This window comes from Podarcis raffonei, chromosome 12 (assembly GCF_027172205.1).
Source record: "Podarcis raffonei isolate rPodRaf1 chromosome 12, rPodRaf1.pri, whole genome shotgun sequence".
In the NCBI taxonomy this organism is placed as follows: domain Eukaryota; kingdom Metazoa; phylum Chordata; class Lepidosauria; order Squamata; family Lacertidae; genus Podarcis; species Podarcis raffonei.
In genome coordinates this window covers 22,984,645-23,251,645 of record NC_070613.1, presented here as the reverse complement: position 1 = coordinate 23,251,645, position 267,001 = coordinate 22,984,645, and the positions used below count along the sequence as shown (strand labels likewise).

Here is a 267,001-nt window from a genome sequence, read left to right as displayed (position 1 = left end):
CTTCTCCCATCTTAAAACAAAACTATCTGAGGAGCATTTTGGCACAGAAGGCAGCCAGTGTTTATCCTGTTGAAAATCCCTCTCTGGACACTGAAGTCATGCTTTTTTGTCACTTTGCCTCTTTTTTCCCTCTTCAATACCCCCGAGTAGCAATTAAGCTACACTGCCGCTAAATCTCAAAATATATCTGCTTTAGCAGCAACTCCCTGTGCCTTTGGATGATACCAGAATGTGAATCTCTGCACCTGCTGAGTTGTGTCTGGAATCTTGTACTGTAGATATATTGATCTGCAGGCACCTGTGGGATCTTTGATGCTAATTATGTGATTATTATGTTAGCCACAAAATGCCCCATTAGCGAGTGCAACACCACAGTGGTTCCAAGAAAAGGACAAGGCAACTAGCTAATGTTTTCAGCTTCAGCTCCTAAAACCATGTCATCCTCGGTCCAATGAGTTACCTACAGCAAGGTCTTAGTGGATGGATCTGGACCTTCTTCATTAATTTGCTGCCCTCAGGTGTGGAGGAGAGCACTGTCTCGTCACCAGGGCTAAAGTAAGCTTTGGCAGCTAGTCTACTTGGAATAAGAGGAACAATATTTCAGCTAGTCCTGATGAACACCAAAAATCTACTCCATTCTCTAAATTTATACAACAAGGCAATCTGCACCATCACTTTGAGACCACTAGTATGCATTAAGTACCTATGTATTATTCCATTATCTAGGGATGTAAAGAAAGTGCTGTGGACTGCCGCACTGAGTCTCATCTGCATGTTGGGGGAGTCAACTCATTATGAAAGTTAGCCCTAGATTGTAAGGTTACCAGACATCCCTGTTTCCCGGGGTCAGTCCCCAGATTTACAAATCAGTCCCCTGACAAAATACATCTATTTAGTAGGAAGTTGAAAAGTGTCCCCGGATTCATTGAAAAAAGTCTGGTAACCTTACCCTAGAGGTTTTCAACGTTTTTGAGTACACGGCTCCCTTAACCAATTACATTCTTTCTGCGGCATCCCTGTGCCCAGTTACCATATTTTTCTGTGTATTGGACAAGGTTTTTTGACTCAAAAATCACATCAAAAAACTGGGGTCGTCCAATACACGGATAGTGGCATTGGTTGGTGGGAGCGTGGCTTCCCCCGATGCCACAGTGAGCGGGGAGCGATCTGGGGGTGTTTCCTGCCCGCAGCTGCATGGGGGGGGGGAGAAGCTACGTGCTGCCAGCCAGCTTGTTGGTGGGAGAGCAACTTCCCCCAATGCCGCTGTGCACAACTGGCGCTCCCTGGGTCATTTTCCCTGCGTGGTGGCATCGGAAGAGGTTGTGCTCCCAAAAACCGGATGGCTGGCGGAAGTGCAAATTCACCCAATGCTGCTGCACATGGGAAATGATCTAGGGAGTGTTTCCTGCCCACAGCTCCGTGGGGGGAGAGGCTCAACAACTTTGGGCCATCTCCCCTCATTTTCTTAAAATTGAGTCCCCCCAAATAGGGGGGGTCTTATACAAGGGGATGTCTTATAGACTGAAAAGTACGGTATGTCACCCATTGCCTGCAGAGCTGGCAGCCTCTCACCCTTTTTTCAAACACCCTCTCTTGTGGAGTGTTCCCTCCTCTCCCCTCTCCTTGTGAGTCCTCCAGGCAACTACTGCAGCCCCTGGTCACTGAGCTGCCCCCCACTGCCCCAAAGAGAGGTGCCTCCCTGAGGCACCATTTGCCTGTGGAGCTTATAGCCAGGGCTGCTGCAATAAACAGTTGTGCAAGCCTTTGGGAGGCAGAGACATGAGAGGGCATCAGAGGAGGGAGGGAAGGAAAGAGACACACAGGCCAGTGTGACCCTTGACCACCATTCAGGGCACCCCAGGGTGCAATGGCACACTGGTTGAAAACCTGGAGCTAGTGTGATTCCACTGACTTTGGTGGCTACTTTGTTATTAATCTTACTGAATTGTTGGTTGTGTGGATGCAGGATTAGGTCTCTGGTCAGCAGGTCTTCCTGGTGGAGAACGCCTGGGGGGATATGGAATAACTGGGGAGAGGCTCAACTGTTGGCTGTGAAGCCACAGAGTACCTTATAACTGGGAAGAGCAGGCTTTACTGGACTTCCAATTGAGCCAAAGTTCAACAAAGAGAAGGTGCTGGAAAGGAATTTGAAGGGCAAGTAGCCTAGCTACAGTAAAGTGTCAACTTCAGCCTATGCCCAACAGGTATCTTAACAAAGAACTTCTGGAGGATATTCAAGGGGGGATGAGTGTGTGATGTAACACCTTGCCCCTAATTAACGACAGCAAACTGAAGAATCCAATGGTTGTGGCTATTTGTGTGCAGCAAGAGAGGGACCAGGGGTATGGACACTGGGCCTTTTGATGTATCCCTGCCTATGAAAACCCAAGATGGGGGAGGAGGGGGAAAGGCAGCCATGAAGAGATGAGTAATCAAGAGTTCTTCTTAATGCATATTTTGCAGAAAAATAACGATCCTAAAATTAGTTTTGCACCTGTTTTCCAGAGACCTAAAAAAAGAGCACATTTTCTTTCATCACCTTTGAGAAATTGCTTTTGTGCTCTTGATGTATCGCTGAACTTGTTTCTGACTTGTGTTTCATTTTGCACTGCATCCCCAGCTCACCTACTTGGCTTTTAGCAATACTTTCCCCCCAATACAAATGCATCCGTTTCTAACCTTTCCTTTTCCATGTTTCCCTATTGGGAAATGAGGCCTTGTTAGAAAGATCTGAAAGACTTCTAAAGGGAATCAGGTGCTTGTGAAGAAGATGTGACACAGTGAACGAGAAGATGCTGGAAAAGCTACTGAAACCTGAGGTTACTTTCATTCTTCTTTTTATCATATCAGAAAATGGCTAAAACTGTTCACCACATCAAACGATACTTGCATTCAGGATGTACTAAAAACTCATCCGTATTTCTTAAAAATCCTCCAGCATTTTTTGGCCCATCTTTGAAGCAGCTAGTTAGAATATACTTGTCAGTTTCGCTGCTCTAAGCATCAGCCTTCGATTTTTATGAAACTTCTTGCTGGGAGCATTAAGTACACCTGCACTGACAACACTCATCAAATCTAGTCCTCTGTGTGAAGTTGATATTTGACAGTGGATTGCCTTTCAAGATTGGTTATCTGTCTGTCTCCTATTGTGAACATGACACTACCATATTGGATCAGAACATTGAGTTAGCACATTCCTATACTTCTGCATCTTTGCTGTGTTGGAGAAAGTATAGAAGAACCAAAGCAATCGGGACATAAATATTTAACATACTTTATTTAAACTTTTACCAAATGCAAAAAAAACCAACAACATAGAAAATAAAAGTTTCAAAGTATCTAGGTATGTTGGTAGGGCTGGGTGGATTCCCAGGTGAGGGCCAGGACCTGGGAAAAGTGGAAAAAGATGTCAAGAGACAGCTACAGATAAGCCAGAACCTATCAAGCAGGGGTGATGTGTCCCATTTCACTGCTTGAGGCAAAACAGAAAGTGTTGCTCTGCCCTGCCAACGCTCCCACCACCTCCTACTTGCTTCTGCTGCCGCTGCACACCCTGCCACATCCACCATTTGTGGAGAAGTGATGCCACCATCAGTTCTGATTTCAGCCAATTTGGGATGATATCTCCCAAACAGACGCGACTGTGCCCAAAATTGGCGCCAATCGTGGCACAGCTTCTTCATTGATGGCAGAGGTGGTGGGACAAGTGGGGCATATGCGGCCATGCCTCCTGGGGGGCTGCTTCCACCTGAGGCTTAAAGGCTGGGCAGGCTCTGCTAGCGAGGCTATAATGGCTACAAGAGCAAGAATGCAGTAGGGACAGGAAGTTTGAAGAGCTTGGAGGTTGAAAAATGGTCTATGCTCCCAGGAGTGGGGCACCTGGAGGAGAAGCACTGAAGACAAAGGAATAAGCATGGTTAGGGATGGGCAAACATATCAGCTTCAGTTTCTTGTTTTTCTAGTGTTAAGTTTCAGTTTTCTACATTTCCACATCATATTTGTGATTAGAGAAAAATCAAGTCATTATGAAAATTCACCAGCATTTTAGGGCCAATGTCTCCTGATATAGTGTGGTTGCAATTTTGCTTAGTGTATTATTATTATTATTATTATTATTATTATTATTATTATTATTATCATCATCATTATCATTATCATTATCATCATCATCATCATCATCATTTTGCAAAGCAATTCCCCCATATATGATGCTTTTTTTGTTATTTTCACTAATATATGCATTTTTACACAAACTTTAACCTTGTACATGCATTCCGTGACTGAAGAATTGTATTGCAAAATTCAGAAACTGCAAATTTAGAAAAATGGCTGTGTTTTAGTTCACATTCTGTTACATAAAGGACAAATTAGATTGGCTTGCCTTTAAATGAAAATTGAATCAAATTTCAGCTCACTCCCACGATGACAGTTTTTGCTTAAGGCATTCCCAATAAGCAAGCTATTTTTAAAACTGCATTTTTAGCATTAAAGGAGCTCAGTCAGTCATTGCATTTTACTCAACATTCATACCTGGAAATATATGAACTGTAGCTGTATAAATAATTAGGAAATAACATCTGACAACAAACATCTTCATTGAGAAGAGTAAGTCCAGAATGCAAAGAAATGACATTGTTCTTGGCTTCCATGTGGGAAACTTGACATTTAACAATAGAAGTGGTTTAGGGTAGTTAAAAGCTACTCTTATGAAAGTAATGGGCACAATCTTAAACCTTAAGACTTTTTTAAAACCTGCATTCAGGTTAAAAATGAAAAGAGCACATTCTAGGCAAAGGTAAGAACTTTAAAATCAGATTATTGTTGAAATGAGTGAGATATTAACATTAGACACATTTACATAGAAGTTCTATTGAGTTAAAGAAGACTTATTCCAAGGCAAATACGCATAGGATTGCAACCTTTAAGTTATTTATTTGGATGGAATATTTCCAGTGTTTCGGAATACTCATTTCCCTTTCTTATACCGTGTCAATCATAGAATTGAAGAGTTGGGAGGGTCATCTAGTCCAACCCCTTGCCAATGCAGGAATCTCAACTACGGTAAATCATATGTGACAGACAGCCATCCAGCCAACCTCTGTTTAAAAATCTCCAAGAAAGAATGGTCCACCACGTCATGTGGGGATCTGTTTCACTGTCAAATGTACAAGAATCTCCTTTCTTGTAACTTGAATCCATTGGTTCCAGTCCCAGTTCCTGGAGCAAGAGAAATCAAGCTTGCTCCATCTTCCTGGGACAGTCCTTTAGATACCTGAAGATATTTGAAGGTGGCTATCATATCTCCTCTCAGTCTCTTCTTTACCAGGCTAAAGATACCCAGTTGCCTCAACCGTTCCTCCTAAGGCTTGGTTTCTAGACCTCTGATCATCTTGATTGCCCTTCTCTGCACACATTCCAGCTTGTGCATATCCTTCTTAAATTGTGGTGCCCAGAACTGGACACAGTACTCCAGGTGTGGTCTGACCAATGTATAATAGAGTAGGACTATTACTTCCCTTGAAACTATACTTCTGTTGATACAGCCTAGCAATAGCTTTTTTTTGCTGCTGCACCACAATGTTAACTCATGTTAAGCTTGTGGTCTACTAAGACCCCTAGATTAATATCACATGTACTATTGGCAAGTCAGGTGTCCAGTGGCCTAAGTGCAGAACCTTACATTTGTCCCTATTGAAATTCATTTTGTTAGGTTTGGCCCTGTTCCCCAATCTCTTAAGATAGGGTTGCCATATTTCAAAATAGTAAAAAAAAACAACCCTGTGATTTTTCAATTGACTTCCCTAAGATCAAGGACAAACAGCCACTTTTTGGACACACACACCCGACGTCAATTCCACCTTTGAAATCCTGGTAATGTATGGCAGCCCTAGTTAAGATCATTTTGAATTCCAATTCTGTCTTCAGCATTAGCTTCCCCATTCCAGTTTAGTGTCATCTGCAAATTTGATGAGCGTCTACTCAGTACCTTCATCCAAATTGTTTATAAAGATGTTGAACAACAACAGGCCCAGGACAGAATCCTGGGACACACTGTCACTTTTCCAGGATGATGAGGAACCGTTAGTAAGCACTCTTTGGGTTTGGTCAGTCAACTAGCTACAAATCCTCCTACCAGTTATCTCATCCAGTCCACATTTTACCAGCTTCCCTGCAAGAATATCATGGGGGAATTTGTCAAAAGGCTTACTGAAATCAAGATGTACTACATCCACAGCATTCCCCTGATCTACCAAGTTTATAACTATAAAAAGTGGGATTCGTTCAGCATGAACTCTTCTTAAGAAACCCAATGCTTGGTCTTAGCATCCTTTTCTAAGTGATCACAGACTGATGGTTTAATTATTGATGTCAAACTCACCAATCAGTAGTTACCTGGACCTTCTTTTTTCCACTTTTTGAAGGTGGGGACAACATTTCTAGATCACCTCTTTAGAGAATTTCTAAGAGTATAATTACTATCTTTTTTTTCCTTGTATGACTACCGAAATTCTCTCTCTCTCTCTCTCTCTCACACACACACACACACACACACACACAAAGGTAATTGAGGATCCTTACAATGGCACTACTCACTGTGTCCTGGGGGGGCAGTGTTGCCTCTTTCTTGCTGGGAAAGGAGCCCAAGCTGTTCAGGGTGGAGTCAGCTACAATGGCTTCATACCACCCAGCCAATGAGAGGGCAGTGTATGATGTAGCTTTTAAAGGCCCCACAGCTTCCCCAAGCCATCACTTTGAAAAAGAAGCAACAACGCACTCATCTCCTATCCAGCTCTTTCTGCAACATGGGACTAGCTGGGATTTGGATATATTTTTGCCACCTTTGCTTATTGGTTTCAGGAAAGGTACTATTTCATCTATGGCACTGCCATAAGTTTAGGGTAACAATTTTGGCTTTGGGAGCCAAGTATGTTAGGATACTAATTCATTTTTGCTAATAAAGCTTTATACTCTTTGCTAAAGTCTTTATTAAACTTTTAGTGAATATTTCACTGATACATTTATTATAAATTCCCTACTTTGAAAAAGGAACAACTTTTATTCCCAATCACAAATAAAATATTACTGCTTGTTTTGATGTGAGTTGAGCTAAGTTCTTTTCTAGCTATAAAAATGTATAGTTCATTCCTAAGAGTTACAGCCTGCAATTTCACATTTCTGCTCAGGAGTTATTGCTTGCAAGCCATACAGATCTGAAAAATGAATTTTCATGCCTCCTATGAATATGGAAATCAGTCAATCAAGAGTGCGTTTCCAACCCTTTTTGAAGTATATTTAGGCACTATAATTACTTGTTTGTATTTGTTTTGAAGTTGATCATTTTCACGGCAACTCCTAAAATTATGCAAGTTATTATGAGATATAATATGAGAGCTGCCTTTTATCAAATGCATATTTATCAGAAGTGTACTGTGAGGGTTTGTTGTTGGGTTATTTTTATAAAAAAGCCTGTTTCCTGTAATACAGACATATTTAACTACGTATTTTCTTTACATGAGCTTCTGCTTCCAATGGGAAAAACCACACACATTGAGTTTATGTATCTATATTTATCTGTGATCAGATTCTGCCTTATGCATGTACACAGTGCATCATATATTTATCTCTTATGAGATTTTATGCTTTAAAAAACTTACATTTCTTCCAGTAGTGCAGTTAGGGCGTGTTATAGACACTGAATTTAATGCTTTTAAGGGGCGGCATCTCTCTTTAGAGGGTAATGTGTATTACAAACAACAACTCCACCTCCACCAGCACATCCCAGGGAGAGTTACAACATTCCAAAATTCAACATTATAAAACAGTTAAAATAAATCACACAGGAATAGGGTGCACCTCAAAAATACTTATCTCAGGTGTCAAAGCCAACGCGAAAAGGTGTTTCCTCAGCATACAATGAAAGCTATACAAAGAAGGTACCAGATGCCCCACTGTGGAAAGGGAATTCCACAACCAAGCAGCTGCCGCAGAGAGTACCCTCTCCTGGGCCACCACCAGGTTGGTGGAACTGCCAAGAGCAGGCTTCCTCAAACTTGGCCCTCCAGATGTTTTTGGACTACAGCTCCCATCATCCCTAGCTAGCAGGACCAGTGGTCAGGGATGATGATGGGAATTGTAGTCTCAAAACATCTGGAGGGCCAAGTTTGAGGAAGCCTGGCCAAGAGGGTCTCCTTTGTTGATCTTAACACCTGAGAAGAACTGTAGGGAAAGAGGCATTTTACCTGATATTTGAGGCCCAAGTCATTTAGCGTTCTAAACACTAAGGTGATTACCTTGAATTGAGCCTGGAAACATTGAGCCTGATAATTGGTGCAGCTGTTTTAAAATTGGGGTCATATGAGTACTAAATGGAACCCAAGCCATTAATCTGGCTGTAGCATTTTTGATCCAGTTAAGCTTCCGAGTTGTCTCCAAGGGCAGCCCCTTGTAGAACACACTGCAGTAATCCAACCTGGAAGTTACCAGAGCATGGAGTACCATGGCTAAGTCATCTCTGTCCAAAAAAGGGCAGTAGCTGGGGAACCAGCTGAAACTGGAGCTGCAAATAGCATCCCTCGCCACAGAGGCTGCCTGACCCTCCAGCAGTAAGCCATCTCCTCTGTTTTGGGTCCTTCCTGCTAACTCTGCTGAATTGGGCTGTCAGCTTTTGCACCTAAGTCCTGCCCTGATAGCACCACTGATTTTCCCAACTACCCACCATGCAATAAACTATAAATATCCTTTGCATCTTTAAAAGACAAAAAATGGAATGCAGTTATTGAATGAACACGGTGCTTTGGTATTTGGCCTCCTGCTCTTGCCAAAATTGTTTGCTGTGTATTGGTAGTACGGGCCAGCTGTTTATTCACTTCTTGGGTTCTTCAGGTTCTGGTTTTTTCTAACAGTAGTGGGGGGTAGACAGGGGTGGAGCCACAGAGCCACCCTCCCAACACACAGGCATCACAGCCACTTACTTGGTTGGGGCTGAGGTAGGATGACAGTGAGTCAGGCCTACACGAGTTCACAAGCAGGACCATCACTGTTACTAATTCAGTTTTCACACTGGTGCAACCATGAGGACCCGACTTTATCACTGTCCCATCTCAACCCAGGTAAAGAGCAGTGATGTGAATGTTGGGAGGGTGGCACCATGGCTCCCCACCTGTACTGTTTTCTAAAGCAGGGTTGGCAAAACTATGGCCTGCCAGCTCTTGTTGGACTATAGTTCTCATCAGCCCTGACCACAATACACATTTGTATCATGCTGGGGCTGATGGGAGTTGGAGCCCAACACATCCAGACGCCACAGGTTTCCCATCTCCGCTTTAGAAGGAAACCATTACCAGCCCTTAATCAAGGGAGCAGTAGATCAACATCTAGGAAGAAAGAACCCAGGCTCTATTTCTCTTACTTTGACCTTGCTTCAGTGTTATTCAGCTAGTGTAGTTAAGTAAAAGTGTGCAGTTATGGGAGAGTGAGCTGAGAAAATGAGGAACTGTGTGCATCTCTGCGTGGATTAACAGAAGTGTGCTTTTCTACCACAAAGAATTTCTTTTAGATTTTCACAACCTTCTCCATATGATGCATTCTGTCTGTCTCTCAGACACATTCATGTAATGAAAACACCACATGGCCTGGACCATTCATAAAGGCAGCTTGATCTACCCCTAAGTACTGCTTGTTGTCCAGGCTGTTGAAAGGAGTGTTATCCTGATAATAGAATTGCTGTCAGGAACGTGTGGCTGCCACCTTGGGTGTCCCTAATTATACATTCCGTTCTCTGCCAGCATGCATTCCAAGGACTTTCTTGCAACATTATGTTTGATGCAGCCCTTAATCAATTTGTGATGTATATCCAACTTCATTCTGGCCTAGTGAATTATTCCATATGAGTTAAAGCATCTTTCTTGTGCTCAGTCACATTCAGTTAGGTGACTTCAAATGCATAGCTGCCTCCTTTCGTTTTGTACAGATGTACATTTGAATTCTAAAAGGCAACCTCGTTAAAGTGTGGTAGTTTGATTACCGCTTCCGTGTAACTATGATAAATAGGAACTTGCTAGTTTAAGGTGGCAATCCTATTCAAGGTCACTTGAAAGTATATCTCACTGAACTTCCTGGGGCTTGCTTCTGAATAGGCATGAATACAATTGCACTATTAGTAAAGCAAAGTGGAAGCACACCAACTGTTTATGCAGAGATGGGGCACTGAACCTTTGGATGTTGCTGAACTCTATCTCCCACCAACCCCAGTCAGCATGGTCAATAGTCGAGGCTTATGGGAGCTGTAGTCCAGCATCATCTGGTGGGCCAAAGGTTCCCCATTGCTGATGTACAGGATGTGCAGAAACTGTTCTTCCTTTCAGCAATGTGTATAATGGACAAGTCATGTATCTCTCATGAACAACAGTTAGGTTTCCTATGAGTTAATGAGAAAGCTTCACAAATGCAAGACATCCAACACTTCTTGTCATTTATTTTATTTTAATATTTCTGAGTAGCTTTTGCAAGCCAATAAACACCACCCAGATAATCAAATGGAGTGGATCTAGAGGTGCCCTGATTACCTGGAAGTAGCCCCATTGAATTCAATATGACTTATGTCTGAGAAGGCATGGTTGGGATTGCACTGTTGGTGTCATTTTTGCATCTGCCAATTATCTTTTTTTCATTTTCCCAAGTATTTCCAGCTGTCTTTTTCTCTCTCTGTGCCTCTTTTTATGCTGCCTTTGTACTTTAATGGTTGAATTGAATTTTATTATTGAGTTACTGATTTTTTAAAAGTTTTATTTGTCTTTTTGGTGTGAGTCCACGTGAGAAATTTTTTACAGGGCAACCTAGAAATACTGTAAACAAATGAGAAAGAAAGAAAATGCATACTAACCTGGTAGCAGAAAGCATATAAGGACAGATTGTGGCAGGCTTCAGTGGGAAGCTGGGGGATAGAACAATCAATGCCTTCAATACAGGGCCACTAAGCCAAGTGAAATTTCCAGGTGAGCATATTTGTGAGATCTTGCAACAGAGGAATTCCTTTAGGTACAGGCAAATGTTTTAGGTTCCTTTACTCCTTATACCATGGCTTTTCTGCTCTCAGAATCAACAACAAAACAGCCATTTGTGTAATATATATATACCTTAGCTGAGTGCATATACTGACTTGCTTTATCTGTGGGCACACTGGTATATTAAGGCTATGAAGGGAAAGTACTTAGCCAAGAAGGATAAACAAAAGAGGTCATATGCCGATTATTCCTCTACTTTAAAAGCAATCACTGTGGGGAGATTAAAACTAGCCACTACCGTAGTAAAGGGATTACTTCTATCTTGTTAAGTTTTATCGTGTTGCAACAACATTGGATTTTTCAGAGTGACCCTTTAACTGTTTCTTTCCTGAAGCTAGGATGGGATTTCAGTTTTGCTAGATACACTATATTGACTTTAAAAGTGTGCTGCCTTTTCCAATATTCACACAGTGTTGCTAGACTATTTATCCCCCGTGAAAGTAGGAAAGGCATATTCACCTAGATAGGTCTTTAGTCTGATCTGTTGCAGAGAGAGGTTTGGAAGAGAGATAATTTATTCTCTTGTAGCAGAGTTGGCACAATGGCAATTGCTTCAAGCACATTAAAACCTGGTTAGATTTGCATCTGTCCTAATGCACCTTTAAACAAATATTCCCCATGAAAATACTTAGGCTAGAACAAATCACACTTAGCTTTGCAAATTAGTATTTTACTCATCGTTTCCAGAAGTTACATCAAACAAGTCTCCATCTGCTGGCAGCAAAACAAAGATGAAAAGGGTTCCAAATGATTTAAAAATAAAAGTACTTGGTTTCCTTTTTTTAAAAAAATCATGCAATCTTTGGTTTAGCAAAGATGCAGACAGTAAAATCTCTCTTTTGGAGAGATTTCATTCACTTGGTTTTTCTTGCAGCTGGGAGCCATTTATCTCATGGCTCCTTGCTTGTTCCAGGAAGCACAAAGAGAGAGAAGAATGGGAGGGAGAAAACAAAAGGCTGCAGCGTTCCTGCTAAGTTCCACCCCCCACTGGCAACCTGCACTCAGGCTAACTCTTTCATGCACACAAATGTGAATCAGCAACTATATATTACAACATGATCCTATCCTATTGTTCTGATGTGGAACATTACTACCTAAGGAGTGCGGACTCCTTCATCCTGTGTAGACCAAGCCTTTAATCTAGTCCAGTGAGGCAGCTCCTGTTCTTCAAGCAGGAAGTTTCATGTGACCTTCTGCATGAAGCAGAGTGTATCAATAACTAACTTTGCACCCAATGAGGAAACTTCTATATATTATCTTGTAAATTGTTAGTCATACTGAAGCATAAAATATCACCTAGCACAAATGTGTTAGAAATAGCAGAGACTACTGAAATGCTCTTATTTTATTTTAAAAAAAAGACAAATGCATGTGTTGATAAGACATTATCAATATGCAATCATAAGACTGTATCACTAGCCAAGAACAATAATTCATTGCTATTGCTTAACAGTGTAGTATTGCTTAGTTGCCAGGAACTGTTTATGCAGAAAATGTGTAATCACTATAATTTGCTATTGGTTGTTTTAGGAGTTGATAAGGGTAATGATAAGAGAACAAAAGCAGCAGTTGAGTTCTTGGATGGCAGAGGTCCATGCCACAGAGGCTACCTCATTATTAAATGTAATTAGCATTCAATGGCTTAGACTACTTAAAGATGAAACTACAGACCAGACATAGAACTCCAGGCAAATCATCATCATCATCAAACCTTTTATTGGCATCACATAAAAAAAAACACAAATCAATACAGAACAACAACAAATCAATGCAGAATTACCACTTCCCCAGTGGCACAAAACATTTGCTAAAAGAAAGGAGGCAGAGCAGTCTATCGTCACATCCAGACAAATCCCAAGCACTTGCTTCCCAAAATCAGGTTCCTTATGGTATCCTGTTTAGGGTGGTAGGGGGCTCAATATATGAAGAAATTAAGAAGAAAACTCCTCCTCACTACAGCTAGGGTGGTAGACCTGTAGCCCTCAGATGTTGCTGGACCGCGGATGGGGCTCGTCAATCTGGGAAGGTATCCCATCCAGGAGAAGGAAAACTCTGACCTTAAACTTCTGCTGCCTTGTGGCTATACTCATTTGTGAGAAAGGCTTCAAGAGTAAACCCTGAGGAATAATCTATGTCTACTGGCTTGTGGGAGAAGAAAAGGCCAAGGAGTAAACATCACAGCAGGTGGTGGGGCAAAGTTAACCCCTGGAGTCACTCTGCATCACCTCTTTGTTGTCACTGCCTGTTTACCTGGGGATTTTTTTCTAAGCAAATGAGCAGTGGCAGGAGTAAGAAGAAGCCTCTTCTCACCTTGCCCTCTCCCTTAGGTAGCTGTGTATATTGGGAACCCAAAGCCAGTGAATGTTCACTGGCATTGGCAATGAAGACGAGATTAGGGACCCCCCAAAACCCAGTGCCAGCACGGCTAGCTGTGCAGCAGATTGAATCTGGAGCAGTGACTTCATAGGCTGGAATGGTACTGTACCATTTTTGTGTTGAGTTTGGTGATGAAATTACAAGTGGTGGCTGAACCTATGTCCCAAAATGGGTGTAGTCATGCAAAAGTCACATTTCAGTCAGCCATCCTGATTCAAAATGGCAGCCAGCATCTTACCATCAATGAAAACCACGACTTCCACTTGGAACCCTTATGCCAATTTCGGTGACGATATCTCAAGAGGTGTTCAAATCTATAGAGGACAGACAGACAGACAAACCAATTTTCAAAATAGATGGGCACTCAAGGTGGCATACTCATTTAATCCTCACACCAACCCTGTGAAGTAGGTTAGGCTGAGAGATGGTGACTGGCCCAAGGTGAGCTTCGTGGCCAAGAGGGGATTTAGACCCTGGTCTCCCAGATCCCAGTCCCCCTTTAAACAGTTATTTACATGCATCAAGCAGCACTGCTTAAACCAGAATTCACAATATGTATGCATATACAGTGGTACCTCGGGTTAAGAACTTAATTCGTTCTGGAGGTCTGTTCTTAACCTGAAACTGAACCTGAAGCACCACTTTAGCTAATGGGGCCTCCTGCTGCTGCTGCACCGCCACTGCACGATTTCTGTTCTCATCCTGAGGCAAAGTTCTTAACCCAAGGTAATATTTCTGGGTTAGCAAAGTCTGTAACCTGAAGTGTATGTAACCCGAGGTACCACTGTACAACAGTTGTGTTTGCTTTGTTACATGTATAATTGCCCTTACAGCTAATTATAATGTTTATACAGTGTTAGGTTGGGGCAGCCTCAGTTCCTTTGAATGATAGTACGAATAAATGAGAGATAAGAGTTTATTAGAATAAACAGGGGTGTGGCTTAGTTAACATTATTATAAACTCAATGCGAACAAAGCATAGCTAAGTTCTTTCTGCCTAATACAGTCTCTGTTGTTTATATGCAAAGCAGGAAATTTACCCCCTCCTTTTTATTCGCTTCCTCGTTCTTTTTTACCATTTCAGGCTTTTCATGAGCTAAGCATTTCCTTTGGAGCATAAGCAGATTTAACTAGCAGTTTACTCATTTTTACAGGGTAATTTTTAAAAACAAGTTGTTTGGGGTTTTTTTAAATAGAGTTGAGTTTTAAAATGGCTAATTTACTTTGATGGAGTATGGAAATCTTTTATTTATTTATTTGCTGCATTCTCTTCTTCTGTGTAATAAAACCCATTATAACAGAAGACTCTTCGGGCAAATGGAAATCTAAAGGAAAATGTTTTTGTCTGGTTGAAAAGCAGTTTCTAACAGGTAAACTCATTTTCGCACAGCTTATACATGCAACGTGGAGTAGAATCAGATGGTTCACATTACAGTGCGGTAAAACCTGATGGGACTGATATATTTCAATCAAAATATGATTGCTAATTGTGATCATTACTGGAGTGCTGACCAAAACATTGCAATATTCAAATATTTTTCAATGTATCTGTTAATTAACATTATTTCTTTTTACACCCTTTGCCTAAGAATGCTGCCATGGAATAGTAGCTCCCATTATTTTCAGTGGAACTCACAAATATGTGCAGTTAGAGTTATGCTATTTTGAAGTCTATTTTTAGAATGTATTTACAATATCCAAATCTACCGCTGACATATATGTGGAACTTGTATGTTTAGTAGCATGTTGTCAGGGCCTGGCTGGCTGAAGAGGAGTGGTGAGAGGCACCAGTTGGGGAACCGCCAAGGAAAGCCAAGCCTCAGAGGAGGAAGGCTCAGAACCTGGGAAGTAATGGTGGAGGATGACATTGGGGTAGAATGGTTGGAGGCTGAAGAAGCAACAGGCTTGAGTGAGAGAGAAGAGCCAGGTGCCAGAAAGCAATGCAGACTCAGGACCTGAAGCATAGAAGGAGGGGCAGAGGCTGAAGAAGAATCCACGGAGCTTGCTTTTCCTACTATGGTATGCTCCCCTCCCCACTTGTCTCCAAGGTCATGGAGAGCTTTGAATATAGCAGAGGTGGCCCCTCCCTGACATAGTTTAAGGCTGCGAGGGAGACATCCGGCTGGGGAGGAGACAGTGGGATGTACACGACAAAGACCTTCAGTCCTGGTAATTGTTTTATGAGGGCCAGTCCTGTTTGTACGCATTGCTGCCTAGTATGCTGGGGTTTTTTAAATAAATAAATAAATAATGAGCTAACTTTTCTGCTTGTCTCTGCATCTTGAGTGCTGACCTGCATCTGAACCAGCCCTGGCACATGTGGAGCTTCAGTCTTCCACTCCCTCTGAAAATGTTGCTTATCACCATTTGCACTTCTGTGCCAGTGCCAGTGCCAATTACTGTATGGACAAAATGGCGACCATGGACAAAAGGAGCTGGAAGTGAATAGAGATAAGGCTCCAGGTGAGCAACAGACTTTGACCCCTTCTGAACTCTACATTTAAAGCAGTGCCACGCCACTTTAAGCAGACATGGCTTCCCCCAAAGAATCATGGGAAGTGCCATTTTCTAAGGGTGTTGAGAGTTGTTAGGGGACCCCTATTCCTCTCACAGAGCTCCAGTCCTCGGAGTGGTTTAAAACCAATCCATCTTTCCAAGGAACTCTGGGAATTGCAGCTCTGTGAGGGGAATAGGTCTCTCCTACAATGGGGACATTTCACTGGAAAGACTTTGTAGGCCTTCCTTGCCTGACCTGGCCACTCAGACACATCATTTCCCACTGGGATGTTTAGGAGATGTAGTTTCTTATTGTTCCTGACAAGGGAAGCAGAAAGGGGAAATGTTTATGCTGGGTTTTAACACGCAATATACTCTCAAAAAACGCAATCATTATTTCATAGGAATTAAAATTGATATAGGATGTGTAAGGCTTTCTCTCAAATAGCTTTTATTAAACATTTAAGTATTATTTTAAATATGCATAGGGCATTGCAGGACTTAACAACCTTGTGAAGTAGAGCATTATTATTGAGATTTATTGCACTGAAATAAATGACAAAAAGGTGATGATGCCATCTAGAAGCTTGCCCGTGGCCTTGAAATCGTATCTAGGCCCTTTAGGACTGATCCTCATTCTGTGTTCATGTGGGCTTTCCTATTAATTCCTCCCTCCCCAAAATAGAAACTATTTTGCACCCTAGTGCAACTTTCAGCACCCTTTCAGCACCCTAGTGCTGAAAAGGAATGGACCAGAAGAATATACTAGTTTAAGAAATGTTGAGTTTGGTGGTTTTACTTACTTTTAATATCCAGGATAAATTAACATTTGACTAGGTTAATGAGGCACAAGGACATTCAGCATTCATTTGGTACAGTTAGAGAGATGAGACAGCCAATTGCTTTTGTTCATAGAACTGTGTCACATGAGTGGCACCCACACCCAAATGTTGCAGTGTCTCACCAGCCCTAACAGGAGTGCTTCTCTTCAGGGTTCCAGCAGTTACACAGCAACATCTTTCTTCAGGATACAATCTTAGCAGCATACCTGATCACAAGGAGGCTTGTAAGCATATTCAGTTGAGCATACATGCTACGTCTTACTCTTCTCCACGAACAACCTTCTTGTAACTCCCCTACCCCCCCAGTTGAAGTCTTCATGTTTCCTTCTGGACAAAGGGGTTTTTGATGGCTTCTGTATGCTGTCCATATTTGTTTGACTTATTGGCAAATTGCTACAGGTGGATTTCTACCAATATCTTTTCCTCAAAAACACTGCTACATACACTTCCGTTAACTCTTTTGTAAGTATGGCAACCAACTACATAATATGAATGAGTTACACAGGCAGTTCTAGACATGCTTATTGAACTGCCTTGTCCCATATGTCCCAAGTGATTATCAAGATAGCTTGGGGAAGCACGATTAGTGGTCCAGAAGCAAAACTCATGTCAAAGAGTCATACCTTCAGCATAATGGGCCCAACTCTGTGGAACTTCTTCCCAGTGGGCAGACACCATTCTTGCAAAGTTTTAGATATTGGGTCAGAGCGGTTTTATTTCAGGAAGCTTTTGCTCCAAGAATGCAACTCCATTGTTCTTATTTTCTGATGTTTTCATCTCTGTTTTAAATGTTGTACCTTGTATGTTTCTTTTTTTTTCTTTGTCAGCTGCTTTGAGACACATGTGAAAAGCAGGGTCTGATTTTTAAAAATAGGTTTTGGTCTATGGGATGTACACCCTGGGAAGTAGTTTTAAGCATTGCCACTGGTTTCTCTCTCTCTTACAGTATAATTTTCTTCCTCTCTTTTAATGTGAAAGATTAACAGAATATGTTTTAGCTGCACCCTCCCTTGATTTGTGAATGAATGTCACATTAATAGCATAGTAGTCTGCAATATTTTCTCATTCAGGAATGAACGCATCAGGGCCTTCCCTATTTTATCTTGCCTTCAGAACTAATCTCCAGAGACTATACATTAAATATGACAGACTTTAACTCTGGGAAATAATGGGAAATAAAGCCTGAACTATTACAGAAGACAAAACATACAATGTACTTCTTGGCTAGATCTGAGATGATTGCAGCTCCTTGAATTGACTGGTCGCAAATTGTTCTCTTACAATGCACATGATTTATTCATCTATGGCAACATAATTCTCTCAGTGTGCAGCTGTGCCTCCTTGTGCAATTCTAGCCAATTAAGGTCCCACATAACAATGTGCAGCTGGCCACCGCCTTGTATTTCCATGGGCAAGAAGTGTGATCTGGGAAGTGGGTGCAAAATTTTCTTGTCCTCAAGTTTCAGTTGAACTAGTTCAGCTGAGGTGCTCGCTTGAGGTGCATTCACACATTATGCTGCTCACATGATATCTGCAGGTGTAAGAAGTTGCTACAATCAGTTACTGGGAGACAGTGTGCTGGCCATGTATATGTGTGGGAAGGAAGCTTTGCTGTGGTAGGATACTTTTAAAATTGGGGGGGAGGACGTATGCTCCTGGCCTGGAAAGCAGAGGTGTGAAGCCTCCTAATTTTTTTTAAAAAAAGAAATGAAGGGAGGAAATGCACAAATTGGAAAGGCACTTTATCAAGATGAGAGAGTACTGGTTTGTGGCTCTTAAAGAACACGCAGAAGTATTTCTACATTTTAGTAGCACAGCAGTGGAGAACTTAGCCTCCAAAGAAGTAAATATTTATATTTTAAGGTCACAAAATGCCACAAGCAGTTCAGAGTTATGTCACTTCTCCTAAGAGCATATGATATCTGGGCATGTTTTGCATTGTGCAAGAGATTGACACAAACAAATTATTCAGCAATGAACCATTTTAGCATGGTTAATTATCTTGCTTTAAATCGCTGTACCCGTTTAGTTTTAGAATGCCGTGAATCACTAGAATGCCCATCTGACCAGAAAGGCAGGGTGTAAACAGAATGAAAAACAAAAGTCCTAAGATTTCAGGAGCCTAAGCCACTGCCTTCATAGTTTGAAATTTATACAACACTACATCTCCCATGATCTTTTGTATCCCACATCTGCAAACTGAAGAAAGATAGAGGAAGGGGATGCTGGCATGTAAGGCTTTAGGGAAACCAAACAATGAACTTAAGGCAGTTAATATAAGCTGTTTCATCAATGGTTTCACATTATATGTTTCTGTTCGATTCTGCTTCAAATGCTAAAGCAGTAATAGTATTACATCGATACCTTGAGTTTTAAATGCTTGTTCCAAACTTCATTTTCTATTATTTATGATCAACTAAGCATTGATGTATGTTTTTCATTTTTGCAGAAAGGGAATACATGGCATTAAAAGTGAATCTAAAGCCAATAAAAGGATTTATTTTTAAAAAACTTCCAGTCAGTCAAAGAATAAATGCCACGATATACTCGGCATTGCAAACATTTTCCTAAGTGTTTTAAATGTTCTTTAATGATTTCTGAATTTGTGATTTTTGCTGTTTGAAATGTGTAGCTTAATTTAAGTTCTGAAGCAGCCAATTAGTTACTTTATGCTTGATCAACTTTAGGATAATAAAATATAGGCTGGTGTCATATACAGTGGTACCTCGGGTTACAAACACTTCGGGTTACAGACTCCGGTAACACGGAAGTAGTATCTCGGGTTAAGAACTTTGCCCCAGGATAAGAACAGAAATCGTGCAGCGGCAGTGTGGCGGCAGCGGGAGACCCTATTAGCAAAAGTGGTACCTTAGGTTAAGAACAGTTTCAGGTTAAGAATGGACCTCCGGAACGAATTAAGTTCGTAACCTGAGGTACCACTGTACAGTTATGCCCACATGTTACCAGCAGATGTTACTTTGTGTCTCAGATCTGACACACACAAAATCCTGGTATGGTCTAAGCCTTTACATCAGGAAATGACAGAAATCAGGCTGATGGGATTTACTCCAGTCATTTACTGGAAGCCTAGCATACAATAACAGGAGCCAAGTACAAAATAGTGGCACAGGAGGAAAGCATATACTTAGAACTTAGGAACATAGGAATTCTAAGCAGATGCTCATCTCAGGAATTTATTTCATTTATTATTCAATTGATATTCTGCATTTTTTCTAAGGAGCTCAAAATGGCATATATGCTTTCTCATGCTCACCACTATATCTTTCCTATAACCCCATGAGGTAGGTTAGGCTGAGAGCTTGTTTCCAGGTCACCAAGTGGGCTTCATGGCTGAGTAGGGATTTGAACTCTGGTCTCCCATTTAATTTATTAATTACTTCCCATGAAACACCCCAAAGTGCCTAAAACATACAAAAGGAATTTCAAATCCAATGGATACAGACAACTATTGCAAATGGTGTCGACTCCTGTTCTGTTCAGGTGGCCTGCCAGAACAAATAGGTCTTAAGATGCAGCTTTAATGAACATAATTCAGGAGACAACTTGATCTCTACGGAGAGGGAGTTCCATAGTTGGGGTGCTGCCAATGAGAAGGCCCACCCTCTTGTGATGACCTCCTCAGCATTCGTAGCCTTTTAGATGAAAATCCACTTCTTGATTTTCCCCAAGTTTCCTTTGATTCAGTGCTTTTATTTAGAAGGGAGGGGCAATTGTTGTTGTTCCTGCTAAACAACTGGAAGTCAGAAACCCTGTCCAATCCAGAGATTCACTTGTAGATCCTTATCTGTTTTCTGCCTACCCTGAGGGGGAGGAGGGATAAGGGAGAAATTAGATTCAGTTCACATTTAAGGATGAACCTGCCCTGCCTTCTGAAACAATAAGGGAACTAAGATACAACCATCCTTCAAAATTTGTGCTTTTCTGAACAGTGCTGTTCTCAAGCCAAGTCAAATAATGTCTACAAAAAAATGCATCTGCCTTTGAAAGGTAAGCCTATAAATGCAGATCCTCATGGAAATAACATACAAGAATGAGGACCTCAGAAAACAATAACGACTGTGACTGATGCGGAGATCTGAATTTAAGACTGGAAAACTGAGAAACTAGAACACACAGAAACTGACAGACTCACCCGTCCCTAAGAGGAAGCAGAAGGCACTGTCTGGAATCCTGAACAGCTGCACTCCATGCTCCATCTTTTTATTGTACATCCCACATGTCCATTAAGAATATGCCATATGAAAGTCGATAATAATTGATTGATTGAGCTGCACAGACTTGGAAGGAGTCTGTTGCTATGAAATGCCACAAAATACTTCGCCACCCAATGGAATTCTTCTCCAAATACATTCCCATTGCTTGTTTCAATTAAGGGTGGAACTACACCTTATCCCAGAAAACATGGTTTCCCATATTCATACTTGCTGGCATAACAGGACCATAGGTGCTGGAAGTCATTCACAAGAGAGAAATAATGTGAAAAGCTAGAGGGAGATGTTAAACCAGGCATAGGCAAACTCAGCCCTCCAGATGTTTTGGGACTACAACTCCCATCATCCCTAGCTAGCAGGACCAGTGATCAGGGATGATGGGAGTTGTAGTCCCAAAACATCTGGAGGGCTGAGTTTGCCTATGCCTGTGTTAAACCTTCCTTTCCCCATCCACTCGTTCTCTGAAACGACTATCCAGTGACCCTTTTCTTGTCACGTGAGCTTATTTCTGTTCTTGGGGTCCCAGCTGGTAAAGATAGTTAAAAGGCAGCTTGGAGTAAGGGTTGTAGAAAATAATCGGCAAGCAATTGAAGAGTTAAGCACTTTCCACTCACCCTTTGAGTCATTCCTGCAGCTGCCCTCACTTTTTCCAGCATTAGGGCTATGATGCAGGCAGAGGATGCCCAAATCCTGCATTTACCTGGCCGTGTGTCTTTCCACTTTCCACTTTAGCTCTGCAGCACATTCAAGTCCCCTTACTCTGCCATCACTTTACATTTTAATTTGATTGGGCACTTTTATGTAGTGCCGCAGGGTGATTGATATGTTCATTTTCTAAGTTACGCGTTGTTTTTAATATATAAGGTTGCATTCTTGATTGCTGTCACTGACCTTCACAACAGAGGCTCTCTTCTAGCTACAAAGCTTTTACTCCAATTTGGCAGGTTAATGTTGTTATAAAGGCGACCAAGTTATATCATGTTAGTTTAGTAGTTAAATTTGAAGAAGAAAGAAATTACAGTCCCATCCAAATTTGAAAAGGCTTATGAGCTATAGTAAATCATTGTGATTTCCAATGCAAGGAGCTTTTGTTATAAATTTTGTTGCAATTTAGCTTGCTGCGATGGATTTGCATGGGTTTAGACAAAGTAAGGGATCTCCGGCTTGCCAGAGTATCGCTGTACAGAGTTACCTCTAGTTACGAACTTAATTTGTTCCGGAGGTCTGTTCTTAACCTGAAACTGTTCTTAACTAGAGGTGTGCTTTCGCTAATGGGGCCTCTTGCTGCCACTGCACCGCCGACACACGATTTCTGTTCCCATCCTGGGGCAAAGTTCTCAACTCGAGGTAACTCTTCCAGGTTAGTGGAGTTTGTAACCTGAAGCATTTGTAACCTGAGGTGTTTGTAACTCAAGGTACCACTGTACCTTTATTGCTGTACTGACTTATCAGTCTAAACAGAGAGAGAGAGAGAGGTCATAGGTTGGGGAAAGCCATGACTGTTAAAAAGTGGTATAAGAGGACTTTATGGTGTGGGTGTTACCTTTCTTAAATGAGAGAGCAAGAAGAAAGCTTTTTCCAATTTGTATTTTGTATACTGAATAATGAAATAATTTTCCATACTGTACCAACAAAAAAGAAAAGAGAAACAACATACAGATACTCTTTAATTTTCCTCCTCATTAGAACATTGAAAATCTGTAACTAACTCTTGGAAATTCTCCATGTAACTTGCAATAACCCCCCAAAAAAACCATGTTCCAGTTTAACATAAAAGTATTTTTTCTGCAATTATATTCCTTAAACCTTATATAATATGTTAATTTTACCATTACTGCATAATCCCATATTTTATTATACCCCTTTTTCATTGTTGAAACAGTTGTCTCTCTCCATTTGCCAGCGTATAAGATCTGTCAGTTATTAATAGATACTATACCACCTGCATTTATGAAAAACTTATGTGCAGTTGTTCCTAACTTCTCCCAAACTTCCACTAGTATATTTTTTCCCAGTGTTCTGAGTCCATTTAGCATCTAACCTGCTCTGGTTCCATGTTGTAGTTCAACCACAAATATATATTTTCACTAATCTGTGTTAATCGGTTTTAGTATTATTTAAAATCTCCCATTTCTCTGATTTGATTGAAATTTCAGATACGTTATTGCAGTTCAGAATGAATTTGGAATTATTCAAACTATAAAGAGTTCCTGCTTTTTATTGTTGTCTTAACCTCCAAATATTTAATTGTAATTCCCTTTCAAATACAGTGTCAAACCCCTCCCTACAGGTGTTGAAATATTGCCCTGTAGGTCCCCAAGATTGGCTTGCTGGAACTTGCTGATTTAACTCAATTATAAATGCAATCTTTATATATGAGCATTGTGGGCACCCCTAGAATCTGGATGGGGTTGCTTCAGAGGGAATCCAGTATTGCTGAGTCAGCTCCTTCGACTTCTGTGGGTTGCTACTACTAGGGAGAATGGCTCTGGTGGCAGAAGAGCTGGCATGCCCCAGAATCCTCTGCACTGTCAAATAGTTATTGGTTCAGCATCCCACAATAAAAATGCAGAAGCAGTAGAAAGCAGAACCCCCTTTTTCAGTCAGGTTAGGGATAATCTTTGATTAGATAGGAAACAGGGCATGAGAGGTCATGGAACATAATTGCATCCTGCCTAAAAATAAACCTCAATTTTTATTGTGTGGCAGAAGGCAAATATATTATCTCACAAATAATCGTGGTAGAGCAGACGGCAGTTAAATAGAAAATAATTTTGCTTCTATGTACACAATTGCTGAACTTAAGAAAGAGGAAAGTAATAGAGAACAGGACACCAACGTGATGTGCATACAAACATTTCCATTCTTCACATCTGCAAAATGTTTCGGCACTCATAGGTAGAAGACACAGAGATTGCACCCTTTTGTTTCTCCTTCATCCTCATGCATCCACCATATCCAAAAAGCACAATGGTCATACTCAGACAACCATCTAAGGTTTCATAACATTTATACTGTTTTGGTTGCAGCTGTATAGCTGAGTCCTATGATTCATGAAGCTATGGGTGAATACACTCATCCCTTGCTTCTTCCCCCTTTTTCTTTCATCAGACATTGACTTAGGCATGGCAATCCCAAGCTGCATTAAACTAGAGTTTCCCATTACATCCAAACCAGAGAACTCTATCCTAATATCAGATAAGAAAACAGGGAAATAGGCTAAGGTCTCATCAGAGCTGTACCTAGAACACGGTATTCAGTTAGTAATTCATTGTCCCTGAATAAAACAAAGTTCCCTCAAAGGAGTTACAATTGCCAGGCAGGAACCCTATTAGGAAGAGGCCGTAGCAATGCCTGATGTATACAATAGAGGCCTAAGAGAACTTAGGGTATGTTGGGGGGGGGACTGGTGTACCTCCAAATGTTACTGGACTCCAATTCCCATCAGCTCCAATCAAAATGACCAAGGGCCAGGGATTATGAACGTTGTAGTCCGGCACAATTTGGAGGGCCACAGGGTGCCCACCTCTATTGTAGGGTCTTTAGAACAGCTTTGTGTGATTCTTGGTTTTCTACATTGTTCCATTTTTTATTTTATTTTTTTGTCCAAGGGGCCAGCTGTCATAACAAGCATTCATCTCTTAAACATGAAGAGAATGAAATGGTAAGTGGTCAGTCATGCTGAGATCTGGGAACCAATATTTTTTGTTAGGATTGCTGTTTTGGAATATTTCAGAGGCAGCTGTATTAAAAATTCATCTGAGAGCAGCTCAAGCTTGTATCGGGGGGAAAGGTTTTGGCTCCAAGAGTCCCGGTTCTTAGTGCATAGAAACTTGGCTAGAGGTATGGAAAAGCAAAATCAGTAGTACAAAGACATTCTTTTGGATTAATTTCAAATAGTGTTTCTCTTACTTATCTGGGGCACACAGCTGAGAAGTCACTGGATAGGATTTTAGCTAACAAACGGTTGGCCTGGTTGTATCATTTTCCTGGCCATGTTGTGAAATATCTGAGCTGGAATATGTGTGCCTCGGCATTTTGCGGGGGTGGGGGGTTGGCTGCTCCACCATATGCACCTGTTAGTGGTTGCAAATCTGTTCATTCTTTCTGTTACCCAATGGATGAATGTTTTGCTGATGTCATGAAAAGCCAACATGTATTTTGTTATACCCCAATGAAGATGACTGTTAAAGCACACACACACACACACACACACACACACACACTTGGCCCTGCTGGATCAAATGAGGAACTGAGCCAGCGAGAGACTTGCTTGGACAATTTCTTGCCAGGTCCCATTCCTCCAGTAAAACAAAGAGAAGCAAGAATGTTCAAAAGAGGACAGGAAGTTTTCTGTATGCTCCACTCCTTGTCTTTCCCATTACTGCAATGGCCTGGGGCTGCATTCAATCAGCCAGGCCTCTCTGTCAGGTGCTCAGGACTCTCCTCAAGCCATAACCCTTCTCAGGCCACACCCCCTCTCCTCAGGCCACATTTCTCATTGGCCCTGCTTTGCCAAATGTTCTTACCTGGCTGTCATGTGTCTTTGAAACCTGATTTTGGCCTTTTTTTCCTAGATGAACAGTGGTGTGTGAGTGCATAGAAACTGCCCTACTGTACTGAGGCATAATCCACATTCATTGCCCTGCCCACATTTGCCTGTCCAGCACTGTCATGAGACCCTGAAGCAGAAAAACATTCTCCATTTTATGAACCCAGTGAAATGACTGGACTTGTTTTCCTGATCGTATCCTGAGGATACTGGAAGTGGGATCTCGACTGGATCATCAAGACATCAAAGGGAGGCTTACATGAAAAGGATGAAAAGAATCCGTAAGCAAGAAGGCATTTGTTGCTGTGGTAAGTTTATACTTCCACTTACATCACTTTGTAGATAAATAGTTGAGAGACTCAGGATTGTGCCAATAATTTCTCTTTCACCCTGCAGCTCCATCACTTTGCCCATTGAGGCCCGCACTGCAGGCACAGGCCATTGGTCCTTTGTAAGTGGGGTTGGGTCTAAAGTATTGATCCAGTGTATTGGTGCAAATACTTTCCAATGTAATGACATTGCTTTCTTTACTTAGGTTTATCAAAACATGATGATGTGTAACGAGAAATGTGCAATGGGTCTTGGAAAACATGGTAGTGACATGCCTATTCCTTACCTTCTAACTTTTTCTGGTGCAAAACTGGGATGCACATCTTCCGGGATGCACTTTTGGGCAAGTCACATGACCTGTGCCTCACACTTGCCCTGAAAAAGTGTTTTTGGGGTGGGAGTAAGATCTCGTATGGTGCCCCAAAACATGCAAGATAATGCCCCCCCAAAGCACTTTTTCCAGGCAAGAGCGCAGTGCAAAAGCACACGAGATCATGGCACCAAAAATGGGCACTTGGAAGGTATGCTATTCTTAAACCTAAAAGCTTCTTTAGTTCAGTGATTAAGGGTGGGTGGCTGAGAAAGACTCACACTGGCCATGCATGCAATTCAAAACAAACTTCATGCATTTGAGAAAAATATTTCAGACAACAAACAAAGGTCCGTATAGTTAAAGCCATGGTTTTCCCGGTAGTGATGTATGGAAGTGAGAGCTGGACCATAAAGAAGGCTGATCGCCGAAGAATTGATGCTTTTGAATTATGGTGCTGGAGGAGACTCTTGAGAGTCCCATGGACTGCAACAAGATCAAACGCATCCATTCTTAAGGAAATTAGCCCTGAGTGCTCACTGGAAGGACAGATCGTGAAGCTGAGGCTCCAATACTTTGGCCACCTCATGAGAAGAGAAGACTCCCTGGAAAAGACCCTGATGTTGGGAAAGATTGAGGGCACAAGGAGAAGAGGACGACAGAGGATGAGATGGTTGGACAGTGTTCTCGAAGCTACAAACATGAGTTTGACCAAACTGCGGGAGGCAGTGGAAGACAGGAGTGCCTGGCGTGCTCTGGTCCAGGGGATCACGAAGAGTCGGACACGACTAAACAACTAAACAACAACAACAACAATTTCAGACAACTCACATGGCACGGATAAAAGTTACCAAGTGAGGGGAAATACTCCTATTCTATGGGATTAGGGTTAGGGGAAATTCCCAGCTGCTTCTCACTTTTGATTGACAGCACCATTATGCAAATTGCCACTTAATGTCACAAATGGAGCCAATAGGTTCAGGATCATTTGATTTATTCACACCTGCCTATGTTCATAAAACAGGTATTAGAAAGCAGCTCAGCCTGGATTGTGAAGCATTTGCAGGTGCTTTCTAACTATTGTATCGCATGGAGGAGAAAGAGAATAGCAATGAAGGACTCTGCTCCTTTAGAGATGCTGGTCATGAACTGAAAACATGCCCCCAAGACTGTTGGTCTGGACCTGTAAGGATTACAAAGAGAAATGCATGGTTTTGAGGTCTGAAACAGAGCCAGGGCTATAGTTACATTCCTTTCTATTCACTTTAACTGAAGATTCCATACATTGCTGTGAAAATTTTAACCGTCTGTCTGTCTGTCTGTCTGTCTGTCTGTCTGTCTATCTGTCTGTGTCTGTCTGTGTCTGTCTGTCTTCAAGAATGGTGAAGAGGAAATAGCTTCCAGCACTGCTTTGTTCTCTGCCTACTGCAAGAGGCTAAAGGTGAGTTTGCCAGTTTCTCCTGCAATACTGCAAAGTCCCTAATTCCAACACAATGCTCCCAGGCTAACCATAAGTTTGCCAACAGCAATTCCTTTGATGCTGTTGTTGAAACATCCAAGACAGTTTCCTCCAGGGATTTTCCTGAGAGCTCATGCTACTTTTTGTAGATCACACAAATTCAGCGCTGTATCATGTATGCCATTTCTCAATTCTAGCTAGGGATATGCAGGGCAGGGTGGGGGGTGGGGAGAAATCTGATTTTGTTTGTGTTATAATGAGAAATGATCTAGCTTGCACTTTTTGAACCAATATGTGAACAGTAACACAATTATCCTTCAGGATTCACACTTCTCCAGATTTTGCGATGCAATTCTCCAACTAAAAAAAAAAAGTGTACAAAAGTGCATGTATGAGTGAAATGAGTGAAAATAGCATAAGAAAGTGTGTTAATCAGTGGTGTAGCGTGGGGGGTGCAGGGGGGCCAGCTGCACCGGGCGCAACATCGGGGGGGCGCTCGCACTCGCAGCTCTCTGCCCCCACAGGTTAGGGGGCGCAAATTACTTGCCTTGCCCCGGGTGCTGACAACCCACACTACGCCACTGGTGTTAATTAAGGGAAATAGTTGGCAAAAAAATGTGTATATTCATCAGAGTTACAGAAAAATGTATATCTCAGGATAAATTTGCAGTAAAATAATGACAAATTTTCATGAGGATTCTTAAGAAATGTAGAGAATTGAATTTAAGATTGGAATAATGAGAAACAGAGAAACCAAAATAAATGAGGGCCAAACTGGACATGAAATTAAATAAAGTTTTCATTTAACACACTGTTTTAAAAATGCAAATAACAGCAGGAGCGGAGGGGGAGTGTAACCCTCCCTTCTCCTTCTAGGTCCTGACAAAAATTGCTCCTCTCAAACTGCTACTTGCACGGGGAAGAAAGCTGCCTGATGCAGATTTGGCATACTCAATATGACTTTAAACTATGTAACAACATATACTGTGCCTTTATTGAGATTCAGATTAACTTGCAGTGTGATTGCTGTTCCTGATGCACATCTTAGAGAAGGCGTGGGAAGATCAAAGTTGTAACCCATAATGCTATGGCTTCATTTTGTTTAGCCTAAATTTAAGAGCTCATTTCACTTGTTTGGTTTTATTATTTATCCAGGCGAACAATAAAAAGGCAAGGTCATTTGTTTGGATTCCCATTAAATAAAGGTTCATCCTTTTGTTACAGTCGTGGTGGTGACTGTCCATTGACTTCCTTCCACCTATTTGTTATATTTACTGACATTCCATTAAGTTTGTTCAATAACTGCATCTCTGGTTGGGTGTTTATAGACCCGTTAATTGCTAACTTCATACAGAGACGTTGCAAAGGAAACAACAAAAGAACACTTTGTTGGCTTGCTGTCACATCTCATAATAGAAAAGAGCAGGAGAGGCTTTGGGAAAGATGATATGGAAGCCTGCTGGTCAAAAATGGCTGAAATAGAGTCGTATCAATGCTAAATGTATTGTGCATTTATTTATTACATGCATTCCGTATCAAGTCTTAGCTTCTAATTGTATTATTATTATTGTTGTTGTTGTTGTTATTGTTGTTGTTGCTGTTGTTGTTGTTACTGATTTTAATATTGTATCATTTCCATAGGATCTTATAGTACAGCGTAGGCCAGCAGCAGCAGTATCATCCATGGTCAGAAGTACCGTATTTTTCGCTTACCCTCTTTGCTTTCTCATACTGATTGTGTCCAAACCCACACCCAAAGTTCAGATTACGCCCCACACATGCATTGAGAAAATCTGTGAAGAGACCTGTGGGGCTGCATGGGCTTGCGCTGCACCCTGGCACATGCAGAGGGTACACCTCCCTGCTGCTCACATGTTCTGTTGGCATGTGAAAGAAACGCTAGTAGCATGCTAATGTATCTATGTCTAATGCTAATGCATCTGTATCTAGTAGCTTGCTCTTCCATATGGGAGGTGTCTCCTCTTGCATGAAGGACATCAGCGCATCAAGGACCGATTGAACTTGTGGGTGGGAGCAGGCATGACCAGAGCACATGCCTGCAGCAGGAGGCAGGGCTGGCCTGTGAGGCCCTGCAAAAGCCCTCATGGGTTCTTTCCACAAATGGGAGGGTATCATTTGAATCCACTCCCCCCCCCCCCATTGCAACAGCACCAGTGATGTAGACTCCTGATGTACAATGCCATGGTGAAGATGAGAAAGGGAAATATAACGGGATGATGAGCACTTATGAGAAATGGGTTTGCGTTTCACCATTCTGTTGGCTTATTGATGCTTGTTATGCAGAGCAAAACAGGCACATAGCTATTTTCATGTTATATCGTGAACATTATTGTACCATTGTTGGTGAAATAAATAAATATGCAAAGTGGCTCAAAAAGGGAAAGCAAATTCTGCCCCGTTGTTGTAACTCTGATCAATCTAAGAAATGCACACATTATTATTATTTCGTGAAGGCAAATGTTACATTTTGTCAGCCCTTACTCTGCAGTAACCTTTTCAGCAAAACTGTGCCTAAAACCTTGTGATAAATGGCATTCGAAGAGGTCAGGATAAACTGTATTTGTTTTAACACTTGCTGAACTCGCTTTGTTTGGAGACCCATGTTTTGTCATGCTGTGTCATGACAATATATTGTCCTCAGGGTCATTCTTGGGAGAGGAAACATGGCTGTAGCTTAGTGGCAGAACATCAGCTTTGCATGCAGAAGGATGCTGATCTCCAGGTAGGACTCACAATGTCTCCCATCTGAAATCCAGGAGAGTAGCTGCCAGTCAGTGTAGGCAACACTGAGCTGAATGGACTAATGGTCTGACTCAGTTTAAGGCATCTTACTGTGTTCCTTTGGCTTGCCCCCATTGGGCCCACATAGATCCAATTGGAATATCTGTTAAGTTGTGGGTGAACATATCAGACGACACAGTGATTCTTCAAACAGCTCTTGTTTATTCAGAGGCCAGAACAGAACTGAACTGAAGGGTTCAGCCAGCCTGCTTATATAGAGCTCCAGTACCATGTAACTGTAACAACTTTCTGTAACTATCCAATCACTGAATGTCACTTTCAATCCCTTATTTGCATATGTGGACCTGAACTATCTATAGTATCCCCCTGCTGGCCCAGGGTGAGAACGTCAGTACATAACACCATCAATAAAACAATAAGCTGGGTGAAATAATTTGGAATAGAAAGAAGAAATGTCCAAAGATCATGTTGAAACAGAGAAGGAGAAGAGAAGCAAGAAACTGTGGTAAGGATTAGAAGGCACTTCTACCACTAAAAATATGCTAGCTAATGGATCACCAGTAAGAATAAATAAATAAATATAACCCAGTTCCAATTAGAAGATAAGCTGCATGCTTTAAGGATGAATGCATAGATATCTGCAATATTGCGGCAAAAAAAAAATTGATGGTTTTACTGGATTCATCAGACCATCTTGCCCTTTATCTGCAAGTGAACACATGTATTCACTAGTTCCGAATGATCAAACTGGAGCTTCAAAACAGACTTGTCTCTCCAATAAGCAGATTTACAAGTAAAATGAACATTTTCCCCAAGGTGGCATAAACTTGCAGCTAGTTTTTGTAAAGATTTGCAGGGATCCTGCAGAAGAATTGTTGCTTACCATCCACTGCCAGAGAGTGGCGGTTTGGAGCCTGGTGTGACCTTGGCTGAGCTGGGGGCCATTGCTCTGCCCTGCACAGCTGTTGCAGGACAGCCATGTGGGATGCTGGGAGGCTGCCCATTTGAATGAACCAATCCTGAGCATGCAAGGGGGTGTGACCACAGTCTTGTATCTGGCGGAAGACTCCTGCCAGGGGTCTTCAGACAGGTTCACATGACATAGTGCACAGACACCCTCTGAATGGCAATGTTAATCAACCTTGGGGGGGGGCTCAAATATTTTATTTGTTGTTGTTGTTTAGTCATTTAGTCGTGTCCAACTCTTCGTGACCCCATGGACCAGAGCACGCCATATTTTATTGGGGGAACCAAAGAGACCTTGGCCTCTAGGAGCTGAATAGATAAAAATGTAAAAGGAAAAGGACCCCTGGATGGTTAAGTCCAGACAAAGGCAACTATGGGGTTGCAGGGCTCATCTCGCTTTCAGGCCGAGGGAGCCGGCGTTTGTCCACAGAAAGCTTTCTGGGTCATGTGCCCAGCATGACAAAACTGCTTCTGGTGCAACAGGACACTGTGATGGAAGCCAGAGCACATGGAAACGCCATTTACCTTCCTGCAGGACCAGGCATTGGACTTCCCATCCCCGACCCGTATAATGAGAGACCAAAGAGACTGGTTTTGGGTCAAAACAGGTCACAACTTTATTGAATACAGATTAAAGAGGTTTGGCTTCAGCATGGGGCAATCAAAATACTTCTGGCCCGCCCATCAGAAGTGACACATGGTCAATCCAGGTGGCGGTTCCTAAGACTTACATCTAATAGGGTGGCCCCCACAGGGACTGCCGTCTGGGGGAGTGCCTTCGGCCCTGGCCCCACCAGGGCACATGGACATGGCCACTCCCCCCGGATCCCTTTAACAGAATATGCAGTGTTTGGAGGGGCAGGCAGAGACTACAACCTCCCCTCCATCCAAAACAAAGGATTGCCCCAATGCCCAACCAGTTGTGACGTTTTGCTATGAGGTAGGCAAAACCACCAAGTCAGTGCCAATTAGTTGGTGGGCAAATTCCTACCTGGCCCCATCAAAGGACGGCAACCACTGTACCCACAGCAAGGTCACTGACTATGAGTCCGAGGGTCGGTGGGCAGGGAGAACCTGACGCAATAAGAAACCGGCTGAGCCCAGGGTGCTGGCCGCGTAAATGAGTATGGGGCAGATCCAAGGGAAGCCCATTGCCGGCTCCAATGGCTCCGCCCCCACACCACCCAAGTCCCAGCCTGCAACCCCATTTGCCAAAGCAGGGTACAGGCATAGGATCTGCATAGGAAGGGCCCAGTCAAGGTTTAATTCCTCCATCAGGGCCCCAGTGAAGCCTCGTCCATTCCACAATGCCACCACACGCAAAAGGGTGAGTGGGCTTACACTGGCGTTCTTTCAAACTGCTAGGTTGGCAGGAGCTGGGTTAGAGCAACGGGAGCTCACCCTGTCACAGGGATCCGAACGGCCGACCTTCTGGTTGGCAAGCCCAAGAGGCTCAGTGGTTTAGACCACAGCACCACCCGCTGAGTATTACATCTTCAACTCTGGTAACAGGACAGTATGGAGCATGACGCATCTTCAGTACCTTATGGCATCAAGCTAGCTCAGGGGACTAATGTAATTTCAATCCTGGCATCTGCCACATGAGGCAGCTCTTTCACCCTGTAAATGACAGGACCAGCCCTAAGTAAACATTCAAAGTTTTATCTGAAGGTAAATCTTCAAGTGATATGTGAAGGCCATGTCTTGTTTAGAAGCCGCTCTGAGGGAACTTGCAACCAAGCAGAAAAAAAGCTGATTAAACCTATCATGACCTTCATGGTAAAATGAGTGAGCAGAAGGACAGAAAATGCACATAGCATTAAGGCCTCTCTCCCTCTCCCCCCACCCACCCCGAATTATGCTAAATATCTTCCTGTATATCATTTATATTTGCTTCAAAGAAACTGCATGACTTAGAAATGGAAAGATATAGTTAGGGAATGTTTGGTCTCATCACTGCATAACAACAACAAAAAAATTAGACTTCATTAGGCATCTTCAGGCTAATTAAAGACTGTGCAGCTCAAGCAGATGGTACCTTCCTAAGAAAGCCAGTAGACATTAGCTACTACCAAGGGAAATAGAAGGTGTTACACAATTTTTGTTTTGAAAGAATAAAATATTTTCAGCTATCTGGGAACAGATGCAGTTTTAAAAGAGAGGAAAGCACAACAGACCAATGTAATATAATGAAAGACACAAAGCAGAGAACAGTGGATGGGGGCAGGCACATGTAAAAGCCATAAACTCATACATGTAATATATACGTGCACACCATTATATGCAATGTCTGAGCAGCAGTGAGAGAGAATTAGGGAAAAGCAGTTCTCAAATTCCTAGCTCTGCCTTGTGGTGTCCAAAAAGGCCACTTGCCAATCACAGTTCTAAACTTCACCCATTGGTTAAAACCCTCTAAAATGGGGACTACCAACCAGGCTAGCTCATTTCACGGAAATTGGAGGGGCTGTCCTTCCCACTTCAGCTTATATATTTTGATCTAAAGCATATAGGAGCTTACTTTTAATGGAAGCTGGCTATGCCTCCCCCTATCACAAACCCAATTGTTTCTACCAATCTGTTGGCAGGCCTGCTCACACATGTGGATGTTGTGTAGAAAACCCAGGGATGGGGAACTTGTGGTCCTCAAGATGTTTTTGTACTACAACTCCCATAATCCCTGATCATCAGCCACGCTGGCTGGGACCGGTGGAATCCAGCAACTTCTGGGTGGCCACAGATTCCTCATCCCTTTTCTAGACATATCATGCACTTCCCATGGATACCTGAGAGCGTGGGAGGAAAAACAGAAAGCTCCAATAAATAGGGAAATGTCTTGTCATGACCATTCTTTTTTGTTTTGAGGACACAGAGACTATGGGAAAATTGCATTTCCCAGTTCCTTAGTGCATGGGATTCTGGTGTTGCTGTGTTCCAGTTGCCAGAGAGTGCGGAAGACAAAGCTATGTACCTTCACCAAGACCTTGCATTGTCCCCATCACCACCAACACAAGTTGAGTAAAAGTGGCCACACTTTGTTACTTGGCCTCATTTCTAAATTTGGACCGGATAACAAATTTGGTTCTTCTGATGACATCAACTTGGTTCAAATGCCTCCCCCTCAGGGTGAGCCTCAGAATCTTGTCTTGCTTTCCCCTTTGGCTATTTCAACTTCATAGAATTCTATGACAGGAACTCTGTAACTGAATTGGGGGTGGGGGCGGGAAGAAGAGAGAGAGATTGTCCACTGCACATGAGTAGCTGAAGGTGAGGGAGACTTGCTGTGCTGTGACACATTCCCTTTTTGGTGCTGAAGGCTCTTCCTCCATCACCATGTGGAAGGAATTTCAATAAGGGAGTATGACTTTCCAGTAGGGAAGCAGGGACAGAAAGAGATCTTATCTCTACATAGTTCTAGAGTTAGGAATTTGATGCTTTGAAAGTATGAAAATACGCACCATCAATTTGATAAAACAGTAAATAATTAAGGATGGGAAATTGTTACATCTTAATGTTCTTCAGGAAATGAGGAGCCATCTTGGAGATGCAGGGGATTTTTGGAGTGGACTTTCATTTCCCAATGGGAAATGAACCTGTAAGAAAAAGCAGTACAGTGGTACCTCAGGTTACATATGCTTCAGGTTACATACGCTTCAGGTTACAGACTCCACTAACCCAGAAATAGTACCTCGGGTTAAGAACTTTGCTTCAGGATGAGAACAGAAATCGTGCTCCGGCGGCGCAGCAGCAGCAGGAGGCCCCATTAGCTAAAGTGGTGCTTCAGGTTAAGAACAGTTTCAGGTTGAGAACGGACCTCCGGAATGAATTAAGTACTTAACCCGAGGTACCACCGTATGCAACTCTCAATTGGCCCCCCTTTTAAGCCGAATTCTGGCTTCTAGGAAAGGTACTGCTTCTTATCTTGCAGTCGCTCCTCCCAGGAAAGAGGAATGCTCTCCAGGTAAGAATCAGTGATGACTCTCACCCTCACAAACTGTTCAAGGAAGCAAGCTCCCGTATGAATGGGAGCAGCTGGACATTGTTCATGGGCTGCCTATTGACTGTGCTCATCAAAGGACCCTATGAATCTTTTGGTTCATAAACCCTCGGGCAACAAATCCTGGAAGAAAGTCTGATTGATGGCAGTAACACTTTTAAAATTCTGTGATGAATTCAATTTGCAGAATTGAAGCCTACTGGCTTAAGTGATGTATATTTAAATAGATGCTGGTACTATTGTGTTCCCATAAAAGCATGGAAGAAATAATAGAAATGAGGCCACTTTAAAATATGGCTAGTTTCTGAACACTCATTCATATGAATGCCACTGAGCAGACAAAATTCACTTTTCCTTTTGCAGAGCGAAATGTGAAGTGCAAATATCACAAATCTATTTTCCAGACTCTCCAAAACACACACAGTAATAAACAGAGAGTAGAGGCTCCTATTTTTACAAAAGAGAAAATGTATTTGCTCTCAAATTATTTTCAGCTTTTTCCTATGAAGTGACAAATAGAAAATATATATTTTCAGCCTCTTATCATCCATCATTTCCCCCTGTTTTTTACCCATATAAACACTATAAGAAAATGATTGAAATGTGGAAGGAACAGAACGGAAGATGAGATCTAAAGCTAGTTCACATTTTCTGTCCTCAGTACCAGCTTTTTAAAAGCAGCCAACCATTTAATTTTCTCAGGCTGCTCTGTATGTTTCATTGTTCCAGGGTACAGGGTGGATTGGTAGCAGTTTCCACTGGTGGCCATCATTTTTGCCCCAGAATGACTTGGAATGAAGCAATGACGGAGGAATTCTTGGAACATAAAATGGTAAAAACAGAAGTTAATGCCCTTTGCAGCAAAATTCACATTGTCATCAGCATTGTTCTACTGTTTTGTTACATACAGTGCTTTTTTTCCTGGGGGTACGCAGGGGTACGCATACCCCTAAACATTTTGTGAATCTAAGTTTGGCCTCATTGAGGGGCAGTATCTCAATATGAGTAGGAAAATGAGAGTACCCCTAAACATTTTTTTAAAGAAAAAAAGCACTGGTTTTTGTCATTGTGTTTTATTGCCATGATTTGTAAGTGTTTGCAGAGTTTGGTGAATCAGAGGAGGAGACAACTGGAAACAGTAAAAGAACAGAGATGAAGCAAAAGTACTCAGCTGCTGTAAAATGTTGCTGGTTTCGTTGACTGAGGAATTCCCAGTTGTTTTATTGCTGGACTTTTATCAGTGAACAAACCTTTTCTTTAAAAAAACCACCACGATCTTTATCTGGAATGAGCAGGCTTCTTATTTAAAGGCCTGCTTAGTCTAGAAAAGTACCAAAAGTTGCAGACCTATCCCCAACTCAGAGCAGATTATATAAGAGCCTAGAGAAAGGGTGCTTGTATTTTGTACCACCAAAGAGCGTTTGTGCGATGCTTGGCTGAATTTCCCTCCCAGTGTTCTGAACAAAGCAGAAGAATGAGGCCAACCCAAAGAGAAATTGATCAGAAAGAAACCAAAGCCTCATGTTGTAGCACCCTGCTTGTGGTTAACGCTTAGCTGGAATGAAATATTCAACGCAGCAATAGAGAAATTAAAATAATAATTTATTTGTCGGACAAATAAATGTGAGGCACAGTGGTATATGGTTACCAAGCTCTGGCCTGCCCTCCTGCCATTATGGCCAGCACTTATATTTCCTCAATCCAGCCCCCTTTCTCCTCCCTTTGGCTGCCTCTGTCCAATCAGCCTGGTTGAAATTCCTATTGGCTGTTTGCTAGAACCAATCATAAAAGATACACCTATTTCCTATTACCTTTTATGGGAGACAGAGAGCTATATTTTCTATTTATAAATGGCAAATAAGTAGTCATATATCTTACATTTACCTCGACCAGGCACCTTAATTACCAGATAACCTTTGGCCCCTCTTGCCCTATTCCCTGCAAAACAGATGGCTAATGGTTCTAATTTTTATCTTAAACAGATATTTTGGGTTCACCTCCTCACACACCATCTATGAAAGATCTCCTTCTTTGGAGGTCTTTAAGCAAAGGCTCGACAACCATATGTCAGGAGTGTTCTGATGGTGTTTCCTGCTCGGCAGGGGTTTGGACTCGATGGCCCTTGTGGTTTCTTCCAACTTTATGATTCTATGATTCTATGAAATAAGAATCTAACATTTCTTCTAAATCCTTTGCATAATTACATTTAAGCCAATATATTTCATAACATATATAGTTTTTTAGAAGAAAGGGAACTTAGTAAAAGCTAAGCTAAATTCTAAATTTTCTAAAGATTCAAAGCAGTTTCAGAGAGCTGCTTTGCCTAGTCTAGTTGCTGTTTCTTTGCCCTTTTAACCTTATGAAAATTTGGCTCGTCTCTAATGGGAGGCACAATAATTCTTACTATTTACCAACTCTTAATTGTGTTTTGCAACTTGATTATTCTATAATTTGTATGGTCAGTGTGACCTTTTGCTCCTAGCCTGTGATTTCCTCTTACCACCCTGAGGCACTACTATAGATCAGGGGGGCCCTTGATCAAGAAGATAAACAGCTGCCAGAGTAAGGTTTCTGCCTGGCATGAGAGATACAAACATTTACAAATATATATATATATATTTTTTAAGCTCATTTTAAAATACAAATCTTGATCAGATGCCTCAATGTGGCATGAACACTCTTAGTGTTAATTATGGCTGTATTGCTTTGGTTGTTTGTCGTATTTTTAATTTGATGTGAGCTACTTTGGTTTCAACCCTTCATTGGTTAAAAAAAATCAATGAATAAATTTAATAACAGTAATAAATATCATGGTAATAATTATAATTATAAACTACTACTACTTGTTGTTATGGTTGTGAAGACTCACTACACTACATTTGGGATACAAGGACTAAGGAGGCATAAATACATAGCTGTCGACTTTTCCCTTTTCTTGCAAGGAATCCTATTCGCAATAAGGGAATTTCCCTTTTAAAAAGGGAAACGTTGACAGCTATGCATAAATATCAAAGAATCCCCCAAAATAAGAACCTAAGAAGAGGCTGCCAGATAAGGTCAAAGGTCATTTAGTCCAGCATCCTCTTCTGACAGTGACCAAACAGATGTGTGTGGGAAGCCCACAGAAAAGACCCAAGCAGAACAGCATCCTTAACTGTAAAAGGAACATGCAAAATTAATGCTTCTTAAAATGGCATCCCCCCCCACAACCTAATTCATTAATTAAAATCACATTTGTTTCCTTATTCATTTGTTTATGTTGCATTCATTTCATTATTAACTTCATCTTTTCTTTTTCTTTCTCTTCTGCTGCTGTCTATGGCAATAGTGTTGGTAGCTGAACTGATGTTGGCAGCAGCTGGGAGCCGTCAGCCATTTTATTTTTCTCACAGTGCCATTGCAGGGCATTCTGGGTAGGGAGGATATGGCAGCTCCCACTAGTAGGGGACTGTGATGATCACACAGGGTCCCCGGATGTTTCACCATCTATTGATCCCTGTGCCACCAATTTATTTCTTGCTGCCACCACCCAGGCCCTACCTGGGACAATACTGAGTCCAGTCAGCTTCAAATTGGAACATAAACTTCTGTTTATTTATTGCAGTTTAACAAGCGTGTGGTTTCATAAACAGTATCGGTCAATTACAATCATAGGGTGCCTGTCCAGACCGATAACTTCCGCTACCTGCTCTCACTCACTAAACCACCTCTCAGATATTTACTCATCTTCCTAGCTCCTAACTGTTCCTGACTCAACTTATTTCGCTAAACTAACTCAACCTACCCACAGACTCTATCCCCATTCACTCCCACTCCAACCAACCACCCAACAAATTCTTCTTTCACCCCTCCCAGAGCTGGTTTTATAGTCCCTCTGACTCCACCCCCCTGGGTAACTTGTTTAACTATTTCACCTCCAGCACTCTCATATGTTAACATCATAGGGATAGCCACAGGAAATGGGCTCACAGAAATCCCTTCTCCCTGGGCCAGTAACGAACTCAGTCTTTCTTCCCATACAGGGGTAAAATTGGTGCAGGTGTCAGGGGTGCAGAGCCAAAAGGAGCCACTTACATAGGCCCATCTCTGACTGGAGTGACAGCCGGTTCTATGTTGCTTAAGCATGAACTCCTAAAGTTAATCATTCCCCAGAATCTGTTAATGAGCTCCTTGGTAGTAATACTGTGCAATTCTGTGTCATCCTTTACATACATATATATATGGCTGGCACCATCTATTAACATCAACAGATCCTAATAATTTAACTGTGCGTTTCAGTCCTACACATCTGAATATGAGGTGTGCCTTCTTATGCTGCATTGTCTATTGCAAAGGAAATGGGTAAATATAAATGCAACCCGCTGGACTGTAGGATCCATGTGTATTCGCTATATATTCATATTATATCTGATTATTAAAAATCTGTGTGACCTCCCAGCTTGGGTGATCTGAGCTTCATCCAAAGCTCAGTGTTTCTATTTGGACTGTTAGAAAAGGTTTACAAGATACTGAAGCCAGAGTTTCTGTCTAGCACATCCTGTTTTCTGTGCAAAGTTTACTTTATCTGAGGAGACTGTTTGCTAAAGAGAGAGTCAAATTCTCCATGCAGAAGCTAGCCAATGAGCTTACCGTAGGCTTTGCACTGATCAAAGGTGTATTTGGGAGAAAACAGCAGCTTTTCATCCTCCACTGTCTCATAAACATTTGGAGAGCTTGCATGCATCGTGACACCTGTCCCAATTATTATAGATATAGATATAATGTTAGAAATACAACCACACAACAAGCCATTTCATACTGCCCTAATTATTTCTGGCTGTCCATTTTGAGCTAATTGTCCTTTCTCAAATGAAGTATTTGGGAGAGCTTGCTAGCTTTCCTTTTTCTGCAAAAGCTGTCCCCCTCCCCCATTCTCTGAGAAAGAACCCTCGTAAGACAAGTCCATTCACATCTGTGAACTTTTCATTTGTCTTTCCGGTGATAAGAGAAGAACTATGGTATCTCCAGAGTTTGTTTTACTGCCATTGTTTATTATAGCTGTGTTTCATTCCAAGAGCTGAAACTTAAAACAATATATTTCAAAGATTACTTTGGTAAGGTGACAGTTTTTATAACTTCTGTCCTTAGTGGCAGTGTGAAATTGCCATCTCCCAATAACTTCTTTCTTAAGAAAATACATGGCAGAGAGACCCTGCTATGGAAGAAGAACTCAACTCATGACAACTTTTCAGGTGAGCCGAATAACCTGCACTGCCTGAATTTAAACCAGTGTCACTAAATGGACATTGGTTCATGGTCAAAGTAGTGGTAACAATGGCAGATTTTTAAATTCAAGTTTCCCCACTCAAATCTAAAGCTCAAATGGTGATGGTTTAATTGGTACATCAAATGGTGGACTGGCTATCAATTAGCTGCCAGACCAAGTTAAAGGAGTTGTTATTAACAAATAAAGCCCTGAATAATTCAGGGCAGATTCCCTGCATAGACTGGTAGCATCACTTGGGTCATATGGGAAAATTTTACTCATGGCACCACACCCTACAGAATATCTTGGGGTGGTGGCCCCAACATCAGAATTTTCTGGCGTCCTCCTGCACTTTGGAATGTACTTTCCGCTGCTATACATGTAGTATCATCCATCAGTTGTGTTTTTTTTGCCCAGGTGTCCCTTGCTCCAGTAGTGTTTTGTTTTTATCTCTGTTTTTAATGATACTTTTTTTTAATAAAAAAATTAAGGCCTTAGATTTTTTACATACCTCAAAGCAAATTGTTCCTATTGAAAGTGAATACAAATGTCAAACATCTCAGAAGTTCCAGCAGCTTCTGATTCAGTCAATCTTCATTTCAATCTTACTTAACTGGAAGAGATAAAATATTCTTGAACGTACTGGAAGGCGGGTTCATGCACACAATTCTCAAAGCAATATTGTGTGTTCATTTTTTTAAAAAGGGGGGGGGGGAAATATTTAAATGGTGTGCAGTATTTTGCGTATCCCACTCCATACACCTGTTCTCCAGGCAGACATGCCATTAAGAGTCCATTTTTTTCATATGGCCTATCCACCTGGACTGGGCATGGCTATATTAGATATTGCTGGGATCTGGTGGACAAAACTGAGCATCTGAACCCAGAGGAAGGGGGAAACAGATAAGCATGCCATAATAGTTTAATCCCATAAGTACTGTGTGATGAAGCTTCCAGTTGCATTGAACATATGGCCACTTCAACAAGAGAGGATGGCACACTCAAACTTTATAGAAGCTTGCGCAAATGTGAAGTGTTATGATCATCAATAAAAACGGCAATGCCTGCTATCTTTTTTTAGCCAGTGCCTGAAGACTTCTTTGAAATCTGAAAATACAGCAGAAGTTCAGAAGCAATGTGGTCCCACACATCCTGATAGCATCCTGTGATAGCACTAACAAACGACACTGAAAATCAGCTCCTGAAAAAAGATTTAAAATGCCTGGGGAAATTCGTCATCAAGGTGCTGTTTGCAGCATTCCCATTTCCTGTTTTTGAAGGCCGAGACTTGAAATGAAGGGAATAGTGACAAGAAAGAATGTAACCCGTGGAAAGTCACCAGTTGCCTTGTCTTTCAAAATGAGGCAATAAGAATGAAAATACTTTTCTTCTGCAGTTTATAAAAGTTGAATGATAAAGCACAGGGTGCTCAGCTGTGTCGCATACTGAAGCTCTGGTGATGGAAATTAACATTTTTCAGGGACTGTATCTTTGCTGAGCATTGAAATTGATAAAGAATATGCCACTGAAATTGTAAATATGGCATAAGCAGATACACCAAGAGCTGAATGTCATGTGTGCGTGTGTTCGTTCATCCAAAAATTCATTACTATACCATTGTTCCCTGCAAAGTGAACAACCTTAAGGTCAAGTGTGCTTTGTGCAGTTTTTTTTAAAAATGGCCATTTTGTAAAAATGCTGATACAGATCTTCTCATTTGCAGTAATTGCAATAATGTGCACCATGGAAGTTTCTACATACATACTGTGCGCATGAAGGTGTTCTTATATGGGTACCAGGGAGTGGGATCACTGCCTCTGACCTTAGGGTAGCATGGCTAGGGGAAATGCCCATGTGCTTAGAGCACTTTGTGAGTAGGCTTCCCCAGGATTTGGAATTTTGCAAGCAAGGATTTCAGTTATGGGAAAGGCAATCTGTGTAGGCTTTATGCCTGCAGACATCTGCACCCAGTGCATGGATATCATAGGTGGGGCAAGAGGAAACCACATGGAATTTGGGTGCAGCCAGTGGTGCAGTCCTGTTTCCCAGAAATTGTGTATTTCTTCACATGTATAATGCTTGAAGAGGGCTTTTAGGAATGGCTAATAACTGAACAAAGTTCTTCAGTGTAGATTCTAATATTGAAAACATCAAGGTCTATCCAGCTGAGTTTAACTGAGTAGCAATATTACCATTCCTGTTCAATAGGAATAAAATAAATAATATCATTGAGATTTCACATTTCTTTGAAGTAGTGTGATACGGGTTTTCAGTTTAAAAACAACAACCCCAAACCGAATTACATTTTTAAGTGCGACATATATTTAGATATGTGTTCACTGTGATAAGATGCTTATTTAGCAATAAATACATTTATTTAAATGCAAATTTTGTTTAAAAAAATGCAGATTAATACCGAAAAAGGGAATGGGCTTATGGAAATTGGAAAATTGACGTGAACTGGGAATGCTCTGATCCATTCATCCCCTATTGTAAAAGGGGATGCAACACTGGTAACTATATGACACTATCTGGAGAAATGTGAAATCTGAAGGATTTTCTTTGTTTGTTTAAAAATTACAGCCTGCTTTTCATCACATCTGGTTCTTGATACATTCAATATACAAAATTTAAAACAGAAATTAAAACAGCGGTGATAGCATAGATTTCTTCTGAAATAAAGCAGTTTTTAACCTTGTGCCTTGAATAGAAGCAAGGCCAGAAAACTTCTCACAATGATATTCCAATCCCTGCATTAGTCCAGGTGGTTTGAAATAGGTACCATAAGTTGGAAAGCAATAATGCATTCTCTAGCTGAACACAACTCTGTTGGAAGGAAGGAAGGAAGGAAGGAGAGGGGGGGGGAGAAAGAGAAAGAGAAAGAAAGAGAGAGGTGCCATTTCATGGGAGGCATTTTGAACACCTTTGCCTGAAGAAGAATTCTGGATCATTTATACACCACAGTGCCTCCCTTGGTCTGTGAAATGCAAACGAAGCATTTAGCTTGAGTTACATTGAATTATTGAGTCTGACCAAACTGCGGGAGGCAGTGGAAGACAGGAGTGCCTGGCGTTCTCTGGTCCATGGGGTCACGAAGAGTCAGACACGACTAAACGACTAAACAACAACAGCAACATTGAATTATACACTACCATCCCAGCAGAAGAGCATGTGTTCCTCCACCCCCATCCTCCCTACCTTGTAGGTGTCTAAAATATTGGAAGTGAAATAAGTAATTAACATAAATTTCATGCTTATCAGTCAGTTTTATCTAGTGTAAAATTTCTTCCTGGGGTTTCTGTCATCGTTTGTCATTTTAACAGCATGAACAGTGACAAAAATAGGACATGATTTTTGCATGATGCGGCAGTCTTGTCAATAGGGGAGAAGTTCCCAAAGGGCTGAGGTGGGGTTGGAGTGGCTCCACCTTGAGAAACGGTACACGACTTTTTAGTTTAGAGGAAAAGCAAGCAAGATGCGACATAACAGAGGTTTATAAAATTAAGCAGAGAAAGTGGGTAGAGGAAAGTTTTTCCCTGTCTCTTTTCACAGTAGAACTCATGGACATCCAAGGAAGCCGAATGTTGGGAGATTCAGGAAGGAATAAAAGAAAGTGCTTCCTCATACAGTGCTATGGAATTTCCTCCCACAGGAGGAAGCGATGGCTGCCATTTTGGATAGCTTCAAAAGAGCACTGGGCAAATTTGTGGAGGACAAGGCTATCAATGGCTACTAGCCATGATGGCTATGGTCTGCCTCCATTTTTATTTTTATTTTTTACCCAGAGTCAAAGGCAGTATACTTCCATACATTTCAAAGGCCTTTGAAAAATGGGACATCCCATTGTTTTTATATGAGATCTCGGTGGCCATTTTGGGTGCCATGATCTCGCTGTACTCTCCCTCTTGGAAAAAGTGTTGTTTTTTTCCAGGGCAAGAGTGAGGCATGGATCACGTGATTCACCCAGGAGTATGTCCTGCAAGACATGCGTCCTGGTTTTGCGTCAGAAAAAGTTGGATGGTATGTACTTCTGAATAGCAGTTGCTGGAAAATGCAGGAGGGGTGAGTGCTCTTGTGCTCAGGCCCTACTTGTGGTTTCCCATTGGCATCTGTGAGAAGTGTGAAGCTACTGTGAGAACAGGCTGCTGGACTAGTTGAGCCATTGGCCTGATCCAGCAGGCTTTTCTTGCATTCTTATGAAGAGCTACCACTGCCACGGGACTTGAAGGGATCAAAGAGGAAGAGAGAGACAGAAAGGATGGAGGGGGGTAGCTAGAGATGACAATTTCTGGCTTTGCTGCCACCCACCACCAGTATGAAGCCCCCTGCCTTCCCCATAGTAAGATAATAATAATAATAATAATAATAATAATAATAATAATAATAATAATTATTATTATTATTATTATTATTATTATTATTATTATTTATTATTTATACCCCGCCCACCTGGCTGGGCTTTCCCAGCCACTCTGGGCGGCTTCCAAAAAAATATTAAAATACTATAATGCATCAAACATTAAAAGCTTCCCTAAACAGGGCTGCCTTCAGATGTCTTCTAAAAGTCTGGTAGTTGTTCTCTTTGACATCTGAAGGCCAGGCATATTATACATTAACATATTGTCAGGCTTGAGGGATCCTCTCCCTCCCCCTGATGGCACCAAAAAGCAAGGAGGAAACGAGAGAGTTCTTACTTATGATTTATTCAGTCCTCACAGTGAAAGACAAAGAATCCAAGTCATTCCTCCATGATGGAATTGCTCACACTGAGCTCCTCCCCCTTTCCCTCTAGCAACAACACCTGCTTCTATGATATCTGTCCGTGGACAACTGTCTCTGTGCTCCTTGTTCTTGCACCCTTAACGAACACTGTGTTTTGGGAGAAGCAGGGTCGGTTATGCTGTCCAGTGACGTGTCAGATAGCTGCTCTGTCTCTCTCCCTCCTTCCTTCTCCTAGCACAGCATAACTCTGCTGTTCGCCTGTCTCTGAGCTGTTACGTATCTTCCTCAAAGCCCTGCTGTAATTCAGGACTGCCTTCCTCCTCAATGGAAGCTGCAGGAGAAGGGGTGTGTGATCTCCATCACTCCTCCTCCTCCGGTTCGCCCTCTTGAGTCCAATCCCTGACACATATGCATGTTCAACATAACACCCACCCTCAGCCATGTATCCATGCAGGCTCTGTGCAGGAATTATGTTGAAAGTTCCTAGATCTAAGACTGGGTCTGGCATATCTGAAAGGTTAATAATAATAATAATAATAATAATAATAATTATTATTATTATTATTATTTATTTATTTATTTATTTATTTATTTATTATTTATACCCCACCCATCTGGCTGGGCTCCCCCAGCCACTCTGGGTGGCTTCCAACAGAATTTTAAAATATAATAGTTTATTAAACATTAAAAGGTTCCCTTAAAAAGGCTGCCTTCAAATGTCTTCTAAAAGTCTGGTAGTTTTTCTCTTTGACATCTGGTGGCAGGGCGTTCCACAGGGTGGGCGCCACTACCAAGAAGGCCCTCTGCCTGGTTCCCTGTAACTTGGCTTCTCATAGCGAAGGAACCGCCAGAAAGTCCTCGGTGGCCGCTCCCAGTCACCAGTCTAGCTGCCGCATTCTGGATTAGTTGTAGGTGGCATCTTCCATCTGTCATTGGATGCTTCAGCAGGGGGTTGGACTAGATGGTGTACCTTCCAACTCTAAGATTCTATTATTCCTCCTCCCTCCTGGCTCAGGTCAATGTCCTACCACCCTCTGAAGTGTGTTTGGTTAATATACAGGACAGGATCCAATAGTGGCCAGCAGGACTCAATACAGCACAGGTGCAGGCGAAGGAGTGTCAGACTGGCTTCACGATTGTGCCCTCACTGAGCTGTCCGCATTGGCCACATTCTCTTGGCACCAGCACACCCTCACACTTGATGCCTTCAAAACTGTATTTCCGCCTATTGCTTCCAAAGCGAAATCAGCACAAGAATCTCCCCTCTTGCATGGACATTAGTATGTGAGCTGCTTAGCCTGGGTTCCATTCCATGCATGTTTGCAACCCTGGCTGAAGTGTTTCCCAATGCCTTTCCACATCAATGAAAGTTCCCGTCAAATCCAAAGATTCATGCAGCCCCAGCCTTCAGCTTCAAGCAGTGTAAACGCTTTCTTTTCTGAGCACAGAAGATAAAGGAAACAGCATAGCAGCGCACATCCCCCTACTATTTCTGAAAGGGAGCCTGTAGTTTTTCATCCAGCCCCAAAATGTATAGAAGAGTAGGAAACACTCAATTTCTTGAAATGAAAAATAAATGCTCACAAAAAAATGGTTTTTAGAATGACAAAAATGTCATGATGCCATGGTTTTTAGAATGACAAAAATGTTCTCCCTCCTCCCCCACCCACCCATCACTCTTTCCCCATTTTAATTCACTGCAGAATGTATTAAGCCTTTAGATAAAGGTCAATATATGCACAGTCCTCTTTGTTAACTTATTCATATTTGTCAACTGAAAAGACCTTTCAGAGAGCCATGCCATGGTGAGTCTATGACAGCTCTTTGCTTTTGGAAGAAAGGGAGGGAAAGATGTAGAGATTAAACCACAAAAATACTACCCTTTTCAAAAAGCTTGAAGATGGGAGAAATGTGCCATTTTGGACAGTTCTTTGGAAAGTATGTTACTGAGACATAACAAAACTAGGGAATGTTACGTTTGTTTATACAGGGCCAAGAGGAAAGTGGTGCCTTTCAGTTTAGGTAGGGCACCGTATTTAAGAGTAGTTTTCGCCATTCCCAGGGCTGAGCCATGAGGCAAGGTGAGGCAGTCACCTGGGGCAGCAGAAGTCCAACATTGGAAAGGACTCCCTTTGAAAGTGGTGGACTCTCCTCCTTCCTCTCTCCTTGGAGGTTATAAAGCCTTAATTCTGTAACACAACAGGTAAAGGTAAAGGTAACGGGACCCCTGACCATTAGGTCCAGTCGTGACCGACTCTGGGGTTGCGGCGCTCATCTCGCTGTATTGGCCGAGGGAGCCGGCTTACAGCATGGCCAGCATGACTAAGCCGCTTCTGGTGAAACCAGAGCAGCACACAGAAACGCTGTTTACCTTCCCGCCGGAGTGGTACCTATTTATCTACTTGCACTTTGATGTGCTTTCAAACTGATAGGTGGGCAGGAGCAGGGACCGAGTAACGGGAGCTCACCCTGTCACGGGGATTCGAACTGCCGACCTTCTGATCGGCAAGCCCTAGGCTCTGTGGTTTAACCCACAGCGCCACCCGCATAGAGCAGCTCAAAAACAAATATTATAAATTGGGAGAGAAAAATCTAACTTTATAACTTCCTGAATACTGCCTAAGTGGCCCAGTTAGGTGCTTCTGCAATGAGTCACTTAATCCATCAGCTGCCATGGAGGGGGGGGGGAGGAATTTCATTCAACAAAGGAAAATCTGATCTTCTCATCCCCAAAAAGGGTCCATTCAACAACTGCTTATTTTTTTTATAAGATATTTATCGAAGTTTAACAATTACAAGAAAAAGAAAAACAGGCATTAATAATAATAAAGATTACAATACTTCAAAAATAAAGAAAAGTACAACACTAAGGCGAAAAAAGAAAAAGAAAAGAAAAAGAGAAAAAACCCAAAAACAATACAACTAAACAATAACATTTAAAAAACATTAACATCCAGTAGTTTCATATCATTATCTTTCATTTACTTATTTCCTTGACTTCCTCACGCCTCCCTTTTTGTATTCTATTTCATAATTGTTCCAGCAAGTCCTTTCCCTCTTTCTCAAATTTTGTTCCTTAATTTATCTTAACGCAATTTAACCTTAAATTTTACACTTTAACCCATTAACAGTCCATTTTTACTTAATTCTTTGTAACCTTTCTGCTAAGACCATGTAAATCCATTCCAGCATCTTTCTAACATTCATTAATTTTACAGTGTTTTTTTAAATATAGTTTAAATTTTTTCCAATCTTCTTCCATCGACTCTTCTCCCTGGTCTCGGATTCTGCCAGTCATTTCCGCCATTTCCATGTAGTCCATCAGTTTCATCTACCATTCTTCCCTGGTGGGTAGATCTTGCGTCTTCCAGTACTTTGCAATAAGTATTCTTGCTGCTGTTGTGGCATACATAAAAAACGTTCTGTCTTTCTTTGACACCAATTGGCCAACCATGCCCAGGAGAAAGGCCTCTGGTTTCTTCAGGAAGGTATATTTAAATACCTTCTTCATTTCATTATAGATCATCTCCCAGAATGCCTTAATCTTTGGGCATGTCCACCAAAGGTGAAAGAAAGTACCTTCTGTCTCTTTACATTTCCAGCATTTATTATCAGGCAAATGGTAAATTTTTGCAAGCTTCACTGGTGTTATGTACCACCTATAGATCATTTTCATTAAATTCTCTTTTAAGGCATTACATGCCGTAAATTTCATACCAGTGGTCCATAACTGTTCCCAGTCAGCCATCATAATATTATGTCCAACATCTTGTGCCCATTTAATCATAGCAGATTTCACCGTTTCATCTTGAGTATTCCATTTCAACAGCAAGTTATACATTCTTGACAGATTCTTAACTTTAGAGTCTAGCAGTTCTGTTTCCAATTTTGATTTTTCCACTTGGAAGCCTATTATTTTGTCCAAATTATATGCCTCCATTATTTGATAGTAATGGAGCCAATCTCGCACTTTATTTTTTAATTTTTCAAAACTCTGCAATTTTAGTCTGTCTCCCTCCTGTTCCAAAATTTCCCAATATTTCGGCCATTTAGCCTCCATATTGAGTTTTTTCTGAGCCTTCGCTTCCATTGGTGACAGCCACCTTGGGGTTTTATTTTCAAGCAGATCCTTGTATCTTATCCAAACATTAAACAGTACTTTTCTAACAATATGGCTTTTGAACGCTTTATGTGCTTTGACCTTATCATACCACAAATATGCATGCCAACCAAATACATTATTGAAACCTTCCAAATCCAACACATCAGTGTTTTCAAGAAGCAGCCATTCTTTCAGCCAACAAAAAGCGGCTGATTCATAATAAAGTTTTAAGTCTGGCAGGGCAAATCCACCTCTTTCTTTTGCATCTGTTAATATCTTAAATTTTATACGAGGCTTCTTGCCCTGCCAGACAAATCTAGAGATATCTCTCTGCCACTTCTTAAAACAATCCATTTTATCCACAATTTGCAATGTTTGAAACAGAAACAACATTCTGGGCAATACATTCATTTTTATCACAGCAATTCGGCCTAAAAGCGATAGCTTCAAATTTGACCATATTTCTAAATCCTTTTTCACTTCAGTCCAACATTTTTCATAATTATCATTAAATAAATTCACATTCTTAGCAGTCATGTTTACCCCTAAATATTTCACTTTCTTAACCAGTGTCAATCCTGTCTCCTTCTGAAACTTATATCTCTCAATCTCAGTTAGATTTTTCTCCAAAACTTTTGTTTTCATCTTATTCAACTTAAAACCTGCTACCTGACCGAATTCTTGAATCAATTCTAATACTCTTTTAGTACTTGATTCTGGCTCCTGTAAAGTCAATACCAAATCATCAGCAAATGCTTTCAATTTGTACTGTTTGGCTCCTACTTGTATACCTTTTACCATTTGGTCCCTTGTAATCATATTTAACAAAACTTCCAGGACCGATATAAAAAGCAATAGAGAGATTGGGCAGCCTTGTCGTGTTCCTTTCTCGATCTTAAATTCTTCCGTCACTACATTGTTTACATTTAACTTAGCCTTTTGTTCTAAATAAATTGCACCTATACCGTTTCCAAAACCTTGACCAACCCCCATTCCCAATAGATTCTTCTTCATGAAACTCCAGGAAATATTGTCAAAGGCTTTCTCCGCGTCCACAAAAATCAAAACTGCTTTAGTATTAATCTTCACTTGTAGCTTTTCTAAAATATTGATTATATTCCTCGTATTGTCAGACAAATGTCTACCCGGGAGAAAACCCGCTTGATCTTTATGAATTTCTTCTGCTAGCACCTTTTTTAATCTTTTGGCCAAAATGTCTGCAAAGATTTTGTATTCCACATTGAGCAGTGATATGGGGCGGTAGTTCTTAAGCTGCGTCTTTTCAGTCTCTGTTTTCGGTATAAGTGTAATGTACGCTTCCTTCCATGACTCGGGCACCCTTTTCCCTTCCATTATTTCATTACAGACTTCCTTTAGAGCTTGTATTAACCATTCTTTCAAAGATCTATAATATCTAGAAGTCAGTCCGTCCAGTCCTGGAGATTTACCTAATTGCATATTCTGAATGGCCCCTTCTACTTCCTGTTCCATTATTTTATAATCCAACATTAATCTGTTTTCTTGGGAAATTTTTTGTAGTCCATTTATTTTCAAAAATTTATCAATGTCCATTTCTTTCTGCTTCTCCTGTGTATATAATTGTTTAAAGTACCTCTGGAAACACTTTCTAATTTCCACTGGATTCTGTATATTTTTTCCTTCCACTTCCAGATTCGTAATAGTATTAAGTTTTTGTCTTTTTTTCAATTGCCAGGCCAACAGTTTCCCACACTTGTTTGCCAATTCAAATGTCTTTTGTCTCATCTGCTTAATCTTCCATTCTATTTCCTGATTCATCATTTTCATATATTGTACTTGATATAACTTTATTTCTTTCAAAATCTCCTGAGACTTTGGTTTCGCCCTCAGTTTCTTCTCTCCTTCCTTTATTCTTTCCAGAATTTTGTCTTTTTTCTCATTTTGCATTCTCTTCTTAATTGCATTTTGTTGTATCAAGAATCCTCTCATGACGGCATTGCTTGCATCCCAAATTACTCTTTTTTCCACGGTTGTGTTCATGTTTATCTCAAAGTAATCTCTCAAAGTTTTTTGGGCCTTTTTAATAAATTCTTCATTCCTAAACAAAGAGTCATTCATCCTCCATTTAAAGGAACCAGATGGCATCAATTTCACTTCCATCTTCACAGCATTATGGTCAGAGCTGGCCTTAGGGCAAATTTCAACTTTACTTATCTTCAGAGCCATTCCTCTGGCTACCCAGATTTGGTCAATTCTTGTCCATGTCATTTTAGCCTCGGAGAAGAAAGTTCCCTCTCTTCCCAGAGGATTCTTCGTTCTCCAGATATCGATTAAGTCCATATTTTCAGTCATATCAAAGAAAATTTTTGGTAGTCTTCCGTCCTTAGTAACTATTTGTCTTTGTGCCTTATCCATATTTGTAGACACTACATCATTCATATCTCCCATCAAAATCATATTATAATCCAAGTAGTCCATCAGTGTCTCATGTAACTTTTTGAAAAAGTCCGATTTCCCTTCATTTGGTGCATAAATACCTATTATCAAGAATTTTTCTCCTTATGTTTGAATTTCAATTGCAACAAATCTTCCTTGATCATCTTTAAATATAAGTTTAGGTAATAGACTCTCCTTTGCATAGAGGACCACGCCTCTTTTTTTTACTTTATCCGATGAAATAAATTCTTGGCCTAATTTTTTGTTACTCAGTAGCTTCCTGTGTAACCTTGTCACATGTGTTTCTTGTAAACAAATCAAGTCCAATTGCTCTTTTTTCAACAAATGAAACACTCTCCTCCTTCTTTCCAGGATGTTCAGTCCATTCACATTCCAGCTCAAGGCCTGCAGCGCCATCCTGTGGTTACTTTGATACCCCCCCCAACTGCCCCCAGAGCTTGTTCCTCTTCTGTCGGTAGTAGTGTTGGTACGTTCACTGGGGAGTCCAATCCAAAAGACAATGTTGATATGTCCAAAGTTCCCTTACTTGGTGATATTCTCTCCCCTCTTTGCTCCGGTCCTCTGTCTGGTGATCCTCTGTTCAATGTTGTTGACTCTTTTCCAATTCCCTTGTGTAAATCCTCTTCGTATTTATACAGGATCTTTGTTTTGTCTTCTACTGATCTTATTTTTATTTTCCTTCCTTTAAAACTAAATGACAGGCCTTGAGGGAATTCCCACCTGAAGTTGATTTTGTTCCTTCTCAGCAAAGCGACCAAATCTCCAAAATTGAACCTCAGGTCCAAAAGATATTTAGGGATATCTTTAAATATTTCCACTCTTGACTGGTGTATTACCAGAGTCTTCTCGTAATGCCAACTCAAAATTTTATCCCTCTCTTCTTTAGATCGGAGGGTAATCAAACAGTCTCTTAACTCGTCTTTTTCCAAGTCCTGGTCCCAGTAGGTTGCAAATTCCTCTGTAAGATAGTCTACCAGAGAGTCTTTCTCTAGTTCAGGTATTGCTCGAATCCTCAAATTTGTCTGTTTCTCCTTAAGCTCAATCATAGACAGCGTCAGCTTATGATCCTCCACTTGCTTCTGCAGATCTGGAACCTCTGTTTCCAGTTGAGTAACCTTCGCTTCCACAGCACCGACCTTTTCCTTAACCTCCTCTGCAATCTGCCAGGTTGAATTAGACTCCTTAACCAATTTGTCAATTGCTTCTGTGTTAGAGTTAACTTTTTGTCCCAAACTATTTATGCTTTGTGTATTTTGATCCAATTTTTTATTCATTTGTTCCAATGAATTATTAATTTTACTCAGAGCAAGTGCCAGAACTTCTTCCGAAATCATTCCTTTTGGTTTAGAATGCATCAGTGCAGCTGCAGATGAGGCAGGAGGGCCACATGTAGAGGCTCTTCGAAAAGACTTCCCAGACCTTGTTGTTTTTTCTTGTATTGAGGGGTCTATTTTTTCTTTGCCATCTGCCATAACACACAAACCCTCAAGGTCAAACACAGTCCCAGAGTCTTATCTTTGAAGTTGGAAAATTCCACTCCTTGAAGCAGTTTCAAAGTCCTCCTCTAGAGGGAAATAGTTATTGTTTCTCTTATGTTAGTCCAAAGTATCCTTTTTTTTAAAGTAAAATTAAATTGCAGTTGCACCTATATATTTAGTATCTAATCTTGACTTTAGGTCAGAAGAAGGTAATTTGTATCTTTTAAACCAGAAGAAAGTAATTGAAACAAAGTTTCACTTTAGTTTCACTATTTCACTGACAGTCAAAAACACAGTCTGTTCCCAGTCAAAGCGGAGCTCCGAAATGCAGCGATTTTAATGGCTGCCGTTCCCAGGTTCCAAGTGATGGAGAGTTGATTTCTCCCTCTCTTTTTGCAGGCAAATAAAGTCCAGAATCTCCCCCCCCTTTTCCCCTGCTTCCAGGGAGGGTTCGCTATTTTTGTACTGGAAATTTAAACGTTTAAAGCAGACTTTCAGGCTTTAGCTTGTGCCTGTTTGCTTCCGACTATTTACAAAAAGAGGAAGGTGGACTTCCTGTTTTGCACCTCCCCCCGTTCGTTGTCAAATTCAGCTTTTAATACTCCAATTTTTCACTTTACTCACGGGTAATTACTTTTAAGTCCAATTGTCCACAGGAAAAAGTCAGCGCTCTCCGGTGATGGCTTTGCGGCTTCTCTCCGCGAAAGTAGCAGTCAGTTCGCAGCACCATGCCACTCACCCCACTTCTCTCCGGAGCCCCCAGATGGGGTTCCCCGTGAGTAGGGGGGCGCTCTTGGTGCCCTGCCGAATCCCATGTTCCCAGGCTTTCTCCACCTGGGATTTCTAGAGGGTCCCCACCTTCGCCGCGGCGGGAGACCCGATTCTCGCGGAGCAAGTTCCTCCGATCAGGGGAACTCCGCCATTCGTCGATGGCGCTGACCCGGAAGTCTCAACAACTGCTTATTACTCCTTTGTCATGCATTTGAAAATGCCTTTCTTTTCAATTCACAGCTCTTAACTGTGATGGATTTCAGCCACTCTCTCCCCTCACATTTACACTTAGCAGCTTTAAATAAACCTTTTATTTCAAGTCAAGAACAACTTAGGTTGCATTGGAGAGGAATGATGTAGTTGTTGGCCTGGAAGCAGCACCCTTTTGATTTTCTTGCATCTATAGATATGAATCTTCTTAAAACTTGAATCTTCAGGAGTATTTACGGTTGTTGCGCAAACAAACCGATTGTCTGGCCACCCACCAGCTCACAATGCCTCACCTTAAGGCCTCTCAGCCAGCCTTCAGGTAAGTATAGGGTTGCTCCCTAAATAAAGAAGCAACTGCAGACAGCAACTTCCTTCTGTGTAAATAGGGCTGCATTGGAAGGAACAATTGCAGATTGGAGAAGTTCCATGCAAAAATGTCTAACCTAGAGCAGCTACAATTGCAGTAACATATTCATGAATTTAATGTGTCAAAAGCAAGCATCTGGTGATTAAAATAACAGAAGAGCATTCCCTTGCATGAAAATGTGCATGCGTTCCTTCTCCATAACAGGCTGTTACCATTTGCTTGGAAGTAAATACTGCACGTGCTTTATCAGAGTTCAACTTCTTTTCTGTAATGATGCATGGAGAAGGAGGGTCCAAATAGCTTGGAGGAGGAAAACAAAGGAAAATTAATTTCTCTTATGACTTTCAACCATCTCCGACTTTATTCTACTTCTCCAGCAACGCTGTGGGCTCCCACTGTCTTTGCCTTTCATCTCACTGAAGTCTGAATCATTAATGTTCAGCAGCTCCTTATTCTTCTTTCCTTGCACAAAACCATACTGGACTAAAAAAAAGCAACCCCCCACTCCGCTGATTTAGCTCATTCTGACCAAATCATCTATCCATTGCTTTGTACAGTATGTATTCAGTCCACCAAGAATGTCCCCCACCCGCTCCAAGCACATTAATTTTAATGGGCTTGGGACTGATGTCTGGGATTCTTTCACAGAATATTTGACCTCTCTTAACTTAATAAGAGAGGTGACGCTGTGGTCTAAACCACAGGCCTAGGGCTTGCTGATCAGAAGGTCGGCAGTTTGAATCCCCGTGATGGGGTGAGCTCCCATTGCTCGGTCCCTGCTCCTGCCCACCTAGCAGTTCTAAAGCACGTCAAAGTGCAAGTAGATAAATACCTTCTGGCAGGAAGGTAAACGGCATTTCCATGCAGTGCTCTGGTTCACCAGAAGTGGCTTAGTCATGCTGGCCACATGACCCGGAAGCTGTATGCCGGCTCCCTCGGCCAGTAAAGCGAGATGAGCACCGCAACCCCAGAGTCGTCCACAACTAGACCTAACAGTCAGGGGTCCTTTTACCTTTAACTTAATAAAACCCTTCACTCATGCCTGAAATCTAAACACAGCCCCGCAACATGTTCTTCACTCCTGCATGCCTTCTGGATTACGAAGTTGTTTATTGCACCGGTTTTCTGGACAAAGAAATTAGACAACAAATGGTTATTTGGGTTAAGTTACTTACAGTACCAAAGTCACACAAGAATAATAATAATTAAAAAAAACCACCCTACTGATGTGAGATTTAATGAAACTATACTGTAACACAAAACTATTTAACTAATGGTTCTTATTTAGTAACACAAAAGTAAAATGTAAAACTTTGACAGGCATGACTAATATCCAAATAGAATCCAACTAGAATCATAGAACCATAAAGTTGTGGGGCTGGAAGGGACCATAAGGGGCAGGAATCCTTTTGCCCAACATGGGACTCTGAGATTAAGAGTCTTATGTTCTACTGACTGAGCTAACCCAATGTATAAGAAGATGCTTTGAAGTGAATATGATGAAGTCAGAAGAGAACTTGAAACTAGTCATGGGCTCTATAAATTGGCCTTGATAAGGGGGTGACTGCTATTTATTTCCATGCAATTAGTGTCACATCTTTGAAGCTATAGTTAGTCACATTTCTTGAACTGCTGAAGAGTTGTCTGCCACTGTTGTCAAAAGGCTTAGGAGCCAGTTTGTTTGAGGTGACATGATTTACTCCCCTGAGTGCATTTTTAAAAGGGGGTGGGGGAATCCACCTTAGACTAAAGATAAACAGACATGCAGTATGGTCTCTTTCTATCAAAATGGTAACCAGCCAGTCACCTACACTTATTGCATAATAAATCAGTAAAATTGCAATGGCGTTTTTACATTCAGCTGCTTTAAATCTCTTACAGCATGGCTACATTATGAACGTCCATTAGTTTAACAGCAATGGTTTTCCATGCAATGAACTCTGGGCAATGTGGTTTTGAGAGAGAGCCATGGATTTCTACCCTTTTCAGGATATTTGCAAAACTACAGTCCTTTGCAGAAAATCCTAAGGAGCAAAAGAAAATGTCTGTGTTTTGGTATGTGTTCATCTGGGCTAATAATCTGGCAGAGGTAAAGAAAACGTTGCCCTCAGATCCAGATCATGTTGGGCAACTCCCCTCATGCCTGGCAATTGGCCATGATAAATGAGGCTGATGGGAGTTGACATTCAACAATATCTGGAGGACAAGAGCCAGTGTGGTGTAGTGGTTAAGAGCTGTAGACTCGTAATCTGGTGAACCGGGTTCGCGTCTCCGCTCCTCCACATGCAGCTGCTGGGTGACCTTGAGCTAGTCACACTTCTCTGAAGTCTCTCAGCCTCACTCACCTCACAGAGTGTTTGTTGTGGGGAAGGAAGGGAAAGGAGAATGTTAGCCGCTTTGAGACTCCTTCGGGTAGTGATAAAGCGGGATCTCAAATCCAAACTCTTCTTCCAGCAGTACGGTTTTAGAAATGTTCTAAACACACTTCTAAACCTACCATTTTCATAAATAGCAAGCTTTCATTTGTAGTGTTGTTGTTGTTGTTGTTGTTTAAAAAGAGTCTAAACTAGAGGGCTTGGTTTTGAACATGGATTTTCTTGAGTACAATCTGAATAATCCTGATATAATAGAAACATTTGTAAAACTGAATCCATAATCCATTTAAGCAGAAGCATTTGGATTTCATGTTGTTTCATCTCAGTGAAATAAAATGGGATAATTTGGGTTATATCTTTGCACTTTGCAGTGACTGCACCATGGCTCAAGCTTATTGCCAGTACCCCCCCCCCAAAAAAAATACAGTTAACATTTTATTCTGAGAGTGTTCATTCTTTATTACTCTTGTATTAAATATATCCATCTTTTCCTTGAGCACTAGTTGCTAACATTTCACACCACTTGGGTTTCATTTAACTTCCTCACAAATTAATTATGCTAATTCTAGTTTTTCATAATTTCGTGTACTTTTTTCATCTCTCAGGAATAGCGGGTTGATTTGTTTCTGTTTTTGTTTTACTATACTATGAACCCACCTGAATAGAGGGAACGCTGCTTTATTCTCTCCAAAGACAGAGGAAATATATTTATGTTAATTTCATTGATTGCTATCTATCGTTATCTTTGTTTTTACTTATAACTTTTGGAGAAGGAACCTTTGATTCTGCACATTAATCGCCTCGGGCCAGTTCTTTCTCATATTTTATGCATGCATCGCAAATATTTTTGAAATGTATACTACAACAAATCAATTATATTGTGCTTTGCCCCCACCACCTCTGAAAATATTTTTTGAAAAAGCTCTGCTGGATCCCACTTAAGCAGGCTTACCTGGTGGAGCAGAACTGTAGCCAGTGCCAGATTTCGGTGCTGAGCAGAGGGGGTGCAAAATGGAGAAGAGCCATAGCTGAGAAGATCCATTTGGGGGCTCCAGATTTTGGCCTCACATAGGGTGCTGTCTGGGACGCAGGTGGCGCTGTGGGTCAAACCACAGAGCCTAGGACTTGCTGATCAGAAGGTCGGCAGTTCGAATCCCTGCGACGGGGTGAGCTCCCGTTGCTCGGTCCCTGCTCCTGCCAACCTAGCAGTTCGAAAGCACGTCAAAGTGCAAGTAGATAAATAGGTACTGCTCCAGCGGGAAGGTAAATGGCATTTCCGTGCGCTGCTCTGGTTCACCAGAAGCGGCTTGGTCATGCTGACCACATGACCCGGAAGCTGTATGCCGCCTCCCTTGGCCAATAAAGCGAGATGAGCGCTGCAACCCCAGAGTTGGCCACGACTGGACCTAATGGTCAGGAGTCCCTTTACCTTTACCTTTAGGGTGCTGTCTAGCAGCGGATTCATGACCACTTAGTAGGAGGGAGGGAGCAGAAGTGAAGCTATGGCAGGGTCAGTGTTGCACAAAACCAAAAAGTGGGTGAATCCGTCAGTTTCAGTTTCTCCCTCTTTTCTCATTGAAAATTCACCAGCATTTTCAATCCTGTGGTCAAAAATCCTGCACAAAAATCTTTCCTGAATAACCCACCATTTAGATTTGTTGACCTAGAGTTCTGTTATTGAGAGGGAGAAAAACTTCACTTTCTCTGCACTATGTGTTAATGTTAAACTCAGGATTTGGCAAAATCGGGGTTTTAAAGCACAAAGGGAACCTCAATGAGCGAAGTGACTCCCTGCTTCATGCATTCATGAAGGGCTGAAAAAGGGGTGGAGCTTCGCTGGAGGGGGTGTGGCTTGGCAAGGCACACACCTCCTCTCCTTCATGTGTTTGATATCAGGAGCACAAACAGAACAGCCAAACAGGACTTTTGAATCAATTTAAGAGGAGCTCTTTACCCACTTAACATTTATTTCTTTTTGCTCTGCTGTTTAATTATTTAGCAACTGGGCTTGAGTAATTTTCTGCCACTAAATGCATTCTGAGGAGTAGGAAAGAATCATGACATTTCGGGATTATTTTTTTTATATATTAAAAAAAAAGAATGCAAATTCCTGCTCAAAGTACAAAATATTAATTAAGCCATTTGCAGCAGCCCACAATAAATATGCCAGACGTTAAAATTACTGTTTGAGTAAGTCAAAAAGTACAAGGAGAATGGGATGTTTTTCTTCTTTCTCCTTTCCTTGTCAGCCCTAGTTAGAACACATTGTACAGTAGCACTCTGAAATCATAAAATGCTTATTAAAAATCATTCTAAAAACCTCAGTTGACAAGTCCCAGCCAGCTTAAATGTTACAGTACTCATGTTTACATAGATGTTATTATGTTTCAATAATGGATGCACTGTAACTATAAATTATGGCCATAAGCCTAACTATGTCTACTTGGAAGTAAATGGTATTGAATTCAATGGGGATTACTTCCTATTCTACTTTCAACCTATAAAAATCGCAAATAAATATAGAGAGGAGGAAAACCTTTGATTCAGGCACAGATTCTCCAAATTAACAATACATTATTAGGGAAGTGGGTGGCGCTGTGGGTAAAACCTCAGCGCCTAGGGCTTGCTGATCGCATGGTCGGCGGTTCGAATCCCCGCGGCGGGGTGAGCTCCCGTCTTTCGGCCCCAGCTCCTGCCCACCTAGCAGTTCGAAAGCACCCTTAAGCGCAAGTAGATAAATAGGTACCGCTTTATAGCGGGAAGGTAAACGGCGTTTCTGTGTGCTGCGCTGGTGCCGGCTTGCCAGAGCAGCTTCATCACGCTGGCCACGTGACCTGGAAGTGTCTCCAGACAGCGCTGGGCCCTGGCCTCTTAAGTGAGATAGGCGCACAACCCTAGAGTCGGACACGACTGGCCCGTACGGGCAGGGGTACCTTTACCTTTACCTAATTAGTTACCATGTAATGTATCATCAGAGTTCATCTCTTATAGATACTTTTTTTGTAGTGGTGGCCTTTGAATTTAAGCAGGATAGTGTAAGTATCTAGGGATAAATGAGACTGCATAGTTTCTACCACTATTTCATTCACAACTTCCCAATACTGTAGCCCTTGGTGCTCTCAAAAATGACCACAACTGATAAAGTTCCACTGGGGTTTAGCACAAAACCAACACAGTCCATTAAGATTTGTATATATCTTGGATACTTTATATGGCATGAGATGCGAATGCAGAGCTACCATGGAGTGATTCTCTTAAATCTAAACACATTTAAAAATAATGAACGAGCTGCATCTTGTATGTAATAGTGTGATTCTGCTGGCCATGAACAAGGTTCTATTTAGATGGGATAAGTTGTTGCCAATGTCTTTTTATTTCCATTTAAAGGTGTTTTATTTCAAAATTAGTGGGACGTGTTGATAATGATGCATTTCCAGTTTTGAGTAAGCAAACAAACCTATGGATAAATATTGAAATAAGCATTTTACATATAAACTCCGCAAACCCTCTGTAATGCTTTGATGTCAGGCAACATTATCCCTATTTCAAACTTCCCACAGCACCATTTGAAGTTAGTGAGTTCATAATCTAAAACTAATTCGAAGGTGATAATTTTGGAGCTATTTTCTTTCTGTATTTGTCTCAGCATTCAGTATAATTATTTATCGTCATAACTATATCTTTATCCATATTAACAGAGCAGTTCTTGCCACCTGGGTGGAAAAATCTGTGCCAGAACCACCCCTGTAGACTAACAGAAGCAAGGGTAGGAGCTGATGGATGGCTGGTTTATTATTATTATTTTCCCCATTTCCCTATGGGAAAGAACCATAGCTCAGTTGCAGACTATATGCCTTTCATGCTGGAGGTTCCATGGTCAGTCCCTGGTGCCTCCAGGTGCATTTGATTTAATTTCCTTGATCTATGTAAAAGTTCAAACGAAAGAGAAGGCAAACATATACCGGGAAATGATTTGCATATAAGGAGCTACCTCTCTCTTTGTGATGGTCTTTGCTAATTAACAGCGCAGGAAGCAGAAACATGTCTGTCATTGAAAGAAAGGTATAATCCCTTTCATCTGGATATTGAATCCTCCGAAAATCTTTTTAATTGAAAACATTTAATCCCCTTTTAAAACCATCTGACTAATGAGTGCCTGCTTTTTGCATTTGTGCCACAGCTACCCATGAAGTTGTTCATTACAACATTCATATCTCCTCTCATGACAAGGTCCCCTGCTCCAAAGTTAATAAGAACATCAGCTAGCTCATTGAAGGTTTTCCCCTCCCTTTGGTCAGTAGCGTAAAAGTAAAATATTGTTTGGGTATTTGACTTTTACAAGGCTATAGCTCCCATTTTCACCTGTGTTCCCTCTGTTTTCATCTGGGAGTTGCTCAGACATGTAGCAGTACTCTTATATTTTTTTAAAAAACCTATTTTCTAAAAGATTTTCAAATTGCTTTTTTATATGAGGTGCCTGAAAAACAGGAGGTTTTCTTTGTATAGTCTTGAGAACATAATTTTTTGCTTAACATTATTTAACTACTGACTAAAGGGTAGGAAGCAGAATTATACCATCACAGATTATTTCCCATCTGATCCAATATCCTGAACAGCGGGTGCTCTTCAGGGTCTCAGACCCTAGTATTTCTTAAATCACCCACTACCTGATCCTTTTTCTAATTTCATTATTTGCACTCTGTGTGCATAACTAGGGATTGGGTCTCCTGCATTTTCTGTACTGGCAACTCCCCATTTGTGTGGGGGTTGCATTCTGGGTCATTGTGAGTGTTGGTGGAGTCCACATAATCCAATCATGGACCTCTCATTTTCTTGACTCTAAAGGCAGGGATCCTCTTCACTCACCAGCTAATCAGTTCGCTGGAGACTTTATCCATGCCTAAATGTTATGCCAAGTGCTGGAAAGCGGCAGAGTATACCAGCACTGCCTGTAAAGGGATGCTCCACATTTACTCTTCCCCAGGCAAATTGAATCATAGGAGCCAACTCCAGGTGGCCGTGGGCACCCACAATAATATAATTGTGGGGCTGGACTCCCACAAAGTCAATGAAAAAAGCCAACAGGCAGTAATGGTACTGCCTCCGAGAAAGAAGCAGTTCAGCTCTGCCCTCCACAGCCAGAGAGCGAAGGATCCCTTTCTGGGGGTTGGGGCTCAGATGCAGCAGCAGTCTCTCTGCCTCTGAGTCCTCTCCCCACAGAAAAGGATGCCTCACTGGTTGTGGATAGGAGGAGGAAGAGGAATCGCTGCCGGTCGCCGCAATGCAGACATGCTGGTTGCTGCAATGCGCATGCCTGCATGTCAGTGTTGTGGTGGCAGGCTCCCACAATCCTGAGGATGAGATCGTGCCCCTGAATTAAAACTGATGTGGTGTAGTGGTTAAGAGCGGTAGATTCATAATCTGGGGAACCGTGTTCGCGTCTCCCCTCCTCCACATGCAGCTGCTGGGTGATCTTGGGCTAATCACACTTCTCTGAAGTCTCTCAGCCCCACTCACCTCACAGAGTGTTTGTTGTGGGGGAGGAAGGGAAAGGCGAATGTTAGCCGCTTTGAGACTCCTTCAGGTAGTGATAAAGCGGGATATCAAATCCAAACTCCTCTTCTTCTTCTTCTATCATACCAGTATGAAGTGCCACCAGGCCAGGAGCCAAAATGGGGCAACTGAGAAAGAAGAGGTAGGTATCAGTACAGTATTCTCAAGAGAACCTCCCTCCCGCCCCTGCAAAGTTTGCAGACAAAATCTTTAAGGGGGAAAATCCTAAGGGAGAACCCCTCTAAAGCAACAACAGCTGTCCCAGTGAGGACAGTACGCTAAGTGGGCACAGAATACCAGCTGACTGTGATGGAATAAACAGAAAACCAAGAGAGTAGGGAAAATGGTAGGGTAGCATTGTGGAACTCAGTGGGCCTGGTAGGCTGGTACTTTGAACAGAAGCAGCACAACATTTTGTTACAGGCCCCATTTGTCAGCTTCATCCTATATCTAACATAATTGCATTTGGTGAGTCAGCTCAGCTTCAAAGTTTTCAAATTTTGTTTTACATTTGCAAATATTATTCATCTTACTGAGTGTTGCCTATCTGATCCCTTGCAGCTGCCTGTTCATTTATTTAAATACCAGTCTTAACGCATCTCAGATTAATCATGAGAAGTGGAAACAAAGAAGATCCCAGTGTATTTCTAAATTCTGTGTAATGACATCCCTTGCCTTTGTTTCAAGTCCGTTTAGGTCACAGTATAATTAATTCCTCAGTAAATTCCAGCAACATGTAGAGCTTGGCTGATATTAACACAGCATGTCCGGTGAGCTACAGAGGGAATGGAATAACAAGCGTATGAACAAATGTTGAATAAGGGCATCATCCATCTGGGTGATATCCTATCCAGGCCCCCATTAGAAATGAGGGGGTTTTCTGCAATAGCACTGGTCTTGCACCTTTCCTAAGGAAACAGGAAGTATGAAAGTCTATAGAAGTGGATACTCACCCATTCCTCCCCAGTTTTTTTAACTGAAAATTTTCTGTGGTGTACAATGTACAGTACAGTATAGCCCCTGAATAATTATTCACTTAAATGAAAAATAGCAATTCAAGTTTAATAGTCAGTTGTTACTATTATTTATAGTTTCATCCTGGTGTGACTGAGCTCTATAAAGTTCCAAGCAAACAAACACAGGTCAATATTATCTTATACTTTGCCATGCTGAGAACTAATAAACTCCACAATAAATTGGTTGTTATAGTGTCTTCTTTCTACCAGTTTTTCAATTTAAACATATATTATTTAACCAATCATCCAGTGTAGAAGAATACAGATTTTTCCAGTTGCAGCTTGTTACTGTATGGGCGGCTGTTAACAAATGAACAACTAGATCATAAACAGAACCTTCCCATTATTTCCTTATTACATTTTTATCTTAGCCTTACTCCAAGGAGTTCAGAGCAGCACATGTTGGAGTTCAGAATATAGACACAATGATTTGGTCCAGAAAATCAGCTTCTCTGATATAAAGGTTTGTGTTTCCAGGTTAGGGTGAACAAACCTAATAATCTGTTGGTTGTTTGTTTATTTATTAGACTTTCTGGTCACTTGTTACCCAAAGGTCTCCAAGCAGCTAGCAACACATTTAAAACGTAAACATAGATACATGGGGGCCAGGGCGGGGGGCAGGAAGCTCCAGTCATATAAAAATACCTTCCACATAAAAAACACCTCCTACCCTTTTAGACATGAAAATACAGTGTGTTGTAAACTCTGCAGTTGCTCCAGGAAAGTGAGAATCACTCACTTATCAGTCCTTGGTTACCCATTACATTTAAATGGTATAACCATAATATTTCTGAGGCATGATCATGTCTGACAATGGACTAGAGGTACAATTCTGCACTACAGCACTTCCTAAAGCACGCAGTGTCCAGTTTCAGTATGTGTATTGTAATCATGTGGTAAATGTATATTTTCCTAGCATTTGAGCCATTACGCTTGGAGCTGTGCCATGCTGCTATTAGACACATCCCACAGGCTATAGGTCTCTGGGGGAAACCAGTTGCAAAATGAGGAGGGATACCTGATGAATATTAAGTCATGGACCCACAGCGATAGAGTACAGCAGAATTACTTTGGTGCTTCCCTTATCACTTAAGCATATACAATATATCTATAGATGTATAGGTATCTATAGGATTGCAGTGTCACATCTGCCTTGACTTTTGCAGCAGTGCATAGAGCAGTTACTTCATCCTTGCTCACGCTGGCATAGGTCCAAGGAAACTGACTCAGAGGAATGCAGCAAACCCATTGCCATATGAAGATTGATGGTTGCTAAGCAAGCCATGGTTGTATTCAAGAAAAAAAGGCTCTTGGTGCTTTGTTATGTAGCAAGGGGAAACAAAGCATCTAGGTATGAACCACATTAGAAAATAGAGGATGTGTGACTTACAGGAGTGCAGAACTATGAATGGCTGGGTACTTGAGTCAGTGTTATATCATAGTACAGACACTCAGAAACTTGGTTCTCTTACGAAATTGCTGTCAGTCCATCACCTGCCTTTCTCTGTGGAATGTCCTGCCTTCAGATGTCAAGGAAATAAACAACTATCTGACTTTTAGAAGGCATCTGAAGACAGCCCTGTTTAGGGAAGTTTTTAATGTCTAATGTTTTATTATGTTTTTACTATTCTCCTGGGGTATAAAATTATTATTATTATTATTATTATGAAACACAAAATTTGTTGAGGCTGCAATCCTATACCCGCTTACCTAAGAGTAAGCCCTATTGAACTCTGTGGGACTTACTTCTGCATGGAGACTTAGGTTTGCTCTGTAAAAAGCAGCATATGACCATTTTAGGGAAATGCTGGGTTTTGGTTTTATGAAATCCAAACCATAAAGAAAATGCCAATAATTTTATATGACAGTAAAACCAATAAACTGGAGAGTGCAAGGCAAGCACAGTGTAAAGTTAAATCACTAGTAAAACAAATTTAGAGGTGCTGGGAATACATAGCAGAGGTCTGTTCTGCTCTAGCCTCTACCTTGTGAAATAAATATGTGACATGAATTTTCATTCTATTCACTCCTGCAGTTTTTGTTCAAAGGTTAAACATAAACCAAGGACCTCACATGTAGCATTCAGTCACTTTGAATGGGCAGGAAAGAGCAAGGTATGGCATTGCCCAAGACCCTCATACCCTTAGATTCCCCATGGGGTTTCAGCGGGAGATGTTGTCAAACAGGAAAATGGCATTGCATAGCACAATAGAAATGATTTCCAGGTGTGTTTGTATTAACAGCCATATATTTTGCTTATCATAAAAATGAATCTAATATCTGTGTCCCAGTTGCTCTTTAATAATGCAGCCAGCGGCACACTGGAGATCATATGAACCAATTCCACAAAGATGATGGATGTACTTGGTCCTCTGGAAGATGCTGGTTATAGGACAGCTGATCAGAACTAGCAACTGGACTGTGCATAAAATCTCTGACTCTTACACTATGTAAATACCATACTTTTAAAGAACATTGCTTCCCCCAAAGAAGTGTGAGAACTGTAGTTTTCTCCATCACAGAGCTATAATTCCCAGCACCCTTAACAAACTACAGGGGGCGATTTAAAAGTATGCTGTGTATGCCCTGAGTCATCAGCTTCTAAAGCAGGCATCGGCAAACTCGACCCTCCAGATGTTTTGGGACTACAACTCCCATCACCCCTAGCTAACAGAACCAGTGGTCAGGGATGATGGGAGTTGTAGTCCCAAAACATCTGGAGGGCCGAGTTTGCCTATGCCTGTTCTAAAGGTTCTGTGGGTCCAAAATCCTGGAGTTATGAGATGCTTTTGTGGCAGTTGGGGAAGGGAGCTTCTGGGCTTGACCCTTTGCTTTAATCACTAATAGTCCTATGAAAGCACCACAAATAGCTATTTCAGAGAAGGAATTGATATATCTGTCTATTTCTGGTTCATTTTAGTACATTCATCAGTCCAGTCTATCCCATTCTTGCACCAATCTGCATTAAAAAAAAAAAGCACGAAGATTCACAATATTTTAACAATCTTTTCATAAAATTCACATTTTTATACACATATTTCCTAATATATGCATTTTGTATGGATTTTCTTCTAAAATGCACAGGTTGTGCTCATTTTTACCCCAAATACACATTTTTATATGCATTTTTGTACTTGTTTTTTAAGCCAAGAACTACATTGAAAAATTCAGAGAAGTGCAAAAATCAACAGAAAACTGTGCTTTGATCTGCTTGTTAGACTGAAAAGAGTGAATCAGTCAGTTTGCTTAAAAATGCGGCTCAATAAATATTTGAGGGTCCCTGTCTCAGTGTTATAACTCATAGGATTCTGTTGTTAGAGAGCGCAGGAAATATTTGTTATTATCAACACTCACAAGGAGAATCATGCAGACATTTGGATACTTTTTCTCTTACTGAACTAAGAAGGAATGGAACTAATTACCAACTATTGTCTCATCTGCAAAGAGGTATCCAAGTTCAATAGTTTACATCCCCATCTGTGACCCTGCAATAGCAACAAAATGTTTTCCCTCAGCAGTTGGGAACTGTATTTCTTCTTTTAAAATGTTGGTCTGGTGGGGATTGAATTTCATTTTATTACTCAAGCTGTCTTTCTTGCTATATTAAAAAAATAACTTGGAAGCAAACAGCATTAAAACTGATCTTTATAATCTACCAACATGTCTCTTTGCAGAATAAAAAAAAGTTCCTTAAATGTTTGTTCTCAGATGGCTATTTGATGTGTGATCATTTGGTGACCAAGAGATGGGTGAAATCCAAATTAGAGTTTTGGCACTGACTTGTAACTCTAGCATATGATACATATAAACTAAGCATATGATGCTGACAGATACTCATTGACTTTGCTCTCTGCTGTCTAAGATAAATCAGCAAAGTGAAGTACATTTTATTCTACCACTCAGAGTCCCTCCATACATCCTTTTTATTGTGCATTCAACGATTACTTGTGCTCTGGATGGTATTAAAGCAGTTATACATATTTCTAGGTAATGAAAGTAAAGTTAAAGGACCTCTGGACGGTTAAGTCCGGTCAAAGGCAATTATGGGGTTGCGGCGCTCATCTTGCTTTCAGGCCGAGGGAGCCGGCGTTTGTCCACAGACAGCTTTCCAGGTCATGTGGCCAGCATGACTTAACTGCTTCTGGTACAACGGGACACCGTGACAGAAACCAGAGCACACGGAAAAACCGTTTACCTTCCCTGCCACAGCAGTACCTATTTATCTACTTGCACTGGTGTGCTTTTGAACTGCTAGGTTGGCAGAAGCTGGGACAGAGCAACAGGAGCTCACCCTGTCAAGTGGATTTGAACCACTGACCTTCCGATCAGCAAGCCCAAGAGGCTCAGTGGTTTAGACCACAGCGCCATCTGCATCCCATTTTACCTTTTTGCACATTTCTATACTTGTTTGCACCTGCTAATGTTTCAGGGAAGGCACATTGCTTTTCCCCCAATCAGTGTATGTCCCATAACTTCCTGCTGAAATCCTGTAACTTTTCATATCACAAATGCTTGGGGACACAGGTTGTCCTGCTTTCAATGTCCTATAGTGTGAGAACCATAGAATCACAGAATCATAAAATTGTGGAGCTAGAAGGGAGCACAAGAGTCATCTAGTCCAACCCCCTGCAATGCAGGAATCTTTTTGCCCAATTTGAGGCTCAAACCCATGACCTTGAGATTAAGAGTGCCCTTCCAGGCAATGTGGTAATATTGGGAAAGTATTGTAGAACAGTGGAATGCTGTGTAGACGATCCAGTATAAACCTACCACTTATGCAGTGTTATTGCATCAATGGCACACTGCAGACTACACCCAGCAAAAAACAAAACAAAAAACAAACAGCAATTTGTCATGGTCCTTAATATGCAAAGGACAATTAATAGAAGGAAAATATTACACACACACACACACACACACACACACACACACACACACACAAATATCTTAACAACCACAGGATTCTGCTGGCTTTTCTACAGTCATCCAGTCAAGAAAGGTTCCTTTTCAATGGGTTTTGATCATTGGCTCAGGACAAATTAAAATACAAAAAACAAGTGATTCGTTTGCTATAGGAGGCTCATGCTGTAAAATCATTAAGCAACATATTAATCCCTCTCCCTCCCCCCCCCCCCGGCCTCTTTCTTATCAATGTAATTAAGGACTGAAATAAAACATTTAAGGGTTTTACTGAAATGCATGTGAAATTCAATTGAGATCGACATTTGCGCTGCTGCATGGATGCGGCTGGACGGTGGCAAAACAACATGGTTTCGTAACATGATGAGGAAAAACAAAAGCAGAGCATTCATTCAGTAGGAAGAGTTATATCTCAAATAGCTCAGCCTGCAAAGGCAGCTTATCTATTTTACATACAGCACTAAAATGAAACAGGCTTTTCTTCCCAATTCCTGATTTGCATTTCAAATATCCAGAGCTTTCACCATTTCAGCCTCTATATTACTGCAGAAAAGAAGGACAAAGTAGCTGCTTATGCCACCCTTTCCTTCATGTTGCCCTGATAGATTTTCAATGCAGATCTTTTCTTTTTTCTTTTCCTGGAAATGAAAACGAATGTTGTCACACATTCCTCATGGCTTGTCCCAGCATCTAGGCAATCTGAAGATGAAGTATTGCTTCCACAGCCATCCACACGATCAGAGAGGCTTGATGGGAGATTGGCATGGAAAAGTCTCCTAGAGGATTCTAAAAAGCTGGAGAAAGTGGGGACTGAAGGACGCCCAGGAAAGAGGCTTTCTGATGAGGCATTCTAACACAAAGGGCAATCTCATCAAGACAGGGCCTGACATATCAGTTTAATATCAGGATTGGGGTCTGTGTGCTGTGAGGGGGAAGGACAGAGGCATAGAAGCAAGGCTGGTCAAGAAAGGGGTTAGGTGACAGTGGGGAACAGTAGGCAGTAGACATCTATCTATCTGGGATAGCTCAGTTGGTAAAGCGTGAGACTCTCAAGCTCAGGGTCGTGGGTTCGAGCCCCATGTTGGGCAAAAGGTTCCTGCATGGGACTAGATGACCCTCAGAGTCTCTTCCAATTCTACAATTCTGTGAAAAGCAGGAACCTGAGAAAGCAGGGTAGAAGAAGCACGCAGTTGAAGCAAGGAGGAACTCCGGAGAAAGGATGAAAACAAAGCTGGAAAGTAAAGTTTTCGGGAAAGAAGTAAGCAGTAAAGGAGTTTTGCTGGACAAAAGGCAGCAGGTCAAAGAGCTGAAGGCCCTAGACCAGTGATGGCCAAACTTGGCCCTCCAGCTGTTTTGGGACTACAATTCCCATAATCGCTGACCACTGGTCCTGTTAGCGAAGGATGATGGGAGTTGTAGTCCCAAAACTGCTGGAGGGCCAAGTTTGGCCATCACTGGTCTAGGGTCTTCTGCTGCTGTGGGAATAGATTCTGAAACACTCTTTTTAGTGAATGAAGTTTCATAAAGCACACTGCATGCTATACAGTTTTCTGGTCTATACTATGATACCATCCTATTGGGCAGAGGACCATGGCTCAGTAATAGAGCGCATGCGTTGCATCCAATTGGCTTGGGTCTTATCTTTGAGATCTCCAGCTCAGGCTGGGAAAGTGCTGTTGGTTGAAATCCGTACGAGCCTCTGTCAGAAACAGCACTGAGCTAACTGTACCAGTGGCCGGAGTTGAAATAAGGCAGCTTCCTATGTTCTGCCAACTCTTTCAAATGGTTGTACAGCATGATTTGTCCTGCTTCCCTGGAAAATGTTTTAGCAATAAAGAAATATCACAGGCGATTTGAAGAATGCAACCAACACAATGTGACACCGTTTCTTTCAAAGGAATCCGTCATTCTGAGATGAATCACATAAGATGAAATGTGTGCGTGTGTGTGTTTTGGTCTCAGAACTTTTCCGTCTTTCTCACTTCATGAATGTTTTGTTGGCTCCCTCTCTGAATCAAACAAAAAACAGCAGGAAATATCAAAGTATCTTGTTTCTTTATACAAGAAATCTGGCTGTGAAAGGCAGGGAAGGATGTTAAAAAATGATGTTGTTAAAAGGAACGAAACCACTTTCCCTTCTCCAAAATGGCTGAGGTAACTCCTCGACAAGAGCTTTATCGGAGTTTTAATTTACTTGGTCTCCAAATGTCATTCTTGGAAAAGAACTTCAAGATTAAAAGGTGGGTGTCACATTTATTTTTAACATTTATTTTGGGAGGTGACGGCTTTTTGCTGTTTGTTCTTAATGTTGGCAATGCAGCTGAGGAAATCTGTTGTTCCGTATCCTGTTTCTTATCAGCTGATGGAAGCCAGCTCTCTCCATGAAAACCGTGTCTCCATTTTTCAGTCTCCTCCTCCTGCAGTTTTTGACCAATTTGGTGTTCTTCCTCCACTGAGTGAATTCACTATTTATGTTTTTTAAAAGACAGATGAGAGAACATCAAACAGGAAAAGAAGTAGGTTAGCCTTCCTGGGAGAGTAAGCTGCTGCATTTTATTTGGATTACTGGTGACCTTTATGGGAAAAGCCTATAAACAAGGTAAACATTTCATTGCCCAAACCGGCTCATGTTTTGTGACCAACTCCCCTGTTTATGTCTCTGCAAATGCAATATGAAAGCATAAATCCATCTTATGAATATACCATATTTTTAAGTGCCTTCCTTTATTTTTCACAACGGCGGTATAAAATCCATTTTTCTTTCAAAATTTTATCATCTCCACAGATAAGCAGCATTGGAGTCAAAAGCAATTTGCTGATGCCCTTTCAGCAGTAAGGCAAAATGAAAATACATCAAAACATGCAGTGCACCTTCTTATTTTCTCAGAATCACAGGCCATGTATTTGAACTCCTTAAGCAAAAGTCATAAAGATGTTAGCTTTACACCTGAGACATATTATATTTCCCATATTAATTATGAGCCGGTTTATACCAGCCTTTGACAATCTGGTGCCTTCCATATGCTTTTGACTACAAGTCCCATCAGCCAGTTGGATCTTTGATAGATATAACTTATCATGCCTGCTCAGAAGTCAGCCTGTTTAAGTTCAGTAGGCCCTGTGCCCATGTAAACATATACAAGGTTGAAGCTAAAATAATATAATAAATAATAATCTGCCTCTTCTTGGTTTTTTTCCTTTTGTTTTTGAGGTTGATTGCCGCCTAGACCACATAACACTGGTCTTGAAAGACCTGCACTGGCTCCCAGTACGTTTCCTAGCACAATTCAAAGTGTTGGTGCTGACCTTTAAAGCCCTAAATGACCTCGGTCCAGTATACCTGAAGGAACATCTCCACCCCCATCGTTCTGCCCAGACACTGAGGACCAGTGCCAAGGGCCTTCTGGAGGTTCCCTCGCTGCAAGAAGCCAAGTTACAGGGAACCAGTACCTTCTCGGTAGTGGCACCTGCCCTGTGGAACGCCCTCCCACCAGATGTCAAAGAGAAAACAACTACCAGACTTTTAAAAGACAACTGAAGGCAGCCCTTTTCCGGGACGTTTTTAATGTCTGATGTCCAATGGAAGCCGCCCAGAGTGGCTGGGGAAACCCAGCCAGATGGGCGGGGTATAAATAATAAATTATTATTATTATTGTTGTTGTTGTTGTTGTTGTTGTTGTTGTTGTTATTGTTATTTAAACATAATGTTTGATTGAAAGTATAATTGTTTTAATAAAAATAATATAAAATGCAATAATGCTGTATTAAGTACTCCCTGGCAACATTTGGTACCAGATCCTGAGATTTGGGAATAATGATCCGGAGCCAAACAGACACAAAAAAGTGTTCTCGGTTGGTTGAAGCTCTTTGATGTTAAATCTAGTGATTAGGAGAAGAGTCTAAACCAGAAATTCTGCTGAAATCTTTTTTGTGGATCATGAAAATGAAGCAGAGGACCTTGGTCCAACAAGAGATTACTCCCACATACATAGGGACTAGATAAAATGGTGGTTCGCTTCCAGGTGGAAAAATCAAAATTGGAGACTGAATTGTTAGAATCCAGTACTAAGAATCTGTCAAAAATGTACAATTTGCTGCTGAAATGGAATACACAAGATGAAACGGTTAAATCAACTATGATTAAATGGGCTCAGGACATTGGTCATAATATTTTGTTTGCTGACTGGGAAAAGTTGTGGACCACCGGGATGAAATTCACGGCATGTAATGCCTTAAGAGAAAATATTATGAAAATGATTTATAGGTGGTACATAACCCCAGTCAAGCTTGCAAAGATTTACCATTTGCCTGATAATAAATGTTGGAAATGTAAAGAAAAGGAAGGTACATTTTTTCACCTTTGGTGGACGTGCCCGAAGATCAAGGCATTCTGGGAAATGATCTATAATGAACTTAAAAAGGTATTTAAATATACCTTCACTAAGAAACCAGAGGCCTTTCTCTTGGGCATTGTCGGCCAAGGGGTGTTAAAGACGGATATAACTTTTTTTATGTATGCTACAACAGCAGCTAGAATACTTATTGCGAAGTACTGGAAGACACAAGATCTACCCACACTGGAAGAATGGCAGATGAAGGTGATTGACTACATGGGCTTGGCAGAAATGACGAGCAGAATCCGAAACCAGGGAAGAGAAGCAGCGGAAGAAGAATGGAAAAAGTTTAAGGACTATTTAAAGAAATACTACAAAATTAATGAAAGTTAGAATGATGTTGGACTGGAAAGTAAATGGTTACTATTAGCAATGGTTAAGACAAGGAGAATAAGGAAGATTAGCTTAAATTTAAAGTAAAATAAGGGAAGATTTGCTGAGTAATTGATTAGAATTTGGAATACAGAAAAGGGAGGCATGAGGAAGTCGAGGAAGAAAGGTTTAAGAAATTAGGATATGAAATGATACTTGTTTTTTTGTTTGTTTTTTGTTATTGTTTGTTTATGTATTTGTCGTTGTTATGTTTTGTTTGTGTGACTATAAAAACTGTTTAATAAAAATATTTAAAAAAAAAAAATAGATAAAATGGTGGTTCGTTCTAGTATCCTCCATGTGTCACACTTATGCAGGAAGGGGACAGCCAATTGGACTTCTCTCCCTGCCTCCAATGTCATGTGATTTACTAGTGCTGCTGCTGAAGTCACATGGTCCCAATGACTGCATGTTGGACATCCATCATTTTGCTATTTAGGCAATAGCTAGTGACCAAAAAAAAAACTCGTAAGAAGTTTTTATTCCATATTATGGAATATTACTTGCAAAATGGTTGTTGAAACAATAATAAAATAAAATTCAAAAGATTAAAAGCAATAAATTAACCTTGGTTTATTACAATTTTGTAAACAAAATAAGAAATAAAATAAAGGGGCCATATGCACAGGCAGATTCACGTTCATAGAAGCTCATCCACATGTTGGCAGTGGTGGCTGTACTATAATGCAAGGCATCCCTTGCAAATCCAGATTTCTAGACAGAATGCAACTGTCCATCCCCTCTAAAAGAAAAGACTACTTCTCAGAGACTTGTTATAACTTCATCATAAATCAGTGGCTGCTTTTTCATAGATTTCAACAGGAACAGAAATACAAACCTTACATGACAGCATTAATTCCACACAATATCATGCCCCTTTTCCAATATTATGTCCCTTTTGGCATATTTATGAAAAGCATCTCATCCCATTTAGCTCATTAAATGAGCTTATTATTTTCCTCAAAAAACCATTTCCTCCAAACTGTAATACCTCATCATTGGCATTATTATCTGCTTCGGGAGCACAGTATGTTTTCTATTAGCCCTGATTGCTCAATGTGGCTTGAAGGAAAATGTCTTCATGTTTTTAATTTGACTGAATTGCTCTTTATCAATGGAGGAGACAGCTGAAGATGAAACATATTGTCAGTCCTGCACTGCAAGAGGTCTTATTATCCTCACCTATGCAAATCCCTCCTGCACATTCTCTCTGCAAACAGGATCACCCCCCAACAATGTGGGGGGCAGCCCCACACATACAGGTGAGCTCAGTCCTGGTTAGAGTATCAACTCATACACCCAATGCTGAGCTAACTCAGTATAAGACAACTACATATGTCCACATTACTTCCCTGCAAGTGGAAAATAAGCAATGTGAGGAAAAATCTAGGCTAGCTTTTCACCAAGTTCACTGGAAATAAACCCCTGTATTGGGGAGAGGTGGTACCACTGATGGGGTTTAAACCAGATGAGGGTAGCCGATGAGTGTCAAACCCTCAGTGAATTAGGGACTTCCCCTGCATGTGAAGACAGGCTCTGGCAAGTTGAGTGGACAAGGTAGAGGTAAATGACCCCTGGACAGTTATGTCCAGTCAAAGGCGACTATCGGGTTGCGGCGCTCATCTCACTTGAGGCCGAGGGAGCCGGCGTTTGTCCACAGACAGCTTTCCGGGTCATGTGGCCAGCATAACTAAACCTCTTCTGGCACAACGGGAGCTCACCCCATCGTGCAGATTCGAACCGCCAACCTTCTGATCGGCAGCCCAAGAGGCTCAGTGGTTTAGACCACAGCGTCACCTGCCTCCCTTAGTGGACAAGACCGATAGTGGGTCCAACAGTCAAGAAGGTGGTTTCTCCACATGCTGTAGAGCAAAGTGAGAGGCAGATGGGACTCATCAATCCGGGAAGGTAGCCCATCTAGCAGAAGAAAAATTCTGATACCTTGCAGGGTATCTTTGGGAGAAGAAAAGGCTAAGGAGTAAACCTTAAAATGATTGGATAGTGCCTTGTATGCCTCCTTCCTGCAACTCCTGCAGCCAGGCTAGTGAAGAAGAGAAGAAGAGTTTGGATTTGATATCCCGCTTTATCACTACCCGAAGGAGTCTCAAAGCGGCTAACACTCTCCTTTCCCTTCCTCCCCCACAACAAACACTCTATGAGGTGAGTGAGGCTGAGAGACTTCAGAGAAGTGTGACTAGCCCAAGGTCACTCAGCAGCTGCATGTGGAGGAGCGGGGAAGCGAACCCGGTTCACCAGATTACGAGTCCACCTCTCTTAACCACTACACCCCACTGGTGCCAAATGTATTGCTCTGTTTTCCTTTGAACCACAGCAGTGAGGCCGAGAGGGGTAGTCTTGTCATCTGGCAGCCCAGGACCGCCATACACACTGCCCAGGTTTGTGCCCTGGAGAGGTCACTGTGATGCTGCTAACACAGAGGTTTGACTTCACCCACAGAGGCAAACTCCATTGTCACTTGAGACGGACAGATGCCAATAAGCAGACTCCAACCCTTGGTTGCTGTCATTTCAGACCCCACAGAGAAATCCAACCCAAAAAGGAAGGGAAAGTCAAATCGTAACTGAGATGGAAATACAAGAGGGGTGGAATCTGGGAGCTATGGCATGTCAGGAAGAATAATCTGGTAAGTACAAGTGACTAATAGGCCCTGAATATTAATTAAAAGTTGTAGTGGTGGTAATAATAATAATAATAATAATAATAATAATAATAATAATAAGGCCTGCAGGGTTACAATCTAATTAAGAGCAAGAAATGCATGGAATGGGAAAATGAAAGCTTCTGTAAAGAATGCATTCCAATGCCAGGTTATGCAGACATATGACAGCATTCAATCTGTGCCTTTCCTGCATTTGCCCCAGTTGTGTTGACTTTGCATATGTGTCCATTTGTGCCCCATTTCAGATAATGAAACCATATTTAGGGACCAGAAATCATTTAACCTGCTAAATATGCAGGTGGTGTGCAATCCAAGACACCGAATAGCAGATGTGATAGTTAAGCAACTCAGATCACATCATGATTCATTATTTGGAGGCAGAGTGGTGCTGTGTGGCTTTGTGAATATGGTAATATTCAAAGCAGTTAACTATTAAATAAGTTTAGGCTTTGTACGTGCGTGAATGTCCCCCCCCCAATGAAATATTAGAATCGTATCCTTCTGACATGCACTGTTTGTAATTGCTTGCCCTTTTATATAAAAATGAATTGCAGTGAATAATTTTTACTAAGTACACGTAGGAAGACAAAGCACTAACACATCACATTAATGCTCCAGCTGCTATTTCATTAGAAAAAACCCCTCTCACCTGTCAATGGCACAACTGAACTTATCTCTCTGATTTCTATCAACATCACAGTTCTAAATTGTACTGTCAACTGTATTTCTGCTTCCAACAACTCTGAAATGAATAGAAACTTTTAACATGTTTCTTCCTTTGTATTTTAATTTTTTTTAAACAACCATGGCACAATCCACCTAAAACTGGGCATATTTGAGATTGATTTCAATGGGGAAGTTAAGCATATGCTTCACTCTTTCTAATTGCAGTGTAATGCTGTACAGATCTATTCAAAGACAAGTCCCAGTGAGTTCAATGGGGCTTACTCCCAAGTAAGTGTGCATAGGTTTTCAGCCTTAAGAACATCTAGTCTGCCATCCCATTTCCTACAGTGGCCAACCAGATATTTCTGGGAAGCCCATAAGCCCAGCATGAAATCAATAGTCCTACTTCATCAGGGGGTGCCTCGTCCGCCCTCCCCAGTCAGCACAGACATATACTCCGCCACTGTCAGCACTCACTATAACCAACTGAGGTTCTATCCATGGTAGACCAAGAAAGGAACCTCTCCAGACTGCTGCCTTTCAAAGATAAAGTGAGCTAGGGTACTAGGCTCAACCATGACATGGCTCCAACTGGAAGAGCACATGCTGCACAAGCAGAAGATCCCAATCCTCAACATCTCCAGGCAGGGTTGGGAAAGCCTAGTGTCAGAAACCATGGACAACGGCTGCAAGTCAATTCAGACAATATATAAACCAAATACCCTCTGCATTATACATTTAAGGCAATATCCTTGACAGTTAAGTCCAGTCGCGAACGACTCTGGGGTTGCGGTGCTCATCTCGCTTTACTGGCCGAGGGAGCTGACGTTTGTCCGCAGACAGTTTTCCCAAGTCATGTGGCCAGCATGACTAAGCTGCTTCTGGTGAAACCAGAGCAGCGCATGGAAACACCATTTACCTTCCTGCTGGAGTGGTACCTATTTATGTACTTGCACTTTGACGTGCTTTTGAACTGCTAGGTTGGCAGGAGCTGGGACAGAGCAACGGGAGCTCACCCCGTCATGGGGATTTGAACCACCGACCTTCCAATCGGCAAGCCCAAGAGGCTCAGTGGTTTAGACCACAGCGCCACCCACATCCCTAAGACAATATCATACCCCTTTAATTGCCCTGGCTCTCTCCCAATAACCCTGGCAACTATAGTTTGTTAAGAGAGCAGAGAGTTGTTAGGAGATCTCTATTTCCTTCACAGAGCTACATTTTTCAGAGTGGTTTAACAATCAGTTAGACTTCCCAGGAAACTCTGGGAATTATCCTTTTTTTGCGGGGTGGGGATAGGAATGGAAGTAGAGCTGGGCAGAGGGATACCTTTGCTTCCTTAAAAAACAAAACAAAACAAAAAACCTCCAAGTCAGAGGATCAGAGGTTTGGATTGCTCTGTTCATCAAGATTTAATTTTAATTTATTTTAGTGAGACTTCTCTGTATAGGAGCTATGGCTGGAGACAGCCCATTGTATCTATCTGTTTTAAAAATAGCACCCTGCATTTTCTTCCAGAAGAGATCTCGCAAATCCTTAAACACAACACTTTTCATAGCAGCCAATTCATATGTCCAGCTCTAAGTCATCAAGAGAGGAGCTTATGCAAGAGATGTCTCATACAGGCCTACGTGAAACAGTTTTGAGGAGGGGTATTCTCTCATATCAATTCTCCTCACTATTCGAGCTTATATATTGTTTACTGCTTGCTAATATATTTGTACAAAGTTCACCACTTCCTCATTTCATTCCATTATTCCAAAGCACGGCCCATTGTTACACTCTAAATCATTTCTTTCCTTCTGCCGCTTGCTTATCCCTTAAATACTCAAAGAGTTGGGACTCCATCTATCACTGTCACAAATATCTCCCACACAACACTTTTGCAAAATGCTAATTCACTGCTAAACTCTTTCCTTTGTGTCCAAACAATTCAACTAGGCACTCCTGAAAGTCATCCTGCATTTCTCCTACTACTTTTTCAGAATGCTTCAGGGAAAAAAGTGCTTTCAGAATCACTTAACAACCCAATTTTACCACAACCTAGTGTAACATTTAATTTAGCGGTTTACAAAAATATTTGTATGGCTTGATAGCTTTGCACAGAATGTGGTAGTTTGTGTTTTCATTGAGTGTGTCTAAGTGGTAGTTGTATGGAGGGGGCACAAAAATAAAGTTTTCAACACTCATGCTAGGCTACTTCTCATATCAATACACTTTGCTTGTTACTCTGTGTATAGTACCACCTAGGAGTACCACTGAAACTGATCTCAAACAAAACCTTATGAAGGATAGTGAATCTCTTTTAGTTTCTTCCTGTCTGCAAATCATTTTTAAAAGTGCCTAGCACACAAAAATGGACCTGTTTATCTGCAATTTGACAGCTTTATTCCATACAGGCCCCTCTCTTGTGTCTGGCATTTTCATTTTTAAAAATCTCAGAAAACAATAGGGAAGATTAAGCAATTACTTTTTTAAAAAACCACATCAAATATGTAAAGGCTGCCCTTGCAAGAAAACCAATGCAGCCATCTTTCTGAAATTTGGCAGTAATCAGTCCCTCAGAAGGTTGTACTGTGCTTGCAAATTTCACCCACTTTGGCTCAAACAAAACTTTAAAAGTTCCCAACACAAAAAAGCTGGTCCTAGTTGCCTACAATTAGGCAGGTTGCTTATCTCTCTTCTTTCTGCTACATTAATAACAATTGCATATAAGAAAGGGAAACCTTTTAAGTCACCCAAACGGTGAAGGTTCCTCTTGCAGGAAAACCCCCTGCAACTATCTTCTGGCATTTGGCAGGATTCATCCTCTCAGGAGAGTCTATCATTCCTGAAATTTCATCCCAATCTGCTAAACTATTAAAAAATGATAGAGGGTTCCTTCTGAAAAACAAACATATTTTATAGATGCCTAGCACCCACTCACCCAGCCCCTGCACACATTTTCCTATAATTTGATTTTATTCACTATGGAAGTTATTGGGGGGGTTGATTTCCCCATAATACTGACTGGGAAGTGAAAGAAAGCTTCATTTATTTCTGAAGCAGTTTGGAGTCAAACCCCAAACTAGGCAGCTTCCCAAACATTTCAGGTGGAGGCAGACTGTTGTTTTTTCAGTCATCAAACTGAGGTCCAAACCAAATCTACTGACTGGTAGCAGCTCTTGGGGTCTTGGATTGAGACCTGTCAGACCGCCTGCAGCTTCCTGGAGATACCAGGGATTGAACCTGGGACCTTCTGCCAGCGTAGCTTCAGGGGTCAGCATGGTTTTGGAGGACTCCAGTGCCACCAGGAACCCCACCTGATGCCAGGAGCCAGGTCCACGGTGCAGCATCACTGTTGATGCTTGCTGCCATTCCAAGACTCACATCATCCCCTCCCAAATATGCCCAGCCACCTTTTGCCACAGCAGTGTATATGCATCATTGCACATTGTGCAGCCCTTCTTCTACCATTGTATGTGGAAAAGGCACAAGACAACCTCTTTGTGCTTTGGATTTCTCTCTGTGTGACTTGCTCAAGCTGTGCCCAAAAAGCTTCTGTTCTTCATGCTGCCTTCTAATGCGACCGAGACCAAGGATGAAAACAGAAGGAAAGTGAAAAGGTGGCTGGCGGCAGCTCAGAAGAACACCATGGATCTTTTCTATGTGCTGTACTTAGCACATCTGCTTTCCAGGTAATATACTGTATATATTAAAATCTATGAATAGAAACTGTTTCCTTTTGCAGAAGGAAGGAAGGAAGGAAGGAAGGAAGGAAGGAAGGAAGGAAGGAAGTGCATAAAAAGATGTATTGCCACTTTATCAAAATCCATACTGTCTGCAATGTGTTCATTCACCACCATGCTTTGGGCCCATTGAGGCAAAGGGAACCTTAAGTAGTTACACTGTAGTAAACTAGCTTTGTTTTGGAAATATTCCCCACCTAACTCTAGAAAATGACCATCCTTTAGTTAAAGCATATTATGAAACCATGTGAACAAAAAAACAAAAACAGCAAATTAAAAATAATAATATTGGTGCTTATTCCTAAGATGAGACATGCTAAGTGAATGTTGCTTTTATATAAATTATGGTAAGCTTTTTAATAAACGTGACAGTTCATCATGTTGCTCTTTTTGGAATCACACACACACACACACACACACACACACCTCTGGGTTGAGTATTCTGCTTTGTAAGCTGAACGAGCCAGAGAACACCACAGAGAGGCCACTGATCCCTCCCATGGTCCTCTTCTCCTCCAGTCTCCCAGCACATGGGCTGCACACACTCTTAGGCAAGCTTGCATTTTGAAGCAGCACAATCCCAAGAAGGCTGCGTGTGCCATCTGCTTTTCCTGCATGTGCGGCTCATCTCATAGAGAGGAGTGGCAGAACCAATATTGTCAGACTCGTGAAATCCTCGAGATCCCCCTCTGAAGAGAAAATGAATGAGCAAGCCATACCATAGCTCTGCCCTTGTGTCTTTTCCAATACAGAGTCCCTTTTCTGCCCTATCACGTCAGTAAATATACAGCCCATGAGTAGGCAAACTAAGGCCCAGGGGCCAAATCCAGTCCAATCGCCTTCTAAATCCGGCCCACAGACGGTCCGGGAATCAGCGTGTTTTTACATGAGTAGAATGTGTCCTTTTATTTAAAATGCATCTCTGGGTTGTTTGTGGGGCATAGGAACTCGTTCATTTCCCCCCTAAAAAAATATAGTCCGGCCCACCACAAGGTCTGAGGGACAGTGGACCGGCCCCCTGCTTAAAAGGTTTGCTGACCCCTGTACTAGAAGAAGAGCCATCCATAACATGAACTTGTTTTATTCTTATCAAAGCCATGTAGAGTTTTCTCAGGAGTCAAAGCACAGAGAGGAAGGGGGCCATTTAAGAGCAGTAAAAAACAAAGCAAAACAAGAAGTAGTTGGGATAATTTTACCACTTCCTTCCAACACCCACACCCTGGCCATGAGATTTCTTGCGAAGGGGAGGAGCCTTCTGCACAACTCCAGGGTCATCACAAACAGACATCATTGAGTACTGATTTTTTTTTAACTAAATCCACTGAGATTCCTAAGCACAGTAGTTGATGTCTACATAATCTAAGCATCCTTACTAGGAAGTGAAATCTACGGAAATCAATGGGACTTGACTCTGAGTAAGCCTCCTTAGGATTTGCTGCAAAATTCTCCTTTACTGGTAACATCGCAGAAAACATTACAGTCATGCCGCCATTGTTTTGCAATTTGCATCTTCAAACTTAGCTCTTTAATAGTAGCGTTTAGAAGGCGTTGCTGTTATGCTATTATACTTCGCATTTATTATGCCAGTATAAATATACAGAATAGTAGCTTCCAGTACTTTTGGTCCTATCAACTTATTTACAATCTGCCTACACATTATGGCATAATAGCATCATAATGCACTCAGTAAGATAATAATGGTGACAGGAGGGCTTAGTCAACAAGAGTTCTGGATCCATAAATATGCAGGAATGGTTGCCAACACAGAAAAAATGCTTGCACCACCTACTGGTAAGAATGCAAAGGATAGATAATACTGTACAATAGTGGGCATTTGTAGTATAATTTTAAGTTACTTTTTTGCAAGGAAACCACTGCAAAAATACAAAGGGGCAGAGTAAAGCTGATTAATTAAAAGCTGTTAAACATATTGCTTTGTTGATGTCTTCTGTTTTCTTGGCAGGTAAAAAAAAACTGATGCAAAGTTTAATGCTCATATGAGGGATTATGAAATAGCATATGGGATTATTATTATTTATTTATTTTTTAAATTTAGTACCTTAATTTCCCATTTAAATCTGGCCAACTGTGTACTATACAAGATTTATTGGAAAACTACCTTCTGGTGTTTATTATTAAGGAATAATATAGCATATTTGGGCTAACAGCAGACAACCAGATGCCTAAGGGAAGCCCACGAAGAGGACCTGGGTGCAACAGGACTCTCCTCATTTCTGATTCCCAGGAACTGGGATTCAGGGGCATATGGTCCAGCTCTGAGGGCCTTTTGGCGGTTCCCTCACTGTGAGAAGTGAGGTTACAGGGAACCAGGCAGAGGGCCTTCTTGGTAATGGTGCCTGCCCTCTGGAATGCCCTCCCATCAGATGTCAAGGAAATAAGCAACTATCTGACTTTTAGAAGACATCTAAAGGCAACTCTGTTTAGGGAAGTTTTTAATGTTTGATGTTTTATCATGTTTTTAATATTCTCTTATGAGCCGCCCAGAGTGGCTGGAGAAACCCAGCCAGATGGGCGGGGTATAAATAATATATTTACCTCCAATAGTGGAGGTAAAACTTAGCCATGTATGTCAAGATATTTCGGTACTAGCATCAAATAAATGTAATGTGAGCTCCTAAAAGTTGCACACATTTAACTAACAGATCAACGGTGGTGAGTGACTCCAGGTTTCAATATTAGTCCTCTCAAGCCCAATGCATTTGCTGGAATAATGAGGGCATGTTTTTGAGACCTATTGATCTTGCTGTACAAGAGCAAGGGCCTGGCTTCATTGATGTATTGGCACACTCAAAGGTGAAAAGTGAATTTAACTTATATCATCTTCCATTAGCTAAAAGGGAGAAAATTAAATAACATTCAGTTAAGCCTTGAAGTAATATTATGCCAGGTGCATGCGTCTCCCTCCCCGCTCCCCAATCTATAAAGAGACTTCCCTTCTTTCCTTTTTGCATTAATGAATTCTCTTCCTTCTGATTGACCTAATGGATCTTTAGTTTTCAGCTGATATGTCAACTTAACAAACCTTGCCACTCTAAGACTTCCTTTTCAAAATAAGTTCATGTTTATGTGTATCTCTCTGCAACGTCAGCAGAATAATACAATTTGTGAGGTGCTGTATCAGCACTTGATACAGCAGGTAGTTAAATCAGCAAGTCTTATAGCAGCTGACTGTCGGGATGCTCTCGTGTCACACCTTTTCCCCAACCATTACAAAAGGTTTCATTCCATATAATGTTTCTTCCACCACCTCCATCAGCACCCCATTCCTCTCACTGCTTAGCAGCTGACATCTCATTACAAAGATGAACTGCTTCTTCTCTGCCTAGACAGAGGCTGGTGAGCTCAGACAGAATGCATGGCTTCACCTTTTGGAGGTTCTGGGCTCCTGGCGGTGCATCCTGGGCTTCCGATGGTGTGTAAAAAATGGACACACGTCTCTCATAACATCAGATTTTTGTCAGATTTCTTCACCCCTGCAGCCATTTCACATACCTCAGATGAGTGCAATATTTGTGAAATTCATTGGTTACATTTATTTCACACTCTCTCTCCAGTGACCTTTGGGTCTCAAATTTTAGCAGCACCCTGTGCGATGCCAAAATTTACTCCCCCATCCCCTGCCGCCACCTCTCAACTTCCATTCTAACTCATAGTTGTGGGACCCCTGAGGCTTGGCACCCAGTGTGACCGAAAAAGTCATGCTCCCCTAAATCCACCTCTGCTCCCTTCCTCCCTCTCAGTGAGCTCCATGGCTGAGTGGGAGGATTTGAACCCTTTGCTCCTAGCCCACCTCCCAATTTACCAACACAATTTACCAGGCAGAGCTCCTGGTACTTCAAGAGTTGCCCAACAGACAGAAATTTGGTGTTTGGCACTTCCCCCGTCATCATTGCTATGCTAAAGGAAAGCACTGGGAAAGCTACTGTTATGTACTGAGTTGAATAGGATCCAAAAGGCAGCAGTCTGATTGGTCCTAGAACAATAGGATTCAGAATGCAGCAGTCTGATTGGTCCTAGAACAATGCAGCAGTATGATTGGTTGGCAGGAACTACCCAATCATGCTCCAGATAGAAGTGAATCCACAACCTGATTGGCTTACAGTAGAATTCCGGAATTAGCCAATCATGTGCAGCCCATTGTGTAAATAATGTATATAAAGCAGATACTTTGAGGGGACATTCATTCATTCCTCCTCACCGCTATGAGCTGAATAAAGAGCATGAAATCACTTTGCAACTCTGAGTATATTTCAGCTACACCTGTTGAATTAATGCCTGGCTGATGCAGAAACCTCTGTTAAGGAGAGGGGGGAAAGCAATCCTGCATGCATTCTCCATCAGAAGCACAGCTATCTTTTAAAAGTTTAAAGCTATCCAATGCTTCTCCTGCCACCGAGGTCCCCTTGATACAATTCTTGTTGCGGCAAAACACATTTGACCACATGACTGATTCAAAACCTGTCAACATCCCCTTTGAAAAATGTTTTCCTTTTCATTCGCTGCCTTTGATCGTAAATAAGATGAATGCACCAAAAGTTTTTGAATTTCATTAAGCCTTTCTTCTCCAGCGGCGGCAAACTCCTGGCAGCGCTCGGGAACAGCAGCAAGACGGGAACAAAGCACAGCCGAAGCAGACAGTGAGATAAGAGATGTCCCCCAAGTGAACATGAAAACTGTACTTATTGCAAAAAGGAAGGCAAAATTATTCTGAGAAGGAGGCCGGCACATAAATTATGCCTGCCTATGGAAAGGTGAGTGTGGGCATTCATACATCTCAAGTGTCCATATGCGATTTATAAGTGCCTTGAATCGAAAGGTAAAAGTGTGCTCTTCTGTCCCTTGACCCAAATATTACCTTTGCCATCTGGTGTGTGGCAAAAAAAAAAAAAAGGAACACGAATGGCACAAGGAGGTTTGAAAAGCTTTCCATGCCTTTGGATGCTACAGGAAATGGGAATATTAAGGAAGGGCCCAGCAGAATCATAGTCATCCAAAGATTCTGAGGGCTGAAGGGAATGGGCGAATGAATGACAGTAGTTATGGGGAGAAATGGATAAGCTCATTTGAAGTCTACCCTTGTCTTTTGCTGGAGCAATTCCTGGTCTGCTCCAGCTTCTGGATCTGCCTAGATATCAAGATCTTCTGCTCCACTGTATTGCCATCATATGATAGATGGTACCTGGCTGCGATCCCATTGTTACTTAAGAAAAAATATAATTCCACTGAATGTGTATTCCTACTTACAGCCAATCCCTGCTCTCCTGTGAATGCTTCTGTTTAGCACAGACACATTCTATATGAGGGGTGGGGAAACTGTGGCCCGTCAGATGTTGTGAGAACCCCATCATCTCTGACCATTGGGCCACACTGTTTGGCCTGATGGAGTTGGATTATGGAAGGCAGCTCTCCTTTACATTGTTAGGAATACCTTTAAAGTATCTTAAATGAAGAGGCCTTCGTAGTCTAAAACTTCCCTGCTCCCTTGACCACAGACAATCTGAACAGGAAGCAAAAGCCTTTAACAGCAATACATCTGAAACAAGTCTAGAAATGGGGTGGTTTGCTGCTTCTCTCTCTCTCTCGGCTCATGTGCTGCTGGGTGAGCCATTAAAGAATATATGTACTTCAAGTTATAGTATGTGATTTTTCATTCAAGTGTAATATCTGTAAGGCTCCAGCCCTCTTACAATCAATTTAGGGGAAACACAGCAGCTTTACACCCTGTCCAATTGATTTTACACAAACACACACACACACACACACACACACACACACACTGTATCCAGTACAGAAAATGCACACCGTGCTGCAGCATATTTTCCTTCCAGTCCTTCCAGTCCAGTGAGATTTGGACAAGATAGTCAGAGGATGAGTTTGAGTGTATTTCGCCAGCTTGGAAGCAATCAAATTCCCAAACTTGGGGATGGAGGATGTCACCTGAGGAAGAAGGAAATGATCCCTTAGGAGGGACCTATTTCATAGGGGCTGAGTAGGTATCCTTTTGCACCTAGGGTACTCCTTGGCAGGTGGTGTAGGTGGCTCCTGCTAGTGAGTGATTCAGACATTAGAGACATTGACACTGTGGTTTGTGATGCATGTATAGACCACATGGCGACTTGCCCACCTGGTGCAAAGCTTGTAGATGTCACACATCAGCAAGACAACCTGGTAGATTAGACTAGGAAGGAGTCACAGTGCATGTGGTTATTGTGGGGTGCTTTGGGATTCCCCCTTTTATGTTTTCTATTTCTGCAAGTTTCAGGATTACCCTGAATCTGCCAGTAGTTCTCTGCTGTATATTGGTGGTGCAATTTTGAAAAGAAAAGAAAAGAAACCTCAAATAGGTATTAGCATATAGTGGATCAGAAATTTGTGGCCTTCCAGATGTTGTTGAACTGCATCCTGGCCCAATGCCCAGATGTAGCTGATGGGAATTAGAGCCCAACAACATCTAGAGAGCCACAGGTTCCCCAACACTGCTATAAATTATTGGTGCTATAAGCAGGCGGGGAGAGTATTTTCTCTGGTTTGCAGTCCATCTTTCATTGCTCATAGAATATAATTACACTTGGTTAATTGCAAAAATCATTTGCAAGCACCTGAAATACTTTTTATTACAAATTACCATGTTAAATCCATTTGCTGCAGCTAGTCACTGATACATTGATGACAACTAACGAAACCCATAATTCATGCTTCTCCCTGATCTGCTATTCTCTGCCCTGCATGTTGCAGTAGCAATTGCTTTCAGATAGCAGGATTCATTGGCATGCCAGCCAATGGGGAAGTCTCCCCAGGGACTCATAGAGTTGCATCAAACAAAACAAACCACTGTTGATTGTGCTGCTGCTGCAAAGATAGAATTGTAGTGTAGGGGGGAAATGACAAAGAGAGCCTTGTCATATAGCCCCCATTGCCTTTTGGCAAATTTCGTATTGTCATGCTCAGTAGTGTTAGCTAGGATGGTAACTGTTAGATAGAGCAGCTTTTCTTGATATGTCATGCGCTGCTGGTGTGAAATAGAACGGCAACCTATTTTATTTCAAAGGACAAAAGGAGCATGGGAGGTCTGGCAGCAAAACTACCCAAAAAATGAAAAAGGAGACTGAGGCTGCAGTCCTATCCTCGTTCACCTGGGAATAAGTCCCATAAATTAAGCAGGGTTACTTTTGTGTAGGCATGCATATGATTGTGACAGCCAAGGCAGAACTGAACTGTGTCCTCCTGTCCATCAGCTGACATCATGAGTGATGGCAGCTGACTAACAAATGCACATTGTTTGTGGGAAATAGCCTCATTGACCAGTCTTGGGCTGGACATTCCTCACTCCTGCTTCAGAAAGAAAAATGGGCCAACTAGGATAAAATATTGGGGGGGGAGTAAGCCCCATCCAGATGTGGTGCATGCACACCATTTAAATGGCAACACCTATCAATTTGGGGGGCCGGCCTCTCAAATGTTTTATTGGGGTCCCTGAAGTGACCTCAGCGCCTAGAGGCTGGCTCCTATGTGTACGAAGCACACACCCAAAGATTTTCCCTTTCATTTTTTCCTTTTCATTTTTAATCTTCTCCTTATCAATAATAATAATAATAATAATAATAATAATAATTTATTTATACCCCGCCCATCTGGCTGGGTTTCCCCAGCCACTCTGGGCGGCTTCCAACAAAACACTAAAATACAATAACCTATTAAACATTAAAAGCTTCCCTAAACTTTCATCTTTGCGCTTTTCATCTGTGCTTACCAGCGCTGCAATTCACTTAATCTGGAGACTTTTGCGCTGCGCTTCTCTCGCAAAATGCAGCGCCAGATCTGTGGCACTCTTCTTCCATTGCAGTTCAGTCATTTCAGTTTGCTTTGGGCTTTGCCAATATTTGCCTGATCCTGGGAGCATTCATTGAGCATGCTGGCCCACTGCTTACTAATGCGCTGCGCTGTTTGTTCCATGAATGTCTGTGCTTGCTGAAGCTGCCCTTTGCTTGTGTTTGCAGTACAAATTGCTTTGATGTATAGGCATGGAAAACCAAGACTAATGGCGAACTCATCGGCAGTGGAGCTGCATTTCATCGTATAACATAGTGCTAGGGAAACGCAATAATACCAAGAGAGTGTTTGGTATGGAAACAATATTCTTGCGACAAGATAATCTGAAAGGAGCACTGATTTTCTGGGCCTGCACAAGTGTTAGGAAATCCATCATGGCTTCTACTTAGCATGGCAATGCATCAAAGATATGCTTGCCCTGGTCAATTTCACATAATTTATTCAGGTAAATGGTGCTAGTAGTTTATACTGTCTAAATCTGGAGTGGCTTGTCTGGTGAGGCAGAGCTGCAGCAATAGCCTCCTGGCAGCAGCATTCTGTGCTACACAGCCCTGACCTCCCTGCTTCTCCTAATCTAAACAGAACACATTTCTCCTGTTCCAATTTGTTGCTAGATATTCTTTTATTTTTATTGTTAATAATTCTGCATATTACACAGCAGTGTGGTGGGCCTGTGGAAAAGGTAGCTAAATTTTGGGACACGTTCAATGAAATTCATAAAATAACTGGACAGAAAAGCAGTTAAATCCCCAGAGTCGGCCTTGCTAAAGCTGTGTGTGTGTGTGTGTGTGTGTGTGTGTGTGGAGAAAATACAGATTTGCGCTTTAAGCCGTTGGATACTTACTATTCACAGCATGACTTGTTATAGCTAAGTATTGGGGAAATGTGGAGGGGGAGTCTTTGATAAACTGCTATACCAAAGTCTGGCAATTAGCACTTGCTCAAAAACTCAGTAACAGACTGGCACATGGATTAAAATGTAAGGACTCATTCACATCTGACTGGTATAGCTTTATTATGTGTGCAGCAAAGAATGATTACAAAAGACTCCATACTTCCTACAAGTTCTTTTGACTAGTTTCTTCTTTGTTTCTTCTGGACTTCTGGAACTTGGATACTCATCTAAATCTGGACATAGATTTCGACCTCTTGGGTGGAGGGTAGTAGTTCTTATGGCTTCTAGGTATTCGATCCATACAGATTTACAATTCTGCAATGTAAGAACTAACTTTACTGCAATATCACAAAATTTCCCTGCTCATATTGCAGCTACTTTTCAACGGGTTCCTCCCTCAGTGTGTCTTTAACACCAAATGGGTCCAACCACGTCTTCCATTTTAGTATTTTCACTGAAATTGGTGCCCTCCACTAAGGGGTTCTGGGCAGGTGGTTTTGGGCCTTAATCATTGCAGCTGTGCTATAAGGTGAACCCATGAAAAGTGGGCCTGACAGTGCAGCTATAGCGTATATGAAGCCCCTTCGAAGTAGCACCAGTAAGCTGGGCAAATATTTTTATGATAACTTTTTGTCTTCACTTTAGAACTTATTTATTTGCTGTGCCAACATCTACCTCTTCACCAGACGTCATGCTGTCTCTACAATGGCCTATTTTTCAACCTCAGAAGTTCCTTGTCCTGTTCGCAAACAATTCCATTGGCCCCATATTTATATTTCTAGCCAGCTCTAGACTAGTCTCAATGTTGGCTCCAATGAAATAAGAAGATTTTGCCTCTGTTCAATGGATTGCTGAGTAAAGGATGTTATTAATTGTGGGATGACCTTATCATCCCTACATATGTTAGCCCATCACCTTCCAGTGGTTCCTGAGGCCATTGGCTATAACTTCTGCAGAATATGTTGTTCACTAGAGTTATCTCAAAAATAGTTTCCATCCAGGTCTGGGATGGGGAAGCGGCATTCCTCCCAGGCTCACCTCTGCTATATTAGATCACGACATATTGCCAGATCAGATGTTTTTGCTCAATAAATCTTGGAGATTTCGCTTTTTCAGCTGAAGTGGCAGATGTTATGCCGAGTTACACAGAGCTCTGTGATTCAGGGCATGAAACTGCATTAGAGGTCCTGAGCAATAATAGGAAAGTATTTTTATTTTAATTGCTTACTTTGCACTCTGGTGGGGATTTTGCAAGCTGTTCGTTTCTTGTAGGACTCTCAGAAGGCTCACAGCTTGTTTATTTTAAGAATAAACAGTGTTGGAGGGCAAATGATAAACTAGAGATTAAGGCAGAGCTTTTCAAAAGACACAGAGGGCAAGTGAAAGACACAAGAGGCAGCCATTTCACTGCCAGTTTGCACCCCTCCCCTTTAAAACTGGCATCCTATTGCAAACATATTGAAATGATCTCATTCATGTCTGGCATACTGGGTTTTTCAAAAGGTTTAAGTCTTCAGAGCCGCAACAATCCTGCTTAATTTCAATCCATTTCCCTATGGCCCAGAGGTTGCTTCTTTAGTACTGTGGAGGCACTGCTATTCCACAATTAGCTGGAAGCAGAATTGAAATGAAGGTTCCACAAATCACTTTAACGTCATGCCATATTATCCAGAAGTACTCTCCCCACTGGCCAAGATTCTCCTATAATGTTTATGTACAAATAAGTCCTGTTCAGCAAGTATCCCTAGAAACTTCAGAGTTTCTATCAAAACTTACAAAAATGTCAGATGCAGCATCACACAGAAGGGACTTTTGGGAAACAACATGGCAGCTGCTCTTGGAGGCTGCCATTTCCCCACTGAATCCCTTTTGGTGTGATGCTACATCATGGAGAGGGGGTTTCTGGGAGAAGGTGAATGATGTCACCAACGGACAGCCACCAAGAATAGCTGCTTTGGCTGCCCCTGGCCCTGTGGATAGTAAACCCAGACCCCAGCAAAACTTTTTACCCCATTTTATCTTTCTTCTCTTCTCACGATGGGGTTTATTAAAGCAAAAAGGCTAATTGGACAGCGTCTGAAGGACTTAGAGCAACAGAACAATCTGGCCATTATAAAGAAACTCTGTCCTTGGTATGCCTTCTTTCCCCCTTCTCAGTTTGATTCCCTGGCACCATATTTGTATAAATTAACTATTCCAAAATACAGACGTGCCTTCACACTGGCCAGATTGGATGTGATGCCCTCGGCTGTACTTGAGGGCAGATACCAAAAGATTCCAACTGAGAAACGACTCTGCCCACGTGGAGATGGCAATCTGGAAACAGTGGCTCATGTTCTTCTGTCCTGTCCCCTTTATAAAGATCTGAGGAATGAGATCATCACCCCACTCTTACTTACCATCCCAGGCCGCCCATCTGCGGCCACATTGTTCTTTCTTTTATCAGATAAAAATGATCAGACAACAGCAAAAGTTGGTAGGTTTATCGAGGGTGCAATGAGATTAAGGGCCACTATCTGAACAATAATCTTGGTCATCTGATTGTCCTTTTTACCCATTGTTGTCTTTTTAATTGTATATATTGCTTGTTTTATGTTGCTATGGCCGTTGGCTAATGCAAATAAAGTTTATCTATCTATCTTATTTTTCTTCTTCCATCATCAAAATGCCTGTCTTCACGGCCTGCAAACAGAGTGTGCTCTGCTCCCTTTTCCCTGTTACCCCAATCTATTGGCATGGCTACCAATTCATTTAATTTCATTCCAACTTTAAAATTGCTTGTTTTTTTGTCTTCCCCATGGAGCTAAGTAACAGCAGGTAAACAAACCCTTCCAGGCTAACAATAGGAAAACGTTTACTCAGAAGTAAGCTCCATTAAACTGAATGGGATTCACTTCCTAATGTGAGTGCTGAGGATTCTAATCTAACCATTGTTCTGGAACTAAATTCAAGCCTATCTGAGGAAGTAGCAAGCAAATTTGCCCCCAGTTGCATCTAAAAACATTCTCAGCCTCTTCACTGAGCTGTAGGCCTGGGTAATATATTGATATATCGTCCAGGACCGGTATGAGGAGCAGACCATGTTGTCGGTTTCACTCAGCAGTATATCACTGATGAAACCGCCACTGCTCCTGAGTCCCTCTGTTAGTAGCATCCATTGGAGGGAGTCAAAAGAGTTCCTTCCTCCAGTGGGCGCTGCTAGCAGAGGGACTCAGGAGTGGAGGCAGTTTCATCAGCGATATATCACTGAGTGAAACTGCCATTCCACTCTGCCCTCATATGACGGAGAGGGAGAAACAGCTTGTTCCTCCCCTGCATCTTTAAACTGCTTGACTGAGGAGTGTGTAGCTGCCCTTGCCTCAGTCAAGTAGTTAAAGGAGCCCCCAGCCCAGCGCTGGCTCCCACAAGCCACCGGCGGGGTGGAGGCTCTGGGAAACTGCTCAGCTGAGGGGAGCATGGTTGTCGCTCCCCGCACCGAGCAGTTAAAGGAGCCCCGATGCTTTGCCCACTCACGAGCTAGGGAACATTCCCTCCCCTCAGTGGCGCAAACAAGCTGCATTGTCCCAGCCTGAAAGCCTGGGTGAAACCGCCTCAGCTCTCAAGGTGAGAGTAGGGGCAGTTTCACCTGGTGTCTCGCGGCAGAGGCCAATGCATCTTGCTTTTTCAACATTGTGATATATTGCCAAACCGTGATGTTTGGCTGGCGATACACCGCAATGTTGAAAAGCTGATATCGCCCAGCCCTACTGAGCTGAGCAAAATGACTCTTCTTAACATTCACCTGACTTTACCCACAGCCTCTCCATATGGTCCAGCGTCTGTTTAGCAGGAGTGGTTTGTTCCTACAGAGCTTGCAGTTATCCATCACCTTGCAGTTCAGTATTTTAAACGGGCATTTTTAATTGCCTCTTGAAGGTCCTCATTATGCCATTTCAGGATGTCAAAAATGGTGCCGAAAGTCCAACTGGAGAGGGCAGAACATTATCTAACTTGTCACACTGGAGTAACAGCACAGGCCTTCTTGTGGAAATTAAGGAACTTGGGGGGGGAGCAGGTTTAGCGGGGTGGGGGAGGTTGTTCTAAACACCTTCAATTTAAATCTAATTTAATGGATAAAAGAGGGAGGGGGAAGATAGAGCTCTGTGCTGAGGATAAATGATGTAGGAATTGTCTGCATTTATTTCATATACATAATTTATTGCAGCATGTGGAGGAAGCTTAATTGAAGAAGCCACCCACTGTCCCGGTGTGTTTAAGCATAGCAGTGCATGTTTTCACTTCCTCGTATTTGCACAGCTGAAGTCTTCTGCTATGCACCACTTTTTAAGAATACATGGCATAAGGAGGGACAAAGGAGAAATTTGATTTGGTTTGCATTTAAAAGCAAACTTTCCTAATTCACACACTTTCCAAAACAATGTGCAAGCCGAAACACAGCCAGCCTTCAAAATTCAAACTTTTCTGAATTTTGCAGCACGGTTCTCCAGCCAAGTAATATATATGAAAATGCATAGGCTGCACTAAAGCATGCATAGAAAACCTACATTAGTGAAAATAAGAAATAAAAACACCTTGTATTAGGGGAAACTGCTGCACTGAGGCCAACACTTTCAAAAGTCTTGCTGCGCCATTCAGACACAATTCCTGCCATCTATTCCCCATCTGCTCCCTGCTGCATAGCAGGGTTGGCTCCTGCAGTGAGATTAACATTGACCATACAGCTGAATGAACCTTGGACTGACAGGAAAACAGAGAAGAGTTTCACTACTTGCTTTTGGTAACATCAACATCTCTACTGCTTTCATGGGCGAACAGAAGCATGCTGTGATTCCTGCATTTTAGGAGGTTGGTCCAGGTGACTCTACAATGCTATGCTATGCTATGTTATGCTACTTAAATGTGGGGTGCATGAATGTTAATATATATGTCCAGGTCCAGAGAGTTGTCTAAGGGCACAGAATGCCATCCTTCTGCTAAAGCTAAGCGCCCCATCACTGAGCACTGCCAGGATGAAATGTGTGCTTCTCTGAGTTCCTTGAAAGAGTACATGTTAAATACATAAATAAATAGTGGTAGTTGGATTTTGTTTAAGATACCCTTCAATTTTGGGGGACGCAGATGCAAAGGCCTCATAGATTTGTAAGTAGTATCAAGAGTAACTTTATGAAACATCATAAAAAAACAAACACAGACATGGTGGTCCATTGAAAAGAAAACCCTACAGTCCATTAGAAAGTTTGCCACATATTTTTGTGACTTTCTCGTTGCACTTAATAAGGGTATTATTGTGAAAGTTGAAGGGTTTTTTTGTTTTGTTTTTAAGAATGGGTTAGGTTTTAGCATCCTTTTTCTTATGTCCATGTCATAGGCCCAAACTCCTGAGTAGCTCCACAGAAATCTTTTCTGGGTTACAAAGGGGCAGGGTTAAAAGCCTGTACCAGTAGAATTGACTGTGAGAAAAGGAAATAGCCTGCCTTCAACCCAACCCATAGCTAAATGCCACTGAGTCAAAGAAGAGAGGGTTTGTTTTTCTGCTGGCCCAGATCTCACATCCAGCCAGTTCTTGCATTGGGGTGAAACCCTTTCAGCATTGGTGTTGCAATTATCCATCTGCAGAGGTAGCCATTAGAATCTGTGCATGACCAAAATGACTGGTTCTTTAACATGACTTGTAAGAACAAAGTCAGAAATAATGGGGAGAAGTTGAGGAAGAGAAAATCTCGCCTGGATGTCATGTTGAAGCCTCTTGGCATAAAAAGCCATTTTCATTAGAAACCAGAAGCCAATAATTTAGCTGGTAAATGTCAACACTCATAACTCTCCTACCCTACTCAGCACCAGCTAGCTACTAGCTATCTGTAAGCTATGGGAGAAAACTGTCTTATGCAACCATCATTCCCCTGGAGCATGTCTCTTCCTCTTCTCCCCTTCTGCCACCATCCCATATACGTTAATTCGTTACCTGCAACCCATTCTCTATGCCTTCTTTATCTTGGTGAGCCTTGGTGTCCACAAGGTATGTTATCCATAGGCTAGTCTGCAAGCAGCTGAAGGACATGAGGAGACTTTTAATGGGGGGGGGCAGGGCTGAACTGTAGATTAAGGTAAATCTTTGGGGGGAAATTGAACTATAGAATGAGGGAAATTTGTTCCCTTCAATTACGAGATGGCTTGTTTATAGAAATGACATTTTGAGAGAACAGAACCATTAGTTTCCTCAAAACGTCAACATATTACAACTCCAAACATAAATATTGTAGTGTATTATTATTACAGTGGTACCTCGGTTGTCGAACATAATCCTTTCAAGAAGACCGTTCGACTTCCAAAACTTTTGACAACTGAGGTGCAATGGGCGGTTGGCAAATTCCATTGAGAAAATGGAGAAAGGCACCTCAGAAGCCATTTGACTTCAGAGGTGCATTTGAAAATGAAAGCATTCAATTCTGGGTTTTTGGTGTTCGGGTTCCGAATCGTTCGGCTTCCGTGATGCTCAAAAATCAAGGTTCCACTGTATTATTATTTAGACAATTTCTGTATTGCTTACAATGCAAACATATCTGTAAGCAATGTCGCAAAAACACACAATAAAACCATTAGTGCAAATTACTAATGCACAAATACGGATCTAAAAGCCTTCCGACCAGTGGCGGAAGAACCCTCTCCAGCACCTGGGGCGGCACAGCCTATACAGACTGCGCATGTGCAGCATCTCGCGCGCATGTACTCCGTACGGAATGCTGCACATGTGCAGTCCATCCGGGCTGCCCCTTACACGCAGCAGTCATCCGGGCTGCTGCTTGCACGGCATCCCGTATGGACTGCGCATGTGCTTCCAACATGCTTCCAACACACATCCCTATTGAACACCTCTCCTGGTTCTCACTCCGAATGCCACTCAACCACTCAGGGTCCAAACTCCCAGATCACCCCCCCAAAATCTCATGGCAAAGCAAGTCCCTGAAACCTGTTGGTATTGCCCTAGTCTATCACTCTAGGCGTGTGTTAATGGGGAGAGTGAAGGGAGGGAGGGAAATGGGGTTGGTTTGTGGAGGAGCTTTATGTCACAGAAAATGCCACTAGTCTCCAATGACCTTCATTCCAAGGTATGCTCTGGAGCCCCTGAAATCTCTCACCGCTCAGAGATTGGGCTGCTCTGCTCATAAGCTGCATCTGTTCCTAGTGAATGTCTGATGGCGACTCTAGTCACAGGTGGCAGAGGGATGCAATCCTGGAGAAAACTCTTTGTGATGCATTTTGGTTGGTACAGCACTCACAAAGTATACCAAGTATAAAGGTCAACCAAAGGGCACTTTACTATTGATCCAACAAGGGCGGAGGGGATGAGACAAGACTGTAAAGTCTGGATTTATAGCCCGTTCCATTTAGAGGAGATTTAGATTTAGCTACATTAAACTTTAAGTAGTACAGTTGATGCCAAATGCCGTTATCCGTTTTTCTCTCCTCAAAAACAGATAAGAGGACAATAGCAATAACTGCAAAGTAAAGAAAAACAAATCAGAAACAGATGTCATGTGTCCCATTTTCCTCCGCAACGTTTGCGTGGAAGGACTTTCTGAGCAGAGGCGCTGAAGTTTAAACACTGGGGGATCATTTAAGAAACAATTACAGTAAATGGCATCCTGAGGGGATTGGAGTATTAAAAGAAAATGAAACTTAATAGGCTGAATTGACTTCACTTATTCCCTGAAATTTATTACGTTCATAAACCTTGGAACAAATACAGTAGTGGAGAGAGAATCTATAGGCGGGGAGGCTGGCTGTTTGCTGCGCATCCTGCCCTGTCGCAGGCGTCTGCTGCAAAATGGGATCAGAAAGATACAAACGATATAACCTCTTTAGGGACATTTTCAACCATTTCAGAATTTGCCTCTGGGAGAAGTTAACAACAGCAATCGCTCTCTAAATTTGGCACAGCTGTTACTAATAAAAGGGCCAGTTTCACAGACGGAGGCATCTGGGAATTATAAAAGCAAAAAATAAATAAAATTAAGGTTTAGTAAAGCAGTCACATGTTGAATGAAATTCCAGAAAGCCATATGTGACTTGTATATTCAAGTTCCATGCGGAAATCGTAGAAAAGCTGGAACAGGGAGAAAACCAGCCCTTTCCCCACAGCTAAAGAGAGGAGACTGGAGTTATTTTGAAGTTTGCTTCTGCTTTTGCCTGCTAGGGTTTTAACATATGGGATCACGCAGTCACAGAATCAGTGGATTCTATCTAAAGTACTTATTCATCGAAATCCTAACAGGCCTATGGAGTCCAGGGCTGGAGCAAGTTGGGATGGTCAGGAACAGAAATGACTTGCAATTTAAAGCCATAAATGGTTTGCAGAGGGGATTATGCTGCGTCCTTGCACACAATCTGCCTTTCTTTTCCTTTGCATTGAAACGAAGGGCTGGAATACTGAAAACATAAGTGCATACTTTATGTAATTAATTGTGTAAGTTGTGTAAGCAGACAGTGAGACAACTAACATTGGTTTTGTTAGAAGACGAACTGCAGCAAGATAGAAACAGCTCTGCAGTGAATACAGGGCAGAATGGAAAACAACACCTTCTTGTATCCCTAATCAGGATGGATCAAAGACAGGAATAATCATGAGGAGAGACCCTCTCTGTGGTGCTTCTTGTTCCTGGGGTCAAATTTAACTATGAAGAGGAAGATCAGCAAAATTATATGGGCCCTGAGGTGCTCTCCCTCCTAGCAACCAGAGAATGGAGTCCTTATAATGATTGGGCAAAGTAGTGGCTGGTATTACAGACATGGGAGCGAAAAATAGAAGCCCCATATTCAAAGGCACTATACCAAATGCAAACATTAACAAATGCTAGTAATAAGCCCCAGCAATGGAATTTGTTGACACTGATGATGGGGTGCAGATTATTCATTTATTAGATTTCTGTCCATTACTACATATAAAGCGTGTTCTCCATAACAGAGAGCACGTGTTGCGGTTGGGGGAACAGGCCACCCTGCATGACTGGGCAGATTTGGAAGAACCCTTGCATTTAAGAGGTTAAATTGGGTTGCTGGGGAGTTTGGATTGTTGCTAATTTGTAGGAGGGGTCAGAGTCCTTAAATTCAGGACGCCCAACGTGGGCGTCCTCTTGGCCGGTTTGCATCGGATCACCCGCCCTCCCTCCCTTTAATAAGGGGGGTTTATTGTTCGCTTGACCTTGCTATGCCTGTCATGGGGTCGTCCGCCTTGGAGCGGGGGCCTGGTAGGAATTTTGCCATTTGGCTGATTGGCTGGTGCCATTTGGTTTTTGCCTACTGCGTAGCAAATCGTCACAACTTGTAAGGTTGGCGGTTAGGCATTGGTTAAATTGGTTCTTGGAGGGGTAAGTGCCTACCCCTCCAAATGGTGCGGAAAGGGAATTCCATTAAAGGAATCCAGGGGCTTGCCATTCTTTTCGTCCTTGTCCCCGGAGTCGGACTTGGGCCGTGCAAGCCCCAAAGGAACATGAGGGTGAGAAGTGAGGGACTGATGCCCAGCTTCATTTTCTCACCCAATACTTGTTTCCCACGCTGGCTTCCGTTGGTGTCCGGAAGGCCAGCTCTGTCCCTGAGGGCAAGGACAGATAGTCATAACCAATGCCTAAGCAACCACTCACATGTTTGTATTTTGAATAAAGTTGTGGCCAAAATTATGCCAAAAACCTTAAACAAAAATTGATGTGTGAAGTGTGAATTTTTTGGGGGTGGCTTGTGGGACTCAACACGCAACACATGTGTGTTGGGAGCATAGTATTCTCAGAGAAATATTTCCTGGCGTTTTATTTTGCTACGGATCCTATAGACTCAACTTTTCCTAATAAACCAAGGAAACTATATATTTATCTTCTCTATATTCAGCACAAGTGTTACTGGTGAAAATTAAAATGTCACAACTAATTTATACCCTTTCCATCCTACCAGTCTGAATACATCTAAATATCAACAGCCATCCTTCACGCTTCTCCTGTTAAATATAATTTATTAACACCCCAGTTAAACCAAGCATTTTTCATATCCTGGCATCATTAATCATTTTTAAACTTGCTGGGTTTGTTGTTCCTGCAGCATGACAGGCAGTAGGGACCCTCCCCCTGTTTCTTTAATCTCTAGCAAATTGTATTATAAGAACCTCCTCTGGGACTTTACAGCTTTGGCCATGTCAGCCTTCATTTTTATAAATCCCCACTTCCATCCTTAAAAATTGCCTGCCGCAGCAGGCTGATGTTGTGCATACAACATTTCAGGCCAGGAAGTTGTTGCTGAAATTATAAGCAATTAGGGTCATGCAGCAGAATTAAACTCAATGATATAGCAAGTCTAAAATAAGGGGCATTTCCAGAATTGAGATTATAGCTATGCTGGAAATGAACATATGAAATCTCTACAACGCCCCCACCCCAATCACACATGGCACTTCCTGCCCTGCACTCTTGGATCCAGTTTAGGTGCTACCTGGGGTATGGAGATGGGCATCCCTAAATTTCCCACTCTGTTTTGTTCAGAAAAGCAGACTGCAGGGATTGGAACCATCAAACATGAATTTCCCCGCCAAGCTGCCTTATTCTTAATCCAGACATTGATTCATCTAATTTAAAAGAACATAAGAAGAGCTTTGTCCATGGAGTTTTCTTGGCAGGGATACTGCCAAGTATCCTGCCGGTTCCTGCTCCAGGTGGATCACGTTTGGTCAAAACTCTCCACTATGACCTGTTCATCTTGGGTGGTCCTGCACGGCATAGCTCATAGCTTCTCTGAGTTATTCAAGCCCCTTCGCCACGACAAGGCTGTGATCCATGAAGGGGATCTAGCTTTGCTCGATCACACCAAAGACCCAACTAGTCCAGCATCCCTTTCTGTCATTGGTCAGCCAGATGCCTGCAAGCAGGACATGAGTACAACAGCAACTCTGGCTGAGCATCGTCCCCACTGACCAGAAATACCTTTCCAGCACTTGGAACTGGCAATGCTGGACTACACAATCCACTCTCCTGCACTTTCAAATATCCCCTTGCCAGCCATTATCCATTTTAATTTTCATCCTGTCCAACTTTAGAGAACCATCAATAGCACCCCTTGGTCGTTACTGATCAAGCAGGCCAGTTTTGATCAATTGTTACGGAACTGAAGAGAGTTGACATTTTGAGATATGGAGATTTGTGAGCATCGCCGCAACATGTGTGGGGTGCAGGCATAGCTGAAAGTGCTGGTTGAGCCGTGAGGTGTTGAATCACAAACTTAGTATTTGTCAAGCATCCACATGCCATTCACTAAGAACAGGGCCGGTCCAAGACATTTTGCCATTTGAGGCAAAGAAGAAAACGGCTTTCCAGTTATCATCCCTAACCTTTGGCCATCCAAGCTCAGGCTGAGTCCAATAACATCTGGTTGGCCACACATTCTCCACCCCTATATTACAGAAACAAAGAATGAAAGGTAGGTTGTTTGTCCTCAAGCTACATTCACAACCCCAGTGTGGTTTTTAAGCAGCGATGACAAGGCAATATCTCTGCTCCATCTCCTCAGAGAGACCACATAATTCACTAAAACAACCAATACTATTGCATGCACCTTCTCTGGTTATATTTCTGTATCAAGGGGACATGCTTCAGACACTGATTGGCACAGATCGAGAAATATAAGCTCTTGGAGCTTTAACCCGATAGCAATATGAAATGTACTCTGTCACTGTTTGTCAAAGCCAGTGTGAAATGTTCTGAGAACATTTTCCCCCTCCCTGTTTTTCAGTCTTACCACAAGTAAATGCTGGCATTTCCTGTCTTTCTGCTGTGCATCATTTTTGCAGAGTAGGCCTGTACCTTTTGTGTGTGTGTTTTAAATGAAAAGTGTCTTAGGGCCTCCTCAGATCAGCAGTCTCCTCACCTCATCGACCCTGACAAGCTTCCAGCAGCAGATGCCAACCTCCACCATGCTCTGAAAGTGGCTGTTTGCAAACAGTATGCAATGGAAGTCAGCATTACGTACACCTCTAAGAGCATAAAACATGGCTTATCTCGTGCTACAACATAATGTTGTTCATTCAAAAGAAAGGCTGGGGATGTTATGAAGCCTGTATTTGACAGCTAAGTATCAGCATCTTCCATTTAAAAAAATGTAAGCAATTAAAATAAATTACCATTAAGCAAGAAGGATGGACTTGTCTTATACGGTGTTGCTTATCACAAATTATGAGCCTTGGATACATAAGCAGAGAAAAGGGAATAGAATCCAGCAGTTGACATTTGCTGCTGAAGGCTAGAACCAACTGACAGGCTGTCAATCCCCCTCCTTTGTGTGAAAACATACAGTGGAAATATTGGCCAGCACTAGGGGCGGTTGAAGCCATCTATTTTTTATAAAACCATATCCATGGATTTAAGCAGAACTTTGTATTTTGACTCTGCCACTTTAAAGAGATTCTAGTTTTTAGTAGCTTTCTGTACTTTTGTGTATATATTGATAACTCACAAATGTTTTGCAGGTCACCAAAAGTATAAGGAAGTGAAAATACTCTCTGCAGGACAGGTTTGTTCATTTGTTCATTCATTCATTCATTCATTCATTCACACACTTTCTGTGGGGCTGCCCTTTGGGCTGATCCAGAAGCTGCAGCTAGTGCAAAATGCAGTGGATTGACGGCTCACTGGAACAGAATATTGCCATTCTATGACGCCACTGCTGCAAGAACCGAACTGCCTGCCAGTTAGCTACTGGGCTAGGTTCAAGATGCTGGTATTGGTGTACAAAGTGCTGCACATCTGAGGGCTGGGGTACCTAAAAGATCTTCTCACCAACTGATATACCCAACTGATCACTGCATTCTGCAGAAAAGAGCATTCTACAGACACCATTCTATCAGAAGGTCCATTCCACACAATGTCAGAATCAGTGTGGTGGCCCCAGCCCTTTGCAACTCCTTCCTATCAGACAGGCACCTTCTCTATTGTCTTTTCAGTGTCCACTGAATAAATTCTTCTTTCATCAAGCCACCTAAATGGAGGCCTTTATCCCAGTTGGCAAGTGCACTGGATCTGGATTGATCTCATGTATAGGATGTTGTTGTGAACTGTTTTCATGTAAGCTGTTAATTGAGGTTTTTTGGATGTCCACTACCAAGATGAGGGTCCACCAGGCTTGCGTGTTGAGCACACTGCCTTATGGAAGTGAATCTTGGGCAACTTACAACCGTCAAGAGCAATGCCTCAATGCCTTCCATATGTGCTGCGTCAGGAAGATTTTGGGTATCTCATGGCCGGACAGCATTTCAAACAAAGATGTTCTCTCCCAAGCCTACATTCCCAGCATGTTCGCACTCCTGTCTCAGCGACATCTACAGAATGGAAGATGGCAAGATTCCCAAGGACGTATTCTATGGGGAGCTGGCTTCCGGTACCAGGCCAATTGGCAGGCCAACTCCGCGTTACAAAGATGCCTGCAAATGTAACATGAGGGCTGTTAACTTCAACCCTGCCATGTGGGAATCCCTTGCAGACGACCGCAGTGCCTGCAGACAGGCAGTCAAGTCATGTGTCCATAGTAGCGACCAAAGGAGAAATGACCACTGGGAGGAACGTGGAGAGAAGAAACACCGTGGTGCATCTGCAGCAGCACAACCAGATGCCTTCATCTGCCCCAACTGCAACAGAACATGACTCTCCCACATCAGTCTCTACAGCCACAGTAGGTGCTGCAACTGTCCAACAGCTTGACCTCACCCCAAAAGGTGCACTCCGCTCTTGCCTCTCGAGACAGACAGATGCCAACAACAATTGCTTTTTTAATACTCAGTTGTTTTAACTGCTTTATATGTATTTCTATTATAATGCAATTCACTCTAGGATACCTCGTGGGAAGCTATTCCTAGATGACGACGACGACGATGATGATGATGATGATGATGATGATGATGATTCTTTTGAAATGTTGTAGTCTAAGGCTGCCTTTCAGGGCAAAAAGCTCCTCCTGAGATAGCTTACATAAAACTATATAATTGGGGAACTTAATTTCAATAACATAACCTACTCCATAAGGCTTACTCTTATTTTGTTCCCTTATCTGCTTCAATATATCAACATGTATGGAATGACCATGATCTTGTGGCCAGTTTAATAACAGATCTTTACTTGCCCATTTCAGAATGATAGCTGAATAGTATCTTATAAATCACTCCTTCTTCAACAACAAAAAATAGGCAGTTATATATACTTGGATGCTTTTTTAAAAAAAGAAGAAGAAGCTTGGCAAAGTTTCCCTTTTGCTTGCCTGAAGCTTTCTTCACATCCTATGCCTTAAGTTATCTCTCTGTCTTTCTAGTGTAACTTCTCTCTGGTATCACAAGGCTTCCCTTCTGATTGAAGCTTCTCTCATACTCGGAGCACTTGAACTGCTTCTCTCCAGTGTGTTTTCTCTCCTGTTCTTTGAGTTCCTTTGTTCCTGGCATAAAAGGACGGTCCAGTATTGTCGTGCTCCAGCTGGTAATCATGGACACATGCATTATGTATGGGGAATGTGTGCTTAAAGCACCTTCCTCTTTGCTCTGCTTCCAATCACCCTCTCCTGAATCTGCTTTTCCTAGCAGAAGTAGCTGTCTGTGTGGCTCTGCCTCGTGTGTTGCCAGTTAGAACAATATTCTGCTCCAGCAACATGGAGGAGCATCCTAATGGCAATATGTGAGATGAGGCTGTGCGTTTTAGCTGCTTTGTCCCACTCCAGTGTTGCAAAACCCCAGTGCTGAGTTGAGCATGGCTGTAAACTGAGCTATATTCATAGCCAGATCCAATAACGACATTATACATGTTGTATAGTGGGAAAGATGGGCAACAGACACAGCTCTTTAAGCAACAGCTCTTTATTACAGCAGTTAGCACTGCTCTAAGTCTCTCTGAACAACAGTGAAGCTGGCCGCCTTACATAATGCTCAATAACTTGTAACAGTAACAAATTCCAACTAACTACCCAATCGGTGAAAGCAGCTTTCAATCCTTCATTTGCATACTGGTGGCCCAGAGTGAGAACTGCAGCCAGTCTGAATACATAACAATACATATACGTGGGTGTGTCTGTGTCTGAAAGTATCTCAATAAAGACAAGTCAACTTAATCCTTGGTTTAGCTTCTAGGAAACTTCTGAACAGAATCTTGTAGGATTATCTGTCTATTTTTTCCTCCCCTTTTCATTTTTGTTCATATTGAATCCTTTAAACTGTGGGTTGCTATTTAGTTCCTGGCTCCTGAACCTCAAGGACAACCTTTTATCTCAAATAAGACACAAGAGAAGGATTTCTGCCTGCTGTATACTTTGAGAGTAGGACTAAAAAGGCACCTAGAGACTGTGAAGGCACATTGGGATCTAAATCAACCCTATCTTTTCCCCCCCATTTGTAATGTGGTCTTTTAATTTTAACTGTTGTCTCCTATATATTTATCTACAATTGGGAAGGTGTTCTCTGATATATATATTAAATCTTTCCCATACTATTCTGTTTATAATTTATACAAAATTATTGGCTGCATTCCCATTTTAAAAAGTGCTCAGGTCTGAAGATGCTGGAATGATGAGAGTTTGGTACTTGGCGATAGTGAATAAGCTCACACAGCAATGCAAACTCGCCAGTGGTGAAATAACAGAAGACAGAGGGCAGACTTAGGGGATCAGAAGGTCAGTGGTTCGAATCCCCACGGCAGGGTGAGCTCCCACTGCTTGGTCCCTGCTCCTGCCAACCTAGCAGTTTGAAAGCACGTCAAAGTGCAAGTAGATAAATAGGTACTGCTCCAGCAGGAAGGTAAACGGCGTTTCTGTGCGCTGCTCTGGTTCGCCAGAAGTGGCTTAGTCATGCTGGCCACATGACCCAGAAAAACTGTCTGTGGACAAACAGCGGCTCCCTCGGCCTGAAAGCGAAATGAGCCCCGCAACCCCATAGTTGCCTTTGACTGGACTTAACCATCCAGGGGTCCTTTACCTTTACCTTTTTACCAATTTCCCCTTTGCTGAGTGCAGGGGCCTGCCCGCCTCCTTCCCAAACCTCCTATGCCTGCCTTTGGGAAGGCAGTTTTGGGCTGGGGGGGGACATCAAACTTTGGCCTCACACAGGGTACCATATTACAAGGTCTGCTCCTGCACAATACACTTTTGAAGTTGATTGGTTTCCTTTTCTTTCACTCCAGTACAGGAGAACCTAATATCCAGAGATCTTTTCGTAGGGGTTATTTGTCCCGATTCACCTGATTTGCTGCTTCTTTGTAGATTGTTCTTACTACCCTGTACACAGCCTTGTATGTTACAGGCTTGTTACTGGCCTATTGGTTCATTATGGGGCTCACAGAAGGCTAGTGATATTGCTTTCTGGTGTTACTAAACCTGTGTTGTCAGTTATTTTTGTCTTTGGTGGATTGTTATGATATAAATAAAATTGTATTTTATTTTTAAATAGCTCCTCTTTCAGGCTTCCAACAGGCTCCCAACCAAAAACACAATGACAGTGACTCTTACTTGAAAATAAAGAAGAGATCTCAATTCAGGTTAATAGCAATACAGGCTCAGCAGCCATCACGAATCCCAGGTACAGGCCCAAAAGCAAGAAGTTCATAACCGAACAAAAGCTAGGAAGATGACTTGATGATTGACACATCTTTCCTGCCAACCTCTAAAAATGAGGTGGGGACAAGTTCACTCGTGGGCCTCTTTCATCCTATGCTGCACATGTGCTCCGACAGAAAGGATGCATCTGATCCCACCTATAGAAGTGGTGCTGAGTTCTTGGTGACAAGTACCATCTTCCCTTGCTCAGCTCCTCCCTCTGCTTGGTCAATGTTTTTCCCCATCCATGATGAGGTTCTGCAGAAGGGGAAGGGGAAGGGGAAGGGTTTCCTCCTCTTAGTCATCTAGAGACATAATAGGAGCAACTCTCCCCTCGACCCCAGGGTGGGTGGGTGCCTGCCTTCCATCGTCTTCTCCTCCGCTTGCACCTGGGGCTCCTGCTCCAGCCAGAGCTGGCAGGCCCATCTCCTACCTTCTCATTTTTCACTAATCAGTGGAAACATCCCTGTTTCAGGAAACCTTTCTTTTGCAGGCAGATGGTGTCGTATGCGGAGCACCCTATTTAGGGCTTTTACCTTTTGAGTTGGTTTAGATTACTTTGTTTTGGTGTTTCTACTTTATTGTGGTATTGCTGTGTTATAATCATTGAAGGCCTCTCTCAGCAATGCAAATGCATTCGAAGGGCAATAAACCTTTAGGTCAGCCTTTCTCAACCTTGGGTCTCCAGATGTTGTTGAACTACAACTCCCATCATCCCTAGCTAGCAAGGCCAGAGCTCAGGGATGATGGGAGTTGTAGTCCAACAACATCTGAGGACCCAAAGTTGAGAAACACTGCTTTAGGTGGAATCGCTTGAAGTCACCTTGATATTTCGGTACTGTAATTCTTGTGTTCTGCTTGACCAGTTTATAATTGGTTACATTTCCAGAATTGGTTATAATTACAAAGAACTTTAATGCTCTCACTTTGATCCACCATGTGTAAGGATAGACAGATCTGACAATTACAGTCTAATTTCCCAGTCTTCAGTTCAGTTTTCCACATTTCTGCCTCAGTTTGCATTTTTAAAAAAAGTCTTCATGACAATTTGTCAATAGATACACTTATTCTTTCATTATTTTCCTCAGAACCATTTTTGCACCTGTGCTGAGGTTAGTCTCTCCCGCTCTCTACAGCACTAATTAATATTAGCAACCATGGTGTATGAAATATTACTGTATTAAAATGATATGTAAGGATGCTTTCAAAGGAGCAATCATTCGCAGAGTCATTTTTGTTATCGAAACGTTGGCAACTTTAATATCAAGATTTTAATATCCTGTGGGATAATGAAATGTCTGCCTGATGTAGGGTTGTTCCGGTCTCTACAATATGATAACTGGATATTGCCTCTGAGTGGAATAACATTTTAAAGACTGTGAGTACGACAGGCAACAGTGCTTTCCTATCAGGAATGCTCTTCAGATACAAGTCTAAACTTACAATGTGTGGCAGCAATATACACAGTTAGCCAGAGCTCTTGAAACTTTAGATCTGGACTTCTAGGCTGAGATGCTGCACTTGGGTAGTTCCTGTAGTGATGTAGCTGTCCACTAGGAGCAGCCTGCCTTGCATATTGCCAGGGGTGCCCACAATTATACTGAGGACCTCAGCTTTCAGAGACTAATGGTCAGTAGTGACTGGTGCTGCCAAAGGATGGAATGGGCAACAAATTTACCTTAGCACTCCATTTGGAAGGCCCTTGAACCCAAACTACCAGGGAACCTGTCCCAGGTGAAGTGAGGGGAGCTAGAAGCACTCAGGGTTGACCCAAGTGGAGGCAACGGATTCTCCCTGAGGATCCTGCCCCCCTAATGTAATTGAGAATGTGGTGTCTGGTCGTGTCCCAAAAGGGTCCTGCAAATCAATGGGGCTAAGAGGGAATGGACTCCACCAGCCCTTCCAGTTTTACCAAAACTGACTGCCAGCAGCTCTCCAGGGTTTCAGATAGTGGCCTCTTCCCAGCCTTACTTGGGAGATGACGGGGTTTGGATCCGAGACCTTTTGGACGCAATGTGTGTGTTCCCTCACTGAGCCTCACTCTTCCAAGTTGGTGGGCATCACATCTCTTGGTAGCAAATTCTGTTGTAGAACTTTGGGCTATAGTAGTAATGAAGTCATCGAAAAGATGGCGGAGGGGGAATAAGGATGATATGTTTCTGGATAATATGTTTTGTTTTAATTTTGAATAAAAAAGTTATTTAAAAAAAAGAGAGAAATAGAACCACAGATCTACGACACGGTGACTCAAAAGTGTAAAGGAAGCCAATTTAACCAAGGAGAGCAGTTTTTTCCAGAGAAGTCACAGTTTCCCGGGAAGTGCTCTGCGGCGAGGATTGAAATTGCTGGAAAAGCAGCACAAGCTCCAGAAGTCGGGCAGCCAAGTCCTGGTTAGCATCTGTCTGAGGAAAAGGTTACTGGAGGGAAAGACGGAACATGGTTTTGTTTCACATCATGCACAATCCAAAGGCTACAATCTACTAATCTCCCTTGCCTTTTCATTTGCTAAAGGACACTCTTGCAAATCAGCATAACCACAAGTGGAGAAAGCTGAGGGACACTTTCGCAAGCAGCCTTTAAGATCACCAGATGGTCCCTAACCATTATGACATGTGTGGAATAGGAACCTGGGAAAGGGGCCTTTTCAGTGGTGGCTCCTCATATGTGGAACTCCCTCCCTACTAAGGTGCATCTGGACCCATCTCATTATACTTTTCAGTGGCTGGCTAAGATGCATCTTTTTTGACAAGCATTGGGACAGGAGAACCCCAATTGCTGTTGCTGCAGCAGCTATTAGTAATTGTTTTTTGTGTTTTTGAAGGACTGTGTTCCCATATAGCTTTTTAAAAAAACACTTGCCTGTTGTAGAAAGCCCTGTGGCTTGTACAAAGGGTAGTATATCAATTATCTAAATAAATCAATAAATGTGATTTAGTGCAGAAGGAACTGAATGCCAAAAGTGGTGAAAGAAAGCAAGAAAAGGAGTGTGGTGCAGGGAGATTGAATGACAAGGAACATTCGAGTGGACTGGGCTGCAAAAGAAAGCCATCAAATAGCCTTGAAGCCTGAGGTTGGGCAGCTATGTGTGAAGTGTGGGGCTGCTGTCATGTAAAAGTGACTTGACAGGAGGCCATCAGCCTTCACCTGGAAGAGGGAGAATGCAGAATATAAGACTGCAGCAAACTCTTGTGGCTGTAGGTGGAATCTGAATATCTGCATAGTTCTAGTTTCCTCTTCCTCAAGGAGGGCAGCCCAACTTGTACCTGTTGTTCATGTTTAATGACAGCTGTTCCAGAGGCATATATCTGCAATTTATGCCAGGAGGGTTCTTTGTGTGTGTGTGTGTGTGTGTGTGTGTGTGTGTGTGTGTGTGTGTTATACATTTAGAGATATATATTTTATTGTTGGGTCACACCCTGAGGCCTTATGGTAAAGGGTGGCTAAGAAATCTAATAGATAAATAATAAAATAAAAATCAGTATTCAAGGCTGGATTCCAGGGGGTCTTCCTCTGCATATTCAAACTTTTCCTTCTGATATCTGCCCGCTGCCCCATTAGCAATGTCTCCTGCCATGTGACACAGTCCTATTAGCCACTGTTTTAGAGTTGGTGCAGGTGTACAGCTGAACTTAAATTGAAAAGTCCCGGCTATGATTTTTCTTTAAAAAGAAGAAATATTGGTACATTTTTATCCCACATTTCAGGAATATTTCCTCACAAACCAGCAAACATAAATGGATGAACTAAATAGTGTGCAATAGCAACATAAAAAAAGAAACAGTTTCAAACTTTAAAACATCCCATAACCCTAAAATAGGCTGCACATTAAAAACAAGCCAGTACTATCATGAAGCACAATTTCATCAGATTAGAAACAGCACCACAGGTTTCCACAGCTAACCTGAAAAGCAGGAGAAAAGACACATTTTCAAGGTTTGCTTTAAAACTTGTAAGGAAATTTATTGATTTCACTTGGCACTGAGTTCCACACATGTGGGGCCACTGCAGAAAAAGCCCTTTCCTTTGCAACCGCCAACCTGTTTGTGTGCACAAGTGTGATGGGTGAATCTGTCGATCTGGGTTCTTCTCCATATCTCATATTTCCAATGTTAAATTCAGTTTTCCATATTTCCTCATCAGCTTGTTGTTGTTCTTTTAAGCCCTCATGAAAATTAATCAGCGAATTTCTCCTAAAATACAAAATTGTATATACACAGTTGCCCAATATACACATTTTCCAAAGTGGTTTTCCCCAAATATAATGCATTTTAAATGTTACTTATATGCACTTATATGCACATTTCATGCATTTTGGCTGGAGAACTGCCTCAAAAGAATCAGAGAAGTGTGAAGTTCAAAGAATGGCTGGGTTTCGGTTTGTGTAAATTAGGTAGGCTTGCCTTTAAATGTGAACCGAATTTCTTCCCTATCCCTGCTTCAGAAATGGAGATACAAACAGTGCCCCAGAAGCAGACTGTAAGGCATGGACAAATTGGTACAACTCAAAGCCATCCTTCAGGTTACTCTGTCCCAAATTGAGTTTGTATATATAAACATATAGTTTGTAGTTGCTGTTTGAATTTGGAAGTGCCTTCAACTCATGTGCCCAAAAAGTCTCCTGGACAGTTTTATAATATAAAAAGGTAAAGCTTGGCGAGTCAGTGGCACTGTGGTCTAAACCACTGCTCCTCTTGGGGTTGCTGATCAGAAGGTTGGTGGCTCAAATCCACTCGAATCCCATTGCTCTGTCCCAGCTTCTGCCAACTAAAGCACGCCAGTGCAAGTAGATAAATAGGGACTACTGCGGCGGGAAGGTAAACGGCGTTTCCATGCACTCTGCTTTCCAGCACAGTGTCCCGTTGCGCCAGAAGCGGTTTAGTCATACTGGCCACATGACCCAGAAAGCTGTCTGTGGACAAACGCCGGCTCCCTTGGCCTTAAAAGCAAGATGAGCGCCGCAACCCCATAGTTGCCTTTGACTGGACTTAACTGTTCAGGGGTCCTTTCCTCTCTCTTTATTACCTTTTATAATATAGTGTGTGCATCAATTACTTCAACTGTAAGAAGGAGCCAAAGACACAGTTTAGCATCGTTTATACAAAACCAATTCTTCCCATGGTGCTAGATCCCACAGCATGACAGTGAAGTCAATTCCTCATATTCCAGATTCAGCAGGGGGCGCAGGGCGAGAGATAAAAGGTCTGCTTTGCCTTGTGTGATAAATATAAAGAGTAAATTACTGTATTTTTCAGTGTATAAGACTAGGTTTTCCCCCTAAAAAGTAATGTCAAAAATTAGGGGGCGTCTTATGCACGGATACATCTCCCCCATTTTCTTAAATCTTATAGACTGAAAAATACGGTAATTTATGCATTAGCAGAACAATTCAGTCAACAAAGCAAAGGCTCTGCATCAGGAATTAAAATGTTAAAACATTCTGCACGCTGGGTGTCCAATTAAGTGACATGCTAACCGTAACATCTCACTCCTCGCCCACCTCTAATGAGGGCATGAGCCAGTTCTAAAAATATGCAATCATTTACATTTCAGAAGGAAAGCCTGATAAAGAATCTTGCTGCTTTCCATTTATTGCAGCACTTCCTACCCTCTTAGTCAGTCCTTCTCAAAGGTGGCTGGCAAAATGGGGCGGGGGGGTGTTGTTTGAGTCTTGGCATATGCTATGTTAATTTTGTCGTTTCTCTAATGTATTTAAATGCATGCACTTTCTCGAGTTTGGTGGTCACTGCTTCACTGAAAGTAAAATAAATCATTCATGAACACATGGGATTTATTTTCCTGGGGTATAAATAAACAAATAAGTCCAAAGTTATGCAAAATTTGAAGTTGCTTCCTCTTGCTTCCCTCAATACATTTCTCCCCCTAATTGATCACGGCAGTACACCAGACCTAAGGGAGCTGTACAAATACTGTACTGGTTTGTAAGGTCAGCTTGTTTTTGACAGGCTTAGGGGTGGGAGAGAAACTTTTCCAGTTTGTTTTTGGAGTTGCAAAACACAGAGAACAAAGAAAGGTTACAATATCTGAAGCTGGGGGGGTGGGAAAGGTGGGTAAGGAAAGCTGTGCTAGAAGTGTATAAAATTAGGCATGGTGCAAAGAATGTGGATAGAGAGACTTTTTCTCCAGTGTGGTGAGAGCCAGTGTGGTGTAGTGGTTAAGAGCGGTAGTCTCGTAATCTGGGGAACCGGGTTCGCGTCTCCATTCCTCCACATGCAGCTGCTGGGTGACCTTGGGCCAGTCACACTTCTTTGAAGTCTCTCAGCCCCACTCACCTCACAGAGTGTTTGTTGTGGGGGAGGAAGGGAAAAGGAGAATGTTAGCCGCTTTGAGACTCCTTAAAGAGAGTGAAAGGCGGGATATCAAATCCAAACTCCTCCTCCTCCTCTTCTTCTTCTTCTTCTTCTTCTTCTTCTCCTTCTCCTCCTCCCCCTCTTCATTATATTAGAGACAGGGACTCAACTGCATTCGTTAAGATAAAGCACTTTATTAGTGTTGAAACATTGTGACACCAGATGACGCTGTGAAGTCCTGTGTTTCGCTAACAGGATTTCCCTTTCTGAAGTTTACAATGCATTTAGCTGAAGCACGTCTTTGATGTGTCTAGACCCAGCCCAGGACTCTTCCAGTGAAGCTGAGTGCTGCAAGATTCGGGACAGACAGAAGAAAGTCCTTCTTCACACAGCCTTTAACAGCATAATGGCTTCCAAGACTAAGAACAGATGTGGGGAATCTGTGACCGTTCCAGATGTTGACTTAGTGGGATTCATGTGAGTTGGGAGTCCAACATCTGGAGGGGTTCCCCACCCCTGACTTAAATAGTTTTAGTATTGCAATATGATCAGGGTTAGACTTGATGGGCTTTTGAGGTTCCAAGTTTGCAATTTGCTAGCTTTAAGATGGGATTCTGCAGAAAAAGGAGACTGCTAAAATGATCAAGATAGTACCTTTGTTAAGTAAATTGTCAAAGCCAGGTCTGTTAAATACAGTGGTACCTTGGGTTAAGAACTTAATTCGTTCTGGAGGTCCGTTCTTAACCTGAGGTACCACTTTAGCTAATGGGGCCTCCCGCTGCCGCTGGGCGATTTCTGTTCTCATCCTGAAGCAAAGTTCTTAACCTGAGGTACTATTTCTGGGTTAGCAGAGTCTGTAACCTGAAGAGTCTGAACTCGAGATACCACTCCATCTGCTTTGTTATATAGGCATTGACAAAAGTGTTGCTGTAGAAGCTATACAAAGATGGGCTCTCTCAAGTCCACATTCCCAGCATGTTCGCACTCCTGTCTCAGCAATGTCTATGTTGGCTTGGTAAAGTCCACAAAATGGAAGACGGCAGGATCCACAGGGAAGCTGGCTTCAGGCACCAAGCCCATTGGCAGACCAATTCTGCATTACAAAGATAACTGCAAACGTAGAATGAAGGTTGGCAACATCAACCCCACCATGTAGGAATCCTTTGCAGATAATCACAGTACCTGGAGACAGGCAGTCAAGCAGTACATCGATAGCAGTGACCAGAGGAGGAATGACTGCTGGGAGAAGCACAGGAAGAAATGCCGTGGTGCATCTGCAGCAGCACAACCAGACGCCTTCATCTGCCCCAGCTGCAACAAAACATGTGTCTCCTGTATCGGTCCCTAGAGCCACAGCAGGCACTGCAACCTTCCAACATTTTGACTTCACCCCAGAAGGCACTCTTCTCTATCATCTCCCCAAACAGACAGATGCCAACCACAACAGAAGTTACACGGCTGGAGACACTTCTGGAAGTATAGTATTAGTCTTTTCTTTTCCAACTCTGCAACTTTAAGAACGACCTTAAAAGCCTGGCTACCCCTTGTCCTGTCTCCAAAACCTAATTAAAGTTCTACCGGTTGACCAGATGCAAAGCATTTGGTGCTTGCCTTGCATCAGCAAATGGAATCATTGTTACGTGAGTAGTTTTGGTATGTTAGCACTGTAATGAATTAAGAGAAGGTTTTCTGTTCCAAGCAGGTTTGAATGCAAAACAGCTTGCTCAGAGTGAAGAGCCCTTGGCAGGTCTAGCTTGGTAGAAAGGCTTACCTAATGTATGCAAATGAAAGTGGGGGGAAACCAGAATGCTAGTCAAAATAGAATGGAATATTTTAAGTTTGCTCTTGGTGCAAGTTGTTGGAAGAAAATAAATGGTGCAGAGGAAAAGAAAATCTGATGCACTGCTTTACTATGTCTTGCTATGCTGCTTTTTGGAATCGTTTCCCTCTTTTACTGGCAGTAGGGTAGGTTTAAGACAGGAGGTTGCGTAACAGGGTCGGCTCCTGTCCAAATTGACAGTCTGCGGCGCTTTGCTTTCAGATGTTCATTCCCTTCATCTGTGACCTTTTTCTTCATCACACCCATTCTCGGCTTGATATGCTACGGGGAAACCTAGACCGGCATGATGGTTACAAATAACCTCCGGTAAGTTAACTGCGACTGGAGCAAAGAAAGGAGTGCAAAAACAGTTCTGACAAGCAGCTACCTCTCACTTTTCCAAAAAGAGAACAGAATGTGAGAGAGACATAAAGTGACCTTAGCTGTGAGAGGTTGCCTGTATCTTCCTCTCCGCCCACCACTCATTCGACTCTGTGACTCATTCCTCATGCACTGCAACCGTCAATCTGCTAACAGTTCTTTTCTGAAGTCCAGAGGCAGTGTAAGATTTGAGTGTTGGACTAGGACCTAGGAGACCAGGTTCAAACTCCACACAACCACAGAGCACACTGGCTAGTCATCATCTCACAGCCTGACCTATGACACAGGGTTGTTGTGATAGGAGCAGTGGTGCCTGGTGCAGCTGGTGGGATTGCCACATCATGGGAGTGTGGCCAATGAGGAGACACAGGGGTGTGGCCAAGCTGTCTAGGCTGTATGAGCCCTTCTTTGAACAGTCCAAAGGCCCACCTAGCCCAACAGCCTGTTTCTTACAATGGCCACCTAGATGCTTAGATGCCACACAGCACTCTCCTCATGTGTGATTCCCCGCAGAGGTAGAGGCAGCTGAACATAGCCAATGTGGCCAGCAGTCATGGGTGTAGCAGCCAATAGCTAGAAAACACTGGTGTTCAGATGGAACCCTAAAACAACCAGTGAAAGGAGGGCAACACCCAGCAGCAGAGGGAAAGGGGAACAGCAGGTTGCACTGATAGTGTGTCTTATTTCCTGATGGACATTGTGTTCTCTCTCAAGACAAAGCAAGTCTTTTTATTTTTAAGGAATATAAAACCACTGTGAACATTTCCAGCTCTTCATAATTCAAATCGGCAATAGAACACCTAATCAGAAACACAGCTGGAAGCCGGTACAGTATTTGGGTTAGTCAGACCTGGAGAGAGCTGCTTTTGTTATGGCTCAGTTTGCTCTATAAACATAGACTGGAACAAGATTATCTGTTGGGTAGCATCTTTAGCAGGGGGAGTGGATTATATTGCAGAGCTTGTTGCATGTGGGGTGGGTGGGTGGGTGCGTGGGTGGGTGTATGGGTGTGTGTGTGTGAGAGAGAGAGAGAGAGAGAGAGAGAGAGAGACCAATTTGTTAACAAACCATTTAAAAATCACTTGGCTTCAACTCTTTTCTGCTCTTGAGGTGAAATGCAGAGTTGCCCCAACATTTTCAGCACCATTTTAAAAGAAAATACCTCAGTGTAGTGGGATAGATATAGATATAGATATAGAAGATATAGGTGATATAGATGATATAGATATAGATGATGAAGAAGAAGCGACTAGTGACATTATGCAGACAATAACTTCTTATTTGGCAAACACTCGGAGCCAAGTAAGATTGTCGTCCATGAACACGGTCTTAACATTGAGTCCATAAGTGACAGAGGAGGCCAAGTGACTGCACACACAATAACATGCTAACTATAAATAGGTAATTTGCTTATGTGCCTGATAAGGTTGTCACCTCTTCAGATTCTCTTGCTGTTGTCCTGAATCAATCAGCAATTATTCCTAAAGTTTCACCATTCAGCTTCATTACAAGGATCTGATTAAATAGACAGTATACATCTGCCCCCTTGTGTCAGTTTTGTGCAATTGCCTTTTGTGTTTTGCGAAGGAAACAGACTGAAGGTCTGCACGGGGGGCAGGGAACGAGGGAAAGAGCAAAACATATTATCATAGAATTGTAGAGTTGGAAGAGACCACAAGGGTCATCTAGTCAAACCCCCTGCAATGCAGGAATCTTTTGCCCAACGTGAGGCTTGAACCCACGACCTTTAGATTAAGAGTCTCGTGTTGGAAAACTTTTAAAGACAACATCAACTCTGCTGTATTTTGCTTTCGAAATTGTTTTTGTGGGTCTTTGGGCTGTAATAAAGTATCTGTGTGATTTAATAATAATAAAAAATCAACTCATGCTCAAAGTGCCCCAAACGAAAAAGTACAAAATGCAAGTCCATTTTGGGATATGTTTTAGAGATTTTTCTTTAGACTAGAATACAAGGAAGAATGGTGCTTAACTTTACAAGGCCCTCAGAAAGTTGGGTTCAATATATATTAAGGGTCATCTGATCCCTTATATATCCCAACCCAATAACTGAGATCTTGCGGGGGGGGTGGCGTTTCTTCGTTGGTGGTTTCCCATGGCTCAGATTCACAGTTCATAACTACAAAGAACTGTGCATTCAGTGTAGTGGGCCCAAGATTGTGGAGCTCCCTCCCACATGAAATTAGACAGGCACCCTCCTTTTTGAACTTTGGGTGCATGACTAAGACTTTCTTGTTCCCTCAGACACATGCTTGGTTTTAAGATTTTGTTTTGTTGTCCCATTTTCTGTGGATTCTTTGCTTTTTTTGCTTAGTTTAAATTACATTTAAATTACATTAAATTTTTTGCTTAGTTTAAATTACAGTGGTACCTCGGGTTACATACGCTTCAGGTTACATACGCTTCAGGTTACAGACTCCGCTAACCCAGAAATAGTGCTTCAGGTTAAGAACTTTGCTTCAGGATGAGAACAGAAATCGGGCTCTGGCGGCGCGGCAGCAGCAGGAGGCCCCATTAGCTAAAGTGGTGCTTCAGGTTAAGGACAGTTTCAGGTTAAGAGCGGACCTCCGAAACGAATTAAGTACTTAACCCGAGGTACCACTGTACTTGGCCCTTCTATTGTGTACCTACTTCTTAAGGCCCCTTCTGTGGCAAAGGACCATCAAACATCTGTTCTTACTTTTCTTTTAATGTACATTTAAATCAGGGACTGCATGAATACAGTATAAAATGAGAAATGCCTTTAAAAGATGCATCAGATGGGGCTGAGAATGGGAACAGAAGCAAAGATACTGAGAGGGGGGATTAAAATGTTCATGGTTTTCCTTCTTGTAGAAGCTGTCTTGCCTTCTCATGCTGCCTTTGCAAAGAATAGCATGAAATTACATGTTGATAAACTCTGCCAAACACTTAAAGACACAGAGAGCAAAAGGCATTCTATAATAATATATGTCCATCAAAGCTGCAACACATAGGTATTCTGTAATGACATACAGCAAAAAATGTATTATGGCTCTATCATATTATTGCAGGGAAAGTAAGTTTTTCTATATTGAGGTTATGGATACTAAAGGAAAAAAGTGGGGAGATCTACCCAATTTTACCCATTGCTTAATACTTTTGTATGGTAGATTTTATTATTTTCATTGGCTGCAAAAAAAGCAACCAAAAGAGTTAAATCAAGTGATTTCTTACCTGCCTTTCCAAACACATTTATTTACTGTAAAAACAGTGCATTTATATTAGGGATGCCATCAACCCTGGCCAACATGGCCAGTAGGCAAGGATGATGAGAAGTGTGCTCCAACAATCTCTAGAGGGTCACAAGTTCCCCAAAAGCGACCAGTGGCATTATGAACACAATAACATGCTAACTATAAATAGGTAATTCGATTAAGCGCTTGATAAGGTCGTCACCTCTTCAGGTGACAGGTTCTCCTGCTGTCCTGTATCAGTCAGTGTGGGGTGACAAGGGTGAAGGCTGATTGGAAGGCAGGTGGGAGTCATAGCTGCCAACCGTCCCTTATTTGGTGGGAAACTCCCTTATCCCAGCGCCGTGTCCCGCTGCTGTCCCTTATTGATGATGTCCCTTAAATTTCCCAGGTTTCAAAGGAAGCAGCTCCTCTCCCTCCCTCCCTCCCTGCCGGCCAGGGAGGAGGGAGATTCCAACTGTGTTGCTTGGCTGCATTGCTCACCCAATAAGGAGTCTAAGAACGACTGGAGGGTGGAGCTTGCATGCCTTGTGCTGATCAAATTGGCCTTGTTGCCTGGGGACTCGCCTTTGCTCAGCGCTTCCCAGCGGAGAGGTGACAGTGGTTTTCCTTGCTGCATCCCCTTTGCCAGGTTGCTGTGCTGTGGGAACCACTGCTTGAGGCTTCATTTGGCTGCTGGCTGGGCTTTCTGCCTTTGGCTCGGAGGGGCTCAGAAGTCAAACATACCTGCGGCCGGAAAATCCCTTATTTTGGCTGCTGATCCCTTATTTTCAAGGCTGCTGGTCCCTTATTTTCAAATCTGTAAGTTGACAGCTATGGTGGGAGTGCACAGGTGGGAGTGAGCCTATGATTGGCAGAAATGAAGTGAAGGAGACAGGAGGGTCAGCAGAGAGAGCTCCCTGGCCCCAAAAGATGTGCCAGAGGCGTCTGGGAGGAGGGTTTGCGAGATGAGGCAAGTGAGGGTGAGGTGAAGGCGTTTCACCCTTCCTGGGGGTTTTTAATCCAGAGAGAACTCTGGATTGTAAACACCATCTGAATCTGGAGGGGTGTGGGCATGCACTCAGCTTCTGCAGAAGTTTTGTGCTGGGGGGGAGGTCAGCAAGCTTTGCAGCTTCGGTGTTGGGCTTGCCATCCTTACTTGGGAGAGAAAAAGAAAAGGCTCTACTGGAAATCTTGCTTCCAAGTAGACCCCGGTATGACCGGGCTGCGCATCTTTCCTTTCCGAGAAGTGCAATAAAACTGACGGGGAGCTGCACTCAGCTCTTTCACTTTCTCTCCCCACACACACACACACCACAAATGCTGTACACTTTGTTGTACTGTGTTGCAAAAGTGAAATGCAGTCTCTGAAAATTTCTTAGTGATGGGTATTAGAAATAAGGAAATCTAAAACGTAATGAAACATTCAAACACATTGTGGTGTATGATGCTTTCTATTTTTGTCCCTCCCACCCTCAATTCAGCTGTTAAACTAAGTTGGCAGTCCTTGATAATTTCAAATTACTTAAGAATCATCAGCCAAATGATTGTTATGAATGTGGGAGCAGAGAGACCCCCCCCCCAAATCCAAGAAACTAATGAATGTCAGAAGCTAGAAATTTGGAGTACTGATGTAGAATATAATGTCCCTCTTTTCATCAGGGGGACGTTGGAGGGTATGATATTATTGTCTGTTCTGCAGTCTGTGGACCACCTGGATGAAGCCTGTGGACCACAAGTACACCACAGTTTGAGAACCTCTGTTGTTAGGCTAAAGAGCCTTACCTGAATCCAGGTGCATAGGCCTAACAGACCATCCACACAAAACAACATCTTATTCACGAAGGCGTTTGACTAGAAACCCTTGCTAAAATGAAGGGAAAGAACAGTCATTCTAGCAGGGGATTCAAATGTGAAGCCTTTCCTCATTCATTTTAGCAGAAGACTTCAGAACTTCAAAGCACCTTGCATCTGATCTCATTATGATACCAGACGATTGGCAGGTAAGCAGCACTACCCACCTGCCAAATATGGCCCACAGAGCTGATCCTGGTAAGGATCTGGCCCAAGGAGCCAAAAGGGCTCCCTACAGTTTATAACTTTATTTATTACAAGCAAATTCAGTTATTTCTAGGCATTTTTAAGTGCAATATTAGTTGTGGACATTCGTACAATGATCTGTAAAAGTATGTGTGCATTATTCCTCTCTTACATTTGATGAATTAAAGCAGAGATTTATCTTGGTCAAGACTGAAATGCAATGAATATAGTAGAAGGGCTATTTTTCCCCCCTTCCCTTGGCCTCCCACTTGCACAGTCCAGATGTCTCTCTCCCCGAATGTTTTTCCTAAAAGAATGTATGCAGCTCATGTGCCTCAGCTAAGGAGAATTATTTCATGGGATGGCATGAGAAATGAGGACTTTGTAGTAGCTGCTTGTGGATTAAGTTGTTCTCAGATTTTATAAACTATAAGTATTGTCTATGAAAAAAATTGCACACTCATTACACCTCACTGCATTAGGCGCTTTTGAACAACGAGTGTTTTCCAAAGAAACTGAGGGTGTGGCTTATGATACACGTGCAAGTCTGTTCTGAAAATATCAGTGAATGAAAAAAGGAACTTTTGGATGGGATGGTGCATAATACTGGCTGCCCTATGGTCAAACAGGATAGGAGATCCACAATTCCTTTGTTTTTAAGTGGTTACGGGGGTGGGTGACTGGATGAGGCTGCAGCATAGTTTGAACCCTTCCCCCCAAGCCATTGGATGGATGGAGGTTGGATGGAGTAAAATGAAAATCCAGGTGCAATATGGGTACCTGTTTTACCTCTTTGTTGTGGTCAATAGCAGGTTCGGTAGCATTTAAGTCATCGAAAAAGCATATGGGGAGTTAAACTCGCCTCTGTCAGCACAATGACCAAATTAAGATCCCACCCCACTGCTGCTTTTAACAAAAGAAAGAGATCTAACTCTATCATGTCTAGTTTAGCCCCAAGGCTTGTTTGCCAAATTCAGGTTGTTGTTGCCCTTTTTCATCACAGAGTGAAGACAAGAAACTGAGCTCAGCCATGGGTTGGGTTAGCGAAGTGGGGAAGAGTAAGTTCATTGCCAAATGACCATCTCACAATCGTTATCACTGCAAGCACCATCAGAAGCCTCCACCAGTATTTCTGAAACTCTTTTGAGGGATCTTGGGCCACACCTTTTCGGTCTGTCCGTGGACGATACAACTGCTCTAAGGAATGTGAAGAAAGAAGGTGGATAGCTGATCACCCTCCCCATCTCTGAAAAGGCCAAGTACTATATTTTTGTGACTTGTGCACTGACAACTAAGAGCAGTGGGTGGGTCACACAAGTAGAAGATTAGAGCAAGACAACAATGTAGAACCCGAGGGGAAACAAATCATTCCAGTGGAAAACAAAATCTGATTAAGCCGTTAACTTTCAGCTAATGAAAATCAATGTGTGTCAAGCTGGTTTTCTTGGGCTGTATCTATCGTGCCACAGAAAAGAAAGAATCACAGGTTTTTGTTCCTAGGGCTGCATGCATGTGTTATATTCAGATGTGTGCATGCAAGTGGTTACAAGATCATACAACCTGAAATTCTAAAACATACACTTATGGCAGTGCTTCCAAATCCTCCTTATTTTGGCTTTATCATGCAAAAACTAGAGAGGTCCACTTTGCTCCCTGATAATATGTTCCATTTTATTTGGATGGGGTCCATATAGCCTCTGCTTTCCTTTGCCTTTTGGAGCAGTCTTCAGCATCCTTTGTTTTGGAAAAGAATGTCTCGTAGAAGCCAGATAATACAAGCACTTTTCTTTAATTTTCTTCTTTGTCTGTGTGTCTCTCATATTAAAAAGCCAGACTGAATTTAAACCATCAGGGATTTTTCCCCCCTTCTTCTCCTGCAATTGACATTTCAGCTCCCTCTGGAATTAATTCTGAATCCTTTGCCATTAAGAGTCATGAACAAGATTAGCATTCAAATTTGGGCTTTTAAAACAAAATGTTTGAATACATTGAACACTCCTTTCTCTCTGCTGTGTATTTACACATGAACTGGAACAAAAATACCGGTTCTGAAAGAGGCACACTATGTTAGCTCAAAAGACATGTATAAATAGTTGCAGCTGAGTGAGAAAGGTAGGAACCCTATTGTTTCAGCTCCACCAGCCATCTTGGACTATTTCTCTTTATTTTAATAATAATCTACAAAGGATTTTGCAACCTTCTCCGGCAAGATGCCAGGGACTCGATTCTCCTGAAGATCATGATGTACTCTCAGTATGCAGATCCTGACCATGATCAACACAGACAGATCAGAGGGTTTAACTGGGGAAAAACCTGCGCCCTGGTGCTTTGAAAAAGGGTAACATTACAAGGCACTTGCAACTATTACTTTGGCTCCTTAGTTGTTGGCAGCTCCTCCTGAACAAACTGTACTGAAACAAATAGGAGCTATGCAAAAACACAGCAATGTCCAGGATAAATTCACCCCGGTGGAGCTTGTTTTAGAGATCATACTCCATGATTTCGCCATGGGGAGATCAGGGCAGCAGGAGGGGTATATTTCTGCATCATCCAATACCAAAAATTGTATTCTGAAACACCGGTAACTATACAGCTGCATGAAAAATCAAGGTGTTTCCTGGGAATTTGAGATGTTACCAATATGTGGGTGATGCCCAGCTCTCTCTCTCTATTCCATCTGAGTCAGGACTTATGCCCCAAATACCTGAATGACATCTCCTCCCCTACAGGCCCTCTGTGTTGATTGGAGCTATAGTTCAAAACATAGGGAGGGCACCATATTAGTGAAGGCTGATCTAGCAGATGTGATAGCGAAATGAAGCTTCAAAGCAAAGTGACCCAGAGAACATGCAGCTAATGTTTTAAATGTCTTAAATGTAAAGTATAATTGTTTAATAGTACATTGAAATGGAAAAGAACCCTGTATATGCGCTGAATGTACATGCCATCTCTCGCCACATAAACCAACCTGGACTCAGCATTCATCCTCTGAGGCGCTTCTTCATGTGTCTCCTGCCTGTAAGGTCCAGAGGGTGGCAACATGAGAAACGGCCTTTTCTGCAGTGGCCCCCGTTTGTGGAATGCTCTCCCCAGGGAGGTTCATCCAGTCACCTTCCTTATATATGCTTAAGCGCCAGGCAAAAACGTTCCTCTTCAACCAGGCCTTTGGATGATTAATATTCTACAGCCTTTTAAATGTGTTTTTTTGGGGGGAGGTTGTTTTATCGTTTCTGTTTTAACATTTTATTTGTGTTTTTATCTTGTGAACTACCACTCCGTGATCTTTTGATGAAGGGTGGTATATAAATTTAATACATACATAAAAATAAATCTCTGATCCTGCTGCCACAGCTACAATCAAAAGTTAGAACTAGAGTAAAGGTAAAGGACCCCGGATGATAAAGTCCAGTCAAATGCAACGATGGGGTTGCGGCGCTCATCTCACTTTCAGGCCAAGGAAGCTGGCGTTTGTCCACGGACAACTTTCCAGGTCATGTGGCCAGCATGACTAAACTGCTTCTGGTGCAATGGGACACCGTGACGGAAATGCTGTTTACCTTCCCACAGCAGTGGTACCTATTTATCTGTTTGCACTGGCGTGCTTTCGAACTGCTAGGTTGCCAGAAGCTGGGACAGAGCAACGGGAGCTCACCCTGTCTCAGGGATTTGAACTGCTGACCTTCTGATCAGCAAGCCCAAGAGGCTCAGTGGTTTAGACCACAGCGCCACCTGCATCCCAGGGCTAGAATAGACCTTGACTTACCCTATTCTAGCATGGGCACCCTGAAACTGCCTGTCAAAGTGACACATATTTCAATACTACAAAGGAAATATCTTTGTCATGGAGTGTTGTGGCTTTGAAAAGTTTCTGATTAATATCATGCATACATAGTAGCAGCTTTAATATTTTATTTCAGTGCCATTGTATGTTATGCAGAATATGTAAATGTTACAACTACTTGACATCAACCAAAATGTGAACTAGGTTGCATAGGTTAGTACTTCAGGCAGCAGAAGAATGTTGCTCTAGTCCACTGAAGCATTGAGATTCACAGTGTACAGGGGCGGAAACTGGATTTAAAGCATTTCTAATAAAATATATATTTAATAGCTGGTGTTATCCTTTCACATAACAAAAGCCAAATTATGCCAATGCATCATATGATCTCTTAAAATTACTCCCCTCCCTTGTCGAACTACAAAGTTTCCTTAATAATTTTATATTCCCAAATAAAAGTACAATTTTGCAAATTAACTCAGTATATGCATTTTTAAGCAAACGTACAAACTAAGCAGTTTTGCTGTTATTTTTTTTTATAAATTGCAAAAAGTAGATGAGTTCCACATCATGCTAACCAAATACAGTCAGAAAAAATGATTTCCAGTGGTTTAGAGACATGTACTTTGTAATACAGATTTGTAATGATACAGCAGATAATTTATGATCTCTCTAAATAAAATGTTTCTGTTGCAACTTGATTACATCATAAATACAATATGCAATTTCTATATACTGGACAAAAAAAAGCATATGAAATTCATTTGAACATCCTGTAAGTAGTACAGGCAGTTTCAGAAGAAAATATAACTCCAAATATTTATCCCAGGGGGATTCAAAGTTTGAGGTGCTTGGAGGCACATTCGTGCTTCAGAAAGACCCATATACAGAGCTAAAGTTCTGCTTGCTCTTTTTCATATGAAGATGATTTCATGAGTTTGGCTATTACGAATTGTTATGTTTTTGCTGGAAGAACAATCAGAGACTTAACGAAAAGGTCTCAGCATTCCTCAGTGACTCTAATCATCTGACTATGATTGCCAGATCTTGAAATCATAAACTCTAGCAACTGGGCTGGGTCTCAGATTAGAACTCTCTGGCCAGAGATAGGAACCTAGAGCAGGTCTGGTAATCAAACCTCAAAACTGGAACAGTATTCACTTAAGGTTTACAGCTTTACAAGAGGAAAAAGTAATGGACCTTCCTCTCATTGTTCTAGCAACTGGCCCTGAAACAAGCAAACTTGTCAGGCTCGTTTTATGGTGTTTGAACCAAAGTTTGGGGAACAGAGAAACAGCTTGAAACAAGTCTGAATTTGGAAAGAGTTGCAGGCAAACAGAGGCAGAAAACCTGAGGAATTTTAGCTACAGTTAGGTAAAACTGAGCTGCAACAGTTTTTTATCTGGGAATCTGATGCAGAATTTGTAATTGTGCAGTCTGCAATAGAATCTGATTCCTTCCAACATCTGATGCATGCTCCCTCGTTGGAAAAAAAGCATACCTCTGTAAGCTAGAAGTGAAGAATTTGCGGCCCTGCAGATGTTGTTGGTCAATGGTCAGGGGTGATGGGAGCTGGAGTCTAGCAACATCTGGAGGGTGACGGGTTCCCCATCCCTGCTTCCGGACTTACTGTCATTTGGGATAGGGGGAAGCATATTGCAGAATATGAAGCTGCCTGACACCAAGAAAGATACTTGACCCATCTAAACCAGTGCTGTAATTGGAAGCAGTTCTTCAAATTCTCAGGCACATCTTTCATACCTGGAATTCTTTTAATCGCAGTTGCAAACTATAGAACCTGGACCCTTCATAAAAACCATGTGCTCCATAATGAACAGTTCATTCTTCCAAGCAGTATTTTACACTAAAAAGTAGATTCTTGGGCCAACAGCAGCATATGAAGCTCTGACTACATGCATCGGTTTCATCTCCTTGTCTATCTCCTACCTCTGAATCTCAACCTAGAGAAGAATTGGCAAGGCATTGTTAAGAGCTTCATAATTTTAATTCAGAAGTTTGCACTTGTTAGCAGAAAACACTGCTAGGTTGGAAGAGTTCGATGCTACTGATAGGGTTTCAGCTATTTAATTATTAACTAAAGTTTATCCAGTAGTTAACGGTATAATGTTATTTCTAACACCTAAAATCTAACAGCTCTTATTAACTAACTGCTAAACTACATTCTTCCCAACTTCTGTGTTTGCAATTGTTTTAGAAAGAAGAGTAAATTTCAGGTATTGTCCAGTACAAGGTGAAACAAACCAAAAAATTAAAAATGTTTTTCACCTCTCTAGAAAATGTCTTCTTAAGTTGAGCACATTGAATTATAGTTTCCAAAAGGATACTTTTTATGTAGCTTCATTTTGTGGTGGTGGAATTCAGTTATGAATGTGCACCGTGGGAATCATAAGAGCTACATCACACGTTATTAGACAGCCTTTGCCAACCTGCAGCTGAATTCCTGACCGTTGGCCTTGCTGTCTAGAGTTGATGGGCATTGTAGTCCACAACATCTATAGGACAGCAGGCTGAGGAAGGCTCTTATAGCATAGTTGCCACTGGAATCCATTTCTGCGTGGCAGAGTTTAATCTGAAGGCTGCAGTATTTGGAAGTACCCATCTGCACCACGACTTTATGAGGGAGGTGGTGCATGAGTTTCCATGTGATTTGTGGGTTTTCCAAAAATCTGAGTCACTAAATAAGTGCCACAACCCTATGAATAATCCACAATAGGTGAGATCCAGTGGCAACCACACTGCTTGTGTATGGAACTGTATGACACTACATTCATTTATATGCAGCATGGTGCACCAGCTCAAAAACCGCATTAAAGATTTGAATAAATGCCATAAACATTTTGCAGTGGGACAGTTCTCTTTGAAAAACAATTACCAGTACCTTGTTTCGGGGTTTTTTTTTAAATTACAACAGGCAAATAAAGATGGCATTCATCCTTGCAATTTAATATCACATGTAATAATATCACAGACTGCATATGCATGTTGTTTGCACAAATATGGGTATTGCAGACAATTTCCTTTACTTAATGAGAAACTATTTTGACAGCGTTGCTTGCCAACATGGAGGTGGTTGAATGAAGGGACTGAAAGTGCAAGTAGATAAATAGGTACCACTGCTCTGGTTCGCCAGAAGCAGCTTAGTCCTGCTGGCCACATGACCTGGAAGCTGTATGCCGGCTCCCTCGGCCAATAAAGCGAGATGAGCACTGCAACCCCAGAGTCGTCCGTGACTGGACCTAATGGTCAGGGGTCCCTTCACCTTTACCTTACAACATTACAATATCAGCATAAGGTAAAGGTAAAGGTTTCCAGGGCAAAGCTCCCCACATATTCCTTCAAAACTCGCCACATATAAACTGAATTGGCATGGTCTCATGAGTAGATTGGTCCATCTCATCTTGTGAACACTTGAATCAGGCATGACAGTCTTTTTATTAACACCAATCTGAAGTCCATGCTCTGGCCCAATGAATAGCTAAATGGCCTGAACTGCCCAGGTCAAACTGAGGCCATTCTATGGCTACCACTCTCACAGAAAAATGGCCAGGAGACAAAACAGCTACTGGTCTGATGGAAAAAACGGTTTATTTTCCTTCTCTTGGGTAAAACAGAATAATAGAAATAAAGAACTTTCTATTCTTTAACTTCTGTACTTATGAGTTACTTACTATGTTCGAGACGTTATGCTAGAGACATTGTCCTCTGACATCTGAGAACAAAACTCTCTAAAAGCAGTTTAAATATACTTCCCTTAGACAATTAAAAAATAATAATATGCACAATACAATGGACGCAGCATACCTTCAGAGGTCAACTTCAGTAATTCATACCATTAGCAAAATACATTGTAGCCCTTAGACACCAATCTATGTAAATAACAATCTATTTAAAAAACATCTTACTTGGGGGTTTACATTTCCCTCTCTCTGACCTGGATCTTTTTTTAAACACACATACACCCACACCAGTCCTGATTTTATTAGTATGGAGGAAAAACAAGAGATAAATGGTCATAAATATCCATACTTTGAGTACCTAGAAAAATATATTCTTCCCATACCTCCCCTTTTCATAATATGTTGGATACTATGAATGCAGAATGGAAGTAACTTATATTGGTACTGATTTTAATTTTTTATATTTGCATAAACAACTAGGAATATGTCTGAGCAAGTTTGTTTTCATGCACTACTTGCTGGGCTTGAAGAAATGCACTGGTTCAGGGGACAAATTCTGACAACTAAACTCACTGTATTTCCCTTTTGCTCTTTCATTTTTTTTAACCTTGTGTTAATAATAATTGGCTTGATCCAAACATTCCCTTCAACTGACAGAATGCATCTTCCATCAAATGAGCCTTTCCATCAAAGGAAGGAAACCTTTGGACCCAGCCCTATAATACTATAAAGTTATTCACCAGTATTATCTTCAGTATTGGTCTCCCCATTTGCAGATAAGGAACTGAGGTTGAGTGAGAGCGACTTAAGTAAGGCCAGCTGGTGAGCTGGTGGGAGAAGTGAGATTTGAATCGGGGGCTTCCCTGTTTCGAAGCTCAGCCTCTAATCCACTACACCACACCAGCTCTCACCAGCTCCTAAAAAGTTTAGGAACATCTAACAAGTGTTTTGTGATCCAATGAGTGTTAATTAGAAGTGATAAAATAAGACAGCAGTGCAACTGATATCATTTTTTAAAAAGAAAACAGGAAATAATGGTTTTGTATTTTTGACCTTGTGGGAAGACAAAGTTTCTCAGGTGGATGCCATGCTTCAATTATTGAGTAAATCCTTGAGTTATATTCACAAAGCTAGAAATTTACTAAATATCTAATAATCTTTTTCTTGAACTAAGCCTCTGGAAAAAAATCACATTCTTTGCCAGTCAGGTCCCAAATCCAAGCCCCAATTCACGAAGTAAACCCTACCACCAATCCATGTATACCAGGGATGGAAAACCTCTGGCTGTCCAGATGTGCCTGGACTCCAGTTCCCTTCATCCCTGGCCAAAACATCTGGAAGGCTACATATTTGCCATCCCTGCACGGAACCATTACACGTAAAGGGTACAATTATATGCCATTGCAAAGTTCTCAGGACAGACCCTTACAACAACAAAAAATAGATATATGTGTTTTGAAGACAGTGCTTTGAAGACAGTCATTTCTATACAAACAGTGTTAATACAAGGGGAAATAGAAAAGGTTGGAATTAACAAAATAGAAAATGCCCTCTAAAATTGTTTCTAACTGTGCAAAAAGGCACAGCTATTGTCATGGAGATCATTCACAACTGGTAGTTTGGGAGGACTAACATGAATTGGGACTATGGATGAGAGAAAATGAAAGATTCAGGGGAAAATACAGTAGACAGCTGTGTGTCAGGAAGTTTCCGACATTAAGTACAAGATACATTTTGTTTAAGGCTGCCAGGCAGTTGTAAGCAACTTCTGAGCATGTCATTTATCACAACAACAAAAGATTTGTTCTGTTAACTTGGATTTTTAATTACTCGGACCTTAACACCAAGGTATAACCTCTTACAATTTCAAAGTCACACAATAAAAAATACCAGCTGCTTTGTGATTAAAACGTAAGTGGGAAATGCAGCCTACTGTAAAGGCAGAAACCTATTTGGGAGCTAATTAATAGAAACCTTTACATGATTACAAGCACCAGGTTTCCACCAACAAGTTTTTCTATATCCGTTTAAGCAGCACACTTTGGGAACTCTGTGCTTCTTGGACTTGTTAGAGGAATTGTGTGTTGACTTCCAGAAAGGAGCACTGATTGTTACATTAACAGGGAAGTAATGAAGATGTGGTCTTAAAAGTACGTTTGTAAAGCTTAAGTAAATCAAAATAAAGCTCAGAAGTACTAACGGTGAGTATTAATTAACAAACTCAATGTAATTTGCTGGAAGCATTCCAGTTTTCCCAGTTCTCTGAACAGTACCATACATCCAACCATCGTCAATTGGTTGCACATTGATGATGTAGTCACCATCCCTGAATGAAACTTCATCTTCATCTTGGGCACTATAGTCATACATTGCTCTATATGTTCTCTGTGAAAAGAAAGGAGAGGGGAGTCCATTAAACACAATTCACAGATTTTCCAACAAACCAGTCTCTACAAACCTACATTATATGTCACCAGCAATGCGGGTTGTATAGATCAGCAAACTTTCAAATTGCAAAGAAATTATTCTTCATGGAACTAGGGATAGTCTTGAGTATGCAGCCCTGAATGTTAGAAACACTTTTGAAATATGCATTGTCACTTGCCTGGTCGTCATAAAATAAGCTAAGATATCCATATTTGGGGAGAATACCATTGGTATGAACTGGCACTTAAAAAGCACACAATATACCATACCAATTACACGTCACAATGCTCTATATCAGGCAAATTCAACGATCAACTATATTTGAGGAGGATTTTCACCCTTTTCCTGCCATTAATTGTATATAACCACACATATTACACATAGATATCTACACAATTGGAGTGAGGGTGGGGAGAGAGATAAATTATTGTTGGGGAGTTTTTTAGCTATTCACCATAAAGATGTGGTCACGTTTGCTAGCTAAACTTAGTGATCAGTCAGGGAAGACAGTATTTCAAAATCTATTCTTAAGCGACCACAATTTACTAAACACATTTATGCCAACCTAAGTATGGGAGAATCACCTGTTGGGAGCCACCCAGATTGGCTGGGGCAACCCAGTCACATGGGTGGCATTTTATTTTTATTTTTGTTTTTATTTATTATTATTATTATTCCACCCAAGATTCTATGAGCTTGTCCACACTTCTGCTTGTGCAGCCGCTTTAACCTGGTTTTTCTGCAGATATTTGTTCCAATTCAGCAGTAAAGAGTGGGTTTTCCCAGGGAAAATGGCAAGACAAATGAAAAACTGCTCAGATCCATGCCAAAAAAGTATGAGAAAAGTGGATGTATGGATGGGTCCTATGATGCATTTTGCGGTGAAAATGCTTACAGCAATATTTCATTGTTTACAGAAAGCTTTTAACTCAGAGTTTGAAGATCCAAACAATTTTATACATTTATTCACTGCCGTTCAAAGCAGTTTATGGTAGGTTTTTGGTAGTGTTTTAATCCATCATTCTTCATCAAGATGAGGTTGTGTTGTTTTTTTTAAGTGTCAGTTTCCAGCCATATGCCAGAAACATCAAGAGATATTTGGAATATCAAATACTGTATTAGAGGGCGTGGGAATGCGATTCTTTACTGTATCTTATGATTCTGGGACAGCCTTTGCCAACCTAATGCCCTCCAGAAGTTTAGGAATATGACTCCTATCAGCTCCAGACAGCACAGCCACACTGTGAAAAACTTCTAAAACTTTTTAGAAGCTTATTATGATCTGGGTGTAACTGAGAAACAAAGCTCAAAGTTCTACATGTAATTACATAAGGCAGCTGTCAGGGGAAATCTCCAGCATAATTCAGTTACAATGTAGTAATTTAGCTACTGCATAGATTGCAATATGTAATTGAGATTTGTACTCCTTTAAGGTCTTAAACAGGTCCGTTACCAAAAAAAAAATTAAGTTTGCTCAGGTTAAGTTTAGAGAACATGTTTATAGCCCATGTGAAAAAGTGCAAGATAAAGGGTTTTTTAAGACAGGCTCAGTTATAGAGGAAAGAGGGAAAATAATTGTGTTTGCAGGAGAGAGGCTGCTGTGAAAAGGATTAATTATTTAACTCAGTACTCACCAAGGTAGCTGAATGTGGCTGTGAATGCATTGATCTCATAGACGACACACTAGTCTGGTGCATGTAACCATATCCTTGGGGCTGACTTTGTTGATATGCCCCCGGAAGTACAGGGGCTGCATGGCAAAAGAAACATAAATGAATTACTACAAGGGAACATGCTATGGTCATTCATTAAGTGAAGTGGTGCTTTCTTCTCCCTTTACAACATCTGCAGGAGTTGGTTTCCTCAGTAGGAACTGGAGTAAGCAGAAAGAGCTTCTGTATACACAAAAAAGCTTGTCTTAGATAGAAAAACTAACTTTAAAAATTGGTGGGGGACTCCCCAAGCACACACTGACACCCCAAACTTGGCAGATGCAAGGAAAAGTGTAATTTACTCAAGGTTATATCTGAATCAAGAGAAAAGCAGCACAAATTTGCCCTGTAAGAGTGAACAAAAAAAATCAACAAAAACAAAGTTAAATGAAAACATTCTATAGTTAATGTCACATAGCACATTGTGTTGTCTACAATTCCACTTCAAAAGAGCTTCACCCCCTTGACTTTTTTATTCTATGAAGCAGTACTTGTTTACATTCTATGGCTACATACCCCAACATGAAAATCAAAGGTTGGTAGATGTGGTTCTGGCCTCACAACCTTCCTACATCTTGCTGATCAACTACCCAGAGAGTCACAACAGGTGCATTCACACCTCTCTTCGCAGACAGAGTTCACTTCAGCAGTAAAGGAAATTACTTCTGTGCTGTCTACACTACAAACACAATGGGCAGCAAACAACTCATATTCACTTTGGGACCAGGGTTCTGCTAAAACAGAAAGACATGCAATCCTTCTACCAAACAAGCAAGTTTATTAACCTACAACACCACAATGGACACAGATACAAGCTGCTATAATATTAGGTGGGGGGGGGAACAATTGTTATCAAGGGATCCAAAAATGCATCAAAAGGTCTCCAAATTCTCTGACCAAAGTAGGATATCTGTTCCCAAGTTCTTTGGATGTAGGTTAAACCAGGGGTAGCCAACATAGTTACTTCCAGATTGGCCATATCGGATGGGGCTGGTGGGAGTTTGTTATGTACTGAGTTGAATAGGATCCAAAATGCAGCAGTCTGATTGGTCCTAGAACAATAGGATCAAAAATGCAGCAGTCTGATTGGTCCTGGAACAATAGGATTCAGAATGCAGCAATCTGATTGGTCCTAGAACAATGCAGCAGTATGATTGGTCTGCAGGAGCCACCCAATCCAGCTCCAGATGGAAGTGAATCCACAACCTGATTGGCCTAAAGGAGAATTCCGGAATTAGCCAATCACGTGCAGCTCATTGTGTAAATAATGTATATAAAGCAGACACTTTGGGGGGGACTTTCATTCCTCCTCACCGCTATGAGCTGAATAAAGAGCATGAAATCCACTCTCGACTCTGAGTATATTTCAGAGTTGGTGTCCAACAACATCTGGAGAGCACCACATTGGCTACCTCTGGATTAGATATTATGGAGACATGAGGATGCTGTCATTTTGGCACCAGTGGGCCCAGTCCTCCCCATTCCTGCAGAAGGATCAAGGTTGCCCTTCTAAAAGTGGAGTGACATTGTATTGTGATTTTCTCTTCCTCCATTCATTGATTGGGTAAAAACACACACAAAGGTGGCCGGTATGTTGGTGCATATGAAACAAATGTCCTACATCTGCTGTTGGGTTATTGGGACCAACCAAAATGTCACGAGTAGCAAGCTTTTGAGTTGTGGAGAACATTTTATCAGCCAAGATGTTGTCCAAGGCAGCGGCAGGGGGGGGCAATGTGGGGGAAGGACAAAAATTGCAGCGGCAGGGGGGGGACGATGTGGGGGAAGGACAAAAATTAGCCTGCGTTTTATAGTCACGAGGTCAGGGAGAGAGATATCCCTGGCATATCCCATGCCAAGGATATGTATCTTTAAGACACAACTTCTCTAGTATCATTTTCCTTTTAAGCAGGGATGTCATGTCTTCCCAAATACTTTTTTCATCTACAACCTGAGAAACTGATTGGAAGATGTGATCAAGTGGGGAAGCTGCTGAGAAATGTCTGTAGTAATGAACACTAATCTCCATTTCCCATATGCATGCAAATCAGTACGTGCAACTCAGGCCCATATGCAGCTAAACTTACTGGTTGCACTGAACAATTATCACTCTAAAGAACATTTGCACAATTATTTCTTTGTTCCCCACCTGCAATTCTATACAGACCCAACATACTGCTCCTGTACCCAAGACAACCCTATGACTGTGAGTTATAGACATTCATAGGTTAGCTAGATCTTTCATGTTTTGTTTGTTTGTTTGTTTGTTTGTTTGTTTGTTTTTGAGGCGTCCTCCTGCCTTTTGCCTTTGATCACTGAGACCTAATGAAAACTTTCTTAAACTTAGTATGTCACACACTACATACATGTGCCCACGAATCTTGCAGGAAAGCAAGCAGTCCTGCTCCCCAAGAGATGCAGAGATGCTGGCTGAATGTTCCATTGCCCAGGGCAAATAACAGGCTCAGAATACTCCTACCCGAGGGTGTGCAAGTCACAGGCAGCGCTATACCTGGCCCCATCCTAAGGCAGCTCAGCAGGAAGGAACTGCTTGTCAATTCATCACAGTCCACTTTAAACTCACTTCCAAAGGGGAGTTTGGCACAAAAAGTGGCAATGTTGCATCATGCAGTATAAGCTGCAGATAATACTACCCAGGATGCGTAGAGCCTTCCACATCCCAGTAGACTGCATAGCGTCTAACCTTGATGTTAGGCAGTCAATGCTGGATTTGGTTCATGAAGAGTCCCTCATGGTGGAGGGATCATCACTGTAGGTGTCCTTATTTAAGCTTGCCCTATAGATATTATATTATCTATTGCTCAAGACCTTTCTATCCCGCCTGCCTGCAGTCCTAGTGACACTCCCATTCCGATGGTATAAACCTTGTGTAAAATAAATAAAAGAAATTTTAAAGATCGTTGGTCTTTCCAAGACAGAATGCTTTACCATGCAAAACCTTTTTAATTATATGAACTCTTTCCCCACGCAGTAAAATCTTCCCCATTTTCCCAAAAAATAACAAAGCCATTACAAATTGCTAGGTTTTTACACATGGTTAAATAAGCAAACAATAACAAAAGACTGCTGTGTCATAAAAGCTCCTTGCTCCATTAAGTATGATTAAAAAGTGGTTTGGTTTTAATTATCTACTCAACTAGAAAATCTGATGGAATCTTAACTTTGCTTTTATGACTTACTTTCTTTTCACTCTGCATCTCAACAGGAAATGCACTGAAATGAACCATGAAGTATATATAATCTAATTGTATAATAGTTGCAAAATCATAAAGCCTGGAAAGAAACAATTTGAACAAAGAGATCCTTTGATCTACAAAACCATTCATAAAATATTCTAATATTAGAACCTACTAAACAGGCCAACTAGAAACCCTTTATGTGTCTGAATGGGGGAATGTTTGCCGCTTTATTACATAAATGCACACAGATTCCATTAGGCTGAGAAGTATTGCCTACCCAACCCCTTTCGCTGATGTATAGGTAGCTCATAAAATATCGTATCCAAGATAATAATAATAATTTTTTATTTATACCCCGCCCTCCCCAGCCAAGGCCGGGCTCAAAGCGGCTTACAAGCAATAATAAAAACAAGATGAATGATCACAACTTAAAAACAAAAATAAAATACAACATTAAAATAATGGAACATTAAAATATTAAAATGTAGCCTCATCGCAGGAGGAGAAGGAAAAGAAAAAAGAAAGAGAGGGAGGGAATCAAAATGGCTCCAAGTCAAAGGCCAGGCAGAGCAACTCTGTCTTACAGGCCCTGCGGAAAGAAATCAGATCCTGCAGGGCCCTGGTCGCATGAGGCAGAGCGTTCCACCAGCCTGGAGCCAGAGTTGAAAAGGCCCTGGCTCTGGTTGAGGCCAATCTAACTTCCTTAGGGCCTGGGACCACTAGTGTGTTGTTATTTATAGACCTTGAGGCTCTCCGTGGGGCATACCGGGAGAGGCGGTCCCGTAGGTACGAGGGTCCTAGGCCGTGAAGGGCTTTAAAGGTCAAAAGCAGCACCTTAAATCTGACCCTGTACTCCACCGGGAGCCAGTGCAGCTTGAAAAGCACTGGGTGAATATGCTCCCATGGCAGAGACCCCGTGAGGAGCCTCGCTGCAGCATTCTGCACCCGCTGGAGTTTCTGGGACAGCTTCAAGGGCAGCCCCGCGTAGAGCGAATTACAGTAGTCAAGCCTGGAGATGACCGTCGCATGGATCACTGTGGCCAGGTCGGGGCGGGAAAGATGCACCATCCATGGGACCACAATGCAGTCACTACATTAATGGAAACATGTGTACTATTATATATATTCAAAATTCTGTGGTAGCCCCCCTAACTGTGAAAAGTTTGCTCAGGATGGTTTTATTCTCCTTAATTTCATTGCATTGTTGGTTTTTGGCACTTTTTATAATTTTGCATTCCTTTGTATTTGTGCCTTACAACAAAGGGATACTTCTCAGACTTAGTTTACTGGAACTGCAAAACATTTGATAGTGGCTGGATCTCTCATATATATATGAATCGCCACTTATGTCAACTACAACTGAAGAAAGGTATTCAGGACTTTACAGAAATATAGTAAGCAAGATAACTCATAATGGGAGAGGACCTTCCTTTCAGATTAACACATTTATTTTAAAAGGTGTTTCATAATAGAAAATACATAGTTTATCACTGATGGGCTTGAACTTGGCAAATTTCAGCAACCCAAATATTAAATTCCAAATAAGAAACACATAGTTGTCAGATGCTAATGGGAGCGCTAAAGCTATTCAGTTTTAAGACGAAATACCTCCCTGAAATGACAAGGCATAGTTTAAATGGCCTGGAAATATAGTCAAGAAGAATAGAAGATTGCAATGAATATTTCATAGACATATTTAAGTGTAATGCAAAATCCACTTTAAAGCACAGACACAACAACAAGCATGCTTATTAAGCTCTCCATGTATATTCATTTACGGAAATGGTTGGCAACTTCGTTCAGAACACTGGCATGAAGATCGAATGAGCTGGGACTTTGCCAACATATACCAGAATTCCAATAAAAGCATGCAAGAAACACGGGGAAGCCTGAACTATCAGTCCTCAGTCTACAAGTTGCTCTGTGATAATGTGTTAAGAATGTAAGAATGTGATTTACAGTGGAGCACAAACCTTTAATTTAAATGATCAGGGGCCCTGCAACTGAACACCATAGCAAAAAGCATAAAATAATTCAAGACTTGGGTACTTGCCCCTCTCAGTGACTTAGATGCTGTGTACTCCTACAAAATACCCAACACAATACAGAATACACACATAGACAGGCATACACAAACACATATGGTGTGGGTGTGTGGGTGTGTGTAGGACTGAGCACCATAACTGCTTGTAATACTGTGCTGGCATTCTCAATCAACTAAAACGTTGCACCTCTTGCTGTGTAATAGCAGCACAGATCGGTCACATGGCAAAGACCATGAACATCTTTCAAACACAGTTGACCAAAACTACATTAGACAGCCCCGGTCTCTATGTTCTCCTCACACTATCCAATGAGCTTGTACTTGGGACAAAGGCAATAAATAGACTGACTCCCTTCCTTCCCCCACCTCCCCACTTGAAGTTACATAATTGTACTCTACACAGCTGAAGTCAGAAGTGGGCGAGCATCATTAAACCAAAAAAGAAATTTTTATTTAACAAGTATGTTAATAGCTAACCAAGAAGAGGCATTAAGACCTGTGAATCAAACACTGCATGCAAAAAAACAAACAAACCAAAATCTTACTGGCTATCTCAAGGGCTTTTTGACATTAATAAAAATACTTCTCTTACACAGCTGTTTGTTTACTGGGCAAACAAGGGTTGCTGAGTTAACCTGGAGATGTGCAAGGAAACAGGCACACTGTGACTGTTAATCAGAAGGGAACAGAGGACATCTATGGGTACCTCCTTCGTTAGATGGCCTTGTTACCTCACTGGAACAAGAAAACATAGAGCCCTCTGATTTGTCATCTCCAACGCCAGAAGTACTGGTAGAACGGAAATGCTGTTTACTGTAACGTCTTGCTTTTTCTACGAGGGGAAACACAATACTGCAGTAAATAGCTATAGGACAGATGAGTAAAGTAAGAGAGAGCTTCTTTATTTGTTTGTTTTCATTCAAACAACAGGGCTGACAACTTGGGTACTTCCCATGCCAGCAACATCTTGTGCAAAGCTGCCCCAAGATACTAGTAACTGGAAACCATGAGCTCACTAAAATGTGCAAGTAGGGAAAACTGTTCGCACAGGAATGCTGCTATTGGATTCTGACTAGGGCCACGCACAGACTGTTCCCACAAATACTGGTACAGCTGTGACAAGTGGTGCCAACTTGAATACAGTATTAGGAAGGCCAGGTAAGCCCCACCCCGCATAATCAATCACATGACGTGACATGCGCACACCATTTGAATGGCAATGTCCGTCAACTTGGGGAGGGCAGCCTCCTCAAATATTTTATTGGTGGGGGCGAAGGGTCCTTGGCCTCTAAGAGCTGGGCTCCTATGGCTGTGACATAAGACATTTTACTGCCCAAAGGAAATTGTGTTGCTTAGCTTTAAGAGGAACCATGCAGAAACTTGCTGTAATGTGAATTATAACTCCCCTGTGATCCTCAGGTGAAGGGCACTATAGAATTTGTGTGTGTGTGTGTGTGTGTGTGTGTGTGTGTGTGTGTGTGTGTAAAATCATAGCAGCAAGCAGATTATATTTAGTTATTCAGTTATTTAAAGGATACAGTGGATAGCTCATGGAGGCTATGTGTTGTTCTTTTTGATATGTGGTATTAAATGGTTTGCATTTAACCACAGAATCTAGACAGCTGATAGAAAACCCACAAGACCTATCACCAACTTTAAATTGCATTCTGGATCTTTCTATAAGCCAAGCCATGTGATCCATAGCAAAAATTAAACTAACCATTGTCGTGATATTAAATAAATTTCATAATTGGAATAAACATCCAGTGCTTAAATTAGACGGTAGTGGGCATTAGATCTGCAGCCTTTAGGCCAGTCCAGACATCAGTAAATTGCCTCAGGAAACGCAAACATGTGGAGTAAATGAAGCCTCACTCAGTGAATTAGTGCACAGGCCAATGACAATTCACATGAATGCAGCCACCCCATTTAAAAAATTGCTTCTGTGCTCACACAAATCAGTTCTGAAAAGCAGCAACTACATCGTTAGATGTAGATATTACTTGACTACAATCAAGCACTGGAGAAAATCATGTTAAACAATACCCGAAAGCATATGTAGACTCCTAGACTGAATATTATCTTCCAAAGGGTCAATGTCGAAGATGGAGCCAGGATCTGTGCGCCAAACTTTGAGGTCTTTCCCAAAAAGGAACAGTAAGACAGTTGGGGGAAGAAAGTAAAAGCACAAAGATGTTATCAGGGAAGACATAAATAATCCCTGGGAGCCATGGAGATGGGTTTTACCATGGATTTGACCATGGGGAAAATAACATTTGAAAAAGTGTGAGATATGATTTGTGGCTTCATAGTTTCATAAATACTATCCAACATTGTAGAAATAACTTTACGAGATTCTTAGTGTGGTACTGAAGAAAAAGAATGAATGTATCTCATTTTCATTTCAATGCACAGGTCAGCACTTATAGTTTGCAAATAAAAATACCACGACTTTTCCAACAATAAAAATCTCATCATACTAAGTATTAAAATCATGGAGCTGAATTCCTTTTCTGCTAATCTACGTGAAAAAGTCAAATGGCAATTTCTTCTGTGATTACTTTCATTTTTTTTAAAAAAGTTAAGAATGTTAATAATTGGCTGCTCATATTAACAATTTAAGTACTTTTTATATTGTCTCTCTCTCTTTCTTTACCTTTCAGCCTTTGTAGAGCAAATTAATGTTTGATTAAAATACCTTTCATCTTATCATCTGTTCTGTTAATTACTATACTCATTACTTCAGAGGTGACTGCAATCAGGAATTCTGCAGCAGACAATTATCGCCTGATAACCCAAAACTGACCTATCATTTTAATCTTAAGAAGGAATTGCATATGAAACAAAGGTACAAAACATCAAATACAGATAACACTGCAACTAGACAGAACAAGATAGCTAGGTAAGTAAGTAAATAACAGAGCAAGATTATTCTGCAGAGCTGGCCCACATAATATATTTGGGTCAGTAAAGCACAGAGTAGAAACTTACCCACAATTATTCCAGGTCTCCTGTCCATTTCAACTATGTGTGGGTGGACGCCTTTGTAGGCAGCATCACTAACCACCTGGGTATTTCTTCTCACCCGTTCAGTCACAGGATCGTCCACTATTGGAGTGAAACCTCTGCCTTTTGTCTTCTCAAAATCTTCATGGTATTTGACCTGGAGCGGGGTGGGAAGATTATTATTTTCTAGTCCAATGACACGGTGTATTGAGAGCTGTAGAAGATAGGCATTGTCACCATTATTTTTCATGGCCACTGACATTTTTGCTTATTTCAAGCTGGTAACCACTGTCATGCAATTGTTCCTTGCCGCTACAAGGCTCAATAGATGTGCAACTCCCATTGTCGTCATTGGTTTTGGTTTTTTTTAAGGTAATTACTTTTTGTATACAGATAAAAAGTCGCATGCAGTCTATTGCATTTAGTGTTACATTCACATGCAAATGATGGTGCTAAACCCTTCAAAATCATCTTACATTTCATTCAATTTCAGTTGTAGAAAGCACAAATGTTCCATATCAATACATTAGGATAAAATTTCAAATTAGTATGACTTTTCAAGGTATTACAGATATCAATATGCTTTTTAAAAGCCTCCCTCCCCCATTCCTCACATACGGTCATATACACAGCACACTCACACATACACAATCCTTCAGGCAAAGGCAATCAGAGCAACCAAATTCAGAATATCACTTGCACACACAAATCAAAAACATGCACAGGCACAAGGCAGTGTGTGTGTGTATCACCCTCTCCAGTTAAAATCTGCAATGAACAGAGAGGAACCACGTGAAGTGTCTTTAAGAAGCCACACAAGTGAATGGTTAGGGAAGTCATTTTATTAGTATAGCAATATGCAACATTTAAATGCAGTTAGCAAACCCCCACCCCAAGAACCACTGTGTAAGGGGGAAAACTCAGTCCAGACTTTAGCGCATCGTGCTAGTTACCTAGATTAATGAAGATTAATCCAATCTACAGCTACTGTTCTTCAGAACACACCAGCTAGGTGAAAAATGTACCCTACCATTGAGATGTTGTTTTGTGTCTCTTTGACATGCCTCAGCTCAGGTGTGTCTACAATCATACTAGGTCTACCTTTCATCTGTTGCTGATCTCGGCTGTACTTGACCTGCAAAAGACAGCACATGGATTTTTCGAGTGTGCACAACTTGACAGGAAAATCATGCTTAATGTCACGCGCAACTGATATTCTTTTACCGTTCTATCCCAAAATGAATAGGCATTGTGGAGATGTGGTAATGCACATTGCACTGGTCTACCCATTCAAAGTCATTGGCCTTCACTACAATTCGTAACTGACTAGTTAATAATGCATGATACAAAAAACGTAAGATTGTACTTTAGTAAACATTGGCAAAGTCATTAAAAAACAAAGTGGAGAAACAAGAAAAACGCACATGGAACCTACTGCTTCATTATTAGCAGTCACGAGGCCAAACGGATAAATACACATTTCTATAGTACTCTTAAAGATTCAAAATTAATTTATTAAGGACATAATTTGTTAAGGGCATGATACACTCGTCACAGAGAGGTTAAATTCTTTATTAATCCAAAACAAGGAAAAGAAACAAGGAAAAACAAAGGACTTGCCGAGCTGATAATTTCTTGATTCTTCTTGACTCTCTCCATCTCAGGAGTGACACTGACAGCAGTTGCTTTACCAGGTTGCACTTTATAGTAAGCCTATTAATTTCAGATATATATAAATAACATTGCAACTGAACAATGATAAATAGGGCACTGCATTAAGCACCACCTGGTGTTTAAATTCCAAATGTTTTAATTAGTTCGGTATTTAAAGCTGTATGCTGAAGCATAACATAATTATTTCTTTGTATTTCATTGGTAAAATATGTGCATTACTAACTTAAACTTAATTTGCTCTAAGGTATATTAGTGCTGAAGTGACGCGGGTGGCGCTGTGGGTTAAACCACAGAGCCTAGGACTTGCCGATCAGAAGGTCAGCGGTTCGAATCCCCACGACGGGGTGAGCTCCTGTTGCCCGGTCCCTGCTCCTGCCCACCTAGCAGTTTGAAAGCACCTCAAAGTGCAAGTAGATAAATAGGTAACGCTCCAGCGGGAAGGTAAACGGTGTTTCCGTGCGCTGCTCTGGTTCGCCAGAAGCGGCTTAGTCATGCTGGCCACATGACCCGGAAGCTGTACGTCGGCTCCCTCGGCCAATAAAGCGAGATGAGCACCGCAACCCCAGAGTCGGCCACGACTGGACCTAATGGTCAGGGGTCCCTTTACCTTTTTATATTAGTGCTACTGCTGCTGTACAGCCTCCATTTGGTTCAACAGGGATTTTTACTGCAGTTACAGGGCTGGTGCCCAAAAAGGGAAAGGAAGTTTAAAAACTGACACATATTCCCTAAAATAGATCAAACAATAGATCTATCCTCTTTCGACAATATTAAGTGCAGGTTGGGAATTTGTTTCATTTCAGCGTTTACGATATACAGTAAAGTCAAACATTCTGATGAAGTCAGAAGGATATCATAAGAAGTTGCAAAACTGGGTGTTAGACTGAGAGTCCTCAAGAAGTACTGCAGAGACCGAAATATACAAGAAAAAGGACACTTCATGCATATATAATCAGGGGATAGAATCGTAGAACTGCAGAGTTGGAAGGGACCACGGTGAGAATGTAGTCCAACCCCCGTGCAATGCAGGAATCTTTCACCTAATATGGGACTCGAACCCACAACCTTGAGATTAAGAGTTACATGCATATATTAAGAGGCTGGGCTTTTCCCCCGTCTTTTGTAAATAGCTCCTGAATTGGCAGAATGAAAGCAAGGGAGAGTGCTTAACTCTTCCTGTGTCCACTGCTTCTTTGCTCCAAAGGGTTTGCCCCCAGGGTTTCAAATGCAGGTGGGCTGGGGAATCTGACCAATGCAGAATTATGATATATTTCACTTGGAATGTCAGTTTTATAGTTCTATTTCTGTTTTTTGTTTTTTAATACAGTGCATTTCCACAACAATAACAACAGCAATAATAAAAATTCACACAAAGGAGCATCTGTTTTAAAAAAAACTTACTGCGCTAATATTTTGCTGGTTTTTCTTTACTCGTTCAATCTCCGGAGTCTCTGTTACTGCTGTACCAGCTCCTATCACTTTCTTGTACAATACCTTCATTGAACAATAGAAAAATAATTATGGAGGTATGCTTCCTGGCACAAGTTTGCGACAACAGGCAATGTTCCAAATACTAAATTATACCGCCTCTGTTGTTTTAGCTTCCCATAAACTAACTCAATCACCACAAGAACTAATAAACTCATTTTCTTTACTGGAACCTCATAGAATACTTCGCAGTGATATCCACAGATGTTTTGGAACTGTTTAAGGTTAAATTGCCCTGGCTCTTAGCATCTGATAAAGGTTGAGCACTTGCCTGTATACCTGTTCTTGTAGCCCTTTATAAACAGTGCAAGGCTACCCTCACCTCCATCACAGCATCCCACCACTTAAAGACTAATAAATTTATTATAGTATAAACCAACAATGGAGTAGCGTGCACTTCATACTTTCTCTGGTCCATAAAAGCTTATGCCATAATAAATTTGGCTCCATTGAATTAAATGGAGTTTAGGTCCACATAACTGTGTCGAAGATTGCAGTGCTAAAAAAAATAATTGTTGTATTGCTACCTTTTCCCACAGTACTGTGAAAATTATTGTTGCAATTATTACTATTTATTAAACTTCTATACCTCCCTTCTATACCTCCCTTCTATACCTATACATCCCTCTGAGGATCACAGGGCAGTTTACAATATTAAAAAAAAAATTACATACCATGATAACAAAGAAAAACATAACAATAACCACCACCCCCAACAGGAGCGGTACAACCTTTACCAACGAGGGTATGCAAGTGGCTTGGGGACAATGAACGGTACATTTTTCATTGTCCCCTGGGACACAAGAGAGTTCATTTGATGTTTAACTTTGTTAAGAGTTTCCCTTAAAATTTGGGTTGTTGCTACTTACAGCACTGATATTTCTCTGTGTGTTTTTAATTCTCTCGATTTCAGGAGTGTCTGGAACAGCAGAGTAGGAGCACAGCATCTTCTCTGCTTCATCTTTGTACTTTTTCTACAAAATAGAAAGCCCAGCCAGATGGGTGGGGTATAAATAATAAAATTATTAGTATTTGTGTCAAAGTAAGTATGTATGTATTAAGCAATTAAACAACTAAATAGGCTTAAATATGTGTAAGCCTACTTTACTGACGCTTCAGAATTCCCATACAATGGCAAACTGGGCCTTAATATAACTCAGAATTAAAATCTATCTTTAATTATTTTTATTTTAGCATCCACACATTAAAATAAATGCCCTGCCATAAGAAGCATGCATACGTATTAAAAAAATAAGACTCACATCAGAACAAAACGAACAACCCTGTGCGCAGGAGGACACTTCCGAACTGCAAGAACTTAATTACTCTTCATTCCCTACCCACCTGGCTGGCTATTTCAGAAGCTTTCTTTGCTCGCTGTATCTCTGGGATATCTGAGCCCACCTGCATTCCTTTCCCTTTGATTTCAGTCTCCAGGTCCTTCATATATTCTTTCTGTAAGAAATGGAACGTTAATGAATTCTTAGACATACAATATCTTTAGCCTTTCATACCCATACAGCTGGAATAATTCATGTGTGCTGCTTTCAAAAAGGTATGCTTGCAACACAAACTAGATTTCTGATGCCTGGCTGTGCTTCTGTCAGATTCAGTTTTTATTATTTTTCTATACTTCCTGCTTTCAAAAGGATTTCGTAAAAAAAAAAAAAAGTTTAAAAGCCCATTGTATTTTACTGTAAATGTCATTGAAGCAATGCATTCTGCACTAACCTGGCTTGCAATTTCATAAGCTTTCTTTGCTCGCTGTATATCAGGAGTATCCATGCCCACCTGCATGCCTTTCCCTTTAATTTCCATTTCTAGATGTTTCTTGTATTCTTTCTGTGAAGGACAGATCAGGAAATACTCAGATCTACAGCAGCTGAAGCTTTTATACAGATCCTGCTTTAATCTGCATGCTTTTATTAAATAGCACCCATGAAGGTCAAATTGTCCCTTTATACTCTCAGAACATTGACTCCATAGGAGATACTCAGATATATCTGATGTTCCTTAAGGAAGAAAATCATTTAACAAAAATGCTTCTTTTAAAAAATAATAATAATAATAATCTCTGTAGTATTTTATTTCAGGTTGCTCCTGTTTTCACTGCCCCGAATCAATGGGTAAATTCATATAATTGAGCATTATAGATAATAGATGTAATTCAGAAAGGACTGAATTCATCTGTCACAAGATCCACTCACTAATTTAAGGTTTGAGCATTTATGTCTTATAAATGCTTACCTCTGATTTTGACATTCAATGCAAATGGGGGATGAAAAGCCCCTCCTCTGTTCTTCTACAGGTAAGGTATCAATGAAAGTTTACCACCAGCAGTCCTTGGCTCCCTGTTTAGCCCACAAGCCAATTTTCCCAAAACCACACCTAATCATCCCACACCTGACATCGTATGTACTGTAGGATCAGGTGGGAAGTAGGACATGCAGCTGAAGACCCAGTTCCCTGTAAAAAGCAGGATTGAACTCCCAGAACATCAGCCAACGTGCAGGTGGTTTAGTCTTGCTGGGTTTGGGTATGTGAGCAATTTCATATGAAGCCCCACAGTACCCTCACCAGAACCTTACAGCCAACAGTACTAAAGCCCTTCTAATAAGAGACCCAACTTGGAATCTAGTCTAATTGGAATTCAGACGTGGTTTGGAATGGCAACTGACTTGGTCACCCTGTGCAATGATCTGCATCAGGAGAGAGCTGGGAGTGTAACTCTGCAGATTCTCCTACATGGCTTTTGATGCCATCAGCCATGCTATTTTTCTGGGGTCTGAGCTGAGTACTGGGGGAACCACATTACAGTGATTCCACTCCTGCTTGGGTGGCCAGATCCAGACGGTGGTTCTTGGGGAGCACTGCTCAGCTCTGTGAGGTTCTCCAGTTTGGGGTTTCGCATAGATCAGTTCTGTCCCCAATGTTGTTTAACATCTACACAAAACCACTGAGTGGGGTCACACAGTTTTGGAGTGCATTGTCACCAGTATTCAGATGACACACCACTTTATTTCTCCTTTCTATCTTCTGCAGGTGAGGGAGTGGATGTACTGAATCAGTTCTTGGCTCTGATAATGGGCTGAATGGGTGCCGATAAAGTGACATTTAATCCAGACAACAATGAGGTGCTGTTAGTGAGTCGTTCCTCTGATTAGCTGAGTGGTGTGCAGTCTGCTCTAGATGGAGAGCCACCCCCTCAGGCGACCAAGTTCATAGCTTGACAGTTCTCCTGGACCCACTGCTGTCATTTAAGGCACAGGGGGCCTTAGTGGTATGGTGGTATGACTTCCACCAGCTTAGGTTGGTGGTTTAACTACAATCCCTATCTGTGACAACTTTTGGAATTCACACTCAGTTTTGCAAGAGTTGAATATTTTGGTCTAAGGTCACAAGCACACCTTACATTTAAAGCACACCACTTCAACAGTCATGGCTTCCCACAAAGAATACCGGGAACTGCAGTTTGTTAAGGGTGCTAGGAATTGTAGCTCTTTGAGGGGTCTCCTTACAATTCTCGGTACCTTTAACTTCAGCTTTAACTTCAGACAAAGCCACGGATGTTAAAGAGGTATGAGAGTGCTTTAAATGTATGGTGCAGATGGGACACCAGACCAAAATGCTCCACTCTTGCAAAACAAAGTATAAATTCCAAAAGTTGTCATATTACCTTATATCATGCTATAAAGCATACAGTTCCATTTCAAGAAGTATTTTAAACAAACCTGGCTTGCAATTTCAGATGCTCTCTTGGCTCGCTGTATTTCAGGAGTATCTGTGCCAGCCTGCATCCCTTTCCCTTTAATTTCAGTCTCCAGGTCTTTTTTATATTCTTTCTGTGCACACAAGAAAATATATATCAGGGTCTATTTGAAACAGAATGGGTGGGAGAGAGCGGAACACCTTTAAATGATACGCATTGCATATTCAAAACCTTTGCCCTCAAAGACCAATTTACAATTTAGGCAAATGGTTTCTCTCTGCAGCGGAGTTCTTGCACACCTACAAAATGAATAAATGTGTCAGAGTGTTTAGAAGGCTTGCATATTAAACACATGGTCAAACCCTTTAATAATGGTGGTTTAAAATTCTGTTGAGGTACTGAGTTACATGGGGAGTTTTCAGCAATGGTTTTTTTTAAAAAAATGGTTTTTAGTATACAAAGAATGCTTCCTAATTTAAATAGCCTGTGCTATTGACTTGGGGATTACCAAGTGATATAAAATATAAATAATTAATTCAAAATGAACATTTTATTTTCAGCGGGTCCTAACATATCCTAATTCTCTAAATAAGCACATATATTATTAAAAGTGTGTTGGAAGGTGTGTTGAGTTAACTGCTCTAGAATATTTATTTGTACACCGAGGTACACACATAAGCTGGGGTTGAACTGGGCCACTTCTATTTAGACCTTCAATTAAAACCATCAGGAAGGGATGCCTATGGGGCAGAAACTAATTTTAACTGTATAACTATAGCCATTGGGTGACCCACCATTGCCTAAGGAATTAGGGCACGACTCCCTAGACAGTCCTGACTCCTGGGCCACACCTTAAAGGTGAGAAGGAAAGACTTACCCCATCACCACCACCCAAGACTGCAGAATCACAAGTGGATGAGAGAGTTCGGCCTCAAATGAGGCCCCTCTCCCAGCCCCTGAACCTGAGAGTCCAGGAAATGAGCCTCAGTGCCAACCCATCAGCTGAAACATGCCTAAAGGACGTCACCAGGCTAAACCAAACTATTTGTTTTCCCACACCAAAACTGCCAAAAGCGACCAAATCAAGAAGATTAACCTATTTAAACAACACAGCAGACCATATAGTAACTCCATCCCACTATCCCACTAGTGTGAAGAAGGCAAAGAAAACCAATCTGCGATCCAAAATGCAGATTGGGAGAAATCCCTAGCATAGACCATGAGGCACAGTGGGAAACAGGGAGGGAGGGAAGGTGCTGTTGCAAAAAGAAGGCTGGAGGGAAGGCGGCTTGTCCCTTCAATAAGGATCAAGCCCTGACCCATTCCTCAGACCACCTTGGAAATGCAAGGATTTTCCTCCTCTGACTCTCTTGCCCAATGGCTCGTAAAGCCACCCAGCCTTCTAGGAACCATCTCGGACTTTTGGCTGAACGTTCTGGCACCCCAATAGGCAAAGCAAGGCCCATTAAGTTGAATGGGACTTACTCCTATGTAACCTAATATGCCTTTGGCAATACAAAGCTACATTGCCAAAGAACTCTATCGTGTTATGCCTTCCACGTCGTTTCAAAAACAGAATGTGCTGCATTAGATTTCCACAATGATTTTCAATAAACAAAATAATTTCTATATATATTTGCTTAAATGAGAACAATACAGAAAGTGTTTCTGAAATTCAGCTTTATTGCTCTTCTTGTGCCAGATGTGCCAATTAATTGCTAATTCCACCAAGCCATAAAAGATGCAAAGGAATAATTTTAAATGTTTTGCTCTACTGACCTCACTAACAATTTTAGATGCTCTCTTTGCTTTTTGAACCTCAGGAGTTTCAGAGATGAGCTTAACTCCTTTTCCCTTTATTTCATTTTCCAGATCTTTTCTGTATTCCTTCTAAAAAAAAAAAAAGTTGGAAACAGTTTCAAAGCATGGACTTTTTCATAGACTCTAAAAACTAAGCAGATGTGTCATTGGGTGCTTTGTGAAGGGCTCACTTTCCACGACATTAATAACCTTTACTAACATAACCTACCTCATTTAGTATCTGAGCTGCATTTTTCACTCTAATCAACTCTGGCGTATCTTCAAACACTGTCAGTCCTTTTCCTTTCATCCCTTCTTCCAAATCTTTTCTATACTCTTTCTGAAGGTTTGAAGGAGAGGGGGAAAAAAGGTTTCTCAGCTTTAAATCGTGAGCAAGATCTTGAAAAGGGAAAGTTCTTATTAAATATTTCAAGGAATACTTTGAAAATCTCTATAAAATATGAATTAGATAGTGCACATTTACCATAGTTAAAATAGAATTGGGAAATCAAAAGATAGGATGCACCAAGAATGAAAAGATTGTAATCTTTACTTGCTCCTGGGAGCAGGGGAACCACATTCTTCTTTTTATACAACTAGTTACTACAGATACTTTATAAAACTGTAAGAGCTTCCGCTATGGATGGTAGTTTTTTTTTTCAGATTACAGACAAGTAAATGACCCTGTCACTCAAGTTCTGCTAATGCTATCATTATTCACAAAGGTGCACTAAATGCAATGCAAAAGGCACTTATCCACAAATCAGAGTTACATAGCATGATGAGCACTTGTGATTGAAATGAACATGTATAAAGATATCACACTAATGCTGCAGAAAACATAACCCAGAGTTACATCAGTTTATGACACTGTCTCCAGAAGATATGGATTCCTCCTTGATTGACAAACCAAGAGGTATTGTTTCAATTTATCTCCAGGTATCTTTGAAGCTTCAAGTCAATTCAGACATCACACCAAACAATCTTTAATGAAGTATGATTTGGCGTGATTATCTGAGAGTGGCAAGTCATCGTTTGTGGTTGGCCAGCAAACAAGAATCAGAAACCATGGTTATAAGTGAGTTGGCAACCTCACTTAGCGATTGTGCTAACCGGGGCTTCACTCACCCTGTCATGTGTGCAAGCAAGTGGGCAGGCAAGCAAATTAGGAGGGTAGCTGCAGCAACCGGGGCAACATGAGATGGCATGTCTGTGTCACCAGCCTGCTTACTCTGCCGGCAAGCTCACCCACAACTCTGGCCTTCTTGTTTTGCTTGCTTGCTCCATCCGCTGTTGTCACACTGCAGTTCTGTAGCTACACAAACTGCATCGTGAAGACTTCTTTCTTACCAAAGTATTATATATGTAGTAAAACAAGAAGTAACTAGAGGTAGTTCTTCCATCTTCTGACTTATTACAGCTTGTGCAGGTGGCGCTGTGGGTTAAACCACAGAGCCTAGGACTTGCCAATCAGGAGGTCGGCAGTTCGAATCCCCACAACGGGGTGAGCTCCCGTTGCTTGGTCCCTACTCCTGCCAACCTAGCAGTTCGAAAGCACATCAAAGTGCAAGTAGATAAATAGGTACTGCTCCGGCGGGAAGATAAATGGTGTTTCTGTGCACTGCTCTGGTTCAACAGAAGCGGCTTAGTCATGCTGGCCACATGACCCGGAAGCTGTACAGCAGCTCCCTCGGCCAATAAAGCGACATGAGTGCCGCAACCCCAGAGTCGGCCACGACTGGACCTAATGGTCAGGGGTCTCTTTACCTTTACCTCTTTGAGCAGGTTGGTAACACGCTTCACGTTCAAGAATTCTGGAGTCTTATCTAAGTCCAGTGCTGCCTTTCCTTTGAGTTTATCTTCAAATTCTTTTCGATACATTTTCTGTGCAAGAAATAAAATTTTATATAACTCTAAAATTGCATGTCGTTTCATGTAAGCTGTAGTTATATTGCAGCAAGAGGTAAAACATTTTCACTGAACAATCCAAAACATAAAGATACAGAATCTAAACATTTGGAGGATATCAAAGTGTGTCTCTAAAACAGCTATTCCAACTTCAAATGGGAGACACAACGGGATCCAAAGATTTGCTCAACTTGTTCCATGTGTTGAAGCCTGTTTTGAACATGTGGTTGTTTCCTGAAGAGCAGCATGTGGTGCTGCAAATGGTTTTGGAAGTGGGAGGACTTCAAAAACCAGTATGCAGTGTGTCAAGTTGGTATGCTGCCCAGTGGGCGGGGGGCGGGGAATCCAAGATCCAAACTGAGTGAGAACTAGGCTGAATTATCTCCTTAGGCTGTGACCAATGCGTTTCATCATAGTGAAAGAACTACCCACAGCCCTTATTCAAATGCCATAACAGCACAATGTATTGAACACTGCAATACAGTAATGATTTCCAAAAGCATTCCACCAACCTCACTTTGACACCTCTGAGCCTCCTTTGAAACTTGGTAAGTTGGGGTATCCACAAATTCCATCATGGCCCTTCCTTTTGATTTTTCATACTTCTCTTTGTACTTCACCTAACAGAACAGAGCGCGGATCAAAACTACAGCAATTTTTAAAACCGACAGTTTGTTCATTCACAGAGGAGGGGCTTCCCATTTCTTGTGTATGAATTCTCTTTTATGCATGAAAAGCATTTCCCTCCTTCTAACATATATGCTGTACATAATATACAATCCAAACATGCAGAGCTACTGGACTGTGCACACTGTGTGCATACCTGACTTTGGAGCACTGCGTTTTCTTTGTGGTGCAGCTGTTCAACTGTATCCAGTGCGAAATGATACAGCCCCTTACTTTTCTCAAACAGCTTCTTATATTCATACTGAAACAAATAATAGGCAAATATATATAAAAGACCAAAACTGTCAGTTAATATAAATCCCTTAAAACTATAATGATACCTCATTGTAGTAGTTGTTGTTTAAACCCACAACTTTGTTTCAAAGTTTGTAAGAACTCATCTTTAAAGCAAAAGTGTAAACTAAACCGTGAAATGGTTTCTATAAAAAAAAAAAAAAACAGATGAAGCTCTGATCCAGTGAGGACAACATGTGCACATGGAAACAACATGCAGAGTGATTCGTGGCAATTCCAGTATTTGATCTGAACCATGCATGTAGCATTGGAAGATATTTTCAATATCTGTCTACACCTCTGCACAGCACTGATCACCTCTAAGCAGGGCAGAGTCTAAGGTTTTCCATCCCTCCAAAATTCATAGCTAATGCTTGGTGCTAGATCGTAATCACATGCAGTAGCATGACACATACCTCACACCACTTCAGCACATGTGCAACTTTTGATCAGGACATATAACAGCCTTGGGGCTGTTCGGGATTCATAAACAATCTTCCTGTGCAAAGTGACTCCAGGGAGAGGGCCACAGCTGGTTTCCTAATCTAGTGGCAGTGGTTATCTTATCATAGCCGATGAAATCCTGCTCCAGAGGGTCCACCTAACTTCCAAGGGCAGCTTTTCAGGGGGTGAAGGTATGCTGTAGAACATGTATAGCCCTGGATCCCAACTTAATAACCCAAAGAAGCTCAAGTGTTGAAAATTATAGAAATAGTGTGAGCTCAATTTGACAGTCTCTTATTGCCTCCTAGTGGAGCCAAGCAAACATTGTGCAGCCTCTATCTGTTTTAAAAGTGAAATGCAATTAGTCAATTTGCTAATATAAAAATAGAAACTCAGAAAAAGAGTATAAAAGTATGCATACTACACACCCAGCGCAATTGTATGCACTTTTTACTCAGAAATGGACAGGGAGCCTAGAAAGGCAGTGGAAACCATAGCAAACAAAACAACACACCCCAAAAACAACTTTCTCTGACCATTGAATTATTCTGCAACTGAACTGAGTACCCAGGAAGGCACAGTTGGGAGAAGCTAACTACCACAGATATTTCAAATAACACAAGACAGGTCATCCTTTTCATCCATCTCCTTAATCATGGATTAAGGAGATTTTATAATGGACAACCTTGTTAAATTGGCAGGGAGCTCAGCACTCAAAATCTGGAAGCATTTTACCATCTACGTGCTGTACCTACAGGTCTGCAGGTGAACATCAACCAAAAACAAGTCGCCTTTAAGAAGAGAGCTTTGCTGCCAAATCGCATGAGCATGCTTCATGATTGCAACACAAAGCAATTGCTTGTACTGTTAGAGCAAAAACCCATTTCACAGTAAAACAAAACCAGGGTGTGTGGAGGTGTTACTTTGCAGCATGTGAATTAGATTCAGCTACCTCAAATCATATCCCAAAAATAAGAGGACTGAGTGGGGGGGCAATCAGAAGTCTTTCCACATCTACCGGTAGTTTATACAAATATTGATGTGCTGATTCCTTTTAACTGTTATAAAGGTTAGAAGTTTATAAAAGTGTTATTTAAAAAGAAGAAGAGGAGCTAAAAAGGCAAAAGAAAACCAAAAAAACCTCATAAACTATAGTGCTACTGGTGTAGTGGCAGATTGGGTAGTGCAAGGAGACATTTGTTTCCTCTGTCTACACAGAGTTCTTTTAAAAATCTGCCAGATATTTTAACATTTATCTTCCCTCTTTCTTTTCATGGAAACTACTTCTTTGGTAAGAGATTAATTTAAGACCGCAAATCCTTGCTTCCCATTTTTCATCCCATGAATGCCATTCCAGATGGCTGCTGCCTACATACAAAGATGGGCTTTGTTTTTTAAGGATATGTAATTATGATTTTTTAAATTACTTATTAAATTTCTATACTGCCCTTCATCCAAAGTTCACAGGGCAGATTTATAATATAAAAACATAAAAATACATAACATATTAGCATATTAATCAGCCAAAGGCCTGGAAGAAGAGGAATGTTTTCACCTGGCACCTAAAGATATGTAAGGAATGTGCCAGGTGGGCCTCCCTGGAGAAAGCATTCCACAAATGGGGAGCCACGAGAGAAAAGGCCCGTTTCTGTGTTGCCATCCTCCAGACCTCTCATGTAGGAGACATACAAAGAAGGGCCTCAGATGATGATCACAGGGTCTGGGTCTCTCCTCATATGGGGAGAGGTGGTCCTTGAGATATTGCGACCCTGAGCCATTTAAGGCTTCATAGGTCAAAACTGAAGGGACGCGGGTGGCACTGTGGGTTAAACCACAGAGCCTAGGACTTGCTGATCAGAAGGTTGGCGGTTCGAATCCCCATGACGGGGTAAGCTCCCGTTGCTCGGGCCCAGCTCCTGCCAACCTAGCAGTTTGAAAGCACATCAAAGTGCAAGTAGATAAATAGGTACCACTCTGGTGGGAAGGTAAATGGCATTTCCTTGCGCTGTTCTGGTTTGCCAGAAGCGGCTTAGTCATGCTGGCCACGTGACCCGGAAGCTGTCTGCAGACAAACGCCGGCTCCCTTGGCCAATAAAGCGAGATGAGCGCCACAACCCCAGAGTCGGTCACGACTGGACCTAATGGTCAGGGGTCCCTTTACCTTTACCTTAGGTCAAAACTAACACTTTGAATCAGGTCCACAAACTAATCAGCAGCCAGTGCAATCAGGCCAGGATTGGTGTAATATGCTCAAACCAACCTGCCCCCAGTGAGCAACCTGGCCACTGAATTCTGCACCAGCTGAAGTTTCTGAACTGTCTTCAGGGGCAGCCCCATGTATAACGCGTTGCAGTACTCTACCCTAGAGGTTACCAGAGCACAGACAACAGAAGTTAGGCTATTCTTGTCCATGTAGGGGAGCAGGTGGGCCACCAGCCAAAGCTGACAGAAGGCACTCTATGCCACTGAGGCCACCTGAACCTCAAGCGACAGCAGTGGACCCAGAAGTAGTACCCCCAACCAATGTACCTGCTCCTTCAGATGTACCTGCTCATTAAGTAGTACCCTGCTCATTAAGTTTAATGGAACATAACACAACAATTACCTGCTCTGAGCCATTTGCATTTTAAAACCCTCTTCAAATGAGTTAATCACAAGGAAGTCAACTTACCTGACTACTTATTTTGCTGGCATTCAAGGCATGCTCTAACTGTAACAGGTTCGGAAAGGTAGATGCTGGCTCATGAAGGCTTTCTAGGTCTTTTTTGTATTTCACCTGCAAGGTGAAGAATAGACATTTGGTTAAAAACAAACCAGAGGATGGGACAGAAATGCATGGTTTCATTTTCACTGCAGGAAAAAAATGTTCTTCTTTTCCATGTTTGCCTGCCATGTTTTCTATCGGCCATTAGGTGGCACTCATTTACTACGGTCTGACAAAAAGATGGCCGCAATGCATATTCTATTATAGGCGAAAGTTTAACCCTTTGAAAAGAGAACTTTCCAAATAAATGCTAAGAAAATAAAATGCCCACCAAGCAACTTCCACACAAAAACGTTACAATAAAAAGAGCCCTACTTACATCACTTGCCAAGACAGAGGCAAGTTGTGCTTGCTTGAAAGAAGCACTTTCCAGAGGATTGTAGCAGTAATTCTTCATATCCTTATTAAACTGCTCTTTGTATTTTGCCTGAGAAACAAACAAATCGCATAGGTTGTAATAGTGCATAAGTGCAGATTTCAGAATAGCTTAGCATCGGCATTTTCTATTCATAGCTTATCCCAAACCCTCAGTTATATAATTACAGGCCAGTTCAATAAACACAGAGGGTATGGTACAGGGCCATAGGCCCGGCCCCAAAGGGCTTATCTAGGTTTCTGGAGCATCTTTGCCTGATCCCTGCCTCATAAAAGGAAAGCGAAGCTGGAACTAGATGACGCAGCAGATAGAAGGCTGCCACGAAAAATAGGAACCCTCCATCTCTCCTCAGTAATATCTGCTGATACAACATCCATAATGTTACACCATGGTGCTGAAAGCTTCTCTGCTCCTACCAACAGCAGCACTGAAGTGCAACAGCATCGTGTCACAGGCCTTGTATCACTTAATATTTCCGACGAAAACATAATGTAAGGTTGCTGCTGTCAATGGCAGATCTCCCTAGTCCCAGCCTTTGGGAAAAGAGGGCAAGTAAGAATAACACATGATGGTGGTAAACTCTCAAACTCAAAGTAAAAACATCAAGAGAAAGATCTGAACAAATGAGGTGGTTTATAGAGTAGAATAAAATTTTGGTTGCAGTGCACTGGAGAAAGGGGAAGCAGTCTGGCGTTAAATGTAGTCAAAAGTTTGTTTCTAACATCTATACCACACTCTCAGGTGCATGTCAGGCTTAAAAAAATACTTTTGAAGAGCAGAAATCCAAGGAGCTTTTCATTGCCAAACTAGTTTTAGAGAACTGGGAAGGTTTCCCCCCCCAAGCTCGATTTTAATTATAAAGGCTAACTTTATAAGCTATTTGGATGGGAAGCAAAGGCACGTGTCTCAAAAGAAGTATGTCTTTTCTTTACAAAAATCCTGACCATTTACTGCATTGTCTTCCTTTCTTTTCTTGAGAGCATAGAAAGGAAATTGGACGCTGCCTTAGTCTGAGTCAGACCACTGGTCCAGCAGTGTCAACACTGTTCATTCCGGTTGGCAGCTGTTCTGCAGAGCTTCAGGTGGGGTATTTCCTAGCTCTACCTTACATGCCAAGGATTGAAAACAGGACCTTCCGCATGCAAAGTATATACTCTATCACTGAGCTACAGTCCTTTCCAAAGGAGTCTCTCACAATAATCGTTTTATTTGAGTATCAAGATACTTATTTAATGTGATGATTACACATGAAGCATGTTTTCTTTTAAGGACTGAGATTAATTTAAGACAACATATATCATATATATCATCAAGACATGGCTCAGAAAGAAGCAGGAGGAAAACAAAAACAACCGTGAAGAATGCTAAGACAAACAAATTTCTTGCTAAACTTGCACAAATCCCATACACAGCTGGGGAAAGTGTATCTTTTAAAGCTATAAGGAAGCTTTCCTAACCGCAAGCACTTTCAATAAGTATTAGGTTTCATAAGTGAACAATAGCACCTGCTGTTCTATTTACCACCCCAAAAGGTTAAAAAAAAAGCCAAGCACTAGATGTTGCACATTAGAAAGTTCACCTTGTAAAATAAATAGTTTTTTAACACGATAAATCATTTTCTTATCCCTATAACAAACAGAATGTATATACTAAGAAGCTGAGAACAACCAAAGGGTTTCCAGGATATCAAATAAAGTAGAGCATAAATATGCAGCACCCCGAAATTTGTCTGAAAGCATCAAGTACCTGCTGAGAATATAACCTGAGAGAGGATAATAAATAACATGGTGTCTGAGGCATAAAAGCAAGAGCTGGCCCCACCTACATAACCAAAGCAAGCAAATGATTGCCAGGGATGAAGACAGTCGGCACAAGGTTTAAAAGAAGTGTCCCAGGATCCATCATAATGTCACGGCAGCTGCTGCAGCACAACACTACTTTGGGTCCTGCAATAGATGCCTCTCAGTGTAGCTGTTCTTGCATGAAATGTCCTGGGCCAAATGTGGCAAAAATCCCCTGCATTTTCTACAGTAATACAATACCTTAGCACATGATCCAAGCTCTAATAGTTACCCCTCAAATAATTAATACCACACTGATTGAGAGTAAGATATAAATTAGTATTTTAAAGGATTATTAACAAAGAGCAAATTATTTAATAAGATAATGGGATTATTCACGCAAAACCTTATTACTGGGACTCTAAAAAGAAAGAGGAAATATATAACCTCACTGCTTTCGACCAGCATGTATGATTAAAGTAAATGATATTTTAATTATATGATTTAGCTTACAGGTATCATAAAGCAGATCTTAATTTTTTTCCACTTGGCCTAATTAACTCCTTTTTTTTTTTTTTTAAGTAGCAGATGTACCGTAGCTTTTACGTCCCAATCATGTTCCCATAAACTGTTCTTTGGGTGGAAAATAGGACCAGGAAGGATGGTTTGTTCCTTTTTGTGTGAAAAAATAGTGGCTTAAAATCGCCTATGCCTATAAATACTATTCTCTTCTTAATACACCAGTATGCCTTGAAAGATCACTAGACTCCTCTTCGTCCTTAGAATTCCCTTCATATATGAACTATCCATGATCCAAAGAGAACACGAGGACTGCACAGATGCAGCGGGGGGGAAATTGCTGTTTGCCAGGGCTCTGTGACATTCATTTGCATCAATTGCAATCCTATCTTAGAATTTAGTGACACCTTGACATCAAGCAGAATGACATAATGCCACTCTCTGTCTTATGGCTCCACTAAGTTCATGTGGTTTGCTCTCTGAATGGACTGAAATTATTATTATTATTATTATTTATAAAACAGGCTTTTGTGTGGCAAAAGAAAATATCCACTTTCAAAAGACTTTGAAACAAAAATCAAACACCGCCGTCCAGCCCCAATGACTATATATTTGGCCAGTGACATCAAAATGTATTAATCCTACCACCAAACTAACTGTGACCGAAGGCAAATTTCCTCGTCCACTTGTGGGCTTTCAGCTATAGATCTCTCAAAATATTTAATGCATACCAATTACAGCAATTCTATGGGAAAGAGTTGTGGAAACCTTATCTTGAAGTTTTCATGCAATTATAGATAGTTTGCAATTAGAAAAGTGAAGCATTTGATTGCACTCCTGGGAATCAGATATCTCAATTGAGTCATTGTCTGAAAGCTAAGAAAATCTTACTTGGCTTAAATATTTGGAAACCTCTTTTGCATGGTTGAAGTCTGGTCTTCCGAGGACAGTTGGTTCCTTACTCATTTCTCGCCTTCCTTTCGCATATTCAGCCTTCAAGTAATAAAAAGAAAAGTATGTACACGCCAGGCTTAATTTTATTTTGAGAGTTCCCCCCACCCTCTCAGTTTTGTCAGGGGAAATGTAAGTCTCAAAAGAAACAGTATAGCAAGTATCTTTGGTGACCTTTGTTGACACCACTTTCGCTAACACTCTAATCAGCAATTCCCAGGCTTCTCCTGATTCAACAAATGTACCATTTATTTTATTTGAGAAACAATATGCAGCATTTTTAAAAAATCCTCCAGTTTGATCAAGGGTTGAGCTTAAACATAAGAAATGCTGATTCCCGGTTATTTTGGGGGATTTGCAATTTCCAGCAAAGCTGAACTGAAAATGCAGGTGGCTGCCTTTTTTAAAAAATATAATAGGTCAGATTCCACTCTAAATTACAGAAATACAATCCTATTAAAGTCAATAAAGACTGCAAGGAGTAAAATATAGTGGAAGTCTGCATACCGGGGGTGGGGAGGGGAGTTTGCATGAAATTCTATAGGAGAGTGAACCCACCAACAGGTGTGCAGGTCAAGGAAGCATGGAAGAGGGAAAGGTCAGAGACTGATAGACAGGATACCTTATATGCTAGAACTGCAGACAGAGAATCTATCCTTTAAACCTTCGGGTGCAACTTTGGTACTTCAAGAATGAAAACCAGATGGATATTTGAGGCTACATGGTGGCATTCTTTAATTGGCCAATCCAAAATTTTGGAAGAAAGGAACTGGGGGAAGCTTAAAATTGAGTGGAGTGATGAATGCTAGAAAAGTTGAGGCGGCAGGTTAAGGGTTTTTAGAAAGCTTGGCTGCTGATAATAATGAGTGCTAGATGGAAATTTTCTCATGTTTATGCACCTAATCACATAAGAAGAGGGGGAAAGGATCATTTACTGAAAATTGCCCCCTTTGGGGTACTTAGGTTATTGGTCTGAATGCAATCTAGAGTTCATCTTAACTTTGTACAACTTTAGTAGCTCTGTCCATATTAAAAATAAATTTTAAGTTATCAACATTTTCTATAAATTACAGAGAAATTTAATTTCATACGTTGCTTATTATCTTTGTTAACTGGGTTGCCATCATTATGTCTGGTCGATTTGAAACTTCAGTATATCTGTGAGTGTCCTGGAGATCTTTTTTATATGAAACCTGTAAAATAAAAGACTCATTAATTATCTTTGACTTAGCAGGTCAGCTATAAATGTAGCAATGTTAACATATTAGCTGTCCTATACATTTAGCAAACACCACCTGGTAGATTGCCAGGATAAAGGCAAAATAAAACCTAATAACAGCCTATATCATAAACAAAATGAGAAACTCGTTCCTATTTCAAAGACCAAAATGGAAATGCTAGTATATCAGCATGTATATTATGCAATGTGTATTATGAGGGGAAGTCTTTTATTTTTCATTTGTTTTCCCAAACATATCTAATTGATATCTGAAGTTTATCTTGCCTTGCAGACAAAGCTGGTTGGGATTTACAGGTTGGGACAAAATATTGTCCTGTAACAAAAGCTGATCAGGTTTGATCTAGTAACAGTGATTCAGTCCTGTTAGTCACATCCACACTAGATTACTATTACAAACTCTGCATGCAGTGGCCTTTAAAGGGATCTTGGAAACTTCAGCTCTTCCAGAATGTACCCCACCAAATGTTGATGGAGGCAGGCTACAAGCTGAATATGTGAAGCCCGGAAGCAGGACGTAAGGGCATCAAGCTTCTCCCACTCACAATTCCTTTCCTAATATCTCTTCCTTATCTGAAAAACAAATTACTTTGCCTTCAAATTCTAAACTTTCATGCCAACAAGAACATTGGGAGTACCATATTAGTGGATGTATTTTTTAATTAATTAAAAAAAACAAATCACAATTTTATAACAAATAGTCTTCCCAAAATATTAACATGAATTTTCAGCTTCTGTCCATATCTCTTTAACACCTTTATTCTTTTATATATGTGTGAAATTGTTTTTACATGTTCTTGATTGTATTGTTTTAATCACTGATATGTTTGCCACCCAGGCATAGCTGTCAACGTTTTCCTTTTTTAAGGGAAATTCCCTTATTCCAAATAGGATTCCTCGCCAGAAGAGGGAAAAGTTGACCGCTATGAACCCAGGGCTCCTTTAGGAGGAAGGGTGGAACATACATTAAATAAGTAGATAGACAAACAGATTTTTTAAAAAATCTGACTGCTTCTGTATGTTAGTCGCTTGATGATGTTTTCATTTAATACATTACTTTTTCCAAAAAAGGTCTAAGTGAAGCTGCTAAAATAATTTCCTAGTATTCTTTGTAAAAAATTAACTCATCTTATTCACTACTGTCATGCAAAGCATTGGAAACATTTTTTTAATGAATAAAACCAGAAGTGCATCCAGGTTCTTGCAATTCAGAGCATTACATAGATTTAGCTAATTATATGCTGTTCACCCTAATGACCACATGAGGTGAAGTGAATACCATAAAGGCAGCAGGAACAGGTTTCTGAAAAGGACCCCATCATCCATGTAAATTGCAAATTAAAGCCCAGCATATGCGTTGAAAACAGCAGCAAGGACTGAACTGTCAGCTCAGACACAGAGGAAAATGCACAGAATCTTGTGGCGAACGCTGCAGCAATTTTGTACCTTATTGTTCCCAAGTGACAGTCACATAGTAAATGAAATAAGGAAGTGTGGTTAATTTCACAGTGAGGAGACAGTAGAAAAATCAGACAGTTATTTCACCAATCAAGTTTGATGTAAGGTCTAGCGCAATACTTTTCCTCTCATAAATTATTACTCTTCTGGCACCCAGTCAAAGATATATTTATGTTGGAGTGAGACAGAGACATCAAACATTTTGCAAATGTCTGCAATATATAGTTTGTATGTTGCCATACCCCATTGATATTACTAATGTCATGTAGCAGCAGAACATAGGCTGCAGAAGGCTACGCATTTCCCAGTCTGTGAATTATCGCGACTAGGCCCATGCCAAGACAAATATGTGCTGTTCACAAACGCTGCAGCCCACTGTGAAACTTGCCATTCCTTCTCATGATTTTGCGCAAGGTGCCTGCACACCTGGTGTGGAGGCAGGTGTTAAGAAACTAAACATGTGCCTCTTGCTAAGGCAACTAGGCCAAGGATCCCTGAAATTTCCATTGCCTGCCATCACTTGTCTCACAGTAAGGTCCTACAAGACAGGGAGCACATTGCAGAAGCAGTCCTTCCTGTTAACACCCATTCTGTATGAGGGCAATGCAGCTTCATTTGCCTTCAGTGGCACTGGCTACATGGTCCAGGGACATCACACGTAACTACATGATCCCTGATTGGCTGCAATCACTTCTAAAAAATTAGAGGGGGAAATGGCATTGAAACAGCAAGAGATTCTTCATGGTGACATATAGCTGTGATGGACTCGGGGACCTAGTAAATAAGCAATCAATAACTGCAAATAGTAAATAAATACATAGAAGGGTAAGACTAAGGTTTTTCATTTCTACTTAAGGTTCCCATCGTATTTCACCAGTATGCACAGTCCTGATCTTATTACCGAGTAAGCCTATCTCCTATTTAGTCTATGAACTGGTGGTGGATATATTGTTGCCATTCTGCTCTGGTAAATTTATTTCATTTATTTATTTCAAAAAAAATATGCAGCACTTGATTGTAAAACAAAACACACACAAAAATGCAAAGCTGTTTACAAACAAGATGAAATCACTAAGAAAAATTAATAAGACATCTGAAAAGTTAAAACAACAATAGAGTTAAAACCCACATCAACTTTCTAAATATCTAAATAAAATGCAGCCAACATCACATCAGTTTTGATAGGCAGTATCGGTAACAGTTCCACCATGCACCCAAACAAGGTCCTTCCTACGTCCTACTTCTTCCTCATCCCTTCCCTTGTCCCGTTTTACCTATCTGGAGATGCTCAACTGTGACAATGCAAGACACATTGGCCACCCCTGTTCTGGGCAATGTGCTGTCCTCCAGATATTGCTAGAATGCATTCCTGATCATGTGGCAAGGCAAAGTTCAACAACATCAGGAGGACTACAGGTTCCACCCCCCTGCTTCTCACATTGCCTAAAGTCCCTAAGAGTGGGACAATTGTTCTTCACTTCCATAATCTGAATGCCATAGTTTTAAGACTGCCTTTGAAAATAATTTCAGGTGGAATCTAGACATATATTTTAAAAATGCTGTGAAAATGCTTTTTTAAAAAATGTTTTTTAAAAAATATATTGAATTTGCCTTAGCTCACCATTGGCATCTAGTGTCATGTTTGTATAATGCACTTAAAATGTTATATTTGCAGCTGTATAGCTGAGTCCTCAGTGATGGTTTGCCATCTACTGATGAAACATAAGGGAAGCCCTTTTGAGGATATGAGGTTAGCTAACCAGATCTCCAGATCCTGCCACAACATTAGCAACACAATCCTATGCATATCTATTTAGGAGTGAGATTCACTGAGTTCAATGGGATTTGCTCCTAGATGAGTATAAGATGACAGATTTAATATTCTACAACCAGAAAATTAATCACATATTGCAGAACAAGCTTTCAGGTAAACATAGCATACCAACTAAAATAATTTTGTAACTATATTTCTTGGGGGTCAGAAATGTAATTGCCATAATTTGGGGGATCATTTTGCTTGCTATAGATGTTAAGATCATTAAAATGTCCATCCCCTAAGTTATAAGCCTGGGAAATTTGACAGTATTTATTTTCCTATTATACAACTTCAGCCGACTGTGAAGCTCAGCGTGAATTCTGTTCAAGGTGGCATGAAGTCATGACGCACTAGACGATTTCAAACTGGGAGTGCAATGATATTTTTAGAAGATGACAGCCTTCATCTGTAAAAGGAAATTTCCCATTTCACACACTTAAGTGTAAGTCTGAGCAAATAATCTTAAACTTGCCCTAATCCTATTAATTGTAAACTCTATGTGTAAAGGTTGGAATTAATTAGAGCAATGTAGGTAAATAAGCATTCTGCTCCTATACTGACACATAACACTCTGTTGGTAGATAAGAAAGGTTTTGTCCTGCCTACAATATGTCTACAATAGGTATAATCTTCAAAACGAAGCTCATTAAAGCAAAAAAAAATACACTCTAGGAGGGTGGATGCTTAATTTTTTTACATTCCAATGACAAACTTTCATATTCAGAGCTGAACATGCAGCCTCATGTGAATCAAAAATAACTTTATTTTTACAAAACTAGAAATCCCAAATTTAAACATTAAGTCAACTCTTCAAGAGTAAGAAAATTAACCAAGTAAGTAAATGAACCAAGTAAATGGAAAACAATAGGTATAAATTGGTATACCTGTTTCCCAGTGCATGACAGAGCTATGGAACTGGAAAAGCTGTAAAATTCTTTTTGTAAATAATCTGTTAATACTGATGCCTGTCACATAGCTGAAAACATTCACAATAAACAATAAACAAAATAAACAACTCACAATAAACAAAACTTTCTGTTTTATTAAGTGCAAAAGCAGGTATCATGATTGCCTTTCATTTTGTTCTGATTTTATATTGACTCTATCAGCTGCAAAAATAATATTGAGGTTGAGGAAACATTATTAAATTTGGAGATTTCTTTTGTGTAACAAAGCCCACTATGATCTAAAGAACCACACATTTTTCCTTAATGCCACATGCCAAACAACCAAAGCCACACTATTTCACAAGCCATTTCTGGTGTAGTATAGGTGTAGTCAAAATGTTGGATGGAGAACATGAAGGTGATAATTTTGCTTTCACAATTTGGGGACCCCTTTCTACATCAGTCTTGCTTTTTCCCTCATAAGGTTGCTGCAGAATCATTTATTCCTATCTGAAAGGCAGTTCTGTGCTGCTGGTTAAAGATCATCAGTGGTCAAAGGCATGAAAGACAATTTGAGGGATGTAGGCAGCTCCCAGAATCCAGTTTGCTTTCCTGCCTTCATCAAAGTGGTTATGTTCATATCAAGCTCCCTTCTTTCCTCAGGCCTTTTTTCCCCTACTTCTAATACCAGCCAATCACCCATTCCCACCACCCTTCTGAGTAATGGTGACTTCTGTTTCAGTGTATCTGAAGAAGTGTGCATGCACACAAAAGCTCATACCAATAACAAACTTAGTTGGTCTCTAAGATGCTACTGGAAGGAATTTTTTTATTTTGTTTCTTCTCTTTTTCTGTTTTCCTTTCCCGGTGCCACCCTTTGTGTGCAGCCACTTCCAGTTGTCCTGAGACATTGTTTTAGTTTTCTCCAGTCTTCCCCTCGGTCGCCATGAAGCCCTGTGAACTGAATGTCACTCACAGTCTTTCCATCCCTCTCACTCCCTGCATCTTGCTAAAAGAACAAACACGTTCACAAAAAACTACCCACAACACACAAATAACCTGCTTGTGTCTGTTCCATGGGTAGGCAAACTAAGGCCCGGGGGCCGGATCCGGCCCAATCACCCTCTCAATCCAGCCCACGGACAGTCCGGGAATCAGCGTGTTTTTACATGAGTAGAATGTGTCCTTTTATTTAAAATGCATCTCTGGGTTATTTGTGGGGCTTAGGAATTCATTCTTTTTTCCCCCTTCAAAATATAGTCCGCCCCCCGCCCCAAGGTCTGGGGGACAGTGGACTGGCCCCCTGCTGAAAAAGTTTGCTGGCCCCTGGTCTATTCCAATGTCCTTGTCTCCCTCCCTCCCTCCCTCCTTAGCCTCTCTACCCCTCTCCCATTTCTCTCTTAAGTCAGGGGACGCAGCCTCACATAGTGCGAGCGATCACAATTGATCCCTTTGAATCCTGAATGTGATGATGGGGCGTGGTGTGGAGTCTCATGGAGAAGAGCAAATCTCTCATCCTTTCTTCCATGATTCCTATTCCTGTGTATCCCCAATATCTGTACCGGAGGAGAAAAGAGGTGCCCTGCTGCACTAATGAATGCGCACTTGCACTAGGTTGGATCTCACTCACGGTTTTCATACAAAGCATTTTCTATAACTAGCAAATATTTCCCTTAAATCGTTGTATGATTAAATTCTCAAACCATGATTTCTCCAAAATATCAAAGCTACATTTCATTTCAAACATAGGAGCATCACAAATTAATAGAAGAATACTCACATTACTTTGGTGTTTACTGACTTCCATGGCATGCTTAACATCTGGAGGCTCCTTCATATGCGCATAACTTGATGTACCCTTTTCAGCATCATGTTTTTGCTTGTAGAGGACCTGTAAATGGTACATTTTATATGATATGTATCATGCAAGATATGAAGGAAGGTCAATCAGAGTTTCTTTTCTTACACCATTTTTATTTTTTCCTGTCCTGCCTTTACATAAACCTAAACTATGAAGATGCAAAGAACCAGACTCCCTCCGTCTCTCTCTCTCTCTCTCTCTCTCTCTCTCTCTCTCTTATCAAAAATATCTCATAATGCTGAAGTGCTCATTTGCCTTGACAATTTGTGAAGAAGCAAACTATAATCTACATATTACAATTAGGTATCAAAATGTGCGACAGAGTGATGTAGTCAAAGACTGCATGCTTATAGATAAAAGTAGACGTTTAAACCCAAGTCCACACCCAATATCCTGTCCATTGAAGCAAGCTGACTGGTACTCACTGAATAAAAGAGATCAAAATTAGAATATTGAATTTTGCATTGAAAAAATGAAAAGCAAGGCAAAAAGCAATTTAACTGTCCTTTGAAATACCAGAATAAACTGTTGGGATACATTCAAGCCAGCTACCCCGTGGGAAGGATCCTGATTAGTTTTTATGTTTGGGTATTGCCCTTTGCTTTTACTTAGAAGTCGCCATTGGAAGCATTTGTATCCTTAAGGTAGGATAGAAACCACAAACAAAAACTTCAAACCAAGAAGATACATTCCGAAATCTCTTCAGTCATCTTCACTGAACCGAATACATGCAAAAGACGGCAATGGGCTTTGGAAAGGGACCAAAGCATGCAGATTGTTCGTTGCCCCAGGCAGAGTTGTCCCTATGTTGTTTTCTAATGTAACACTGAAATACTGTTAATAATTATTGCTAATTACTTTTAAATAGTTGAATTACAGGGTTAGAAAATAAACAAGTTGCTGTACTACTGCTCCCCCTTATCTTTCAGGAAGTGGGGAAGAGCGGAAACCTTCACCTAATTAATATAGAAGGAAAATGAAACCATCACTAAGTTTTGAATGGCTGTATTTTTATTACTTTGGCAATTACATTTATCTATATATATATATCTTTCATATATATCTTACATAGGGACGCAGGTGGCGCTGTGGGTTAAACCACAGAGCCTAGGACTTGCCAATCAGAAGATCAGCAGTTCGAATCCCCATGACGGCGTGAGCTCCCGTTGCTCGGTCCCTGCTCCTGCCCACCTAGCAGTTTGAAAGCACGTCAAAGTGCAAGTAGATAAATAGGTACTGCTCCAGCGGGCAGGTAAACAGCGTTTCCGTGCGCTGCTCTGGTTTGCCAGAAGCTGCTTAGTCATGCTGGCCACATGACCCGGAAGCTGTACACCGGCTCCCTCAGCCAATAAAGCGAGATGAGCGCCGCAACCCCAGAGTCGTCCGCGACTAGACCTAATGGTCAGGGGTCCCTTTACCTTTACCTTTGTATATCTTTCATAGAACTGGCTGCATATAAGAGATATCAGATACAGTGAACTGAAATGGTGTGGGTGTGTGTGTGGGTGGGTGTGTGTGTGTAGGCAACAAAACACCACACCAGGTTAGAGCCAAAGTTTTCCTCCTTCTGCTGGAAAAAGGGAAGCTTTGGATTCAAACCAACTAGGTTTCTATTCTTGGCAATACAGTCCTCAATCAACAGGCATTTTACAAGGAGCTCTTGGAATACAGGCACTCAAGTGGTGTGTAACCTAATAGCAAAGATTGCAAGAAGATTTGAAAACATATTAGCTAAAGAAGGATTTGCAACGGGTAAAGATCAATGCAGATTAAAGCAAGCAAGTTTACAGCAGATCAGTAAAAGGAGGGTCTGATTTCTCACTTCACTACACAAAGATAATGCCTGAACAAAACAAATGTGAGATTCTGAGGACCATCATTTTAAATATTGACTTTTTAAAATCTCCATACAGCAAAGGCTGTAGCTGTTTATTTTCAAAATAATGCACATCCATAAGAGTCCCACAGTTTTGATATAAAAACTGCTGGGTCCACATAATTAATTTCAGACTTGGCCAAGGCCACTGTAAAGAATTTCATGGATGGGTGCAGCAAGATAAACAATACTATTGAGAAATTGCAAACAGAACTTACAATATTGCCAAGGAATGAGCTTTAATAGGATCTTATTCCTGAACTTTAATTTAGCACATAGCTCAAGAACTTCATAAAGTGGTTCAGATTCACCCCAATCTCATTTTGAATCCAAACTGAATGTAAATTGTGTCCAATCAGATTTACTGAGCCAACATTTATAGATATGAATATGTGCTTTTAATTAGTTGGTATGCCATAATATTTAATACATATTCAAGAAAGTTGAAAGTTCTGTTTATTCCAAAAATGGATTACACAGCTATACCACCACTCTTTCTTCAATCTTGAACGTAGAACATAGGATTTCCACAATTCATCATTTTCAGAAACATTACTTCAAGCATATTTGCCAAGAGCTTGAAGAAATGTTAGCTATAAAGAAGAAAATTGAACAGTCTGTTGACATGCTCTAATTTTCTATTTTCCTTGGGTCATTTTGTTTCCCCGATAAGGATCAAGCCTTGGAATTTTCTGTCAAAGTGATGGAATGTATGTGAATCAAAACCTTTGTCCTGGTTTTTTCCCCATCATTTCCGCATTCATTTATTTCAAGCAGTTTGTCTTTCATTGTGATATTTTTAAAATACTTTGAGGAGAGCAGGAAACCTGGAAATCCGTTTCCTTGTTTTCCAGAAAAACAAAAGACCTAATTATCTGTTAACTACCATATCACAATGCTCCAAAATATGATGTTATTTGTTCTGATACTGTTTTGACAGTATACAGACATAACAGGCCAAAAAAACCCCCCAAAAACATAGAAAATGGGTGCCCAGTAATCCTCTTGAAGGAAGAAATGTTGGTTTGCAAAATCTCTTTTTCATATGCAAGTCAGCTAGAATCCTCTCACATCTATTTTGGTGCTCAGAAATTTGTTTACTTCTTCTAATGAATAAACAGTAATGCTAGTTAGGCTAATTGCTGATTAATCTCTTCAATGCCACATTTGATGATCCCGTACATATCCTCATCCTCCTTGACCGCTCTGCTGTTTTGCTACAGCTGATTACCTTTTCTCTTCCTAATTATTTTTATAGGGAGAAGGTCTCCTGCTTTCTCTCAGCAATCTGTTTTTGGCTCTCTGCTTTTCTCTTTCCACATAGTCTATTAGGGTCAACTGAGAAGCGACTAAGCTGCTAAAATGCTAGCTAGACTCTTGGGAAGATTTGTAGTTAATTGGCAGGCCATACCAAAATTGTATTTCTCAATCGTTCCTGGAGAAATGTGGCAAGTAGGCTGCAGCAGGGTTCTGTCCTGGGCCCAGTGTTGTGTTAACTTCTTAACAAAAGACTTGGGTAAAGGAAATGGGGTGAGGTGATCATCAAATTTGTAGATGTTGCCAAACTTGAGGGTACAGTCATACCTCATGTTACGTCAGCTTCATGTTATGCTCTTTCAGGTTATATCCCGCAAGTACCAGAAAGGGTTACCTCCGGGTTTCACCGCTCACGCATGCGCAGAAGTGCAAAATGACGTCTCACGCATACGCAGAAGCAGCAAATCACAATCCGCGTGTGCGCAGATGCGCTGCTGCGGGTTCCGTTCCTTTCATGTTGCGGACAGGCCTCTGGAATGGATCCCATTCGCAACCAGAGGTACCACTGTACAGCTAATGGGTATGCACACTGGCCAAATAAGAGGCAAATTGGGGAGATCCATAAGTTTGTTTTCCTCCTTCAAAGTGCACTTTAAAAGAGGTACTTCTCTGTACTATTGTTGGTTGTTGTTGCTGGCAACCATCTGACTTGAGAGGCAATGGAGTGCATCTCCAGGGGTGAAGTCAAACAGCTGTGTTAGCAGCACCAAAGTAACCCCCCTTGGGTACAAGTCTGGGCAGCGTGTACGGAGGTCATGACTTGCCCTACCCCTGGCTCTTGGTCACAAGCAACATTTTTTTAAAAACAAACAAACATCAAATTAGGCACTGAGCAATATAATGTTCTTTCCATCTTCTGTGACAGTACTGTAAGTCATGGAGGACACTGGAGCCACAATAAATATAGAGAAAAGGCAAGGAAAGCAAGAGGGAGAAGAATATAAATATTATCATTTTATTCCCTCCAGCATATGTCAAACCTGTCTGTGCACGAACACTGCACTTTTGGAAGATGCGAGTCTAGATGAGGGTGGTTTGGGAAGGGACAAATCTCAGCTCTGCTGTAAAACCACCATCTCCCCTTTCATTTTCCTTGCAGGCATGGTTTTTGGGAAACCCGACAAGAGGAAATTATTCCACTTTCCCTGGCTTTTGCAGCAGAATGCAGTGATTTATGTTACAAATGGGAAATAAATGTGTCTGCAGGTTTTACATTTTCATGCTACATCTAATATATATTATGTATGTCCTGTTAAAAAAAGGATGTGTGTTTCAGAACAAATGTTTTAATAGCAGTTTCATTATTTAATTATTTAGGAATATGTTTTATACGAGGAACATCAACAAGACAGAGCTGCTCTAACAAACTTTATTTTAATCTTATAGTCAGTTTTTTATTGTATCTGTTCTGTTGTATCACTGAAGTGGGGGCGGGCGGGGGGGATGTACTATATAAAACTGTATGCTATGCTGTTTTGGAACAGGGCCAGAAAAGAAATGCATTGACAGCCAGATAAATTATGTTAATCTCATTTATAAATCAAACTAAGTATGTTATTTAAAAACATTCTGTAATTTACTGCTATCACAATAGAAAGCTCACTTAAACTCTTAACTCTTTGCAACCAGCAATTTTAAGAGACCGTATTGATTACAGATTTACCTGTTACTGTGCTGATCTAGATTGTTATAAACTGTTTATTATACATCTGTTTCTCACAACCGTGATTGCAATTTCCTGTTTCCGCCTGCTTGTGGATACTTAAGGTGTACAAATCAAAGTCTATTTTTCGAATGTCTTCAGATTTCAAGCGGTATCGCTAACAACGAATGTTTTTCTCCCTTGCAAAAATCATAGCTGCCTTTCTTAAAACAAATTATTCTAGGTTGAGATTTTTAAGGTCACTCTTCCTGAATAACATACATATAATAAGGAATGAGTATGAAAAGTCTTGTTTATATTTAAAAAAAAGAGTATGGTTGTTCCTTCTTGGCACCTCAAATGAGACAGCAGTGAGATGGCTCATGTGAAAAACACATCTTTGAACCCAAACAAACTGTATAATTTCCTTTTTCTGGGTTAGGTGCTCAAATGTGTGGAGTGGCAGCCTAGCTTCAAACATTAATTGTCCAGAACCACTTTGATTTGGCTTATGAAGCAGGTTTGAGGCAGAAACTGCCTTCCTCACCCTGGCTGACCTAAACTTTATACCAGGAGATAGTCAGGAATGTGCAACCTTGCTGATTCTCCTGGATCTCTTATCAGCTTCCAGTACCATTGATCATGGTGGACCTTCTGGGTCTTCTGTCTAGATTGGGAACTGGAAGAATCAAACTGCAATGGTTTTGTTCCTATCTTAGTGGAAGAATCCAGAAAGTGGTGCTAGAAAATGTTTACTCCACCCTGTGGTATGGGTGCAGTGGGTGCCACTAAGTTCTATGCTATGTCCTATGTCATTTTACCATTGTCACAGAACTGCTGGTAGAGGCTGTTCAGAGAATTCCTGAAGTGGGAGTACTAGCCAGTCTTACCAGTTACTAACATTGCTACAGACAGAACACTTCAGGGTGGATCATAGAGTAACTTGTACACTGGGACTCTGGGGAGGAGTAGGTCTTCTAGACACATTTATGGGAGGCATGGAAAGGAATGGATAGAATGATTGACAGCTAACAAGTGGAGGCAGAAGGCCCCAACAAGTACCCTAAAGGGGGGGTGCTTTCCTCCATGTGCATAGGCATGTGTACCAGCAGGAAATGGATCAGGCTGCTTAAATATACAGTATACTTATTTTTTTATAAAAATTACTTTGCTCTGAAGCTGCGTAACTTCTTTTGCGAACACGCTGTCAATTGTGGCTGGCATCTGCTGGTAGATTGAGTTGGAGAGGTCTTTCTTTGCACCTGCTTTGTATTGTGCCTAGAAGGAAGAGAAATAATGCAGCAATTATTTCAAACAGATTGAAAAGACATTTAGGACGAAAGGTTCAACATTATGCCTTTTGACAACTGGATATAAAAATAGATTTTGCCCATCTCTGCTGACAAATCTTTATAGACATATCTTAGAGGTTCTGATTGCAGCATTAAAAGTTTTTGTCCATGATAAGCAGTTATCTTCACAGAATTTGTGGCAGACCCAGTTGAAAGAGTTAATGTAAAAATATATATTTTTAACCATATCTGCTCCACTGGATCTGCTCCCTTTTGTTTTCCAACTTCCATGACAGCCTCCACTCACCAATCCTGCTTCATTTCTATTTACTGACCCTCTACAGACCAACCCAACTGAAGAACTCTATGTGATATATCCTACATATGTAAGCCCCATGTTGTCCACCAGAGTTTTGTTTTCCTTGTGTTTGCTATATTAAATAAACATATTTTTAAAATAAAGAAAAAGGGGGATGTAGGGGGATGTAGGTGAAGGCATTTCTTTCACAACCATTTGGAATTCTCAAACATGCACAAAGTCTGAAACCTATTTTGATGTAAAACCTTTATGCAAAACCACACACTCTGCCCTGAATATTGTGGAATTTTGTCGTGTGTGTGTGTGTGTGTGTGTTCACTATAGTCCATAAATATGTCTTGCATTTCCAAAACAAATAATGTTGAAGTGTTTGACTTGCATCTGGAATCAGTAAGACCCAAAGAATATACACATAAAAATACAGAATGACACACATATTGAGTATCTATAAATAGATCAAAGCACCTAAGTATTATGAGCTAGCACCCAACAGATTTATACTTGGTACATCAATAACATATTAAATAAATTAGAATTGCTAATTTTGTATCCATTTTACAGATTACTCTCTTGCACAATCTAACAATTCTATTTTTCGGCCAAACTTGGATTCTAAAACAATTCTAGCATGTTACTTAAATCATGCAATATCAATTTCCACTAATGTGTTTTTGAATTAAGAGTCCTATAAAAGTGACAGTTTCCAGAGGAACAGCCATGTTAGTCTGTTGCAGCAATTAAAGACTAACTACTTTATTATGGAATAAACTTTTGTCGACACTGATCCATGTGCCTGGCAGGAGAGGGGGCAGTCTCAGTAATTCTGGGTAAGGGGAGGCATGGTGTGGTAGGTGGGGCAGGCCAGATAAGCAGTTAGTGACAGTGCCATGTGCCAGCCCCTCCTCCAACCTGGGGCGCTGTGATTGTCCTATCAGCCAGCCCTTGGGTCTGCGGCTGCTGCTGTTGAATGCCAAGTCAACTCTGAATACGATCTTCCTCATCCATGATCTGATTGTGGATGAGGGGGCCGATCTGGTCTGTATCTCTGAGACCTGGGCGGCTGAGCAGGGTGGCACAGGCTGTGTCCACCTGCATAGTCAATGCAGCATCAGGGAAGACTTGAGGAACGGGGGGGGAGGAGTTGCTGTGGCTCATAGAAATGCCATTGCTCTGTCAAGGCTCTCTGTCCAGTTGAGAGGGATCTAGAATGTGTGTTCCTGGCACTAAGCAATCAGTACAGATTAGGGATTCTGCTCATTTACCTCCCACTTCACTGCCCAGCAGTCTCCCCCTAACTGAGCTGACAGAGCTGGTCTCAGAGGCAGTGTTGAGGACCCCCAACTGCCTTTTCTGGGGGACTTCAACACCCATGCCAAGGCAATTGGCTCTGGGGTGGCTCAGGACTTCACAGCTACCATGAGACCATGAGGCTGTCCCAACATGTGATCAGTCCAATGCAAGTGGCAGGCCACACTCTGCAGGCCAGTCGCCAATCTCCCCTTTTTGGGCAAGGTTCTTGAGCAGGTGGTTGCAGACCAGATCTAGGCACTCTTGGAGGAAACTGCCCTGTATGATGACCTCTGTCAGGAGAGAAGCAGGAATATGTATCCCTGTCAATTCTCCTCAGTGGCTTTGGATACCATCAAGCATAGTATCCTTCTAGAGCTTGCTGTCTGAGTTAGGAGTGGGTGGAAGTGCTGGAACTGTAAATATTGCCACTCTGGGACTGTACATATGGCCAAACAATTTCCCAAATATTCTGTGCCTTACCTCAGAAATAAAGGCAGAGATGTTTTTCACATGCTTTAGCTGAGGGGTGTCAGGAACAAATATGCACTGGCCTTTAGATTTTTCATATGCTCCTTTATAATGGACCTGAAAATGAAGAATAGGATTGGAAAGGAGAAACAGAAAATAATATATTAGCATGTGCGTGTATAAACTGTCGGCCAATGTTGAACCTTGCTGTAGTACAAGACAAGCAAGCAAGGTCTCACTGGGGGGCCAGGTGCAGATTCCAACCAAGCAGATACCGAACCCACACTTGGGTTTGCTGTGGTCAATCCTCCCCCACAACCCCTATGGGGAGCCCCTATACTATGTTGATCCTGACCAATGCCATTTCCACCCTCATACAATGTTCTTCCGCCTATGAATTTCACTGAGGAAAGGTAGAAAAAGCCCCAACCAAGTGCTTATCAGGTTGAGAGAGAAAAATTCATTTCCGGCCCAAAATTGCTCAGTGAAGGCTCTAACCCAAGGGTGGGCGTGCTGGAACCTCTCAAACAAAATGGCTGTGAGATCCAGGGGAAGCAGCCTTATATAGACTTTCCCCTCCTCTCTTCAGCAAGGGCTCATGGGAAAGCTTTTTCCCATGAGCCCATCACACAGAGAATATACTGGGCAAAATCTTGCCCCAGTATTTTGCTGCAATCTATGGGCCACAGCGCTGCCGGGCTAAATGCTTTTAGCTTCTATGTACCTCATTCAGAAAAGGAAACACAAAGCTTGAATCAGTGCTAGGAACTGGACATCAGAGAGATGTAAAGTGGCTAGATGAGGACACTTAAACATTTCAGTTATCATCACTATGCTCATAACGGCAGAAATCCAACAGACTTCCATTAAGCCAGTGAAAAGAGCTTTAGAAATCAATGATCTAGAGAAGGAGGTTCTTCGTGGATATCCACTGTGGATCTGACAAGTTTCAATTTTGTGTATGTGATAAAAGCAGCAACACCACCCAACTTAAGGCACAATCCTGTTAAAGTTAAGCACAATTAAGTCTCGTTGTTTTGAACAGAAGACAGTTAAGCAAGTGACCAACCATGCCACTGAAATTAGTGAGTCTCAAGGAAAAACTAATACAGTGGTACCTCAGGTTAAGTACTTAATTCATTCCGGAGGTCCGTTCTTAACCTGAAACTGTTCTTAACCTGAAGCACCACTTTAGCTAATGGAGCCTCCTGCTGCCGCCGCGCCGCCGGAGCATGATTTCTGTTCTCATCCTGAAGCAAAGTTCTTAACCTGAAGCACTATTTCTGGGTTAGCGGAGTCTGTAACCTGAAGCGTATGTAACCTGAAGCATATGTAACCCAAGGTACCACTGTACTATGGCCATGATACAGCCATAGTTAAGAATTTTCATATGTTCAAGATGGCTTCAGTATATTGTCTCAAGGCAGTTCAATATTGTTATCACCCTTTTACAGATGGTAGTGCTGAACCTGAGAGATTATGGTATGGCCAATGGCTACCTCAGTGGAATCACAGTTGTGCTGACATTTATTTATTTAGTGAAATATTTTAACTCTGCCTTTCTTTCAAAGAGAAATCCAGAGCAGCTAATAAAATTTAAACACATATACAGTGGTACCTCGGGTTAAGTACTTAATTCATTCTGGAGGTCCATTCTTAACCTGAAACTGTTCTTAACCTGAAGCACCACTTTAGCTAATGGAGCCTCCTGCTGCTGCCGCGCCGCCACTGCACAATTTCTGTTCTCATCCTGAAGCAAAGCTCTTAACCTGAAGCACTATTTCTGGGTTAGCGGAGTCTGTAACCTGAAGCGTATGTAACCTGAAGTGTATGTAACCTGAAGCGTATGTAACCCGAGGTACCACTGTACAACATCAGAATAATTTTTTTAAAACAATCAAAACCAAAGGTATAAAAAACAGCAACAAGGACCTCCAATAATAATAAAAAATGCAACGCCCCAAAGGTCTTCCTAAAGAACCATATACTGTCCAAATGGCACTGACCATGCAATAAAGAAGCCAGTCATGTCTCCCTAGGGAGGTTTTTCAGGGGCTCAAGTGACATGACAAAGATGAGTTCTCTATCTCAAACCCACCAAAAGAATGCCTGAAGCCAAGACTCGTTTGCTCTGAAATGCACCAGCTCCATCTGAGCAATGATGTCCCAGAAAACAACATTCAGAGTTATTGTGAAAAGGAGTCACTCATTGCTCAAATTCAAGCTTCATGATGCCACTTTAAAGCCAACTTCAAAAAAAATTGGGCTCCACATTATTTAAAACCCCATCAGAATTTGTTAATGTATTCTGAATAAGCTTCTACTGACAACTTAGAAACGGTGGAACACTTTGCAAAGAAAAGGGAAAACTGAAAACGGCAAAAGCCAGTTTCACAATGCCATTTTAAAGGGAAACTGCCAACCCTTTCACAAATATGCATTCATATTTTTCAGGAACAAATTGGTCCATTTCTACTTAGAGCCTTGGATGCGTGCTTTTAAAATCTTGTCTAGCTGAAACATGACCAAAAATTTAATAAGGAATTAACACACTACTAAGAACCTTTACTTACGTCACTTATCATTTCAGTGCACCTTCTGGCAAGCTCCATGTTTCTATCCTCAATAACAGGCTTAAGGAACACCTATAGAAGAAAGAAGGCATGCCAAAAATGAGAACAAATCACATAATGAATTCCCTAGCACTTTACAGAATGTATCAGAACCACCCACCTTTGCCTCAGAGTTCTCATCCTCCTCCTCAGTTCCATTCTCCCTAGATTCTTGAAACGGCATTCTCATTTCTTCCGTTCAGTTAGAAAAATGGCAAAGTCCAGTAAGGTAAAATAGCTTGCACTCTACAACTTGTTGAATGCCTATGCTGGTCTGCTTCTACGGCAAGCTTAACGTCCCCATGGTTTTTCCCTTATTTAGGCAGTACTTCAAGGGTCTTATCTGAACAATTCAGCATGAGTGGAGTGAAAGGCGTCACAAATGTCCTTGCTATAGTGACCTAAAAACAAAAAAAAATAAAAAGAGTTAATACTTCCTTGCAACCAGGCTTAAAATATCTAAAACTGCACTTGAGAATATTGAGCTTTAAACAAAAGCCTGCCCCTTAATTTTGTAAAATTGGCAGGATTACAAAATTCTCAGGAGTGTGTATATGAACATACAGGAGTGCTAGTTGTGCACATGCGAATCCAAGTACACACTTGCAACAACACCTCAAAAATACAATGTTATAGGTTTGAGGGAGGACCGCCCTAAACCCTAGAAATTAATAAACTGTATGATTTTTATTATTTGGGGTATTGGAGTATTTGGAGTATAATTTGGAGCCAGTGGCTCATCTGGGATAGTGATGTTAGTATTACAAAAGGTATTGATGGCCCAATCTAAGAGGAATCTTGGGCCTGGGCAGACAGAGGTTGTCAAGGTGGGGAAGGTGACAGGAAAGAGTGTCTTTAGCAAGGTGTGATGGGAAGAAGAAGGGAGAACAAAGGGAGGTATCTATCTTGGGCAGTCTGCCCGCAGTCTGGCAAGGAGAGGTACTTTGGGCTCCTGCGCTTCACTGCTGTGGGGAACAAGCCCCTCTTAAAATGACTATGCTGTAAGATCTGGACACCCTCCATCTAAATTCAGGTGTAAATATGTTTGTTTTTTTAAAAAATCGTATTTCTTAAAGCTACAACAGCCTCTGCCGCATCTTCAATTTTCCAAAGGAACACAGACCCTGGTTGAGGGCCAAGACCCCAGGAATCCTGTGCACAGCTCAGCAGGGATCAGAGACCATTGACCAACTATGTCAAACCCCCACTGCTAATTACAAGACTGTCTTGTATACAAACAGCAAACATACCGGTAGCTTTCTGCTATTCCTACAGATTTCCCAGAAAGCTGTATAGTTCAAATACCGGGAGAGGGGGGTGTAGTTGTACAGTAAACCTACATTACATTTTGAAACATTTTCCCGAAAAGACTTGTCATTTTCAGTGAAGGCAACCTGGTTTACTTAACAGGTGAAAGTTACAATATGGTAAAAGCATACTAAAAACCTTCTAAAATATACTGCGAAGAATTTTTAAAAAGCGGTTCTACAGAATGACTTTGATCGTACAATAATACTGCATTGGGATACCAGCCAGGGCAGCATTTACAGTACCCTCTGTTGGTGTTGTGGACTAAGTGCCTAAGTGCTGAGCTAGAAATACTCTGTAGCTTGTCCTACTTTCCCTGCTATCCCTTTCCCATACATGAACTTGCTGAAGGTTCATTTTCCTGTGTTTACTTATCTGGGGTTGTTCTTGCTTTCTAGACGCACTGAATATATCATTCCAAGAGGACACAGAGTACTCATCTGTGTGCTCGTGTTCTTGACACACCTTCCCAGAGCCTATCAAGGTGGCTATGTGCCCTACTTTATAGAGGACAGTACTCTGTTTGAAGGGCAGACAGAATACAAGGAATACCCTATTGGAAGGGATGCTTGGGTCCAAGTCAAGTAGAACCAAATGAAGGGAATGCAAAGTTAAAGTGTTGGCCCAGGATCTAGGAAACATCACTTTCAGGTTTTTTTGTTTCTCATTATTCCAGCCTGAAAGTCTAGAATAATTTCTGCAACAGCTTGTGATTTATTTTTTTTAAGTCCTCATAAAAACTCTTTTAAACGTTTTGATATGCATTTTTTCCAAATATTCACACTTTTGCAAAGCAATGTTTTTTAGTATAATGCGTTTTTGCATGTTATTTTCAACTATGCATTTTTAAATGAGCTCTTTACCATACTATTTGCATTTTTAATATACATTACTATGTATTATGGAGAACTGGAGTGGAAATTTTGAACGATGGCTATGGTTAAGTCTGCATATTATTTTGGAAACTGCAAATTAGGTAAGTTTCTCCTCCATTCCCAGATAGAAGGGCCCAATGGTACTATCACTAGGTATGGGTATTCCAGGCTCTGCGAGTACTTGGCTGCCTAGGCAGATGACTACAATTCTACAGCTCATCACATTCGAGCACAGTTCTGAGACCAGCAGTTCTTGTCCTAACATCCTTTCTCCACAAGTGCTGCTCCCCCTGAAATTGCCTTGCCCAGCTATTACTCTCCTGGTGAGACCTCCAAGGCTACAAGTAAACTTATTGAGAGAAAAATGGCTGGGGGAGGCTGTTTCAAGGACACATTTGGCACCGCACTCTTTCCTACCTTTCACTGTAAATCTCCTCCACATGGCTTTATAGGCTGTCAGCACAATCCACATGCTAACACATAGGCTGACCCTAACCCTGGAGAGAAACGAGGATGTCGTTCCAGAGAACTGACATAAAATGAATTGAAAATGTAATGGCTAGCAATAATTAGGTAAAGGGAAGTTAGGCTCCCTACGAAGAACGCTACCCAACAAGGAAACATGGTTACCTTGACAACAGGGAGATGGTGATAAATATGGCTCTTTCTTGCAACCTCCTGAAAAACATAATTCTGCCTACACATTGTCAAATATCTATTTTACAGTTGCCATACTACATTCCAACACATGCAGCTGCAGCAGCTCTGTGAGTACAGTTAGCATATTTTAGGATCTAAATGACAATTTAATGCCGGTAAAAAAAAAGGTTGTATACCCAGCAATATATATATATATGTATATATGTGTGTGTGTGTGTGTGTGTGTGTGTGTATTCATTTGCTACGTAGAATGCTTTGCTTTGCAGGCACTCCTTGATCGAACCATATGAAACTTTAGGTTTCACAATTTATCGGGAGGGGCAGAATTATGAACACTTAAATAGAAACAGGCTTTTGTGCTGCATAGTTCAGGAACACACAGTGTAAGCTCAAGAGATAATATGCATCAACATTTCCAAATTAAACCTGAAACTAGGCAGACCAGGTGGTCGGACGCAGTATAAGGCAGCTTCCTCTGCTCCCGAGTTCCTGTTGGGAACTTGCATCTCTATGAAGCCTTGGGACTATCCGCCCAGTGTCTCATGAAGCATCACACTGTAGATGTCTTACAGTACTTCAGTTTCAAAAATGGAATTGGGGCTACAAAATCCAGACTCCTGCCCTAGGGCATTATCCATGCAAGCTGCTGACACAGCCCATTCACTGTCCCACTTCCGTGAAGAAGCACACAAGGCTTTGGATTGTCACCCTTCATGGGAGCAGAGCTCCGATTGGCTGGAGGGTTAGCATGCTTTTTGTCTTCATCCTGAATGGGATCTAAATCATGAGTTTTCATTGATTAAATTGGCTGTTTTGGTCATAAAGGAACTTTGGTAGAAGAGCCAGCACAAATATGGCTTTTCAAAATGGCCTTCAGCTCCTATTTTTTCTAAGGGTGAAAGGTTAAAGGGTAAAGGACCCCTGGACGGTTAAGTCCAGTCAAAGGTGACTATGGGGTGTGGCACTCATCTCGCTTTCAGGCCAAGGGAACCGGCACTTGCCTGGTGGTTGGCTGTGCCTATTTTGTGATAGGCTGCCATAATGCAAAGTGAAGATTATGAATGGTCTGAGGCCAAGAACATCTCTGAACAAGGTAACACGTTTGGTGACCCTCCATCACCTATTTACTACTGCATGAAATTGACATATATCTGGTTACTTAGTAATGGGAGATATAAAATGTAGACATTGAGTGCAACAGATCAAAGAGAGAGGGGGGAAGCCTCAAAATGGCACTACCTGTCTTTTTCCTTTCCCCACCCTCCCTCTCTCTTTCTCATGACAACCTAGGAGCAATCTAAGGACATCTGCCAAGACTGGTACAGTAGGCTACCAAAGCCAGCCAAAGAACCCAATGGTTTTAAGCTGTTCTACTACTGCTTTCCATACTGCTTCAGAGATGCCGCCAGTTTTGAGAGCCCTGGACAAGGAACCCTGTGTGCCGCCTCCAGGGCTGTCTTAAGCATATGCGGTGCCGGGGTGCAAAGATCCGCCCGGTGGCCCCCCCCCAGGTTGCCTAGTCCCAGACACGGAGAGCGGAGCCAGCTGGCCACCTTAGCATCTCGCTGGCTCGGTCACCCCCAAACTCACGCCACAGAAGAAGAGCCCACCGCAGCACTCCAATCGACGGACGGGCTCTTCCTCGGACTCAACTCTCGGGCCCCATACTCTTGGCCTGGCACCCCTAAGAGCCCGGGGCCCAGGTGCCCTGCACCCCTAGTGCCTATGGGTAAGACGGCCTTGGTCACCTTTGTGCTGGTCCACCTCCTTGCCACCTTAACTGTATTGGCCACCCTGCTCTTCTCTATTACTCCTGCCACTGCTACCACCCCTGATGCTTGCTTTTTTGGGGTGGCTGAATGGTTAAGGCCCCTGTATTTTTAATTCTCCAAAATGCTGGTAGGCCAGATGTGAATCCTAAGGCATTTCTGTGGAAACAATGGAGTGTGGGTGGCTGCAGATGGCCCAGCACATAATTTCATTTTCTAGTGCACGTAGTGACTTGCTGGTGCCCAATGATTTTGGGCATCATTTCACTTTAGAGTCACTTTTTTGCTGTAGACACAGACAACCTTCTCACTTAAAGAAGGAGAGCTTGCACATCTTCAGAGTACTGGACATACGTTGCACTGAAGACGTATTGAAGAGACAGTGAGTTGACTTTCTTATGGGGAAAGCAAGTTTAAAGCTAAATGTGCTTTAGGCAGTTTAGGTGGCAGGGGACTCTTTAAATAATTTAGGGATCTGTCATGGTTTGATCTGGTGTGGATCTGTCATGGTATCTCATGACTGGGTAGCTGCTTGTTTAGTGGAGGGATAAGACAAGTTTATAATAAGGGACTTGTTCTCTGCCAGATAATGTCAAAGATTCCCCATGGGCATCTTTTTGAATTTTCTGCATCTGTAATGCATATGGAGAACATACATTAACTTTTAATTTCATGGCCCTTTTGGCCCTAGGTGCATGTGTATAGTTTCATAGGTCTGGAAAAGCAAGCTCTAGCCCACAACAGTGATTGCCACAATAACTCTGTTAATCTTCAAGGTGCCACAAGTTATATTTCCTGCAACAAGTCAATATGGCGACACCTTCAGAAGCTGTCTTGAATATTATCTACCACCATATATTATAACATATTAAGCAAATTAATATGTGCGCAAGCAACACAATAACATTTAGTGTAACGTGCAGCTAGTTTAATAATTCAAGCATTTACATTTTACCCCTGGAGGAAAGTGTTTCTATCTCTCTAACAGCAGCTGAGTGTCAGCCTTCACTCTTAAACATGCCAGGAGTTTTTTTAGTTGTTTTAAAAATAAACTGGTGCTGTGGGGAAATCACTAGAGAAAGAGTTTTAATAGGGCAACCTAATCAAGAAATATTTGGGGTCTTTGTACATTTTATTAATTGGGGTTCCATACCCTACCGCTGTGGGTTAAACCACAGAGCCTAGGGCTTGCTGATCAGAAGGTCGGCGGTTCGAATCCCCGCAACAGGGTGAGCTCCCGTTGCTCGGTCCCAGCTCCTGCCAACCTAGCAGTTCGAAAGCACGTCAAAGTGCAAGTAGTTAAATAGGTACTGCTCCGGCAGGGAAGGTAAACGGCGTTTCCATGCGCTGCTCTGGTTCGACAGAAGCGGCTTAGTCATGCTGGTCACATGACCCAGAAGCTGTACGCCTGCTCTCTTGGCCAATAAAGCGAGATGAGTGCCGCAACCCCAGAGTCGGCCACGACTGGACCTAATTGTCAAGGGCCCCTTTACCTTTACCCTACCATCTGAACATCTGCTCCAGTGCTCGGTAGAACTTGGCAGCTCCAAGACAGAGCAGTCAGGACTCAATAAGAACTAGAATTAGCCTTGGAACCCCATTTCTTATCTGGGCACATACAGTGCATAGATAAAGTACCTGGCACCTGCAAGACGTGTGCTCTGCAACTGAGTTATGGGCCTGTGCAGAGAGTTTTTCCTCCTTTCATATAGCAGCCATGACATCGGTGGAGGAGAATGTGATTCATTTCTTAATTTTCCTGAGATACTAGCCTATAGGGGCTGCTGTCTTCTGCTCTTGGCACTTGGTCCTTTTTCAGCTGTGAAAGATAGGAAAGTGGACTAGGTATGTCAAAACTAAAGAGACTACAACCATAATCTTAGAGTGGTGGTGATGCACTAGGAGGGCTCTGCATAAATGCTTATTTCATTCAGCCATAACCTGGGTGAATCATCCTATGAAGCAGCGAATTCTGAATGAACCATATGGAAGTACCCTTAGGTGCTATCTAAAATGAACAGCTCAATGAGCGACATTTTCAAAGTGTAATTAGCTTAAGATAGTTTTATGTGATTTAAAAAAAATGTGCATTTATTCCAAACCTTTGACCTACTATTTCAAACTACAGGTAAGTTGGTTACTGCATTAAAACACAATGTGTTAACAAGCAAATTAAATTTAAAGTGTGTGGAAGGTGGCAGATCTATTATTGATCTGCTGCAAGATAAAATACCAGTTATTTTGCTTTTTATAAGCTTTCATTTGGGGTTGCGACTTTCTTGCTTTAATTTACAGAACACTCTTTCTACTTGTGATGCACTGCTGTTTACAGCTGTCGATGCTTTTGAAAGCATCTGGGTTGATAAGTACAAATATGAAGCTATACAATTCTCTGCATATGCTTAATTTCTAGCTTGTGTTTGGTGACATTAGCTGTGGAGTGGTTTAAATTACTAACATAGTGAAGCAGGATTATTGCATGTTAGATTTAAAAGTGTGTTAGGAAATGAAATAAGGCTCCATGTTGGGAAAGGTATGTATAAATAAGATTTGACGTTTCCCTCTTCTGCCTCCTGGCAAAGCCTCATGCCATTTTGATTTACAGATTATTATCTCTGGGGTTTTGATGAGACTTAAAAGTCGCCTCTCATGCTCTAGAAAAATCCACAAAGCTCATTGGTACAGATTCAAACCAGCCCCTGGCGCTAGATAGTATTTTTTTTTAACAGAAAGGCAGACTCTGGCTGCCTATGAGATCATCAGAAAGATAAAAGCCTAAAAGCTCATCCAAGTTATGCCCTTGGCCCTCCTGGAAATTAACTTTCTGGTGACAGCCTGAATATGTAAACCTTAATAAATAAGCTATTGGTTTGAAAAAAAGAATCTGTCCTACTTCATCTTGTCACTTGCAGCCTATATTGGATTGCATTTTTGTGTCACCTTATCTGTTCCCCCTTATTCCTTTTCTTACTGCCACAAGTTCATATTCATGCTATGCTTATCTTCGTCCATTCCTGCCATTCTCAGCGACTGGAACAGTCTGTCTTTCACTCAGTGCAGATGCCGTTCCTCCTTCTAAAAACCTTGCTCCAATCTACCACAGGCTCTGGCTACAGTCAGATCATGTGTTTATTTTTAAAAACTCAAATTTCTATTGCATTACTGTACAGAAGTCTCTTAATGTTACAAATAATAGACCAAAAGAAAAAGCCAAACACCATGGCCTTAGATGAGACTATAAAATTATTTTATAGTTCACAAAGTTCACAAAGACATGTAGCCATGAAGTTGCCCAATAATGTAGATCTACTCACAGTGTGCTCAACTCTTGCGGGCAAAGACATGAGGAATGAGAGGGGGGACAAACAAGACACAACAACTTTCTGGGATTAAAATTTGGTCACAACTTTATTGATTAATGGCGTAGATAAGCTTTGGCTTAGGCATTGGGCATGTATCCATTATCATCCTGCAGAGGGAAGGCTGAGGATTGGACAGGGCTATACCTGCCACCTCAAGATGCAGGTCAACTAAGCTGGGCCTCCCCTTGCCACTACTTGAAGTTCTATGGCCCTACTGCTCCCCACGTGGCTTCAAGACAGAAACTTCCAATCAGACCCCTTTACCCGGGAACCCTGAGATCAAACCTGCTTGAGGTCAGGGTAATGCACTAAATCACCCCAGACGCAGAACTGGACTAAGGATTCCACCCAATGCCTTATCCGCTGAAAGTTGTGGTGATTGCTATGAGGAAAAACCCCAAACAGGCCCGGCCCCAAAGACAGTGACTACCTTAAACCACAGCAAGGTTGTTTTTTTACTGGTGTCTAAAGAATAACATGTAGGGTGGACAAGTGGGTTGCTCTTCTGTTGACTCAGCTGAGGATCCGCAGCACAGCCAGCTTTTATTCCCTGGCAGCGGATCGTAGTGAAGACTTGCTCCCTCCAGTCTGCTGCCAAAGCTCTACCCACCCAAGGCCCTGAATAGGTGAAAATTCAAATTGTTCCCTTGGCAGGCTATCCCAGGAGCCATCGTGGCTGGCCACACAGCAGCCCAGTGATTGGCCATGAGGGCAAAGGGAGGGGTGTCCACAATGGGCGACAACCAGAGGCACCCCAAACTGGATAAGCACTACCTGTCAAACCACTTGTCTATTCATCACAGTACTGACTACTCTGTCAGGGGGAAAGGTGGGATATAAATATTATAGCACTCTGCAAGTGGCATTCCAATATCTCAAAGAAAGAAAGGTCTCTCTCATCACCAGCTACCTGATTTTTTAAACTAGACAAGCCAGGGATTAAACCTTGAATGCAAAGAATGTGCTCTGTGTGCACAAACATGTTTAGGGCTTTGTTAGCCAAACATTTTAGAGGAACTTAATATCATTTAAAATGCCTCATGCAACATAAAACTTATAAAATATGTTATTTCTAAAAGCAAAATAATTATGCGGTACTATCTCTACCCAAAACAGTAGCTATGATATCTGGATAATTATGAGAACTTTCGCCATCTTATAAAATCCATCATATGAAAACTGGAAACCATAGAATCTAAGTGCATGACATCATGAAAAGGATCAGCAGGGTGAAGGCATGTGTAATGTCTGCTTCAGTATTATTTCATGTCTCATCCTAGCCCTACCACTTACAATCAGACAGGGTCAGGAAGTAACAGATTAATGCTTTTTTCCATCAAACTGCAAAACACTATGCTTTTCATTAGCTAAATCTAGGGCATTTGTTTAAGTATTAAATTAATGTTCTCAAAATAAAGTTAATACTATGGATTTACAGCTCTGTGTAAATGTACCATCTGCATTCTCACATAACTCTTAAGCCTTAGATTGTTTTAACCATGCTTTGTTCACAGATAAGCAAACAAGCCAAAGCTTAGTTTTCCAAGGCTTGATTTGTTTTCTAGCTGCTCCTGCCTATAGCTTGGTGAGCATCTAGAATGAGGTGGCCAAACAAACCAAGCCTGTGGGTTGGGGCATAATGCCAAATCAGAGTTTAAACAATCCATGGTTCATAAGCCAACAACAAACCTTGACTTCACATTTTGGTTTGTTGCCAGAATAAAACCCATGGTTATTCTGTTCAGTTGGGTTAGACGTTGAAACAAATCACAATTTGGTGAAACAATGCATGGCTTTGCATTATAGGTGAACCAGGCCAGACTCTTCATCATGTTCCTTGGAGCACCTCAGGATTCCTCACTCAGCCCCACAAATCCCATTTCTCAATTATAGAAGCACAATGAACTTGTTGAAATATTAGGAAAACTCTTTCCTCCATCACCAAACTCATTTATGCCATTGATAACATGCATTTTATCTGTCAATGGAAAGACAAAGCAGTCCGGTTTGCAAACTATGGCTTAGTGCAAACAAGCAGGTTCCCCAAATAAAATTATGGCCAGCTGCTACTGTCATACTACCCAGAGTTAAGCCATGGTTTGGTTTAGCATTACCTTTTAATCTTGAATAATCTTTGGCTATATATGATGTCAGGCAATGGACAAGTGGGAAGCCCTTCTCACCAGTCAAATGTGGCCCACAGAGAGTTTATCTGGTCAAAAGGACTTCTCCACCTCTATTCTGTAATCTAGTTTTACACTACCCTAAAACACAAAACCAACTCATTTGGAGGAGCTTATATAAAGCCCTTATTATGGTTGAGTAAAATCATTATCATGGTTGGATCAGTCTCTTCTGAGAACACAAATATTTGTCTCACTGGTTGGACTGGAAATGTCTGTTCCTAAATGCTCCTAAAGCAGAAGTAAACATTAGAATTTTCCTGGGGATTTTCCTACTAGTCAACAGTTGCTCTATTGATAGCTTTGCTGATCTGAAGAATGACAGACTAGGCTACTGGCTTCCCCTCAGTTATTGCCACAGATCCTCAAATATTTGATGAACAGTTAAAATACTAGTGACAGCCCTTGAGATATTTGAAGACGGCTTTCATATCTCCTCTAAGTCTCCTCTTACACAGGCAAAACATACCCAACTCCCTCAACCATTCCTCATAAGGCTTGGTTTCCAGACCCTTTATAATCTTGGGCATGTTCTTCTGCATGCCTTCCACTTGTCAATATCCTTCTTAAATTTTGGTGCCCAGAACTGGACACAGTACTCCAGGTGGGGGTCCAGTTGTGACCAACTCTGGGGTTGCGGCGCTCATCTCGCTTTATTGGCCGGGGGAGCCGGCGTACAGCTTCCAGGTCATGTGGCCAGCAGGACTAAGCCGCTTCTGACGAACCAGAGCAGCACACGGAAATGCCGTTTACCTTCCCGCTGGAGTGGTACCTATTTATCTACTTGTGCTTTGACGTGCTTTCGAACTGCTAGGTTGGCAGGAGCAGGAACCGAGCAACGGGAGCTCACCCCGTCGCGGGGATTCGAACCGCCGACCTTCTGATCTGCAAGTCCTAGGCTCTGTGATTTAACCCACAGTGCCACCTGCATCCAAGACAGAACAGAGCGGTACTATTACTCCCCTTGAATGCTTTGCCCATTGTTACTGTTGCTTATTCCCTTTTGCTAATACATTTCATAATAGCCCCCAAGTATCCACTCAGAATAGCTTTAATGGAATTATACCCACAGGATTGATGTCAGAAAACTAAATATATGAACAAAAATAGGCTGAAATACACACTAAAGTAGAGAGTCCTTAAATACTTCTCAACTGAGAGAAGAGCCCTGCATAGAAACATCTCCATCTGCCAATCAGACAGAGAGGTGTGCTAAAAAATCTTTCCCAGCACCACTGGTGCACAGATTGACAGGGCCAAGGACACAAACCACAGGAAGAGTGGTAAATGAGATTGCAGGTCAATATTTTAACTTCCTGCCCTTTTTTGGTCAATCAGTGAACCACATGTGTCCCCCTCCAGATGTGTCTGCTCCTTGGGCCTCACAAATTTCCTCACTGCCAACCAGGCAACAAGCTACTCAAGTAAGCAGACCTTTTGCTACATTGAAGAATACAGCCCACAATAACTCAAGTTTGGATACATTGCATCTGCTGTGTTGGCAAGTCATTAACAATTTCTAGGATTGTAAGAAATGATACATTATATTATATCCTCTCTCATATTCAGTAGCATTTTCTCTTAAACATTTACAAGATCTACAGTTCAGCCGGGAGGCAATACTACATTCAAAATAAATGCAACAGGCAATAACAGTTTTGTGCAGCAATTTTCTAGTATTCTACAACTTTCATAGGTAACAACATCTCTTAAAATACCCCTATTTAAAATCCTATTTTCATCCTACATATAAAACACAGGTATACAGTGAAGAACCTCAAGCATGCCTATTCACTTAAACAGAGCTAGGGTGAAATGCTAACACCCCAGTGCACTTTTTATTTCAGATTTTACCCAAAAGTAGACGTACAACCTATTGTTGGTTTCCCTGCCTTCTGTCCCAATAAGCATCAGTCCCAATAAGTATCAGTCTACACTGGATTTTTCCTTTCCAAAGTACCACCCCCCCAACTAATATTTGCATACTAATGCTGTAGTAAATCCAACTTATTTATAAGAAAACACCATTATGACCTCTAAAAGTAAAAGCACACCATATTTTGTTTTAACAGATTCATAGTAGGCCCCCATTCTCATCTAAGAAAACTCACTTTTCTCTAACGATGATCTTCCTGTAGTGTAATTTATATTGCATTTTGCTCTACTGTATCTTGCAGCAACCTTAAAATCTCATCCCTGTCATACTTTAAAAGGAAGGTGTTCTGGCCATTTAACCCTGCTACAAAGTGTATCAAAGAATCAAGACTAATAAACAAACAAAATAAAGCTGGCGCATTCAAAAATCTCCATTCGAAGTAGAAGAATGACTAGGAATCCAGTATTATTCATCTATATTTCAGCATTTTAAACACAACAGAAATGCTTCCCCAGTCACCAGGCAGATGATGAATCATAAAAATGCAATAAATAACTCCAAGGCCAAGGCAGGCATAGCAAGTTAGCAGCTGGAGAAAAAAAACATTTTGCTTTCTCCACCTTCCTCTTTTGCATGTTCCATTATGCTCCTCATAAGCTCCTTTGCTGACCTTGAGGAGAAAGGTAGAAGGACCGTGCGGTATGGCACACACAGGCAGGTAAGAGGGCAGCACATTCCAAAGATGAAGGTTTTTCGGGGCATCCTACATAATTCATGCTCTCTCTACCCCTTTAATCCACTTTGAATAGCAGCTCAGGTAGTTCAACAAGTTCACAAGCATTAGGCAAGTAATATATACAAAAGTTACTATGTCCCTTACTACTACAAGCTTGCCAATTGGCAGAAAGACGTTCATATCTGCACTTCAATCCCTGTTCATATAGAAACAGCTGGCCTTGATGTTAAAGGGAGAGCTGTGTGAGATTCAACTGACTGTGACTGCTCCGTGCAACAGAATGCCTTCAGAAAAAGTTAAGTTTAAAAAATCCCTGGAAGGAGTCATACAGCCAAAGCAAGCTACAGCCAAAGATGCAAGCTGTTCAGGCTACAAGCAAGATGCAGTACTCAACATATGCAACCGCTCTGGCCAAAGTGAGAATTATCTGAATAATTCAAACACGTTGCCAAAATATTCTGCTCTTACTCTGTGCTAAAGATTAAGGCATGCAATACTATTTTAAGTGAAAACAAAATTGAAGAATATTTCATACAACTCCCTTAATTCTTTCCTGTTAAAAATGTAAGGTGATTTCTGTGCATTTTATAACTATTAGGTCTTTAAAAGAATTTTATACAGCTATATCCAAAGATCTCAAGGTAAAACCTCAATAAAAAGGCAGAGTCCACTACAATTAAAAATTAAAAATATATTTCAACCCATCATAAAACTGTAAAAAGGTAAAGGTAAAGGACCCCTGACAGTTAAGTCCAGTCGCAAACGACTCTGGGGTTGCGGCACTCATCTTGCTTTACTGGCCAAAGGAGCCAGTGTTTGTCCGCTTCCACAGACAGTTTTTCCGGGTTACGTGGCCAGCATGACTAAGCTGGCGAAACCAGAGCAGTGCACAAAAACACCGTTTACCTTCCCGCTGGAGCAGTACCTATTTATCTACTTGCACTTTGACGTTCTTTTGAACTGCTAGGTTGGCAGGAGTTGGGACCGAGCAATGGGAGCTCACCCCATTGCAGGGATTCGAACCACAGACCTTCCGATCGGCAAGCCCTAGACTCTGTGGTTTAGACCACAGTGCCACCTGCATCCCTGAAACTGTAGCCATCAATCTGCTAGTTGCTCCCAAACGACTAGGTAGATAGTCAAGTTTTAAACGGGTATCTGGATGTAAGCAGCATAGTCACCAGCTATATTTCTGAGGCAGGGAGTTTCATAAGTAGGGCATCATCAAACCACACTGGGTATGACACCTAATGGCACAACACCAAGAAAGGCCTCTCTAGCAGCTCAACATCTGTGCAGGACTCCTTCAAGTATTCAGGTCATTCAGTCATCTGGCTAGATCTGCTTGGCGTTCAGTATCTTCCACACGCTGTTTGGTGGGTTTTTTGGCTTGTTCGTACCCCATGTCAAGTAGGATCTGTGGGGTGAAACCTAGAGTTGTCGTTATGTAGGGATGCCATATGTCCTGATTTTCCTGGACATTACTGGGATTTCAAAGGCAGAATTGATGTCCAGGGTGAATCGCTTTTGGGGGCGTTTTTGTAAGGCAGGGTTTGAAATATGGCAACCCGACCTAAGAGGGCGCATGATAGAAGTTTGTAAAAGTATACATGGCATGGAGAAAGTGGAGAAAGTTTTTCTCGTTCTCTCATAACATTGAAACTTGTGAAGCTGGATGTCAGAAGGTTCAGAACAGGATAAAAGGATGTATTTCTTCATGTAGCACTTAGTTAAGCAATGGAACTCACTCCCTTGGGAGGCAATGATGCCCACCAACTTGTAAGGCTTTGAAAGGGGATTGGACAAATTCATTGAGGTTAAGGCTATCAATGGCTATGCTCTGCCTTCATGGTCAGAGGTAGTAATGCTTCCAAATACCAGCTGCTGGAAACCACAGGAGAGTCCTAATATGCTCAAATCCTGCTTGCTGGTTTCCATAGGCATCTGGGTGGCCACTGTGAGAATACGATGCTGGACTAGATGGGCCACTGGCCTAACCCAGAAGGAACTTATTACGATCTTGTTGCGATGGATATTATTTTTGTTGTGCAATAACAGAACAGGGATTGGAAACCTCCAGGCTACAGATGCGGTCTAAAACCAGATTTGACCAGGCCCTCTTGGTCTCTTCCAAACCTTAGCTGTTCAGCAGGAAACAGCCAAGAGGGAAAGTGGATTTGGTTTTGTGCAAAATGTACAATTGTGATTCCATCTTCAGTAAGAGCAGCTGCAATATCAAGGCAGCAAGGAAATGTCTCAGCAGACTTGCTTTTGCTTCAAATATGCAAAAGATAGTCAATGCATTTTGCAGCTGTATGCATGCAATTTTCCAGATGCAATTGCTTTCAACAGCCATAATGCAGGGCTTGCAACATAGCTGTCTGCATTGGCTTTAATAACATCATTTTGCAGGTATTACTGAGTATTTTTTGCCTTTTTTACATAGTCAGGATAACTAAAGTGTGTTGGAGCATTTCTATTTGTTTTTTCAGAAAATAAAAAGTAAAACTTGAACAATGTTTCTAAGAACATTTTTCTGTTTTCATGGGAAATAACTGTATGTGTGACTATGTGTGTGTTATGTACTGAGTTGAATAGGATCCAAACTGCAGCAGTCTGATTGGTCCTAGAACAATAGGATCCAAAAGGCAGCAGTCTGATTGGTCCTAGAACAATAGGATTCAGAATGCAGCAGTCTGATTGGTCCTAGAACAATGCAGCAGTATGATTGGTTGGCAGGAACTACCCAATCATGCTCCAGATAGAAGTGAATCCACAACCTGATTGGCTTACAGTAGAATTCCGGAATTAGCCAATCATGTGCAGCCCATTGTGTAAATAATGTATATAAAGCAGATACTTTGAGGGGACATTCATTCATTCCTTCTCACCACTATGAGCTGAATAAAGAGCATGAAATCACTTCGCGACTCTGAGTATATTTCACTGGCGACGAAGGTGGGATCCCGCTGAGCTGACTGCCACACACAGCACCGCAGCACCGCCACCTGCCGCACCGCTGCCTCGCACCGTGTATCCAGGCTTCAGCTCCGGGACACAAGGAACTCAGAATGGCAACCGACAACAGCTTCTCGCCATTCAACCCAGCATCTGGAGACTGGGAAGCGTACGCCTCCCGTTTCACCTTCCTCCTAGAAGCCAAAGGGGTCACCGACGAAGAAGACGCCAAGAAGAGGGCGATATTCTTCAGCGTCTGCGGAGAGGAGACGTTTGAAATCGCCCGGGCTCTCCTTGCGCCTGAAGACGTCGCTACTGTTCCATACAAAACAATAATGGAACAGCTGAAGGGGCACTTTTCGCCGCAGCCCTCAGTGGTGGCTCGTCGAAATGCCTTCTACGCAAAGCGGCAAGCCCCTGGGGAAACCATAACTGGGTTTGTGACCTCTCTCCGCCAAGCCGCCCGGTTCTGCAACTTCTCAGAGCTGGAGAACATGCTTCGTGACCGCCTCGTCGGTGGCCTGAAGGATGAGAAGCTGCAACGACGCCTCTACGCTAAGAAGGACCTAACGTTCCAGGTCGCTCTGGAGGAGGCCCTGGCAACGGAAGCTGCCGAGAGGTCGACGCAAGAGGCACGGCCGAGCCGGCTGTCCCAACCGAGGGTCCACCACGAAGACCTCACCGACGACTCAGGATCCGACAGGGAGGAGGTGCACCGAGTACAGCAGCGCACTCAAGCAGCCCACATACCACAGCTGCCTCGACGAGAAGGAGGGAACTGCGCAAGCTGTGGAGAAAGTCACGAGAGGAGGACCTGCCGTTTCCGCAACGCAGAGTGCAGGCAGTGCAGAAAATTGGGACACATCGCCCGGGTGTGTCGGGCTCGGCCCACCCGACGCCAGGCATCAGATGACCAATCCAAGAGCCCCAGGTCCCGGGGCCCAACGCACCAAGGCAACTCGACAGAGCTCACGGACTTCCAGGTATACCAGTTGCCCCACCCCAACGTAGAGAAAATTTATGTTGACGTACAGATAGAGGGGGCCCCATGCCGCATGGAGCTTGACACGGGTTCAACTCTATCCATAATCTCGGCAAGGACCTTAAGGAAACTGTGTCCTACTGGGGGTCCCAAACTCAGGCCGGCCCCATTCACCCTCCGGGACTTCCAAAAACGTAAGGTCCCCACAATGGGGGTGGGGACCTTCAGGGTGCAATACCGAGGGCGGACGCGGCAACTGGACTTGCTTGTGGTCAAGGGCCCCTACATTAGCTTACTGGGATTGGCATGGTTTGGACCACTGGGGCTAGCCGTCACCGGGGTGAACCACACTAGCTTACAAGTGGACGTGGACGCCATATGCAAGGAATTTCCGGGGGTTTTCGATGGGAAATTGGGACAGTATACGGGCCCCCCCATTGCTCTACAGCTTGACCCCGCAGTACGACCGGTCAGGCTCAAGGCCCGCCGGGTCCCATTCGCCCTGAAACCCCGTATAGACGAGGAATTGGACCGGCTCGTGGAGCAAGGAGTGCTGGAGCCGGTGCCTAATGCCCCCTGGGAAACCCCAATCGTCACGCCCGTCAAGCCTAATGGTTCAGTCCGCATCTGCGCAGACTACAAATGTACCATAAACAAGGCCCTCACGGCCCATGCATACCCAGTGCCAGTGGTCAGCCATGTTCTTGCCACCCTGGCTGGGTCGAAAATTTTTGGCAAGCTGGACTTGGCCCAAGCATATCAACAGCTGCCAGTAGATGAGGCCACAGCAGAGGCACAGACGATTGTGACACACAGAGGAGCATTCAGGGTAAAGCGGCTGCAATTCGGTGTCAGCGTGGCACCAGGCATATTCCAGAATCTAATGGACTCTCTACTTAAAGGGATTCCTGGCGTCACCCCCTTCTTCGATGATGTGTTGATTGCCGGGCCCACACCAGAGGAGTTTGAGGACCGCCTCCGCACCGTTCTGCACCGTTTCCAGACGGCGGGTCTCAAGGTGAAGCGGGAAAAATGTCTACTAGGAGTGCCTCAGGTGGACTTTCTGGGATTTATGGTGGACGCAGAAGGGGTCCACCCGACTGGGGACAAGGTACGGGCCATTTGTGATGCCCCAGCGCCCAAGAACAAGACTGAACTTCAGGCCTTCTTGGGACTATTGAACTTTTACCATTCCTTCCTTCCCCACAAGGCGGCGGTAGCAGAGCCCCTACACAGACTCCTGGACAAGCGGGCCCCTTGGGTGTGGGGCCAGCGCCAGGAGGCCGCATTCCAGGCAGTCAAGGACTTGCTTGTCTCAAACTCGGTCTTGGCACACTTCGACGAGAGGCTGCCGGTGGTGCTAGCATGCGATGCCTCGCCCTATGGAATTGGCGCTGTCCTGGGACACCAACTCCCGGATGGAAGAGAGGTACCGGTGGCATACTTTTCCCAGACACTCAACGCAACCGAGCGGAACTACTCGCAAATCGACAAGGAGGGTCTGGCAATCGTGAAGGGAGTAAAAAAATTCCATGATTTCTTGTACGGGCGGCCCTTCACCGTGGTGACTGACCACAAGCCGTTGCTTGGCTTATTTGCCCCTGAAAAGCAGACCCCCCAAGTGCTGTCTCCTCGCGTCCTCAGGTGGTCAATTTTCCTTGCCAGCTACCAGTATGCACTGATTCACCGTCCGGGGAAGGCGATGGGCCATGCGGATGCCCTCAGCAGGCTACCACTACCGGAAACAGGCCCCGACCCAGCACCTGCACAAGAGGTTATGAGCCTGGAGCTGCTTCCCGACCGCCCCATTCAGGCACAAGAAGTTGCACACCATTCCAAGAAAGATAGGGTCATCTCCCGGGTCCTGGACTGGGTGTGGAGGGGATGGCCCAGCAGCAGCCCCGGGCCAGAATTCGCCGGCTACACAACCCGCAAACATGAACTGTCGGCCCACAAGGGGTGCCTGTTATGGGGAAGCAGGGTCGTTGTTCCCCAGCCCCTCCGCAAAAGGGTCCTCACAGCCCTACACGAGACACACCCAGGGGTAGTAAGAATGAAGGCCCTTGCCAGGAGTTATGTGTGGTGGCCGGGGATCGACGGAGAGATAGAGGCCTGGGTCAAACACTGCCAGGCCTGCCAAGAATCCCGCCCAGATCCCCCAAGGGCCCCAGTCCAGTCCTGGGAGTCCGCCCGAGCACCATGGTCACGCCTGCATGTGGACTTCGCTGGCCCCTTTCAGGGGAAAACATTCTTCATAGTGGTGGACTCCTACACCAAATGGCTGGAAGTCGCACTGGTACCGTCCACTTCTACGTCCGCAGCCATCCGGGTACTACGCAGGCTGTTTGCAACCCACGGGCTCCCTGACACTCTCGTCTCAGACAACGGGACTGCATTTACGTCAGGAGAATTCCAAACCTTCACAGCGCAGAACGCCATCCGCCACATCCGTTCGGCGCCATTCCATCCTGCCACCAATGGCCAAGCAGAACGCATGGTGCGGACCACCAAGGACACCCTTCGCCGCATGACGCAAGGGGATTGGGAGTACCGCCTTGCCACATTCCTTCTAGCACAGCACAGCACCCCCAGCTCAACAACTGGCCGGAGCCCCGCTGAACTACTAATGGGTCGGCGCCTTGCAATCAGATTGGACCGCATTCACCCCGATAGAGCTCAGGATGAGGTAGTGGTGGGGGAAGGCAGGAACCCCCGGACCTTCGAGGCCCAGGACCCAGTGTACGCAAAGAATTTTGGGGCAGGCCCAGCATGGGTACCCGCCACAGTCACCAGGGTCACTGGCCCCGTGTCGTACGAGGTGCTAACAGATGGGGGGCAATGCTGGCGCCGCCACTGCGACCAGATACGGCGACGATTCCCGGGAGAAAACCAGGAGGAGGAAAGGTCAGAGGAGTCCCAAGGGAACAGAGGGGCAGTGAGGCCCATAGAGCACGAGGGGCCAGCAGGAGAGGCAGAATCAGTAAATACAGAGAGGACCTGCGAGGCCGAAAGGACACCGGAACCAGAACCACGACAGAGCGAGCCGGTTGCGCCAGACCAAATAGCCCCATCACAGCCAGCATCCTTGGAACACGAGCCAGAACCTGAACCCCGGACCAGGGAACACCCCAGGCCGCAACGCACACGTAGGCAGCCAGCGTACCTCGAGGACTATGAATGCGACCTCCCGGGCAGGACTGGAACTTAGAGGGGAGGGGTGTTATGTACTGAGTTGAATAGGATCCAAACTGCAGCAGTCTGATTGGTCCTAGAACAATAGGATCCAAAAGGCAGCAGTCTGATTGGTCCTAGAACAATAGGATTCAGAATGCAGCAGTCTGATTGGTCCTAGAACAATGCAGCAGTATGATTGGTTGGCAGGAACTACCCAATCATGCTCCAGATAGAAGTGAATCCACAACCTGATTGGCTTACAGTAGAATTCCGGAATTAGCCAATCATGTGCAGCCCATTGTGTAAATAATGTATATAAAGCAGATACTTTGAGGGGACATTCATTCATTCCTTCTCACCACTATGAGCTGAATAAAGAGCATGAAATCACTTCGCGACTCTGAGTATATTTCAGTGTGGGTCTATCCCCACCCACTTTTAGAATACAGTTTTCCACTAGAGCAGGCATTACTCTAGTGCAGGCATGGCCAAAGTTGGCCCTCTAGCTGCTTTGGGACTAAAAGTTCACATCATCCCTGACCACTGGTCCTGTTAGCTAAGGATGATGGGAGTTGTAGTCCCAAAACAGCTGGAGGGCCAAGTTTGGCCACGCTTGCATTAGAGCAGGGGTGTCAAACTCAAATTTATTGGGGGCCGCATCAGCAGTTTGGTCACCCTCAAAGGGCCGGTTGTATCTGTAAAAACAAGTGGAGGTTTCCTGAATGCATGTAAAGTGGAGGTTTCCTGTGTAGAACGGCCGGCGCCACTAGAGGGCAGACGTTCTCTGGCTTGTAGGCTGCCGCGCATGCGCTGAAGAGGCGGCTTTCTTGTGTCAAAAAAAAAAGAGAGAATAAAAGGTGAAGGCTGGCGGCCAGCGGCGGCTACACGGGCCACATGATGAGGTCTAGCGGGCCGGATTCGGCCCGCGGACCTTGTGTTTAACACCCGTGCACTAGATTAATGCTGTCCTTGGACCAAAAAAGCAGAAACACACCAACTCCAGAATACAGAATATTCTCAATTCTTAACACCAGCACATTGGGGCCAAAACTGGCTAGATATGAAGCTGCAAGGAATAATCAATTAACTGGACGGATTAATAGATTAAAAACCTATAGAATGACTAAAAATGTGTCACATCTGAATAACTGGGCATGCGACAGAAATATTAATATATTGATATAACTATTTCCTGGTGCAAAGTGTTACCTTAGCAAATGCATTCCCCCCCACCCTTTGTTTTCTTCTGAGATGATTCCCATTATGACACACATAGATCACCATTTTAAAAATATTGGTTTTAGCCATATTTAAATGTATACACAAATTTAACTGACCATTAAATTTTATTTAAACAGGCAATAGTCCTTTTAAAAATTAAGACTTTGAATCCATCTGTACTGTGAAAGAGCCAGATTTAAAAGAAACATTGACATTGGTTTCCAAATGAGCACAGTTGGCTTCAGTTGCTGTGGTTTTTATTTATAGTAGGAAAGCTGTAGCCTTTGCATCCTGAAGGGCAAATTATCTAAAGATTAGCAGATAGACATTGAAGGGGAGAAAAACACCTTTATGCTTCCTTTTACTTTCCATCAAATAAAGGAACTAGGATCTGTCATTGCTGCATAAAGGGCACATCAGTGCACAGGTCAATCTTCACTTCTCCTTTTAAGCAGGGAGAAGTATGTGTATGCATGAGATTAGAATTTTGGCTAATTAATCTACCAATTAAATGCATTATAGCTTTCACTCCTAATAAGCATCTGATATGCATGGAAGCTAAGATACAAACTACAGCACATTCTAGTTCTGAGCTTCCCCATAATCAGAGGACCACCCAACACAGATTTCCCCCATAGCTGGCAATGCACTCTTTTTTTCTCCTGAGTTACATACTTTTAATTTGTGGACCTTTTAGCAATATCAAAATTATGTAAGTCTACCACATACTCCAGTATGAAAAGCTAAACGCCTACCAAACTGAATTGCTCAGTGATTCCATGCATTATTATTTTTTTACCTCATCATCACACCATGCAATTCATGAGTATGGATGGTATGTAATTATTAGGCTCCAGGAACGCAGCCCCATTTTGTTTCATTTTTGCTTTCATGTCTATTTTCAATCCAGTAGAATCTATTAGAATAGGAACTCATGAATCCATTCATTTCTCAAAGCTGCATTGGGTTATTTAGTACTTTAGGAGATCAGTGTGAACATCACTTGAAGAAGGTAAAGTAAATCGCTTAAATAATGATCTGCGGTTTCCAAGTGGTGCTATGGACCTTGATTTAACATCTTTGCTTGCCAATTCTCCCTGCAATCTGTTTTATCAATTTCAGAGCACAGCTTATGCTCGAGCAAGTAAACAGGTTGCACAAATGTGCCAACAATTCTAATTATAGGGATTTTTTTTAAGTGTACAGTTAAAGCCAGAAACAGTGCACAGTACATCACCATCAGCAGATAGTGAATTTAGTTGTTGATATGGCTAGCTGTGGTCTAAGAAACTTTCCAGTGCAATTTCCCTACAAGAAGCATATTGTTCTTCATATTTACAAATATGTAACTCTCAGAATGATAAACAGAAAAGCACACACACACACATACACAAATGCAGCATTTCTGAAAATGTCAAATACTAAAAAGACATGCTGAGGCTAAAAATTCGGTGGCGGGGCAGAAAAACATCTGTTATCTGGGTTTGATGGGAGTTGTAGTCCAAAACATCTGGAAGACACTAGGTTAAGGAAGGCTGGCTTATACACTTTGGGGAAATGAGTCCATAGTGTAAAGGAATATGGGTGCCAACTTAAATAAAATATTGGGGGGGTAGGTAAGCCTCATCCCGCATAATTGATCACATGACATGGTGCGCGCACACCATTTGAATAGCAATGCCCATCAGCTTGAGGGAACACCCCTTGGCCCCTAGGGGTTGGCTCCTATGCAAAGAAATGTTTTCGGTGCTCCCAAAGGCTTGTGCAGAGTTTTACTCTTTCTTTCTTTTCATCCTTTCAACAGCAGGTCCCTCTGTCATAACACAAATTAAAAACAAAACAAAGAAAACAATTTCTCTCTTGAGTTTCTCAAAGTGGTTTGCCACATGGGCTGGGGTTTGTCTTTCAAGAACCACGAAGCCATTTGATTTCATAGAGCTCATTGCATGATTCACTGGATGTGGCGAAGTGGACTGTGGCCCATGAAAGCTTACGCCATATTAGAGCCAGTGTGGTATATAGATTAAGAGTGATGGGCTAAGACCCTGGAGACCAGGGTTCAAATCCCTGCTCAGTCACAGTCTCCCAACCCAACAACCACAGGGTTGTTGTGAGGAATAAATGGGAAGAAAGAGAACCATATACGCCAACTAGAACTTCTTAGAGGAAATGTGGGACATAAATGTAATAAATAAATAAATAAATGAGTGTTGATCTTTACTAAGTTTTACCCTGCGATTTGTTATTTGCCTTCAAAACAGCTGTATATTCTCCTCATTAACAACTTAACAGATAGCATTAGAAACACGTACATATATGTAATAACGGATTTCATTTAAAGGGGTGGCGTAGAATTATACAACCATCACAATTTCCAGTACTGACCTATGCCCTTTGACATCTTTGAAATTAAATTATAAGGTGTGCCTTCAGTCTATGTCAGCAGAGGAAAACTACCTAACAGCAATGCCATTTAGCCCAAATTTTTGGAGGTTGTTCAGTACCTATTGCCCAGAGACAGATAATAGGCATGCTAAGTGCAACGGATGCCATTTCCCCACCACCACCAGCACAAGGACAGTGTTGTCTTACCTTGGGCCAGGAACGCAGGGTGATATCATCATCTGTGGTTTTGCTACTTTCTCCAGTCAGCAGGTGGAAGCAATCTAGTAAGTTCTCCAGTGACAGCCCATCAACCAGTACTACCTAAGAGGAATCCAATGTTTTTAGGAAACAATCAAGGGTGGGTGTGCGTGTGCACCTTTAGTAGATATCCTCCTTTTATATTTAAGCGAGGAGTAGATATCCTCCTTTTATATTTAAGCAGTCTTTGTGTTGATTTTCTAAACTCATTTCTTACATGAGATGATTATTAAATTTTTATTTATTCTTCACAAAATGAGGAAAAATGGAGACTGAAATATACTTTCATTATGATAGTATCTAACATACCCCGCAAAGAATACCAATTACAGGGGACGGGGTGTAGAATGGTCCTGATCATGCAATGTGAATGTACACCAAGCACAGAGACAGATTTGAGGCCCCCAAGTCAGTGTGTGTTCTCTCTCCTCAGCAGAATAGATGTGAATATTTTAGATCTGGAATACTGAAAAAAATAATTTATGAGCATCTTAAATCACACCACACAAATTGAAAAATGCACAGGCAATTTAAAATGGCCATCCAACCATGGAAAGGTGAACCAAAATGTCTAAAACTTGTCATTAAAGAGAAGCAGTTAATTTATTTAATTTTCCTAGAGCAATCCATACAAGACACTGAGTTTGTGACTGCCATGACAACAGAATCCTATCAAGCCTTTGATTCTGCTTTTGTGAGAGCTTCTCTTCAAAGCATTCCCATTCCCACTGACTTCTGGAGGCACTGCTTGCTTGAAAAATTGCATCTTTCAATAGGAGGTTGGCAGGCTCTTTACAGCATACAAATGGACACCCTCTCATGGTAAATTTCCATCTTGATATGTCATACGCTAGCCTGCTTACCATTCATATTTTATTAGTATTTTTCTGAACAGCAGGAGACATGAAACTTGATCTCAACCATGGTTAGCATTAACATCAGTGAAAATATGGTATAACACTGATAGCTCTGAAAAGAGAAAGGAAAGGAATTTTTTTGGGGGGGGGAGGAAGGAGCTTATAAACCAACCACACGCTTCCCATGTCCCACAGCACTTTCTTATACATTTCTACTCAGAAGCAGTTCCATTGCATCTGACTGGGTTTCCTCACCCACTCTGGGCAGCTTCCAGCAAAATATAAAAACACAACATCAGATATTTAAAACTACCCTATACAGAGCTGCCTATACAGAGAGTTATATAGTTATTTATCTCCTTGACATCTGATGGAAGGGTGTTCCACAGGGTAGGTGCCACTACTGAGAAGGCCCTATACCTTATCTCCTATAATTTCACTTTTTGCAGTGAGGGAACTGCCAGAAGGCCCTTGGAGCTGGATCTCAGTGTCTGGGCTGAACGATGGGGTTGGAGACGCTCCTTCAGGTATACAGGACCGAGGCCATTTAGGGCTTTAAAGGTCAACACTTTTAATTGTGCTTGGAAATGTACTGGGAGCCAATGCAGTCTTTCAGGACAGGTGTTATATGGTCCCATTGGCTGCTCCCAGTTACCAGTCTAGCTGCTGCATTCCGGATTAGTTGTAGTTTCCAAGTCACGTTCAAAGGTAGTAGCCCCACGTAGAGCGCATTGCAATAATCCAAGCGGGAGATAATCAGAGCATGCACCAGCTGGCTTACCAGACACCTGTCCTGGGCACAGAATTAACCTGCAGGTGTGCATTTGTTCTGGGTTCAATGTTATAGTCTGAACTTACAGAATGAGCTCCTCTCTCACCCTAATTTATTTCTGATCCGAGACCTCCATTATCACTCAAGAATCTTTTACAAAGTGAAGCAAGTATGATATTACTGAAGCATTTAAGTAGTAAGTCAATCCTAGCAACAAATAGGAAATGTTGTTCCTGTATGAAAATTTTATTATTTTTATCGCAGAATGTAGCCCCATTCACTTAGCTTATTTACTGAGTCCAGATTCTCCTTCTCAAAAAGTATTCTGGAAAGGTTATTTAAAAATAGGTACTTACAATACCAGTATGCCTTTTGCAGAACCAGTCTTTCAGAAAGCTGTATGCAGTATGAGTAAGAATTAGTTATTTAAATTAATAATAATAATAATAACCCTTACCTTGTGTGGTGGATGACCCTTGCTCCGAAAAGCATGACCAAAATTAAAGGTTCAGGAACTCAGACCAGATCAAATTTCACAAAATCATACACAGACTTTACTAAAACAAGACTCTACAAGAGAGAAAAACTCCAAATATTTACACAGATTAAAATAGCTCAGAAGGTTAAAAAAAACCAAAAAAACACTAACTTATTCAGCTAATTAACATAAATGCTTACACTTAAATCTCAGTAGGCTGAGCAATGGAAGAAGATGCTGTCAAAAGCCCCAATAGACCTTGGTTGGTTAGCTGCCGAGAGCTCCCACCAATCCAGGTTTTATGGGAACTTAGACCATGGGCGTTCACCTCTTCCACCCAAATACCTTGTGACACGGGTCTTGAAGCCTTAACGCGAGGCAGCTGCATGTAAGCTCATTATTTGCTGTCAAAAGAGATGTGTTTTAATTTGTCCCAATAACCAAATGGTATGCATGTTTGTTTGGGAAGCAATTATTTAAAATCAACTCTTTTTCTTGGCCATTTCAATCATGTTTTAGTCAATACAACTTGGCTGTGTGATATATCTAAAGGCAGTTAAAATAAGAATTAGATGAAATAATATATTGAAGTCAATTGCAAATGCACTATAAGGCACCATTGGCAGTTTCAAAGTTATGAGTTTTGCATACTAGATGCAAGTAAAACAAACATTGCTACAGAGCGCTTTGTAACAATAGCAGATAGCATGGCTGGGTGGAGGCACTTACAGAAGGACGAGGTGGAAAGAAAGGAGGTGTGGTGCAAACGCACTGGCAGGGGTGCCAGATTAGCTCAGGCTTGTGCATTTTCACCATGTCCCTGCTGCCTCGCCTCTCCCATTTCTGGTAAGCAGTAGTGACTTACCTACCAGGAGGTCAAGGAAGCACTTGTGTCCACTTCTGCTCTCCAGGACATCAGGAAAAAAAATTCTAGTGCACTCTGGGAAATTTTCAGTGCAGATTATCCTAATCTGCACAGGATTTTTTTCGAAGAAAACTCACATCACTGATTGAGCATGACCCACATTACATATTAAGCCAAGAGTTACAAACATGGCAAAGAGAAGCAAAACCATTAAAGTAATTCTGCAAGATGAAGTTACCTGGAAATTTGGTTTATTGTTTTTATCCTGCACATTACATGAAAGCAGAAAGGTGCTTATTTGCAAGAAATTGTTTCTCTAAAGGAATGAATATTTTGTAAACAATAAGTCCACCTTTAATTGGTATGGAGAGGGGAAACACACACCACCATTGTGCTGCACAAGCAACACAAAGCTTTGAACTCAGGCACAACAAACACAAAAGCATAAAACAATTCCAGTCCCCACATACATACAAACTCACACCTGGAAACATTCTCTCGGATCCAACCATGCCATTTCATTTGTGCATCACGTTTCTGATCTACTATCAATGGGCCACATACGTTACTAATTTGCTCCTGAGTCCTTTTCAGTCTTTGCAATTCTGGTGTGTCAGTTACAATGCTGAAACCTCTTCCTTTGCTTTCCTCAAAGTCACGTTTGTATTTGACCTATCAAACAGAAAACAGAGAAACATTATTTTCACCAAATGAAGCTTTGGGTGAACAAAATGCTGCCAACACCTTAGCACATCCTACTTTCATTTAATCAATGGAACAGTTTTACCGCAGGCATTCTTAGCACGCAGAGCTGGTTGATCATGAAGAAGGGCAAAATAAACGATGGCCACATCATCTGCATACCACAAAATTCATCTAAATGTCTCTAGCTGGTCATGGCGATATTTTGGGTCTAGAAAGGGCACCTGAAGCCATTCATGTTTTATTAGATACTATGGTAAAGCACAGTATTTACTTCTTCCAGTTCTCCCAACTATGCTAGATTTCAACCAATATTGGTCTGATTCAACAGCATGTATCTCGATATACACTGTCCAATATAAGGATCTAACTGAAATCAAGGGAATTTACTTTCTTATTCATTAGTGATCATTGTTTCAGAGGATTAACAGCATGGGATACATCCCACTGTATGTAACTGTTTCAGGAGAAACCAGGTTTCGTATTCAGTTTAGCCACATGCCAGATGGAACTCTTAGACAGTGCAATAAATGGTTGAAATATTTCAGAACATAAAAGAAAGCAAAAGTAAATACTATGGCCTTGTTGGCCATGGGTGTAGCCAAGGGGGGCAGGGAGGAGGGGCAACTGCCCCCCAAATCAATAAAAATACATAGCAAACTGAGGTTCTGGCCCCCCCAATACTGGCTACGCCCATGTTGTTGGCATGACTCAGTAAGCCAAACTATGGCTTGCCTGGACTGTATGATCATGTTGGCTCCCAGAGAGGTGCTTGTACCTGCTGTGCCCCTCTCCAGTCCTTTTAGCTCAATATAGTGTGGTATAGCTGCTAAACCAAGGTTTGGCTTAACATACTGTCTGAACCTAGGCTCATGGTTAAGCTCCCTCCTTCTTAACTATGAGATAAAAGAACCAAGGAGGAGCAGAGCAGCTGCAATCTCCTCCCCGGGAACCCATGACTTCATGCTAAACCATGGTTTGGAGTAGTATTCTAAGCAAATTTTAAGCAAATGTGTTTTGTATAACCCAATACTTGCAAATCCGATAAAACTCCTCTAAATGAGTTCTGTGAGCTGAAAACCTCACACCAACAGAAAACAATATTGTAAAAAATGGCACTTCCCTACTATAAGCCCATTTATGTTACAGACAAAAGGCTTAAGCATTTCTGAATAATCAAAAGCAATACGCTTGCCCATAACTTGTGGCTCCTTCATTCACTTTTCTTGACATTTATTACATATAAATGTAACATTATTTTATTACATTTATATACGGCCCTTCAGTCGTATATAAAGGCCCTTTCATCGCAGGAAAGTTTACAGTCAACAGAAAAATACATAACAGAATAGCAAACAAAACAACACACACACACACACAGTTTAAAAACACAGAGAATGTTTAGTTAGCCAAAGGACTAGAAGAGGAATGTTTTCACCTGGCTCTAAACATGTTTCTAGCTCTTGGTTTGCACTTGTGGTACACTGTTTGCATCAGCCTCACATATTTGGGGGGCACATTTTTCTTGAATTTAAATTCCACTCTTGTATGCAAAATATTATTAACAAAATATATGCACTACAGTCACTAAGTAAACTGACTATTTAAAAATTTTTTACAAAAACCTACAGCTGCCGCAATAATCACAGAGGATAATATGATGCATCACCACCAAATGGTCAAGAAGTGGGAGGTTCTGTATCATGTAGTTAACTGGGCAAATCTCCCTGTAAATGTTTCTGTGGCCATCTGCAAGGGTTTTGTTGGATAAGAATGGAGAAGCTGTGAACATTCAATAATTAAATGACTGGCAGTTAAAGGATAGGGTAGGTTCAAATTCTTTAAAATATAGAAGCAACAGTAATTAATGGTTGTACAGCATTGCTTCATTTTTCTATGATTTCTGAAAAGGTCAAACAAAAATAAAGAAGTAATGATGACAAAGGTTGATGCAGCTGAAATCTATCTGGAGCGGTGTATAAAAAAAACCTGATATCTGAAAAGGCCAGGATAAAGAATCTTGAAGACAAAATATAACACTTCTTTTTACCTTGCCCATTTCCAAAATACCAAAAGGTAAGCATATAAGATGTTTATATAACTCAAGGCTTTGAACCCATACAGTCATTTAGTGTTACACGTACAAGCCTTGAACTTATGTACATCCCCTTCTCCTGCTACTGCACATCTACAAGGAAGACACTGGAAGCTTTCATTTATGTTGTCTGTTAACCATAGTTTATTGTGATGTATCTGGAACGGTGGTTAATATTAACTATGGCTTAAGGCAGGCTGGGGAACCTCCAGCCTGTGGGCTAATATTAGCCTGCCAGAGAGTCCAATTTGGCTTGGCAGGCTGTTTTCTTCAAACCACAGCCATTGGCCCATCAGATTGACAGGGCAACCCTAAGCATGTTTATTTACTCATTAGAGAGTACGCTTAGGATTGCAGCCAAAGGCAGCCCACAATGCCAAACTGGAGCAAACTGAGCATCTTTAGTTTGAGCGAAAAAAGAAATAAAGATGAAGGTATCGGTTTTGCTGTAGTTTAGTTGTAACCTTGTATTGCGTTATATTGTTTTGTTATGGGAAACAAAAAAGGTAACCCCTGCTCATGCAGCTGAATATAAAATGAAGGGGAATGGTGGACAAAGCATTTTATTCAAAAAAAAGAAGCGTTTCAATGAACTATACTACTAGAGACACCTAATGTATGCATGCATGTATCTTCACTTCATCATTGCCTAGGAGCGCATGTGCGTGCATACACACACACTAGTTTATTAAAGGAAAGGGAAATGGTGTGCATTAAGGATTCAGGAATTAAGAACACAAACTTCCATAAGCTATACCTGGAAGGAAAGAAACAGAATGACAATATAAGGCATAGGCAAACTGGGATTTTCATACTTTCTCCTGCATTCCATTGTTATTTTGGATAGCCTATTTACAAACAGTTTGCCTTTTATCTGGTCTCCCTCTCTCGTCACAAACGTCCATGGATAGGAGATAACATATCTGGCACCAGTGACAGACCAGGTGGCATCACTCTCTGTCAACCATCTGCTCTCAGTTTGCTCTTGGTCAAGAATACCAATACCAAATGACATTGAAACTGCTATGAATCCATTTTTTAAAAAATTAAAATGTAAAATGCAAATACAGCCATAAAAAAAGAAAATAAAGTAGGAACATGGGACCAGTGACAAGACAGAAGATGGCCCTTTGTTATAGTTGTGAGATTGAAGCAGAAAACACTCTCTAGTTTGGTATTTAACAACTTTGTGTTATAGACATGAAGGACTGTGATTTCTGAATAGTGTTCATGCAACTGAGAAAGCAAGAAAGAGCAAAGTTTACATCAAATGTTCTTTCTAAGCAACAATTCTTATTGTCACACGTGAAACACTCAAGCATCGTGTCTGATTCAGATAACTGAAAAGATAGCAGTATATCGCTTCAAACGCGAGGTCAGTACATATGTCTTCATCTAAAATAGCCTGAGCAAGCTAATGGCAGTGTCTGACATTGTCCACCTGCAAACCTTCAGTTCAAATTGCCTAGAAGTGAAAGACGAAGAGAATGAACATTTTTTAAGGGAGTCTTGAATAAAGCTAAGCTGCTCTGTGTCTTATCAGTGCCTGGAATGGGGAGCACTTGAATGTCACATGAGTTCCATGGTTGAAGATAGACAGGGTAAAAAAATGTCCTAAATAAATACTCCTTGCACAGAGAGGAAACACTTTACCTCACTGTGGCACTGGCCGCATTTGGGCATTCATCGTCAGCTTCAGGCAAGTGCCACAAGCCACAGCCACATGCTCCTCCCTCACTACTTCCCTCCTCCCACTGCATGCAGGTTCAGGTCAAATATCCTGGCTTGAATTAAGCCAGAGTTCCCTGCTATGTCTGAACTAGGTGGATTAATGTCAGAATATTCTACAAAATTGGATAAATTAGGATGGGCTATTGCACATTAGCTTGAAATACACTTCCAATGCATCGGGTGGAAGCACAGCCTTCTATTCCACAACACATGGCTTTAATCTGAAGCATAATAAAGGGCTGAGATTAATGGTATGCATGAATGGAATACAGGAAGCATAAATCACACTTCTTCTGTTTTCACATTGGATTAGCATCGGAAAGGAAGGAACCCAATCCTATTTCTATCTGATTTACCCAGCAAAGGGACTGGTTTTGAAGTGTTACGGGGTTTCCCTGAAAATATAGGGAAGAATCATTTTGTTTCTGAGATAGTTTTAAAATTTGCCCTCTAGTAGACAGTTGCATACTTTCCCCGTATCAAGCTTAGTTAGTTTTATTTTCATGTTTTAAACGTTCAGGTAAACCAAATTATGCATCTTGTAGGTGGATTTTTTAAAAATGAGTTACTTCAGCCTCTCAAAATATACAGGAAGTTGTTTGTGTATTCAGACAGTGCTGGTCAGGATACTAAAAACTCTACTAGAGCTAAACATCTGCAATAAATGTTCATCATTTCAAAATGAACTAAACACGACAGAACAAAAAATCAATAGCTTTTCAAATCAAGCATTTCACAATCAGTTCCAATTAAGCTTCACGCTGCAGCATAGAATATATTTACCTGACATGCTCCTTTGTTGTTTTGAGCCATGCTTCAGGCCCATTAAGCACTACAAAATTAGGAAGTCTCACCAGAAATCAATGTTTGTCATTTAATATTAATGACCTTCAGGTGTCCTGACTTTTAAAAAAAATTTAAACAGCTGGGACGGTCATACCGAATTTCAAGTTATAAAAATATGAACTTCTTTAGTAGCTACATATTTTAAAAGCCTAGAGGAAGTCAGAACCTAAATGAGAAACAACAAAGCAAAAGTTTGACAGACACACAACCTTCAGAGAGGGTAGAGGGGCAAAAATTGTTTAATAGAGAGGAGTGCCATAGCTCAGTGGTAGAGCATTTGCTTGAATGGAAGGGGACCCATGTTTAATCCCTGGCATCTCCAGGTAGGAATGGGAGAGACCCCGGTCTGAAATCCTGGGTAGCTGCTGCCATTCAGTGTAGACAACACTGAACTAGATGGAACAATGGTCAGACTCAATATAAGGAAGCTTCCTGCGTTATGAGAACACCGCTTATTGAACCAAGATAAGACAAACTTTCCTCCCTCAAGCAGGAAAGAAGAATTTAATTAGAAAGCTAGCTACTGAACCTGACAAATGTTAGGACTGCACACTTACATGGAAATAAGCCTCACTGAACTCAGGTTGGACAAACTGAATAGAGGTCTTGATTGCATAGGGCTACACACGCATAAGAGCCCCTTTTGTAAATTCATCTGAACGTGCGAATGACGGGTGTGTGGTCAAAGGAATGTTGTGCATCTATATCAGGGGCTGGCTAGTACAGTCTCACACCCCCTTACACACACTGAGAACTGTCAGGAAAGGGCAGTCATCCTTCATATAATTTTCTAGGACAATGTTTGATTCAGTTGTGCCATTTTGTTCCTGCCACTTAAGATATTTGGAGCACTTCATACCTTTACCGTTTTTTGTTGCAGTAACACCACCTTGGTTCATACCTCACCCTTTTCAAATATAGTTACAATTGCACATAACACCTGAATATTTTGACTAACATTGACAACACCACTAGTGCAGATTAAATGCTGGTATTTTTTTAATTAATTGTAGATTTGGAAGGGGGTTCAGAGGGTTGTCTAGTCCAACCCCCTGCAATGCCGGAATCTCAGCTGAAGTATGCATGACAGATGAACATCCACCCTCTGCTTAAAAACCTCCAGTGAAGCAGTTTTGCTGCAGGTGTAGCTCTGTACGTTCTCGGGCAGGAAGATGACATGACACAGGAATTGCAGGTCACTGCAGCAGTTCCCTCATCATCCATGTCTCTTGGTCCTACGTACACTGAGACAGCACTCTGGGTCCCCCCCTCAAACTCCTCCACTAAACAACTACTAATTCATCATCTGTAATTGACCAAACTTATTAATTGTTTCTTTTTTTTCCACTGTCCCTACTCTGAGTAAAACTCAGCTGAATACCATCCTGTGCCTCATTAAGATAATATTCTCTGCAAGGCTAAAAAAGGAACGCTACAAAAGATGATTTAGATAGATTACCGCACATAAACTTATTTTGCTGCCTTTAGTGAACATATGAAAGTCCTCGAACATCTGTGTGCCATCTTTTCCTCTGCTTTGCTCGAATTCCTTATAAAACAAAACAAAACCTTTCACTAGGATGCAACTAGTATTAATGACGAGTTGCATCCTAATCAAAGGAATAAGCAACTCAGGCTGTACTTTGAGATTTATAGGACTTGATCAAAGAGTAATGCAGATGTGAAATTTAGATTGTGTTAGGCAATGAAGCACTTTCTGCATGATGCATAAAATGCAGTAAATTATTTATGAGCCTAGTACAACAAATCATTAAAAATTAAACTGTAACTGACGCTATAGGTGAAATAATTGAATAAACAAGTAAACACTTCATTTGCTATTATTTATGAAGTCAGGAGAATATGAATTCTTAGATGCATACATGTGGTGCAATTTAGTCCACTGCAGGCACATGCGGATTCTTGGGGGCTCAGCATAGTTCTGCTCCCCCATCTCACTGGTGCATTCTTTTGTATATGCATACAAATATGCAGGCAGGCAGCAGTTGGGAGCCATTAAGACTTCTTCTTTGGTGATCACTCATAGCCGTGTAAGATTGTCTTCCATAAACACGGTTTTAACAATGAGTCTGTAAGTGACTGTGGAGGCCAATTCTGGATCCACACGTACTTCCACAGTGGGTACATTGGTTTCCAGGCAGGAGTTGATCACGGTGTGGATTTGCCAAGCGTGCCTTCCTCTTAGCAGGTTTCTCCCTCCCTGAGTTTGAGTGTCTTCAAAGCCCATGATACCTTTGGTAAAGGCTGTTCTCCAACTGGAATTCTCACAGGCCAATGTTTCCCAGTTGTCAGTGTTTATACTACATTTTTTTAGATTTGCCTTGAGACAGTCTTTAAACCTCTTTTGTTGACCACCAGCATTATGCTTTCCATTTTTAAGTTCGGAATAGAGTAGTTGCTTTGGAAGACGATCTTCAAGCATCCGCACAACATGACCAGTCCAACAAAGTTGATGTTGAAGAATCATTGCTTCAACACTGGTGATCTTTGCTTCTGCCAGCACACTGATATTAGTTTGCCTGTCTTCCCAAGTGATGTGTAGATTTTTTCAGAGACACCATTGATGGAATCTTTCGAGGAGCTGGAGATGGCGTTTATAAGTGGTCCATGTTTCACAAGCAGACAGTAAGGTTGATAGTACAATAGCTTTGTAAACAAGCATTTTGGTTTCCCTGCGAATGTCCCGGTCCTCAAACACTCAGCACTTCAATCGGGAGAAAGCCGCACTCGCAGAGCTCGGGCGATGCTGGATTTCGGCATCAATGTTGGCCCTTATGTAAAGATAACTGCCTAGGTAGGAGAAGTGATTGACATTTTCCAACGTTACACCATTGAGTTGGATTTGTGGCGCTGCAGAGGAGTTATTTTGTACTTGTTGGTTCAGCACTTTGGTTTTTTGGATGTTGAGTGATAGGCCAAGCTTTTTGTAAGCTTCTGCAAAGATATTTAGGATGGTTTGGAGGTCATCCTCTGAGCATGTGCACACTACGTTGTCATCAACATACTGAAGCTCTATGACGGAAGTTACAGTAACCTTACTCTTTGCCATTAAGGCAACCTTTGCCCGGCTGTTGTTCTCCACAGTGCTGGCTGCAACTGACAGGAGTTGTATTTCCAAACAACTGGAGGGCCCCAGGTTGGGGAAGGCTAAATTAGAGTGAACAGAAGGCCTTCCCCTCTTCACTTGGTGCAAGTTACTTGCACTCTTGAGAATGAGTAACTTGTATCAAGGCAAGAGGCAGGCTGTTTTAATGAAGTGTAGCAAGTGCCCACTTTGGCCACACAGTCACAGGAAACAATGTAGCATGTGAACTAAATGATCACAGATTTAGGCAGACCATGATTCTCCTGAGCAGGACAGCACTTTTCAGTAGGCCAAAAGCAGTTTGATCATTTTAGTAGAACTTCATGAAAGCCAAATATTAATGTTCCGCCATACTCCAAATTCTACAGGGAGCTACCACTGAGAAGGCTCTGTCATGCATCACCGTCAGCAAGGCAACCAGGTGACCCACAACCAGGCAACCTCCTGCTGATCATCGGACCCAAGGTGGTTGATACTGGAGAAGGTGCTTCTCCCTCCTCCTTCCCATGACACCCCACCAAGAGTGCAATCAGTGGGGCCAACAAGGGTCAGCAGCAGGAAAGGGTGCTCCACCCAAGAGATGACTGCCTCAACCAAGTAAGGTCCTAGCATCCCTCCTCGGGTGGAAAGGCCACTCTTCCCAGGAACTGGAACACCTGCCACTGGCGCAAGTAAAATGGCACCTTAATTACTCATAGGCAGCTATGAGCAGGACCCTCCTCAGCTTGGACCTACCCCAAGTAGTCAAACAGTGTTTCCATTATCAAAACAACAACAAAAAGGGTATCACAAATAATTGAATAGAGCTCCACCCCCCACCCACCCCAGTAAATTCAAATTTTTATTGCTCACACGAATATGTGTGTCTGTCTTGGAACATCAAAATTCCATGTGTGAGAGGAAAAACAGCAATGTGTGTTGTTTGAACTAACCTTTGGTGCTCACACCATTGCGCCTTTATTTTAGAATAATGGATCCCAATTGCTAAGAACAAGGTTCACCACATAGGCAAAAGAATTCACAGCTTACCTGACTTTGCAATTCACTTTGTTGTTTCAATCGAAGGTTTTCGGGTGTGTCTGCCACTGTAGTAAAGGACTGCTTTGGGTAGTGTCTGGAAGAAGAAGAAAAATAGTAATGAAATTACTTTGGAAGTACCGTATTTTTCGCTCTATAACACGCACCCGACCATAACACGCACGTAGTTTTTAGAGGAGGAAAATCTGTAGGCATGCCACCCATAGGTATTCCCTCCATAACACGCACAGACATTTCCCCTTACTTTCTAGGAGGAAAAAAGTGAGTGTTATGGTGCAAAAAATACGGTAAGTATGTTTGGTGCTGGACTTATGCACAAACAAAGTAAGCTACAGCTTAAGGCCGCAGATTATGACAGTCCTCTTTTTAAAAAAAAACAACCACTAAATTTGAAGTTTTACATAACTGGTTAAAAAATAAATAGGTTTATTGCAAGATATATGTTTTAGTTAGGTTTTTAGTTGCATCCTCACCTATGTATATATGCAAATATAAAACTACTTTTTCACTGTCCTTTCCATTAGAATCATACACATTTTGGAGGTAATACTATGGGGTCTATTAAAATTGACATGGCTTAGGGCCCCAGCATGTCTGTTCTGAGCACTGTGTTATCAGCTGTGCTTCAGTCTCAAGCGGACTTGCAAACTGAAGTTTCCTTTCCTCGAATTGCAACTTGCCTCCAGTGGTCTCTAAACAGAGGACTGCAGGGATGCAGGCTGCTGTGCAGCAGCCTATGATATAGAGCAAATTGTGTATCTATGCATGAGGAAGGGACTCCAGAATTCTCAGTTTTTGCAAAGAACACTGCTGCACAAGAGAAAGAAACAGCTAGGGTTGGCCCATATCTTCAAAAATAAAATATTTATGACTCTTTAGATCTTAGTGTGGTTATTCTTCATTTTCAAACTTGTACAGAACATGAAATGCCTTTGTTTAAAAACATGCCCCTTCTTCAGAATACTGATGCAGCACCAATACAATATACACACTTCTTCACTGTGGAATCTATGGATTGTTGCCAGAGGTCCAGGGCTTGAAGAAGAAATCTGCAACATAACAGTTGCTCAGCCCTTGGGCTTCTCTGGGGAAGCGAGTGGTAAAGGGACAGACCTTCCAGTAAAACAAACTGATTCAGGTTCTATAACAGCTTAGACATCTTGAGATTAGAGGAGAGCTATGCTATCGGGCGGGGGGGGGGGAGATTTAAAGGCAGCTTTTTCTCACTGCAAGCTGACTATGGCAACCCACTGAGTACTGGTTGGCATGCAGCAATCCTGGCAAGGACAGTTGCTCCAAGTAAAAATGCTGCAGGTTAATCAGTAGGAAGTTGTCTGTTCAGGTTTTTCTATCCAGGCAACCTTTGTGAGTCTCCCACTAAAATCCCCACTACTCTTCAGTTGCTACCCACTCCTGTTTCTAGTTTCTTGCTTTCACCAAGTTCTGGCCATTCTATCTGCCTTGGTGCCTCTTGGCACCATCCTCCCCTCTGTTTACCCGTTTCTTGTGAATCTGCCTTTGACAGGTGATGACCCTTATTTCCTGCTGCTGGAGTAATCTCATGAGCTACAGCCTAAATTCTGGATCTTGGTTCTGCTCATAGGTGTGCTTTTTGGCTTGACAACGAAACACTGAATAACTGCCCTGAGCCTTGGCTTGCTTACTAGTTTTGTTTCCAGGACTGAGCAAGCAAAATGCTCAAACCATAATTTTGTAAATATGCAACAACCATTACGAGACCACCAGTTAAGCCTCCAGTAAACTCATTCAAGGGAAAATGAACCTGAATACATGCTGCCCCCCTGGGTTCTTGCTACTCAGAGAATTTGAACACGGGTGACTTTTTTTCAAAAGCATGCAAGCACATGTTATAGCAGGCAACATTTTAGAAGAATGTCTCTCTCACACACACCAAAAAAAACCATGGAATATCTCTACCTGTGCACTCTTCCTCCAGGTTCTTGCATTACAATTAACCATTATATATATATTTTCTACCTACTTAATTTGGGACTTCTGAATCAGTTAAAATGTTAATTCAGCCTTCCCCAACCTGGTATTCTTCAGATGTTTAGGACTACAACTCCCATTAGCGTCAGCCAGCACAGATGTACTGACTAGGGCTGATGGGAGTTGTAGTCTAAACAGCTGGAAGGCACCAACTTGGGAAAGGCTTGGCTAACTGATGAATCAGGTAACGGTTGCAGCCATCATATGCACCCATAGGATTTTACTCCAGGAGCTAACTAACTGTTGAATCTTAAAGTATCTCTCAGGATATGAATGAGCAGGGGGTAGGGTGGGGGTAGGGGTGTTGTTCATGAAAGGATGAGTGGAAATGCTAGAAAACAGACACAACCATGTAAATCGGGGGCAGGGCAGAGAGAGACAGAAGCAAATATGTACAAAGTTAAAGGAAATCAGTACCGTTCCCATAAGCTTTTAAACCCAGGGTTTACTTGCTCACATAGCTAGTGCCATCTGAATGAGGATAAAAACCTACTAGGGTTTGGCTTGTGCTACCTAGAACGGTTGCTACATGGTATGAACGATGTGGTTTGGGGCAAGTAACCTTTCATTCCTGGTGAGCACACAGGTCACAAAGTTTCACTATCTTGATCACCACCTCATTTTGCATACAGACTGAGCCACCCCTATTGAGCAGTATACAAAGGGTTCCTGGTATTATGCAGGCCCTCCACCTCCCCCAAAGGTCAACACTATTCGTGCCAGTAGTGTTAGAGTATTGGCTTACATAAGTGGAAAATATACTCAGCAAAAGATGTGCTACAAAGAACAGCAACCTACTCAGCATCTCTTCCTCAGTTTTAAACAATATGCCTGTCACACATTAAATGTTAAATACTGAGTCATGTTCTGGTTGTACAGCATCACACATTCACAAACGTGTGAACTGACAGTTCTTATAAGGTTCCCCACTCCCACCTGCTCACAGTTGTTTTCTGAATTACCTATATTAAAAAATGAAACAAAACAGTTTGCCACACATACTTGTTTGTTGAAGCAAGAGCACTGTCAGGGCTTTATTTATAAATCTTCTCAGGATCTTAAGCTCCAGTCGGAAAGAACAGAGACTCAATTTGCTAATGTAAAAGCTGTATGACATTTAGGTGTCAAGTTTTGTGTTGTTTTTTTCCTCCCTTTTTGCCTCCTGGCATCCCAATTAGTCATCACATATTTGTTGCAAGCAAACAAATTCAACCTCACATCAATGTACGCGCTGTGGTACAGTGTCCCTGTAGAATAATTGGAGCATTATTTACTACAGACAAATGTGAAAGTTCCATGCTGTCTATAGTTCAACTACTGGAAATAATCTAGTGACGTAACACAAACAGAAATGGTACAGTGGTGGTCAGCCTGGATAGCTCAGATAGTTAGAGTGTGGTGTTGATAACACCAAGGTTGCAGGTTCGATCCCCTCATGAGACAGCTGCATAGTCCTGCATTGCAAGGGGTTGGGCTAGATGATCCTTGGGTCCCTTCCAACTCTACAGTTCTATGACCCAGCCACATTTTGTGTCTGCCTTACAGTGCAAAGGGCACATCCAAAATTCCATACTGGAAGAGACAAAAGCATGGCTTCTCTCATCCAACAGCCACAGACTGCCACTAAAACTGTACCTAGGGAGAAAGAGATAGGGACCCAGCTTTTTTCAGGATGGTGCACTGACTGAAAAACAATAAAAGGAGCATCAATTGATGTTCTGGCTCCTAGTCCTATGAAGGCAGATGAAATAGGTGCAGAAGATGTCTGTTAGGAACTTATGCTTTCCCAACTCTCTGCATGCACCATGAGGTAACATGCAACATGGCTGATATACATGTAAATCCAATTTCTGCAATTTTCCCTCCTCAACTTTATGAAAAGGTAGAATCTGGTATTTCAAAGAAATCAATTTTGAAAAACTGGAACGAAAACAGTGGCAGTCCTCAAACTATTTTCGACTCAGCCACTTCATAAATTATGCAAGTACATGTAAATGTTTTTATAAGATTTGGAAGCCACACAAAAGCTGGCTTCTGGTCGGGGAGGCAACACTTAGATGATTTCTGAATATTATAGGAACTAATATGCAGGCAAATGTAACAAATGAAGCAATCCTCCGGAAAACAACTGCAAAGAGAAAAACCCATGTCCTTCACTACTTGTTAGTCAAGAGTGTTGAGAGTATTAAATGCTTATTTGGCCTTACAATAACAGTGCATAGCAGGAAGACATTCAACCAAATATATGGGAAAACTCCCTAAGAACACAGCAAATCAAAACAGATGCAACCTCAGTCAAGTTGATGCCATTCTGACTGGTTATTAAGCAGCATCTCCATACACACCCTCTTGGGTACTTGACTAACACTGAGAACAGAATTAACTCTTAAATTGCAAACCGAACCATCTCTGCTGTTGCACTTCCAAAATGCCCTACTACAGTGGTTTTCAACCAGTGTCCCGTGGTACCCTGGGGTGCCTTGAATGATGGTCAGGGGTGCCGTGGGCAACACTGGCCTCTGTCCCTCATTCCTTCCCTACCTTCCTCTGATGCCCTCACGCAGCAGCTCTGGCTACAAGCTCCCCAGGTAAATGGTGGCTCTGGGGCTGATCAGGGGGTGCTTCCCAGGCCCCTGTGGGGCAGTGTGAAAAGGCACTTCTCTTTGGGGTGGGGGGCCAGCTCAGACACCAGGAGCAGTAGTTGCAGCTGCCCAAAGGACTCCCAAGGAGAGTGGAGCAGAGAGGAGGCTGAGGGAACACTCCACAAGGGAGGATGTTCAAAAAGGGGTGAGTGGCTGCTGGCTCTGCAGGCAACGGGTGATATAACTGGGCACCTGAGCCCCACAGGGGTGCTGCAGAAAGAATATAGTTTGTCAAGGGAGCTGTGGACTCCAAAAGGTTGAAAACCTCTGCCCTACTATATTATGCCCTAGCTTTGCAAGGGAAGAGCTTGGGCAGTTTTTATTTTTCTGTGTGTTGGACATGAAGCTCTCTTTAAAGTTAGAATTTCTCTTTGAAGTTCAACTGATGTGCTTTCTGCTGTGTACTCTGCTCTTTGAAGTTCACCATCAAAATATTTCTGATAGTAGAAAATTTTTAAGCTGAGTTTTGAAACAAGAGGATGCTGTGTACACAATGCTAGACAACTAGCAGCAAATAATTAGCATCTAACGCTTGTTTAATTAGACTGAGAATAAGCAGGATGAGAGGGTGGTTATAATTCTGCAGAATTAAATAAACAAATACACCTCTCTCCCTAATCCTGCTGGTTATGTCATCCACAGAAGTGTCTTTCCTTGATTTTCTTTGAAGAGGGGAGGTTACATTTTCATAGCTAACAGACATCGTGTTGTTTTAATAATTCACATTTGATATGCTATTTCTAAAGGAATACCTAATCTGCAATTTATAAACCACAACTGTTATGCTGATAAAGAACAGCCTGTGAGTGGATACAATTCTGGTTTGTTTTTCTAAATTAGCAATGTAAACCAGATTGTGCTATTTTGAGGCAAACTTTGATGCCATTCAATTGAGTTTAACAGCCATTGTCCAATGCATCCTTTACGTCACATCATTCCAGCACATTCTGAGGGAGAGGGACATGGCCCCTGCAGCTGCTTGCAACTTTTTCGTGTGATGGGCACCTTTTTCAACAGGATGGCCTAGAGTAATGCAACATCCAGTTCATCTAGAAAAGAATATGCAGCCACAAGAAACAGTCACATAAACCTGTTCTGCTGCCGCCACCAAATTGCATTTTTAAAAATGGGGTAAAGAACACAAATGTGAGTGACGTGAATAAACAACCAACAAAAATAATTGAAGTCTTTTCGATTAAATGGACAGAATAGCAGCACACAAAGAATTATTGTGAAGCAACTACAGTTGCTGCTGGGGATGAGGAGCAGCGATGGCAGAACACAGAGATACTCAAAATCACCTTCTGCAGCTTTGAAAGTGACAATTTTCAGTGGTCCCAATCTGGATCAGAACCGCATAACTGCTGGTTTGGGGTTGGGGTGTTTTTAATAAGACCTAGAAAAATCCATATACAGAATTCAGATACACCTTTAGAATAGCATCTAGTCTGAGGCAGGACTAGTCTAGTCCTCACACCACTGGTCCATCTAACCTAGTATTACCAACACGGACCGGCAGTGGCTCTCCAAGGCTTCAAGCAGGAGTCCTTCCCATCCCTACCTGGAGAAACCACAAACTCAACCTGGGACATTCTGCATGCAAAGCATGTGCCCTACCACTGAGCTATGGCTGACTCTTATTCTTAGTGACAGTAGAAGAGGATAGTGAGGGGACTGTGCCAAAAGCTTCATAGAAAATATTGGTGCGGAAGGTGTCCCCAAGCTTCACAGAAGTGGAACATGCTGCCCCTAAGATTGTCCCAAAGTTTGGAGCTTGGCCCTCTGCCCATAGTGTTCATTATAGACAATAAAACGTGTAGCAGTATATCTTTTCGGTACATGTACTAGTCAAACTCCTGCTGTGCTCAACACAAAGGAAAGTTTACTAAATGAGAAACACAGTTGCTTTAAAAGGGTGTGCACCCACTTTCTAAACTAGCAGTAGACTGTTCTAGAGAGCGATGACGGTCTTCTGGAAGTTTCAGAGAGCTCGGTTCAGCCAGCTGACATTCCCAGACTGGCACTAATGCCAACGCTCCATTAAATTGTATTCTCATAAAACCTTTCAAAAGGTCACCTTGCAAGTTCCCGCAATAAGCCTGTGGCTGGGGAGAGTTGCTTTTACATTAAGAACTCCTGGGCACTTATAATGGAGTCCATAAACTCCAGCTACCAAGTTTTATTATTTATTTTCTATTTATTTGATTAGCTGTGTCATACTCTATCCTGTGGGCTGAGAGCAGCTGGCATCAGTTTTTGTTTTTGTTTTTATTATATTTTTATTCTCCTTTTCATAGAATTTATTGTCTCTTAAAGCTATTCAAATCATTCATATATATGCATATACACACAAACACAGAGAGACTCTTACAAAATAGAAAGCATACCGGGGAAAGAGAGTGGAAGGAAAAGGAGAAGAGGAAGAGCAGTTCTTCAAAGCCTCATGTTTATTACTTTTGTCCCCACGGAGCTAACAATCTAAGCAATTACAGCAGGGTGGTCCAATATGCAACTCTCAAGGCCTTTCTTGGCAGCCCTCAGCAACATTTGACACCATTCCTCAGCCCTTGCGCTGCCTTTCCATAGCCAGGTAAGGTAGGCACTGGTTTGGGGGAAGGAGGCATGAGGGTTCTGACAGGGTCCCAGAGTCCTCCCCACCCCTACCTAAAGCCTAAAAGTAAAGGTAAAGGTACCCCTGCCCGTATGGGCCAGTCGTGTCCGACTCTGGGGTTGCGCGCCCATCTCGCTTAAGAGGCCGGGGGCCAGCGCTGTCCGAAGACACTTCTGGGTCACGTGGCCAGCGTGAAAAGCTGCACGTGGCGAGCCAGCGCAGCACACGGAAACGCCGTTTACCTTCCCGCTAGTAAGCGGTCCCTATTTATCTACTTGCACCCGGGGGTGCTTTCGAACTGCTAGGCTGGCAGGCGCTGGGACCGAGCAACAGGAGCGCACCCCGCCGCGGGGATTCGAACCGCCGACCTGACGATCGGCAAGTACTAGGCGCTGAGGTTTTACCCACAGCGCCACCCGCGTCCCTACCTAAAGCCTTCTTGGTGCTTTTCCAGCTATGGGAAGAAGGTGGGAGAGCTCTAGAAGATTCAACTCCTAAATGATCTTCAAGGTCCCTTCCAACGTTTATAATTATATGTAGATGGTATTGATTGCCAGTTGGGTACTTGAAAAGTGAAATAGCAGTTTCAGTTGCATAGACTCCAAGTCTCTATACCTGAACCGAAAAATCTGGGCCTTAGGTCTACCCCTGCGCCATCCAACTCCAAAGCAGTGGTGAAGCCTGAACGCACCACAATGTAAGATACCATAATATGTCCACATTGCCTAATAACGCATCTGTTAAGGGTGCAGTCCTTAAGAGTTGCATTTTCTTGGTATTTTGGAACTTGAGCAGATATAGCAAGCCCTTAACACAACATGTTAAAACCGAAAGTTGTTTTTATTTCTGTTTTGTTGTTGTTAATTGATCGAAATGATATGGAGGACTAAGCAAAACAAAATTGGCATGGTAGATATGTAGCTTTGTTGCCAGGCTGGCTATTTTGTCATTACAATAGGTCAAACCCATGGGTGCAAAAAGGTCTGAAAGCAAAATACATAAAGAGTTTAAGAATGTACACATGTATATCAGTAATCGTCTTTGGGCGGAGCTTGGGGGTTAACTTCAAAATGGAAATTTCCAAAACAAAAGGTACAAATATCCCTCCCACAACATTTTCTTGACCCTTGGACACTCATTTAGAGTGAAGAATATCTGTGCTGTCTATTGCTATTCCCACAGCAAGAATGGAAATCTGACAATGAGTGAAATTTGGAGATGTGTGACCTTGTCAAACTTGGCAGTCTAATGACTCACCACACAGCTCTCTCTGCTCCTGTTCTAACACTGGCAGCGTTTATATTTCTGCATGAGTGACACCTTTATATGATGGAAGAATTAGTAAAGATTTGGGAAGACTATCCATGTTCTGAGCCATTCTCATTCGTCATTTAGAAAAACAAATATTTGGGGGAGGGATTGTTTCAGGTAAAGCAATTCCCTATCATTGCCTCTGTCTATTTGAAGACCTGGTGTCATTAAATAAACTGGCAGAAACAGGAAATCAAGCCACACATGTTTTGTATAAAAGGACAGGCCTGCTTTTCTAAACTATGATTACTTCCAAGTGACATCTCAAATACGACGAAACATAAACTCCTTATTTTGCATAAAGCAATTCTATGGTACACTGTGTACTCAAAACAGTTAATCACATCAAATACACATTCTCTCCCTGCCAGTGAGGGCAAGAATAGATTTATAGATCAGTACATGCCATTCATTGATTAATGCATCATAACAGTCCCTAGGGGAGTGTCACAGATCTGATATCCAAGTTTTACATTTGCATGTGCACTTGGCTTTTTTAGAGTTAGCAGTTAATTATTTCAGCCAGCTTTTCCAATTGAAATGCACGGAGTTACCACTAACAACTGTCGTTTCAGATAGTACCAAAAAAACAAAAAACCCAGATATTTAATTCCTATGATTCAATATGGTCTGAATACTCATGTCTCTCAAGTAATACCTTTCCCCCCCACCCACCCAAAATGGAGTTAAGCACAACAAAATGTTATTTATTTATTTATTTATTCCTCCAATTTGTAGACCACTCTTTGTCACATGAGGTAATATTAAATTGTTCATCTCAGAGCCCCAGCTACCCAATGACAGACATACTGAGGGCCCTCCAGGGCATAAAAGGGAGACAGCTCATTCCAGAACTGCTTGTCCTCAAAGGTTTTCTGGTGTTTAGGTATTCGTGATTCTCCACATATTTTGGTATTAGCAGAGTTTCCTTAATCATTTGCCAATTTTAAAATATTTGTTACGAAGTCAAATAAAAGCTTCCAAAATCCTTCCAGTCTTTCCTTTTGATCTGGAATGCTTCTAGTTTTTAAAGATGTGTTTCCCATGATCTAATGCACAATGTGGAACTGCCATTTTCCCCTAGGAAAATGAGCCTCTTGGTGACATCACCATTCATCTCCCCCACTCCCTCCCTGGCTTCATGAGACAAGCTATATGGTAGTCCATAGATCTTTGTCCCTCTCTACTAGGAAAGAGCAACAGCATGGAGAAAGGGAGGGAGAGAACGAGCTCTCCTTCTACATAGAAGTAACATAAGCAAGAGTGGCCCATCGCCACAATGCTGAGTCCAACCAGATACAGAACTTGGGCGTACGTTCAAGACCAACCAGCTAAATACGGAAGGATTCTTTATATCACCTTAGCATACAACACATCGTTTTTTGTCTCAGTTTCTACTATTATTCATTTCTAATATAAGGGGAAGGGTAGAGAAGAGACAGAACAAACAACAAGAAGAAAAGGAATGTATATGTGACCTCTTCAGACCACAAATGATCAATCCTATCTCAGCGCCAAAGGCTACCTACTGGTAGGAAATAAGGTCAAACAAACAAGCATACAAAAAGATTCTGGATTCCACAAGAAACCTAGAGGAGTCTCCATGTCAAAAGCAATATAGCACCCATGAGCTAGAATGCATATCAGTTACGGAATGTGACAGATACAGAAAGCCATCTTGACACCATTGGTTTGCAAGCAATAAGCTTATTTTATATATTTCTTGCTAACAAATGCCTCTGCACAACATTTCTTTTTATATCATTGTAACGGTGCATTAAATGTTATTTAATTTTGATCTCGTCTTTCTCCATTCCAGAGACTCAAGGCAGATTGCAAACTCAGTAAGTGCAGCCCAAGTCAACATGCACTCAGTGGCCAGAGGCCTTAAAAACATTATAAAACCTATGGGTGATAGCCAATGTCAGCTACTCAGAGTAGGCCTACATATTTAGCATTGCTATTAATGTTTCCCGATTTACCAGTGATGTGAATGCCAAATCAGCAGTTTTCAGAAACAAAGTAGGTGCTATATAAATGCAAATAATATATAATATAAAGCAGCCTTGTTGTTGTTTTCAATATTAAGAAGTAGTCTATGGAACCTGGCTAGCATAGTCATTTGCACATCCAAAAAAAGAGGGCAGAAGAGAATACAGATTTGTATAAAATGTGTATATGCTAAGTGAGAGAGGAGGGAGATACAAATTTAGAAATAATTTAAATAGGAAGACCATTGTATGGAAGACTATGGCCAGGTGAACTATGTGCCTGCTCAAAGTTCTGGGAAACTTCAAGCACCCTGCTCTCCCTTAATATTTATTACATTTATACACCACCACCACCACCACCACCACCTCCACCTCCCCCTCCCCCGGGGAGGAGCTCAATATGGTACACATGGTTCTCTGCTCCCCATTTTATCCTCACAAAAAACCCTGAGAGCTAGGTTAGGCTCAGAAACAGAGACTGAACCAAGGTAACCCAGTGAGCTCCATAGCTGAGTGGGGATTCATACTCTGGTGTCCAACACCCTAACCATTACGCCACATAAAGTAAGCCTAAGACACACAGCCACCCCAATTCTGGCAATTCTGGCATATACTCTTCTAAAAATGTCATATAAAAAATGCCTAGGATACAGTGCCTATGCTGTTTAGGTATACATCTATACGAATCCATATTTTATTCAACACAGTCTATATGTATAAAACTACCCCACAATGGCAATCTATGAGTTTGGCAGGAGAACTGATTATTTTTCAATTCTAACTATCCCCTTGCAAAGTGAATTAGTTACACATTTATATATTTACCAAATATTTTATTTATCCATTCATTATTGTGCCTAACATTTGCTCCTCTGCGATCTCTTAAGCCTTCCTCGGTAAAAAAAAAAAAATCAAAACCCCTTCATTGACAGGAATCAGCTATCACTAATACTTTCAAGCTATATCTAGGAAAACTGGATTCCTCTTGCCAGAAGAGAATTGGAGGCCACTGCCACATATGTGCATATGGCTGTTGCAGGTCCTAATGAAGGGTCCATGAAATCATTGGAGCCAAATAACATTCTTGTCGATTTTTTATTACAATATTTATATCCCACTCTTCAGTCTGGAGATTTTCAGGATGGCTTACAATTAAACACAGCAATCATAAACAATAAAGTTAGCATCACTATTAAAAAAAACAAAAGGCAAACAAAAGACAAGACTGGCACTAAACTAGTTTCTTAAGAATTGTACAGTACAAGCAACAAGTCACCCTTACCCCCGATTCCTGGAGTAGATTTTCAATGCTTTTTATTTTTTGTGTAAATCTTGTTGCTATAAAATATGCTGTAGAAATGCTACTTAGAAGTAGGTCTCATTCAATTCAATGAGTCTTCCACCCTGGGTGAAACTCAATCAAGAGAAGAGGTGCTATTAGCAGGTGATTCATCTGCCCAGTTGATCCACAGAGGGAATGCTTATGAACTTTAATACATGCAAGTTTCCATTAGCAGCTGTAAAACAAATCTCTCTGTTCCCTCCTTGTCACTTTCAGATTGTGCCTCTTTATAACAGTATAAAACACTGTCTATAAAACACTGAGGTGCCATGTACCTTGATGGAACTGAATTTAAAAGAAATAGTAACATAATCAATCCATATGTGAAGAATTGTGGTTGGGGGTAGAGGTTTCCTACTATTGGCCATTTATTCCAGCAGTTGCTTCACTGTCTACTGCATGAGCTTCCCTACTGGGCATTGTTTCAACAATGCAAGTAGTCATCAGCAGCATTACAGTTTCATGGAAACAGAACACTACTTCGCACACATTTACAGTAAACTCTCAATGGGTTTCATTCCCCCCCCCCTTAGCAATAGTGCTAACAGCTACTATCCAACTGAATAAGATTCACTCAGCAGTTCATCGTACACAGCCAACAATGTTTTGGTCCATTAATTTTTCACATTGGTCAAAAGCCAATATGTCTCCACTACTCATTTTTAACAAGTAAGTGTGAGAAGCAGGATTGCCAATCAACCAGGAAAAGACTGGTCCAGCTGGGGCTGGGGAGGGAGAGGGGAGAGTATAGAAAGGAAAAGGAAAAAGGCACCAATTACAGGAAGAAAACAGCACTCTGTGGCACTCCTACTTTACTGCTCCTGCTGTTGTTTTAATTTTAATGTATTGTTTCTTTGTTTCTTAATTTGTATTCCCACTTTCCATTACCCCGGGCTTTTAACACAACCAATGCTTAAACACTGTCATCTGAGACCAACAGCCACTCCAACAAGCTGCAGCAGTGGTGAGAGAGTCGGAAAGAGGTTTCATTTCATCAGCTGTGCTAAAATACCAACTCCATTGGACTCCTTGTGCCCCTGAATGGTTTCCATTCCATCTAGTCATTATAAGTTGTAGCCAATGAAGTCCTCCTCAGAGTAGACCCTAAGTTAGTTGTGTTCTTTAATTTCAATAGGTGTGCCAAGGGAGACCAAGAGGAAGAGATGAGTCCAAATGGTGAAAAGGCGCAGATGTATCCCTCTCCTGCTGCGAAGAGCTCCCCACCCTCCTGGTCTCCCAGAACCAGGAGAGGCATGAAAAGGGCAGAGGAAAGGTTGGCTTCATGCAGGCGCAATCACCAGTTGCTTGGGGAAAACCATGGAGAGGACTTAGGCAGCTGTCAGTCTCAGCAACTGCTTCCTGAGGGCAAGACCTGCTGGAGATGAGTTGCTATGCTCATTAGGCCTGACACTCCTGTGCAGATCCTGTTTTTGCTAATAAAGAGTTAACTCCAACTTGCTTGGTGTGATTTACTGCTGGCTCCTGTCATCCACACCTTCAAAGCTCTATTCAGGAGGGAGGCTGCCCAGTGCTGAGCAGCCTCCCACCCACCCAAGGAGATATCTGCCTCTGTTTAGATCCCACATATCAATTGGAATAATGCAGCTAGTTTTGCTGATTAAAAATACCTTACATAATACAGCTAATTTCAATGCTGTTCTGTGCAACCATAAACCAGCATTTTAATTTCATTTTGTTAACTAATGAATCTGTTACTTTGCATTTATTAATGAAGACCACCGGCACCTCAGCCCTGCCCCTACCCGCTGCACAAGTCATGTGTTGTTGAAGATGTAGCATTAGTGGTTTATCCTATGCTATACTGCATCACCCCAAACTTACAAGCTTTTTCACTTTTCTCCAGCATGTTAAAAATCCTACTGATATGACTAATGAATCAACCACATAAATCCTATTCTATACACTTAAACTGTAATCAGCTCAGATAAATATTCTGTTTCCATAGTGATTACTTTACATTTCAATGCTCCCTGGGATAAATCAAACAGAAAAATCCTTTGACAGAAGTAGTGATATGACAAACAGGTAGGATTTCAAGAAGGCGTACTATCTGCCTAACATTAAAACCATTTAAAATATTCTGGAAACATCCAGAGCAAATAAAGGAGGTTGTGTGATAGCTCTTTTGCAAGTCCGGGATTGCTGTCCTTTTAGCAGCAGTTTGATCCACAGGACTGCTCATGTGATCACATTTAGCCCTATGCAATAAAAAGCACGAGGGACGTGGGTGGCGCTGTGGGTTAAACCACAGAACCTAGGACTAAGCCAATCACAAGGTCGGCGGTTTGAATCCCCATGATGGGGTGAGCTCCCGTTGCTCGGTCCCTGCTCCTGCCAACCTAGCAGTTTGAAAGCACATCAAAGTGCAAGTAGATAAATAGGTACCGCTCCGGTACGCTGCTCTGGTTCTCCAGAAGCGGCTTAGTCATGCTGGCCAAATGACCCGGAAGCTGTATGCCGGCTCCCTTGGCCAGTAAAGCAAGATGAGCGCCGCAACCCCAGAGTCGGCCATGACTGGACCTGATGGTCAGGGGTCCCTTTACCTTTACCTAATAAAAAGCACAGAGTACAGGTTTCTGCACAGCAAACCTCTGTTAACAAATCAGAAACAGACCAGGGCTTTTTTTTTCTGGATGGAGGAAATCCTATGCAAGTCTACTTGAAAATGGTCTGGACCTCTCCATTATTCTCCATTTATTTCATTGCTTATGAAAGGAGGCTCTTGTCACATCTTTACACTGCATCCCTTTCTACTAAAAGGCACTGAAGTACAAGTCCCACTGTCCTTAGCAGAGAACACCAGCAGCCAGGATTGTGGACTGCTAGCTCAACCTGCATGACCCAAGGCAGAAGAAGGTATTGCAAGCATCTCTCTAGATTTTAAAGAAGAAAGTAGGAGGGGTGAAGGTCATTGCCTGCTACCCTGTGCTGATCCCCAAGCAGGTTTGTGCAGGGCTTGCCTGAGGCCCAGGGTAGGAGTCTTGTTAGAATAAAGTTATAAACTAAAAAAAAAAAAAAAAAGCAGGGGCCCTCCAGCCAGCTTAGACCTCCAAGGCCCAGGGCAAGTGTACCTGGCTACCACTCTCTCTGCACAGGCCTGCTGCTAAACACACAGTCTAAATAGAAAAATAAAATGTAAAAGGCAAATGAACACAGATATTTCCTTCAATCTATTCCCCTCTCCAGAGCTGCTGATTCAAACTATGATAGGAGGCACCATTAGATGTCTTGGGCTCATAGCAGCCAACTCTTAGGGGCCAAGGTCCCTTCACACACACCCCAATAAAATATTTGAGGGGGCCAGGCATCCCCCAAAGTTGATGGGCACTGCCATTCAAATGGTGTGCTTGCGCAGCGTCTTGTGATCGATTATGCAGGGTGGAGCTTACCTCCGCCCACAAAAAAAAATTTATTTAAGTTGGCACCGCTGCTTGGGCTAGTCACCACCCTAGCTTATTCTCAATTGTTGATGTCACCCTGGACAGGGAAACATGTAGAGCTTCCATCAAATCTGTTCACCCTTTTACCCCAAATTGACCCTTTTTGACAGGCACATATAACAGACATTCCTTCACATTTGTGGGGAAGCAGAGCTACTTTTGAGAATAATATTGTAAGGGAATGTCTGTCTAGTTTCCATCACCAACTATGGGTGTCCCCATAGCCACTGGGATACAATGTATGTCTGCATATAGAGATATGCAGCCCCTACAGGGTTCCTTGCAATACATAAACACTCCCTCTCTTAAATTCATATTCACACACACCACCTGCTACAATGACTGGCATTTTGCTAATGAACAACTACTGTTTTAGTCTGCAAATAAATATTACTTCCATATGCTGGAGCCTTCCTTTGCAAGCTACAGTATACCTGTCAGGGTGAGCAGTCTAGAGTCAAGCTAAAAGCAGAAGCAGGCAAGTCTACACAATGCCCAGCTGGTGCCTGAGCGATTTATTTAGACAGGAGCCATACCAAAATTTCTGCGTGGAACCCTATTTTTCCCTTGTTCTACCTGACCTCTGCAGATCTGGTAGGTCAATACTCCTCTGGCCAATGGTTGTAAAGCACAGCAATCAATAACAGAGGGGGGTACACACACCCCCGTTGAGGGCTGCACTCCTTCAGGAGCAATTGGTCAAGGACTATATGCTGGCAATCTGGAAAGAAGGTAGTACACTCATCATTCTCTGTCTCTCTTTCTGCCATCCACCACTATCCTCCTCCTCCTTGTCTCCTGCATGAAATGAGGCCAAGGGTCAGAGGCTGTCCACCTCTGCCTTAGAGAAACTCTCATATTGCAATAGCAATTATTCCACAAGGACTAGAGCTGCCTGAAGAGTTCTGATAGGGAAGGGTGCTGTTGCCAGATTTCAACTGTTCCTCAGGAAGCAAAGTGCTGAGGTCTGCAGTCTAACTCGACTGAAGGCAAGCAGATGTATACCACTGTTTTTGTTATGGAACTATGATTGAGAAGGACAGGATGCACATATGCTCACCTTGTTTTTGTGGCTATTTCACATGTTCCAAGGATGATAATGTCTACAAGGTTCTCTTTAAAATTGTAGGAGCAGGTTGAATACACACTGGGTTCTATGTGCAGGAAATCCCATTAAATATGGCCTCTTTAATGCAAGGATTTCTTCTTCTTCTTGCCCTTATTTTAGAAGAAAGTGACAAATCTGACATTTTAATTTCAATACTATATTTTATTACAATTTACAGGAAACCCTTATGAATGCTTCAAACTTGTGCCTATATTAATAGTAGCCATCTCATTATTGAATTATCACCCTGGACACTGGGAAAACAAAGTCACAACACAGTAATTGTTTCCTCTCAACTAAGTCTATATAAAGAGAAACAGCACTTTGCTGTTTTTTGCAGTAAGATGGTAAAGTGCAACGCAATGATAAGCAGCTGTAACCTTTCCTCCTGGAAAGGCGTTTCCTCCCCAGCAAAACAATTTAGGTCACAGGACGGAATAATGCCATTAATTCAATGGACAATCTATTTATTTTTAAAACAAGGTTTTCCTTTTGCTCTTTTCAGAATTAATTACTTTTTAAAAATAATAAATATAACTGAATGTATCATTTTTCAAGAACCACTTGTTTTTAAGAACATCAGTAGTAATATCTATGCTATTTTTAGCAGGGTGGTTCCAGCTTTGTACCTTCAGTTTTTAAAGGCACTTGGATCAATGGCATGCTAGGAATTACTAGGAGTACTAAAGAATTTCAGCACTCCCTATTTTGAAAACACTTTAGGAGAAACAAAAGTCCTTCCTAACTTCTTTCAGGTCCTGTTTTATTTATTTTTTAATGGGCTGGGAAGTGGAGCCTATTGCAAGTGTCAACTGATGATGCCAAAGATCAGGGGAGGGGAAATAGCTTTACTGTTCCTAGGCTTTTCAGCTCTTTACTTGTGATACCAGATGGTTCTCCTCCCTCCCTTTTCAGTCTGTTCACAGACCTGGGATGAGGCTGCTTCCTGCCAAGAGAGTGCTGATTCACACATGCCTCCTCTACATCACTCAGTGGCTGGCAGCTGAACTTGCTAACTGCTGCTGCATTGAAAAGCACGGTTTTGGAGGTGATGATACAGAAGCATGCACATGAAAGTATGGCTCAGCAGCTTAAGGATGCTGCTTGCGCTTGGATTAGAACTCCGCCCCCATGGGCAATATGTTCACCTTCACTGAAGGTGGTGCCAGGGTTGTACCTCTTAACAAATGTTTAAAATCAGCACATTTCTAGGAAGAGGATACCTTTTTCAGCCCAAGGACCACCTTTCAAGGACCAACCTTTACGGACAGGCAGGAATCGCATGCTAGTGACTGGTGGGAATAGAGGCAGCAGTGGGTGTAACAATAAATGTCAGCCTTACCTTTTTGGTATGTGTCATGGACTGGCTGGATCCAGAGGAATGGTGAGAGAGAGGAGCTGGTGAACCCCCAAAGGAAGAAGGCTCAGAGCAGGGGATTGGTGGTGGAATGACAATGTGTGGTCAAAGGAAGGAGAAGGAGTAGACTTGCAGTAGGGGGGGGGGTTGGAAGCTGAAGAGGTAACAGGGTTTAGTGAGCAGGGAAAGGCTGTGACAGAGGGCAGTCAAGAATCAGAGGCTGAAGAGGAGTTGGGGCAGGCTGCTAAAGAATCCAGGGAGTCTGCCCCTCCTGCTGCAACCCGCTCCTCTCCCCCCTGGTCTCCCAGAACATGCAGAGAAATGAAAAGAGCAGAGCAGAGATTGGTTTGCACACAGATTCAGTCTCCAATTGCTTGGGAGGGAAACCAGTAGACAGCAGTGGGAAGGCAGGGACCTTCAGTCCTCACGACCTACTGAGAAGAGATGCTGGGATCACTAGGCCTGCACTGTTTTGGTTTCTTTGAATAAAGAGTTAACTTTACTGACATCAGTGTTTGTTTATAGCTGACCTACACCTGACTCTGGCTCCTGACAGTTAGCGTCAACACACACTCACATTCCCCTCATTATTCTCCATCCAGGCAAGCAAGATGTATCATCGCAATTCAAGGAAACAGCCCAGCCAGGCAAACACACTTGAGGAGGCAAACTGACTAAGGAGAGGGGGTTGGCCTGGGGAGTGTGTCAAAGAGGTCTTGAGGGTCACATTCCCCACCCCAAAGATAAAGGCTTCCTAATAGCAGAGCTAAGAGACCTCATCCTAAGGCCCCAGAGACCCACTCTCCATTTGAGTACTTGGTGCCCCGGTGCCAACTTTTGGGCCATGGATACGACCAGATGGCATACTGGGACTACAGCGCTCACCTGTCCTGACGCTGGTAGGAGGTGGGGGAAGACAAAGAAGTTGGTGCAGTGCAAACACAATGGCAGTAGAACCAAATTTGCTCTGCCAGTGCATTTGCACCATACCAACCTCCCCTCCAGCTCACACCTGGCCCTCCCCTTACCAGTAAGCAGCTGTGACTCAGCTACTGGGAGGTCGTATAACTACTGCAACCCCACCATGCTGTCCATTACTGGTTGCTGAGGTCCCAACCCCATAAAGTCCATTTGCCTACCTCTTCATCAGCATGTTGCAAAGACTGTTCTGTTTCACCACATTGTGGGAATAATTTTTATTCCCTCCTGTTACATTGACTGTTTTATACATTTCAGTTGATTTGTTCATGCTGAATATTTTATGCAATTTGACTTTGATGCTATTTCAAGCCTGTTGTAGCTGCCTTTGGGGTTGCTTTTCAAACCAAAAGCTGACATATAAATATTTTAATAAATACAGGTCTAACCAGTCTCAATAATACAGCTTCAAATTAAAATTCAGTAAACAAGTATGAGCTGACTCCAGGTATGCCCATCCCCCCCTCCGCTCCCAAGTAACTTTGGGGAGGTTTAATATTATTTTTTTTCCTTGGCCTTGTGGGCTTTAAGCCTAGTGATAATGGTCAGTTTACAACTTTGGACAACTCAGTAAAGACAGGATTTTCAAGATGTCTGGAAATTAAGCTCCCAAATCCTAATGACTTTTAATGAGAGCTTGAAGCTTGAATACTCCCCCCTGCCTTTCAAGTTCTTAAGTCATCTGCCTAATTACAAGTGAACATAATTCTGCTTGCTTCACAGAGATGTAAAAACTTCAGGATGAAAACTGCTATAGCTCATATAATTTTTGAAATTTTAATCTGTTCTTAATATATGTGCATGTTTCTTTGCATTTTAGGGCATGAAGGGGCAGTCTGCAGACTGTATGGCTCATGTGATAAGTGCTTTACTTTTCCCTTCAAGCCACCAATTTGCATCTACCTCCAACTGGTGGTGGACCTTCAAGTTCTAGTAAAAAAAAAGATATAGACCCCCACAGGCAGACAGTCTGCTCACATATGTTTTAAAGTATAAATTTCTATGTTCTCAGAATATACATAAATTTCTATCCTGGTTTTAGTGGCCTCATTTTGCCGCCATGTTATTGTCCCTGCAAATCACTTTGGGGCTCCTTTCTGGGACTGTGAAGCAAAACATGATTGAATTTAACTCCCCACCTAGGGAGTTCCCTGAGTTTACAGAAACAAAGGGAAATGCCTTATGCCAAGTTAGCCATTGGTCAATCTAGTGACCAACACACATTTCACAATGCCTTCCAGATACTGTATTGCTGGACTACAGCTACCATCAAATCGAGTCAGCATGGAGTGCAGCAACATCTGTAAGGGCAGATTCCCCTTCCCTGCAGTAAAGCAATTTGTACATTACAACTGCTGAATAAATAATTAGCATTATTATAGGCTATCAAAAGATTTGGGCTTCAGATTCAGCAAGAGTTATCTCCTAGAATGTATGTTCAAAACATACATACCCACATTTAGCAAGGGTCTGTTAATATCAAAATCATTTTGTCTGAAAAATGATTGAAAATCAATAGTTTCATTTCATACTTCCTTTCAAAATAAACCCACACTTTTAAGAAACCTGTGAAGCCCAGTACCCAATAAAATTGATCCAGTAACATATCTATATGGAAGTGTGCATGAGAGGCACTCTTTGCAGATCACAGCCTTTCTAAATGAACCACTTTACTGTACTAAATTTAAAGTGAACTAAATTTAAAGTGAATTTCCATTTAATTTGTGCAGCTAAGCTTCACTCCTCCATGCAATTAAGTATGCCACTCATTGTTTTTCTAACATGCCAGAAAATAAGAAAAACCTAGCAATAACCTCCCTGTAAGCCATTAGAAATTCACACATAACTATTAGAAAAACAGTCACAAGACACAGAAAGATGAGGCTGTTTTTAATGAGGCTAGTGTGAGTCTATGGAGTCACAATCAGGCTTCAGTGTCAAATGATGTTGTCACAAACTGGGAAGGTCCCTAGCTCAGTGGGCTCTGTTTGAAACCATTGAGAATTTCTGCTTACAGAGACTTGCAGAACCAGCACTAACTCTACAGAAGCCACATGCACAGGTTTACAAATTCTTCTAAGTTCAACTCAAAAACATGCTCTGCCTCTGATAAGGAACGCTTATATTCTCCATCACTGTGTGTGCAAACCTATAAATTCATCATCCTACAACAACCATTTTAAGCTTGATATGAAGTTGCTAAGGACAAACTTACCCTGGGATACTTGACATCTGCCAAGCAACTGATATGCTGGAAAGGAATGATATTCAGTGGGAAATCCCCCTCAAATAAGTTGTTTTTCTTCCAACACTCATTACTGAAGAACACCACATTTTGTACTCTCTTGGAATGTAGCCATGCAAGAGGGGTCTTTTGAGACAATTTGCCATTACCTCTGGATTTGACATTACACTTAAACCTTTGAACAGGGACTAGTACACAAGACTAAATGTGGTTGGGGCCCCAATTCACTGATCATCTCTAGAAGAACCATTCATATGTAATGCAAAAGCAAGATTGATAATTCCACCAACTAGATCATAATTATCCTTTTGGAGCTGGAAAGTGAGGAAATATAATACAACACAGAGAGTTGTGTTAGCTGTATCTCAACTCTGTGCCTCAGCATGACATGAAGAAGTGGATTAGGCATGCCCTGCGTAGGACTGTGAATATAATACTACCACAGTATGTGGGAAGCAAAGTGTTCAATTGCCAAGGGTGGGGGGAAATGTGGTACTGGAAATTTCCATTCCTTCTAGTACCTTATGACAGAAATTTTGTAGCTATCTTTCTAGCCCTTGCAGGCAAAGTTAGAATGCTGCGATATATATATTCTACTAGAGAAATTCAGAGATTAACCAAAATCAGTAGCTACAAAAATCTAAAACCCAAACAAGGTGTTTAACACACTATGCTGCTTAGGTCTACCCGTTTGAGTATTTACGCTCTTCCTTCAAACCCTGGTTGGGAACACTGGTTACTGCCACATAAACATAGTTAAGAGTGAAAAGGAAAGGCAGCAAATCTGGACTCTTGAGAAACATGAAAACCTCCATATGCTGCTGTCATTGGTTAAGGAATACAGTAGTACCTCGGGTTAAGTACTTAATTTGTTCCGGAGGTCCGTTCTTAACCTGAAGCTGTTCTTAACCTGAAGCACCACTTTAGCTAATGGGGCCTCCTGCTGCTGCTGTGCCGCCAGTGAACGATTTCTGTTCTCATCCTGAAGCAAAGTTCTTAACCTGAAGCACTATTTCTGGGTTAGCGGAGTCTGTAACCTGAAGCGTATGCAACCTGAAGCGTATGTAACCTGAGGGACCACTGTAAAGTCTTGGGCTATGTGCACACTAACCCACTTGTAGCACAGAAAGTGTAGCTTTTTCCTTCTTCTGGAATTGTTCGTGATCATGCTGCTTTCAATCTATACCAATTCCAGATCCTGCCAGCCACAAGGATGGATGTGATAGTTACTTGATACACATTTTAAAACCCTCCCCTTGATTAGTGTATCAATGGTGTATGTAGCCAAAGACCTTTACAATGCACAGGAGCAACAGAAAGGGGGGGATATGCAATCATTAAAAAAATGAAAGCTCTGAAGTTATGGCCATGAGGGAAGAGAACAAGAAGTTAGGGGAAGCTAATTGGTACTTGGCAGGGGAAATTAAATCTACAGGATTATTCTTTCACATGTTTGCCTTAAAGGAAGATCTGGAGAAGCTCTAAAAGCTGAGGGAACATGGGGAGAAATGATAAGAAAAGGAAAAACCATGATGGCAGAGAGAACAAGTAAAACTAACGAAGAGAACAACAGGTCTGAAAAGTTAAACATAAAAGGCAAAACAGTAAAGCATGACTAGACTTCAGTTTATGTTAATGTAATTTGGTTGCATCACAAAGGTCCATATTTACATAAAGCTGACTGGTGAGAGATAGGTCAAAGCATTTACTCTGTCCTGTACTCCTAGTACATATGAGCAGTTCTCCCACTTCACAACATGGCAACATAGTACATGACAGTACTATTTGTTTAGATTGATGTGATAGGGGCTACTAGATTAGTTGACTTCTTCAAAAGGATCACACGCATTCATGGAAAACAGATTTATGAACAGCTATTAGGCATGTTAGATAGATGTACAAATTGAGAGTACATTTTAATACAAGAGAGTCACCTTCATGTCCTGCTTGTGAACACATCTCCCTAGCCTGTGGTACATGGCACATGCCCACATACCCAGTGCATTCCCATGGCTAGTTTTTGAAGCTGCATTCACACAACATTAGCCATATAATTCACAACATCAATGTTACCCACTGGACATTGGCCTGTATGCTACATAGCTTAGATTTATTACCCACACCACAACCACAAATAGTCCACCTTTGATTTTTAGGCATTTTTTCGTATTTTTTGCTTCTTTCGGCAAACAGCTTCTGCACTGTTACATTGCTGCCATTAAGTAATTTCTGTCTTTATCATTTGATTTTTTAAAAATTTCAAATTTGTATGTCACTTTTCCAACAACATTGAGCTTAAAGTGGCTCAAAACTATAACCAAGTTTTAATATAAATAGCATTTCCAACAATGTAACCATCTTTTTACACACACACAAGAGAGGGAGGGAGAACCAAACAGTACCAGTAAAGCAAAAACGAGCATGTCCTCTTTACATACGTATTTACTTAAGCCTTGTAGAGAAGAGTTACATCAAACAATTACACTTTCAAACTCTGTTCACCATCATTTCAAAGGGGTTAGAGAAGTAGCTAAAGCTGGTGGAATCAAGTTGCTTAGCAACCTTTTAGCAACTGTTACAGAAAATGAGGAACAGGCTGTATGTCTCCTGTAATGCAACAGCCTGACATGCTGAATTAAGTGGCAGGCAACCTTTCTGATGCTACAATGGCAGTGTTCCACTGGAGAGAGAAGAGGCCTCCTACCTGGGCAACTAGCAAAGAGCCCGAGAATAAAAGCTCAGGGTCAGCACCAACACACACACCCTCCTCCTAGCTTGGCTGAAGTTGAAATGCAAGCAGCCAGCATTCGCTGCTTACCTAACAGCTCCTCTCTGGCTCAAGAGAGCTTTCATCCCCAGATTACTTCCCAACCCTCTGCTTTTCTAGGCAGGGCCCAAGTGAGGTAAGGGGGAGGAATTTGCCAGGGGGCCCAATCCAGGCTGCAACCCCATGAACATAAGGGGGGAACTTAGGCTAAATTCTAGGTTATGCTTGATGATATTTATTGAAACCCATTTCCCTGTAACTATGTAGGGTTTGTGAGAGCCAATCAGAGCAGTGTTAGGGCAAAACATTCTGAACAGTGAGAGTTGATGACCCAGGTTCTTCTCTAGTGGAGTAAAGCTCTCTAGAGCTTGAGAGACTTCCCTTTGTCACATGGCCTCTTAAGACCAACCCTGGAATTCCTGGGTTAAACCACAGAGCCTAGGACTTTCCGATCAGAAGGTCGGTCGTTTGAATCCCCGTGATGGGGTGAGCTCCTGTTGCTCAGTCCCTGCTCCTGCCCACCTAGCAGTTCGAAAGCATGTCAAAGTGCAAGTAGATAAATAGGTACCACTCCGGCGGGAACGTAAACAGCATTTCCGTGTGCTGCTCTGGTTTGCCAGAAGCGGCTTAGTCATGCTGGCCACATGACCTGGAAGCTGTACGCCGGCTCCCTTGGCCAATAAAGCGAGATGAGCGCCGCAACCCCAGAGTCGGCCACGACTGGACCTAATGGTCAGGGGTCCCTTTACATTTACCTTTTATACCCTATAAATTCATAAACAGTAGGATTTACTGTAGGCCAAGGTATAACTTCAGAAATGTATATTTATAATTATAAAGTGTTATTTTATAATTAAAACAGCAGCATTTCCCCCCCCCATTGTATTGCAATTATATGGGATGGGATTTTGATATAAAAGTGGGTGATTGTGTTACATGTTTTGTACTAGACTCTATCTGTAAGTCAGCTGACTGAGACCTCTATGTCAGCTGACCACTTCCTAAATCCCCTGATCCTCCTGTAGATTACCTAAAAATGACTGCATTTCCTGAAAACAATCGAACATTGACAGTGTTCCTGAGAAATACTTGGATATCCCTGCACAATTATGCTGCACATTATATGAATGAACAGCAGATGAAAATACCACATGCATGAAAGCCCACAGGGATCAGGTGAATTATCTAATCACACCCCACAGAAACTATTATATTTGCACAATCACAGCCTTAGAGACTGGCTATTTATATTCAGCTACCAGACTCCTATCCAAGTGAACACATATTTCTCTAGGATCTCTATGGTAGGGGATGTTGGAGAATTTTTTCCTATGCAGGAGCATTACTTGCTTTAAATAACAACCCACCCACCCCGTCTTCCCCTTCTACTATGGTAGCAAGCTGTGATGGCAGGATAAGAGCAGCACCACTACAGGAAGGTTCAGCAAGAATCCTCCAACACTATGATGTTCATAAGTAAAGAGCCCCTAGCAGGTTTACTATCTGACAGAAACAGTTAAAAGAAATACAAACTTGGCTTGAAGGGTATAGTCATGTGGCATCAGAGTGGACCCAACAAGATGGTTACTGCAATGCAAACCCTATAATTTGGCAGCTTAACAGCAGACTCTTAAATTGGACAAAGATTATACTGTGATCTCCTCAGTTTGATGAACAGGAAATGCTGGGGGTTGAGCGGGGAGGTAGAAGTTGTTAACTCTCTTCAGTAATATAGCATATAAGAAGCTGCACCCCAACTGGTAGTAGAGAGTTACCGGTACTGGGGACTGCCTCTAAATGTCTGCTGTTTTAATAACAGCATTGCAGCCAAAGTACAGGTAACGTATGACTGGAGAAAAATAGAACCTAAACAAAGTGTTGCATATTCTCAAATTCTTCTTCACCACGGAGAATTCTACATTTTGCAGAGTCCTGTCCAATTTCCTGGCATTGAAAGGACGAAAAGCTACATATACCAGTGACCATCTGTCCACCCAAGAGAGATCCTTGCCCAGCTGCCCTATATAAGGACCTATTATGTAACAGGAAGATAAAGTGATGTGTACATATTTTAGATGTTACTGGATCTATATACTTATTACTACTAGACCTACATCACTAGGAAGCGGGGGAAGAAATTTTAACTTTATTGATTTCAAATATAGTTTTAAAGCCAGGCTGGATTTCTGCAATATGTTTCCACGTGAAGCTGTCTTTCAAACCATTCAGACTTCTGAGCTGGTTCAGAATGCTGCCACAAGGCTGCTCACAGGAACAACTGGGAATTAACAGATTTCACAAGTATCTAAAGACCTTCACTGGCTACTAGTTTGTTTCTGAGGACAATTCAGTTTGTCTTGACTACCTATAATGAAGATCATCAGAAACCTTAGTTGAGCTGGTAACCAGAGACAGTGGTGACTTTATTAGTAATAGCACCTTTGCTGTAGAACTCCTGCCCCTTATCTACTCATCTTGTACCAAATTTTATTACCTTTAAGCTCCATGTAAACACAATTCTGTTTTCCTTAGCTTCTAGTGGTTTTAAACAGACCTTGAGGATTAAGCTGCTGCTGTGGGGAAAATTCTGCTGCCATATTTTTGTTTTAATGAAAATAAGAATGTGAGTGTTTTAAGGAAATAAAATGCTTTGAATGAAAGTTTTAAACACACATTTCAGTGCTTACTTATATTTAGCATACATAAAAGTACTCTGAAAGCCCCCAATTGCAACATTTGCAAGATGTCACTGCAGAAGATGTTAAGGAGGTTTGAGCCAACAGTCTTTCGACACAACTCTGAAAATCTATATTAAGATGTTAGAAAAGAATGCAGATTTCTGCCTAAATGTCTTTCAGCATAAACTTAGTAACAGTAGTGAGCATAATCCACTAAGCACAGCTCCTACTCAAACTTCAATGAAATAAGCTTGCACTGGAACAAAACTTGGACACAACCCATTTGTTTCAATTTACCAACTAAGTCATGCTCCAACTAGACTTATTGAAATTAATGCACTAGACATCAACCAATAGATTTAAATAGCTGTACTCCAAGAATGACTTAGCTGGATGCAACCCAGTGTATTTAAAGCTATACATTCATGTTTATAAATACAGAGGGGGAAATGTCTTAATGAGATTTCCATTTCCTTACTGTTGTGCATAGAAGCACAATGAAATAGATGCATGCCTATTAAAAGTCACTTTCAAACATGTTGTATCCTCCTTCATATTAAACATTATGAAGCAGAGGGGCACAGAGCCTGTTTTTATTTGCTACAGGGCTGGGTTTCTTTCTTAGAAGAGTATGTTTCAAAACAGTTTGTTTTCCAAAAGAAAAGGAAAAGTAAGGGAGAAGGAAAAACAGTACACAGTACCAGTTAGGCTTGTCTTCACAGCACCTTCTAAGTAGCAACAACCGTTTTAATGCTTTGAATCCAGCAGTGCACTTGGCAGGTGATTAAGGGAATGCCAACCTCAAAAATGAAAATACAAGCACAAATCTCTTGTGTTTCTCTTGCTAAGCTATTCATTTCCTAAGAGAGCATGTTGTTTAGGAAGTAATCCACAGGGAACCCACACAGCTTCAAGCCATTTCAGGATCCTCCCTTCCCAAAACATGAAATAGATGCATCAGACCCCACCTAAGAATGGCACTTATCCCATTTTTTTAGGCTGTTATTCGCTGTTGCCCAAAGCAATGAACAATTCTAAACAGACAACAGTTACAGTATTTGTGTTTCCTTCCTCTCCAAGAGTCTAAATGCCAACTTCCCATGGTGGATTCAGTCTTCTACTTCAAAGCAGAAGTGAGCTTAACAGAACAACAGACAAGGGTTTAAAGTAAAATGGAAGGTGAAATTGGATTACCCATGGAATAATTTTAGATTGTTAAAAACCTATTACCGGCTTCACTGTAGAAAGTAGTCATCTTTGACATGTTGCTTAAATGTCATGTTGACTTTCTAGTGACTGTTCGTCAACCTCTCTTTGATGCAAGCCCAATCCCGTCTAAGAGAAGAAGGTTCAAATGTTTTGCTTCCCTTTAGCCCTTTCTACCCTCTGTTTTGAAAATAAACTTTGGAAAAGCACTTTGCAAATACACAGGACATGACTTTTTGTCAGCTAGCACCATGAAAAAAATAGACAACTGGACTCAATCTGTTTTAACATATGCATTAACTTCACTTTTTAAAGAACAGATCACGGGCATGGAACATCCTAACACTGGTACAACAGCATTCAGGGATTAATATGGGGCAGACTCAGCAGAGCTCCATTTCCCCTTCCCCCTGCTTAGTGTACACATACATCATGGAAAATCTGTGCACGCCACCCACATTCCCTTCCGCTTGGTGCAAACTTTGCATGCTCAGAGGTCAAATACACTTTTCTTTAACCAACCAGTATTTGTTGTTGTTTTTCTGATGTCTTATTGATCTGCTTATTTTTGTTGCAATTTTTGTATGGTGTACACAACTTTTGTAACCAAGCTGTAGCTTATATATACACTTGCCCAAGGTTGAGAGGGAGTGCTGAATACAGACCTGGCAGCTATGCACAGACCTCTACATCTTCATGTTGACTTGATTCCCTGTATGCACATACACACACACACAGACACACACACAGGGTATTATGGCAATATCAGTATACCTTTAAATACCAGCTGCTGGGAATCACAAGTGCAGTGAGTACTATTCTACTCAGGTCCTGCTTTGCAGGCTTTCTATAGGCATCTATCTGACCACTGCGAAAACAGCATGTTGGACCAAATGGGTCTAAATGGACAAGGGTACTTGTCCAGCAGGGGACCGCACCTGCAATGGAATGGATCACGCCTGAAATGGAAAACCTCCAAAAATATTTGCTTATCTTTCAACTTTAATGCTTGTGCTTTGGTGGGTTACTTTATTATCACAAACCAGCCTGCTTCAAAATAATGTTTGTGGGTTACTAAGCAACTGTTCCTAAGAATTCCTGTAATTGAAACTTAAAAGCCCAGTGCAACAATAACCAAACCTAAAATGTAATTAACAAGTAGAGAGCAGAGTCATATTTAAAGAAAACACCTCAATAATCTATGGCTATAATAATAATAATAATTTATTATTTATACCCCGTCCATCTGGCTGGGTTTCCCCAGCCACTCTGTGCGGCTATAGAAAGAGGAACAAATCCAATTTAAATAATATTATTTTTTATTACAAAAGTACATGCATTGTCTCTTTTTTCAGGTTGTACAGTAAAGTCTTTTCTACAGATCAGTTACATTTGTTATGAGACATTAGTGTTGAGTACAGTATAAAGTTGGGGAAGAAGAGGGGGGAGAGGAGGAGTGGTGTGGTGAAACGTATTTTATATAGTGTACATGTGGGGTTTTGTGTCAGCATCAGCTGGGTAGGCTCTCTTTCTATTCGCTTATTACATTTCCTTGGTAGTGAGAGGGATTGGGGGAGCCCGGGGTATGGCTGGCTGTCTGTGGTTGGCTGCAGTGGGGCTTGTTTGCATTTGTGGGGGGGGGGGGCAAGTAAGCTAGATTGATTTGTAGGCCATCGGTGGACAAATACGATTTTATAATGACATTGTACCCTTTTATCACATACTCAATTGAACATCAATTACAGTGGCATCTACCAGAAACACATCTGAAACTTTGGAATAATGTTTTCCCATAGAAATCTAGGGGAAGTGGTGGGCAGCGGAAACATCTTATTAAAGGGGGTTGTGTTCTCATGTTCTTTCTCAAAAACTGATTTACATTTTTTTAAAAATTGTGGTTGTTTTTACATTTGTCAAATTAGGGTCATTAAAGAGAGGATGTTATCCTTTTAAGTGCTAACATCATTTGGCTTGGCATTACATGTGAACCTGAGCTCGTAGTTTTCCTCCTCCAAACAAACCATGAACAGTTAGCCATAAACAAACCTTGCATCATAGTTTATTTGGAGAAAGGCAAGCTATGAGCTGGGCTCAGACATGCAGCATGGCAGCAGTAGGAGCAGGGTAGAAGCAAATGGGCCAAAGTGCACCAGAATGCTTGCTCATTCAACCTATGCCTTAGTTTGGCTCAACATTATGCATCAGCCAAGTCTACGACAGACTAAGCTGTAGAAGTAGATGCCTCCTGACCTACTTCCCTCTAATGTTGTCAACATATAGCTAAGGACATGTTTATACAGTAGGTACCGGTAACTGCTTCACTGAATTCTGAACATGTTTCTATGGTTTGTTGCAGGCATAACACTTAAAGTCTAGTTGCCTGAACCCTAGTTAATATCCTAAACGTTGCAATTGTGAGTGCTGTGTGGACTGTTTGGACTATTGTATAGTGCCCCTGACATCATCCATCATCTATTATTATTATTATTATTATTATTATTATTATTATTATTATTATTTATTATTTATACCCCGCCGATCTGGCTGTGTTTCCCCAGCCACTCTGGGCGGCTTCCAACAAAATATTAAAAATACATTAAAACATCAGCCATTAAAAACTTCCCTAAACATGGCTGCCTTCAGATGTCTTCTAAAAGTCAGATAGTTGTTTATTTGCTTGACATCTGATGGAAGGGCATTCCACAGGGCGGGTGCCACTACCAAGAATTTAATAATAATTTGCCTTTGAGAAGGTTCCCGGGGATGAAGACTGGATATAGTGCTTGAGAGGAAATGGAAAGAGGGTCATACAAGAAAAAATAAGCAGAAGTAATACTGTGGTAAAATGCAAGAAATGAAAGAAAAGTTACATTTTACATGAGACATGGAGTTGCCACCAAAAGAACAGCAGCCCCATGTCAATTCTTCCCCTTTTCAAGATGCTGGTACTTTGGTTTGGGTCACTTAATGTGTACTGCTAAGTAGATTGGGCACCATATTGATGGGATTGGAACTGGATATTGTTAATTTACCTGTTGATATATTTAACATTCATGAAGTATAGCTGTTGAACTGTCAATGCTTTCACTGTAGTGTTTTATGGCTATTATGCTATTACTGTATTTACCAGTAAATCACATATTTTTCCATGAATTGTTTCAAGGACAATGCATTTGTGGAAAATCCAGTGTATAAATAAACTGACTGTGGCTGTTGCTGTAGAAGCTACTTCTGGGAGCTAGAGCAAACGCAATGAATAAAAGATACAAATGAAAACAGAGAAACAAACTGCTTCTACTCAAAAAAAAGATACACTGTGTAAAAAAGATACACTGTGTTCCTGAACTCGAATGGAGTTTGTGCATATGGCAGTGGTAATCTCCTGAGAATTCCAGGACAGATGTCATTTGCAAATGGGTAGAATAACGTGGCAGCAGCTCACTGGTAGATGGCCAGGACTCCAACTGTTGGGTGAGTTATCAGGTACCATTCTTCAGTCAGAAGGTTGGGAACCACAACTGCAGCATGAGCTAAGTCACTCCAACAGCACACCAACAACTGTCTTGTCCATTTTGCCCAAACTGCCTGTCTTTTCAGTCTGTTACATGGCAGTAGCAACCAGACCTGTGCAGAGGGGTGGGGGCAGCCAGGTATACATGCCCTAGGCCTCAGAGGACTAAGCTGGCCAGGTGGGGGGCACCAGGGACAGGCTGCTTTTCTGTTTGTGTTTATAACTTTTCTCTAACAAGACTCCTGCCCTGGGCCTCAGACAAGCTCTGTGTGGGCCTGCTACAAACTATGACTTTTGCTTTGGGGGAAGGCAGATAATTTAGTTTTCTAATTAGAAAAGGGCAATACATGAGTCTGAAGAGCACCTAATTGGCAGCAAAGCTCACAGTGTTGATTTAGGAAAAGAAGCTGGGTTATGCGAAGGGTCCAAAAGGTAGCTGGAATGTACTCCATTACTCTTTATTTCAGGATTTTGTATTTATCTGTGTTTTCCCTCTCATAATACAAATAATAATTAATGCCACAAGGCCTCCAAATTATTCCAGTTAAGATTCAACATTCCACTGCTAGACAAAGACCAACCAAAATATCTGTTTTCACCTACTGCTTCTCTTACAGTCAATTTATTTTTTTTTTAAATCATAATTTATTTTTATACACATGAACGCGGATTGTTCTGAGGACTGTGTATACTTTGACAATACGCACTTAGGAGTGCATAATACCCAGCAAATAAGTGAACAAATAAATATATAAAGGCCAGGATGCAAAGGTCTACATAAAGGCTTTCTGGTTTCTGCCCCTTCTAATGGGCCGCTCCCTATCCCTCCCCAAATCCTAGGACTGCCGAGAGGAACATTCCATGAGGCACAAGGAGCTTCCACTGAAAGACAAAAAATTGCCAATTGCTGTTTGTACACAGACAAACTTTGCCGGCAACCCCTCTTTGAATCCAGGCCGAAGTCTTATGTGCTACATCAAGAATTCTCACTTCAGTACTTTTCCATAAAAAAGCTTTTATATGAAATATTGAAACAAGTATTTTTAAAGAAAGGCATCAGCTATCTTTTCATTAACTCTTCACCAAAATTCACTCCCAGCTCAGCCTCTATACATGCTAGGGAGAGAGAAAGGCATTAAGCGTATGCATGCCTGTGTCTTGTAAAATTTTCTTAGCAATAATCCTATTAATAGATGCTCTTCTTGGAACAGGTTCACATTTAACTATTCCATTTTCTTATCTTTCAAATATAAAACAGCCAGAGTTTGCACATTATGTGGCAACTTGTCTCTTGAGTTTCGAACGGGCAAGGCATAGCTTTATTTCCCTAAACTGAAGGTTTTTAAGTCAACTTTTCCCCCATGTACAAAAGGAGAGAAAATCCTCATATTCCTATTTACAGTCCTCAAAAATTGGCAGAAACGGGTCTATGCACATCCAGTTCGCCCTTGTTCTAACACTTACATTTCCAATGTTTTTTTCTGCTTTCAAAAAATAGAATAATTGTAGCCTTAAAATTTCATTCCAGACAAGTGTTAAGTCTGTGTTTATTTTGCTAAGTTGGCATCAAACCAGTGCAGCTATGTGGAAAATGTGGTCACACTGAAAGCTTTGGGACATAAAAGCTTATACTCAAATATTCTCCTTATCAAGTGAAAAATTGAAAGGAATCTTGGCAACCATTAAAAAAAAGAACAGGAATTTGTTTGTTTAAGAAGATGAGCTTCAGCTTTTACTACACACTAACATTAAGCAAGCAATTAATACTGTTGACTATTCATTTCCTTTAACACAGGAGAGAAGGGCCTTTTTCAGTCCAAGGGCCACACTGCTTTCTCATCAACTTTCAGGGGCCACTGAATGCCAATGGTGGGTGGGGCCAGAAGCTAAAGTGGGCGGGGCAACTAATGTTAATTTTACCTTTCTGCAATCGTCTAGTTTCTACAAACACATTCACACAGATACACCTCCATATCCTCTATCCAGGCAAGCAAGAGTTCAAGGACACATGAAAGAACCTTCAAATAGCCTTCGCTGCACTCTTTTTGGCACCTCCTTAATTTCGTTCAGGCCAGTGTAACCAGACACATAGATGCTGACATGTTTCAACATTTTACTGTTAAAGAGGACCATGAAAGAGGACCATGCAGGGAGGCCTGGAGAGCTACATTTGCTCCCAGGCTCGAAGTTATCCCTCCCCTGGCGATTTAACACATGGTCTGAAGAGTTAGCATTATTTTCTATTAAAAGTTTTGCGACAACTGAGTGGTTGATTGATACACTGGCAAAAATCGGAGAGGTCAATTGATAACCCTTCTGTGGTATTTCTTACTAATTTCTTATTCTCGTGACTTCAAATGGAAGAGAGAATGTCTGATGCTCCTTTGCAATTCTTGAGTTTAACCTGCATTACAGTAAGAGCCCTCTGAATTGTGCAGATCCTTCATTGGACAACACAGCAGATGGTTCTCCCTTTACAACCGCAAACAGGGATGCATCTGTTACTCTTTGGCACAGGTGGACGGTCCACATGGCCCTCAGCCTAATTTCAAAATCCCTCTTCAAGCAATTACTGTATTTTTCGCCCTATAGGACGCACCGGCCCATAGGACGCACCTAGATTTGGGGGGGGATAAAGGGGAAAAAATTATTTTCCCCCCCAGGTGTGGGGCTGGGGCGGGGGAAGCCCAAGCTTCCCCCGACCCCAGCCCCCAGAACAGGAAGCTCTCCGCAAGCCGTGGGAGCCCAGCGCGAAGTCGCGCCGGGCTCCCACGGCTTGCGGAGAGCTGCGGGAAGCCCGCTCTGGGAGCTTGCGGGGCTGGGGGTGGGGGAAGCAGAGCTTCCCCCTCCCCCAGCCCCCAGAATGGGACCCAGAGCGATGCCAAAGCTGCATGCAGCTTCAGCATCGCTCTGGGAGCTTGCAGGGCTGGGGGAGGGGGAAGCCCTCTGCCAGCCTCCAAACCATGTCGGGAGACAGCGGGATGGCGGCGTTCCGCCTCCCCATTGTCCCCTGAGCTTGTGGGGCTGGCGGTGGGGCTCTTCTGAAGCCTGGAGAGTGAGAGGGGTCGGTGCGCACCAACCCCTCTCGCTCTCCAGGCTTCAGCGAAAGCCTGCATTCGCCCCATAGGACGCACACACATTTCCCCTTCATTTTTGGAGGGGGAAAAGTGCGTCCTATAGGGCAAAAAATACGGTAACTCGGAGCTTCTAGGAAGAGCAATCAGACTTATCCCCCAGCAGACTCCTGGGTAGGGAGAAATGGAAAGAAAGGGGATGTCTGCACACAATTTGCTCTGCCCCTTCCCCACCCCCAAATTGGCTTCAGCACCACCCATGCACACAGTCGGCTTGCCCCCTGAGGCAGAAATGAAAAGTTGTCCGTCCTTAATCTAGGTCATTTGGAAGGAGTGCAGTAAACAAGGGAGGAAGTTCCTTTTCTTTCATTAATTTGTGGGATCAAGCCGAGCCCTTACGCCACTGGAAAACCAAAGGGCTATTTCAGGCCTGTCGTTTTCAAGTCCTGTTTTGCAGAAACAAGTTGCCAGTAAGAGCCAGAACTACATACAACTACCACCTTGCATGCTAGACTACTTGCACCTCTTCTTTCCTGAAAGTTAAAAAAAAACCTAGAACAGCACTTGCCTACAGATAGTGAGAAGTTTTGCCCTAAATAGCCAGTATTTAGCCTTTCAGTTGAATAAACATTAGCAAACACCCCTACTAGCATTATGACATACCTATGCCAAACCTTGCATAGCAGTGATGAATTTGAAAGCTTTTGAAGAATGAAATACTATTGATAGAGGGACAGAACTGAATCTTAACCATGGACGGGCGCTTCAGAGACCACAGTGTTGTCCACACTAAAAGCCAGCTGAAACAGGAAAATAAGACCATGTTGGATTTGAACCAAGGAGCAAGTAGACTGAAATCATAGTTGGCTTGGAGGTGGGGGCAGTGGGGCAACTGTTCCGGATCTCACTCAAGGAAGAGTACCATATAGGAGCATAAGCAGCTGCCTTATACTAGTCAAACCATTGGTCCATCTAGATCAGCATTGTCTACACTGATGGGCAGCAGCTATGCAGAGAGGATGTCTGTCCCAGTTCTTACCTGGAAACACCATCTGAATGCACAGAAGCTATGACCCTTCTCACATCAACACTGACTCACAGTACTATATTTCACTGTTTTAATATTGAGGCATTCATTAATTCATTCATTGTATACTGCTCTTATTTGTCCTGTAAAAAGTCAACAATGTGCCACTACTGCTTTCTCCTCCCACTCCCTTATATCCCAAGGAAAACTAATAGCTTCAGTTAACTGCACTAGAAAGTGGGACACTGAAGTAAAGTATCACAGCCAATGAGAGCTCAACCATTTAAACTCTATATTTGATGTTTATATATCACATTATATATCACATTGATGAAATGCGAAAAGGCTGCAGTTAAACCAACTTTTACTCAGGGTAGTCCCACTGAAATTAATACACATGAATCACTTAGGTGCATTAATATTAATGGATGTACTCTGAGTGAAAGTTAGTTGAACAGATTGAAGGGATTGCTCAGTCAGTAAAGTATGAGACTTTTAATCTCAGGGTTGTGGGTTTGAGCCCCATGTTGGGCAAAAGATTCTTGGAGGTTGGACTAGATGACCCTCGTGATCCTTTCCAACTCTCTGATTCTATGATCTATGAACAAAACCCTAAGGTGTTGTATCCAATACTAGTCATGCACAGAATAGACCCACTGAAATTAATAGATTACTCTCAATAGGTCTACTTAATTGGATATAACCTTTACCTAAGAAGGAGTAAAAAGCACTTACTTCTGAGGGACATATAACACTGTTTATTTGTTCGTTCATTCATTCTTACCAAGTATCTTGGTAAGAAACTACAAAGAAAAACAGCTCATATGTTAAAATGACAGTTCTGTATGAAAATGTTTATAAAGTACTGTATCATCCAATGTAGAGTTGCTACCAAACTGGCTCCTGGCATGCTGGTTACATAATCAACAATTATAAACTCCCACTGCATTCCAAGACTCACAACCCTCACCTAAAGTCCCACCAGTCTCCATTAAAGTACTTTTTTCTTTTAAATTCCTGAGAGATAGCAATGTCAGTCTGCTGAGGCAAAAATGATTAAGACCCCTGTGGCTAAACACATCTCTGCAGCAGGAAAATTTATAGGCAAGAGCCCACTTTGTCATATGCATAAGAAAGCCAATGCCACAATAAATATATTTTAAGGTCCCAAGGGACGTGCTTATTTCAGCGCTTAGGATATTTTATGTCCCTTGTTTCAAGGAATTGTATTACTGGTTGATCTTCACTTCTCTACCTTTTTTTCTATTCCAGGTATTTAAGAGCTTAGCACTACTTCTGAAAAGATCATGGCCATCTTGAAGAGAAATCTGCCAGCACCAAGGTTGGCTGGCTCTAAGCAGAACCGATCTAAAACACAGAGGTTTTTAAGTTGGTGTGTTTCATGCTGATGGAAGCAAGCTTCCAGCCTGGGGAAATGGATATAACCATGTCTTTGTTGTATCTATTTTCTCAGGCCTTCTTTCATCAGCAGGTGTAGTTCAACCATCGAAAAGACCAACACCCATACTGAGTCATGCCACACTTCTGACTTCTGAGGCTGAAACCTGCACACATGTACCTGGACATAATCCCTATTCAGTATAATGGAACTAACTTCCAAATAAACATTAATTTATTATTTATTTTTTAAAAACTTTCATAAGACTTGCTTTTCCTAAGAAGAGCATCCAATGTGGCTTGAAGTCTGTATTCACCAATTCTTCATGTGCCAGTTTCCCAAGCCCTGCCTCCACATAGTAAAAATGTTAAAAGGCATTTCTATCACTGCATTTTACTAAAATTCTGTCTCATATGGGGGTATCAGGTAACAAAACGTAGCCTTGACCTGGAAAGGGAAAAAAAGATTCCTCCAGGCTCAAGTAGAAGCAGAGACAACGCTTTACCGCAGCACCTTAATCACGTAGTGAATCATAGGAGTTGGCTTCCAACACAATATTCATTGCATCCAGTCAGATCCCCAAGGATCCTAACGTTTTTAAAGCACATTGTAAACTCTTTTGCTTGTAGTGATGAAAAGATAAAGCCTTTAGGAGGCAATCTCTCGGATAACAGAAGCATTCTGGGAGAGGTCTATAGCAAATTGAGATATTTCCCTAGCCTACCTACTAACCAGAAATATCTCGTGGTCATGACTCCTGTTTCCCTTTCTCGTCTACGGCTGCACTGCTTTGCTATATGTAAAGTAAATGTGCAGAGGTATAACTCTATCAGTCATTGACTGACCTGCCCTAATTTTATCAAGGTATGAGGTGAGCAGAAGATGTATGGCAGTCATTTATGAGCTACTCAGACACTGCAGAGAAGGAAAAGGCAGACAGAAGGCCCTAAGGAAAAAGAATAGATGCAACATGAGTCTTCTAGGCCAGACTTCTCTAACTTGTCTAAAACATCCATCATCCCCAGCCATTGGCCCAGCTGGCTGGAGCTAATGGGAGTTGGGCTCCAAAACATCTGGAGGGCATGAAGTTGGGGAAAGGAGTTCTTGAAAATTGGGAGCTGCAGTCAAAGAAGGCAGATGGCCAAAGGCAGTAAAGGAAGTGAGAGGGAGAGTTCTCCAAAGCAGAGCAGATGCTGGTGGAAGAATGAAATTTGGGGCAGAGAACAAAGATAAAAAGGTACCAATAAGCAGGAACTGCAGAGGCCACTCAAAATACTCATCCAAATCTCCTAGTTTAAACTAGTGCTGTGCACTGGATTCAGCAGAAGCCTGAACCAAGCCAGGGCAATTTGGGCAGAACTGGGCTTCAGACAAATCAGGCTGAGGCTGTCAGAAGGTGTGGCAGTTGAGCAGCAACAGGGAAGAAAACAAGGCAGGCAGTCTCTGCAAGCCTGTTTGTGAAAAGGGCTTTCAAACAGCCCACACTGTGCTCTGGCTGCATGTGGGGAACAGCCAAACTTAGCAGGGTTGAACCCTCCACTCACCGTGTTCCCTTCTGGGAACACATTGGCAAAGCAGCTCCTAGCCGAATTGCACCCTCCATGGGCTTAATCCTGTTGGCTGCTGTGTGGGTTAGGAGGAGCGGAAATGAGCTGTAGCTTATCCTTACCCCACCCCCAACCACAGGTTTAATCAGGGTTTTATAAGCTCTGATTAAACATGAAGGTATCATAAGGAGGTGGTAGGAAAGGCTGACTCCCAAATCAATGTGGGGCTTGAATCTGGGTTGAGCTGACCTGAGATCAGACAGCTAATCTGAAATTGCAGGCTGGTCCCTGGATCAGATGGGGTGCAGCATGCACAATCCTAGTTTAAACATCTCAAAACAGACTAGATAGCCCCTTAAGTAGATGGATCTTCACTTGAAACTCCAACAGCACCAGATCTTTTTTTTTATATACTGTATGTATATTCTGGCGCTACTGAACTGGCAGGGTATGACCTACATGGCTGTAGCCATAGGCACCACATTTGTGCAACTGCTATCCTCTAATAACAGGAAAGGCTTCTTAAAAGATTACATTGCTGCAGAGCAAGTACAAAGAGATCGTCTCCCTGCCCAAACCAGAATTTCTGCATGCCAGCATTCAACGTTCATCATTTTGCTGCCATCCCTTTCAACTCAGGCAGGCTTGAAAAGCACTTTTCATTACCATGCTTTAGTAAACAGGTCATTTTTGCTTCTGCTGCTTTGTAGGCCTCCCCAAAATAACTTCACCATTTGAGTTTGCAGCGCCACTTACTTTTGTCCTTAAGCTCCAGTTATCCAAACCACAAACCCAGAGGTAGTACTCTTTCATTCACACAGACACACAGAGTAGCATTTACCCTGTTTATTCTCTTCTGTGGAAGAGAAGAGAGAAATTTCTGAGGAGGAAGGGGGGCAGACATGGGTTTCATCCACTCCAAGCATTCAATGCTCATTGCTTCCCTCAAAGAATCCTGGGAACTGTAGTTTGTTAATGATGCTGGGAATTACAGTTCTGTGAAGTGTGAACTATGTTTCCCAGGATTCTTTGTGGGGAGAGCAATGTGCTTTAAATGTATGGTATGGATGCGACCATGAACAATGGAGAAGGGGGAAAGAACTGAAGAGAGAATAAAAAATATATGGAAAGAAAATGGAGAGAGAAGGAAAACTGGAAAGACTGGCAGATAACGTAGCAAATACCTAAAGCTGAGATAACAAATCACTTGCCTAGAAGCTTTGCCATAGAGGCTGAGAATACTATCCAAGATTATGTCACACTCATGGTATTTAGGGGCGCATTTCATTCACCCAACCATAGCCACTAACTTGCCTCACTACCATTCTTGTCCATTTTGATTGATCCAGAATATGGCTGTGTACAACCCATAAAGTTTTGTGTTCTTATGATCACAAGGACAAAACCTATGAAAATGCCTGTCCCGAGATATTTTCACCAGCCAGATAAACCACTTCCCCTCATCTGAAGAATGGTAAGTGGAAACTCCTTTTTGTCATTAATCAAAATCAGCCCAGCTCCTCCTAGAGAACTTTCTTACTCCAACTGGCTTTTCAGAACTGACTGCTTTTAATGAAAGGTCTGGTGCCATGCTGTTTTTACAGTAAATATTTGTAGGTTTTTAATATATTGTGTGTGTGTGTGTGTGTGTGTGTGTGTGTAAAATTATATTAATGTTTAATTGGATTTTTTTATGATTGGAGTTTCCCCCCCCCCTATGTTTTTAGCTGTTCTTATTATATCTGTAAGCAGCCTTAATTCCCCAATAGGGAAAAAGGCATGGTATAAATAAATATATATATATATATATATATATAATAATAATAATAATAATAATAATAATAATAATAATAATAATTATTATTATTATTTATCGTTAAGATACTTCTGTATATTTTAAACTTGAAAGGCCTCATCATAAACTATCCCTAAATTTCAATGTGTTACTAGAAACAAACCTTTTGAATGATATTGGGTGATATCAAAAGTCAAATTTAGCCTATGGCGGCATGTAAGTGCCTATCATGAGCTTAACACAAGTAGAGGCAGCTGTGGAAGTTTGCATGTTCTTCTTGCAGCTGCTGTAAGAAGTGATGCTGGTGTGAAGAAGCCCTTCACCAGTTTCTTCTTCCCTTCCTTTTTCTGAACACCTGCTAGAATCCAGCATCAAGACAGGTTCTTAATTAGTACACTGTTTCCAAGGCCACGCTCACAAATTTCCTGCTTTTGCACCAAGGCGTTGCACCATTAAAGATGTTCAGATGTTGATATTTAAGCATTTTGAAACACAGCACACCTTTTTCTAATGTAATTGAGACAAAGCCCCCAGGAGAAAAGCTCTGAGTGCTATGGTTAAGATAGCAACTGATGAGCAGTAATGCAAATCTTATGATCTCATCAGCTCACTAGAATAGGAAAATGCACATCTCATGGGCAATGCAATTTTATAGTCCCATTTCATATTCAAAATGGGAATTTTCTAAGTTACACATACCAGCCATATGCACAGCTAAAATCTATTTTAAAAATCCAATAGAAAAAGAAAAATAAGAAATATAACTTATGTCTTTTGCAAAAGTATTTTAAGAGTAAAAAGACACCTGACAACCGGGTTAAAAAGTATAAGAAATCAGATCAAAGTGTACACTATTAAATAAATTCATTGCCAACACTAATAATTCCATTGGAATAATGGAGATATGTATTTTGAACATTAAGATCAACTATTTGGCCTTCAACTCATTAAAGTGTTTATAGTACAATTTTAGGGTAAGTTAAAGGACCCCTGGACAGTTAAGTCCAGTCAAAGGTGACAATGGGGTTGCGGCGCTCATCTCGCTTTCAGGTCAAGGGAGCCGGCGTTTGTCCACAGACAGTTTTCCAGGTCATGTGGCCAGCATAACTAAACCGTTTCTACCACAACAGAACACCGTAACAGAAGCCAGAGCACATGGAAGCGCCATTTACCTTCACATTGCAGCAGTAACTATTTATCTACTTGCACTGGTGTGCTTTAACTGCTAGGTTGGCAGGAGCTGGGACAGAGCAATCCCCGTCACGGGGATTCGACCTTCTGATTGGCAAGCCCAAGAGGTTCAGTGGTTTAAATCACAGTGCCATCTGCACCCCTACTTTTACCTTTACTTTTAGGTTATAAATCAGTCTACTCCAGCCTGGAAGCCACCTAATATTTTGAACTACAACCCCCATCACCCCTGACTATGGATCACGTCAGCTAGATTGTGTAGCTACAACAATGAAAGGGCATCAGGTTGGGGAAGTCTGGTGCAAAAATTCTTTGCACACCTAAAGAGACACTTATATTTGTTTGTATTTATTACATTTTTACTGGAGAACAGTTCAGTTGCCAAATGCATTCAGCCTTCATTTCCAGCATTCCGACTGCATACTAAACTCAACCGTAACGTAAGTTTCCTACTAACACTAAAAGGATCAAGCTTTTTTTTTAAAAGCATTACTGTAAACAGCAGCTTGATGTTGTTTGGGCAACTACATGAAAAAGCAAACAGGTAAATAAATCACAAGCTGGAATGGCAAGTCTCCTTTTCCAGTGATTAAAAGAAAGCCCTGTTTTCTCTCAGGCAAGAACTCATCATGCATACAAACAAGAAAACTCACTTAAACCTTTTTAAATCCGATTTGCTCCAAAAGGAGGGATAGGAGTGCACAACTTTGATTGTGTTTGTGCCCATTCTTATTTGAAATTCATTTAAGAGTAGTCTTAGATATCAGGCATCATGAGAAGGCAATTTGAAATAAATCATTTTATACTGATGCTATTTGGAGGGGGGGGGAGTCATTCTACTGCAGCCCTCTAGATGTTGTTGGATTCCAACACAGCTAACATGGATGATAGCAGGTATGGTGCAAAAAACAGCTGCTGGGCCACAGGTTTCCTATCTGTGCACTAGTATAAGACTAATTACCCAATAATTCAGTGTTCTGAAGGGAGGAACTCTCAGCGCATGGAACCAAGTACAAACATGTGTCTGATTTTATTTATTTCTAATATTTATATTCTACCTTTCAAGGCACTATACACATATATCCACAATACAATAATTAAAACTTTGTTAACATTACAACAATAAGACAGCAGCAACTGGAACAGTACAAAGCAGAGCATACTAAAAAGTAGTTCGAATTTTGTTCACAAGCATGAATCCACCATCATAAAATGTCCCAAACAAACATGATAAAATGGGACTTTTTATTTAAAAAAAACATAACTGCTGGATTGTTGGACTAGGACCTGGGACACAAGGCTTAGGGTTCAAATTTCCACCTGGCCATGAGGCTCATTGGATGACCTTAGGCCAGTTACAACCTCTTGCCTACCTTGTTGTGGGATTAAATAAGGAGTGGGGAACCATGTACTCAGCACTGAGCTCCTTGGAGGAAAAGATGGGATATAAATGCAATAAACAAACAAACAATATATAAAATTGGCATAGCAGAAATGGTAAAGTCAGTGGAAATGGTCAGGTAAAACTAGCAAGGAGAAATGCTGAATGTCCTGGGCAAATAAACTGAGGTCTTTTCTGGTGCAAAAGAGCACCAGGTTCAGTGACAGGCAAGTGTCTCTTGCGAGGACATTCCACATCCTCCTTCCTGGCCACTCAACTTCACCACCAATATTCAGAAAGCAAGGAGGCTTGGGAAACAATTACAACCTGTGGGCAGGCTCCTCTGGGGGAAAAGTACATGATCTAAATTATCTAAATAATCAGGTCCCAAGTTGCTTATGTCTTTAAAAAGATAAACATCAGAACTGTGTCCATAAGTGGGACAACAGTCTGTGTAGTTTAAGAACTGGTAATACGTTTTCCATATAGCTGGCCCCAGTTAGTAGACTAGCAATTGTGTTTTGAACTAAATTTAGTGTTTGAGAAATCTTCAGGTTACTGTCACAGTTACACCAAGGCTCTGGCAGTAACCAAAGCATTGGTAACATTGGCCATAAGAACATAAGATGAGCCTGCTGGATCAGACCAGTGACCCATCTAGTGAAGCATCTTGTTCTCCCAGTGGCCAACCAGATGCCTGTGGAAAATCCACAAGCAGGATCTAGGCACGAGAGCACTCTCCCCTCCTATGGTTTCCAGCAACCAGCATTCAGAAGCATTACTGCCTCCAGCCAGGGAGGAAGAGCATAGCCATTACAGTGGTGCCTCGCAAGACAAAAAGAATCCGTTCTGCGAGTCTCTTCGTCTAGCGGTTTTTTCGTCTTGCGAAGCAAGCCCATTGACGGATTAGCGGATTAGAACTATTAGCGCTATTAGCGGCTTTTAGCGGCTTATCGGCTTAGCGGATAAGAGGCTTAGCGGCTTAGAAAAAGGGGGGGAGGGGAAAAAACCCGCAGGAACTCGCAAGACATTTTCGTCTTGCAAAGCAAGCCCATAGGAGATTCGTTTTGCGAAGCACCTCCAAAACGGAAAACTCTTTCGTCTAGCGAGTTTTCCGTCTTGCGAGGCATTCGTCTTGCGGGGCACCACTGTATGGCTAGTGGCCATCAATAGGCTAGGTTCTCTTTGTCCAGGAGTAGCAGCAGCCAGCACACCAGCCTTAGTTGGTAGAAAGTACTGTGCGCCACAGATGCAATATGGGCATCCAGTATCAAAGCTGAATCTAGCAGCATCCCCAAGTTGCAAATCTGATCCTTCAAGGGAAGTGCAAACCTGTGCAGAACAGGTAGGCCACCATCACTTCCTTGGTGAGACAAACTACACAGCTACAGTACATGCCCACTGTGCAAAGAGGAATTCACAATAAAATAGAAATCTGCTATAATCGAGATATTGCCACTACCAAGCATGAACATGTTCAAGCACCCGATACCAAGGGATGAGCTGCAATAAAGCTACATAATTGAAATGGATGACAAGTTCCCAGCAGGCATATGGGCTCTTGAAAAAGTGACCACAATATCTGTATACTCCTTTTTTTTTATTTATTTCCCCAAACAATAATACTTTGAAAAAATAAATCTGACCCCCAATTTCATTTTTACTTCAAAAAAATCATCATCACTCACAGGCAGACCAATAGGACTTCCTGCTGCTTCTGCTTTTTGACTGAAAGAGATAAGCCTTTGCTTTAGCCCACCACAGCTGAGATAGAGAACCTGCAGCCTGCCAGATGTTATCAGACTCCAGCTCTCATCACCTTCAGCCAGCAAAGTCAATGGTCAGGGGTGATGGGAGTTGTAGTCCAGCAACATCCAGAGGGTCACAGTTTCCCCATCCCTGCACTAAAACCTGAAAACCAATAGATGGAAATTAAGGCGCACTATTAAATGTGGATTTTACAACCACAATCATGCCCCATTCACGTGCTATGATATCACACACACCAAATTATTTGTATTTAGACAGTTTATATATGATGTATGTTTCAGAAAATAAAAATCTAAGCAGTTTACAACATTCTGTAAACATCACAAATAGAAGTCCAAAAAAAAAATAATGGGGGAAAATCCACATTATAAAACAATACAATTAACAATGAAACAGGACCGCGTCTTCAGCGTCAGAATAAAACATTACACAGGAAAATCAACTACAAAAATACAATGAAAATTCCACATTGTTCATCTACTAGTACCGTAGCCCATAACATGTGGAAAAAAATGTTGCTCATTTTCAAGTACACAGGGAACCAGAACCAACTGAGGCTTCCCACAATATATACTCAAGTGTTTCCCTCTCTCACAGCACAAAGTAGACCAAAAGTACACATAGTGACTCCACTATAATTTCATAGGTTTGGATCTAAAGAACCATAAGCAGAATGAAACAAATATTATTCCTGCCCTTCAGTGAAAAAGGATAATACAAATTGTGGTTTATAAACTGTAGTGGGCCATAAAAAGAATGTGTTTGTGTAAAATGAGGGACTCCTCTGGATTTGGGGTCACTTTTTCCAAAATAACCCTTCCATGGGTTAAACCCAATGTGCTTTTGCCCTTATCTATGCAAGTAAACACCCAATGTAATGATGTTTTAACTTTTACAGTAACATGTGCACAGTGTAAAAGTCTGCCCAGACATACACCCTTTTAGATCCAGTAGAGTTCTATAAAACTAGACGATGTGAGACACTTACGCATTGCAGTAGGGTTTCTTCTCATACCCTTTGTAGTTGTTCATGTTTAGAGCCATTTTGCAGACCTCGCAATGGAAACATCCTTTGTGCCAGTACTGAAAAAGAATTCATAGTGTTACATATGGTATCACTGCCAAAATTTGCCATTTACACATTGAAAGAGGGATTTCCATTTTTTAAAAATTCTACTAATTTTACAGAGTTTTACTTCATTGTGCAAATCAAAACCTTTTCAATATACACATGCCACATTTTCTACACACATTTTAGCATTTTTCTGGTGGCAGTGACTGCAGCTCAGCACAGCCACAAGGAAACCAGAGGGGGCAGGGGGTCTTCATCCGAGTGACCTCTGGAGGCACTAACAGCCTCAGCTAGTTGTGGAGTCTACTGGGAGGTCCTGCCAGAAACTGAACTTCAAATCGGCCAATCACAGCCAGTCCAGTGGTTTGCAAGCTAGACCTGGGGGAGCTAGTCTCCACTCAGGTCCTCCTCACTGTGAGTGAGCAGCATAGTCAGCAATGGATGTTCCGCCCACCCTGTCTCTTTTGGCCCTGCCCAAAGATAAGTGGACAACGCTCTAGCATGACCTTGCTGTGGAACTAATTGGTATTCGGGACCAGGGAGAAATTTGTCTGCAGACAAATTGTGCCTGTCTTAAGGTTTTGCCTACCTCATAGCAAGAGTCACAACTTTTGGCGCAAAAGGTATTGGGTTGGACCCTTAGTCAAAACTGGAACAAAATGTTTAAGGTATCCTGGTAAAGGGGTCCATGGGGAAAGTTTTATCCGAAGGCCCAGACAGGGGCTAATAGGGCATAAAACTTTCCAAGTGGCAGCCTGGCGGGTCTGCCCCATTTCATCTGCATTGTGGGGCGATTCTTTAACCCAGGATCTACCCTAAAGGATTAATTAGTCAGCAATTGAGCTAGGCTGATTCAAGATATACAGTGGACGCTCGGGTTGCGAACATGATCCGTGCGGGAGGCACCCGCAGCTCCGCGTCTGCACACATGCAGGTCGCAATTTGGTGCTTCTGCACATGCGTAAAGTGCATGCGCGAGCGCCAAAACCTGGAAGTAACCCCTTCCGGGTTCGGCACAGTGCGCAACCCAAAAATGTGCAACCTGAAGCATCTGTAACCCAAGGTATGACTGCATACTCAATGCCTAAGACAAAGCCTGTGATCAATAAAATTGTGGCTATTTTAATCCCAGTTAACATCGGCACACTGCACCTGGGCTTAGGTCCAGACTAACAAAGCAATCCTAACCATGTTGACTCAGAAGTAAGTTTCCTAGGTGCATACAGTTGGTATTGCCACCTAAGCTAGTTGAAACTGGGTCTCACTGAAACCAATGAGGCAACTTGGTCATGTCTTAACTACATTTCCCACCAACTTCAATGGAAACTGAATTCAACTGACTTAGCCTGACTGGATCCAATCCAAGGCCTCTTTCAGCCAATAAACACTCACACCCTATGAAGCAAGTGACAGAAGTGCCATTTGTCTGACTTTTAAAGTGAATGATACAGCCTGGGCATTTTTGCTATTACATATGTCAAGCCCAACGTAATGGTGACTCCCTGAAGATTTAGGATGTCATCATGTCATCATTTAACTAGGTGGGCAGCAGTTTATTTAAGTGATAAGTCACATCATCTCCTTAGCCTGTCACACATCCCTGATGACCGCAGCTTTACCTTTCTAAGTTTAACACATACATACACACACACCCCAAAAAATTGGTTCTGGGTTGTTTTGAGTAGCAGAAGGAAATAAGGCTTCTTTAAGAAAATCTTTCAGCAAATACCCATCCCAAACACTGCATAAACAAATACCACCCATTAAGCCTGTTTGTGCTTTTACAGAAACTGCCTCCACCCTGAAGTCTAAGAGGTGCCCATCCCCTTTTGGGGAGTTGAAGGTGCAGAGAAACGGAGGCATCTGACACAGCCTCAATGCTTTGCGGTTTTCCTTCAGACAAACGTGCTTTTGTGATCACCACCACCACGAGGAGGGGGACAGGAGACCTCATTTCGGAGAAATGGGCATGCCCGGGATGCTGATGATGAGCCTCACCCCCTCCTGTGACTTGCCTGTCAGTCACACCGCCCGAGCTGGCTGCAGTTGCGTAAGAAGCTGCCGTTGTCAGAAGCATCTCCTTCTGCACTGCAGCCCTGGAGGCGATGGAACCGCGACGAGTCCGGAGCAAAGGGACGACTCACCTTTAGGGCTAAAGAGAGGAGGGCGAGGGGGGCGGGCAGCTTCGGCCCTCATTTCCCTGGGGGGGGGGAATACCCGGGGAGGGATGGAGGGGGCTTTCCTCCACCTACTGCGCTGCCTGCTGTGAGCATTATCCAACCTAGAGAAGCTTTCTGGACGGATTGAAAGGGGACCTGACTAAACCCCTCACAAAACTGACGGCCGGGGTGGGGGGGGCTGTATCCAGTTTAATCTTGCTCCGCCCCCACCGCGGCGGGCGCGCTTCGCGATGCGTCAGTGGCTGGTTGACACGTTAATTACCGTCTGCCCACCCCGCCACCGCCGCGCTGATTAGAGGAGGAAGGGGACGAGGCGGGGGAGGAGCAGCGGCGCAGATTCCGATGCACAAGCAGCCGCCCAGGCGCGCGCTCGGCCACCTGCGAAGCTTCCCGTTCCAGCCTCTCATCCCACCGCAGCCCGGCTCCTCAAAGCGGGCGGCGGAACCGAGCCCAGCGCCAGGCCACTGCGCGCCTGTGCGTCCCCCACGACCACCGACACCTCACGGCTCCCCGTTAACCCTTCGTGGCGCTCCCTCGCCGCCGCTGCCGCCGCCCCACCAGCACCACCTTGCTCCTCCGCTTCGCCCCCTTCCCTCACGCGCCCCTTCCGTGCTTTTCTCTGGGGAACCGCAAGGGCAACGTTCAGCCCGCGCTTAAACTGGAAAGGCAAGGGTGGGGGTGGAATTAGCAGGCTCTGGCTTTTTATCATCATCATCATCATTATAACTATTATTACGTTTTGTTACGCTTCCCTTTTCACCCCTCACAAGTGCAAGTGGCGGACACTTTTTCCCGTCCTGGGTGGGGGAGTCAAGTTCAAGGGGCGGGAGGAAAACGAAGGCACCCCGAAGCCCTCTCTCCTCACACACAAAATAAAAAGCGACGCATTTTCCGATTTTTTTGAGAGAGCAGCAGGCACTTCTTCAAGCAGGTGAAGCAAAATGACGCTGGGCAGCGAGGGGAGGGAGGCGAGGGAGTTCAGAAGCAGCTCGTGAGGGGAGCTCCCTTCTCCCCTCATACACACACACACGGGTCGCCCCTCGTCCTGCTTCCCCTCAGCCCTCTTCCTGTTCCCCCCACGCACCCCGCCCTCGCGCGCACCTTATCCAGGCAGTTGACTTTCTCGGTCGGATAGACGACTTTGCCACAGCGGGCGCACTGAGGGTTCATGGTCGAGCTGTCGGCGAAGCGTCCCGGCGGAAGCGGCGGCCGCCCCGAGCTGCTGGGGCATTCCCTGCCCGCCGCCGCGGCGCTGAGCAGCGAGCGAGGCGGATGAATCGCCGGGCACTGCGGACTCTCTGGCAAGGAAGGTCAGCGGCGGAAGCGCGGCTCCAGCTGGCGGCGGCGGCTGCGACAGAGGCTCGGCAGCATGTGCAAGCGAGTGGGAGGGGGAAAACAACCGCTGCTGCCTGGAGCCTCCTCCGCCTGCGCCCGCCTCCGCCTCGTGCCTGCGCGCTCCGCTCCTCCAGCAGAGAGCGAGAGAGGGAGAGACCCGCCGCGCTGAAGGAAGGGGGCGGGCTGCTCCCTTCGCCGCCAGGCCTCTCTCTCTAAAGAAGAGGAGGACCCCCGGAGCAGGTGGGGGAACGTGGCCTGGCCTCTCTGCTGCGATGGATTAGCCATCAGGGCTCGAGAAGAATGGAAACGTAAGCATGGATAAGTTGTTGCCTTCCAAACTTATCATGAGGTGGGGGAAATTAGGGGAGAAAAAAGGATTCCCTGATATCACCTTCCAAGCTCCAAGGATCTAGCCTCCCAACAAGATGTGTTTGCAAACCTCCCCCTACCAATCCTGGTTTGATTGATTGATTGATTGATTGATTTCTATACCGCTTAATATATTAAAAATGTTTCTAAGCCGTGTACAAAAAAACCGGAGCAACCACAGGCAACTTAAACAAAATATTACAAAAATACATACGGTATTGCATATAACAGTATTATACAAAGCTACTTCTGTAGTGTGGCATGCCATCACAATATCCCAGTGATGTGAGATTTCAGAGGTTCCAGGCACTTATCCAGGGTTCGTGTCTTTTTGGAATGAGGCACTGGGAAGACTGTGGCGTTTTTATTATAGGTGGTTTATTTATACATATATACAACCTGATCCTATGATGAAGGGGTTCGCAGCATTAGCACCCCAAAAGGGTCTTGTTTCTCCCATAGGTACAGCCTTGGATTTAAACAGAAAACAAATATTGCTCTGACACTCTTCAGCTTGCTGCTTTAACTCTAGGTCACATCACTGCCACTCTGAACTCTAAATTCAGGATTTCTCCCTGCCCATTTGTCTTCTCACACAGAGCCCCCTTTCCTTGGTTCTCTTAATGGCCCATCACCCAGGCAATCACTTCAACACAAGAAGTTAGGCTGGTTTATATTCTAACACTTGTTGGATCCAGGGGCTAGAAGGATCTCGCATACAGCCTGCTTCCTCCCTCCAAAACTCATAACAATATATAAATCAGTATCAAATCATTTTCCTTTTGACACACCCTCCCTCTCAGCCTTCTGGTTCTTGTCCAGGGTCCAAACAAACTATCAGGGGTGCAGTTTGGTAATTTTGGGGAAAGCTTCAGCCCTCCAGGTGCTGGTGGACCTCAGCTTCCATCACCTGGTTCTTGGCCATGATGGCTGGGGCTGATGGGAGTTTGAGTCCAACAATATTTGGAGGGCTACAGATTCATCACTCCTTTTAGATCCTTGGCCCAGCTCATTAGGTGATGGTACTTTTTGATTCTGCTGAGTTGGGCCTGGACCTCTGCCCTGATTTCCTGCCCTAACAGCACTACTATTGGAGATGTTTTAGCATCCCCTGAGCAGACCTTTCACAGTCCTGTACAATTGTACCATTGATGATCACTTGTGAATCATCACTTGACAACTGATGGGTGATCAAGGACTTAACAAGCCGACACAGTGTCCCTTTGGCTGCAATACTATATAGACGTTTCTGGGAGTAAGGCCCACTGAACTTCATGGTATTTGCCTGCAAGGAAACATGCATAGGGTGCCACTGTTAACCTCTGGAAAACTCTCTGGAATTCTTTTTTAAACTTTGTTTATTTAATAAAAATAATTGCACTTCTCGTTTCTGAGAAAAGCTTCTTCGAGTTGGTTTACATTATAAAATCTTCCAAAATGCAATAGCAGTACAAAATATAAATGCAGAATCATTTCTATAAGTGCTCTAGTACTAAAATCTTAATGTCACACAGCCTTCAGCTTGGTGGGAGGACTAGAGAGACAGCAGTTGTGGTTTGAATTGGAGCAGAGAGAAAGAGATGGAACTGTGAGCTTAGCAAGATTGGAAAAAGCCTCGGGGCTTCAGGGTAGGGTCTGTCCCCATTATTGCTTTTGGAATTTGATGGATGATTAGTGGGCATGCTGCATGCTTAGGCATCAACCCACTTCCAATATTTGTTCAGTTTTATGTGTCTTGGGCATAAAACCATAACAAAAATGCTATGCTATCAAAAAAGTATAATTGCCCTTCCCCTGCCCCCAAGCATCAGTGTAATACCCAGATCAATAAAGTCAAAAGATTCCAAAGTATTCCTTGGGGTATACCTTTATATCCAAAAGCCTTAAAGACATGACACAATGACTTTCAGCACTCTGATTTACAGAAAACTAAATGCAAACTAAAGCAGACGTGACAGCAAAGGAGGCAGGGCTGGCCCACCCATGAGACAGGGTGAGGCAACCACCTTGGGCGCCAGAATCTACAGGGGCAGCAGATCCAGCCTCCAATGAATGCATGCTCCTTGGAAGCCAGATCTGCCACCTCTTCAGCAGCCACTTGGCAAATAGGAGGTGCTGCTGGTCTCCTCCCACCCCTAGGGAGGAAACAGTGGGCTCTGAGGTCTCCTGGGCTCTGCACCCACCTGGCTCCTTTCCCTCCTGTGACAGCCTCTGATTCCTACTTCAGCAGTCAGGTAAGGTTGAGCTGATTCCCCTCCTTGTTCCTGATGTACGTTGTCACTCCTCTCTTGTTCCCAGTGTAGATCTTCTTCCCTGGCTGTGGGGCCAGTGCCATTTCATGGTTCGCCTCAGGTACCGAAAGTCTTGGTTGTCATATGCAAATGAAAGCTTGACATTTTGATGATTAGATCACTGCTCAAATCCTTGAAGTGATGAGTAGAAACTTGTTCACATTTTCAGATACCAGGAGGCATACCTTCCCATTACAAATACAGTGCCAGTCCTTAAAGGAGAATTTTGTGCCCCTGAGTTTTACAAGGGCAACACTGAGACCAAAGAAGAGGAGGAGGAAGCTGACAGCCAAGGCCACATCCTGAACTGGTTGTAAATAAGGAAACAGGAGAGTGGAGGCTGGCTGAGGTCACACTGAGGGTTGGAGGCTGGCTGTTGGGCAGTGCCTCATTCACCCAAATAGACCCGTCCCCATTGGTCTATCTGGAGTCCCAAGGTGAGCAAGTGTAAGAGTTCCAGGCAGAGAAGTGCTAGCACTATATTCAAGCTCCCTTGGGTGCTGCTTTGTGCAAAATGTCCCTTTCTCCACCACTCTGCTCAGCAGAATTCCCCCTTTCGAGCTTTAAGGTTGTGTAAACTGAGGCCAGGGATTATCACCTGCCCAATTACAGCATTTCTAAGCTATGGTCTGGTGATGGTGCGCTGTGCCTTGACTGCTGATTTGCACTGTATCCTATGCTCTATCCTTGCAGCATGGGCAGAGCAGCTGTCAACGTGCAGGTGGCCATTTCCACATTTATTTCTCCTCCTATTGAAGTCAATGGAAAGGAAATTTCTTGCACCGGGTTCAGGAGTAGTGTAAAGTTCCACTGTGGCGTGGATGCGCTCTGGAGGAGCATAGGATGCAATGTAAATGCGAGCCTCCCCCATCCCAGCCTGTTTCAGGTATTCCATGAGCATATCTCACATTCCACCAGGGTAGTAGGGTTTCCATCATATCCTTTGATCTCTCAACCAGTTTAACTCAAGCATAGGAGTGCCCTGTTAGAGAACAGTTTCCGTGTATAAGAACAGCAGCTATAATTACTTGTCTTCACTGTGTGTGTGAGGCTGCATGGTGAATACCACAAGTCTAAATGCTACATTAGCGTAAAATCCTATTAGTCTGGCAGAAAGCATAAGGCAGTCCTGTTTAAATCATTTCCCAATTTTCCAACTCACTGAAGCAATGGAGTTATGTGTAGTTTGAAGATTAAATTGCCTGCTACGTTTCCATTTGTGCTAATACAGAAACAAAGTACGGTAACCATTGCTTGTGTGGTATTTGCAAACTTCCTAATGTGATTCTTCATCTTTTCTTCAAGAGTTACCAATCGCTTGGGTTTAAAAAATAAAATAAAATATAGTGTTTGTAGTTGTGGTACAACTAAATTACAACAATTCAGTGTGCCAGTCCTGAACAGATTTACATGGAATTCCAGGGTAATTCAATTCACATGACCATTCCTTTGTTATATTTTTCCCCCCAATTTACAAATACTTTTTTTATCAGTAGTTTTTGCATGTGCATGTGGAGAAAGCACAGTTTTGTGTAAAGCCAAAATGCATTTTGAGGAGAAAATGCTCGAGCAAATTCTTCTATTTCAGATTTGTCTATGAAAGTTTCCATTTGAATTTCCCAATCCTGCAACACACCACACTGATTTTCTCCAGACCGTTGTATTCCACAAACAGAGGGCAGATATACCACAAAGGCAAAAGATTTGCAGTTACTCGTGTATATACAAGCTGAGTTGAACACTGAAGGCAAAATTAATACCTTCCAGTTACATTTCATCTTCTGTACGGAAAGCAACAACAGTTTTCCACCTGTGGGGGAAGACAATTTCCCTTTCAAATTGTTCAGCATACAGTTCATGGGTGTTATACCATCACTGAATACTGCATAATATGTGATGAGATTAACATTTTATATTTTTCCAAGATCTTGATAAAAGAAAAGAAGATAAAATAGCCACCCCCAAGAAAGTCATGTAGAACAAAGCCACACTGATTTGCTTGGTTCTGCATCACAGAGCTTGAATCAACCCGTAGTAATTATCTTGCTTTAAATAAAATTAATCCTTGTTATATGCTTACATTTGGAGAGATAAATATTTGCTGTGTTGAGATGGGCAGCTTGCTCATGTCTGCTGCAGTGCAATGTCCTTATTCTCTAATAAGCAGTTTTCCCTCCCGAAGGAATCAGTATCTCCTTGGAGCTGTTTAAAACTATAATTTTATATTTATCCTACTCTCTTGTATATCATGTGCATTTAGCTGGAAACTATTGTTCTATCTGATAAATTCAAGAGACAGTTTGCTGGTGGACCTGGTTGGTGTAGACTGGAGTGTCCAACGTGGCACCATCCAACTCGTATCAGCTCTAGTCAGCATAGCCAACAACATCTGGAGGGCTCTAAATTAGCTACTCCTGTTACAGGCAATGACAAGACTAAGACTGTGACCAGGTGTTATTTCTATAACGTAGCACCAATAAGCTTATGTCTCAAGACAGGAATGCCTAACCTGTGGCCCTCCAGTTGTTGGAGTAGAATTCACATCAGCACCAGCCAGCATGGCCAATGGCCAAGGAGATGGGAGTTGTAGTCCAACAACATCTGGAGGGTCACGGTTGGAGGGCATTGTATTGGACCAAGTTCTCCATTTCGCATATGTGCTAACTGCAGGGTGCATGGTAAAAAGTACATTCTTGATAGGAAAGAGTTCTTCTATAGACCAATGTAACTAGTTGGCGAAACAAAGAAGCCATGCTTGTCCCTTTGTTCTCAGAAGATACATCAAGGTGACCTTGCATCTCAAGGTTGAGAGAAAGTGTGAGAAAGGAGGTGGAAGTGAAAGAGGGTGACGCTTAACACATATTAATTTGACTTCAAAGTACAGGTCAGCACAGAGGGCAAAGGGACAGAGCCAGTTTAGGTCTCCCACTCTGTCTTTCTTAACCCCATTCAAGCCCCTCTAAGCAAGCTGAGTTACAGGTCATCTTCCAATGGTCAGGAGGTCAGGGGCATGCGATCTACTTCAAGGCAGTAAATGTTCATGCAAGAGGAAGGTAACATAGTCCAATGCAGGTGGAAAAGGCACTCAGTTTCTGAAAGTCCACTGTGCCTTTTAGTGAGTCCTTCAGAAGCCTGTAGAGCAGCCATTTTAGGTGACAAATTACTGAAAATAAGAAGCAAGCTAGAGTTATCAGTTATATAAGGCAAGCAGGATCCGTTAGCACACACCACCTGTGGTTCTCCTTTCTCCCATTATCAAGGTGCTGCTGTGAAGCAACAAAATCAGG

General features: G+C 42.0%; 1 protein-coding gene across 10 annotated transcripts; it reads right to left on the bottom strand.

Moving 5' to 3' along the window:
* Positions 1-126,879: 126,879 nt before the first annotated feature.
* Positions 126,880-261,221, bottom strand: NEBL (nebulette). Of its 10 annotated transcripts, none has more exons than XM_053359584.1 (27): positions 199,525-199,634; positions 175,950-176,229; positions 175,790-175,861; positions 173,229-173,333; positions 171,015-171,125; positions 164,932-165,042; positions 158,845-158,946; positions 157,694-157,795; positions 154,446-154,553; positions 154,034-154,138; positions 150,782-150,886; positions 150,471-150,578; positions 149,818-149,934; positions 148,280-148,390; positions 148,030-148,140; positions 146,273-146,383; positions 144,273-144,383; positions 143,886-143,996; positions 143,411-143,515; positions 142,455-142,547; positions 141,000-141,092; positions 140,410-140,514; positions 139,365-139,536; positions 138,420-138,512; positions 137,080-137,205; positions 131,052-131,167; positions 126,880-129,375 (listed from the first exon to the last, which is right to left on the bottom strand). In XM_053359584.1, exons 2-27 carry the CDS (start codon positions 176,016-176,018, stop codon positions 129,199-129,201), a joined length of 2,850 nt encoding a protein of 949 aa, XP_053215559.1. In that variant the 5' UTR covers positions 176,019-176,229; positions 199,525-199,634; the 3' UTR covers positions 126,880-129,198. The 10 variants fall into 10 exon arrangements, with proteins under 10 accessions (XP_053215559.1, XP_053215561.1, XP_053215563.1 ...); XM_053359586.1 differs by having other exon boundaries at positions 149,824-149,934; XM_053359588.1 differs by lacking the exon at positions 144,273-144,383 and having other exon boundaries at positions 199,525-199,635.
* Between the last annotated feature and the right edge of the window lie 5,780 nt (positions 261,222-267,001).

Bases quoted from the DNA above. Each gene is read 5' to 3' on its own strand.
- NEBL (XM_053359584.1), bottom strand. From the start codon at position 176,018: ATGAGAATGCCGTTTCAAGAATCTAGGGAGAATGGAACTGAGGAGGAG. The intron at 175,862-175,949 runs GTGGGTGGTTCT...TTTCTTCTATAG, and splicing joins ATGAGAACTCTGAGGCAAAG to GTGTTCCTTAAGCCTGTTAT. The intron at 171,126-173,228 runs GTAAGGCACAGA...TCTTCCTTCTAG, and splicing joins TCTCTGCCTTTATTTCTGAG to GCACAATACAAAGCAGGTGC.